Source organism: Salvelinus fontinalis, chromosome 17, assembly GCF_029448725.1.
Source record: "Salvelinus fontinalis isolate EN_2023a chromosome 17, ASM2944872v1, whole genome shotgun sequence".
NCBI lineage: Eukaryota > Metazoa > Chordata > Actinopteri > Salmoniformes > Salmonidae > Salvelinus > Salvelinus fontinalis.
In genome coordinates this window covers 15,053,378-15,304,577 of record NC_074681.1, presented here as the reverse complement: position 1 = coordinate 15,304,577, position 251,200 = coordinate 15,053,378, and the positions used below count along the sequence as shown (strand labels likewise).

At 44.7% G+C, this 251,200-nt stretch overlaps 4 protein-coding genes across 7 annotated transcripts in view; 2 read left to right on the top strand and 2 right to left on the bottom strand.

The window, feature by feature from the left end:
* Positions 1-24,277: 24,277 nt before the first annotated feature.
* On the top strand, positions 24,278-130,642 carry LOC129813767 (epidermal growth factor receptor-like). The gene is made up of 27 exons (XM_055866273.1): positions 24,278-24,533; positions 81,802-81,953; positions 83,946-84,132; positions 84,892-85,023; positions 85,297-85,365; positions 86,137-86,255; positions 89,853-89,994; positions 95,126-95,242; positions 95,569-95,695; positions 95,820-95,893; positions 95,976-96,063; positions 96,213-96,412; positions 97,184-97,316; positions 114,620-114,710; positions 116,426-116,583; positions 119,936-119,974; positions 120,130-120,274; positions 120,385-120,507; positions 120,853-120,951; positions 122,005-122,190; positions 122,676-122,831; positions 123,112-123,187; positions 124,666-124,910; positions 125,075-125,242; positions 127,353-127,406; positions 127,565-127,658; positions 127,954-130,642. The coding sequence occupies exons 1-27, from the start codon at positions 24,440-24,442 to the stop codon at positions 128,382-128,384; spliced, it is 3,699 nt and encodes a 1,232-aa protein (XP_055722248.1). The 5' UTR covers positions 24,278-24,439; the 3' UTR covers positions 128,385-130,642.
* Positions 130,643-130,780: 138 nt separating this feature from the next.
* npc1 (Niemann-Pick disease, type C1) lies at positions 130,781-161,465 on the top strand. Its single transcript, XM_055866271.1, has 25 exons — positions 130,781-130,968; positions 139,938-140,066; positions 140,228-140,334; positions 140,569-140,732; positions 142,404-142,571; positions 143,559-143,808; positions 143,917-143,999; positions 144,139-144,509; positions 144,756-144,982; positions 145,219-145,319; positions 145,754-145,856; positions 146,008-146,197; positions 146,558-146,740; positions 146,876-146,990; positions 149,512-149,639; positions 154,489-154,623; positions 154,781-154,870; positions 155,000-155,190; positions 155,494-155,609; positions 155,790-155,919; positions 156,158-156,343; positions 157,958-158,189; positions 158,376-158,489; positions 159,057-159,219; positions 159,520-161,465. The coding sequence occupies exons 1-25, from the start codon at positions 130,897-130,899 to the stop codon at positions 159,600-159,602; spliced, it is 3,831 nt and encodes a 1,276-aa protein (XP_055722246.1). The 5' UTR covers positions 130,781-130,896; the 3' UTR covers positions 159,603-161,465.
* A 3,513-nt stretch (positions 161,466-164,978) lies between these two features.
* Positions 164,979-196,853, bottom strand: LOC129813765 (CDK5 and ABL1 enzyme substrate 1-like). 2 transcript variants are annotated; one of them, XM_055866269.1, is made up of 10 exons: positions 195,787-196,853; positions 179,476-179,547; positions 179,016-179,108; positions 177,472-177,549; positions 175,874-175,979; positions 175,563-175,722; positions 175,090-175,196; positions 169,985-170,091; positions 169,559-169,766; positions 164,979-169,003 (listed from the first exon to the last, which is right to left on the bottom strand). In XM_055866269.1, exons 1-10 carry the CDS (start codon positions 196,353-196,355, stop codon positions 168,863-168,865), a joined length of 1,641 nt encoding a protein of 546 aa, XP_055722244.1. In that variant the 5' UTR covers positions 196,356-196,853; the 3' UTR covers positions 164,979-168,862. The 2 variants fall into 2 exon arrangements, with proteins under 2 accessions (XP_055722244.1, XP_055722245.1); XM_055866270.1 differs by lacking the exon at positions 177,472-177,549 and having other exon boundaries at positions 195,787-196,841.
* A 50,060-nt stretch (positions 196,854-246,913) lies between these two features.
* The window catches only part of LOC129813763 (GATA-binding factor 6-B-like), an 11,107-nt gene continuing 6,820 nt past the window's right edge, over positions 246,914-251,200 (bottom strand). For 2 of the 3 annotated variants that reach the window (XM_055866266.1, XM_055866267.1), the window contains exons 7-8: positions 250,911-250,970; positions 246,914-250,643 (exon numbers count right to left, since the gene is read on the bottom strand). In XM_055866266.1, the coding sequence (XP_055722241.1) occupies positions 250,470-250,643; positions 250,911-250,970 (234 nt within the window). In that variant the 3' untranslated portion in view covers positions 246,914-250,469. The remainder of the gene's footprint in view (positions 250,644-250,910; positions 250,971-251,200) is intronic. The other variant, XM_055866268.1, reaches the window with a different exon arrangement.

The following is a 251,200-nucleotide window of genomic DNA, read 5'->3' as shown; positions in this document are numbered from 1 at the left end:
CATCATCCTCTAGACTGCTGATTGGCCAGCTCATCCTCCTCTAGACCGCTTATTGGCCAGCTCATCCTCTAGACCGCTGATTGTCCAGCTCATCCTCCTCTAGACCATTGATTGGTAGCTCATCCTCCTCTAGACCGCTGATTGGCCAGCTTATCCTCCTCTAGACCACTGATTGGACAGCTCATCCTCCTAATTACAATATGAGTGAAATAGTTTTCCTTAAAAAAATGGTTAGCAGCTTTTATGTGTTGGAATGGTATGGGCGTAACCCAATGTACCTCTCCCCCTGTATACTGGTCATAAAACATATTCACGCAAGTAGACAGCTGATTTGCCAGCTCATCCTCCTCTAGACTGCTGATTGGCCAGCTCATCCTCCTCTAGACCGCTGATTGTCCAGCTCATCCTCTAGACCGCTGATTGGCCAGCTCATCCTCCTCTAGACTGCTGATTGGCCAGCTCATCCTCCTTTAGACCACTGATTGGCCAGCTCATCCTCCTCTAGACCACTGATTGGCCAGCTCATCTTCCTATTGTCCAGCTCATCCTCCTCTAGACCGCTGATTGGCCAGCTCATCCTCCTCTAGACCACTGATTGTCCAGCTCATCCTCCTCTAGACCGTTGATTGTCCAGCTCATCCTCCTCTAGACCGCTGATTGTCCAGCTCATCTTCCTCTAGACGGCTGATTGGCCAGCTCATCCTCCTATTGTCCAGCTCATCCTCCTCTAGACCGCTGATTGTCCAGCTCATCCTCCTCTAGACCGCTGATTGGCCAGCTCATCCTCCTCTAGACCACTGATGGGCCAGCTCATCCTCCTCTAGACCGCTGATGGGCCAGCTCATCCTCCTCTAGACCGCTGATTGGCCAGCTCATCCTCCTCTAGACCGCTGATTGTCCAGCTCATCCTCCTCTCGACCGCTGATTGGCCAGCTCATCCTCCTCTCGACCGCTGATTTGCCAGCTCATCCTCCTCTCGACCGCTGACTGTCCAGCTCATCCTCCTCTAGACCGCTGATTGTCCAGCTCATGCTCCTCTAGACCGCTGATTGGCCAGCTCATCCTCCTATTTTCCAGCTCATCCTCCTCTAGACCACTGATGGGCCAGCTCATCCTCCTCTAGACCACTGATGGGCCAGCTCATCCTCCTCTAGACCGCTGATGGGCCAGCTCATCCTCCTCTAGACCGCTGATGGGCCAGCTCATCCTCCTCTAGACCGCTGATTGGCCAGCTCATCCTCCTCTAGACCGCTGATTGGCCAGCACATCCTCCTATTGTCCAGCTCATCCTCCTCTAGACCGCTGATTGTCCAGCTCATCCTTCTCTAGACTGCATATTGGCCAGCTCATCCTCCTATTGTCAAGCTCATCCTCCTCTAGACTGATGATTGTCCAGCTCATCAATCAATTTTCAATCAATTTTATTTTATATAGCCCTTCGTACATCAGATAATATCTCGAAGTGCTGTACAGAAACCCAGCCTAAAACCCCAAACAGCTAGAATGCAGGTGTAGAAGCACGGTGGCTAGGAAAAACTCCCTAGAAAGGCCAAAACCTAGGAAGAAACCTAGAGAGGAACCAGGCTATGAGGGGTGGCCAGTCCTCTTCTGGCTGTGCCGGGTGGAGATTATAACAGAACTATGCCAAGATGTTCAAAAATGTTCATAAGTGACAAGCATGGTCAAATAATAATCATGAATAATTTTCAGTTGGCTTTTCATAGCTGATCATTAAGAGTTGAAAAACAACAGGTCTGGGACAGGTGGCGGTTCCATAACCGCAGGCAGAACAGCTGAAACTGGAATAGCAGCAAGGCCAGGCGGACTGGGGACAGCAAGGAGTCACCACGGGCGGCAGTCCCGACGCATGGTCGTAGGGCCCAGGTCCTCCGAGAGAAAGAAAGAGAGAAGGAGAAAATTAGAGAGAGCCAAGATTTTCAAAATGTTCATAAATGACAAGCATGGTCAAATAATAATCAGGAATAAATCTCAGTTGGCTTTTCATAGCCGATCATTAAGAGTTGAAAACAGCAGGTCTGGGACAGGTAGGGGTTCCATAACCGCAGGCAGAAGAGTTGAAACTGGAATAGCAGCAAGGCCAGGCGGACTGGGGGCAGCAAGGAGTCACCACGGCCGGTAGTCCCGACGTATGGTCCTAGGGCTCAGGTCCTCCGAGAGAAAGAGAGAAGGAGAAAATTAGAGAGAGCCAAGATTTTCAAAATGTTCATAAATGACAAACATGGTCAAATAATAATCAGGAATAAATCTCAGTTGGCTTTTCATAGCCGATCATTAAGAGTTGAAAACAGCAGGTCTGGGACAGGTAGGGGTTCCATAACCGCAGGCAGAAGAGTTGAAACTGGAATAGCAGCAAGGCCAGGCGGACTGGGGGCAGCAAGGAGTCACCACGGCCGGTAGTCCCGACGTATGGTCCTAGGGCTCAGGTCCTCCGAGAGAAAGAGAGAAGGAGAAAATTAGAGAGAGCCAAGATTTTCAAAATGTTCATAAATGACAAACATGGTCAAATAATAATCAGGAATAAATCTCAGTTGGCTTTTCATAGCCGATCATTAAGAGTTGAAAACAGCAGGTCTGGGACAGGTAGGGGTTTCGTAACTGCACGCAGAAACAGTTGAAACTGGAATAGCAGCAAGGCCGGGCGGACTGGGGACAGCAAAGTGTCAGCATGCCCGGTAGTCCTGACGTATGGTCCTAGGGCTCAGGTTCCTCCTCCTCTCGACCGCTGATTGGCCAGCTCATCCTCCTCTCGACCGCTGATTGGCCAGCTCATCCTCCTCTCGACCGCTGATTGTCCATCTCATCCTCCTCTAGACATCTGATTGTCCAGCTCATCCTCCTCTAGACCGCTGATTGTCCAGCTCTTCCTCCTCTAGACCGCTGATTGTCCAGCTCATGCTCCTCTAGACCGCTGATTGGCCAGCTCATCCTCCTATTGTCCAGCTCAGCCTCCTCTTGACTGTTGATTGGCCAGCTCATCCTCCTCTCGACCGCTGATTGGCCAGCTCATCCTCTAGACCGCTGATTGGCCCGCTCATCCTCCTCTAGGCCGCTGATTGTCCAGCTCATCCTCCTCTAGACCGCTGATTGGCCAGCTCATCCTCCTCTAGTCCGCTGATTGTCCAGCTCATCCTCCTCTAGACCGCTGATTGTCCAGCTCATCCTCCTCTAGACCGCTGATTGTCCAGCTCATCCTCCTCTAGACTGCTGATTGGCCAGCTCATCCTCCTATTGTCCAGCTCATCCTCCTCTAGACTGATGATTGTCTCGCTCATCCTCCTCTCGACCGCTGATTGGCCAGCTCATCCTCCTCTCGACCGCTGATTGGCCAGCTCATCCTCCTCTCGACCGCTGATTGGCCAGCTCATCCTCCTCTAGACATCTGATTGTCCAGCTCATCCTCCTCTAGACCACTGATTGTCTAGCTCTTCCTCCTCTAGACCGCTGATTGTCCAGCTCATGCTCCTCTAGACCGCTGATTGGCCAGCTCATCCTCCTATTGTCCAGCTCAGCCTCCTCTTGACTGCTGATTGGCCAGCTCATCCTCCTCTCGACCGCTGATTGGCCAGCTCATCCTCTAGACCGCTGATTGGCCCGCTCATCCTCCTCTAGGCCGCTGATTGTCCAGCTCATCCTCCTCTAGACCGCTGATTGGCCAGCTCATCCTCCTCTAGTCCGCTGATTGTCCAGCTCATCCTCCTCTAGACCGCTGATTGTCCAGCTCATCCTCCTCTAGACCGCTGATTGTCCAGCTCATCCTCCTCTAGACTGCTGATTGGCCAGCTCATCCTCCTATTGTCCAGCTCATCCTCCTCTAGACCGCTGATTGTCCAGCTCATCCTTCTCTAGACCGCTGATTGGCCAGCTCATCCTCCTCTAGACTGCTGATTGTCCAGCTCATCCTCCTCTAGACCGCTGATTGTCCAGCTCATCCTCCTCTAGACCGCTGATTGTTCAGCTCATCCTCTTCTAGACCGCTGATTGTCCAGCTCATCCTTCTCTAGACTGCTTATTGGCCAGTCCATCCTCCTCTAGACTGCTGATTGGCCAGCTCATCCTCCTCTTGACCGCTGATTGGCCAGCTCATCCTCCTCTCGACCGCTGATTGTCCAGCTCATCCTCCTCTAGACCTCTGATTGTCCAGCTCATCCTCCTCTAGACCGCTGATTGTCCAGCTCTTCCTCCTCTAGACCGCTGATTGTCCAGCTCATGCTCCTCTAGACCGCTGATTGTCCAGCTCAGCCTCCTCTTGACTGCTGATTGGCCAGCTCATCCTCCTCTCGACCGCTGATTGGCCAGCTCATCCTCTAGACCGCTGATTGGCCCGCTCATCCTCCTCTAGGCCGCTGATTGTCCAGCTCATCCTCCTCTAGACCGCTGATTGGCCAGCTCATCCTCCTCTAGTCCGCTGATTGTCCAGCTCATCCTCCTCTAGACCGCTGATTGTCCAGCTCATCCTCCTCTAGACCGCTGATTGTCCAGCTCATCCTCCTCTAGACTGCTGATTGGCCAGCTCATCCTCCTATTGTCCAGCTCATCCTCCTCTAGACCGCTGATTGTCCAGCTCATCCTCCTCTAGACCGCTGATTGTCCAGCTCATCCTCCTCTAGACCGCTGATTGTTCAGCTCATCCTCTTCTAGACCGCTGATTGTCCAGCTCATCCTTCTCTAGACTGCTTACTGGCCAGCTCATCCTCCTATTTTCTAGTTCATACTCCTCGACTGCTGATTGGCCAGCTCATCCTCCTCTCGACCGCTGATTGGCCAGCTCATCCTCCTCTCGACCGCTGATTGGCCAGCTCATCCTCCTCTCGACCGATGATTGTCCAGCTCATCCTCCTCTAGACCTCTGATTGTCCAGCTCATCCTCCTCTAGACTGCTGATTGTCCAGCTCATCCTCCTCTAGACCGCTGATTGTCCAGCTCATGCTCCTCTAGACCGCTGATTGGCCAGCTCATCCTCCTATTGTCCAGCTCATCCTCCTCTAGACTGCTGATTGGCCAGCTCATCCTCCTCTCGACAGCTGATTGGCCAGCTCATCCTCTAGACCGCTGATTGTCCCGCTCATCCTCCTCTAGGCTGCTGATTGTCCAGCTCATCCTCCTCTAGACCGCTGATTGGCCAGCTCATCCTCCTCTAGACCGCTGATTGGCCAGCTCATCCTCCTCTAGACTGCTGATTGTCCAGCTCATCCTCCTCTAGACCGCTGATTGTCCAGCTCATCCTCCTCTAGACTGCTGATTGGCCAGCTCATCCTCCTATTGTCCAGCTCATCCTCCTCTAGACCTCTGATTGTCCAGCTCATCCTCCTCTAGACCGCTGATTGGCCAGCTCATCCTCCTCTCGACCACTGATTGTCCAGCTCATCCTCCTCTAGAACGCTGATTGTCCAGCTCATCCTCCTCTAGACCGCTGATTGTCCAGCTCATCCTCTAGACTCCTGATTGGCCAGCGCATCCTCCTCTAGACTGCTGATTGGCCATCTCATCCTCAGGAGTATTTTATTTTGTATTGTTTTTGTTATGGACCCCCATCAGTTCCTGCCAAGGCAGCAGCTACTCCTCCTGGGGTCCAGCAATATTAAGACAATTTACATACAGTTAAAACCATACACTTCACAACACATCATTACACATTACAACATATCTACAATACAAAATCCTTACGTACGTGTGTGCAGAGTGCGTGTGTTAGCATATGTGTGTGTGTTTGTGCACCTCTTCACAATCCACACTGTTCCATAAGGTGTAGTTTTATAATTTTTTAAAATCTGATTTGACTGCTTGCATGAGTTACTTGATGTGGAATAAAGTTATAGTAGTCATGGCTCTATGTAGTACTGTACATTTCCCATAGTCTGTTCTGGGCTCGGAGACTGTGAAGACACCTCTGGTGGCATGTCTTGTGGGGTATGCATCGGTGTCTGAGCTGTGTGCTAGTCATTTAAACAGACAGCTCGGTGCGTTCAACAATTAAGCTTTATTTAACCAGGTAAGCCAGTTGGGAACAAGTTCTCATTTACAACAAAGTAGTGCGACAAAAACAACAACACAGAGTTGCGTAGAGGTGGATCAGAGAATCACCAGCAGCAAGAGCGACATCATTCATATATACAGAGAAAAGAGTCGGCCTGAGAATTGAACCCTGTGGCACCCCCACAGAGACTGCCAGAGGTCTGGACAACAGGCCCGCCGATTTGACACACTGAACTCTATCTGAGAAGTAGTTGGTGAACCAGGCGAGGCAGTAAGTTGCTGTGGGGGGTGCAGAGCTGTTGGCCGGGGTAGGGGTAGCCAGGTGGAAAGCATGGTCAGTTTTCAGCTCCCACTATGAGGCCAGGATCTCTTTTCTTCCTGTATGTTTAAATGTTCTCAAAAACACATGCTATTGCCTCAATAAAGTATTGACTCAGGGGTGTGAATACTTATGTAAATGAGATATTTCTATATTTCATTTTCAATAAATTTGCAAAAATTGTCATTGTGGGGTATTGTGTGTAGATAGGCAAGATTTTTATTGTATTCAATACATTTTGAATTCCAGGGTCCAGGGTTACACCAAGCAGTTTACTCTCCTCAACTTGCTCAATTTCCACATTATTCATTACAAGATTTAGTTGAGGTTTAGGGTTTAGTGAATGATTTGTCCCAAAAATGTTGGAGAGGCTTCCATTAAAGAACACCTTTTATGTTCTATTAGACAGGTAACTCTTGATCCACAATATAACAGTGGATGTAAAGCCATAACACGTACGCTTTTCCAGCAGCTGATTATGATCAACGATGTCAAAAGCTGCACTGAAGTCAAACAAAACAGCTCCCACAATCTTCTTATTATCAATTTCTCTCAGCCAATCATCAGTCATTTGTGTAAGTGCCATACACATTTAATGCCCTTCCCTATAAGCGTGCTGAAAGTCTGTTGTTCATTTGTTTACTGTGAAATAGCATTGTATCTGGTCAAACACCATTTTTCCCAAAAGTCTACTAAGGCTTGGTAACAGGATGATTGGTCGGCTGTTTGAGCCAGTAAAGGGTGCTTTGCCTTTCTTGGGTAGAGGAATGACTTTTGCTTCCCTCCAGGCCAGAGGGCACACACTTTCCTGTAGGCTGATATTGTAGAGACGGCAAGTACTGTAGGTGTGGCAATATAGTCCGCTATCATTCTCAGTAATTTTCCATCCAAGTTGTCAGACCCAGGTTGTCATTGTTGATAGACAAAACATAAATGTTCACCTCTTCCTCCTCTTCAAAATTACAATGCTTGTCTTTCCTAATTTGGTCAGTTATGCATGGATGTGTTAAGTTCAGAGTTTGTCATTGGCAGGTCATGCTAATCTTGCAAATTAAAAAAAGTATTAAAGTTGTGGCAGTATGAGTGGGTTTTGTGATGAATGAGTCATCTGATTCAATGAATGATGGAGCCGAGTTCGCCTTTTTGCCCAAAATGTAATTTAAGGTGCTCCAAAGCTTTTTTTGCTATCATCCTTTATCTTTGTTTCATAGTGCAGTTTCTTCTTCTTTTTGTTCAATAGTCACATGATTAGACACATGATTTAATTTGCCAAAAAGCTGTGCAGCCAGACTTATTTACCATTCCTTTTGTCTCATCCCTCTCAACCATACATTTTTTATATTCCTTATCAATCCACAGGAATTTATCATGCTGTTAGTGTCTTAACGACCGTTCCACAGGTGCATGTTTATTAATTGTTTTTGGTTCATTTAACACGCATTGGAAACAGTGTTTAAACCCTTCACAATGAAGATCTGTGAAGTTATTTGAAAGACAGGGTCCTGAAAAAGGGGCTTTTCTTTTTTTTTGCTGAGTTTATATTATGATCACTACATCCAATGGATGTGGATACTGTTTTATAGCAGATTTCTGGAGAATTAGTAAATACATGTGGATCATTTCATTCATGTGCTGTTTGTAAATACCCTGGTAGGTTGAGAGATAACCTGAACCAGTTTGCAGGAACTGGTTACAGTTTGAAGCTTTTTCTTGAGTGTGCAGCTTGATGAAAGCCAGTCAATATTTAGGTCACCCGGAAAATATACCTGTCACGTTCCTGACCTATTTCTGTTAGTTTGTTGAATGTGTTAGTTGGTCAGGACGTGAGTTTGGGTGGGCATTCTATGTTGTCTGTTTCTATGTTGGTTTAGGGTTGCCTGGTATGGCTCTTAATTAGAGGCAGGTGTTTGGCGTTCCTCTAATTGAGAGTCATATTTAGGTAGGTTGTTTCACAGTGTTTGTTGTGGGTGGTTGTCTCCTGTGTCAGTGTTTGTCGCACCATACGGGACTGTTCGGTTTGTTTTTGTACATCGTCATTTTGTGTAGTCTATTTTCCCTGTTCGTGCGTTCTTCGTGTTTAATGTAAGTTCGTCGTCCAGGTCTGTCTACTCCGTTTGTTGTTTTGTTAGTTATAGTGAAGTTCGTGTTTTTCGTCTTTCTGTAAATAAATTATGTGTTCACAACCCGCTGCGCCTTGGTTCCATCACTACTCCTCCTCTTCGGTTGAAGAGGAGGTGTAACGACTGACGCTCTCCTCATCCTCGGATGAGGTGAGGAGAGAAGGATCTTCAGACCAATACGCAGCATTTGGGAAATAAGCCATCTTTATTATAAATGCGACGGCAACACGAAACGAAACAAAACACTTTCCAAACTACAAAACAAGAAAACGACGTTGACGAAAACCTGAACATAAACTTACATAACTAAACATAAACTTACGTACAGGAAACAGACGACATCGAAACGAAACGAAACAAACAAACGCTACAGTCCCATGTGGTACGAACATACATACAGACACAGGAGACAATCACCCACAAACAAACAGTGAGAATGCCCTACCTAAATATGACTCTTGATTAGAGGAAAACGCAAACCACCTGCCTCTAATCAAGAGCCATACCAGGCAAACCAAAACCAACATAGAAACAAATAACATAGAATGCCCACCCAACCTCACGTCCTGACCAACTAACACACATAACAACTAACATAAATAGGTCAGGAACGTGACAGTACCCCCCCCACAAGGTGCGAACTCCGGACGCACCAGCACAAGGACTAGGGGAGGGTCTGGGTGGGCATCTAACCACGGTGGTGGCTCAGGCTCCGGGCGCGGTTCCCACCCCACCATAATCCATCCTAACTTCCTCCCTCCAAGAATGTCCACCCTCTTTTCTCTCCCACAAAATTCTCTTAATAACATACCCAATAAGGACAACACCGGGACAGAGAGATAAATCAATACAGAGGGATAGATAAGAATATAGAGGTAGATAAAGATAGAGAGGGAGATCAGGATAGAGGGGCAACTCCGGACTGAAAGGCAGCTCCGGACAGAGAGACAGCTCTGGACTGATGGGCAGTTCTGGGTATCTAGCCTTTTTAGGCTGAAGGGCAGCTCATGGCTGACTGACGAATCTCGACGCTCATGGCTGGCTGACGGCTCTCGACGCTCATGGCAGGCTGATGGCTCTCGACGCTCATGGCAGGCTGACGGCTCTCGACGCTCATGGCAGGCTGACGGCTCTCGACGCTCATGGCAGGCTGACGGCTCTCGGCGCTCTGACGGCTCTGGCTGCTCATGGCGCTCTGACGGCTCTGGCTGCTCATGGCTCTCTGACGGCTCTGGCTGCTCATGGCTCTCTGACGGCTCTGGCTGCTCATGGCTCTCTGGCGGCTCTGGCAGATCCTGTCTGGTTGGCGGCTCTGGCAGATCCTGTCTGGTTGGCGGCTCTGGCAGATCCTGTCTGGTTGGCGGCTCTGGCAGATCCTGTCTGGTTGGCGGCTCTGGCAGATCCTGTCTGGTTGGCGGCTCTGGCAGACCCTGTCTGGCTGACGGCTCTAGCGGCTCCTGTCTGGCTGACGGCTCTAGCGGCTCCTGTCTGGCTGACGGCTCTGTAGGCTCATGGCAGACGGGCGGCTTTGCAGGCTCATGGCAGACGGGCGGCTTTGCAGGCTCATGGCAGACGGATGGCTCAGACGGCGCTGGGGAGACGGATGGCTCAGATGGCGCTGGGGAGACGGATGGCTCAGATGGCGCTGGGGAGACGGATGGCTCAGATGGCGCTGGGGAGACGGATGGCTCAGATGGCGCTGGGGAGACGGATGGCTCTGGCCGGATACGGTGCACTGTAGACCTGGTGCGTGGTGCCGGAACTGGAGGCACCGTGCTAATGACAAGCACCTTCCTACTAGTGCGGGGAGCAGGGACAGGGCACACTGTACTCTCAAAGCCTACTCTATCCCTGATGCGAGGTACCGGCACTGGTGACACCGGGCTGAGGACAAGCACATCAGGATTAGTAGGGGGAGAAGATACAGTGTGTTCAGGGCTCTGGAGACGCACAGGTGGCTTAGTGCGTGGTGCCGGAACTGGAGGCACCGGGCTAGATACACGCACTACAGGGAGAGTGCGTGGAGGAGGAACAGGGCTCAGGATACGCACTGGTAGCCTAGTGCGTAGTGTAGACACTGTAGGTACTAGGCTGGGGCGGGGAGGTGGTGCCGGAAATACCGGACCGTGGAGGCGTACTGGCACTCTTGAGCATTGAGCCTGCCCAACCTTACCTGGTTGAATACTCCCGGTTGCCCGACCAGTGCGGGGAGGTGGAATAACCCGCACCGGGCTATGTAGGCGAACCGGAGAAACCATGCGTAAGGCAGGTGCCATGTATGCCGGCCCGAGGAGACGCACTGGAGACCAGACGCGTTGAGCCGGCCTCATGACACCTGGCTCAATACCCAATCTAGCCCTCCCAGTGCGGGGAGGTGGAATAACCCGCACTGGGCTATGCACTCGTACAGGAGTCACCGTGCGCTCTACTGCGTAACACGGCGCCTGCCCGTACTCCCGCTCTCCACGGTAAGCCTGGGAAGTGGGCGCAGGTCTCCTACCTGCCCTTGGCCCACTACCTCCTAGCCCCCTCCCAAGAAATTTTTGGGAATTACTTACGGGCTTTTTCGGCTTCCGTGCCAGACGCGTTCCCTCATAGCTCCGGTTCCTCTCCCCGGTAGCCTCTGCTCTCCTCAGTGCCTCCACCTGTTCCCATGGAAGGCGATCCCTCCCAGCCAGGATCTCCTCCCAAGTGTAGCAACCCTTTCCGTCCAAAACATCATCCCATGTCCATTGCTCCTTTCTCTCCTGTCCCTTACTCCGTTTAATTTTCCCTTGCCGCTTGGTCTTAGCGTGGTGGGTGATTCTGTATCGACTGACGCTCTCCTCATCCTCGGATGAGGTGAGGAGAGAAGGATCTTCAGACCAATACGCAGCATTTGGGAAATAAGCCATCTTTATTATAAATGCGACGGCAACACGAAACGAAACAAAACACTTTCCAAACTACAAAACAAGAAAACGACGTTGACGAAAACCTGAACATAAACTTACATAACTAAACATAAACTTACGTACAGGAAACAGACGACATCGAAACGAAACGAAACAAACAAACGCTACAGTCCCATGTGGTACGAACATACATACAGACACAGGAGACAATCACCCACAAACAAACAGTGAGAATGCCCTACCTAAATATGACTCTTGATTAGAGGAAAACGCAAACCACCTGCCTCTAATCAAGAGCCATACCAGGCAAACCAAAACCAACATAGAAACAAATAACATAGAATGCCCACCCAACCTCACGTCCTGACCAACTAACACACATAACAACTAACATAAATAGGTCAGGAACGTGACAGGAGGAGGACTACCGTTACAATACCTCTGTTGATATCAAATACATTATCAAGCATTTCACACATATTACAGTATCCAGATACTGACTGTTGGCCCTTGGTGGTCTATAGGAACATCCCACCAGAATGGGCTTTAGGTGAGGCAGGTGAACCTGTAGCCATATTACTTCAACAGCATTTGACATGACATCCTCTCTTCTCTCTCTGCTTCAATGAACCACTTAATTGGTTTGACTTCTTTGTCCAGTTATTGTTTAATAATTAGGTGTTACATTTTCCTTGATGGACAGGTAGCTATCATAGTTGAGTTGCTTCTCTTTTAGTTACTGTAGACGCTGCTAATACCTTCTTCAGTCGACTTTGTGTGTAGGCTATAGACCTGCTCCTTAACAACTTCTCCCTTCTTTATATGAAAACATGTTTCTCCTCCAACAGGTCTTTCCCTGAGTAACAGTTCTTAAATACCTGAGGAGTGGTTGAATTGAAAGGTGATGAATGAAAGCAAGGAAGGATAACCAGCCACTACCTTCATTCAGCCATCACACTCCCTTTCAGAGAAATCACCAGTAGACTAGCTGGTCATTATGTTGTGTTTGTTTGGACCTTTCACAGCAACATGTTTTCAATATGGCCATACATTTCTATTTGGGGCAATATCGTCATGGACCAAAATAATGTTGTTTCTTTTGCTTGTGTAAATGCAGATCTAAAATGCCATGGTGTGCATATTTTCTTGTTTTCAAAAGTGTTAAGATTTACAAGTAGTCTACATGTGTGTCAGTAACATAAACAACAACATACCTTGATATTAACGTAGACAATGTGTCCCCTCTTTTCCATGTCACCTGACATTGTTGCAAATTTGAATCATCCTCTTGGAATACAGAGCACGTCTAACCACCCCTTTCTCCTTGTACCTTGCACAATGCACACACTCGGTCTACATATTTTCCACTTATCTTGGCAAATACAGAGACCATAGACCTGATGCGTTTAATCTTCCATAGTGGTTAGTGCAAGGGTGTCAAACACGCGGTCCCACGGTATCATTTAATATGGCCCGCCATGATGTGGCGGGCCATATTAAGTACATGTATATACAGTCAGGTCCATAATTATTGTCACCTTTGATAAAGATGAGCAAAAATATTGTATAAATTACACAAATACTGAGCTATATTGTACGCTGAAAAAGAATGGGGAAAATATATTATTTTATACTAACAGAATTGTTCCGAGAAAGAGATTTTGTTTAACAAGTAATACAAAAAAATCTAAAAAGATAAGCATCAAAATTTTTGGCCCCCCAGTTTGCAATACTCTAGCACCCTCCCATTGCCAGGATAACAACAACAAACCTTTTTCTATGTTTTATGAGATTGGAAAAGACCATTCCTTCATACAGAAATTCTCCAGATCCTTAATATCTTTAGTCTGCTCTTATGGACTGCCCTCTTCAATTCAAACCACAGGTTTTCAATGGGGTTCAAGTCTGGAGACTGAGATGGCCATTGCAAAATGTTGATTTTGTACCCATTAAACAATTTCTTTGTACATTTTGATTGTTGCTTGGGGTTATTGTCTTGCTGTAAGATCCACTTGTGGCCAAGTGTCAGCCTCCTGGCAGAGGCAACCAGGTTTTTGTCAAAAATGTCCTGGTACTTGGTCAAGTTCATTATGCTGTTGACTTTAACAAGGGCCCTACGACCAGTGGAAGCAAAATATCCCCATAACATCAAAGATCCACCACCATATTTTACCGTAGTTATGAGGTACTTTTCTGCATATGCTTCTGTTTTTCAACGCCAAACCCACCACTAGCGTGCATGGCCAAAGAGCTCTATTTCCATGGCATCTGACCATGAAATGTAAAGAAATATATATACAGTATATCCAAACAGCAAGTGGTCTCAACCCCCCAGGGGGAAAAAAGTCAATGCACCTGACAGCTATCACATTGCAGCAGCATCAGTGCACCCATGCTCATGTCTTGCATCACTCTTTATCTGCTGTTTACCCTGTTGCTCTGGGTCATTTTTTATTCCCTTTTGAAAAAACAGGTACAAACTTTGCATCAGCAAGCAAGCCATAGTAAAACCAGCCCAAATAGAGCAATTCACATTTTAGTTCCGTTGCATATTTGCAAAGTTGTTTGCGATTAGAGTCCATACAATATAATGTCCTCAAAAACATGAGGATTTGTATTTCCATTTGCCTAATCAGTTTCGGAAACCACCTCTATTTGAGAGAAAATGTAATTGGTGGATCTATAATATCTGAACAGACCAAAGAAAACGACAATAAGCAAGTACAAGAGCTAGTCTGCGTGTTAAATGGCACCTTAATCCCTGTATAGAGCACTACTTTGACCAGAGCCCTATGGGCCTTGGTCAAAAGTAGTGTACTTTGTAGGGAATAGGGTTCCATTTGGGACACAACCCTTGTCTACAGTACATCACCCCCTCCCCCTAATTCAATGTGACAAACCACTTTGGGTGAGGCCACCATTTCTACACAACACTAAAACACTTTGCATGGTTTGTTACAAATGTAAATGAGCCAAATCTTAACTTCAGTCACACTTTAAACAAACTACCGCTACCTAAAGGCTTTATGGCAAAGTGCTTATAAGTACTACATAAATATTTCACAAATGATGCATAGGCTGACCAAAGTCATACTACATACATACTGTACTACTGGACCTCATTGGAGCATTCGACACGGTCAGCCACGTCATCCTGCTGGACCGCATGGAGAAGCTCCTGGGTCTGTCAGACACTGTCCAGGACTGGTTCAGGTCCTATCTCACTCATCGCTACCAGTTTATAGCTATCAGTCCTAGTACAGTAGGTCAGAAACAGCTGTGGTCCGACAGGAGGTCCTTCAAGGCTCGGTCCTGATGCCACTAATGTTTTGTATCTACATGGTGCCACTGGGAAACATCTTGAGGAAACATCGACTGGGCTTTCACTTTTATGCTGACGACACATAGCTGTGTCTCGACAAACACTGACACTGCCAATACCACTGCACTCCTGCTCAGCTGCCGGCAGGTCATCAAAGCATGGATGCAGTTGGGTTTCCTGCAGTTAAACTGCAAAAAGACAGAGGTTGCCCTGATTGGCAGTCACACTATCATAAACAACAGCAGCAGCTTACAGCCTCAATATTGATGGTGTCAAGGTCCTCCCCTCCACCGAGGTTCGCTACCTGGGTGTGATATTTGACAGTCAGCTCTCGTTTGAGGTCCATATCAAGAGTATGACCAAAGTCTCATTTTTACATCTACGGAACATTGCCAGGTCATCCACGCCTTTATTTCATCCCGTCTGGACTATTGTAACACCCTTTTTGTTGTCTGCCAAGTGTCCAAAATTGTGCTGCACGTGTCCTAACCCACACCTCCTCCGGCAAGCACATCACTCCAGTGCTGTTCAACCTACACTGGCTCCCATGCTCATTCATCGACTACAAAATCCTGGTCCACACTTACCAAGCTATCCACAACTCTGGACCCAAGTACCTGTCTGACCTTATTCTACCCTTCGATCACATACGCACCCTTCGCTCCTCCAGGTCTGTCTCCCTTCAGCAGCCCCACAGAAGACTGAAAACTATGGGTGACAGGGCTGTCAGTTGCACGGCTCTGTGCTGTGGAACACACCTCCATACACTATTAGGGATGCAGAGTCTATGTCCTCCTTTAAAAGGCACAGACAGTGCCGTTCAGAAAAGCTTTCATGGACCTCTGCTATTTCTGTTCTGGGATTGTTTTTATTATTGTAATATATATACACACTACCGGTCAGAAGTTTTAGAACACCTACTCATTCAAGGGTTTTTCTTTATTTTTTACTATTTTCTACATTGTAGAATAATAGTGATGACATCAAAACTACGATATAACACTTATGGAATCATGTAGTAAACAAAAAAGTGTTAAACAAATCAAAATATGTTTTACATTTCAGATACTTCAAAGTAGCCACCCTTACCTTGATGACAGCTTTGCACACTTTTGGCATTCTCTCAACCAGCTTCATGAGGTAGTCACCTGGAATGCATTTCAATTAACATGTGTGCCTTGTTAAAAGTTAATTTGTGGAATTTCTTTCCTTCTTACTGCGCTTGAGCCAATCAGTTGTGTTGTAACAAGGAAGGGGTGGTATACAGAAGACAGTCTTTTACCAAATAGGGATAAGTCCATTTAACGACAAGAACAGCTCAAATAAGCAAAGAGAAATGACAGTCCATCAATACTTTAAGACATGAAGATCAGTCAATCTGGAAGTTTCTTCAAGTGCTGTCGCAAAAACCCTCAAGCGCTATGATGAAACTGGCTCTCATGAGGACCGCCACAGGAAAGGAAGACCCAGAGTTACCTCTGCTGCAGAGGATAAGTTCATTAGAGTTACCAGCCTCAGAAATTGCAGTCCAAATAAGTGCTTCAAGTAACAGACACATCTCAACATCAACTCCTCAGAGGAGACTGCGTGAATCAGGCCTTATTGGTCGGATTGCTGCAACAACAAAAAACACTACTACACCAATATTAAGAGAGTTGCTTGGGGCAAGATTCATGAGTAATGGGCATTAGACCGGTGGAAATCTTTCCTTTGGTCTGATGGTACAAATTTGCGATTTGTGGTTCCAACCGCCTTGTCTTTGTGAGACGCAGAGCAGGTGAACAGTTGCTCTCCACAAGTGTGGTTCCCACCATGAAGCATAGAGGAGGAGGTGTGATGGTGCTTTGCTGGTGACAGTGTCAGTGATTTATTTTGAATTCAAGGCACACTTGACCAGCATGGCTACCACAGCATTCTGCAGTGATACGCCATCCCATCTGGTTTGCGCTTAGTGGGACTATCATTTGTTTTTCAACAGGACAATGACCCAAAACACACCTCCAGGTTGTGTAAGGGCTATTTGACCAAGAAGGAGAGTGATGGAGTGCTGCATCAGATGACCTGTTCTCCACAATCACCCGACCTCAACCCAATTGAGATGGTTTGGGATGAGTTGGACTGCAGAGTGAAGTAAAAGCAGCCAACAAGTGCTCAGCACATGCTGGAACTCCTTCAAAACTGTTGAAAAAGCATACCTCATTAAGCTGGTTGAGAGAATGTCAAGAGTGTGCAAAGCTGTCATCAAGGCAAAAGGTCGCTACTTTGAAGAATAAAAACATCTATTTTGATTTGTTAAACACTTTTTTGGCTACTACATGATGGTTTGAATTGAAGTGTGCAGAGAACAGAAAGATATCAAGGACCTGGAAAGATTCTCTATGAAGGAATGGTCTAATATCCTTCCCAATGTGTTCTCTAATCTCATAAAACATTTGAGAAAAAGGCTCAGTGTCGTTATCCTCGCATGGGCAGGGAGCTGGAGTATTGATGTCACGATCGTCAAAGGGAGAGAGAGAGGACCAAGGCGCAGCGTGTGAAAAATACATCTTCTCTTTATTTAGAAGAAGAAAAACTAAACAAAACAACAAAATAGACGAACGTGAAGCTATAAATGACTAAGTGCAAAAACATGCAACATAGACACAGACATAGACAATTACCCACAAATGCATGATGCCTATGGCTGCCTTAAATATGGCTCCCAATCAGAGACAAATGAAAGACATCTGTCTCTGATTGAGAACCACTTGGGCAACCATAGACATACCTAGAAACATACACTCAACCATAGACATACCTAGTAACATTCCCTCAACACAAACCCATACACTAAACCCAACACCCCCTTTACCATATAACCACCCAAAACACAAACAGTCTCCATGTCACACCCTGACCTAACTAAAACAATAAAGAAAACAAAGAATACTAAGGCCAGGGCGTGACAGTACCCCTCCCAAAAGGTGCGGACTCCGGCCGCAAAACCTGACACATAAAGGGAGGGTCCGGGGTGGGCCTTAATATGGCGGCGGCTCGGGTGCGGGGCGTGGCCCCCACTCCACCATTGTCAATATCCGCTTCGTTGTCTCTGGAAGATCCTGGCTGGCTGGCGGCTTCGGAAGATCCTGGCTGGCTGGCGGCTTCGGAAGATCCTGGCTGGCTGGCGGCTTCGGAAGATCCTGGCTGGCTGGCGGCTTCGGAAGATCCTGGCTGGCTGGCGACTCTGGCTGCTCATGGCTGGCTGGCGACTCTGGCTGCTCATGGCTGGCTGGCGACTCTCGCTGCTCATGGCTGGCTGGCGACTCTTGCTGCTCATGGCTGGCTGGCGACTCTCGCTGCTCATGGCTGGCTGGCGACTCTCGCTGCTCATGGCTGGCTGGCGACTCTCGCTGCTCATGGCTGGCTGGCGACTCTCGCTGCTCATGGCTGGCTGGCGACTCTCGCTGCTCATGGCTGGCTGGCGACTCTCGCTGCTCATGGCTGGCTGGCGACTCTCGCTGCTCATGGCTGGCTGGCGACTCTCGCTGCTCATGGCTGGCTGGCGACTCTCGCTGCTCATGGCTGGCTGGCGACTCTCGCTGCTCATGGCTGGCTGGCGACTCTGGCTGCTCATGGCTGGCTGGCGACTCTGGCTGCTCATGGCTGGCTGGCGACTCTGGCTGCTCATGGCTGGCTGGCGACTCTGGCTGCTCATGGCTGGCTGGCGACTCTGGCTGCTCATGGCTGGCTGGCGACTCTGGCTGCTCATGGCTGGCTGGCGACTCTGGCTGCTCATGGCTGGCTGGCGACGCTGGCTGCTCATGGCTGGCTGGCGACTCTGGCTGCTCATGGCTGGCTGGCGACTCTGGCTGCTCATGGCTGGCTGGCGACTCTGGCTGCTCATGGCTGGCTGGCGTCTCTGGCAGATCCTGGCTGGCTGGCGTCTCTGGCAGATCCTGTCTGGTTGGCGGCTCTGGCAGATCCTGTCTGGTTGGCGGCTCTGGCAGATCCTGTCTGGTTGGCGGCTCTGGCGGCTCCTGACTGACGAGCGGCTCTAGCGGCTCCTGACTGACGAACGGCTCTGACGGCTCGGGACAGACGGGCGGCTCTAATGGCTCGGGACAGACGGATGGCTCAGATGGCGCTTGGTAGACGGATGGCTCAGATGGCGCTGGGTAGACGGATGGCTCAGATGGCGCTGGGTAGACGGATGGCTCAGATGGCGCTGGGTAGACGGATGGCTCAGATGGCGCTGGGTAGACGGACGGCTCAGATGGCGCTGGGCAGACGGACGGCTCAGATGGCACTGGGTAGACGGATGGCTCAGATGGCACTGGGTAGACGGATGGCTCAGATGGTGCTTGGCAGACGGGCAGCTCTGGCCGGCTGAGGCGCACTGTAGGCCTGGTGCGTGGTGCCGGAACTGGTGGTACTGGGCTGGGGACACGCACCTGAAGGCTAGTGCGGGGAGAAGGAACAGGGCATACTGGACCCTGGATACGCACATTAGGCCTAGTGCGTGGTGCCGGAACTGGTGGTACCGGGCTGGGGACACGCATCTCAGGGCTAGTGCGGGGAGCAGCAACAGGATGCACAGGACTCTGGAAACGCACAGGAGGCTTGGTGCGTGGTGCCGGAATTGGTGGTACTGGGCTGGGGACACGCACCTGAAGGCTAGTGCGGGGAGAAGGAACAGGGCATACTGGACCCTGGATACGCACATTAGGCCTAGTGCGTGGTGCCGGAACTGGTGGTACCGGGCTGGGGACACGCATCTCAGGGCTAGTGCGGGGAGCAGCAACAGGATGCACAGGACTCTGGAAACGCACAGGAGGCTTGGTGCGTGGTGCCGGAATTGGTGGTACCGGGCTGGAGACACGCACCATAGGGCGAGTGCGTGGAGGAGGAACAGGGCTCTGGAGACACACTGGAAGCCTGGTGCGTGGTGTAGGCACTGGTGGAACTGGACTGGGGCGGGGAGGTGGCGCCGGAAATACCGGACCGTGCAGGCGTACTGGCTCCCTTGAGCACCGTGCCTGCCCAACCTTACCTGGTTGAATGCTCCCCGTCGCCCTACCAGTGCGGGGAGGTGGAATAACCCGCACCGGGCTATGTAGGCGAACCGGGGACACCATGCGTAAGGCTGGTGCCATGTATGCCCGCCCGAGAAGACGCACTGGAGACCAGACGCGTTGAGCCGGCTTCATGGCACCTGGCTCAATGCCCAATCTAGCCCTACCAGTGCGGGGAGGTGGAATAACCCGCACCGGGCTATGAACACGTACAGGAGACACCGTGCACTCTACTGCGTAACACGGTGTCTGCCCGTACTCCCGCTCTCCACGGTTAGCCTGGGAAGTGGGCACAGGTCTCCTACCTGCCCTCGGCCCACTACCTCTTAGCCCCCCCCCAAGAAATTTTTGGGTTGTACTTGCGGGCTTCCAGCCTTGCCTCCGTGTTGCCTCGTCATATCGCCTCCTCTCGGCTTTCGCTGCCTCCAGCTCTTCACGAGGGAGGCGATATTCTCCCGGTTGTGCCCAAGGTCCCTTACCATCCAATATTTCCTCCCATGTCCATGAATCCTTTATTCCTTGCTCCTGTTGCCACTTGACACACTGCTTGATCCCTTGTTAGTTGGGTAATTCTGTCACGATCGTCAAAGGGAGAGAGAGAGGACCAAGGCGCAGCGTGTGAAAAATACATCTTCTCTTTATTTAGAAGAAGAAAAACTAAACAAAACAACAAAATAGACGAACGTGAAGCTATAAATGACTAAGTGCAAAAACATGCAACATAGACACAGACATAGACAATTACCCACAAATGCATGATGCCTATGGCTGCCTTAAATATGGCTCCCAATCAGAGACAAATGAAAGACATCTGTCTCTGATTGAGAACCACTCGGGCAACCATAGACATACCTAGAAACATACACTCAACCATAGACATACCTAGAAACATTCCCTCAACACAAACCCATACACTAAACCCAACACCCCCTTTACCATATAACCACCCAAAACACAAACATTCCCCATGTCACACCCTGACCTAACTAAAATAATAAAGAAAACAAAGAATACTAAGGCCAGGGCGTGACAATTGAAAACAGGACTGCCAATCATTTGGACCCCTATCTTTCTCTGAGCAAGTGTATTAGTACAAAATTATATAATTTCCCAATTTTTTAATCATACAATATATCTCATTATTTCAATGTATTATATGCAGTCTTTTTTACTCATCTTTATCAAGGGTGCCAATAATTATGGACCTGACTGTATATACAGTCCCCTACTATAAAACAGATATGTATGAAAATGCTCTCAAAGAAAAGGTGACATTCTGTAATGTCGCCTCATTTAAAACATTCAATCTCAAATCCAAAATGCTGGAGTATAGAGCCAAATTAAACGTTTTATCTTCACTGTCCAAATGTATACTCATGTCTATATGCTCATGTGATGAGTACCCTTGCCTTAGACCTGAAGACTTGTGTTGGTTCTACTTGTGTCTTTATTCCCAGATATGGGATCCTCAAGCCAGGGGCGCAACTTTGGTTTTAGAAGTGGGGGGGGATCATAAATATATGTTATTTTTTATCCAGTCGGATAAACATTCAAAACCGTCTACCCGACCGCTCGGAGGTGTCCACACGGTCTTTTATAAAACTGGGGGGGACAAAAATGCAATTCCAGTGTCTGGATGTGTTCACTGAGCCAGTCTCCATTCCATCTGGACACAACTTCTGCAAGACCTGTATTAGTGAAAACTGGGACAGCAGTGACCATTACCAACGTCCACTCTGTCTGGAGATATTAAATCAAAATCAAATCTAGTTTTATTTCTCACATTCGCCAAATACAACAGGTGTAGTAGACCTTACCATGAAATGCTTACTTACAAGGACTTAACTCGTATTTTTATTAACTGCATTGTTGGTTAAGAAAAATATTTACTAAATAAATGAAAGTCAAAAATAAAAGAGCAACAATAAAAAAACAATAACGAGGCTATATACAGGGGGTACCGGTACCGAGTCAATGTGCGGGGGTACAGGTTAGTCGAGGTAATGTAGGTAGGTGTAAAGTAACGGGGGGGGGGGTCAATGCAAATAGTCCTGGTAGCCATTTGATTAGCTGTTCAGCAGTCTTATGGCTTGCGGGTAGAAGCTGTTAAGAAGCCTTTTGGACCTAGACTTGGAGCTCCGGTACTGCTTGCCGTGCAGTAGCAGAGAGAACAGTCTATGGCAATTTTTAGGGCCTACCCCTGACGCTGCCTGGTATAGAGGTCCTGGGAGGCAGGAAGCTTGGCCCCAGTGGTGGGCCTGCCACACTACCGTCTGTAGCGCCTTGCGGTCGGAGGACGAGTAGTTGCCATACCAGGCGGTGATGCAACCAGCCAGGATGCTCTCGATGGTGCAGCTGTATAACTTTTTGAGGATCTGTGGACCTATGCCAAATCTTTTCAGTCTCCTGAGGGGGAATAGGCGTTGCCGTGCCCTCTTCACGACTGTCTTGGTGTGTTTGAACCATGAAGACAGATTCCACAGAATACCTGAGCTATATGTCAACATAACAATCAGAGAGGCTGTTGATAACCATATAGCCCCAGGCAAAGCCCTAGTCCCAGTCAGACCTCCAGGCACTGCCCCAGCCATAGACCCAACCCCAGCCCTTGTCCCAGCCCGAGCTCCAGGCCCTGCCCCAGACATAGACCCAACCCTAGTCTCAGCCATAGCCCTAGTCCCAGCCCTAAAAGTGAGTCTTAAAGACAAAACAAACCATCTGGGAGAAAGAGGCCAGTGAGTGTTAAAGACAAACCATCTTGGAGAAAGAGGTCAGTGAGTGTTAAAGACAAACCATCTGGGAGAAAGAGGTCAGTGAGTGTTAAAGACAAACCATCTGGGAGAAAGAGGTCAGTGAGTGTTAAAGACAAACCATCTGGGAGAAAGAGGTCAGTGAGTGTTAAAGACAAACCATCTGGGAGAAAGAGGTCAGTGAGTGTTAAAGACAAACCATCTTGGAGAAAGAGGTCAGTGAGTGTTAAAGACAAACCATCTGGGAGAAAGAGGTCAGTGAGTGTTAAAGACAAACCATCTGGGAGAAAGAGGTCAGTGAGTGTTAAAGACAAACCATCTGGGAGAAAGAGGTCAGTGAGTGTTAAAGACAAACCATCTGGGTGAAAGAGGTCAGTGAGTGTTAAAGACAAACCATCTGGGAGAAAGAGGTCAGTGAGTGTTAAAGACAAACCATCTTGGAGAAAGAGGTCAAACCATCTGGGAGAAAGAGGTCAGTGAGTGTTAAAGGCAAACCATCTGGGAGACTGGATATATAAGGCACAACAATACAGTGGAGGCTGCTGAGGGGAGGACGGCTCATAATAATGGCTGGAATGGAGCATATGGAATGGCATCAAACCACGTGTTTGATGTATTTGATATCATTCCACGCCAGGCATTACCACAAGCCCCTCCTCCCAAACTAAGGTGCCACCAATCTCCTGTGCAACAATAACTACCTTCCTTCAAAACAGGCAGTTGGAGTGTAGTCCACTTGAAAGAGTATTGATGTTCCTCTCTGTCCACAGCTGAAGAATGCGAAGGCAACAGCAGATCCAGGAGAAATTTAAGGTTACAGCAAGGTGAGTCCTAACCTCTCATATCAGGTTCAATTGTGTTCAGGGTAGGCTGCCATAAACTACAAACCCCACATGCCATAGATCAGCCATACTCAACAGACAGACTGTGGTCTGGATCGGGACCCAGAACGGGGTCAATACGGACTGTGTAAAAAAAAAGAAAAATGGATTCCTTTTTCCTAAGAAACAGTTGCAACACATCCACATTCTCAAAATAGCATAAAAAATAAAACCCTACTGTACCTATTTGTCTTTAGCCAAGCACTCTGTGAGGAGAGTAGAAATGGTAATAACACTGATACACATGATATCCTCTTCCTCCTCTGTTCTGCAACCAAAGACAATTTGCAGAGCCATTAGATTCCAGCATAATGAGATAACGACCGATATGACAAATGTTTTCTATCACTCCTGTCCCCATAGAGTCTGCTCTGTGTACAGAAACACACACACACACACACAGCTCTGTGTACAGCGACACAAAACATCTCTGGCTCGGCGGCCATTTAGATCACTTTGACCAGGCTGATCTTCTGTCAACAATTGTCTGCACATGCTATTAATTGGGCCATTAACTTGTCAGCCCCTGACAGTGTTACTCTAATCACTTGTTTGTTTTAGGTCCAAAAAATAAGTGAGGAAGACTGAGGGTGATAAGATTGCAATATATTGTTGCTATGGTTTTAGTCAGAGTAACGCTTCCTATGAATACCCTCTTCATAATGCATTAGAAGAAGCACATGCATGCCTCTATTTAACTAAAGGCTTATGCATGTCAATTGTAGTTAACTATTTATATAGTCTATCAAATTAATTATGTCTTCTGTATTTTCGTTAATCATGCAAATTACATTAGAATACGTAACTTCATATAGAAAAATTGAAAAGGGACCCTTTGTAATTTCTTATCTGGTGACCTGAGAGGATGCATGAGAATGTACACCAATGGTCCTCCCTACTGATGACGTCAGATATCCCTTCGGTTTCTCTCGCTTTCCTTCGAACGTCTCGTACTGTTGAGAAATACAGGAGGAGAAGGAGCTGTCAAACTTACAAGTAAAGAAAAGTCCTTCAGTTGACGCCACCTCACAGTTTTAATGTAAAGTTAGTTGGATTTTATGCATAATTAGTATGGACTGACACGTTTTCATACATTCGGGGAGGAAGAATGAAGACGAGTTTAACAAAAACCATGGCTACACAGTTTCAAATCTGGATCATTTTCACCTCTTTGGTCTCCAATGCTTTGCCGGAAAAGAAAGGTAAGACAAAGAAATATCATGTGCTTATATTCGCCTATTTTAGTGATTTTTTTTTTTGGAATCCTGGTTATATTTCTTTAGATTATCAACGAAAGTAAAGGCATTTCACTACCGCGAGCGTAAAACACTTTCAAGATTTAGAAACTCCAGACAACCAGCATGGGAAAGAATCCAGTAACCTTAGTGAAGAAGTCTTGCTGGTTATTACTTGTCTGGGACTATGTAGCCCACTTGTAAAAAATAGTTCACTCAAAGTATATTATGATTGCCTACATTTATAGAAAGTTCGATGATAGACTTTCATAGTAGGTACTGTTTGAGGTGCCAAGGAACACAAACATGGACCAATAGACCACTACAGCGCAACTACGGTACGCATCCCATGCGAAACGAATAATTTATGCTGCGTTCATAACCAAGTGGGAAGGTGGTATTTACCACATACGAATTCGAAAAATCCACTTGAAAGCCCCTCCAACTGGTAATTACTAGGTATATCATCCCTGAGCTCCGACTTCGCCCACATGCTGAACTCTGACGTCACCTAAGGAAATGACATCAGTAACAGCATTTTCATCAGTTAAATGCAACAACATTATTTATAAAAAGCAATCTATTCATATGTTTGTTGAACACTAATATCTTTACAAGCATGTACTTTTAGTGTATGGTTGATGCAGCTTGTTGGCCAATGAGTTCAACGCATGTGAATGCATCCAACTGGCTTTACAACTTGACAACTGGTAATTACCACCTTCCCGCTTGGTTAGGAATGCAGCATTAGGCAACGCACCAGAATATTCTAGCCATTGATGATGCCCTGGAAAGGAAGGAGAGTTGTTTTTCAATGACTTCCACTGTATCACATTTTACATTGTAACATATACTACATGACCGAAAGTATGTGGACACCCGCTTGCCGAACATCTCATTACAAAATCATGGGTATTAATATGGAGTTAATCCCTCCTTTGCTGCTTATAACAGCCTCCATTCTTCTGGGAAGGCTTTCCACTAGATGTTGGAACATTGCTGTGGGGACTTGTTTACATTCAGCCACAAAAGCATTAGTGAGGTTGGGCACTGATGTTGGGCAGTTAGGCCTGGCTCACAGTTGGTGTTCCAATTCCTCCCAAAGGTGTTCAATGGGGTTGAGGTCAGGGCTCTGTGCAGGCCAGTCAAGTTCTTCCACACCGATCTCAAAAACCATATCTGTATGGACCTCGCTCTCAGCATGAGGGCATTGTCATGCTGAAACTATAAAGGGCCTTCCTCAAACTGTTGCCACAAAGTTGGAAGCACAGAATTGTCTAGAATGTCAGTGTATGCTGTATGTAGCATTAAGAATTCCCTTCACTTGAATTAAGGTGCCTAGCCCGAACCATGAAAAACATTCCCAGACCATTATTCCTCCTCCACCAAACTTTACAGTTGGCACTATGCATTGGGGCAGCTAGGGTTCTCCTGGCATCCGCCAAACGCAGATTCGTCCGTCGGACTGCCAGATGGTGAAGCGTGATTCATCACTCCAGAGAGTGCGTTTCCACTGCTCCAGAGTCCAATGGTGGCAAGCTTTACACCACTCCAGCCGACGCTTGGCATTGCGCATGGTGATCTTAGGCTTGTGTGTGGCTGCTCGGTCATGGAAACCCGTTTCATGAAGCTCTCTAAGAACAGTTATTGTGCTGCCGTTGCTTCCAGAGGCAGTTTGGAACTCGGTAGTGAGTGTTGCAACTGAGGACAGACGATTTTGACATGTTCAGCACCCGACGCCCCCGTTCTGTGAGCTTGTGTGGCCTACCACTTAGCGGCTGAGCCGTTGCAGCTCCTAGACGTTTCCACTTCACAATAACAGCACAGTTGACCGGTGCAGCTCGAGCAGGGCATACATTTGACGAACTGACTTGTTGGACGAACTGACATCCTATGACGGTGCCACGTTGAAAGTAACTGAGCTCTTCAGTAAGACCATTCTACTGCCAATGTTTGTCTATGGAGATTACATGGCTGTGTGCTCGACTTTGTACACCTGCCAGCAACAGGCGTGGCTGAAATAGCCAAATCCACTCATTTGAAGGGGTGTCCACATACTTTTGTATATATAGTGAATGCTGGAGAACAATTTTTGGTGCATATTTAATTGACCAGTGTTTTATTTTGTTTGAGTATGCCAGTATGCCACTCACTTTACCTGCTGGATGATTTGTGTATTAGCTTTGAGAAACTCCAGGTGGTGATTGTTCCGCTTTACTTGGTCAGTTGCCATTGTCCTCTCTTCTCTCCTGTTCTTTGGGACTTCACATTTTATACTTGACGTTAACATAGTTTTCTTATCTTGGGGTGTTTTTTGCTCTCCCTACTATGTACTTTTGACACCTCAAATGCATTTAAACCAGGAGCCAATAAGACTAACATCCAGTGAATTACATGTTATCCCTCAGCTGACAAGAAGGCAAATTGATTATTTTGTGGTGGCAATATCTTGGAAAAAATCTTTATTGAGATCAAAACATTTATGTTGGGTAGCTTGCGGATGTTGTTGTTTAGAGCCATTTACAATAAGTGCACTCAAACTAGGAGGCCAAAAACATGGTTCCTGACTAGCTCCAATTGCAACGGGTTTCATCAGCTGGTTCTATTAAGTTTAGGGCTGGGAATTGTCAGGAACTTCACGGTATGATATTATCACGACACTTGGGTGCCGATACAATATGCATTGAGATTCTATTTGTATTGCGATTCGATACTGTGATTTTTTTTAAATATTTTTTTTATTTAACTTGATGTTTTAAGCATATTGCTCACCATATGGCTGCCTCAGAGCGACAAGAGAACATGAGAAAAACGAGTTTTGATCAGTCAGGGAAATAAAAGTGCTAAAAACAAATTGGCTCCTTATTTAAAAAGAAGATGGAGAACAAGCTATGGAGGAAAAACGCTTTTTGTGCAGGTACCCCCCCATCACTAATGAAGAGAAGATCCTTTCCCAGTCCTAGCCGGTGTTCACACAATCATAACAAGGCAGGCATGTTTGTGAGCCAAAAGACAGATTTCCTAAATATTTCAGAGCAGCTAAACAAACCGGACAGCGCACATTGGCCCCCTGTTGTGAAAGGACCCTAAATAAGGCTTTTAGAGAGCCAATAAAAAGAGAGAGAAGCAAAGAAATAGTCACTGGACTGGAGAACTTGTCTTTTTAAGTTTCAGTACATAGAACATATGTTTAGAAAGATGGTGTTACACAGAATTTCACAGTCCTGCCGTATGGTTTAAGAGGACGAAGGCAAACATGTTTTTGTTTGGCCACGGGCTGTGACAGATGTTTCTTTTACTCGCAACTTTTTCATGACACACACTCACAGTTCGCAAAATATTCAAGCCAGAATGAACATGGTGCGAAATTACAGTATGTTATAGTCTGTTAATTTTACATAATTCTCCTCATTTTGGCTGATGGCAAAACAACAATCTGAAACGTTTCAGTATGTCTTATAAAAGTAGCTGAGAGGTTCAGATTGCTGAGTGTTTGTGGTTACACATAAAGTGATGAGTTACTCAGTAAATAGAGAAGATGTCAAGAATGTCACAATATGTTAATGAGGTTCAGGTTGTGCCTTGTCTTTCCCATTCAACTCATCTTTTGAAAAGTACTCTAAACTAGTGGATTTTTCTAGAATTCAAGAGACTATTCTTTCTCTCCTGGGGCTAAATGTCAGTGTTGAACTGGTGGGAGAAAAACACTAACAAACCTCCACAGTACTGTTCTTCCTAAATTAGTGACAACTAGAGCTGAAAGTCCTGCCTGAGTTTGCACTGGGGATCTGAAAATATTTAGTAGATGTGGTTATCCTGTATGCATGGGGATGACATCAAGGCGAGGCAGTGGGCTAATGTGCTCCCTATCCCCTCTTTGAGATGAATGGGAGATTTGACAATGCATTTAGCAACAATTACCCATCTCCCACAGGAAGGGGGCCATGTCAATAATTTTTATTTATTTATTATTTTATTGAACCTTTATTTAAACTAGGCAAGTCAGTTAAGAACAAATTCTTATTTACAATGACGGCCTACCCCGGCTTAACCCTCCCCTAACCAGGACGACGCTGTGCCAATGGTGCGCTGCCCTATGGGACTCCCGATCACGGCCGGTTGTGATACACCCCGGGATCGAACCAGGGTCTGTAGTGACACCTCTAGCATTAGAACGCTGTGCCACTCGGGAGGCCAAAGCGTTCTGCCAGTCCTACTGTGATAGCCTGGGCCCAGCACCCCATTTAGTGCTGCTGGTGGTGGGATTTAGGTAGAACTAGTGTTGAGAGATCTTCCCATGTTTATTTCTGCAAGTTGGTGCTAACCTGGTCCCAGATCTGTTTGCACTGTCTTGCCAACGCCATTGCTGTCATTGTCATGCCAAACAGACTACGTTGGCGCAGAGTTTCCCCTAGATAGTTTTTCACTGGCGGGGTCCCTAAATCAATAACTTTGGACTTTAGTCAAGGGCCTGCCTACAATATTTGGTAAAAAAAAGTTAATCTGAGAGCTCATCTGATGTTTCTTCCTGCACGCCATTGGTATCAATGATGATAAACTGTTATCTTCTGAGAGGACGCTAATATAACCCAGATAATTATCCTCATCATCCACCCAGAAGCAATCACTCCAGCAATTATACATTACTGGGCTCGAATGCATTTCAGTCAATGTGTCTTCCAGTGGATCTCTATTTGGAGAACTCGGAGATGGTTGAGATGGTTCTTGCTGCAGTCACCCCAAAATTCCTGTTTTTGAAGGTAGAGATGACACATCGAATTTGCAAATAGATGGCTGACATATTTTTTTTATTGCAGGCAGTCCTAAAAATTCCTCCCATCTTTTCGATGTGTCATCATATCACATGTCTCCCCATGCCAAGCTGTCAGAGAGAGAAGAGATATAGAGTAGGAAGAGGTCCCCTCAGGTCCTTCCTATCTGTCTCTGTGAGTCTAGAGATAATAAAAGATTACCTGTGACAGATCAGTCTAATCATAGGGACATGTTCGCAGCTAAATCCTTAATCCCCATCACAACACCAGGCTGCCTGCAAAGCAAGGGCTGGCCTGCGTGGGCACAATCTACCAAGCCCGCTTATATCAATATGCTGCAATATTCTGCTATTCCCAGTTAATAGATGACTGGAGCTCTTGTATGATGGTAGGTCTGGGTGACTGAGAGCATGTAAGATGTGTAGGTATATGTCCAGTGAAAGTGCCACAGGCAAACTGCTATCTTTTAATGAAGCTGTGTGAATAGTATCATATATTCAGACTCATATCTCGCCTATTCTTGTATAAGAGAATATTACATATTGGCACAGCAGGTGCTGGAGGTCAAAGATTATATTCAGGTCTGACCTGATGAAGAACTAAGGGATAAAATATTGTCAATAAAGCATAGATTGCATTGTGCTTACTATTCTTTTTTACCTTTGGCCTTCTTGCACACCTTAATTATCATACCTCAGTGCCACTGTACCATACCAGAAACCTTATCTTCCATAACACGTAATGTTCTCTGTCGGATTCCAACCAACAACATCTCTCTAGTCTCTCCATCCATCATCTATTGTTTTCCATAATTTCAGAAAAACATTTTATTTTCATTAAGGCCCACTGTAGGATCAGATTGATATTGCCATTGTCAGCATTAGTGAAATATAGGTTACAATACTTCAGTAACCCTAGAATCTCAGCTTGGCTGTTCAGTAGAATCTAGGGGGTGCTTGCCTGGTTATTGTAGCCTCTCTAACAGACCTGGGTTCAAACAGTATTGGTTTTCTTTCAAATACTTTTGAGTGTTTGATTGAGCCCTGCTTAGAGTGCCAGAAGTGAGGGGGTTGCACTTTTGGGACTAACCCATTGTTTCCATTGCGCCAGGGCAAGCTCAGTCAAGGGCAGGTAAAGTGTTTGAAAGAAAACAAACACTATTTGAACCCAAGCGTGTTCTCTGACCTTCCCAGATTTCTCATCTGCTCAAGCCATTGTTGTGGATATGGCTTCTGGAGCATGGCCATGAGAGCTAACTGCGGGCTGACAGCTGGGGGAAAACTCACTCTGTTTCTGCTACTCTCTTTGATAAACTAATCTACCTCAGAGTGGCAGAGAAGGATTACATTTGGAGTACAGTTTCACAGAGGGACAATGGTGTTTCTGTAGATTGCAGGTATCCAGGAAGCAACACCTATAGATCTGCTGAGCATTGTGATCTATGGCCAACACGAGCAAGGGCGCCAAGCTGTGGTTCACAATCAACAGCCTCTATGCAAAGGAGATGTGTCGTGCTGCATGAGGCAAATGGTGGTCACACCAGATACTGACTGGTTTTCTGATCCACACCCCAACCTTTTTTTAAAGTTACCTGTGACCAACCGATGCATATCTGTATTCCCAGTCGTGTGAAATCTATAGATTGTCCTAATGAATTTATTTAAATTGTCTGATTTCCTAATATGAACTGTAACTCAGTAAAATCTTTAAAATGTTTGCATGTTGCATTTATATTTTTGTTCTGTGTACAGTATGTAGAATATTGTTGGCCTGTTGGAAACTACAATTCCCTACAGTTCTGGCTTGATCTGATCTATCTCTAGAGAAACTACGCAATGTGTACATTGAGCACACCAAAAAAAGGTAAATTGGCTGTTTAAAAAAACAAAAAATAACAGGATATTCGGCTAATTGCTCAGCACTATCATAAGCTGAAGCTATAGGAGCCCATTGTTATTCTTGAGTTCCGTTATGTCATTAGGACACCATTAATACCAGCGTGTTATCATGAATCTGGCTTCTGTTCATGTTTGCTGTCATGGAAATGAATCAATGTGTCACGATAAGCAGTTCTTGTGCTGTTAGGCATACCAGATGGTCAATAGTGATGGAAAGTATTGAACAGTCCCTATCTCACACAGACAGACATACTTACAGTTGATTATCAATAAACACACTGTTTGTATCCATAGGTAGACTACTGTGTCATCACCAATGCAGAATCCTGAAGATATGCATGGGAAAAGTGACTTTGTCTGCATGTAGTTACTCATTGAGCTTATTTCTTTGTTTGTGGTAACAGAGTCATGGAGTTCTTTTTTAGCCTTTCCATGATCCAGTGGGTCACCTGTGGCTGTGTGAGAGGCTCCAGTGGAAAGAGACGCATGAATTTAGTCTGGAAAAACTAGCTAAAGGTCCTGCTGCTATCTTACCATCTCAACAGGTGCAGCCAATCTGGTGTACCAGGAAAACAGCCCACTGTTCACTTGAGTTCTTCGACCCCCCCCCCCCCCTCCTTATAATTACTGCATTCAAGCCATATTTTACCAATAACAAAGTTTATCAGATAATACAGATTGTGAATTGAATGCTTTGACTGAATATGAATGTTGTCTTCCCCATAACCAAAATCACTCCCAACATCCATTAATAGAACACACAGATAACTTACAATATTTGTATATGTTGTTGCATGATTTATAAATGTAGCATATTCGGTAACCGTAGGCCTGCATCAATATACAGCAGCAAACAGCTATTCAAATATTGAACAGCAATAATGGCACAAACATTGGCAGTTGTTCCTCTGTGTTGTAAAAGAGACAAGACCAGTGCCATAAGTGCAAAAGGGGTTGTATGTCAATAAAAGCATATTGATGACAGCTAATTGAAAAAGCCACTTCGTTCCCTTGCTTGGTTTTTGTCTGCTTGGTTGGCTGAAAGCACTGAAATGGTTTATGCAAACAGAAGTAGTATGTAAAGATGGAAAGTGGCAAATAAATGCATTTTCCATCGCGGCTTAGGCCTATCCTGTGGGTCTCTCACCCTCTCTCTCTCTCTTCTCTCTGTCCCTCTCTCGCTCTTTCTCATCTTGACTCATCTCACTACTGAACCTTGGCCTTCAACAGATAAGTGACTCATATTTCTTCTCTTTTGACCAAGAAGGAAGATCTGATCACCTAAAAACAATGCACATTTTCCTGACAGTGGCTTGCAAAGGATATGCATTTTCATACCTTTTTTGTTATTGTGCATATTAATTTGAACATGGTTATACAAATTAGAGGTCGACCGATTATGATTTTTCAACACCCATACCGATTATTGGAGGACCAAAAAAAGCCGATAGCGATTAATCTGACAATTTTTATATATATATTTGTGATGGATCCTATCATGACCTGGTCCATTAGTTCATATAGCCTACAGTGCATTTGGAAAGTATTCAGACCCCCTGACTTTTTCCACATAATGACAAAGCAAAAACATGTAAAAAAAAAATAAAATAAAATGTGCACAGCTATTTTCAGGTCTCTCCAGAGCTATTTGATCGGGTTCAAGTCCAGGCTCTGGCTGGGCCACTCAATGACATTCAGAGTCGTTGTCCTATTGGAAGGTGAACCTTCACCCCGGTCTGAGGTCCTGAGCGCTCTGGAGCAGGTTTTCATCAAGGATCTTTGTACTTTGCTCCGTTCATCTTTCCCTCGATCCTGACAAGTCTCCCAGTCCCTGCTGCTGAAAAACATCCCCACAGAATGATGCTGCCACTACCATGCTTCACCGCAGGGATCGTACCAGGTTTCCTCCAGATGTGACGCTTGGCATTCAGGCCAACGAGTTCAATCTTGGTTTCCTCAGACCAGAGAATCTCTTTTCTCATAATCTGAGAGTCCTTTAGGTTCCTTTTGGCAAACTCCAAGTGGGCTGTCATGTGCCTTTTATTGAGGAGTGGATTCCGTCTGTCCACTCTACCATAAAGGCCTGATTGGTGGAGTGCTGCAGAGATGGTTGTCCTTCTGGAAGCTTCTCCCATCACCACAGAGGAACTATGGAGCTCTGTCAGAGTGACTATTGGGTTCTTGGTCACCTCCCTGACCAAGGCCCTTCTCCCACGATTACTCAGTTTGGCCTGGCGGTCAGCTCTAGGAAGAGTCTTGGCGCTTCCAAACTTCTTCCATTTAAGAATGATGGAGGCCACTGTGTTCTTGGGGACCTTCAATGCTGCAGACATTTTTTTTGTACCCGTCCCCATATCTGTGCCTCGACACAATCGTGTCTCTGAGCTTTACGGACAATTACTTCGACCTCATGGCTTGGTGTTTGCTCTGACATACACTTTCAACTTTGGGACCTTATATAGACAGGTTTGTGCCTTTCCAAATCATGTCCATTCAATTGAATTTACCACAGGTGGACTCCAATCAAGTTGTAGAAACATCTCAAGAATGATCAATGGAAACAGGATGCCCTTGAGCTCAAATTCGATTCTTCTGTTTTTTATTTGTATAAGTTAGCAAAAATAAGTTAGCAAAAATGTTAGCAAAAAATGTTAGCAAAAATGTAAAAAAAACTGTTTTCACTTTTTCATTATGGGGGTATTGTGTGTAGATTGATGAGGAAAACAAATAATGTCATCCATTTTAGAATAAGGCTATAACATAACAAAATGTGGAAAAAGTCAAGGGGTCTAAATACTTTCCGAATGCACTGTATGTAGTTAATTTGTCCACTTTTATAAGTAAATTCATTCTCCTATCTGTTCTGAATCTAGATTTAGATGTGGAATGTTTGCCTTCTATTTTCCCTTCCAGTTGTAGATCTAGGTTGCTGCTTGTTTTATGATATCTTGATTATAAGGAATCCCTATTCACTCTGGCCCTGATTCCCTTTTTATATGTCTTGCTCCCAGACAAACTAAACAACTTCTTTGCTCGCTTTGAGGACTATACAGTGCCATCGACACGGCCCACTACCAAAACCTGTGGGCTCTCCTTCACCGGAGCCAACGTGAGTAAAACATTTAAATGTATTACCCCTCGCAAGCCGCGTCCTCAGAGCATGCACAGACCAGCTGGCTGGTGTGTTTACGGACATATTCAATCAATCCCTATCCCAGTCTGCTGTTCCCACATGCTTCAAGAGGGCCACCATTGTTCCTGTTCCCAAGAAAGCGAAGGTAACTGAGCTAAACGATTATCACCCTGTAGCACTCACTTCAGTCATCATGAAGTGCTTTGAGAGACTAGTCAAGGATCATATTACCTCCACCCTACCTGACACCCTAGACCCACTCCAATTTGCTTACCGCCCCAATAGGTCCACAGACGATGCAACGACGATACGAAAGAGTGGTTGAACAGGCTAGTAATCGCAACAAATCGCAACAGTTGAGGCAGATAATTTTAGGACGAGAGGTACCAGATTGTCTAGCCCAGCTGATTTGTAGTGGTCCAGATTTTGCAGCGCTTTCAGAACATCAGCTATCTGTATTTGGGTGATGGAGTAGTGGGGGAGGCTTAGGCAAGTTGCTGTGGGGGGTGCAGAGCTGTTGACCGGGGTAGGGGTAGCCAGGTGGAAAGCCATGGCCAGCCGTAGAAAAATGCTTATTGAAATTCTCGATTATCGTAGATTTATTGGTGGTGACAGTGTTTCCTAGCCTCAGTGCAGTAAGCAGCTTGGAGGAGGTGCTCTTATTCTCCATGGACAAACAGTGTAACAGAACCTTATCGAGTTTGTGCTGCAGGATGCAAATTTCTGTTTGAAAAAGCTAGCCTTTGCTTTCCAAACTGCTGTGTGTATTGGTTCCTAACTTCCCTGAAAAGTTGCATATCGCGGGGGCTATTCGATGCTAATGCAGTATGCCACAGGATGTTTTTGTGCTATATCTGTTCTTAGTTCTAAATCTTTTGAATGGGGCATGCTTATTTAAGATGGTGAGGAAAGCACTTTTAAAGAACAACCAGGCATCCTCCACTGACGGAATGAGGTCAATATCCTTCCAGGATACCCGGGCCAGGTCGATTAGAAAGGCCTGCTTGCTGAAGTGTTTTAGGGAGCGTTTGACAGGGATGAGGGGTGGTCGTTTGACCGGGAACCCATTACGGACGCAGGCAATGAGGCAGGGATTGCTGAGATCCTGGTTGAAGACAGCAGAGATGTATTTAGATGGCAGGTTTTTCAGGATGATATCTATGAGGGTGTCCGTGTTTATGGATTTAGGGTTGTACCTGGTAGGTCCCATGATAATTTGTGTGAGATTGAGGGCATCTAGTTTAGATTGTAGGACGGCTGGGGTGTTAAGCATATCCCAGTTTAGGTCACCTAACAGTACAAACTCTGAAGATAAATGAGGGAAATTAATTCACATATAGTGTCCAGGGCACAGCTGGGGGCTGAGGGGGGTCTATAACAAGCGACAACAGGGAGAGACTTATTTCTGGAAAGGTGGATTTTTAAAAGTAGATGCTCAAACTGTTTTGGCACAGACCTGGATAGCATGACAGAACTGTGCAGGCTATCTCTGCAGTAGATTGCAACTCCACCCCCTTTGGCAGTTCTATCTTGGCGGAAAATGTTGTAGTTGGAGATGGACATTTTTTGGTTGCCTTCCTAAGCCAGGATTCAGACACGGCTAGGACATCAGGGTTGGCGGAGTGTGCTAAAGCAGTGAATAAAACAAACTTAGGGAGGAGGCTTCTGATGTTAACATGCAAGAAACCAAGGCTTTTACGATTACAGAAGTCAACAAATTATAGCGCCTGAGGAATAGAAGTGGAACTGGGGGCTACAGGGCCTGGGTTAACCTCTGTATCACCAGAGGAACAGAGGAGGAGTAGGATAAGGGTACGGCTAAAGGCTATAAGAACTGGTCGTCTAGTTCAGGATAAAAGGAGAAGATTTCTGGGCGTGGTAGAATAGATTCAAGGCATAATGTACAGACAATGGTATGGTAGGATGTGAGTACAGTGGAGGTAAACCTAGGCGTTGAGCGACGATGAGAGAGGTTTAGTCTCTGGAGGCACCAGTTTAGCCAGGTGAGGTCTCCGCATGTGTGTGGGGTGGGACAAAAGAGCTATCTAAGGCATTTTGATTGGGACTGAGGGCTCTACAGTGAAATAAAACAATAAGAACTAGCCAAGACAGCAGTAGACAAGGCATATTGACATTAGAGAGAGGCATAAAGCAATCACAGGTGTTGATCAGGAGAGCTAAGACAACGGGTAAATGCCGATGAATGGGCAGAGTGGGTCAGTTAGGTACATACAGGACCTGGTTCGAGGCTGGGGCCGACAGGTAAATAAAATGAGGTACCGTGTTATTGAAACAGTCCAGGGGGCATCAGCTGTGTAGTCGAGTGATCATAGGCTCAAAAGAGCAGTAATAGGTGAGTCAGGGTGCCGTTCGGTAGTCACTACTACGCTAGGCGAGCAGGGGACACAGCATTCAGAAAAGCTAGCGGGCCGGGGCCAGTAGATGGTTCTTCGGCGACATCGAACAGAATAGCCTGTTGAGACCACATCAGGCAATCACGTTGGCAGTCCAGTCGAGATGGATTGGCTGGGCTCCGTGTCGACAGTAAATACAGAGGTGTTAGCTAACAGTAGCCACTCGTTTGCAGCTAGCTAGCTGCGATGATCTGGTGTAATGATGCAGAGCGGCAGGAATCCGGTGATATGGTAGAGAGAAGCAGTCCGATTATGCTCTGGGTTGATATCGCGCTGTGCAGACTGGCAGGTGTTGTCCTAGCTAAGGCTGGCTGATGACCGAGAAAAAGGTGAAGACCGCTAGCTGTGGCTAACAAAGACTAGTAGCTAGTTAGCTGGCTAGCTCCTTATGGAAGTTCCAGTTATAAAAAATAATAATAGCAGATTCCTACCACATTGGATGAGGCGGGTTGCAGGAAAGCATATTTAGTTCGTAGATAGAAAGTGACATTAAGATATATGCAAAAAAGGCCGGCTATTTACACGGGATAAGACAAAGGCAAATACACACGTCTTACTGCTACTCCATTGTCTGTCACCAGTGCAAATACCTTGTATGGGCCAAGGTTATTGATGACTGCCTTCAGCTCATCTGCAATATAGAGACCATTGTGTCTGTTGTCCCTTGTGTCTGTGCTCTTATAGAATACTGGTTGAGGGGTGCAGATGATGTAGTTAATTATTCCTTGCCCACAAACATTCGACCACCCATCAGAGATGATTGCAGTTTGCTTTCTCTATGATTTGCTTGACTTTCACTTGAACTCTGTTGAACTCTGCATCCAGCAAATTAGTAGATAAAGCATGTCTGTTTGGAGGGGTGTATGCTGGGCAAAGAACATTCAGAAATCTCTTCCAATACACATTGCCTGTGAGCATCAGAGGTGAACCAGTTGCATACACAGCTCGAGCAAGACATTCATCAGCATTTCTCTGACTATGTTACTCCATAGGGGTCAAAAAACCTTCTGATTCCAGGAGGACCCTGAGCTGTTGCTATCGATAAGGTGTCAGATTCATCATTTTCACCTCGAATAGATGTAGAGTGACTTTTGTCAGAGGTTGTGAGCGCTGAGGGAATTTTATGCACTTGGCCAGATGATTCTGCATCTTTGTTGCATTCTTCACATATAATTTAGCACTGCATTTGCAAATGTACACAGCTTTTCCTTCTACATTTGCTGCAGTGAAATGTCTCCACACATCAGATAGTGCCCGTGGCATTTTCCTGTAAAGATTAGATTATTTTTTTAAAGAATATAAATTAATACAATTCCATGTACAGATAAATAGTTAAGCAGTGAGATTAAACAACTCCTTTGTAAGATAAATGTTTTAAAATGAAACGTATGGCAACAGGTGAATTAACACTCCTCGGTTAGCAGGCTCAAGCAAGCTAAAACCCACATGGTAGCAAAAACTAACTAGCAGAAAATGTTAAGTTAGAAATGATTTCAACACACTTTGCTGTAGGCTACTATTTAGTAGTTAACAAAAAATCATGTATGTCATATAAAATATATTCACCAAACCCAGTATTGTAATCAAAACGTACCAGAAAGCATGTAGTCCTTGGCTCAGACAGTGTAGTAGTGTGGGCTCAATAGCATCTCATTAGTGTGCAAGATGTTGAGAATCAGCTGTACATGCGATGGAAGAGTGCACTGCACATGTAATGGAAGACTGCACTGTGCATGCAGAGGGTTGCAATTCCATTGAATTGGGGATAGTTTAACCAAAATATGCCACAAGACCTAGAATTGCCATATGTGTGTCCCACAAAAAAAGGTTCATTGTTATAAGCTGACTTTTTTTGGGGTGAATTTAAGCAAAAATCCCCAAATTCCTGGGCTTAAAATCCCATTTATCGGAAAGTTTCCGACCCTTGGCAGCCCTAATTTATAGGCTACCCCGAACTCTGTCTCCGTTTTCTATCGTGTTAAATATGAGTGTCGACCTTCAGTAGGCCTAATTACCGCACACATTCAACTTCCAATTTCCCTTCAGTAGGTATAGTCTACATTATTATTCCATTTAATTACATTTTTTCGTTTACCTTCATTTGTTTACCTTACGCACTCTGATTCTAAATTTCATTCAACCACTGAAAACCGTCCCACTTGCTGGCCAACAGATTTTCTTGTGGAGTTTTCATTTCATAGGGTTTTTAGTACTTTTATCTTAAGCCATCCTTTTAAATATGGTGTTCCTTTTTTAGTTCTAATTTTATCGACAGACTCACTGGAATATATCAAGAGAACGGGTTCAGAATATTAGGGATAAATGAAAGAAAGCCATCTAAATGTATGCATATTAGTCTCCGTTTCAGCACCAATTGGTAGATTTGAAAATACTCTGATCTTGTAGGTAATTTAGGTTTAGAAAAGTATTTATGAATCATAAAAAACAGGTTTGGAGAGTCTTTACACACGAAAGAAAGAAAATGGTGGTTTGATTCATTCTGAAAATGGTAATGTTGGAAGATTAGTGTACATAGAATTATAATAGGGAGAACAGTGTACAATAGTAGGCTATACCCTCGTCTATTGCCTGCACAAATCATGGAACTCTGTGATGACACGGCCAAGTATTGCGCCATGCGTCGGGTTCAAACTGTTACGGCTTCTGCCCTCGGCTCCATGACAATTGAATTAGCCTACATGTGTTTCAAAAAATATACAGTGCATTCAGAAAGTGTTCAGACCCCCTGACTTTTTCCATATTTTGTTAGGTTACAGTCTTATTCTAAAAAATGTTTTTTTTTATTCTCATCAATCTACACACAATATTCCATAACGACAAAGTGAAAACTGGTTTTTAGAAATGTTTGCAAATGTATATAAAACCCCCCAGAATTGCCTTATTTACATACAGTGGGGCAAAAAAGTATTTAGTCAGCCACCAATTGTGCAAGTTCTCCCACTTAAAAATATGAGAGAGGCCTGTAATTTTCATCATAGGTACACTTCAACTATTTTTTTATTTTTTTATTTTACCAGGTAAGTTGACTGAGAACACGTTCTCATTTGCAGCAACGACCTGGGGAATAGTTACAGGGGAGAGGAGGGGGATGAATGAGCCAATTGTAAACTGGGGATTATTAGGTGACCATGATGGTTTGAGGGCCAGATTGGGAATTTAGCCAGGACACCGGGGTTAACACCCCTACTCTTACGATAAGTGCCATGGGATCTTTAATGACCTCAGAGAGTCAGGACACCCGTTTAACGTCCCATCCGAAAGACGGCACCCTACACAGGGCAGTGTCCCCAATCACTGCCCTGGGGCGTTGGGATATTTTTTAGACCAGAGGAAAGAGTGCCTCCTAATGGCCCTCCAACACCACTTCCAGCAGCATCTGGTCTCCCATCCAGGGACTGACCAGGACCAACCCTGCTTAGCTTCAGAAGCAAGCCAGCAGTGGTATGCAGGGTGGTATGCTGCTCGCAACTATGACAGACAACTATGACAGACAAAATGAGATAAAAAATCCAGAAAATCACATTGTAGGATTTTTAATGAATTTTTTTGCAAATTATGGTGGAAAATAAGTATTTGGTCACCTACAAACAAGCAAGATTTCTGGCTCTCACAGACCTGTAACTCCTCTGTCCTCCACTCGTTACCTGTATTATTGGCACCTGTTTGAACTTGTTATCAGTATAAAAGTATAAAAAAGTATAAAAGTATAAAAGACACCTGTCCACAACCTCAAACAGTCACACTCCAAACTCCACTATGGCCAAGACCAAAGAGCTGTCAAAGGACACCAGAAACAAAATTGTAGACCTGCACCAGGCTGGGAAAACTGAATCTGCAATAGGTAAGCAGCTTGGTTTGAAGAAATCAACTGTGGGAGCAATTATTAGGAAATGGAAGACATACAAGACCACTGATAATCTCCCTTGATCTGGGGCTTCACGCAAGATTTCACCCCGTGGGGTCAAAATGATCACAAGAACGGTGAGCAAAAATCCCAGAACCACACGGGGGGACCTAGTGAATGACCTGCAGAGAGCTGTGACCTAAGTAACAAAGCCTACCATCAGTAACACACTACGCCGCCAGGGACTCAAATCCTGCAGTGCCAGACGTGTCCCCCTGCTTAAGCCAGTACATGTCCAGGCCCGTCTGAAGTTTGCTAGAGAGCATTTGGATGATCCAGAAGAAGATTGGGAGAATGTCATATGGTCAGATGAAACCAAAATAGAACTTTTTGGTAAAAACTCAACTCGTCGTGTTTGGAGGACAAAGAATGCTGAGTTGCATCCAAAGAACACCATACCTACTGTGAAGCATGGGGGTGGAAACATCACACTTTGGGGCTGTTTTTCTGCAAAGGGACCAGGACGACTGATCCGTGTAAAGGAAAGAATGAATGGGGCCATGTATAGTGAGATTTTGAGTGAAAACCTCCTTCCATCAGCAAGGGCATTGAAGATGAAACGTGGCTGGGTCTTTCAGCATGACAATGATCCCAAACACACCGCCCGGGCAACGAAGGAGTGGCTTCGTAAGAAGCATTTCAAGGTCCTGGAGTGGCCTAGCCAGTCTCCAGATCTCAACCCCATAGAAAATCTTTGGAGGGAGTTGAAAGTCCGTGTTGCCCAGCAACAGCCCCAAAACATCACTGCTCTAGAGGAGATCTGCATGGAGGAATGGGACAAAATACCAGCAACAGTGTGTGAAAACCTTTTGAAGACTTACAGAAAACATTTGACCTCTGTCATTGCCAACAAAGGGTATATAACAAAGTATTGAGATAAACTTTTGTTATTGACCAAATACTTATTTTCCACCATAATTTGCAAAGAAATAAATTAAAAATCCTACAATGTGATTTTCTGGAATTTTTTTTCTCATTTTGTCTGTCATAGTTGAAGTGTACCTATGATGAAAATTACAGGCCTCTCTCATCTTTTTAAGTGGGAGAACTTGCACAATTGGTGGCTGACTAAATACTTTTTTGCCACACTGTAAGTATTCAGATCCTTTGCTATGAGACTTGAAATTGAGCTCAGGTGAATCTTGTTTCCATTGTTCATCCCTGATGTTTCTACAACTTGATTGGAGTCCACCTGTGGTAAATTCAATTGATTGGACATGATTTTGAAAGGCACACGCCTGTCTCTATATAAGGTCCCACAGTTGACAGTGCATGTCAGAGCAAAAACCAAGCCATGAGGTTAAAGGAATTGTAATAAAGAGCTCCGAGACAGGATTGTGTTGAGGCACAGATCTGGGGTAGGGTAACAAAACATTTCTACAGCATTGAAGTTCCCCAAGAACACAGTGGCCTCCATCATTCTTAAATGGAAGAAGTTTGGAATCACCAACACTCCTAGAGTTGGCCATCCCCGGCCAAACTGAATAATCGGGTTAGGGAGGTGACCAAGAACCCGATGGTCACTCTGACAGAGCTCTAGAGTTCCTCTGTGGAGATGAGACAACCATTTATGGAGCAATCAGACGGAAGCCACTCTTCAGTAAAAGGCACATGACAGCCCACTTGGAGTTTGCCAAAAGCACCTAAAGGACTTTGACCACGAGAAACAAGATTCTCTGGTCTGATGAAACCAAGATTGAACCTCATTGGCCTGAATGCCAAGTGTCACGTCTGGAGGAAACCTGGCACCATCCCTACGGTGAAGCATGGTGGTGGCAGGATCCTGCTGTGGGGATGTTTTTCAGCGGCAGGGACTGGGAGACTAGTCAGGATCGAGTGAAAGATGAGCGGAGCAAAGTACAGAGAGATGCTTGATGAAAACATGCTCCAGAGCGCTCAGGACCTCAGGCTGGGGCGAAGGTTCACCTTCCAACAGGACAACGACCGTAAGCACACAGCCAAGACAATGCAGGAGTGTCTTCGGGACTAGTCTCTGAATGTCCTTGAGTAGCCCGGCCAGAGCCCGGATTTGAACCCGATCGAACAACTCTGGAGAGACCTGAAAATAGCTGTGCAGTGACGCTCCCCATCCAACCTGACAGAGCTTGAGAGGATCTGCAGAGAAGAATGGGAGAAACTCACCAAATAGAAGGCTGTAATCGTTGCCAAAGGTGCTTCAACAAAGTACTGAGTAAAGGGTCTGAATACTTATTTAAATGTAATATTTCAGTTTTGAATACATTTGCAAACATTTTTTTTTAAATCTGTTTTTGCTTTGTCACTATGGGGTATTGTGTGTAGATTGATGAGGGAAAAAAACATATAAAATAATTTTAGAATAAGGCTGTAACGTAACAAAATGTGGAAAAAGTCAAGGTGTCTGAATACTTTTCCAAATGCACTGTATAACTGTTACCAATGATCCTCAGCAACAACCACACGACTGTTACGGCATTTAAAGAGGAACCAAATTAAGGTAAACAAATATAATAATAATATAGGCTATACCAACTGAAGGGAACTAACAGTAAATTGGGCAGTTGAATATGTGTGGTTATTAGGCTTACTGACGGTCGATACTTAACATGATAGAAAAAGGAGACCGAGAAAATCGGGGTAGCCTATAATTTTAAGACATTTGAGAGTGCCAATCCCTGCAAGTCAAAAGTCCAAACAATTTAAGTTCTGCATAACCGCACAGCATTTACAGGGATGCAAACTAGTCATCTTTTGGCGAAATTCGCCGTTTTGAATCCAAAATAGTGATTCGTGTAGATTCGATGAAAAAAGTTCGGGGGGGGGGCTTAGATCACTACTGGCTGTAAGCGAACGAGGGATGCGCATTTGGAGCAATACTGGCTGTATCCAAGGCTCAGCCAATCGTTTACATACAACAGAATACAGCGCAGCATGCGACTGTAGAATGAAGAGACAACCAATTCACTAGGTACGGCATCAGCGCGCGCTCTGGAAAGGCAGCTTGTCAGTTACAGCAGCGCGTCCCCTGAATGATACGGAAGAGGTGACTTTAGGTGAGAAGCCTGACCACGGAGACGGGGTGAGAAGGTGATGAAGCGTACTTCACGAGCTGTAACTGAAAAACGACTGGAATTTGGAAAGTTTGAAGTGAGGGAGAAAGTGTGGTGGAACAAGTATTAGCGTTGTTAAGTATCTTGCTATCTGGATTGAATTCTCCGTTAGCTAGCCAGAGAAATGTTGAGCAACTTTAGCCAATTTATCTGATCAAATAATTAAGTTTATGGTGAGAAAATTAGCTTTCTAATAAAGTCAGACAACATCAGATGAGCTAACATTAATAACCTAACCAATTCGCTGTAGTATTAACTGTTATACGACTCCTTGCTGTTCTTCAAGTTATAACGCGTTAGTTGCTTACTGGACCCTGTCAATCTGTGTGAAATGTTAACTAGCTAACAAACTAAACACTATCTGTTAACTAATGTTTTCCCTCTACAGTAAATATGTGATTAATTTTCAGAATTAGGTGAAAATTAGGCTTAAACTGGATGCTACTATAGAGGTGAAAGGAACACGACACACTTTTCCTCATTCTCACTTTTGCTGGCACATTTTACACTTTCTGCCTGTGGACATATGTTCTACAATGTAATAATGTGCATTGTAGCCCAAATATATTGTTTTTGTTGTGTTGAACTTGACAGTAACACGTATGTGTGAGAATGAGGGGGGATTATACTTTTTTACTCGGCGAATGTTATTTTTGCACACATGTAGCCTTGTGCACTTGATCGATGTCTATAGTGGCCACTATAATAGAGCAAAATTAGAATGCCTGTTTGTCTCATTCTATTTCTACTATAAGGTGTTTTTTCCCCAAGTGCAATATTTATGTGTGTGGTCACAAGCGTTCTATTATAAAGGCTGTCATGGTCACAAGCGTTCTATTATAAAGGCTGTCATGGTCACAAGCGTTCTATTATAAAGGCTGTCATGGTCACAAGCGTTCTATTATAAAGGCTGTCATGGTCACAAGCGTTCTATTATAAAGGCTGTCATGGTCACAAGCGTTCTATTATAAAGGCTGTCATGGTCACAAGCGTTCTATTATAAAGGCTGTCATGGTCACAAGCGTTCTATTATAAAGGCTGTCATGCTCACAAGCGTTCTATTATAAAGGCTGTCATGGTCACAAGCGTTCTATTATAAAGGCTGTCATGGCTAACTGCAATATTAGTGTATTGTTTTTGTCTCAAGACTTGAGTGTCATTTGCAGTAAAGTCTAGGCAACAAATAACATTGGATTCCTTTCTTTACATTTTTTTAGCTGTGAGTTAGGTTCACATTAACCACTTATTTTATACACAGAGACTGATAATGGAGATCATATTTTTTGTTGTTTAATTAGTTAAAACCTGCATTTCTCCCTAGCAGGGATTTTTTTTGCATGTTCCAGTGCAAAAAAAAGTGTCGCCTTTTTGGGCCCTCAGCAGTTTGCATCCCTGCATTTAATAAATTGTACTGCTTCAGTTTGTTGCCATATGACAGTTTTTTCTCTCCAATAATTATAAGGTAAAAATAAATATTAAACAAGTATCATTTATAATTCCCTTTTCCAAACAGATTACTCATTTACCTAGTTCTTATCAATGTAAATGTAATAGCTCTTATCAAGTTGTTAATTAGAGTGCATAAAGAATGGTGTTATTTCTATCTGAAAAAATAAAGTACTGTAAATGCTTTTCCGACTTGGAACCGGTAGGTTCGCTAGACCTTATTCATGGTTTCCTCGCACGTAAAGGTGGTGGAATTATCAGGGAATGAAGTCCAGGTCAGAATAAGATGTATCTGTAGACACCTCCGCCACACCTTCATTTGTTCAATCTTTACCCAAACGAATAGCTGGTGAATAGCATGCTATTATCATGCTTAAGTTCAAGGTCAGAATATGCATAGAGCGAAATTACCCCCTATATAATTCCCTACTTGTGGCTAGAGCCTTATATCCTTCTGTCCTTTTTAATTTCTGCCCCCTAAAAATACCCTCCTGGAAATATTAGTCACACTTTATTTGGATAGTCTGAATAGTCCTTCTGTAGATGTTCTACAGATGGTCATACAATCAACAAGCTATCTGTTGATAAGAAACTGCAACAATTTCAAAGATTTTACTGAGTTACAGTTCATATAAGTAAATCGGTCAATTGAAATATATTTGTTAGGCCCTAATCTATGGATTTCTGTCTTACTATCCAGGTCTGTGCCCAAACAATTTGAGCTTCTACTTTTAAAAATCCACCTCTCCAGAAACAAGTTTCTTACCGTTGCCGCTTGCTATAGACCACCTTCTGCCCCCAGCTGTGCCCTGGACACCATATGCAAATTGATTGCCGAGAGCTCGTGCTGCTAGGTGACTTAAACTGGGACATGCTTAAAACCCCGGCCATCCTACAATCTAAGCTTGATGCTCTCAATCTCACACATATTATCAATGAACCCACCAGGTACAACCCCAAATCCGTAAACACGGGCACCCTCATAGATATCATCCTAACCAACCTGCCCTCCAAATACACCTCTGCTGTCTTCAACCAGGATCTCAGCGTCACTGCCTCATTGCCTGCGTCCGTAATGGGTCTGCGGGCAAGCGACCACCCCTCATCACTGTCAAACGCTCCCTAAAACACTTCAATAAGCAGGCCTTTCTAATCGACATGGCATGGTTATCCTGGAAGGATATTGACCTCATTCCATTAGTAGAGGACGCCTGGTTGTTCTTTAAAAGTGCTTTCCTCACCATCTTAAATAAGCATGTCCCATTCAAAAAATATAGAACCAGGAACAGATATAGCCCTTGGTTCACTTCAGACCTGACTGCCCTTGACCAGCACAGAAACATCCTGTGGCGTACTGCATTAGCATCGAATAGCCCCCGCGATATGCAACTTTTCAGGGAAGTTAGGAACCAATATACACAGGCAGTTAGGAAAGCAAAGGCTAGCTTTTTCAAACAGAAATGTGCATCCTGCAGCACTAACTCCAAAAAGTTCTGGGACACTGTAAAGTCCATGGAGAATAAGAGCACCTCCTCCCAGCTGCCTACTGCACTAAGGCTAGGAAACACTGTCACCACCGATAAATCCATGATAATTGAGAATTTCAATAAGCATTTTTATACGGCTGGCCCTGGCTTTCCACCTGGCTACCCTGATCCCGGTCAACAGCCCTACAAACCAGCTGGGCTAGACAATCTGGACCCTCTCTTCCTAAAATTATCCGCCGAAATTGTTGCAACCCCTATTATTAGCTTGTTCAACCTCTCTTTCGTATCGTCTGAGATCCCTAAAGATTGGAAAGCTGACGCGGTCATCCCCCTCTTCAAAGGGGGAGACACTCTAGACCCAAACTGCTACAGACCTATATCTATCCTACCCTGCCTTTCTAAGGTCTTCGAAAGCCAAGTGAACAAACAGATCACTGACCATTTCGAATCCCACCGTACCTTCTCCGCTATGCAATCTGGTTTCTGAACTGGTCCGGGTGCACCTCAGCCACGCTCAAGGTCCTAAACGATATCATAACCGCCATCGATAAGAGACAATACTGTGCAGCTGTATTCATTGACCTGGCCAAGGCTTTCAACTCTGTCAATCACCATATTCTTATCGGCAGACTCAACAGCCTTGGTTTCTCAAATGACTGCCTCGCCTGGTTCACCAACTACTTTTCTAACAGAGTTCAGTCTGTCAAATCGGAGGGACTGTTGTCCGGGACCTCTGGCAGTCTCTATGGGGGTGCCACAGGGTTCAAATCTCGGGCCGACTCTTTTCTCTGCATACATTAATGATGTCGCTCTTGCTGCTGGTGATTCTCTGATCCACCTCTACGCAGACGACACCTTTCTGTATACTTCTGACCCTTCTTTGGACACTGTGTTAACAAACCTCCAGACGAGTTTCAATGCCATACAACTCTCCTTCCGTGGCCTCCAACTGCTCTTAAATGCAAGCAAAACTAAATGCATGCTCTTCAACCGATCGCTGCCTACACCAACCACCCGTCCAGCATCACTACTCTGGACGGTTCTGACTTAGAATATGTGGACAACTACAAATACCTAGATGTCTGGTTAGACTGTAAAATCTCCTTCCAGACTCACGTTAAGCATCTCCAATCCAAAATTAAATCTAGAATCGGCTTCCTATTTCGCAACAAAGCATCCTTCACTCATGCTGCCAAACATACCCTAGTAAAACTGACTATCCTACTGATCCTTGACTTCAGCGATGTCATTTATAAAATAGCCTCCAACACTCTACTCAGCAAATTGGATGCAGTCTATCACAATGCCATCCGTTTTGTCACCAAAGCCCCATATACTACCCACCACCGCGACCTGAATGCTCTCGTTGGCTGGCCCTCGCTTCATATTCGTCGCCAAACCCACTGGCTCCAGGTCATCTATAAGTCGTTGCTAGGTAAAGCCCCGCCTTATCTCAGCTCACTGGTCACCATAGCAGCACCCACCCGCAGCACGCACTCCAGCAGGTATATTTCCTTCTTCGGCCTCCTTTCCTTCCAGTTCTCTGCTGCCAATGACTGGAACGAACTGCAAAAATCACTGAAGCTGGAGACCCATATCTCCCTCACTAGCTTTAAGCACCAGCTGTCAGAGTAGCTCATAGATCACTGTACCTGTACATAGCCAATCTGTAAATAGCCCATCCAACTACCTCATCACCATATTGTTATTATTGTTATTTTTTCTCCTTTGCACCCCAGTACTGCTACTTGCACACTAATCTTCTGCACATCTATCACACCAGTGTTTAACTTGCCATACTGTAATAATTTCACCACTATGGCCTATTTATTGCCTCACCCCCCCTTATCCTACCTCATTTGCACACACTGTATATAGACTTTCTCTATTGTATTATTGACTGTATGTTTGTTTATTCTATGTTGTTGTTTGTGTCGCACTGCTTTGCTTTATCTTGGCCAGGTCGCAGTTGTAAATGAGAACGTGTTCTCAACTAGCCTACCTGGTTAAATACTTCTTGCGACTATAGGGGGTGCTGTTTCAAATTAGCATAATTGTCTCTACAGATGAAACGGCTTCCTACTCAATTCTTGATCGTACAATATGCATATTATTGTTATTATTGGATAGAAAACACTATCTAGTTTCTATAGCCGTTTGAATTATGTCTCTGAGTGGAACAGAACTTTTTCTACAGCGAAATCCATGACAGGTTTTGCGAAGGTCTGAGAGCGAAGCTCTGATCTCAGTTCAGTTTAAAGGGGTGTGTATATCCTATGGAACGACACGAACTGCACCCGCCTTCCCCTGGATGTCAGTAAGCAATGAGAAGTGGAATGGGGTTCCTACGTAACTCTCAGAGGTTATAAAAGACCAAGGAGTGAGGTACGCCATCTTTTCGACGTTGAACTTTACGCAGAGAGAGACCTGGGCATGCCATTTTCGAGCGCTCAGTAATGAACTTTAGATATATCAGTCTGTAATTTAATTTGATATAGGTGTTAGAAACATCATAACGAAGCTATTTGAAACCGAGTTATATCAGATTATGCGAGTATATTGCTATTTTTCGGAATTTCCTCAGTATTGCGTATTGAGGATTTGGACACGTTAGCTAATGTTAGCAATTGTTAGCTATAGTTAGCTGCTATATCATAAGTTGAATGCAACGTTTTACAACCAAGCAACGATTATTTTGGACAAAGAACCACCATGGCAAGATTCTGATGGAAGCTCGTCGAAAAGTAAGAGCTATTTATGATGTTATTCCGTTTTTATGTGGAAAAATGTAAACTCAATAATGGTGATTAGTGACGCCGTTATTGCGTCACTAGTCTGGCTGTAACGCACACTGTATGTCTAGTAACGTTAATTTTAAAAGTCTAACTCTGCGGTTGCATTAATAACTAATACATCTTTCATTTCATGTCCAACCTGTATTTTTTTAGTCAAGTTTATGAATAGTTTTCGATAAAAATAGTTGTATTATCATGATGCTGCCGGGCAGATTGCTTGAGTAGTTGGACAGTATTTCCATTGTGTAAGCACGATTTGTGCCGCTAAATATGCACATTTTCGATCAAACTCTATATGGATTGTGTAATGTGATGTTACAGGAGTGTCATCGGAAGAATTCTGAGAAGGTTAGTGAAAAAATTAATATATTTTGGCGATGTTTACGTTATCGCTCTCTTTGGCTAGAATCAATGCTCTGGTAACGTTTGCATATGTGGTATGCTAATATAACGATTTATTGTGTTTTCGCTGTAAGACACTTAGAAAATCTGAAATATTGTCTGTATTCACAGGATCTGTGTCTTTCGATTAGTGTATGCTGTGTATTTTTACGAAATGTTTGATGATTAGTAAGTAGGTAAACACGTTGCTCTATGTAGTTATTCTAGTCCATTTGTGACGGTGGGTGCAATTGTAACCTATGACATCTACCTGAAATATGCACATTTTTCTAACAAAACCTATCCTATACCATAAATATGTTATCAGACTGTCATCTGAGGAGGTTTTTTCTTGGTTAGGGGCTATCAATATCTTAGTTTAGCCGAATTGGTGATAGCTACTGGTGTTGAGAGAAAATGGTGGACAAGAAAAATGGTGATTTTTGCTAACGTGTTTAGCTAATAGATTTACATATTGTGTCTTCCCTGTAAAACATTTTAAAAATCTGAAATGGTGGCTTTATTCACAGGATCTGTATCTTTCATTAGGTGTCTTGGACTTGTGATTTAATGATATTTAGATGCTACTATTTAATTGTGACGCTATGCTAGCGATGCTAATCAGTGTGGGGGGGCGGGGGGGGGTGCTCCCGGACCCGGGGTAGGTGCTCGGTAGAGGTTATAAAGGTGAAATAAAAAAAATATTCACATAACTTGGAATACAGATATGCATCTGTTGGTCACAGATACCGTAAAAAAAAAAGGTAGGAGCGTGGATCAGAAAACCAGTCAGTATCTGGTGTGACCACCATTTGCCTCGTGCAGCTCGACACAAACCTCCTTCACATAGAGCTTGATCAGGATGTTGATTGTGGCCTGTGGAATGTTGTCCAACTCTTCAATAGCTTTGCGAAGTTACTGGATATTAGCGGGAACTGGAACACACTGTCGTACACGTCGACCCAGAGCATCCCAAACTTGCTCAATGGGTGAAATGTCTGAGTATGCAGGCCATGATAGAACTCCGCTTCCAGGAATGGTGTACAGATCTTTGCGACATGATGCTGTGCATTTTCATGCTGCAACATGAGGCGATGGCGGAGGATGAATGGCATGACAAGGCCTCAGAATACGAGCCTTTGGTCATTAATATGGTAAAATCCAGAAACTATCATTTCGAAAACAAAATGTTTATTCTTTCAGTGAAATACGGAACCATTCCGTATTTTATTGAACGGGTGGCAACCGTAAGTCTAAATATTGCTGTTACATTGCACAACCTTCAATGTTATGTCATAATTACGTCAAATTCTGGCAAATTAGTTCGCAACGAGCCAAGCGGCCCAAACTGGTGCATATACCCTGACTCTGCATGTAATGAATGCAAGAGAAGTGACACAATTTCCCTAGTTAATATTGCCTGCTAACATGAATTTCTTTTAACTAAATATGCAGGTTTAAAAATATATACTTCTGTGTATTGATTTTAAGAAAGGCATTGATGTTTATGGTTAGGTACATTTGTGCAACGATTGTGCTTTTGATAAATCATTACCCGTTTGGCGAAGTACGCTGTGATTCGATGATAAATTAACAGGCACCGCATTGATTATATGCAACGCAGGACAAGCTAGTTAACCTCGTAATATCATCAACCATGTTTAGTTAACTAGTGATAATGTGAAGATTGTTTTTTATGAGATAAGTTTAATGCTAGCTAGCAACTTACCTTGGCTCCTTGCTATGCAGGCGTAAGAGATGGTCAGCGTGCCACGCAGTTTCCTCGTGGAATGCAATGTAACCGGCTTCCAAAAATGCAGATTACCTATTGTTATGAAAACTTGAAATCGGCCCTAGTTATTTGGCCATGCCGATAAATCAGTCAACCTCTAATAAATACAGGACAAACCCACATCACGACAATCTTAGACAACACTACATAAAGAGAGACCTAAGACAACAACATAGCAAGGCAGCAACACATGACAACACAGCATGGTAGCAACACAACATGGTAGCAGCACAAAACATCGTACAAATATTATTGGTCACAGACAACAGCACAAAGGGCAAGAAGGTAGAGACAACAATACATCACGCAAAGCAGCCACAACTGTCAATACGAGTGTCCATGATTGAGTCTGAATGAAGAGATTGAGAACTGTCCAGTTTGAGTGTTTGTTGCAGCTCATTCCAGTCGCTAGCTGCAGCGAAACTGAAAAGAGGAGCGACCCAGGGATGTGTGTGCTTTGGGGACCTTTAACAGAATGTGACTGGCAGAACGGGTGTTGTATGTGGAGGATGAGGGCTGCAGTAGATATCACAGATAGGGGGGGAGTGAGGCCTAAGAGGGTTTTATAAATAAGCATCAACCAGTCGGTCTTGCAACAGGTATACAGAGAAGAGGAGTATAGAGTGCAGTGATGTGTCCTATAACGACCATTGGTGGCAAATCTGATGGCAGAATGGTAAAGAACATCTAGCCGCTCAAGAGCACCCTTACCTGCCGATCTATAAATTATGTCTCCGTAATCTAGCATAGGTAGGATGGTCATCTGAATCAGGGTTAGTTTGGCAGCTGGGGTGAAAGAGGAGCGATTACGATAGAGGAAACCAAGTCTACATTTAGCTTTAGCCTGCACCTATGATATGTGCTAAGAGAAGGACAGTGTACCGTCTAGCCATACTCCCAAGTACTTGTATGAGGTGACTACCTCAAGCTCTAAACCCTCAAAGGTAGTAATCACACCTGTGGGGAGAGGGGCATTCTTCTTACCAAACCACATGACCTTTGTTTTGGAGGTGTTCAGAACAAGGTTAAGGTTAGAGAAAGATGTTGGACACTAAGAAACTTTGTTGTAGAGCATTTAACACAAAAATCGGAAAAACATTGGCCTTTGACTACATTGTGAAGTCATGCATGCTTTAGGCCTACAGACAGAGCAATGCTGATTTGTGTGTGTGTGTGTGTAGGCTATGTGTGTTATCCCCCTCGCTCCTGATCAACAGCCTCTTTTGACATGACTCGTTCTGAGGGCTGGATTCACTAAACACACACAAGGTACCAAGAGCTTTACTCAACAGGGGCTTTACTCAACGGGCCGGCTGGTCTGTCTGTAACATCTACAAGCTTTACTCAGCGGGCCGGCTGGTCAGCCTGTAACATCTACAAGCTTTACTCAACGGGCCGGCTGGTCAGCCTGTAACATCTACAAGCTTTACTCAACGGGCCGGCTGGTCAGCCTGTAACATCTACAAACTTTACTCAACGGGCCGGCTGGTCAGCCTGTAACATCTACAAACTTTACTCAGCGGGCCGGCTGGTCAGCCTGTAACATCTACAAACTTTACTCAGCGGGCCGGCTGGTCTGTCTGTAACATCTACAAGCTTTACTCAACGGGCCGGCTGGTCAGCCTGTAACATCTACAAGCTTTACTCAACAGGGGCTTTACTCAACGGGCCGGCTGGTCAGCCTGTAACATCTACAAGCTTTACTCAGCGGGCCGGCTGGTCAGCCTGTAACATCTACAAGCTTTACTCAGCGGGCCGGCTGGTCAGCCTGTAACATCTACAAACTTTACTCAGCGGGCCGGCTGGTCAGCCTGTAACATCTACAAGCTTTACTCAACGGGCCGGCTGGTCTGCCTGTAACATCTACAAGCTTTACTCAACGGGCCGGCTGGTCAGCCTGTAACATCTACAAGCTTTACTCAACGGGCCGGCTGGTCTGCCTGTAACATCTACAAGCTTTACTCAACGGGCCGGCTGGTCTGCCTGTAACATCTACAAACTTTACTCAACGGGCCGGCTGGTCAGCCTGTAACATCTACAAGCTTTACTCAACGGGCCGGCTGGTCTGCCTGTAACATCTACAAGCTTTACTCAACGGGCCGGCTGGTCTGCCTGTAACATCTACAAACTTTACTCAACGGGCCGGCTGGTCTGCCTGTAACATCTACAAACTTTACTCAACGGGCCGGCTGGTCTGCCTGTAACATCTACAAACTTTACTCAACGGGCCGGCTGGTCAGCCTGTAACATCTACAAACTTTACTCAACGGGCCGGCTGGTCAGCCTGTGACATCTACAAACTTTACTCAACGGGCCGGCTGGTCTGCCTGTAACATCTACAAACTTTACTCAACGGGCCGGCTGGTCAGCCTGTAACATCTACAAACTTTACTCAACGGGCCGGCTGGTCTGTCTGTAACATCTACAAGCTTTACTCAACGGGCCGGCTGGTCTGTCTGTAACATCTACAGGCTACAGACATCTAAAGAATGCTGTCTTGTTTGGTTGTTACAAGTTCCGATGCACTTATTATATGCTAGAGGGAGAGGGAGCAATTTAGTGAGAGTGAGTGTAGAGAGTAACACGGATACCAAACCGGCTACGCGCGTGCGCCATCGTGCACTTTCGTGCATAAATGTATTTTGCCACCCCACACCAAACGCGATCATGACACGCAGGTTAAAATATCAAAACAAACTCTGAACCAATGACATTAATTTGGGGACAGGTCGAAAAGCATTAAACATGTATGGCAATTTAGAGCATTAAACATGTATGGCAATTTAGCTTGTTGTTCCTAGCTAATTTGTCCTGGGATATAAACATTGAGTTATTTTACCTGAAATGCACAAGGGACCTCTACTCCGACAATTAATCCACACATAAAACGGCCAAACGAATCGTTTCTAGTCATCTCTCCTCCTTCCAGGCTTTTTCATCTTTGAATTTATATGGCGATCGCATCTAAACTTTCATTGTATTTCCACGACAACCGGCAACAAAGTTTGTCTTTCAATCACCCACGTGGGTATAACCAATGAGGAGATGGCACGTGGGTACCTGCTTCTATAAACCAATGAGGAGATGGGAGAGGCAGGACTTGCAGCGCGATCTGCGTCAGAAATAGGAATGAGTTCTATTTTATCCCTTGGCGTGCGTGAGCAGTGTGGGTGCAATAATTGAATAACATGGATTTCTAAATGTATTTTGCGATGCACGCGACGTGTCCGGTCTGGTCAGCATGTAAGAGACAGCGGGAGATAGAGAGAAGGGGGAGGAAAGAGAGGGAAGCTAAATGCATCTAGCCTCTGATCCATAAACATAGACAGACCTGGAATGTATAACTCCATCTCTGTGGAAAGTACAACCCCATTGGACAAAAGGTTCTTTCTCCACCACTTTGGTGTCTGCTGTGACACTGGCTTGTCTATCTTCTGGGGTGTTAATTGGCTATGTAGACATCACTTTTAGACACATTGGGATTTAGCCCTATGTCAACAGGGGGAGAAAGGCCAGTTCCTTCACTGATATTTATGGGCACCAGAGAATGCACTTAGATGGGTCAATGTTTCAGATAATAAGGCTGAAATATCCCGATTTTAACTGATGTACCTTTCTGATTAAACATTTCGGCATAAAGCAAGCAACTGGTCCAACATTACATAGTGTCACTAAAGCTTTGTATTAACAGCCTACACTATAACTCCTATATAGTGGTAAACCCTTACTTAGGTGTACTGTATGTTACAGACATTGCACCTGATGACATAGTGCCTAGCCCTGTATGAGTTACAGACATGATTGTAGGGTAGCAGGCAACACTAGGCAGGCTAACAGGACGTCATAGCCAGGCCAGACAGACGAGCATTTCAGCCCTCGCTGTCTCACCCTCCAGTCTAGCCTTAGAATCTGACAGTGAAATACTTACACTTGTCTCTAACATGTTGGCTCAGCATTCCCGAATATTCCCATTACAGAATGTTGAAAGAATTGTCATTTCAACGTACTTTCCCTGTTTTTGTCCTTATGTCGGAGGTAATCTGAGACAAAATATTCACAGGGAAGCGTTATAACCCGACCTTCAGTTTATAGTTTTTTTCGCCGCGTCAAACACTTGCACAATATGGCCAAGCCTAACTGAACCACAAACTGAACATTGTCCCAGGCAATCAGCTGGCAAATTTCACAAACACTTCCAGCTGATTGTGAGGAAACATGCTTCCGTCGACTATACGTTCAGTTACATTCGGCTATTGTTGAAATATTTTGCATCTCGTATAATGCGTCAGGACATTGAAAATACAAGTGACAGAAATTACCGACGCCGCAAAAAGTAACGGTATCCACAGGAAAGTGTTGTTTACCCATCTCCACCTCCTACCATCAAATGGACCAACAGCACAGACACCCGGTAAAGTAAGTTTAAATATCATTTTATTCAACATTCTGGCTTGTAGAGGAGGGGACTCCAACAGGTCGATCGGGAGCTACCAGTAGCTCACAGATCACCTATGAATAGCTCGCCAAACAATTCTGAATGAACATGTAATTTTCAAGTGTTCCACCGCAAACTGTCATAAACAAATCTCTTAAGTACCAGACACCGCAAGTTCCCAGCTACTATTTAGCAAACGCAACATTGCCATTATCCCACCCCTGGTTAGCCAGTAGTGATAGGTCGTTTGTGAACGAACAGCTCTTTTTGAAAGGCTCATTTTGGTGACAGTCGGGAACCGAATCGCATATGTGAAAGAGCCGTTCATTTGGCTCCCTGATTTACATGCTTTTACTAGTGCTTTATGAGCTCTAGACATCCATTATCTGGAGATAAGTTATAAAAACATTGTCTGAAGATGTGCAGGAACAATATAGTGAGGGGAGAGCCTCATTCAGTCATCATCTTTTTTTGCAGGCCATCTAATAATTTGGTCAGGTAAAAATGTATTTCAACTCACATTTCACGATCTGACATAGGCAACATTTTAGGCTTTATATTTTTTCATGCTTTTAGGTCAATTTCGAAGCATTACTAAGCAAAGAGCCGTTTGGGGGCCAAATGGACGGCTTTTTTAGGTGAATGGAGCAAAAGGATCCGGCTCACAAAAAATACTCGGAATGCCCATCACTAGTAGCCAGTTGATGTGATAACCGTCTTGTGGGTTGACAGAAATGCTTTCCCCAAAACCTTCACAATTAAATGTTACTGCAAAGTAGGCTTACCTGGCAGAAGTATATCATAAGTAAGTATATTATTTGTTCTTTGCAAACTTTGCCATGAAATGAGCAGCAGCAATGCAGAACCATCACTAGACTGGCACATTAGACGGCACACTACAAGCACAATTAATAGGCCAGATGCGCAATTAAAGGGGAATTACACAAAAAAATCTTAAACCAGGAAAAATAAAACTGAGAAAGCATAATTTTGGGAAAATATAAACCAACACTTCCATGGTAACAGTTTGATGTTTAGGCAACCTCCAGTTCAGCTTTTACAAGCTCACATCAATGTTGTTTCCACATCATTTCAATGAACCAACAGGGAATAGGCGTTGAATTGACGTCTGTGCCCAGTGGGGAGGCATCTCGGCCATGGAACAATGTTTTATCATCCACAGTTCTTTAGTACAGGGAGGATCTGCTTGTTGATATTTAGTGGTTATCATCGTTCACTATCAGTAGCATAGAGATTATCTGTTATTTGTTTGTTTAACTTGAGATACTGGTATTGCATTAACTATCAATAGCATGGTGAAGTTTATCTCTTGATGTCTCTAACTTGATGTTAGCGAATAGATACCGGTCAGTGTCATTACGATTGCCCGTCTCCTACCTTTTTAGCTGTCTTGTCTTGTTGATTCAACCAACTGAGGCCTCATTGCACTTCAAATTAATTTCCTGGTGGGAGACCAAGAAGGGGGGGGTCTTTTTAAAAAGCGGAACGACTTAATAACCACGTGTTGTCATAATAAGACCCAGAAGGCTGTAAAAATAACAATTTCTCCATCTGTAGAGTAGGGCATGATTAATTTTCTTATTACTTGACTGTACAATGCTAGGCTACTTCCAATTAAACCTTTATTTATCCAGGTTAGTTTTGTTGAGATGATAAAATCTATTTGAGAGAGACCTGGTTTACATCAGCATATTAGGCCATGTGTATTTCATCCCATACATTGCATGACGTTATAGCATAATGAGTCATCTAGAGCAGAGGTATTGTTGAAATATATTATTGAAAAATCTGCTCTAGGTCTAGTAGAAATGATTCGTTCTAGGTTTATGGTGGTTTCAATGATAGATAGAAATACCCTGGAGTGCAAGGTGGAGTGATTCCAATAGGATGAGCCCAGTAGACTTCTGTTCACTGTACCAACCGTCTCACTCTGAACTGATTATGCTAGAGAGTCTCTGAATTTTTAATATGGATGCACTTGTCACGCTGGGTATTATTAAGGTATTATCCACCGTGGGCATACACAGTAATAATCACCCACGCAGAATATTGCCCCAAAGATTAGAATAAGCTTAAATTGGTTTAGGGGGTCAAAGAGCAACACAACAAGTTAGATTGCTTTCAAATAGTCAAGCATGAGGCATGTGAAGAAAGCCAAGCAGCATTCTCAGTTGGCAGCGAAGGGAGAACACTCTGTTGGGTCATCAGGTAGTATGTGAGTCATTTTCCCCTGTTTCAACTCTGTATGAGGCAAACACTAACGTTTGTTGTTTTGCAAGCAATGGATAGTTTTTAGATCGCAGGCATTTAGGGAAAGGATGTGATGTTCTCCCAGGTCAAATTACCCCTAGTTCTGTGTTGTGAAGTTTTGGCACCAACAATACCTAGAACTGGAAAAGATATGGAAAGTTAGACATCCAACATTTTTAACAAGAAACATCATTGCATCTGCTGAGAGGAGTTAGATCCAATACTCCCATCTTTCAATAAGAATGCTGTGATTTTATTGGTTGGATGCGTGTTAGCCATTGTAGCCAAACAATTGTGACATAGGACCAAGTTCTTCATATCTTCTCCCTAGCTACTCACTCTTATAATTGGTGTGTGTGTATGTCTGTAGTATAGAGCATGTCTCACCATTCTGACTGAGGGCCAGGGCCCTAGTGCTCAGAAGTGAGTGCAGTGCACCCTGATAGGAGATAGATTCCCTGGCCGCCAAGCCCCAGACCCTTTGACTGACGCAAGGCAGCCAGCGCTCAGCACTGAGGTACTGAGGTGCCTGCCAATAGCACTGCTTTGTATCCAGTGAGATGAGGGGTCGGCTTTGAAACAACTGTCCCCCGCTCCGCAGCCATGATCGCTTCAAACAGCCAATGGCATTGTTTTGGCTTCCGTTACCATCCATGTGTGATATGTCTTTTTGTCACACAGATGATCATCACACGCCACCGGATCTAACATTAGAAGACATACGAGCTGCCGTTTCTGTAGAGAGCGGCTTTTCACATTAAGGACGTGTTATGGCGTTTAATGTCAGTCAGGTTTCATGTTATATTGTTCACCCCATTTCCAGAGAGGGGATTGTTTTCTAAATACTCTAAGGATTATTAACAAGCAGAATACTCTTTGTTATTATACCCCAAGCTCCAGCTCTTGGAGTGTCTCTCTCACTCACACACACACACACACACACACACACACACACACACACACACACACACACACACACACACACACACACACACACACACACACACACACACACACACACACACACACACACACACACAGACACACACCAGTAGGAGGTTATAGGAGAAGCCCTCAGTCCGTCTAATGCCTTAACCAGGGGGGAAACTGACAGTGAGTAAGAGCTGAGCAACACAATGCTACTTAAGAACTACAACCTCAGTCTCTTTTAGAAAAGGCCTATGTCTTTTTATGGGAACTCTTGTAGGGCAACTGACTGATGAGTGAGTCCAGATTGACATAGGGTGAGTTAATAGGGAAATTACTAAGGCAGTAGCTGGGAAGTGGTTGGAATCACACAGGAACAGTACTGGGAGAAATGCAGTGGGATCCCTGATATCGCCTCCCTCCAAGCATCCCTAGTATAGACTGTTTTCATACTACTCTGTCCCATTTAAAAGTTGAGAAAGTTTAGGTTCTACTCACTACAGATGATGTAGGATCTTAATTTGATCATCCTGTTGCAGGAGACCTTTCATGTTAATACCTGTTAAAACCTCTAGTGTATTTGAGGTTTAAAAAGGCTTCTAAAGTTTGTAATTTCCACTTTGAAATTTCAGACTTGATCTTCCCTTTCGCAAAACGTATCAACCCCTACAAAACTAAATTATTAACTATAATCCACATAATAATTAACATTTCCTGTTGCTGCAAGATTATTTTCCTGCTGTAGCAAACTGTCTCAAATTAAGATCCTACACCTGTAGCACTGACTGACTACTTGATTTAACTGTAGCTTTCAGTGTAGGTTTGATAAGTGGAGACCAATGTCTTTATCTCCTGTATCCTCAGATTATGTTAAGGAGGAAGAGCTCCGCCTCTTATCTGTGCTGTGTGCTGCTCCACTCTGAGCCGGGATGGCTTTGGGAATGCTGCTCACACCAACCTATAGGGGATTCCTGAATTACTGCGCCTTTTTCCTGCTGGAATGATGTGTGAAATGTGTAGTTTTTACTGCCTGTGGTTGTCGTTTTCCCCCCTCCCGTTAACAGGCATGGTTCTCTAAGAGCGTTGGTAAATAAAAGGTGACCTACCTCGTGTGTGTGTGTGTGTGTGTGTGTGTGTGTGTGTGTGTGTGTGTGTGTGTGTGTGTGTGTGTGTGTGTGTGTGTGTGTACAAGCCATTGTAAACATTGCACTGTATTTAATTTAAATCATCAGTTTTATGGCAGTCAGACCCAGGGCTCAGTGGTGCTTTAAAAGGCCAGTGTCAGTGAGTTAGCAGGCAGCAGTGTGTTTGTCTTGCCGGCCTCTCTGCCAGCCGACCCGCCCACTCTCTCTCCAGTCTTCCTCTAACTGACTTCCTGTGGGATTGCTGAAGAGGAGGATAGTGTTAGCAGTGGATGGGGGAGAGTAGGGGGAGACGGGGTAAAATGTCTTGAGTTTAAAGTGGGACAATGGGGAGAATGTCTGGAGTGAAAGAAGTAAAGGAGGAAGTGGGCAGACTGTTGAATGTTTAAGGAGGCTGGTGGGTAGATTATTGGACGTTAAAGGGGACAGAGGATAGGAGGTTGGGGAATAGGAGTTTTGAGTGTTGGGTGACTGGTGGGATGCAGTGAGATTTAAAAACGGTCAACAGATAAATTGATAGCACAGAGATAGTGCCAAGTATGGTTTTGTTTATGACGGGTGTGTTTAATGATTATAAGGTTTCTTTAGTGCTGTTCTACTGTATATGGGACAGCTGTGTGGAGTGACACTGGTGCAGATATGTATGGAAGCAAGCCAAAAGACATTGTTTCGGTGTTAAATTGACACTTTTACTTGATTATTTTTAGATCTATACCTCTTTCTGTGACCACAAAAGGGCATCATTAGGAGCAGTGAATGCACCATTGATAGTTCAAATAAATGAATAACAAGTGTCTGTTGTGTGACCAGGGATCACTGTGGCAATTCAAGGGATAACCGACTTGACTGCCATGAAAATAGTTTATTGTATGTTCAGTCGTTACGTGATTGATACATGCTTATTCAATATCAACCTGCAGCTCTGTATAAGCCAAACCTACATGTCTATTGGCAAGCTCCCCCAGTTAAGTCATAGCCAAGAGAGGAACTGTCACGTTCTGACCATAGTTCTTGTGTGTTTTGCTTGTTTTAGTGTTGGTCAGGACGTGAGCTGGGTGGGCATTCTATGTTGTGTGTCTAGTTTGTCTGTTTCTATGTTTGGCCTAATATGGTTCTCAATCAGAGGCAGGTGTTTTGTGTTGTCTCTGATTGGGAATCATACACTGCTCAAAAAAATTAAAGGGAACACTTAAACAACACAATGTAACTCCAAGTCAATCACACTTCTGTGAAATCAAACTGTCCACTTAGGAAGCAACACTGATTGACAATAGATTTCACATGCTGTTGTGCAAATGGAATAGACAAAAGGTGGAAATTATAGGTAATTAGCAAGACACCCCCAAAAAAGGAATGATTCTGCAGGTGGTGACCACAGACCACTTCTCAGTTCCTATGCTTCCTGGCTGATGTTTTTGTCACTTTTGAATGCTGGCGGTGCTCTCACTCTAGTGGTAGCATTAGACGGAGTCTACAACCCACACAAGTGGCTCAGGTAGTGCAGTTCATCCAGGATGGCACATTAATGCGAGCTGTGGCAAAAAGGTTTGCTGTGTCTGTCAGCGTAGTGTCCAGAGCATGGAGGCGCTACCAGGAGACAGGCCAGTACATCAGGAGACGTGGAGGAGGCCGTAGGAGGGCAACAACCCAGCAGCAGGACCGCTACCTCCGCCTTTGTGCAAGGAGTAGCACTGCCAGAGCCCTGCAAAATGACCTCCAGCAGGCCACAAATGTGCATGTGTCAGCATATGGTCTCACAAGGGGTCTGAGGATCTCATCTCGGTACCTATTGGCAGTCAGGCTACCTCTGGCGAGCACATGGAGGGCTGTGCGGCCCCAAAAAGAAATGCCACCCCACACCATGACTGACCCATCGCCAAACCGGTCATGCTGGAGGATGTTGCAGGCAGCAGAACGTTCTCCACGGCGTCTCCAGACTCTGTCACGTCTGTCACATGTGCTCATGTGCTCAGTGTGAACCTGCTTTCATCTGTGAAGAGCACAGGGCGCCAGTGGCGAATTTGCCAATCTTGGTGTTCTCTGGCAAATGCCAAACGTCCTGCACGGTGTTGGGCTGTAAGCACAACCCCCACCTGTGGACGTCGGGCCCTCATACCACCCTCATGGAGTCTGTTTCTGACCGTTTGAGCAGACACATGCACATTTGTGGCCTGCTGGAGGTCATTTTGCAGGGCGCTGGGAGTGCACCTCCTTGCACAAAGGCGGAGGTAGCGTTCCTGCTGCTGGGTTGTTGCCCTCCTACGGCCTCCTCCACGTCTCCTGATGTACTGGCCTGTCTCCTGGTAGCGCCTCCATGCTCTGGACACTACGCTGACAGACACAGCAAACCTTTTTGCCACAGCTCGCATTAATGTGCCATCCTGGATGAACTGCACTACCTGAGCCACTTGTGTGGGTTGTAGACTCCGTCTAATGCTAATGTCTAATGTCATTTAAAGTGAACACAGTTTGGAAGGATTATCGGTCATTCACAGCAATCACTGGTGTTTGCTTGTCTTGTGCTCCACAGCTGGGCTGGTGTTTTGTCCTCTATGCAACCCTGAGGGATACAGGCAGATATCCCGCTCTCTCATTACAGTATGCAGCACAGCTTCAGGCTCAGTGGCTCTTCAACATCTGGCTGGGTTGGTTAAATCACCTTCCTTTCTCTAAAGCTCAGATCTAGAACATTCTCCTGGCCCCCTTGAGATAACAACCCAGGCAGCATCTGGGTTAGCATAGTATTGTAGCTCATGTCTCAGCATAGCTCTCTCTGACGGGACTGACCCCATGCAAAGAAGACATTTCCTGAGACAATTCAGAGGGTCCTGCTGTGTAGTTGCAGCCATCCATTGTGTGTGTGTGTGTGTGTGTGTGTGTGTGTGTGTGTGTGTGTGTGTGTGTGTGTGTGTGTGTGTGTGTGTGTGTGTGTGGGGGGGGGATATCCGCCCCCCTCCACTCCCCTTGTGGGCCCTTTTCTTCTGAGAGAAGTTGTTTTCTCAAAGGAATTGATGCTGCATGCATTTCTCACGTAGAGGAAAATGGAGTGTACCTCTGGCCTCACAGTAAAAAGAACAGGAGGTTAGGAGGAGGGTTTCTCCAGCTGTCTTTACTCATGCACAGTAGGCCTGCGTAGGCTACTTCTCAGAATTAAGGTTTTAAATGATGATCCCACAACTGCATTGGTAACTGGTAAACCAAAGTATTATCTTTTAGAATCATATCGCGAAAACGGGACTTATCTCTCACCCCCCTCGTCAACATCAGCCAATCAGAAAGGAGGAGAGGAGGAAGTGTGTGCTCAATGCACAGGAAGTATGGAGGAAGTGCTTTATTTTTTTCCTCCCTCTCTGATAGGGGGCATTTGAGATTATGCTTCCATTGAATCTGGGGATCTGGATGGAAACCTGAGGCGGTGCACTGCACCCGCAAGGAGCTGATACTGCACCCGCAAGGAGCTGATACTGCACCCGCAAGGAGCTGATACTGCACCCGCAAGGAGCTGATACTGCACCCGCAAGGAGCTGATACTGCACCCGCAAGGAGCTGATACTGCACCCGCAAGGAGCTGATACTGCACCCGCAAGGAGCTGATACTGCACCCGCAAGGAGCTGATACTGCACCCGCAAGGAGCTGATACTGCACCCGCAAGGAGCTGATACTGCACCCGCAAGGAGCTGATACTGCACCCGCAAGGAGCTGATACTGCACCCGCAAGGAGCTGATACTAAGGACATTGGTTTGGCAGTGATTTGTAATAAGACAATGGTGGTTGGGTTATACAAAATGCTTTGCTGGGATTCTTTCTTCATGGAAGAATATAAACAAGAGTATCAATTAACATTGCCACTTCCCTTTAATGATGAGTAAAACTGAACTAATATAATTACCAGACTCTGGCTGCAGTGTAATTTAATTGCAGGTAGTAAATGAGGGGAAGGGAACAAGGTTGTTGGTTCATTTCTATTGTCCCCAGTAGAATGGGCTTTCAATCATCATGACCTTTAATGAAGATAGGTTATAGATACATTAGTACAAACCAGTTGGCATAATATGAATATTCTTTACAGTTTGCTTTGGTAAAATGAGAGCAATTATTGATACAAAATTAAACGTGGACAAATCCCTCACCCTGACAGGCATACAGAGGTTCCCTGCAAACACACTAGTAACGGCTTTTAATGACAATGTAATATATATGCTAACTTTTGGAGATGAAGTAGGGACCTCATTCAATTTCCTGCAGCTTAAAGATCTGATGCCTCCAGGAACATCAACATGTTCTCACACCCTTGAGTTCTAACACTAGTCCAGTCAGCAAACATCAAAAGCCAGATTTCTGACTGCACATTGCAAGAAGAGTTCAGATGACTAATGATCAGGTTAGTGTGTGTGTGTGTGTGTGTGTGTGTGTGTGTGTGTGTGTGTGTGTGTGTGTGTGTGTGTGTGTGTGTGTGTGTACGTGTGTACGTGTGTGTGTACGTGTGTGTGTACGTGTGTACGCAATACAGGGCGCTCCAGGGGAATGTTCTGTACACCTGGGTCTATGAAACAGGGTGTTACCTACCTCATTGCATCTCTCTCTCTCTCTCACACACACACACACACACACACACACACACACACACACACACAAACAAAGAGGTTGTGGAGACTTGCCAGAGCCGCCACACCCTGCATGCTTCTCCTTGGCTCCTGTATATACTTAGTGACACCACCACAGCTGGGAGAGAGGAAGTGAAGCTTTTTAACAATCTCACAAACTCTCCTCACTCGTCCCATTGACTTACTCATCAACCACTCCCTGTGTACCTTATGTAGAGTGACAGTACTGTCTTTCTTGATGAGTCAAAAGTGCATCAGGTGTGACTGAAGACATGGACTATCAGGTTTGAGTTGTAGTTTCTGTTGACATTTCCCTTCAGGTTTGTTTTTAAGGGGAACCTCATTGCTACTTGTAGATTCTTGATAAGCTATTTCATCAATCAGTTCTCATGAAGGATTGTAATGGAATAATATCTAACTAGGGCTGTGTCCAAGGGATTCTAATGGTTCTCAGATGCGTGTACAAAAAGCACTTGCACAAAACCAATTTTTCAATGAAGGATCTGTTATTCATTATAAATGGTTGGATCGCTGTTAAATATGAGTTTGTGCGTGCCGGTTCTGTCTTGCTGTTATTCTAACCTCAGCAGCCAGGCCACTAAAAGGACTAAGGCTACGTCTGAAAGGGCATTATATTTCCGATAAAGTACACTACTTTTAACCAGGGCTACTCCCTATAGTGCACTACTTTTGACCAGAACCCTGTAGACCCTGGTCAAAGGAAGCGCTCTATATAGTGGATAGGGTGCCATTTCAGACAAACCTTCGTTTTTGTTTCTCCTTGTCGTGGCACAGTGTAATATCAGGCCTTTTAAAGCACCACTGAGCCCTGGGTCTGACTGCCATAAAACTGATGATTTAAATTAAATACAGTGCAATGTTTACAATGGCTTGTACACAAACACACACACACACACACACACACACACACACACACACACACACACACACACACACACACACACACACACGCATACATATATATATATATAGATTACAGCCTTATTCTACAATTGTTTCAATAGCTTTTTTCCCTCAATCTAAACACAATACCCCATCATGACTAAGCAAAACATTTACATAAGTATTCAGACCCTTTACTCAGTACTTTGTTGAAGCACCTTTGACAGTGATTACAGCCTCGAGTCTTCTTGGGTATGACGCTACAAGCTTGGCACACCTGTATTTGGGGAGTTTCTCCCATTCTTCTCTGCAGATCCTCTCAAGCTCTGTCAGGTTGGATGGGGAGTGTCGCTGCACAGCTATTTTCAGGTCTATCCAGAGATGTTTGATCGGGTTCAAGTCCGGGCTCTGGCTGGGCCACTCAAGTACATTGAGACTAGTCCCGAAGCCACTCCTGCGTTGTCTTGGCTGTGTGCTTATTAGGGTTGTTGTCCTGTTGGAATGTGAGCATTCGCCCCAGTCTGAGGTCCTGAGCGCTCTGGAGCAGGTTTTCATCAAGGATCTCTCTGTACATTGCTCCGCTAATCTTTTCCTCGATCCTGACTAGTCTCCCTGTCCTTGCCACTGAATAACATCCCCACAGCATGATGCTGCCACCACCATGCTTCACCGTGGGAATGGTGCCAGGTTTCTTCCAGACGTGACGCTTGGCATTCAGGCCAAAGAGTTCTATCTTAGTTTCATCAGACCAGAGAATCTTGTTTCTTTGCCTTTTGGCAAACTCCAAGCTGGCTGTCATGTGCCTTTTAATGAGGAGTGGTTTCCGTCTGGACTATTCAGCATAAAGGCCTGATTGGTGGAGTACTACCGAGATGGTTGTCCTACTGGAAGGTTCTCCCATCTCCACAGAGGAACTCTGTAGCTCTGTCAGAGTGACCATTGGGTTCATGGTCACCTCCCTGACCAAGGCCCTTCTCCCCCGATTGCTCAGTTTGGCTGAGCAGCCAGCTCTAGGAAGAGTCTTGGTAGTTCCAAAATTCTGCAATTTAAGAATGATTGAGGCCACTGTGTTCTTGGGGACCTTCAATGGTGCATAAATGTTGTGTTACCCTTCCCCATATCTGTGCCTTGACACCATCCTGTCTCGGAGCTCTACGGACAATTCCTTCAACCTCATGGCTTGGTTTTTGCTCTGACATGCACTGTCAACTGTGGGACCTTTTTATATATAGACATGTGTGTGCCTTTCCAAATCATGTCCAATCAATTGAATTTACCACAGGTGGACTCCATTCAAGTTGTAGAAACATCTCAAGGAAGATCAATGGAAACAGGATGCACCTGAGCTCAATTTCAAGTCTCATAGCAAAAGGGTCTGAATACTTATGTAAATAAGGTATCTGTTATTTATTTTTAATACGTTTGCTGAGGATTTTTATTTTTTAATCAATTTTAGAATAAGGCTGTAACGTAACAAAATGTGGAAAAAGTCAAGGGGTCTGAATACTTTTCCGAAGGCACTGTGTAATATTATACACACACACCACACAAAACCAGATACAGTACAATGTTTAACATGGCTTATTGTGCAACTGCCTTGTGTAGTGTTTTCTTCAGACTGAATGTGCCACTTTACAGCCAACCAGGCCTCAGGTGTTTTATTGTCAACAATAACTTTTGACCTTTGCTCATATTTCATTTTAATTCTTCAATAGATAATCTCTAACTGAAAGAAAGGTTACATTGATAAGACACAGGGTCATGTTTTAGGCCTGATTGTAGCTGAATGCTTAGTTTGATATTGTAAATAATGCTAATGCCACGTGACTGGGATCAATATGTTATCTCTCCTTATGACGTTATATGATGTCAAGATAATATGTTTATACAATTTCCTCTTACTGTGTATAGACAGGTTGTGATGATATCGTTTGTTTATTCCTTTTCGGCCTTTACGTCAGTCTTAATTGAGTTAATTAAATTAATTAAATCTCACATCATGCCTCTCCTAATTATAAAAGAAGAGGCAGCTTGCTGCAGTAGCATTGTAAGTCTGCCTCTTGGTAGGCGTTAGGGTGTTTAGGTTCTGCCTCTGTTGCCACGGTGTCAGGGCGTTAATTAGTGTGCGTACCAAATTACAACCTATTACCTATATTTAGTGCACTACTTTTGACCAGATTAGTGCAATATAAAGGTAATAGGGTGCATTTTGGGTGGCATCCTTAACCAGGCCAGTGGCGTGGATGGTAAGGGTACATGTCAGGGAGTCCCTTCAGGGACATGTTAACGAGGACTAGAACTTAACATCCTCACAGAAGAACACAGCTGTTCATGTCCTATACACTTTCTCTGATTGGGCCCATCTCTAGCCCAGATCTGTTTGTGCTGTCTTGCCAGCGCTTATGTTTTTGGTGAGACAATGACCAGATGAATTGGCAGGACAGCATAAACAGATCTGGGACCAGGCTAGCCCATCTCAACTGATCACGACAGGGAGCAATAACAAACAAGTGAGGTGTACCATAAATAAGCAGACTTCGATTGTACTTTGACATTTGTGTTGCCAGTTTCATTATCAAGTTCAATGGCATCATACCCAGAATATTGTCAGTCTTTACAGCTACAGTATAGAATCTACTTTCACTTATTCGTTTCATTTATTTAATCACTTATTTTGTTTTATTGTTCAATAAAAAAAACAAAGACCACCAAAAAAATGACATAAAAAAAGATATATATTGGAAAGAGGACAGGCGTTGATAAGAAAAGAATCCTGATGATATGTTTATTTCCTCCATTCTTGGAGATGAAAAGGTCAGTGTACGACAGCAAAGTGTTGTGCTAGTAAGATGTGTTTTATGCTGAGGCTACTGCTTGAGTTGTGGAGCTGTTCTGGCTTTGCTGTCTAGACCAGGCATGTTTAGGAATGCACTGTATTCCTAGGAACATTACAACAACAAGACTGACTCAAATAGGAGGAAATAAATCCCCTCTTTGTCTCAAAGCTCATATTCTGACACCAGGGACAAAATCCCCAGAATTTAAAGTGAGTCAGTGTCACTGTTGCTCAATCAAGACTATATGTTTTGGCAGAGCGATTTGTTAGGTATTTTATTAGGATCCCCATTAGCTGTTGCAAAAGCAGCAGCCACTCTTCCTGGGGTCCACACAAAACATGAAACATAATACAGAATGACATAATACAGAACATCATTAGACAAGAACAGCTCAAAGACAGAACTACATAATTTTTTTTTAAAGGCACACGTAGCCTACATATCAATGAATACATACAAACTATCTAGGTCAAATAGGGGAGAGGCATTGTGCCGTGAGGTGTTGCTTTATCTGTTTTTTTAAACCAGGTTTGCTGTTTATTTGAGCAATATGAGATGGAAGGAAGTTCCATGCAATAAGGGCTCAATATAATATTATACGATTTCTTGAATTTGTTCTGAATTTGGGGACTATGAAAAGACCCCTGGTGGCATGTCTGGTGGGAAAGGGGGTGTGTCAGAGCTGTGTGTTGACTATGCAAACAATTTGGGATTTTCAACACATTAATGTTTCTTATAAAATGAAGAAGTGATGCAGTCAGTCTCTCCTCAACTGTTAGCCAAGAGAGACTGGCATGCATAGTATTTATATCAGCCCTCTGATTACAATTAAGAGCAAAACGTGCCGCTCCGTTCTGGGCCAGCTGCAGCTTAACTATGTCTTTCCTTGCAGCACACAACTGGACAATAATCAAGATTAGACAAAACTAGAGCCTGCAGAACTTGCTTTTTGGAGTGTGGTGTCAAAAAAGCAGAGCATCTCTTTATTACGGCTGGACCCTTTGTAACGGTCCTGACCTGTTTTATGTTGTTTTTGTATGTGTTTATGGTCAGGGCGTGTGTTTTGGGTGGGCAGTCTATGTTTTCTGTTTCTATGTTGGTTTTGGGTTGCCTGGTATGGCTCTTAATTAGAGGCAGGTGGTTTGCGTTTTCCTCTAATTAAGAGTCATATTTAGGTAGGGTGTTCTCACTGTTTGTTGGTGGGTGATTGTCTTCCGTGTTCGTATATGTATGTACCATACGGGACTGTTCGGTTGTTCGTTTCGTTTTGATGTAGTCTGTTCCTGTCCGTGAGTTTTACGTTAGTTATGTAAGTTCATGTTCAGGTTTTTTCGTCTACGTCGTTTTTTTGTTTTGTAAATTTGTAAGTGTTTGTTTTCGTGTTGCCATCGTTGCAAATAAAGAGATGGCTTATTTCCCGAATGCTGCGTATTGGTCCACTGATCCTTCTCTCCTCTCCTCATCCGAGGAAGAGGAGAACGACAGCCCTTACAGAATCACCCACCAAACTAGGACCAAGCGGCAAGGGAGTGCTCAACAGAGCAATAAGGACTCCTGGACTTGGGAGGAGATCCTGGACGGTAGAGGACCTTGGGCTCAGCCAGGGGAATATCGCCGTCCCAAGGAGGAGTTGGAAGCAGCGAAGGCTGAGAGGCGCTGGTATGAGGAGGCAGCGCGGCGACGCGGTTGGGAGCCCGTGAGTCAGACCCAAAAATTTCTTGGGGGGGGGGGGGCACACGAGGAGTGTGGCAAAGCCGGGTAGGATACCTGAGCCAACTCCCCGTGCTTACCGTGGAGGTAGAAGGCGTCGTACTGGTAAGACACCGTGTTATGCGGTAAAGCGCACGGTGTCCCCAGTACGCGTGCTTAGCCCAGTGCGGGCTATTCCACCTTGCCGCACTGGGAGGGCTAAGTTGGGCATCGAGCTGGATGTCATGAAGCCGGCCCAACGCATCTGGCCACCAGTGCGTCTCCTCGGGCCGGCATACATGGCACCAGCCTTACGAGTGGTGTCCCCGGTTTGCCAGTATAGCCCAGTGCGGGCTATTCCACCTCGCCGCACTGGCAGGGCTACGGGCACCATTCAACCTGGTAAGGTTGGGCAGGCTCGGTGCTCAAGAGCACGTGTCCTCCTTCACGGTCCGGTAGACCCGGTGCCACCTCCATGTACCAGTCCTCCGGTGGCAGCCCCCCGTACCAGGCTGTCTCTCCGGGTTCTCTCTCCAGCTGTTTCCTCCTCTCCAGCGCAGCCAGTGCCTAGACCACGCACCAGGCTGTCTCTCCTTCTCCTCCCTACAGAGCCGTCCTGCCATGACCAGCCAGAGCCGTCCTGCCATGACCAGCCAGAGCCGTCCTGCCATGACCAGCCAGAGCCGTCCTGCTATGACCTGCCAGAGCCGTCCTGCTATGACCTGCCAGAGCCGTCCTGCTATGACCTGCCAGAGCCGTCCTGCTATGACCTGCCAGAGCCGTCCTGCTATGACCTGCCAGAGCCGTCCTGCTATGACCTGCCAGAGCCGTCCTGCTATGACCTGCCAGAGCCGTCCAGCCAGGACCTGCCAGAGCCGTCCAGCCAGGACCTGCCAGAGCCGTCCAGCCAGGACCTGCCAGAGCCGTCCAGCCAGGACCTGCCAGAGCCGTCCAGCCAGGACCTGCCAGAGCCGTCCAGCCAGAGCCGTCCAGCCGGGACCTGCCAGAGCCGTCCAGCCGGGACCTGCCAGAGCCGTCCAGCCGGGACCTGCCAGAGCCCCTCAGCCGGGACCTGCCAGAGCCCCTCAGCCGGGACCTGCCAGAGCCCCTCAGCCGGGACCTGCCAGAGCCCCTCAGCCGGGACCTGCCAGAGCCCCTCAGCCGGGACCTGCCAGAGTCCCTCAGCCGGGACCTGCCAGAGTCCCTCAGCCGGGTGCTGCCCCTTGTCCCGGTGCTGCCCCTTGTCCCGGTGCTGCCCCTTGTCCCGGTGCTGCCCCTTGTCCCGGTGCTGCCCCTTGTCCCGGTGCTGCCCCTTGTCCCGGTGCTGCCCCTTATCCCGGTGCTGCCCCTTGTCCCGGTGCTGCCCCTTGTCCCGGTGCTACCCCATGTCCCGGTGCTACCCCTTGTCCCGGTGCTGCCCCTTGTCCCGGTGCTGCCCCTTGTCCCGGTGCTGCCCCTTCTCCCGGTGCTGGCCGTTCATTTAGGGGATGTTAGTTTTAGGGTGGTCATTGGGAGGGGAAGACAGAAGCGGGGAGTGACTATGGTGGTGTGGGGACAGCGTCCAGAGCCGGAGCCACCACCGTGGTCAACTGCCCACCCAGACCCTCCCCTGGACTTTGTGCTGGTGCGCCCGGCGTTCGCACCTTGAGGGGGGGGGGTTCTGTAACGGTCCTGACCTGTTTTATGTTGTTTTTGTATGTGTTTATGGTCAGGGCGTGTGTTTTGGGTGGGCAGTCTATGTTTTCTGTTTCTATGTTGGTTTTGGGTTGCCTGGTATGGCTCTTAATTAGAGGCAGGTGGTTTGCGTTTTCCTCTAATTAAGAGTCATATTTAGGTAGGGTGTTCTCACTGTTTGTTGGTGGGTGATTGTCTTCCGTGTTCGTATATGTATGTACCATACGGGACTGTTCGGTTGTTCGTTTCGTTTTGATGTAGTCTGTTCCTGTCCGTGAGTTTTACGTTAGTTATGTAAGTTCATGTTCAGGTTTTTTCGTCTACGTCGTTTTTTTGTTTTGTAAATTTGTAAGTGTTTGTTTTCGTGTTGCCATCGTTGCAAATAAAGAGATGGCTTATTTCCCGAATGCTGCGTATTGGTCCACTGATCCTTCTCTCCTCTCCTCATCCGAGGAAGAGGAGAACGACAGCCCTTACACCCTTTCCCATCTTTGCAACCATTAAATCTACAGTTCAAGTCAGATGTTTACATACACTTAGCTGGAGTCATTAAAACTCGTTTTTCAACCACTCCACACATTTCTTGTTAACAAACTATAGTTTTGGCAAGTCGGTTAGGGAAAGTTGGTTAGGACAAGTCGACTACTTTGTGCATGACACAAGTAATTTTTCCAACAATTGTTTACAAACAGATTATTTCACTTATAATTCACTATCACAATTCCAGTGGGTCAGAAGTTTACATACACTAAGTTGACTGTGCCTTTAAACAGCTTTGAAAATTCCAGAAAATGATGTCATGGCTTTAGAAGCTTCTGATAAGCTAATTTACATTATTTGAGTCAATTGGAGGTGTACCTGTGGATGTATTTCAAGGCCTACCTTCAAACTCAGTGCCTCTTTGCTTGACATAATGGGAAAATCAACAAAAATCAGTCAAGACCTCAGAAAATGAACTGTAGACCTCCACAAGTCTGATTCATCCTTGGGAGCAATTTCCAAATGCCTGAAGGTACCACATTCATCTGTACAAACAATAGTACACAAGTATAAACACCATGGGACCATGCAGCCATCATACCGCTCAGGAAGGAGACGTGTTCTGTCTCCTAGAGATGAACGTACTTTGGTGCGAAAAGTGCAAATCAATCCCAGAACAACAGCAAATGACCTTGTGAAGATGCTGGAGGAAACTGGTACAAAAGTATCTATATCCACAGTAAAACAAGTCCTAAATCGACATAACCTGAAAGGCCACTCAGCAAAGAAGAAGCCACTGCTGCAAAACCGCCATAAAATAGCCAGACTACGGTTTGCAACTGCACATGGGGACAAATATCGTACTTTTTTGAGAAATATCCTCTTGTCTGATGAAACAAAAATAGAACTGTTTGGCCATAATGACTATTATTATGTTTGGAGGAAAAAGAGGGAGGCTTGCAAGCCAAAGAACACCATCCCAACCGTGAAGCACGGGGGTGGCAGCATCATGCTGCCGGGGTGCTTTGCTGCAGGAGGGACTGGTGCACTTCACAAAATAGATGGCTTCATGAGGCAGGAAAATTATGTGGATATATTGAAGCAACGTCTCAAGACATTAGTTAGGAAGTTAAAGCTTGGTCGCAAATGGGTGTTCCAAATGGACAATAACCCCAAGCATACTTCCAAAGTTGTGGCAAAATGGCTTAAGGACAACAAAGTCAAGGTATTGGAGTGGCCATCACAAAGCCCTGACCTCAATCCTATAGAAAATATGTGGGCAGAACTGAAAAACTGTGTGCGAGCAAGGAGGCCTACAAATCTGACTCAGTTACACCAGCTCTGTCAGGAGGAATGGGCCAAAATTCACCCAACATTGTGGGAAGCTTGTGGAAGCCTACCTGAAATGTTTGACCCAAGTTAAACAATTTAAAGGCAATGCTACCAAACACTAATTGAGTGTATGTAAACTTCTGACCCCCTGGGAATGTGATGAAAGAAATAAAAGCTGAAATAAATCATTCTCTCTACTATTATTCTGACATTTCACATTCTTCAAAAAAAGTGGTGATCCTAACTGACCTAAGACAGGACATTTTTACTAGGATTAAATGTCAGGAATTGTGAAGAGTTTAAATGTATTTGGCGAAGGTGTTTGTAAACTTCCGACTTCAACTGTATATGTTTTGACCATAATAGTTTACTATCTAAGGTAACGGCAAGTAATTTAGTCTTGAGGTCGACCGATTATGATTTTTCAACGGCGATACCGGTTATTGGAGGACCAAAAAAGCCGATGCCGATTAATCGGCCGATTAAAAAAAAAAATATATATATATATTTATTTGTAATAATGACAATTACAACAATACTGAATGAACACTTATTTTAACTTAATATAATACATCAATAAAATCAATTTAGCCTCAAATAAATAATGAAACATGTTCAATTTGGTTTAAATAATGCAAAAACAAAGTGTTGGAGAAGAAAGTAAAAGTGCAATATGTACCATATAAGAAAGCTAACGTTTAAGTTCCTTGCTCAGAACATGAGAACATATTAAAGCTGGTGGTTCCTTTTAACATGAGTCTTCAATATTCCCAGGTAAGAAGTTTTAGGTTGTAGTTATTATAGGATTTATAGGATTATTTCTCTCTATACGATTTGTATTTCATATACCTTTGACTATTGAATGTTCTTATAGGCACTTTAGTATTGCCAGTGTAACAGTATAGCTTCCGTCCCTCTCCTCGCTCCTACCTGGGCTCGAACCAGGAACAAACCAGGAAAACATCGACAACAGCCACCCTCAAAGCAGCGTTACCCAAGCAGAGCAAGGGGAACAACTACTCCAAGTCTCAGAGCGAGTGACTCTGTATTGGCAGTCCTCCTCCTCTTCATCCGAAGAGGAGGAGTAGTGATCGAACCAAGGCGCAGCGTAGTGCAATGACATAATTTATTGAACACGACGAAAAGAAAAAAAAACTAAACTTGCATAAACAAACAAAACAAATAAACGATGCAGACAGACCTGAACGACGAACTTACATATAACGTGAAGAACGCAATGAACAGGAACAGACTACATAAAACGAACAAACCGCAAACAGTCCCGTATGGTGCAAACATATACACAGACACAGGAGACAACCACCCACAACGAACACTGTGAAACCACCTACCTAAATATGACTCTTAATTAGAGGAACGCCAAACACCTGCCTCTAATTAAGAGCCATACCAGGCAACCCAATAAACCAACATAGAAATAGAAAACATAGAAATGCCCACCCAAACTCACGTCCTGACCAACTAACACATAAAACTAACAGAAAACAGGTCAGGAACGTGACAGACGTTTGAAACGCTATTAGCGCGCACCTCGCTAACTAGCTAGCCATTTCACATCGGTTACACCAGCCTAATCTTGGGAGTTGATAGGCTTGAGGCACAGCGATAAACAGCGCAATGCTTGAAGCACAGCGACGGGCTGCTGGCAAAACGCACTAAAGTGCTGTTTGAATGAATGAATGCTTACGAGCTCAGTCAGACTGCTCTATCAAATCATAGACTTAATTATAACATAATAACATACAGAAATACGAGCCTTAGGTCATTAAAATGGTCGAATCCGGAAACTATCATCTCGAAAACAAAACGTTTATTCTTTCAGTGAAATACGGAACCGTTCCGTATTTTATATAACGGGTGGCATCCATAAGTCTAAATAGTCCTGTTACATTGCACAACCTTCAATGTTATGTCATAATTACATAAAAGTCTGGCAAATTAGTTCGCAACGAGCCATGCGGACCAAACTTTTGGATATACCCTAAGTCTGCGTGCAATGAACGCAAGAGGAGTGACACAATTTCACCTGGTTAATATTGCCTGCTAACCTGGATTTCTTTTAGCTAAAAATGCAGGTTTAAAAATATATACTTCTGTGTATTGATTTTAAGAAAGGCATTGATGTTTATGGTTAGGTACAGTCGTGCAACGATTGTGCTTTTTTCGCAAATGCGCTTTTGTTAAATCATCCCCCATTTGAAGTTGGCTGTCTTTGTTAGGAAGAAATAGTCTTCACACAGTTTGCAATGAGCTAGGCGGCCCAAACTGCTGCATATACCCTGACTCTGTTGCAAGAGAAGTGACACCATTTTCCTAGTTAAAAGAAATTCATGTTAGCAGGCAATATTAACTAAATATGCAGGTTTAAAAATATATATTTGTGTATTGATTTTAAGAATGGCATTGATGTTTATGGTTAGGTACACATTGGAGCAACGACAGTCCTTTTTCACGATTGCCACCGCATCGATTATATGCAACGCAGAACACGCTAGATAAACTAGTAATATCATCAACCATGTGTAGTTAACTAGTGATTATGATTGATTGATTGTTTTTTATAAGATAAGTTTAATGCTAGCTAGCAACTTACCTTGGCTTCTTACTGCATTCGCGTAACAGGCAGGCTCCTCGTGGAGTGCAATGTAATCAGGTGGTTAGAGCGTTGGACTAGTTAACCGTAAGGTTGCAAGATTGAATCCCCGAGCTGACAAGGTCAAAATCTGTCGTTCTGCCCCTGAACAAGGCAGTTAACCCACCGTTCCTAGGCCGTCATTGAAAATAAGAATGTGTTCTTAACTGACTTGCCTAGTTAAATAAAGGTGTAAAAAAATATATATTAAAAAAAAGTGTCCAAATCGGTGTCCAAAAATATCGATTTCCGATTTGTTATGAAAACTTGAAATCGGCCCTAATGAACCGGCCATTCCGATTAATTGGTCGACCTCTAATTTAGTCTCATCAACTTGTTCAACAGCCACACCATTCATTACCATATTCAGCTGAGGTATAGCAATTAAGGAATGATTTGTACCAAATACAATACTCTTAGTTTTAGAGATGTTCAGGACCAGTTTATTACTGGTCACCCATTCCAAAACAGACTGCAACTCTTTGTTAAGGGTTTTAGTGACTTCATTAGAGGTGGTTGCTGTTGCGTATATGGTTGAATCATCAGCATACATGGACACACATGCTTTGTTTAATGCCAGTGGCAGGTCATTGGTAAAAATAGAAAAGAGGAGAGGGCCTAGAGCTGCCCTGCGGTACACCACACTCTACATGTTTGACATTAGAGACGCTTCCCATTAAAGAAAACCCTTTGAGTTCTATTAGACAGATTGCCATATTGTGGATTCAGAGCTGAGGTTGAAAACCCATAGCATCTAAGTTTTTTCAACAACAGGTTATGGTCAATAATATCAAAGGCTGCACTGAAATCTAACAGTACAGCTCCCACAATCTTATTATCAGTTTCTTTCAACCAATCATCAGTCATCTGTGTCAGTGCAGTACATGTTGAGTGCCCTTCTCTATAAGCATGCTGAAAGTATGTTGTTAATTTGTTTACAGAGAAATAGCAGTGTATTTGGTCAAACACAATTTTTTCCAACAGTTTGCTAAGAGCTGGCAGCAAGCTTATAGGTCTGCTGTTAGAAAGAGTGAAGGCCGCTTTACAACTCTTGGGTAGTGGAATTACTTTGGCTTCCCTCCAGGCCTGAGGACAAATACTTTCCTCTAGGCTCAGACTAAAAATATGACAGATAGGAGTGGCTATAGAGTCAGCTATCATCCTCAGTAGCTTTCCATTTAAGTTTCAATGCCAGGAGGTTTGTCATTATTGATCGTTAACAATAATTTTCCACCTCTCCCACACTAACTTAACAAAATTCAAACTTGCATTGCTTTTCTTTCATTTTTTATGCATGAATATAATTGCTCACTGTTTTTCGTGGGCGTTTCCTGCCTAAGTTTGCCCACTTTGCCAATGAAATAATAATTAAAATAATTGCCAACATCAAATGGTTCATCTGTGTCACGTTCCTGACCTTATTTCCTTTATTTTGTCTTTGTTTAGTATGGTCAGGGCGTGAGTTGGGGTGGGCATTCTATGTTATGTGTTTCTATGTTGGGTTCAATGTATTAGCCTGATATGGTTCTCAATTAGGGGCAGGTGTTTTACGTTTCCTCTGATTGAGAACCATATTAAGGTAGGCTGTTCTCACTGTTTGTTTGTGGGTGATTGTTCCTGTGTCAGTGTTTGTACCACACGGGACTGTTTCGTTTCGTTCGTTTGTGTGTTACGTCCTGTTCGTGCGTTCATGTGTTTTGTTCTCAAGTTCAGGTCTGTTCACATCGTTTGTTATTTTGTAGTTTGTTCAAGTGTTTTTCGTCTTTGTTTAAATAAACGTGATTATGTCTTTAAACTACGCTGCATATTGGTCCGATCCTTGCTCCTTTTCAGATGAGGAGAAAGACGAGCGTTACAATCTGATTCGATGAAAGAAGGAGATGAATATCTTTCTACCCACATTTTCATTTAAATTACTAAAGTTTTTTTCCCATCATTCTTTATATCATTGATCTTGGCTTCATAATAAAGTTTCTTCTTCTTTTGGTTGAGGTTAGTCACATAATTTCTCAATTTGCAGTAAGTAAGCCAGTCAGATGTACAGCCAGACTTATTAGCCACTCTTTTTGCCCCATCTCTTTCAACCATAGTTTTTCAATTCCTCATCAATCCATGGAGCCTTAACAGTTCTAACAGTCAGTTTCTTAACAGGTGCATGTTTATCAGTAATTGGAAGAAGCAATTTCATAAATTCATCAAGTGCAGCGTCTGGATGCTTCTCATTAATCACATCAGACCAACAAATATTTTTAACATCATCGACATAAGAGTCACAGCAAATCTTTTGTATGATCTCTTATATACTATTTTAGGCCCAGATGTTGGAACTTTGACTTTCCTGAATATAGCCACTATATTGTGATCACTGCATCCAATGGGTATGGATACAGCTTTAGAACAAAGTTCTACAGTATTAGTAAAAATGTGATCGATACATGTGCATGATCTTGTTCCTGTAGTGTTTGTAAACACCCTGGTAGGTTGATTAATAACCTGAACCAGATTACAGGCACTGGTTACAGTAAGAAGCGGACAGCTTGATGAAAACCAGTCAATATTCAGGTCCCCAAGAAAGTAGACCACTTTACATGTTTGTTTACATCACATACACTATCAATCATTTCACACATATTATTTAGATACTGACTGGTGGCCTAACACCCCAAAAGAAAAGGCTTTAGATGTGCCAAGTGAACCTGCAACCACAACACTTCAATAACACTTGACATGAGATCTTCTCTAAACAATACAGGGACATGGCTCTGAATATATACATTCTCTTCTATAAATGTGATATCCTTGTATTGCTAATGATCTATCATCAAATGAATTATCTAAGTGAGTCTCAGACATGGCTAATGTATCTTCAATAGTGTCTCACTGCATTGGCTTATTCAAACCCGTTTTTGTAATCGTAGATTAGAGCAGGGGTTTTCAAAATTTTCTTGCCCAGGGACCCCTGCTCAGGAAAACCAGGGACTCCCATCATATGTTAGCAAAAAATAATATTTATCACATCTCGTCTTATTAGGTGAATGATAATAGCAAGTAGAAGTAGTCAACATTTTAAATTATTTGGATTTTGTAGATATTTTGAACTGCCAACAGTTCATTGGAAGAGGAAGTGTAAACTCTAACATACCTTTTAGCTTATAGGCTATCTTGGCAGTGTAGAGAAAATGTTGCTGTTGTAAAGCATATTAAAAAATATACATTGTTCAATATCCTTTCTGCATGCTCTCTATCTGGTTTTGGTCGTTTAAGTTGACACTGAAACTGTTTTTCCATCCCGCCTATACAGAAAAAAAACTGTAATTAGCTTCAATGACTGTAATTTCTTCCATTTTAAAGGGATAGTTCGAGATTTTGGCCATGAAGCCATTTATCTACTTCCCCGGAGTCGGATGAACCGGAACAGCTAGCATGCTAACTGTTCCTGTAAACGTCCAGTCATTGCACTGACGCTAGTTAGTATTGGCTTTTGAAACTACCTCTAACTTCCTTCATACTGGATGCAGAGACATAAAAATGGTATCCACGATGCTATTCTGTTGCAGCTAGTGATATTCCCAAAATAATTATTGTTCACATAAAAAGTTAAAAAAATATATTAAAATAAATAATAATAATTTGCGGACCAACTGCAGTACCCCAGTTTGAAAACCCCTGGATTAGAGCATTATAATCCTTTTATCGTAGGCTTTTGTTGTAGTAGCTCGCTTAAAGGCTTTATAGTTGTTGCATACACACATGCATCAACAACACTTGGAAGATCCTGAGAAGTTTGTTGATTCGTGCCAAGAATGGGAGTTATCAAGCAAAATGTCTCCGGCTTTGATTTCCAGGAATTCCTTAAATAATCTTTGTTGTCTAACTGGAAAACCTGTCTAAACATCAGAAGATGCAGTATTCATGGACCGATTAACGTTAATGCTGCCATTATTCTTCCTAGTGACAGGGAGGTGAGTGGAATAGATAATAAACCCCATGAATAACGTGTGTGTGTGTATGTGTGTGTGTGTGTGTGTGAATATTAGCTCCAACATTTCTGCAGAGATGACATGGCGCAGAGTTGTTAGGCGTTTGTTTTAACTAGCCTGAATAGCAGTGGAAAGAGTCTGAGCCAAGATAAATACAGCCAGCCAGCTCAGAGCTCACTGCGACTCATGAGTAAGCACTAGCATTGTAGGGATCGAGTTCCCATTGTAGATTGAATCCAGATCAGCTATTTAATGCATCTGAATGAGCCAAATGATGACTGTGCACACTTACAAACAAATATAATAAACATCTGTGATACCTAAGAGAAGCCAAAGAGAAACAGAGTGGGTGTCCTTTGTTGTGTTGGGTATGCCAATATGAATTTGAGCAGAGACTGCATGAGGATTAGCACTATCCATGTATGTGGGCTTGGTAGCTTAGATATTTACTGTCTACACTGAGTGTACAAAACATTAGGAACACCTTCCTAATATTGGGTTGCACCCCTTTTGCCCTCAGAACAGACTCAATTCATCAGGGCATGGACTCTACAAGGTGTCAAACGTTCCACAGGGATGCTGGCCCATGTTGACTCTAATGCTTCCCACAGTTGTCAAGTTGGCTAGATGTCCTTTGGGTGATGTCCTTTGGGGACCATTCTTGAAACACACGGAAAACTGTTGAGCGTGAAGAACCCAGCAGCTTTTCAGTTCTTGACACACTCAAACCGGTACACCTGGCACCTACTACCATACCCCGGTCAAAGGCACTTCAATATTTTGTCTTTCCTATTTAGCCCCTGAATGGCACACATACACAATCCATGTCTCAATTGTCTCAAGGCTCAAAAATCCTTCTTTAACCTGTCTTCTTCCCTTCACTGATTTGAAGTGGATTTAACAAGTGACATCAATAAGGGATCATAGCTTTCACCTGGATTCACCTGGTCGGTCTGTCATGGAATGAGCAGGTGTTACTAATGTTTTGTACACTCAGTGTAGATCAAGGCAGCAATATTTTGACAACGGGCATATTTGTTCTGGCCACCTCACCAACTTCTTTTTTATATCAGTGGGCCTACTAACTCTAAATGTTCCTTGTGAAATTCAAGTTTACGCTCTGATGTTCTCATCTACTTTCCTGGATCATCATCTCCTCACTCTTCATCCACAGTGTGCCAGGGCGTCACTAACCGGTTCAGCCTGCTTGGGTCAAAAGAGGACCACTACCTGAACATGGTCAAGACCTACAGCAACTGCACTGTGGTCCTGGAGAACCTGGAGGTCACATACATGGAGGACTACCATGATCTGTCTTTCCTCAGGGTAAGATAAAGGAATGCTAGCCTGGTACCAGATCTGTTTGTGCTGTCTTGCCAAGTCCTATGGACAATGACCATAAGAGATAGCAGGCTACAGGTCAGGAACACATTTGTCTGGAGAAAGCAATACTGGATAAAAACATGTACATAACAGCTGCTTAAAACACCTTACAAGCTTGCTTTAACCTACAGACATTAGTGATGCATCGATATTTATTTATTTATTTTTTTCATCGATATTTCATTTTTTCAAAAAATAAATAAAGCGAAACCGATAACCGATATTACATTTTTTTGTGGTCTTTTAAGCATTCTAGTACAGTTAAATAATTAACACACACATGGACACAGCGGTCGAAGGCACTGCATCTCAGTGCAAGAGGCGTCACTACAGTCCCTGGTTCGAATCCAGGCTGTATCACATTGGCTGTGATTGGGAGTCCCATAGGGCGGTGCACAATTTGCCCAGCGTTGGCCGGGGTAGGCCGTCATTATAAATAAGAATTTATTCTCAACTGACTTGCCTAGTTAAAGGTTACACACACACACACACACACACACACACACACACACACACACACACACACACACACACACACACACACACACTGACCAAAAAGTTATTTTGTTGGCATTTACTTATGTCCCCATTACCAGTAAAACATAATCAAACCTATTTCTTTCACTTACTTGCTGTGCTGTTTCGTTGTTCAGCCGTTCATTCTCAACCAGGATTTCATCATGCATGTGCAGTTTCAGCTCTGTCTGTCCGTGGCCTCTATTCCTCGGTGCGCACTGTCACTGTGTCTGTTTCCATCTTGTCCAGCTGTGTATGTAACATTTCACGTAAACCCTGTTTCTTGTCTGCATCGAAGTAGCGGTCCTTGTACATAGCATCGAGCATGGTGGCGACATAGTAGAGAGAATGCCACCGAGTCGCTTGTTCACAGCCTGTGTCGGCAGTTTTGTTGAGAAGGCGTTTCAATGCCATGACAGAGGGTATCACGTCTGCTGCAGGTGCAGTTGATGAGCTTATTTCTCGAGTCAGTTGATTGAATGGAGCTAGCTAGTGTGTTCATGTTTCAAACATATTGTCAAATGCCATTGAAATGGCAGCAGCGGTATGAGAACCAGCACATTCTTGAGCATGCAATACGGCTTTCCTCAGTAGGAGATCCTCGTCAACCCACTGTGCTGTCAGACTCGGCATGCTCATGGGGCTGACATTGGTGGTCCAAATGTTAGTCATGAAGCTAATAGCAGTGGCACTATTACTGTGTAACTCCGGTATGGCAACATCTGAAAAATAGCGCACTTGGTAGTGTGTACCGGTGCTTGACCAGTCGGTGAAAGCCAACATCACCGATGACAGAGAACGGTTGATTGTCAATGGTAATGAATTCCATTATCTTGGCATTAATGGACTTCGCCTTTAAGTTGTCTTGCTGAAATGTTGTTACTCTTTCAAATGACTGCTCGATCCACACAGCAGACATTGTGGGCTAGTTTAGGAATGCTGTGTTGCACGTGTAGCGCAAAATTTTACGTGGCGTCTTACGTCAGGTACCTACGTTAAATAGGTATGCACGTCAGCATTGACATCGGTTTTGCACATCGGTGTTAAACTAGACATCGGGCCGATACTGATGTTGGCCTTTTTAGCTAATATCGTCCAATTCCGATATGGTCACCGATATATCATGCCTCCCTAACGGACATGGTCCAATGTCATTGAAAACGAGCAAGCTGTCAAACACTTGAAGCCTTATTAGAGCCTTGTTGCTTCAGTTGAAATTGTCTTAGGTTGAGTTTATAACGCTGAATAGCATCAGTGCGTTACTGGAAGTACCCTTGTGGGAACCTTGTCTAGCTATGAGGATATAGACAGGCTGATGCGAAAACCAGCAGGACTGGAGCTGGACCCTGTAGGTGTGGAGTTGTTCACCCCTGGCATAGCATGTGAATTCCAGTTAAACCTTTCCTTGTTTGCCTCCAGTCCATCCAGGAGGTGGGTGGCTACGTTCTGATTGCCCTCAACACAGCCAACAGGATTCCCCTGGACAACCTGCGCATCATCCGAGGCCACACTCTCTATGACAATGGCTTTGCCCTGGCTGTGGTGCTGAACTATAACAAGTCCATGCGAGCAGGCACCACTGAGCTGCCTCTGACCAGCCTCACAGGTCAGTCTATAGGCCTGTCCCTGCTCTGTCCAGGCAGGTCTATACCCAGCCTCGTAATGACTAGTCACTGTGGGACTTCTCAGATACTAGAGCCAAACCAGGGAAACTCTAAGCCCTAGTTATAAGCTATAAAATAGGGTTAGGGTTGAAGATTAGGGTTAACCCGGGATGTGGACACAAAGCTAAGGTTACGGTTAAAGCTAAGGTTAGGGTTGAACCAGGATGTGGACACGAAGCTAGGGTTATGGTTAAGGCTACTGTTGGGGTTGAACCAGGATGTGGACACAAAGCTAGGTTTAGGGTTGAACCAGGATATGGACATGAAGCTAGGGTTATGGTTGAGGGTTAGGGTTGAACCAAGATGTGGACATGAAGCTAGGGTTGAGGTTTAGGGTTGAACCAGGATATGGACATGAAGCTAGGGTTAGGGTTGAGGCTACAGTTAGGCTTGAACCAGGATGTGGACATGAAGCTAGGGTTAGGGTTGAACCAGGATATGGACATGAAGCTAGGGTTAGGGTTGAGGCTACAGTTAGGCTTGAACCAGGATGTGGACATGAAGCTAGGTTTAGGGTTGAACCAGGATATGGACATGAAGCTGAGGTTAGGCTTGAGGTTAGGGTTGAAGTTAGGCTTGCATCTGGATCTGAAGATTCAGTAGTTTGTTGTATTTCATCTACACAGCTTTATTACATTGATTAATTCACACCAATATTTAGCTTCCACCTGAAAATAAACAAGTCTCTCTCCAATTTCCAGAGATCCTGAAAGGAGGAGTGAAGTTCTCAGACAACCAGCTGTGTAACGTGGAGACCATCCAGTGGTTGGACATTGTAAACAGTAACAGCAAACCCAACATGCAGTTACCTGAACCCAGCAACTATCGGCTGTGTAAGGAGTTCCTGTTACAACACAAACATTGCATCACATAAATGTACCTACCATAATCCCATTCAAGGTTTTGTGTTTTTATACACCCTTGAGGCTAGACTGGTTCATGTTGTAAGATATTAACAGGAAGCTGCTTCAACAAGTTTGGCCAACAGTTTCGTAATGTTTCACTTTCAATTGTCAAATATTCCAACTTTATTTGATTAAACATTAAAGTAATGGTTTGGAAGTTAAGATTTTGCTAAACTTTTATTTGTATCTATGTTTTTGTAGGTAAAAGATGTGATCCTGGATGCTTCAATGGTTCCTGTTGGGCGCCCGGCCCAGAACACTGCCAGACGTGTAAGTCTTTCAAGTTTAAACCATACACAACTGCAAGGCGCTACAGAGGGTAATGCATACGGTCCATTACATCACTGGGACTGAGCTCCCTGCCATCCAGGACCTCTATACCAGGCAGTGTCAGAGGAAGGCCAGAAAAATGTTCAAAGACTCCAGCCACTCAATTCATAGACTGTTTTCTCTGCTATCGCACGGCAAGCAGTACCAATGCACCAACTAAGGAACCAACAGCTTCTAACCCCAAAATAGTTTAGTTAAATAATTAACTAAATACCTACCCAGACCATGTTACATTTGAGTTGTTTAGCAGGCGCTCTTATCCAGCGTGACTTACAGGAGCAATTAGGGTTAAATGCCTTGCTCAAGGGCACATTGACAGACTTTTCACCTAGTTGGCTCGGGGATTCAAACCAGAAACCTTTTGGGTACTGCCCTAACGCTATTAACCGCTAGGCTACCCTGCCAACTATCTGCATTGACCCTTTTTGCACAATTTTTTTTGACCAATCACAAATGCTTCTGCTACTGTTTATTATCTATCCTGTTGCCTAGTTACTTAATTCCTAGTTACAGTATATGTACATATTTATCTCAATTACCTCTTACTCCGGCACATCGACTACGTGTTTTACTTTTCTATTATTTTTCTATTTTATTTCTCTGCATTGTTGGGAAGGGCCGTAACTCAGCATTTCACTGTTAGTCTACACTTGTTGTTTTTGAAGCATGTGACAAATAAAATTTGACTTGGCATTTCTAATCCTTTTATAGTGACGAAACTGAACTGTGCCCAGCAGTGCTCTAAGAGATGTAAGGGTCCGTCCCCCATCGACTGCTGCAACGAACACTGTGCTGCAGGCTGCACTGGACCCAGACCTACAGACTGTCTGGTGAGAGACCTTAACCATAACCCACCTTCACACTGTACTGGACCCAGACTGTCTGGTGAGAGACCTTAACCATAACCCACCTTCACACTGTACTGGACTCAGACTGTCTGGTGAGAGACCTTAACCATAACACACCTTCACACTGTACTGGACCCAGACTGTCTGGTGAGAGACCTTAACCATAACACACCTTCACACTGTACTGGACCCAGACTGTCTGGTGAGAGACCTTAACCATAACACACCTTCACACTGTACTGGACTCAGACTGTCTGGTGAGAGACCTTAACCATAACACACCTTCACACTGTACTGGACCCAGACTGTCTGGTGAGAGACCTTAACCATAACACACCTTCACACTGTACTGGACCCAGACTGTCTGGTGAGAGACCTTAACCATAACCCACCTTCACACTGTACTGGACTCAGACTGTCTGGTGAGAGACCTTAACCATAACCCACCTTCACACTGTACTGGACCCAGACTGTCTGGTGAGAGACCTTAACCATAACCCACCTTCACACTGTACTGGACCCAGACTGTCTGGTGAGAGACCTTAACCATAACCCACCTTCACACTGTACTGGACCCAGACTGTCTGGTGAGAGACCTTAACCATAACACACCTTCACACTGTACTGGACTCAGACTGTCTGGTGAGAGACCTTAACCATAACACACCTTCACACTGTACTGGACCCAGACTGTCTGGTGAGAGACCTTAACCATAACACACCTTCACACTGTACTGGACCCAGACTGTCTGGTGAGAGACCTTAACCATAACCCACCTTCACACTGTACTGGACTCAGACTGTCTGGTGAGAGACCTTAACCATAACCCACCTTCACACTGTACTGGACCCAGACTGTCTGGTGAGAGACCTTAACCATAACCCACCTTCACACTGTACTGGACCCAGACTGTCTGGTGAGAGACCTTAACCATAACACACCTTCACACTGTACTGGACCCAGACTGTCTGGTGAGAGACCTTAACCATAACCCACCTTCACACTGTACTGGACCCAGACTGTCTGGTGAGAGACTGACAGACACACCAACTTCACACACTGTACTGGGGTCAGGATTATTACCTCACCATGTCATGTGATTTTACCAGGAAGAGAGAGACTGAAGCCACCTTCACATTGTACTGGGGTCAGAGGTTATAGGGAGAGAGGCCATGAGTGACTCCATAAGGGAGGACACTTGCATCTCTCACAAGCTATTATGCATTATTTCAAGTTATTTCTTAACCCAATAACAGTGTCGTCACTCAAGAGTCAGGGGTTTAAGGAAACAGACCCACATTGCATTTCACACATTATTATTTCTCTCTTATGAGGCTCCCTTGTGACTTACTGGCTCACGACCAACCATACACCCACCCGTAACAGTGTTTTCTATCCACTTTATGATTGAAACCAAATTGTGTTGCTCTTGCATCCAGTGACCCATTATATCACTGGTTAAACCCTGCTTTTTGACAGTGCCTTGAGAATCAGGCTGGGTCCCCAGCTGGGAGCTAAGCCAGCGTCACCTATTCCTCTCTGGCTAAGCTAAGGCATGAAATAGAAATGCAGTGTTATCATGAGTATATATGGCTCTGTTATATGGTCCTAGTGCTCTCTGTCAGTGAAGGCTGGGTTGAATTGATGATTAGGCCGTACTTTACTTGAGTAGGAGCTGAGTACCGGCACCACAAATGTTCTACTGTTTGAGCTCCTGTTCCTCTTTGTAGAATATTAGCTCAAAAGTATTGCGTAGCTCCTGCACCTAAATATAACCGGTACCGTCAACCAAAATGAGTACCCAAACCTACAGTGGGGAGAACAAGTATTTGATACACTGCCGATTTTGCAGGTTTTCCTACTTACAAAGCATGTAGAGGTCTGTAATTTTTTATCAGAGGTACACTTCAACTGTGAGAGTCAGAATCTGAAAAAAAATCCAGAAAATCACATTGTATGATTTTTAAGTAATTAATTTACATTTTATTGCATGACATAAGTATTTGATACATCAGAAAAGCAGAACTTAATATTTGGTACAGAAACCTTTGTTTGCAATTACAGAGATCATAGGTTTCCTGTAGTTCTTGACCAGGTTTGCACACACTGCAGCAGGGATTTTGGCCCACTCCTCCATACAGACTTTCTCCAGATCCTTCAGGTTTCGGGGCTGTCGCTGGGCAATACAGACTTTCAGCTCCCTCCAAAGATTTACTATTGGGTTCAGGTCTGGAGACTGGCCACTCCAGGACCTTGAGATGCTTCTTACGGAGCCACTCCTTAGTTGCCCTGGCTGTGTGTTTCGGGTCGTTGTCATGCTGGAAGACCCAGCTACGACCCATCTTCAATGCTCTTACTGAGGGAAGGAGGTTGTTGGCCAAGATCTCGCGATACATGGCCCCATCCATCCTCCCCTCAATACGGTGCAGTCGTCCTGTCCCCTTTGCAGAAAAGCATCCCCAAAGAATGATGTTTCCACCTCCATGCTTCACAGTTGGGATGGTGTTCTTGGGTTTGTACTCTTCCTTCTTCTTCCTCCAAACACGGCGAGTGGAGTTTAGACCAAAAAGCTCTATTTTTGTCTCATCAGACCACATGACCTTCTCCCATTCCTCCTCTGGATCATCCAGATGGCCATTGGCAAACTTCAGATGGGCCTGGACATGCGCTGGCTTGAGCAGGGGGACCTTGCGTGCGCTGCAGGATTTTAATCCATGACGGCGTAGTGTGTTACTAATGGTTTTCTTTGTGACTGTGGTCCCAGCTCTCTTCAGGTCATTGACCAGGTCCTGCCGTGTAGTTCTGGGCTGATCCCTCACCGTCCTCATGATCATTGATGCCCCACGAGGTGAGATCTTGCATGGAGCCCCAGACCGAGGGTGATTGACCGTCATCTTGAACTTCTTCCATTTTCTAATAATTGCGCCAACAGTTGTTGCCTTCTCACCATGCTGCTTGCCTATTGTCCTGTAGCCCATCCCAGCCTTGTGCAGGTCTACAATTTTATCCCTGATGTCCTTACACAGCTCTCTGGTCTTGGCCATTGTGGAGAGGTTGGAGTCTGTTTGATTGAGTGTGTGGACAGGTGTCTTTTATACAGGTAACGAGTTCAAACAGGTGCAGTTAATACAGGTAATGAGTGGAGAACAGGAGGGCTTCTTAAAGAAAAACTAACAGGTCTGTGAGAGACGGAATTCTTACTGGTTGGTAGGTGATCAAATACTTATGTCATGCAATAAAATGCAAATGAATTACTTAAAAATCATACAATGTGATTTTCTGGATTTTTGTTTTAGATTCCGTCTCTCACAGTTGAAGTGTACCTATGATAAAAATGACAGACCTCTACATGCTTTGCAAGTAGGAAAACCTGCAAAATCGGCAGTGTATCAAATACTTGTTCCCCCCACTGTATTTGTCCAAGTCAAGCACTGTGATTAGGACATTTAAAAAAAAAAAATGCAATGGAAAGTGAAAACAAGCATTTCATAATGGACAAGTTCAGGTTGTCCCTCCCGGTGTCAGTCTGTTTTCTTCCGTTTGGTGCCTAATAAACACAACCTTCTTTGATGTCGTAGGCTTGCCGTGACTTTCAGGATGATGGGATGTGTAAAGACTCGTGTCCCCGCCTCCTGCTCTATGACCGCAACCTTCACCAATTGGTCAACAACCCAGACGGGAAGTACAACTTCGGGGCCACCTGCGTCAAGACTTGTCCTCGTAAGAAAACCCCCATGGCCCTCGTGTCCCCTCCATGTCCCCCAATTACCTCCTCTATGAGGCTGCAGTATAGGATACATGATATAAGGATTGTTTAGAACATGGCTGCCCCATCCTGGTGCTGGAGGGCCGAAACACTTCTGGTTTTCATCCTCTCCTAATCATGGAGTAATTCAGACCTGGGACCAGGGGAGAACGACTCCCCTGTCTCATTGAAGCCACAGAAGTTCAAAGCTGACTGTGGTACAGCAGGCATTGTTAGCAGAAAACAGGAACCCCATTATAGTGAACGGAAAATTGGCAATCTTCGTGGTCAATCTTCGTGTAAATAAATAAAATATTAGAAGACAATCATGGTACCAATAATTGCTTCCAATACACCAGATGTGTCTCCTTGAGCTTTACAATTACACACAAAATAAGTTATATGGATCATCATTTAGTTACTAATGGCAGCCTGCAGTACCCTGGTATGTCTTCAACTTGAGTTACTCAATGAGTGCAATTAACTACCAGGTAGAAACAAAAACATGTGTTGGCCCTCCAGGACCAGGACTGGGAAGCCCTGGTTTATAAAATTTGTACACAGAGGGGGCTTCAACCGAGTCTACAGACAACACATACAGTACCAGTCAAAAGTTTGGACAAGGGTTTTTCTTTATTTTTACTATTTTCTACATTGTAGAATAATAGTGATGACATCAAAACTATGAAATAACACATTTGGAATCATGTAGTAACCAAAAAAGTGTTAAACAAATCAAAATATATTTTATATTTGTGATTCTTCAAAGTATCTACCCTTTGCCTTTGACAGCTTTGCACACTCTTGGCATTCTCTCAAACAGCTTCATGAATGCATTTCAATTAACAGGTGTGCCTTATTTAAACGTTAATTTGTGGAATTTCTGTCCTTCTTAATGCATTTGAGCCAATCAGTTGTGTTGTGACAAGGTAGGGGTGGTATACAGAAGATAGCCCTATTTGGTAAAAGTCCATATTATGGCAAGAACAGCTCAAATAAGCAAAGAAAAATGACAGTCCATCATTACTTTAAGAAATGAAGGTCAGTCAATCTGGAACATTTCTAGAACTCTGAACGTTTCTTCAAGTGCAGTTGCAAAAAAACAGTGGTGGAAAAAGTACTCAATTGTCATACTTGAGTAAAAGTTAAGATACCTTAATAGAAAATGACTCACGTAAAAGTGAAAGTCGCCCAGTAAAATACTACTTGAGTAAAAGTCTAAAAGTATTTGGTTTTAAATATACTTAAGTATCAAAAGTAAATGTAGTTGCTAAAATATACTTACAGTTGAAGTCGGTAGTTTACATATACACTGCTCAAAAAAATAAAGGGAACACTTAAACAACACAATGTAACTCCAAGTCAATCACACTTCTGTGAAATCAAACTGTCCACTTAGGAAGCAACACTGATTGACAATAAATTTCACATGCTGTTGTGCAAATGGAATAGACAAAAGGTGGAAATTATAGGCAATTAGCAAGACACCCCCAAAAAAGGAGTGATTCTGCAGGTGGTGACCACAGACCACTTCTCAGTTCCTATGCTTCCTGGCTGATGTTTTGGTCACTTTTGAACGCTGGCGGTGCTCTCACTCTAGTGGTAGCATGAGACGGAGTCTACAACCCGCACAAGTGGCTCAGGTAGTGCAGTTCATCCAGGATGGCACATCAATGCGAGCTGTGGCAAAAAGGTTTGCTGTGTCTGTCAGCGTAGTGTCCAGAGCATGGAGGCGCTACCAGGAGACAGGCCAGTACATCAGGAGACGTGGAGGAGGCCGTAGGAGGGCAACAACCCAGCAGCAGGACCGCTACCTCCGCCTTTGTGCAAGCAGGTGCACTGCCAGCGCCCTGCAAAATGACCTCCAGCAGGCCACTGTAACCTACTGTCTATTCCATTTGCACAACAGCATGTGAAATTTATTGTCAATCAGTGTTGCTTCCTAAGTGGACAGTTTGATTTCACAGAAGTGTGATTGACTTGGAGTTACATTGTGTTGTTTAAGTGTTCCCTTTATTTTTTTGAGCAGTGTACTTAGGTTGGAGTCATTAAAACTCGTTTTTCAACCACTCCATACATTTCTTGTTAACAAACTATGGTTTTGGCAAGTCGGTTAGGACATCTACTTTGTGCATGACACAAGTAATTTTCCCAACAAGTGTTTACAGACAGATTATTTCACTTATAATTCACTGTATCACAATTCCAGTGGGTCAGAAGTTTATATACACTAAGTTGACTGTGCCTTTAAACAGCTTGGAAAAGTCCAGAAAATGGCATGGCTTTAGAAGCTTCTGATAGGCTAATTGACATAATTTGAGTCAATTGGAGGTGTACCTGTGGATGTATTTCAAGGCCTACCTTCAAACTCAGTGCCTCTTTGCTTGACATCATGGGAAAATCAAAAGAAATCAGCCAAGACCTCAGCGGAAAAAAATGGTAGACCTCCACAAGTCTGGTTCATCCTTGGGAGCATTTTCCAAATGCCTGAAGGTACCACGTTCATCTGCACAAACAATAGTACGCAAGTATAAACACCATGGCACCACGCAGCCGTCATACCGCTCAGGAAGGAGACGTGTTCTGTCTCCTAAAGAATAAAGTGTAAATCAATCCCAGAACAACAGCAAAGGACTTTGTGAAGATGCTGGAGGAAACAGGTACAAAAATATCTATATCCACAGTAAAACGAGTACTATATCGACATAACCTTAAAGGCTGCTCAGCAAGGAAGAAGCCACTGACTACGGTTTGCACATGGGGACAAAGATCGTACTTTTTGGAGAAATGTCCTCTGGTCTGATGAAACAAAAATAGAACTGTTTGGCATCATAAGGAAGGAAAATTATGTGGATATATTGAAGCAACATCTCAAGACATCAGTCAGGAAGTTAAAGCTTGGTCGCAAATGGGTCTTCCAAATGGACAATGACCCGAAGCATACTTCCATAGTTGTAGAAAAATGGCTTCTGAAAAAGCTTGTGTGAGCAAGGAGGCCTACAAACCTGACAGCTCTGTCAGGAGGAATGGGCCAAAATTCACCCAACATTGTGGGAAGCTTGTGGAAGGCAACGTTTGACCCAAGTTAAACAATTTTAAAGGCAATGCTACCAAATGCTAATTGAGTGTATGGTAAACTTCTGACCCACTGGGAATGTGATAAAATACATAAAATCCGAAACAAATCACTCTCTACTGACATTTCACATTCTTAAAATAAAGTGGTGATCCTAACTTACCTAAGACAGGTAATTTTTTACTAGGATTAAATGTCAGGAATAGTGAAAAATGTAGGACTTCAACTGTAAGTATAAAAAGTAAAAGTACAAATAATTTTAAAAAAAATCCCTTATTAAGGAATAGCCAGGATCACACTCCAACACTCAGACATAATTTAAAAACAAAGCATTTGTGTTTAGTGAGTCCGCCAGATCAGAGGCAGTAGGGATGACCAGGGATGTTCTCTTGATAAGTGTGGCAATTGGACCATTTTCTGTCCTGCTAAGAATTCAAAATGTAACAAGTACTTTGTGTCAAGGGGAGAAAAAAAAAATATATAATTACTATGGAGTAAAAAGTACATCATTTTCTTTAGGAATGTAGTGAAGTAAAAGTAGTCAAAATATAAATAGGTCAGATACCCCCCAAAAAAAATACAAATACTTTAAAGTACTACTTTAGTAAGTACTTTACACCACTGGCAAAAACCATCAAGCGCTATGATGAAACTGGCTCATGAGAACCCCACAGGAAAGGAAGACCCAGAATTCATTAGAGTTACCCGCCTCAGAAATTGCAGGCCAAATAAATGCTTCAGAGTTCAAGTAACAGACACATCTCAACATCAACTGTTCAGAGGAGACTGCGTGAATCAGGCCTTCATGGTCGAATTGCTGCAACAAAACCACTACTAAAGGACAGCAATAAGAAAAAGAGACTTGGTGGACATTAGACTGGTGGAAATCTGTCCTTTGGTCTGATGAGTCCAAATTTGAGATTTTTGCTTCCAACCGCAGTGTTTTTGTGAGACGCAGAGTAGGAGAACGGATGATCTCTGCATGTGTGGTTCCCACCGTGAAGCATGGAGGGGGATGTGTGATGGTGTGGGGGTGCTTTGCTGGTGACACTGTCAATTATTTATTTAGAATTCAAGGCACACTTGACCAGCATGGCTACCACAGCATTCTGCAGCGATACGCCATCCCATCTGGTTTGCGCTTAGTGGGACTATCAATTGTTTTTCAACAGGACAATGACCCAACACACCTCCAGGCTGTGTAAGGGCTATGTTACCAAGAAGGAGAGTGATGGAGTGCTGCATCAGATGACCTGGCCTCCACAATCACCTGACCTCAACCCAATTGAGATGGTTTGGGATGAGTTGGACTGCAGAGTGAAGGAAAAGCAGTCAACAAGTGCTCAGCATGTGGGAACTCCTTCAAGAATGTTGGAAAAGCATTCCAGGTGAAGCTGGTTGAAAGAATGCCAAGAGTGTGCAAAGCTATCATCAAGGCAATGGTTGGCTACTTTTAAGAATCTAAAAACTAAAATATATTTAAATTTATTTAACACTTTAACACTGTTATTTCATAGTTTTGATGTCTTCACTATTATTCTACAATGTAGAAAATAATAAAAATAAAGAAAAACCCTTGAATGAGTAGGTGTGTCCAAACTTTTGACTGGTACTGTATGAGTCTCAGTGATGTGAAACGTTCAGATGTGGTATTTTGAACAAGGGGCCACATGGTCCCTCTAGCCTGGTGTTAGTGTCAGTCAGTCTGTGTCAGACTGAGTTTAATCATAAACTGCATAAGCGAGGAAAGAAAATGATGTAGTTTTAGGGTGTGCTAATGCAGCAGCCTCCATTTTCTGTTAGAATCAGCACTCAAACTCTGGCATGCATAAAATACTGTCCTGAATTGCATTATATAGGTTTATTATATATTCTCTTAGTTTTATTCCTTTGAAGGAATCAACCTCTTGGTAGATTTTTTAAATATTGTTTTTAATTTGACTTGATTTTAGAACCATATGTATATGATTAATGATTGCTGATTGTGTACTCTTAGAATATAATCATATTTGATGTTTTTCTCCCCTCAGATAACTATGTGGTGACGGACCATGGAGCGTGCGTTCGGACGTGCAGTGGTGACACATACGAGGTGGACGAGGGAGGGGTCAGGAAGTGCAAGAAGTGTGATGGACTGTGCCCCAAAGGTAGTTGATACTGCTACAGCTCCTACTATACATTCTGATGGCAGGGATTATAGCGTTCACGATGATACTGCATGAATGTGCCTCTCTGTAACATGTAAAGTTCACCCCAGTGTTATTCCCCAAAGATGCACTGCAGGGTTGTGTTCAATACCATTTTATTTTCCAATAGAGGATTTTCCGATTTTGAATAAAAATGTATTTTAATCTGATATACTGCACTAATCTTCTGTTTTTTTTGGGCTTGTGATTTCTCAAACTAACTTTTCTGTGTGGCAAGAAATTAGTAGCCACGTTTGTTTTTATTAATATGTTACTAATTTTCACAGTTTGCAATGGACTTGGAATGGGAAAACTTGCCAATATTCTGTCAATTAATGCCACCAACATTGACACATTTAAAAACTGTACCAAAATCAATGGGAACATTGCTATTATCTACACATCTATCCATGGGTAAGTAGTGAGCGAATTAAGTTTTTTTGAAATTGTAGAAACATCATAGATCATTTCTAACCTTTGTATTGTGCAATTCACGAATATGACAGATACATGGCACAGTTGTTATTCCTATTCACAGGGACACGTTCACCAAAGCACCTAAGATGGATCCGGCCAAGCTAGAAGTTTTCAAGACTGTCAGAGAAATTACCGGTAAGAATAGAGCCATGGCAGTTTAAATCAGACAAAAGTGCACTTTTCATGATTATTATAAAAATATCTATTCATCTTCCAGGGTACTTGCTGATTCAGAACTGGCCTGAGAACATGACGTCTCTCAGTCCATTTGAGAACCTGGAGATCATCCGTGGTCGGACCAAGCGGTAAGATTACTGTCCCTGGCCTCTCTCTAAACCTCAGCCTCTACTACAGGGTGCCACTGACAGTGAATGAGAGGATGTGACTCATTCAATATCCCTTTAACTCCTCTCTCTCCCTCTCCCCATTTCTCCTCCCCTCTCTCTGTTCTCAGTGTTCTGTTGAGCTTGGCCATAACCCAGTTAACTATCACCCACCTGGGGCTGCGTAACCTGAAGGAGATTAGTGACGGAGACGTGGTCATTGCAAAAAACCCCAACCTCTGCTACACCAAGAATCACCACTGGAAGCAGTTGTTCAAGTCCAACTCTCAGACCGCCAGGCTGGAGAACAATGCCGACGCCGCCGACTGCGGTAAATCATTCAGTCATTTTTTTATGATTAACATTTTTATAGATTTTTGTGGTCACATAACAGAAAAAAAGGGAACACTAACAAACAGGAGATACACAACAAACACCAGGAGTCAACACCATAATATCAGCTCAAGCCCATGACGTTAGCGATAACATGTTCGGTGCTTACTAAACGAAAGGTTACACTGGGATATGAGTGGCTTCGAGATAATATTTACCCTCTATTGTTGTGGTCATAAAACTGTGATAGATACAGAATGCAATGATGATGGAGTGTTATTGTGGGAGAAAGGAAATTAACGCTAGCCTGTTGCTTGTGCAGGGTTGTGTGAAAAGAGAAAAGGGTTAAAACTATTATTTTGTATTGATATCAAATTTTATTTGTCAAATACTCCGAATACAACAGGTGAAATGCTTACTTACAAGCCCTTCACCAACAATGCAGTTCAAGAAATAGAGTTAAGAAAATATTAACAAATTTTTTTTTTTTTTTTTTTAAATAAATAAAAGTAGCACAATAAAATAACAATACCAAGGCTATATACAGGGGGCACTGTCAATGTAAATAGTCCAGGTGGCCATTTAATTAATTGTTCAGCAGTTTTATGGCTTGCGGGTAGAAGCTGTTAAGGAGCCTTTTGGACCTAGACTTGGCACTCCGGTACCACTTGACGTGCGGTAGAAGAGAACAGTCTATGACTTGGGTGACTGGAGTCTTTGACAATTTTTTGGGCCTATCTATAGTATGTGTCTGTATGTGTGTTTGCAGGGATGCAGAACAACACTTGTGACAGGATGTGTACCAGAGATGGCTGCTGGGGCCCTGGACCCACCATGTGTTTCGCCTGTCAGGACTACAGCCGAGCAGGAAGCTGTGTCGACTCCTGCAACCTACTGGAGGGGTGAGAGGAGCCCCTTTTTGTTCCCCATTGTAACCTCCTGGAGGGGTGAGATAAGGAGCCATTGTAACCTACTGGAGGGGTGAGAGGGGAAGCATTGTAACCTACTGGAGGGGTGAGATAAGGAGCCACTGTAACCTACTGGAGGGGTGAGAGGAGCCATTGTAACCTACTGGAGGGGTGATAGAGGAGCCATTGTAACCTACTGGAGGGGTGAGATAGGGGCCACTGTAACCTACTGGAGGGGTGAGAGAGGAGCCATTGTAACCTACTGGAGGGGTGAGATAAGGAGCCACTGTAACCTACTGGAGGGGTGAGAGAGGAGCCACTGTAACCTAATGGAGGGGTGAGAGAGGAGCCATAGTAACCTACTGGAGGGGTGAGAGAGGAGCCACTGTAACCTACTGGAGGGGTGAGATAGGGGCCACTGTAACCTATTGGAGGGGTGAGAGAGGAGCCACTGTAACCTACTGGAGGGGTGAGAGAGGAGCCATTGTAACCTACTGGAGGGGTGAGAGAGGAGCCATTGTAACCTACTGGAAGGGTGAGATAAGGAGCCACTGTAACCTACTGGAGGGGTGAGGGAGGAGCCACTGTAACCTACTGGAGGGGTGAGGGAGGAGCCACTGTAACCTACTGGAGGGGTGAGGGAGGAGCCACTGTAACCAACTGGAGGGGTGAGAGAGGAGCCATTGTAACCTACTGGAGGGGTGAGAGAGGAGCCACTGTAACCTACTGGGGGGGTGAGAGAGGAGCCATTGTAACCTACTGGAGGGGTGAGATAAGGAGCCACTGTAACCTACTGGATGGGTGAGGGAGGAGCCATTGTAACCTACTGGAGGGGTGAGAGAGGAGCCATTGTAACCTACTGGAGGGGTGAGAGAGGAGCCACTGCAACCTACTGGAGGGGTGAGAGAGGAGCCACTGCAACCTACTGGAGGGGTGAGAGAGGAGCCACTGTAACCTACTGGAGGGGTGAGAAAGGAGCCATTGTAAGCTACTGGAGGGGTGAGAGAGGATCCATTGTAACCTACTGGAGGGGTGAGAGAGGAGCCACTGCAACCTACTGGAGGGGTGAGGTAAGGAGCCATTGTAACCTACTGGAGGGGTGAGAGAGGAGCCATTGTAAGCTACTGGAGGGGTGAGAGAGGAGCCATTGTAAGCAACTGGATGGGTGAGGGAGGAGCCATTGTAACCTCCTGGAGGGGTGAGAGAGGAGCCATTGTAAGCAACTGGATGGGTGAGGAAGGAGCCATTATAACCTACTGGAGGGGTGAGAGAGGAGCCATTGTAAGCTACTGGAGGGGTGAGAGAGGAGCAATTGTAAGCTACTGGAGGGGTGAGAGAGGAGCCACTGTAACCTACTGGAGGGGTGAGATAAGAGCCATTGTAACCTACTGGGGGGGTGAGAGGAGCCATTATAGCCTACTGGAGGGGTGAGAGAGGAGCCACTGTAACCTACTGGAGGGGTGAGAGAGGAGCCACTGTAACCTACTGGAGGGGTGAGAGAGGAGCCACTGTAACCTACTGGAAGGGTGAGATAAGAGCCACTGTAACATACTGGAGGGGTGAGAGAGGAGCCACTGCAACCTACTGGAGGGGTGAGATAGGAGCCATTGTAACCTCCTTGGGGGGTGAGAGAGGAGCCACTGTAACCTACTGGAAGGGTGAGAGGAGCCACTGTAACCTACTGGAAGGGTGAGAGAGGAGCCATTGTAACCTACTGGAGGGGTGAGAGAGGATCCACTGTAACCTACTGGAGGGGTGAGAGAGGAGCCACTGTAACCTACTGGAAGGGTGAGAGGAGCCACTGTAACCTACTGGAAGGGTGAGAGAGGAGCCACTGTAACCTACTGGAAGGGTGAGAGGAGCCACTGTAACCTACTGGAAGGGTGAGAGAGGAGCCATTGTAACCTACTGGAGGGGTGAGAGAGGAGCCACTGTAACCTACTGGAGGGGTGAGAGAGGAGCCATTGTAACCTACTGGAGCGGTGAGAGAGGAGCCATTGTAACCTACTGGAGGGGTGAGAGGAGCCCCTTTTTGTTCCCCATTGTAACCTCCTGGAGGGGTGAGATAAGGAGCCATTGTAACCTACTGGAGGGGTGAGAGGGGAGCCACTGTAACCTCCTGGAGGGGTGAGAGGAGCCATTGTAACCTACTGGAGGGGTGATAGAGGAGCCATTGTAACCTACTGGAGGGGTGAGAGAGGAGCCATTGTAACCTACTGGAGGGGTGAGATAAGGAGCCACTGTAACCTACTGGAGGGGTGAGAGGAGCCATTGTAACCTACTGGAGGGGTGATAGAGGATCCATTGTAACCTACTGGAGGGGTGAGATATGGGCCACTGTAACCTACTGGAGGGGTGAGAGAGGAGCCATTGTAACCTACTGGAGGGGTGAGATAAGGAGCCACTGTAACCTACCGGAGGGGTGAGAGAGGAGCCATTGTAACCTACTGGAGGGGTGAGAGAGGAGCCATTGTAACCTACTGGAGGGGTGAGAGAGGAGCCACTGTAACCTACTGGAGGGGTGAGAGAGGAGCCATTGTAACCTACTGGAGGGGTGAGAGAGGAGCCCCTGTAACCTACTGGAGGGGTGAGATAGGGGCCACTGTAACCTATTGGAGGGGTGAGAGAGGAGCCACTGTAACCTACTGGAGGGGTGAGGGAGGAGCCATTGTAACCTACTGGAGGGGTGAGGGAGGAGCCATTGTAACCTACTGGAGGGGTGAGAGAGGAGCCACTGCAACCTACTGGAGGGGTGAGAGAGGAGCCACTGCAACCTACTGGAGGGGTGAGAGAGGAGCCACTGTAACCTACTGGAGGGGTGAGATAAGAGCCATTGTAACCTACTTGAGGGGTGAGAGAGGAGCCATTGTAAGCTACTGGAGGGGTGAGAGAGGATCCATTGTAACCTACTGGAGGGGTGAGAGAGGAGCCATTGTAAGCTACTGGAGGGGTGAGAGAGGAGCAATTGTAAGCTACTGGAGGGGTGAGAGAGGAGCCATTGTAAGCAACTGGATGGGTGAGGGAGGAGCCACTGTAACCTACTGGAAGGGTGAGATAAGAGCCACTGTAACCTACTGGAAGGGTGAGATAGGAGCCACTGTAACCTACTGGAAGGGTGAGATAAGAGCCACTGTAACCTACTGGAAGGGTGAGAGAGGAGCCACTGTAACCTACTGGAAGGGTGAGATAGGAGCCACTGTAACCTACTGGAAGGGTGAGAGGGGAGCCACTGTAACCTACTGGAAGGGTGAGATAGGAGCCACTGTAACCTACTGGAGGGGTGAGAGGAGCCACTGTAACCTACTGGAAGGGTGAGAGAGGAGCCACTGTAACCTACTGGAAGGGTGAGATAGGAGCCACTGTAACCTACTGGAGGGGTGAGAGGAGCCACTGTAACCTACTGGAAGGGTGAGATAAGAGCCACTGTAACCTACTGGAAGGGTGAGAGAGGAGCCACTGTAACCTACTGGAAGGGTGAGATAGGAGCCACTGTAACCTACTGGAGGGGTGAGAGAGGAGCCACTGTAACCTACTGGAGGGGTGAGAGAGGAGCCACTGTGACCTACTGGAGGGGTGAGATAGGGGCCACTGTAACCTACTGGAGGGGTGATAGAGGAGCAATTGTAACCTACTGGAGGGGTGAGAGAGGAGCCATTGTAACCTACTGGAGGGGTGATAGAGGAGCCATTGTAACCTACTGGAGGGGTGAGAGAGTAGCCATTGTAACCTACTGGAGGGGTGAGAGAGGAGCCACTGTAACCTACTGGAGGGGTGAGATAAGGAGCCACTGTAACCAACTGGAGGGGTGAGAGAGGAGCCATTGTAAGCTACTGGAGGGGTGAGAGAGGAGTCATTGTAAGCTACTGGAGGGGTGAGAGAGGAGCCATTGTAACCTACTGGAGCGGTGAGAGAGGAGCCATTTTAACCTACTGGAGGGGTGAGAGAGGAGCCATTGTAAGCTACTGGAGGGGTGAGAGAGGAGCCATTGTAAGCTACTGGAGGGGTGAGAGAGGAGCCATTGTAAGGTACTGGAGCGGTGAGAGAGGAGCCATTGTAACCTACTGGAGCGGTGAGAGATGAGCCATTGTAACCTACTGGAGCGGTGAGAGAAGCCACTGTAACCTACTGGAGGGGTGAGATAAGGAGCCATTGTAACCTACTGGAGGGGTGAGAGAGGAGCCATTGTAAGCTACTGGAGGGGTGAGAGAGGAGCCATTGTAACCTACTGGAGCGGTGAGAGAAGCCACTGTAACCTACTGGAGGGGTGAGGTAAGGAGCCATTGTAACCTACTGGAGGGGTGAGAGAGAAGCCATTGTAAGCTACTGGAGGGGTGAGAGAGGAGCCATTGTAAGCTACTGGAGCGGTGAGAGAGGAGCCATTGTAACCTACTGGAGCGGTGAGAGAGGAGCCATTGTAACCTACTGGAGCGGTGAGAGAAGCCACTGTAACCTACTGGAGGGGTGAGAGAGGAGCCATTGTAACCTACTGGAGGGGTGAGAGAGGAGCCATTGTAAGCTACTGGAGGGGTGAGAGAAGCCATTATAGCCTACTGGAGGGGTGAGATAGGGGCCACTGTAACCTACTGGAGGGGTGATAGAGGAGCCATTGTAACCTACTGGAGGGGTGAGAGAGGAGCCATTGTAACCTACTGGAGGGGTGATAGAGGAGCCATTGTAACCTACTGGAGGGGTGAGAGAGGAGCCATTGTAACCTACTGGAGCGGTGAGATAAGAGCCATTGTAACCTACTGGAGGGGTGAGAGAGGAGCCATTGTAACCTACTGGAAGGGTGAGATAAGGAGCCACTGTAACCTACTGGAGGGGTGAGGGAGGAGCCACTGTAACCTACTGGAGGGGTGAGGGAGGAGCCACTGTAACCTACTGGAGGGGTGAGGGAGGAGCCACTGTAACCAACTGGAGGGGTGAGAGAGGAGCCATTGTAACCTACTGGAGGGGTGAGAGAGGAGCCACTGTAACCTACTGGGGGGGTGAGAGAGGAGCCATTGTAACCTACTGGAGGGGTGAGATAAGGAGCCACTGTAACCTACTGGATGGGTGAGGGAGGAGCCATTGTAACCTACTGGAGGGGTGAGAGAGGAGCCATTGTAACCTACTGGAGGGGTGAGAGAGGAGCCACTGCAACCTACTGGAGGGGTGAGAGAGGAGCCACTGCAACCTACTGGAGGGGTGAGAGAGGAGCCACTGTAACCTACTGGAGGGGTGAGAAAGGAGCCATTGTAAGCTACTGGAGGGGTGAGAGAGGATCCATTGTAACCTACTGGAGGGGTGAGAGAGGAGCCACTGCAACCTACTGGAGGGGTGAGGTAAGGAGCCATTGTAACCTACTGGAGGGGTGAGAGAGGAGCCATTGTAAGCTACTGGAGGGGTGAGAGAGGAGCCATTGTAAGCAACTGGATGGGTGAGGGAGGAGCCATTGTAACCTCCTGGAGGGGTGAGAGAGGAGCCATTGTAAGCAACTGGATGGGTGAGGAAGGAGCCATTATAACCTACTGGAGGGGTGAGAGAGGAGCCATTGTAAGCTACTGGAGGGGTGAGAGAGGAGCAATTGTAAGCTACTGGAGGGGTGAGAGAGGAGCCACTGTAACCTACTGGAGGGGTGAGATAAGAGCCATTGTAACCTACTGGGGGGGTGAGAGGAGCCATTATAGCCTACTGGAGGGGTGAGAGAGGAGCCACTGTAACCTACTGGAGGGGTGAGAGAGGAGCCACTGTAACCTACTGGAGGGGTGAGAGAGGAGCCACTGTAACCTACTGGAAGGGTGAGATAAGAGCCACTGTAACCTACTGGAGGGGTGAGAGAGGAGCCACTGCAACCTACTGGAGGGGTGAGATAGGAGCCATTGTAACCTCCTTGGGGGGTGAGAGAGGAGCCACTGTAACCTACTGGAAGGGTGAGAGGAGCCACTGTAACCTACTGGAAGGGTGAGAGAGGAGCCATTGTAACCTACTGGAGGGGTGAGAGAGGATCCACTGTAACCTACTGGAGGGGTGAGAGAGGAGCCACTGTAACCTACTGGAAGGGTGAGAGGAGCCACTGTAACCTACTGGAAGGGTGAGAGAGGAGCCACTGTAACCTACTGGAAGGGTGAGAGGAGCCACTGTAAGCTACTGGAGGGGTGAGAGAGGAGCCATTGTAACCTACTGGAGGGGTGAGAGAGGAGCCACTGTAACCTACTGGAGGGGTGAGAGAGGAGCCATTGTAACCTACTGGAGCGGTGAGAGAGGAGCCATTGTAACCTACTGGAGGGGTGAGAGGAGCCCCTTTTTGTTCCCCATTGTAACCTCCTGGAGGGGTGAGATAAGGAGCCATTGTAACCTACTGGAGGGGTGAGAGGGGAGCCACTGTAACCTCCTGGAGGGGTGAGAGGAGCCATTGTAACCTACTGGAGGGGTGATAGAGGAGCCATTGTAACCTACTGGAGGGGTGAGAGAGGAGCCATTGTAACCTACTGGAGGGGTGAGATAAGGAGCCACTGTAACCTACTGGAGGGGTGAGAGGAGCCATTGTAACCTACTGGAGGGGTGATAGAGGATCCATTGTAACCTACTGGAGGGGTGAGATATGGGCCACTGTAACCTACTGGAGGGGTGAGAGAGGAGCCATTGTAACCTACTGGAGGGGTGAGATAAGGAGCCACTGTAACCTACCGGAGGGGTGAGAGAGGAGCCATTGTAACCTACTGGAGGGGTGAGAGAGGAGCCATTGTAACCTACTGGAGGGGTGAGAGAGGAGCCACTGTAACCTACTGGAGGGGTGAGAGAGGAGCCATTGTAACCTACTGGAGGGGTGAGAGAGGAGCCCCTGTAACCTACTGGAGGGGTGAGATAGGGGCCACTGTAACCTATTGGAGGGGTGAGAGAGGAGCCACTGTAACCTACTGGAGGGGTGAGGGAGGAGCCATTGTAACCTACTGGAGGGGTGAGGGAGGAGCCATTGTAACCTACTGGAGGGGTGAGAGAGGAGCCACTGCAACCTACTGGAGGGGTGAGAGAGGAGCCACTGCAACCTACTGGAGGGGTGAGAGAGGAGCCACTGTAACCTACTGGAGGGGTGAGATAAGAGCCATTGTAACCTACTTGAGGGGTGAGAGAGGAGCCATTGTAAGCTACTGGAGGGGTGAGAGAGGATCCATTGTAACCTACTGGAGGGGTGAGAGAGGAGCCATTGTAAGCTACTGGAGGGGTGAGAGAGGAGCAATTGTAAGCTACTGGAGGGGTGAGAGGAGCCATTGTAAGCAACTGGATGGGTGAGGGAGGAGCCACTGTAACCTACTGGAAGGGTGAGATAAGAGCCACTGTAACCTACTGGAAGGGTGAGATAGGAGCCACTGTAACCTACTGGAAGGGTGAGATAAGAGCCACTGTAACCTACTGGAAGGGTGAGAGAGGAGCCACTGTAACCTACTGGAAGGGTGAGATAGGAGCCACTGTAACCTACTGGAAGGGTGAGAGGGGAGCCACTGTAACCTACTGGAAGGGTGAGATAGGAGCCACTGTAACCTACTGGAGGGGTGAGAGGAGCCACTGTAACCTACTGGAAGGGTGAGAGAGGAGCCACTGTAACCTACTGGAAGGGTGAGATAGGAGCCACTGTAACCTACTGGAGGGGTGAGAGGAGCCACTGTAACCTACTGGAAGGGTGAGATAAGAGCCACTGTAACCTACTGGAAGGGTGAGAGAGGAGCCACTGTAACCTACTGGAAGGGTGAGATAGGAGCCACTGTAACCTACTGGAAGGGTGAGAGGGGAGCCACTGTAACCTACTGGAGGGGTGAGAGAGGAGCCATTGTAAGCAACTGGATGGGTGAGGGAGGAGCCACTGTAACCTACTGGAAGGGTGAGATAAGAGCCACTGTAACCTACTGGAAGGGTGAGATAGGAGCCACTGTAACCTACTGGAAGGGTGAGATAAGAGCCACTGTAACCTACTGGAAGGGTGAGAGAGGAGCCACTGTAACCTACTGGAAGGGTGAGATAGGAGCCACTGTAACCTACTGGAAGGGTGAGAGGGGAGCCACTGTAACCTACTGGAAGGGTGAGATAGGAGCCACTGTAACCTACTGGAGGGGTGAGAGGAGCCACTGTAACCTACTGGAAGGGTGAGAGAGGAGCCACTGTAACCTACTGGAAGGGTGAGATAGGAGCCACTGTAACCTACTGGAGGGGTGAGAGGAGCCACTGTAACCTACTGGAAGGGTGAGATAAGAGCCACTGTAACCTACTGGAAGGGTGAGAGAGGAGCCACTGTAACCTACTGGAAGGGTGAGATAGGAGCCACTGTAACCTACTGGAGGGGTGAGAGAGGAGCCACTGTAACCTACTGGAGGGGTGAGAGAGGAGCCACTGTGACCTACTGGAGGGGTGAGATAGGGGCCACTGTAACCTACTGGAGGGGTGATAGAGGAGCAATTGTAACCTACTGGAGGGGTGAGAGAGGAGCCATTGTAACCTACTGGAGGGGTGATAGAGGAGCCATTGTAACCTACTGGAGGGGTGAGAGAGGAGCCATTGTAACCTACTGGAGGGGTGAGAGAGGAGCCACTGTAACCTACTGGAGGGGTGAGATAAGGAGCCACTGTAACCAACTGGAGGGGTGAGAGAGGAGCCATTGTAAGCTACTGGAGGGGTGAGAGAGGAGTCATTGTAAGCTACTGGAGGGGTGAGAGAGGAGCCATTGTAACCTACTGGAGCGGTGAGAGAGGAGCCATTTTAACCTACTGGAGGGGTGAGAGAGGAGCCATTGTAAGCTACTGGAGGGGTGAGAGAGGAGCCATTGTAAGCTACTGGAGGGGTGAGAGAGGAGCCATTGTAAGGTACTGGAGCGGTGAGAGAGGAGCCATTGTAACCTACTGGAGCGGTGAGAGATGAGCCATTGTAACCTACTGGAGCGGTGAGAGAAGCCACTGTAACCTACTGGAGGGGTGAGATAAGGAGCCATTGTAACCTACTGGAGGGGTGAGAGAGGAGCCATTGTAAGCTACTGGAGGGGTGAGAGAGGAGCCATTGTAACCTACTGGAGCGGTGAGAGAAGCCACTGTAACCTACTGGAGGGGTGAGGTAAGGAGCCATTGTAACCTACTGGAGGGGTGAGAGAGAAGCCATTGTAAGCTACTGGAGGGGTGAGAGAGGAGCCATTGTAAGCTACTGGAGCGGTGAGAGAGGAGCCATTGTAACCTACTGGAGCGGTGAGAGAGGAGCCATTGTAACCTACTGGAGCGGTGAGAGAAGCCACTGTAACCTACTGGAGGGGTGAGAGAGGAGCCATTGTAACCTACTGGAGGGGTGAGAGAGGAGCCATTGTAAGCTACTGGAGGGGTGAGAGAAGCCATTATAGCCTACTGGAGGGGTGAGATAGGGGCCACTGTAACCTACTGGAGGGGTGATAGAGGAGCCATTGTAACCTACTGGAGGGGTGAGAGAGGAGCCATTGTAACCTACTGGAGGGGTGATAGAGGAGCCATTGTAACCTACTGGAGGGGTGAGAGAGGAGCCATTGTAACCTACTGGAGCGGTGAGATAAGAGCCATTGTAACCTACTGGAGGGGTGAGAGAGGAGCCATTGTAACCTACTGGAAGGGTGAGATAAGGAGCCACTGTAACCTACTGGAGGGGTGAGGGAGGAGCCACTGTAACCTACTGGAGGGGTGAGGGAGGAGCCACTGTAACCTACTGGAGGGGTGAGGGAGGAGCCACTGTAACCAACTGGAGGGGTGAGAGAGGAGCCATTGTAACCTACTGGAGGGGTGAGAGAGGAGCCACTGTAACCTACTGGGGGGGTGAGAGAGGAGCCATTGTAACCTACTGGAGGGGTGAGATAAGGAGCCACTGTAACCTACTGGATGGGTGAGGGAGGAGCCATTGTAACCTACTGGAGGGGTGAGAGAGGAGCCATTGTAACCTACTGGAGGGGTGAGAGAGGAGCCACTGCAACCTACTGGAGGGGTGAGAGAGGAGCCACTGCAACCTACTGGAGGGGTGAGAGAGGAGCCACTGTAACCTACTGGAGGGGTGAGAAAGGAGCCATTGTAAGCTACTGGAGGGGTGAGAGAGGATCCATTGTAACCTACTGGAGGGGTGAGAGAGGAGCCACTGCAACCTACTGGAGGGGTGAGGTAAGGAGCCATTGTAACCTACTGGAGGGGTGAGAGAGGAGCCATTGTAAGCTACTGGAGGGGTGAGAGAGGAGCCATTGTAAGCAACTGGATGGGTGAGGGAGGAGCCATTGTAACCTCCTGGAGGGGTGAGAGAGGAGCCATTGTAAGCAACTGGATGGGTGAGGAAGGAGCCATTATAACCTACTGGAGGGGTGAGAGAGGAGCCATTGTAAGCTACTGGAGGGGTGAGAGAGGAGCAATTGTAAGCTACTGGAGGGGTGAGAGAGGAGCCACTGTAACCTACTGGAGGGGTGAGATAAGAGCCATTGTAACCTACTGGGGGGGTGAGAGGAGCCATTATAGCCTACTGGAGGGGTGAGAGAGGAGCCACTGTAACCTACTGGAGGGGTGAGAGAGGAGCCACTGTAACCTACTGGAGGGGTGAGAGAGGAGCCACTGTAACCTACTGGAAGGGTGAGATAAGAGCCACTGTAACCTACTGGAGGGGTGAGAGAGGAGCCACTGCAACCTACTGGAGGGGTGAGATAGGAGCCATTGTAACCTCCTTGGGGGGTGAGAGAGGAGCCACTGTAACCTACTGGAAGGGTGAGAGGAGCCACTGTAACCTACTGGAAGGGTGAGAGAGGAGCCATTGTAACCTACTGGAGGGGTGAGAGAGGATCCACTGTAACCTACTGGAGGGGTGAGAGAGGAGCCACTGTAACCTACTGGAAGGGTGAGAGGAGCCACTGTAACCTACTGGAAGGGTGAGAGAGGAGCCACTGTAACCTACTGGAAGGGTGAGAGGAGCCACTGTAAGCTACTGGAGGGGTGAGAGAGGAGCCATTGTAACCTACTGGAGGGGTGAGAGAGGAGCCACTGTAACCTACTGGAGGGGTGAGAGAGGAGCCATTGTAACCTACTGGAGCGGTGAGAGAGGAGCCATTGTAACCTACTGGAGGGGTGAGAGGAGCCCCTTTTTGTTCCCCATTGTAACCTCCTGGAGGGGTGAGATAAGGAGCCATTGTAACCTACTGGAGGGGTGAGAGGGGAGCCACTGTAACCTCCTGGAGGGGTGAGAGGAGCCATTGTAACCTACTGGAGGGGTGATAGAGGAGCCATTGTAACCTACTGGAGGGGTGAGAGAGGAGCCATTGTAACCTACTGGAGGGGTGAGATAAGGAGCCACTGTAACCTACTGGAGGGGTGAGAGGAGCCATTGTAACCTACTGGAGGGGTGATAGAGGATCCATTGTAACCTACTGGAGGGGTGAGATATGGGCCACTGTAACCTACTGGAGGGGTGAGAGAGGAGCCATTGTAACCTACTGGAGGGGTGAGATAAGGAGCCACTGTAACCTACCGGAGGGGTGAGAGAGGAGCCATTGTAACCTACTGGAGGGGTGAGAGAGGAGCCATTGTAACCTACTGGAGGGGTGAGAGAGGAGCCACTGTAACCTACTGGAGGGGTGAGAGAGGAGCCATTGTAACCTACTGGAGGGGTGAGAGAGGAGCCCCTGTAACCTACTGGAGGGGTGAGATAGGGGCCACTGTAACCTATTGGAGGGGTGAGAGAGGAGCCACTGTAACCTACTGGAGGGGTGAGGGAGGAGCCATTGTAACCTACTGGAGGGGTGAGGGAGGAGCCATTGTAACCTACTGGAGGGGTGAGAGAGGAGCCACTGCAACCTACTGGAGGGGTGAGAGAGGAGCCACTGCAACCTACTGGAGGGGTGAGAGAGGAGCCACTGTAACCTACTGGAGGGGTGAGATAAGAGCCATTGTAACCTACTTGAGGGGTGAGAGAGGAGCCATTGTAAGCTACTGGAGGGGTGAGAGAGGATCCATTGTAACCTACTGGAGGGGTGAGAGAGGAGCCATTGTAAGCTACTGGAGGGGTGAGAGAGGAGCAATTGTAAGCTACTGGAGGGGTGAGAGGAGCCATTGTAAGCAACTGGATGGGTGAGGGAGGAGCCACTGTAACCTACTGGAAGGGTGAGATAAGAGCCACTGTAACCTACTGGAAGGGTGAGATAGGAGCCACTGTAACCTACTGGAAGGGTGAGATAAGAGCCACTGTAACCTACTGGAAGGGTGAGAGAGGAGCCACTGTAACCTACTGGAAGGGTGAGATAGGAGCCACTGTAACCTACTGGAAGGGTGAGAGGGGAGCCACTGTAACCTACTGGAAGGGTGAGATAGGAGCCACTGTAACCTACTGGAGGGGTGAGAGGAGCCACTGTAACCTACTGGAAGGGTGAGAGAGGAGCCACTGTAACCTACTGGAAGGGTGAGATAGGAGCCACTGTAACCTACTGGAGGGGTGAGAGGAGCCACTGTAACCTACTGGAAGGGTGAGATAAGAGCCACTGTAACCTACTGGAAGGGTGAGAGAGGAGCCACTGTAACCTACTGGAAGGGTGAGATAGGAGCCACTGTAACCTACTGGAGGGGTGAGAGAGGAGCCACTGTAACCTACTGGAGGGGTGAGAGAGGAGCCACTGTGACCTACTGGAGGGGTGAGATAGGGGCCACTGTAACCTACTGGAGGGGTGATAGAGGAGCAATTGTAACCTACTGGAGGGGTGAGAGAGGAGCCATTGTAACCTACTGGAGGGGTGATAGAGGAGCCATTGTAACCTACTGGAGGGGTGAGAGAGGAGCCATTGTAACCTACTGGAGGGGTGAGAGAGGAGCCACTGTAACCTACTGGAGGGGTGAGATAAGGAGCCACTGTAACCAACTGGAGGGGTGAGAGAGGAGCCATTGTAAGCTACTGGAGGGGTGAGAGAGGAGCCATTGTAAGCTACTGGAGGGGTGAGAGAGGAGCCATTGTAACCTACTGGAGCGGTGAGAGAGGAGCCATTTTAACCTACTGGAGGGGTGAGAGAGTAGCCATTGTAAGCTACTGGAGGGGTGAGAGAGGAGCCATTGTAAGCTACTGGAGGGGTGAGAGAGGAGCCATTGTAAGGTACTGGAGCGGTGAGAGAGGAGCCATTGTAACCTACTGGAGCGGTGAGAGATGAGCCATTGTAACCTACTGGAGCGGTGAGAGAAGCCACTGTAACCTACTGGAGGGGTGAGATAAGGAGCCATTGTAACCTACTGGAGGGGTGAGAGAGGAGCCATTGTAAGCTACTGGAGGGGTGAGAGAGGAGCCATTGTAACCTACTGGAGCGGTGAGAGAAGCCACTGTAACCTACTGGAGGGGTGAGGTAAGGAGCCATTGTAACCTACTGGAGGGGTGAGAGAGAAGCCATTGTAAGCTACTGGAGGGGTGAGAGAGGAGCCATTGTAAGCTACTGGAGCGGTGAGAGAGGAGCCATTGTAACCTACTGGAGCGGTGAGAGAGGAGCCATTGTAACCTACTGGAGCGGTGAGAGAAGCCACTGTAACCTACTGGAGGGGTGAGAGAGGAGCCATTGTAACCTACTGGAGGGGTGAGAGAGGAGCCATTGTAAGCTACTGGAGGGGTGAGAGAAGCCATTATAGCCTACTGGAGGGGTGAGATAGGGGCCACTGTAACCTACTGGAGGGGTGATAGAGGAGCCATTGTAACCTACTGGAGGGGTGAGAGAGGAGCCATTGTAACCTACTGGAGGGGTGATAGAGGAGCCATTGTAACCTACTGGAGGGGTGAGAGAGGAGCCATTGTAACCTACTGGAGCGGTGAGATAAGAGCCACTGTAACCTACTGGAGGGGTGAGATAAGGAGCCACTGTAACCAACTGGAGGGGTGAGAGAGGAGCCATTGTAAGCTACTGGAGGGGTGAGAGAGGAGCCATTGTAATCTACTGGAGGGGTGAGAGAGGAGCCATTGTAACCTACTGGAGCGGTGAGAGAGGAGCCATTTTAACCTACTGGAGGGGTGAGAGAGGAGCCATTGTAAGCTACTGGAGGGGTGAGAGAGGAGCCATTGTAAGCTACTGGAGGGGTGAGAGAGGAGCCATTGTAAGCTACTGGAGCGGTGAGAGAGGAGCCATTGTAACCTACTGGAGCGGTGAGAGAGGAGCCATTGTAACCTACTGGAGCGGTGAGAGAAGCCATTATAACCTACTGGAGGGGTGAGAGAGGAGCCATTGTAAGCTACTGGAGGGGTGAGAGAGGAGCCATTGTAAGCTACTGGAGGGGTGAGAGAGGAGCCATTGTAACCTACTGGAGGGGTGAGAGAGGAGCCATTGTAAGCTACTGGAGGGGTGAGAGAAGCCATTATAGCCTACTGGAGGGGTGAGAGAGGAGCCATTGTAAGCTACTGGAGGGGTGAGAGAGGAGCCATTGTAAGCTACTGGAGGGGTGAGAGAGGAGCCATTGTAAGCTACGGAAGGGGTGAGAGAAGCCATTATAACCTACTGGAGGGGTGAGAGAGGAGCCATTGTAAGCTACTGGAGGGGTGAGAGAAGCCATTATAACCTACTGGAGGGGTGAGAGAGGAGCCATTGTAAGCTACTGGAGGGGTGAGAGAGGAGCCATTGTAAGCTACTGGAGGGGTGAGAGAGGAGCCATTGTAACCTACTGGGGGGGTGAGATAAGAGCCACTGTAACCTACTGGAAGGGTGAGAGAGGAGCCACTGTAACCTACTGGAAGGGTGAGATAGGAGCCACTGTAACCTACTGGAGGGGTGAGAGAGGAGCCACTGTAACCTACTGGAGGGGTGAGAGAGGAGCCACTGTGACCTACTGGAGGGGTGAGATAGGGGCCACTGTAACCTACTGGAGGGGTGATAGAGGAGCAATTGTAACCTACTGGAGGGGTGAGAGAGGAGCCATTGTAACCTACTGGAGGGGTGATAGAGGAGCCATTGTAACCTACTGGAGGGGTGAGAGAGGAGCCATTGTAACCTACTGGAGGGGTGAGAGAGGAGCCACTGTAACCTACTGGAGGGGTGAGATAAGGAGCCACTGTAACCAACTGGAGGGGTGAGAGAGGAGCCATTGTAAGCTACTGGAGGGGTGAGAGAGGAGCCATTGTAAGCTACTGGAGGGGTGAGAGAGGAGCCATTGTAACCTACTGGAGCGGTGAGAGAGGAGCCATTTTAACCTACTGGAGGGGTGAGAGAGGAGCCATTGTAAGCTACTGGAGGGGTGAGAGAGGAGCCATTGTAAGCTACTGGAGGGGTGAGAGAGGAGCCATTGTAAGGTACTGGAGCGGTGAGAGAGGAGCCATTGTAACCTACTGGAGCGGTGAGAGATGAGCCATTGTAACCTACTGGAGCGGTGAGAGAAGCCACTGTAACCTACTGGAGGGGTGAGATAAGGAGCCATTGTAACCTACTGGAGGGGTGAGAGAGGAGCCATTGTAAGCTACTGGAGGGGTGAGAGAGGAGCCATTGTAACCTACTGGAGCGGTGAAAGAAGCCACTGTAACCTACTGGAGGGGTGAGGTAAGGAGCCATTGTAACCTACTGGAGGGGTGAGAGGAGCCATTGTAAGCTACTGGAGCGGTGAGAGAGGAGCCATTGTAACCTACTGGAGCGGTGAGAGAGGAGCCATTGTAACCTACTGGAGCGGTGAGAGAAGCCACTGTAACCTACTGGAGGGGTGAGAGAGGAGCCATTGTAACCTACTGGAGGGGTGAGAGAGGAGCCATTGTAAGCTACTGGAGGGGTGAGAGAAGCCATTATAGCCTACTGGAGGGGTGAGATAGGGGCCACTGTAACCTACTGGAGGGGTGATAGAGGAGCCATTGTAACCTACTGGAGGGGTGAGAGAGGAGCCATTGTAACCTACTGGAGGGGTGATAGAGGAGCCATTGTAACCTACTGGAGGGGTGAGAGAGGAGCCATTGTAACCTACTGGAGCGGTGAGATAAGAGCCACTGTAACCTACTGGAGGGGTGAGATAAGGAGCCACTGTAACCAACTGGAGGGGTGAGAGAGGAGCCATTGTAAGCTACTGGAGGGGTGAGAGAGGAGCCATTGTAAGCTACTGGAGGGGTGAGAGAGGAGCCATTGTAACCTACTGGAGCGGTGAGAGAGGAGCCATTTTAACCTACTGGAGGGGTGAGAGAGGAGCCATTGTAAGCTACTGGAGGGGTGAGAGAGGAGCCATTGTAAGCTACTGGAGGGGTGAGAGAGGAGCCATTGTAAGCTACTGGAGCGGTGAGAGAGGAGCCATTGTAACCTACTGGAGCGGTGAGAGAGGAGCCATTGTAACCTACTGGAGCGGTGAGAGAAGCCATTATAACCTACTGGAGGGGTGAGAGAGGAGCCATTGTAAGCTACTGGAGGGGTGAGAGAGGAGCCATTGTAAGCTACTGGAGGGGTGAGAGAGGAGCCATTGTAACCTACTGGAGGGGTGAGAGAGGAGCCATTGTAAGCTACTGGAGGGGTGAGAGAAGCCATTATAGCCTACTGGAGGGGTGAGAGAGGAGCCATTGTAAGCTACTGGAGGGGTGAGAGAGGAGCCATTGTAAGCTACTGGAGGGGTGAGAGAGGAGCCATTGTAAGCTACGGAAGGGGTGAGAGAAGCCATTATAACCTACTGGAGGGGTGAGAGAGGAGCCATTGTAAGCTACTGGAGGGGTGAGAGAAGCCATTATAACCTACTGGAGGGGTGAGAGAGGAGCCATTGTAAGCTACTGGAGGGGTGAGAGAGGAGCCATTGTAAGCTACTGGAGGGGTGAGAGAGGAGCCATTGTAACCTACTGGGGGGGTGAGAGAGGAGCCATTGTAACCTGATTCTGTAGCTGAAGCAGGGAAGAAGAGTGAAAGTAACTTGTACACTTGGCAAAAAAACGTATATTTTGCAAGAAACGATGTTGCATGGAATTGAACAGTAAAAACAGATGGAGTATATCTAAGGAAGGTAGTAAGACAGTACTATACAGTACAATAGAATTGTTCACTTTTGGTAATGAACTCAATTCATGAGAAGAAATTTCTCTCAGCTGGAATGGAATCACTTAACTCATAGCTGTTTAACTGTGGGAGTACTCCTCTGTCAAACATTGAGCATCAACCTTGATTACAATATAACTACTGCTATGAGGAACGGGATCAAGTATTTCACTGCAAATGCAACCATCTGAAATGAAATGTTCAAGCAATAGAAATTTAGCCTGGTCCCTATCTTACCAACTCCTATGGGACAATGACTAGAGGAGTTGGCAAGATGACACAAACAGATATGGGACCAGACTAGTGGAAATAAGCTTCATGCTAACATGTGTCCTAATTGTTGCAGGGAGCCACGTGAGACTGAAGTAAATAAGACGTGTGTGGAGTGTCACCTTGAGTGTCAGCTCCTCAACGGGACCCAGACCTGCTCTGGACCAGTATGTGTGTCTCTTATATATGCTATGTCCTAAGTACAGTATGTGTCTCTATAATATACACTACCGTTCAAAAGTTTGGGGTCACAAAGAAATGTCCTTGTTTTTGAAAGAAAATCACATTTTTTCCCTCCATTAAAATAACATCGAATTGATCAGAAATACAGTGTAGACATTGTTAATATTGTAAATGACTATTGTAGCTGGAAACAGCAGATTTTTTATGGAATATCTACATAGGCGTACAGAGGCCCATTATCAGCAACCATCACTCCTGTGTTCCAAAGGCACGTTGTGATAGCTAATCCAAGTTTATCATTTTAAAAGGCTAATTGATCATTCGAAAACCCTTTTGCAATTGTTAGCACAGCTGAAAACGGTTGCGCTGATTTAAAGAAGCAATAAAACTGGCCTTCTTTAGACTAGTTGAATATCTGGAGCATCAGTATTTGTAGGTTCGATTACAGGCTCAAAATGGCCAGAAACAAAGTACTTTCGTCTGAAACTCATCAGTCTATTCTCGTTCTGAGAAATGAAGGCTATTCCATGCGAGAAATAGCCAAGAAACTAAAGATCTCGTACAACGCTGTGTACTACTCCCTTCGCAGAACAACGCAAACTGGCTCTAACCAGAATAGAAAGAGGAGTGGGAGGCCCCGGTGCACAACTGAGCAAGAGGACAAGTACATTAGTGTCTAGTTTGAGAAACAGATGCCTCACAAGTCCTTAACTGGCAGCTTCATTAAATAGTACCCGCAAAACACCAGTCTCAACGTCAACTGGGAAGAGGCGACTCCGGGAGACTTCTAGGCGACTTCTAGGCAGAGTTGCAAAGAAAAAGCCATATCTCAGACTGGCCAATACAAATAAAATATTAAGATGGGCAAAAGAACACACACTGGACAGAGGAACTCTGCCTAGAAGGCCAGCATCCTGGAGTCACCTCTTCACTGATGACGTTGAGACGGGTGTTTTGTGTGTACTATTTAATGAAGCTGCCAGTTGAGGACTTGAGGCCATTTCTAAGTGAGCCCAAACTTCTGAACTGTAGTGTACTATGTAGTAGTATGTGTCACTATAATATACTATGTAGCAGTATGTGTCACTATAATATACTATGTAGTAGTATGTGTCACTATAATATACTATGAAGTAGTGTCCCACTGGGCACAGATGTCTTTTCAACGTCTAGTTTTGATTTACATTTGGTTGAGTTGTTAACAGGAAATCAACATGAACAAAAAATGTCAACATGTCATTGGACTTAGTTTTTTTTTATTCCCTTACGTTGATGACTTTTCGTCAACATCATCACACAGAATTATGTTGTTGAAATGAGGTGGAAACAATGTTGATTCAACCAGTTTCTGCCCAGTGGGAGGTCTCTCGCCCTATAAAATAATATGTATCAGTATGTGTCTCTCTCCATGCTATGTCCCAGAACAATAGGCACAATGTATTTCTCTGGCATTCTATTGGAGAGTCATTTGCTTACCCTTTAGATTGACAGCCTTTCAGACCAGGATCAGTACATCTGTAAACATATTAGCTTGTGAGCACACCGGGACACCGTTGTCGCCATCTTTGAAGTTGGCACACTGGGTACACTGCTTGTGTCTGTTAATTATTCTACGTCTCAGCACAGTAGGGCTGTTTCCTTAGAATGTTTCTTTAGATGTGTATGTAATACATTGTCTTGCTATCCTCCTCTCTTTTAGGGTCATGAGCAGTGTACCCGGTGTGCCAACTTCAAAGATGGAGACAACTGTGTCCCGTGGTGCCCTAGAGGGGTGGCTGGGGGCAAGAACACCTTCATCTGGAAATACGCAGATAAGATGAAGGTGTGCCAGCTGTGCCACCAGAACTGTACCGAGGGGTAAGTAGGGGCATCTGTCACAACCACATAAATACATGAATAATTCACAAATACACAAATGGCGCCGGAGAAGAAGGCAGACGTTTTACGTGACCCCAGCCGATTGTTTTTTTTGTTTGTTTATTTGCGTTGTTTGTAACTTATTTTTTAACTTATTTTGTACAAAATGTTGCCGCTACCGTCTCTTATGACCAAAAATAACTTCTAGATATCAGGACTGCGAATACTCACCACGAACTAGCAGAATCCTTTTTGTCCTTTCAATACTCTGACGAGCCCGACACGAAGGATATACGGCTTCCTCGGGAAAGGCCCCGATCGCCTTGATCTGCGTGAGGAGGAGGCAGAGAAAGAGGGGCCGGGCCGAAGGGCGGGCTGCCTTGAGAATTCGTAAGCGGTCGAATAAACCCCCACTTCCCTCCATTCTGCTAGCAAACGTGCAATCCTTGGAGAATAAAATCGACGAGATACGCGGAAGATTAAACTACTGTAACATCAAGCTACTGTAACATCTAATGCTTCACGGAGTCGTGGCTGAACGGCGACAATATCAACATTCAGCTGGCTGGTTATACGCTGTACCGGCAGGATAAAACAGCAGCGTCTGGTAAGACAAGGGGTGGCGGACTATGTATTTTTGTAAATAACAGCTGATGCACGATATCTAAGGAAGTCTCGAGCTATTGCTCGCCTTAGGTAGAGTATCTCATGACAAGCTGTAGACCACACTACCTACTGAGAGAGTTTATCTGTATTCTTCGTAGCTGTTTACATACCACCACAGACTGAGGCTGGCACTAAGACAGAATTGAATGAGCTGTATTCCGCCATAAGCAAATATGAAAACTCTCACCCAGAGGCGGCACTCCTAGTAGCAGGGGACTTTAATGCAGGGAAACAATTACTTTTCACCAAATTTCTATCAGCATGTTAAATGTGCAACCAGAGGGGGAAAAAACCCTGGACCACCTTTACTCCACACACAGAGACGCATAAAAAGCCCCCCCTTGCCCTCCATTTGGCAAATCTGACCATAATACTATCCTCCTGATTCCTGCTTAAAAGCTCAAATTAAAGCAGGAAGCACCAATGACTAGATCAATAAAAAAAGTGGTCAGATGAAGCAGATGCTAAGCTACAGGACTGTTTTACTAGCGCAGACTAGAATATGTTCCGGGATTCCTCCGATGGCATTGAGGAGTACACCACATCAGTCGTTGGCTTTATCAATAAGTGCATCGATAACGTCGTCCCCACAGTGACCGTACGTACATACCCCAACCAGAAGTCATGGATTACAGGCAGCATCCGCACTGAGCTAAAGGATAGAGCTGCCGCTTTCAACGAGCGGGACTCTAACCCGGAAGCTTATAAGAAAACCCGCTATGCCCTCCGACGAACCATCAAACAGGCAAAGTGTCAATACAGGACCAAGATTCAAATCATACTACACCGGCTCTGACGCTCGTCAGATGTGGCAGGGCTGGTAAACCATTACAGACTACAAAGGGAAGCACAGCCGAGAGCTGCCCAGTGACACGAACCTACCAGATGAGCTAAACTACTTCTATGCTCGCTTCGAGGCAAGTAACACTGAAACATGCATAAGAGCACCAGCTGTTCCGGAAGACTGTGTGATCACGCTCTCAGCAAGCCGATGTGAGCAAGACCTTTAAACAGGTCAACATTCACAAGGCTGCAGGGCCAGACGGATTACCAGGACGTGTACTGCGAGTATGCGCAGACCAACTGGAATGTGTCTTCACTGACATTTTCAACCTCTCCCTGTTCGAGTCTGTAATACCAACAGGTTTTAAGCAGACCACCATAGTGCCTGTTCCCAAGATCACTATGGTAACCTGCCTAAATGACAACCGACCCGTAGCACTCACGTCTGTAGCCATGAAGTGCTTTGAAACGCTGGTCATGGCTCACATCAACACCATCATCCCAGAAACCCTAGACCCACTCCAATTTGCATACCGCCCCAATGATGCAATCTCTATTGCACTCCACACTGCCCTTTCCCACCTGGACAAAAATAACACCTATGTGAGAATGCCTACAGCTTCAACACCAAGGTGCCCTCTAAGCTCATCACTAAGCTAAGGACCCTGGCACTAAACACCTCCCTCTGCAACTGGATCCTGACGGGCCACCCCCAGGTGGTAAGGGTAGGTAACAACACATCCGTCACGCTGATCCTCAACACAGGGGCCCCTCAGGGGTGCGTGCTAAGTCCCCTCCTGTACTCTCTGTTCACTCATGACTGCACGGCCAGGCATGACTCCAACACCATCATTAAGTTTGCAGATGACAGCAGTGGGTGGCCTGATCACCGACAACGACGAGACAGCCTATAGGGAGGAGGTCAGAGACCTGGCCGTGTGGTGCCAGGACAACAATCTCTCCGTCAACGTGATCAAGACAAAGGAGATGATTGTGGACCACAGGAAAAAGAGGACCGAGCACGCCGCCATTCTCATCGACGGGGCTGTAGTGGAGCAGGTTGAGAGCTTCACATCACCAACAAACTAACATGGTCCAAGCACACCAAGACAGTCATGAAGAGGGCACAACAAAACCTATTCCCCCTCAGGAGACTGAAAAGATTTAGCATAGGTCCTCAGATCCTCAAAAGGTTCTACAGCTCCACCACCGAGAGCGTCCTGACTGGTTGCATCACCGCCTGGTATGGCAACTGTTCGGCCTCCGACCGCAAGGCACTACAGAGGGTAGTGCGAATGGCCCAGTACATCACTGGAGCCAAGCTTCCTGCCCTCTAGGACCTCTATACCAGGCGATGTCAGAGGAAGGCCCTAAAAATGTTCAAAGACTCCAGTCACCCTCGTCATAGACTGTTCTCTCGGTTACTGCATGGCAAGCGGTACCGGCGCCAAGTCTAGGTCCAAGAGGCTTCTAAACAGCTTCTACCCCCAAGTCATAAGACTCCTGAACATCTAGTCAAATGGCTACCCAGACTATGTGCATTGCTCCCTCTCTCACCACTGCTACTCTGTAGTCATCTATGCATAGTCACTTTAATAACTCTACCTATATGTACATACTACCTCAACTAACTGGTGCCCCCGCACATTGACTCTGTATCGGTCCCCCCCTGTATATAGTCTCGCTATTGTTATTTTACTGCTTCTCTTTAATTACTTGTTACTTTTATCTCTTATTCTTATCTTTATTTTTTTGAAACTGCATTGTTGGTTAGGGGTTCGTAAGTAAGCATTTCACTATGGTCTACACCTGTTGTATTCGGCGCATGTGACTAATAAAATTTGATTTGATTTGAATAAAAAACAATAAAAGTTCAAATATATATGTGCTAATATGTTTACAGATGTACTGGTCCTGGTCTGAAAGGCTGTCAGTCTAAAGGGTAAGCAAGTGACTCATAGTCATGAATAGTAACTTACAAACATACTGTTCAAATTCAACAAACTTAAACACTAAGCTCACTAAGCTAATGAACATTTGATTATTTGTGTAAGTATTTTCTCTGCATTGATTGGTTACCATCTGTTCCCCTTTCAGTAACTCTGGCCTGTCAGTGATTGCAGCTGGTGTGGTGGGCGGGATGCTGGCCTTTCTCATCATGGGCCTGTCCGTCTTCGTGTTGCTACGACGACGCCACATCAAGAAGAAGAGGACCCTGCGAAGACTCCTCCAGGAGAGAGAGGTGAGAGGCAGAAACTGAACTGCTGAGCCTCAAGGGCTTTCTAGGGCTGGAATTCAATCACCTTAGTGCATCAATGTGAACAAAGTAAACCATCTTATCTGCATCTACAGTTAGTTGAACCGCTGACCCCCAGTGGTGAGGCGCCCAACCAGGCTCTGCTCCGTATCCTGAAGGAGACAGAGTTTAAGAAGATCAAAGTTTTAGGATCAGGGGCCTTCGGCACTGTCTACAAGGTAAATACAAACGCTCACAATATCTAGATTTAATTCTGGAAACTCCAGTTTCATGGATTGTGCTGTGGTACTGTACTTAAGGAGCTTATGGGAATGTGTGTTCAGACTGAATATAAACCAACACTTTTAGACACATCTACATCTGTTTTTCAATGAACAGCCAGATATTTAATGCACCACATCATGCATCCATCCACTCTCACCCTCCTGTCTCCTTATTAGTTATTTTTACCATTCCCACATTCTACTAACGACAAAAGATTGAAAGAAATTATCAAAGTACACACACTGACACAGATTTCTCCTGTTATCATGTTAAATAAACTTACTGTCTGTCCTATCCAGGGTCTGTGGGTCCCTGAAGGAGAGGATGTGAAGATCTCTGTGGCCATCAAGGTTTTAAGAGAGGCCACATCACCTAAAGCCAACAAGGAGATCTTGGACGTGAGTTATATCACTCTATATCACTTTACTCTAACATGTTTGTTCATGGGAGTTAGAAACTGTTATCCTCCAAATATAAAGAGTCTATATCTAATTTACAGTAGAATCTGTATGGTATTATACAGTCTAAGTTAGTGCTGTTAGGCACACTCTGGTCATCCATACTATGCACTTAAAAAAAATATATGTTTTGACATGAGTATTTTGACCTAATTTAGCGGCATAATACACTCAGTATTATTGCATGTTACTGGCCAATTCAGGTGTCACGTTTCCTCTAATAGTCTAATTCCAAGCACATGCTCTTCCATTTAGGTAGAAGCTGAAATAATGACAACATTTAGCTTGAAAATGGAGTCAGGTTTCTAGTCAGGGACCTCGATGGGAAATGGGATTAACTCATTGAGAAGCGTTGGTTCAGGGTTGGGCGTGGGAGGAGGATACTAATTCAAGGTTAAGGTGTTCTGGAAATGAATTTAGAATCTCTTCCAGTAACCGCAGTTAAAAAACACAGTCCAGACCTGGGTTCAAATAGTATTGGAAATCTTTCTAATACTTTAGCTGGGCTTGATTTAGCTTTCCTGGCATTGTTGAACCAATAGAATAGCCCCAAAAGCACAAACTCCAACCACCTGGCACTCCAGGCAGGCTCAAGTATTTGAAAGATTTAAAATGCTATTTGAACCCCGGTCTGACACAGTCGTGAAAATTCAGTGTCAGACTTCATGGACAGCTGAGGTTTTGCAGTGATGTTGCTCTTGACCTCTTGTAATGAGGTCAAGAGCTCTCTTAAAAGTATTCACTAAGTTGACGTATTTTTCTGACCAGTATCGTTGTCTTCAAGCTGTCAGTTGTTATGAAATGTTCATGTTGTGTGGGTTTTATGAACTCACAGTAGAATGATGCCACCATCCCTAGCCCTAAATGCTGTATACTGTACTGTTTGTGTGTTTTGTAGAACGCCTACAATGTGATAACTAGTGTGGAGCAGAGTAGTGATGTCCTCCTTCTTGGCCTGTAGTAAATGTTGGTACTGTATCTATCTGACTGTAGGAGGCCTATGTGATGGCCAGTGTGGACCACCCCCATGTTTGTCGTCTACTGGGCATCTGCCTGACCTCCACAGTCCAGCTGGTCACCCAGCTCATGCCCTATGGCTGTCTGCTGGACTATGTCAAGGAGAACAAGGACAACATCGGATCCCAGTACCTTCTCAACTGGTGTGTACAGATAGCCAAGGTAAGACTAAGCTGCATTTAAACAGTCATCGACCGGAAAGTGTTTTTTTAAATTGCAGTGATTTTCCAATACTTCATCATCCTCCTTTTCAAACTGCTCCAACACTAATGGAACTTGACAGCTCCCACTACTAAGGACACATCCAACTTACTGATGAATGGCACCCAGACTATTATGAGGCCCTGAGTTTTCCTGAACCTAATTTCTGACTACCCATGAGTCAGTGTATGGTATTTAATCAAACAGGAGTCAGTGGAACGTCTGGTATAACCATGTATGGCAATGTATAGACTCCTAATAGACCCCTACAGTTCAACCCTTATTTGACGTCTTGTTGACCTCTTTAAAACCTAATCAAACAATGAGTCATGAAAAATGTGAATACTGTTAGAATGCTTCCTTAATTTTCAGTAGTAATCGTCAGGACCCATGTATGGCCGTAGACGTACCAGATCATTTGACCTTTCACCTGTGGTTGATCCCAGGGGATGAGCTACCTGGAGGAGCATCGCCTGGTGCATCGTGACCTGGCAGCGAGGAACGTCCTGGTGAAGACCCCTCAGCATGTCAAGATCACTGACTTCGGTCTGGCCAAACTCCTCAACTCTGACGAGAAGGAGTACCATGCAGACGGAGGAAAGGTCTGCTCAATCTCCTCATGTCATTTGATTTTAATTGAAATACTGTGTAGTAATGTAACAGAACACATTTTTTGGAGTGTAAATATAATATTATAATCCCCTTTTACTTTGATTGTATGATAGTGATAATGTATGTTGTTGTTACTATTTCCATCCCTTACCCAACCTATTATAGTCTATCGATAACACAATACTTTACCTACATACTTAATGTTGTATTAGCTACCTTAGGTTGGTCTTGCACAGTGAGCCCTATGTCATGAGAACCCTTTCTCTGCAGGTACCAATCAAATGGATGGCACTGGAGTCCATCCTCTACCGGACATATACACATCAAAGTGACGTGTGGAGCTATGGTAAGTCAGGAGAACATGCATCCTGTGGAGCTATGGTAAGTCAGGAGAACATACATCCTGTGGATCTATGGTAAGTCAGGAGAACATGCATCCTGTGGAGCTATGGTAAGTCAGGAGAACATGCATCCTGTGGAGCTATGGTAAGTCAGGAGAACATACATCCTGTGGAGCTATGGTAAGTCAGGAGAACATACATCCTGTGGATCTATGGTAAGTCAGGAGAACATGCATCCTGTGGAGCTATGGTAAGTCAGGAGAACATGCATCCTGTGGAGCTATGGTAAGTCAGGAGAACATACATCCTGTGGATCTATGGTAAGTCAGGAGAACATGCATCCTGTGGAGCTATGGTAAGTCAGGAGAACATACATCCTGTGGAGCTATGGTAAGTCAGGAGAACATGCATCCTGTGGAGCTATGGTAAGTCAGGAGAACATGCATCCTGTGGATCTATGGTAAGTCAGGAGAACATACATCCTGTGGATCTATGGTAAGTCAGGAGAACATGCATCCTGTGGAGCTATGGTAAGTCAGGAGAACATACATCCTGTGGATCTATGGTAAGTCAGGAGAACATGCATCCTGTGGAGCTATGGTAAGTCAGGAGAACATGCATCCTGTGGAGCTATGGTAAGTCAGGAGAACATACATCCTGTGGAGCTATGGTAAGTCAGGAGAACATGCATATACACTATTTAATAGGATTAATGCACTGATACCTTTACATTCTGCCAAAACACATGCCAATGCTGCATCGTGTCAGAATTAACTACATTGCTTGTGTAACTCCAGATACATAAATATTGATTCTGGATAATGTACTTACGCAAATCTGTTAGAGTCAGGTCCAAATAGGGATGTTGGTTTGCTAGAGTCTGGGAGATGAGAGAAACGGGTAACTGGTATCGGTGATATGGACCGCAGGTCCCAGAGGCCCAAGGGCTTGTCAAAAAAACTTTGAAACCTCAACTTTCTCAAGTCAATAACACACACACCACCCCCGGTTTGGACACACGCAAGCATGCACACACACACACACACACACGCACACAGACACACATGCTCAGCGAGCCAGTCTCCAGATCATGTCCTCTGAGGTTGGATTGTGTCTTCCGCTCTACAAGGCAAAGACATCAGTGGCAGCAGCCAGCCCTCCTCCTCCCTTCTTTCCATCCTCTTCTCCTTTTCCTCATCCTCCTTTTCCCTTTCAAACTGCTCCAACACCAACGGAACATGACAACTCCCACTCCTAAGGACACATCCAACTTACTGATGTTGACTGTGGAATGTTTTGAAAACTAACTTAGGCAGATATCAACACAATGCTATCTGCTTTTCTGGAATGAAAACAGTCATCTTCCCTAGTGATTGAACTTTATCTGAGATTGTGCCACTATCATTAAGTGTGACAGTAATGAAAGTTTTTAACTGAGATTATGTCATTGATTGTGACTCTGTTTCACTGTACCTCTGTTTAGGTGTGACCGCGTGGGAGCTGATGACGTTTGGGACCAAGCCCTATGACGGCATCCCAGCCAGTGAGGTAGCAGGGGTGCTGGAGAAAGGCGAGCGGCTGCCCCAGCCTCCCATCTGTACCATAGACGTCTACATGATCATGGTCAAATGTTGGATGATCGACGCAGACAGCAGGCCTCGTTTCCGGGAGCTGATAGCTGAGTTTTCCAAGATGGCGCGGGATCCCCCACGTTACCTTGTCATCCAGGTAAGCATTTTAACTCCTTGTCAGGAATAACTGTAGAGTCACACAACACAAATCTATTAGACTCCCCAGCCACTGTAAAGCTAGTGAACAACTACCTAGCTACTCTATTATTCTTTCTGCCTGTTTTTTTGGTACTGATGGTGAGTTGTGTGTGTCTCTTCCAGGGTGACGACCGGATGCACCTCCCCAGCCCCACCGACACCAAGTTCTACCGCAGTCTGATCAGTGGAGAGGACATGGAAGATGCTGTGGATGCAGAAGAGTACCTAGTGCCTCAGCACGGCTTCTTCAGTAGCTCCAGTACCTCCCGCACCCAGCTCCTACACTCTACGGTACAATACTAGTAATATATACCTCAGCACCTTCAGCACCCAGCTCCTACACTCTACGGTACAATACTAGTAATATATACCTCAGCACCTTCAGCACCCAGCTCCTACACTCTACGGTACAATACTAGTAATATATACCTCAGCACCTTCAGCATCCAGCTCCTACATTATACGGTACAATAATAGTAATATATGCCTCAGCACCCAGCTCCTACATTATACGGTACAATAATAGTAATATATGCCTCAGCACCCAGCTCCTACATTATATGGTACAATAACATATCAACTTGGCTAGCCATCATCTACTGTTATGTGGCAGTCACTTATAACCTAGAGAGGCGATTTCCCGGACTCTAAAATGCATGTTCAATGGGGATGTCCAGGAGTTCATCTAAATCTGGTAAACCTGTCAAAAGAAAAGGTTTCCACCAGCCCCTGGCTCTGTCTCTGCTCTAATTTCTAACACAGAGAATAGTTTTTTTAGTGTCTTACAGGAACTGGATAATATGACATCCTTGCACTGACTCAAAGAAAAGTGATTCCATTATGTCTCACTTCATGCTCACAGCTCTTCTCTGTTGTTTTATAAAGAAGGGTCTGCAGAATGTTGTTATCCACCACCAAAATGGACGTAATTTGGAAATTTAGACTACTGGAGGCAATTTAGGTTTCCCTACTACACCCAGGATTAGAACCAACAACCTTGTGGTGAATTGTTTCTGCAAAGGCTAGAACATTCTCTTTATTTATGTATTTATCCTGTATTTAACAAGATTTATTTATTTTATTTTTTTATTTTACCAGGTAAGTTGACTGAGAACACGTTCTCATTTGCAGCAACAACCTGGGGAATAGTTACAGGGGAGAGGAGGGGGATGAATGAGCCAATTGTAAACTGGGGATTATTAGGTGACCATGATGGTTTGAGGGCCAGATTGGGAATTTAGCCAGGACACCGGGGTTAACACCCCTACTCTTACGATAAGTGCCATGGGATCTTTAATGACCTCAGAGAGTCAGGACACCCGTTTAACGTCCCATCCGAAAGACGGCACCCTACACAGGGCAGTGTCCCCAATCACTGCCCTGGGGCATTGGGATATTTTTTTTAGACCAGAGGAAAGAGTGCCTCCTACTGGCCCTCCAACACCACTTCCAGCAGCATCTGGTCTCCCATCCAGGGCCTGACCAGGACCAACCCTGCTTAGCTTCAGAAGCAAGCCAGTAGGGGTATGCAGGGTGGTATGCTGCTGGTTGATGAAACCAGGTCAGGTCATTTTGATACTGATAGTGAGTCTCCCAGTTCAAGTTCATAGTTAGCCCCTTTTGACATTGTGGTGAAATTGAATCATGGTGTATCATAGGCTGGGGATGAAACGGAGTAAATTACATTTACATGGGCATTCATACCGGGTCATACCTGGCTTGAACCAGACTGCCCTCAATCACCCAATCGTTCCTGTTAAATTGTCATCAGGTGTAGTCTTCTTCTTCCCCCATACTATTTCTGTTCTCACCCCTACTCCCCCCTGCTTCCTCCCAGGTGCACCTTGATTAATGGTATTTAAGATGAGAAGTCATCTCTCTCTCTCTCCTTCTCTGTCTGTCTTACGACTCATCTCCAAGTGCAGTGTTGGCCGTATATCTAAGCTGTATGCCTGCTACTGAAAGCCGTCTGGTTACTCCATAAGCTTTCAACTTTGATTACCTTTGCAGGCAGCACTACTTGTTAAATATTTTTCTGGCAGAATACAAGGGCAGGAACCTGATTATATAAATACAGCGTTTGCTTCACTATACAGCAATTTTGACAGATGTCGCCTGTAACTTATTCCTATTTCCTTTTATTCAGTCTGTCGAAAATATTCACATTTGTCTGAGCTGTTTTGTCACTCTTTTATTTATTCCTTGTTTTCTTTTATTTGAACATCTTCTTCATACACATTAATGAAATGAAAAGGTTTGACCTTTCGAAACATTACTGTGAAGAACTACCAAGCGCTTATAAGAAGTAAGCCTACAGTAATGAATGTGTTTTTGTGGTATTTTACCATGTGTGTTGAGATGTAAAAGGAAGTGTTAACCTGAGTGTGAATCTGTGTTTCAGAGCCAGAACAGCACGTTGAACAGCAGCATTGGAATGTGCCACAGCAGAAATGGGGTCAGTAACCATCACAAATGCACATTTAGGTGTATTGAAAAGGAAACTTTGCAGTATTGACTTGAGTCTTTCACCATACAAAACAACTGATCTCTAATTCATCGGATACTTGCAGTTAAGGTGTAGGTTTGGGCCAACAACATTTGTATTTTAACTAGAACGAGTTCCCAGTCAGAGAAGGAAGCATGGTTCTCCGGTACATTGCTGACCCCACAGACAGGTTCTTGGACCACGCCTTCCAGCCATCTCCAGGCAAGTATCCTCATTGACCTCCCAAAGGGTCTTAACCCCAGAACATAACTAATTCATTAGATATAGTGATACATGACTGTTTTATTTTGAAAGGAAGGTGTATCATTTTGAAAGGAAGAGTGACCTCTGCTGGGCAATAGCTGTATTTCATATGCCAAGTAGAGCACCTCTGTCAAATCACCTGTCATTGCTTACAAAACTACAATTGAACGTTTCATTCACTGTATGTCCACTTAGTACACAGAGGGCTTGTTTTCCTGCTGTAGTAAGTAACTCCTGTAATTTTGCCCCACAGACTACATTAACCAGAACGGAGTTTCGGACACGATGAACCCTGTATACCAGCACCCTGGTCCCCCTCGCACCCTCCTACCCACCATATCCTCAGACGACACAGAGGCAGAGTACCTAAACTGCTATAAGAACGGGGCAGTGGGGCCTGAGTACCTCAACACACTCCAGCCCTCCCTCCTCTCCCCCACCACCTCCAATGGCATCTCCAATGGCCTCAACCCCACTGCTAATGGCCATTCCCCCATATCCAATGGTCTCCTCTCCCCCACCTCCAATGGCCTCTCCCCCATTTCCAATGGTGTTCTCCACCGCGTCCAGAAAAACCAGCCCCAAAACAGTATAGATAACCCAGACTACCAGCAGGACTTCACCCCCTCCATCAAGACCCACATCCCAGCCGCAGAGAACGCACAGTACGTGGGCCCAAACTGAGTCCTGTTACCCCTCTACTCCCACTGTGGAGGGAACAAGACACCAGGGAATAAGGCTCTCTATCCTACTTTTATTTATTTATTTTTTATTTTACCAGGTAAGTTGACTGAGAACAGGTTCTCATTTGCAGCAACGACCTGGGGAATAGTTACAGGGGAGAGGAGGGGGATGAATGAGCCAATTGTAAACTGGGGATTATTAGGTGACCATGATGGTTTGAGGGCCAGATTGGGAATTTAGCCAGGACACCGGGGTTAACACCCCTACTCTTACGATAAGTGCCATGGGATCTTTAATGACCTCAGAGAGTCAGGACACCCGTTTAACGTCCCATCCGAAAGACGGCACCCTACACAGGGCAGTGTCCCCAATCACTGCCCTGGGGCATTGGGATATTTCTTAAACCAGAGGAAAGAGTGCCTCCTACTGGCCCTCCAACACCACTTCCAGCAGCATCTGGTCTCCCATCCAGGGACTGACCAGGACCAACCCTGCTTAGCTTCAGAAGCAAGCCAGCAGTGGTATGCAGGGTGGTATGCTGCTGGCTAAGAGAATGAGAGAAGACATGAGGTCTTTGTTTAGGAGGGGTAGCGGTACCATGGATTGTATTGTACTTTGCATTATATTTATCCCTGCCTAAAGAAGCCAGAAGTCAGATAAGTGCAGCTTTCCATTTTGTTTCACCAGTTGTAGTATTGTATAGTACTATGAAATTCCGCATTCCAAAACCTCTTCCATTTCAAACTGTGTCTGAACAGATAGAGATGTGAATCATGTGATAGGAATTAGGCTCTGGGTCTGGGTGTATTCCACTCCATTGTGTTCAAAAGACCAAGAGAACCTTAGGGGCTACAGTATCTTATAGGCCTATCAGAAACCCATAAGAGTTGTCATGTTGCACAATGAAAAGTTGTGATCAGAATGTATAAGTGGAGAAACACTATTACTAGACAATAGTGTATCCTTCAATCCTTGATGTCAGATGCTCCAGAAATACTATTATGTGTGACAGCTCACCCTTTTCTTGCCAACACAAACAGTACTTAAAGATGTCACTCATACTGGATTGGTGTATTGAGTATATAGTATTATTGGGTATTTACCTTCCACGGCTTAAGGGCTTGAAACTGTTAGAATAACAGTTAGATGTCTCGGCTCTTCTGTGTGTGGAACCTGCAGTTTGAGACCCACTGGAGTCAAATGTTGCTGAACGTTGGTGTCAGAAGTGGGAAGGAGGAGGCTCTCATCACTGATGGTGGCTGGTCCATGGAGTTCATTGATGGAGAAACTTCTGAATCATGACGGGACTCTTTCTGAAGGAGGGTTTCATGAGGACACAACAATGTCAAATGTTGCTATTGATGACTCTGCTGAAGGCTCTATAGCAGGGGTATTCAAATCGTACACTATGAGGTCAGGAACCTGCTGGTTTTCTGTTCTACCTGATAATTCATTGCATCCACCTGGTGTCCCTGGTCTAAATCGGTCTCTGATTAGAGGAAAATTGCAGTGAAACTGGCTTGGAGGTCCAGATTTTAATCTGAGGGCTCTATAGCCTTTATTATATGGCCAGATGGGTTACACACTGGACCCCTGTTGGTGCTCCGGTGTAAAATAATCAATATTAGTATATCTCTGTGTTGTTGCTTATTGTCTTGAACAGTTAGGTCTTTAGTTCTGACACTACATCTGTAAATCTTCTAACCGTTTTGAAGGAATATATGAAATAGTTACTTGACATTTGAGAGCCTGCTGTTTGACAGAGGTACATATACAGATCATTTGTATTTTACTAGGACAAATCCTTATTTACAATGACAGCCTACCCCTGCCAAACCCTAACAGTACTGGGCCAATTGTGCTCCACCCTATTGGACTCCCGATCACAGCCGGTTGTGATACAGCCTGGAATTGAATCAGGTCTGTAGTGACGCCTCTAACATTGAGATGCAGTGCCTTAGACCGCTGCGCCACTCCGGAGCCCCAAGATAAGTGTGAGATTATACTGTGTACAATATACTCAATATGGTCACCTATAAATTATCCTATCAACATTCCTCATCTAAATGGTCTTGTCCCTTTATATATAAATATACACCTATTCATGAACAAATTATTTCATTTCAAAGTGAAAATGAATAAAACATTGTTTTCTTTAAAGACATTTACACTGTTCAACAGCAAATCTGAGTGTTTTTCAACTTGTTTTATTAAACTGAACATACAAGATTATTAAAGGATCTTTTGTTAAAATACAATGTTTTCTGTGTCAAAAGTTTTTTTTTTTTTTTTTTTTTTTACATTTCACAATATTGCTAGTGCTCGTACTTTCCAATCCGGTAGGTTGCAGCAGTGTGCCAAATGGTTGTTCTTCAGTCACCAATGTCGTAATGAAGAAGACTTGAGCATAACAGGAAACGCCGAAGTTTTTTGGGGGGTTCATATAGCTAGTTATAACGTCAGTTGTTACTGTAGTTGGAATGCCAGTGGAGTATTTTTGACAGTAAGAGGAATGGGGCTCTTATCAGAAATAAACTATTTATTTTTCCTCGTCATAATTTTGACAGAGGGACACTATAAATGGGTAAGTCCACCTACCTATTAAATAGCTTTCTATAGATTTATTTTGCTAACTAGCTAATCTCTTGTTGCGTGTAGTTAGCAAGCTGCCGGTTGCTTGCAGTAATGTTAACCGTTCGCTAACTTGTTTTGTTGATTCAATCATCAGAAACGCTAACGCTATTACGGCATACCCCTACTAACTTGCTAAAGTGTGTCAAACGAGCTAAATCCGTGTCAAAAAGCTAGCAAGTTTGCTTACCCAAATCAAGTCCTGTTCATGCTTACAAGGTGGTGTGTTCGTTTAACGTAAAGTATCTTGCTAAAGTAACTAGATAGCGTTAGTTGGCATCAATAAACTAGAATCAGCTGCCAGCTACAAATTGTACTAGTACCTAGTTTTGACCATCATCAACTAGATTCAACCGCTGGACGATTTCTTATTGAGCGGATGGTCAGGGGACCGTAACATGACTACAAATAATTTGTAGACTGCAAGACCAAACAGATTTGACAAAAACATAATTTCAAACCGTGCTTATATTTGTATACGATCACACATCTATTTGGCAATACTTTGGAACTGATTTCCAAAATGAAAGTCACTTGGAGCTGATTTGCTGGTGTTTTTACAGTCTAATGTCCAACAATAAAAAATAACAAAACCAAATTCGTCAGGTTTCGGGTCGCCAGTTGGGGAAGCCTGGTTTAGGAGATTGAAAGCTAAAATAAATATGGCTCTACGAGCTAGCTAGTAAGCAAACGGCCCAGACATGACGAAATAGTTTGCGTCACTGTCACGCGAGTGTCATGTAGCTCGAAAGTCATTCATCAAATGCAGCTAACGTTAGCTATTCAGCAAGGTAAAGTAAATAACCACATTTGTTTATCTCAAATCAAATATTTGCGTGACATGGGCTTACATGCAAATTACTGTACTCTGATTCAAGTGAGAGCGAGACCTCTTCAAAGCCACTGATGTGCGTCCTCCGGCTCCAATATAATACACATTTAGCTAAAAATACATGAATCCAACAAACGACCCAAAGCAACTCATGTTTTGATCAGATTTTCTCTCGTGGAATGGAATTCAATAGCCCATTGTTAAAGTTGACAAGTGCTATCTTTGTACTCGCGCAGTCATTTGCATTCCTAAAATAAGTTGATCAGTCCTCCTCATTAATACAGTCAAATCATTTCCAATACACTTCACGACAACACGCAGCAAAAGGGCAATGATCTTTAAGATACAGTATGTATGGCTATATGGAGTAACAATACACAAATGTTGGATACTGAAAACGACTGTAATGGGAGACCTGTATCATCAAGGAAGTAACTGGAGTTGCTCTTCGGGATTCCCCTGCTTGAACCAGACATGTATTTATATTTTTGGGATTTGTGTATTGTTTTGTATGGCTAGGTATTACTGCACTGTTGGAGCTAGAGACACAAGTACTTCGCTGCACCTGCGATAACATCTGCAACTGTGTACACTACCAATAAAATACATTTGACATTACTTAGCCTGTTAGGTGTGCCGCCATCCTCCTAGGCAGCTGATTCAATGGTTTGGTGGTGCATGGCGAGTGCCTTTTGAACTTGCCCCACAAACACAATATCTCTGTCAGACTCCGAACAGACAGAGGCTTAAGCCTTGTTCACATTGGCAGTTTGAAGTGACTCAAATAAAAATCTAAATCCTATCCGATTAGAATCTGTTATTTTTCCTGCAGTCTGGACAGCCAGCCAAAAAGCACAATGGAATCAGATATTTCAAGCCACATTTCAAATCACTTTCATAGGGGGTTTGAAATCAGATATAATTCTGGTTCTTGGCCATGTGACTTGTCTCATGTTATTGGTCACATACACATGGTTAGCAGATGTTAATGCGAGTGTAGCGAAATTATTGTGCTTCTAGTTCTAACAGTCCAGTAATATCTAACAATTTCCCAACAACTACCTGATACACACAAATCTAAAGGGGTGAATGAGAATATGTACATATAAATATATGGATGAGCGATGGCGGAGCGGCATAGACAAGGTGCAATAGATGGCATAAAATACAGTTGAAGTCGGAAGTTTACATACACTTTAGCCAAATACATTTAAACTCAGTTTTTCACAATTCCTAACATTTAATCCTAGTAAAAATTCCCTGTCTTAGGTCAGGTAGGATCACCACTTTATTTTAAGAATGTGAAATGTCAGAATAATAGTAGAGGGATATATTTCAACTTTTATTTCTTTCATCACATTCCCAGTGGGTCAGAAGTTTACATACACTCAATTAGTATTTGGTAGCATTGCCTTTAAATTGTTTAACTTGGGTCAAACGTTTCGGGTAGCCTTCCACAAGCTTCCACAATAAGTTGGGTGAATTTTGGCCCATTCCTCCTGACAGAGCTGGTGTAACTGAGCCAGGTTTGTAGGCCTCCTTGCTTGCACATGCTTTTTCAGTTCTGCCCACAAATGTTCTATAGGATTGAGGTCAGGGCTTTGTGATGACCACTCCAATACCTTGACTTTGTTGTTCTAAAATAATTTTGCCACAACTTTGGAAGTATGCTTGGGGTCATTGTCCATTTGGAACACCGATTTGCGACCAAGCTTTAACTTCCTGACTGATGTCTTGAGACGTTGCTTCAATATATCCACATAATTTTCCTGCCTCATGATGCCATCTATTTTGTGAAGTGCACCAGTCCCTCCTGCAGCAAGGCACCCCCACAACATGATGCTGCCACCCCTGTGCTTCACGGATGGGATGGTGTTCTTCGGCTTGCAAGCCTCCCCCTTTTTCCTCCAAACATAACGATGGTCATGATGGCCAAACAGTTCTATTTTTGTTTCATCAGACCAGAGGTAATTTCTCCAAAAAGTACAATATTTGTCCCCATCTGCTGTTGCCAACCGAAGTCTGGCTTTTCTATGGCAGTTTTGGGGCGGTGGCTTCAGCCTTTCAGGTTATGTCGATATAAGACTTGTTTTACTGTGGATATAGATATTTTTGTACCGGTTTCCTCCAGCATCATCACAAGGTCCTTTGCTGTTGTTCTGGGATTGATTTGCACTTTTCACACAAGTACTTTCATCTCTAGGAGACAGAACGCATCTCCGTCCTGAGCGGAAGGTTGGCTGCGTGGTCCCATGGTGTTTATACTTGCATACTATTGTTTGTACAGATGAATTTTGTACCTTCAGGCGTTTGGAAATTGCTCCCAAGGATGAACAAGACCTGTGGAGGTCTACAATTTTTTTTCTGAGGTCTTGGCTGATTTCTTTTGATTTTCCCCATGATGTCAAGTAAAGAGGCACTGAGTTTGAAGGTAGGCCTTGAAATACATCCACAGGTACACTTCCAATTGACTCAAATGATGTCAATTAGCCTGTCAGAAGCTTCTAAAGCCATGACATTTCCTGGAATTTTCCAAGCTGTTTAAAGGCACAGTCAACTTAGTCTACGTAAACTTCTGACCCACTGGAGATGTGATACAGTGAAATAATCTGTCTGTAAGCAATTGTTGGAAAAATTACTTGTGTAATGCACAAAGTAGATGTCCTAACCGACTTGCCAAAACTATAGTTTGTTAACAAGAAATTTGTGGAGTGGTTGAAAAACGAGTTTTAATGACTCCAACCTAAGTGTACTTCCAAATTAGATCGAAATTAACATTTCACGCTGGCCAGCCAGCTAACTGGCTAAAAAGCTAATCTCAATCTAATTTGGAGGTCTTAGATATGTCGTTACTGCTTCCAGTCTTTGCCTGCCCTTGAACGGTCTAGGTATTTAGAAAAGTTGGTTGTTGTTGGCTTGCCTAAATGTCCTTTCAACTTGCCGGAGACCTGCTGGGGAGACAACCCTGCCCAATGGCCCAAAGTACCCTATGGTGACATATACACCTACTTGGTGGAATCTCCAGGTTTGCATAAATATCCACATAAAGAAGAATACTATAGCTGTTATTTGGATAGATACAGCTCACTAGTCCATCTTTACTACACGGTAAGCATTATGCAATACACATAGCTCGTTAGATACAAATAAGTGTTGGCGACTTACTAGTGATACAGTGCTTTGAACACAAATACAGTGCATTTGGAAAATATCCAGACCCCTTGACTTTTTCCACATTTTGTTACGTTACAGCCTTATTCTAAAATTGATTAAATTAATGTTTATCTATAAACACACCCTATAATGACAATGCGAAAACAGATACCTTATTTACATAAGTATTCAGACCCTTCGTTATGAGACTCGAAATTGAGCTCAGGCGCATCCCGTTTCCATTGATCATCCTTGAGATGTTTCTACAACTTGATTGGAGACCACCTGTGGTAAATTCAAATGATTGGACATTATTTGGAAAGGCACACACCTGTCTATATAAGGTCCCACCGTTGACAGTGCATGTCAGAGCAAAAACCAAGCCATGAGGTTGAAGGGATTGTCCGTAGAGCTCCGAGACAGGATTTTGTCGAGGCACAGATCTGGGGAAGGGTACCAAAGCATTTATGCAGCATTGAAGGTCCCCAAGAACACCGTGGCCTTCATCATTCTTAAATGGAAAATGTTTGGAACCATCAACACTCTTCATAGAACTGGCCGCCCGGCCAAACTGAGCAATCAGGGAGGTGACCAAGAACCCGATGGTTACTCTGACAGAGCTCCGGAGTTCCTCTGTGAAGATGTTTGTTTCCTGGAAGATTCTCCCATCTCTGCAGCACTCCACCAATCAGGCCTTTATGGTAGCGTGGCCAGATAGAAGCCACTCCTCAGTAAAAAGGTGCATGACAGCCCGCTTGGAGTTTGCAAAAGGCATCCAAAGACTCTCAGACCATGACAAACAAGATTCTCTGGTCTGATGAAACCAAGATTGAACTCTTTGGCCTGAATGCCAAGCGTCACATCTGGAGGAAACATGGCACCATCCCTGCGGTGTAGCATGGTAGTGGCAGCATCATGCTGTGGGGAGGTTTTTCAGTGGCAAGGACTGGGAGACTAGTCAGGATCTAGGGAAAGATGAACAGAACAAAGTACAGAGATCCTTGATGAAAAACTTGCTCCAGAGCGCTCAGCTCAGACTGGGGCAACGGTTTACCTTCCAGCAGGACAACGACCCTAAGCACACAGCCAAGACAACGCAGGAGTGGCTTTGGGACAAGTCTCTGAATGTCCTTGAGTGGCCCGGACTTGAACCCGATCGAACATCTCTGGAGAGACCTGAATATAGCTGTGCAACCTGACAGAGCTTGAGATGATCTGCAGAGTAGAATGGGAGAAACTCCCCAAATACAGGTCTCCCAAGCTTGTAGCGTCATAGCCAAGAAGACTTGAGGCTGTAAATGCTACCAAAAGTGCGTCAACAAAGTACTGAGTACAGGGTCTGAATACTTTATGTAAATTGTCTTTTTTAATTATAAAATTGCTAAAAAATACATTTAATACATGTTATAATAAAGCTGTAATGTAACAAAGTGGAAAAAGTCAAGGGTCTGAATACTTTCCGAATGCACAGTAGCTAAATGTATCGCGTAACTGGAGGCCACAGCTTTCCATCACTGCGGCGTAACAGCCTGAACCCATGAGGTTCGTCTAACCTGGTCCTTGGGCAGTTGATGAAACTATTGTTCAAACAAAAATGGTACGCAACAGTATTTGTATACTGTATTATTACACCGATTCTGTTGCAAAGCGTTTCTTAAGCTGAAGCAAATGGAACGAAACGGGGAAGGACCTACCTGATTTTGCAATAGCAACTTTCGTTTTGCTGTGTTTGCTTCTGTTTTGTTCTGCAATGGTAAGCGGTTTCCGTAATGAATACACCCCGGCTTTTCGGCTCTGGCTGATAACTGTTATGTACTTTCCATGCGACACTGATCATCCTGTTTGGGATTAAGACGACATGGAAGAATGTTAAAAATGACCAATATGTACATTTTGTGATAATAATAACAATAGTAATAATAATAATTTAACCTGCTGTTCTCTTTTTTTATTTTTATGAGTAAAGTAGGCAATTTAACATGGTTGTAATGGGAGTACCGTACGGCTGTACCCTACTCGGAGGCGTGTTCACGTTAAGACACGCCTCGCTGTATCTATCTATGGCTACATTAGTTGTCATATTAACAACGGGTGTATGCAGTGGCGTAGGCTCAGCAGTGTGAACAAGGCTTTAGACTAGGTGGAGCACAGCCAAGGTCTGGTCACAGAAAAGGCACAAAATAAGTGGATAAAAGTCTTCAAACACACCCCTCCTTTAAATGCCAGTGTAATAACTCATAAGAGACATGTTGGAAGTAATTTAACAGTAGTAACACATAATTAGTGAGTTCAGTCTAGTCGTCGAGTGCATCTTACTGTGATTTACTTGAAACCCCTGACCATGACAATAAGGGAAACAACCAAGTCTGTCGAGTGACCTATGCAAAAAAAAAACAGGGCACAGTGTGTACTGTACATTATCAGTCAGTACAACCGAGAGAAACTTGTTAGGAAGTCAACCATGGAAAGAGTAGATTAAAAGTGGAACGCTGAAGACCACAGCACATGTGATTTGCGGAAGTGAAGGTTTTATTTTAGAATCTGAAACACAGGGCTAATATTACACTCAGACGTGGAATAGAGAAAATAGTGAAAATAACCCCAAGGTGCACAAGATGTCAGCTCACTTCTGCTTTAATTTAGCAAGAATATACACTGCTCAAAAAAATAAAGGGAACACTTAAACAACACAATGTAACTCCAAGTCAATCACACTTCTGTGAAATCAAACTGTCCACTTAGGAAGCAACACTGATTGACAATAAATTTCACATGCTGTTGTGCAAATGGAATAGACAAAAGGTGGAAATTATAGGCAATTAGCAAGACACCCCCAATAAAGGAATGGTTCTGCAGGTGGTGACCACAGACCACTTCTCAGTTCCTATGCTTCCTGGCTGATGTTTTGGTCACTTTTGAATGCTGGCGGTGCTTTCACTCTAGTGGTAGCATGAGACGGAGTCTACAACCCACACAAGTGGCTCAGGTAGTGCAGTTCATCCAGGATGGCACATCAATGCGAGCTGTGGCAAAAAGGTTTGCTGTGTCTGTCAGCGTAGTGTCCAGAGCATGGAGGCGCTACCAGGAGACAGGCCAGTACATCAGGAGACGTGGAGGAGGCCGTAGGAGGGCAACAACCCAGCAGCAGGACCGCTACCTCCGCCTTTGTGCAAGGAGTAGCAATGCCAGAGCCCTGCAAAATGACCTCCAGCAGGCCACAAATGTGCATGTGTCAGCATATGGTCTCACAAGGGGTCTGAGGATCTCATCTCGGTACCTAATGGCAGTCAGGCTACCTCTGGCGAGCACATGGAGGGCTGTGCGGCCCCACAAAGAAATGCCACCCCACACCATGACTGACCCACCGCCAAACTGGTCATGCTGGAGGATATTGCAGGCACCAGAACGTTCTCCACGGCGTCTCCAGACTCTGTCACATGTGCTCATGTGCTCACAAGGCGCCAGTGGCGAATTTGCCAATCTTGGTGTTCTCTGGCAAATGCCAAACGTCCTGCACGGTGTTGGGCTGTAAGCACAACCCCCACCTGTGGACGTCGGGCCCTCATACCACCCTCATGGAGTCTGTTTCTGACCGTTTGAGCAGACACATGCACATTTGTGGCCTGCTGGAGGTCATTTTGCAGGGCTCTGGCAGTGCACCTCCTTGCACAAAGGCGGAGGTAGCGGTCCTGCTGCTGGGTTGTTGCCCTCCTACGGCCTCCTCCACGTCTCCTGATGTACTGGCCTGTCTCCTGGTAGCGCCTCCATGCTCTGGACACTACGCTGACAGACACAGCAAACCTTTTTGCCACAGCTCGCATTGATGTGCCATCCTGGGTGAGCTGCACTACCTGAGCCACTTGTGTGGGTTGTAGACTCCGTCTCATGCTACCACTAGAGTAAGAGCACCGGCAGCATTCAAAAGTGACCAAAACATCAGCCAGGAAGCATAGGAACTGAGAAGTGGTCTGTGGTCACCACCTGCAGAATCACTCCTTTTTTGGGGGTGTCTTGCTAATTGCCAATAATTTCCACCTTTTGTCTATTCCATTTGCACAACAGCATGTGAAATGTATTGTCAATCAGTGTTGCTTCCTAAGTGGACAGTTTGATATAACAGAAGTGTGATTGACTTGGAGTTACATTGTGTTGTTTAAGTGTTCTCTTTATTTTTTTGAGCAGTGTAATTTGGGTAAATCATTTGAATTCTATCACTTTTTCTATCACTTTTCAACCCTTTATCTTTTCCAGTGGTGAAGACATGGATGTCTCATGGTATGGTGGGGTATGCAAAAGGAGTCACCTTTGAGCACCTTTATCTCTTGAATGTTTTGGCATTCAGGTCCAAAAAGTCACATTCTGAGCACTTCTACTATGGACAAATATGTATGGAAGGTTTCGTTCGAATCAAAAACGTTGCTGTCAAAAAGTGATAGAATTCAAATGATTTACCCAAATTATATTCTTGCTAAATTAAAGCAGAAGTGAGCTGACATCTTGTGCACCTTGGGGTTATTTTTACTATTTTCTCTATACCACGTCTGAGTGTAATATTAGCCTACTATGCGCCTCGAAAGGACCCGTCTTTTGGAATTCAGGTCCAGAAAGTCACTTTCTGACTTCTTCCATTGACCAACATGAATGGTAAGTTTTGTTTAAATGAAATCCTATCAAAAAGTGATTGAATTCAAATGGATTTACCCATTTGTTGTCTTTAGCATTCAAACACAGTGCCTATGTGCCTTTTTGACTTTTACACAGTAGCAACTAATCTCACCAATTCAAATGAACAGAAGGAAACTCGACTAACACTTTCTTGAGGGCCTTCAATGACCGCAACAAAAGCATTGTAAAATGTGCATCCATGGTGCAGCATATGTAGCCTACAGAACAGCAAATTTTAAGTTCTGATAAGTAGCCTACCTATCTTCTCTCAGGTTCAAGCCCAGCACTGTGTGTGGTACGGTGAGTGTGGGTTGTCCGACAAGGTCCCGGGGAAGAAGTACAACTGCAACTATACAGGACCTCCCATCCCACTTCCAGTAGAGGGCCATGAGCTGCTCACGGTAAGGTTGACCATGGACGCTTTCTTTGAACTGGTTTTCAAGATGCCTTCTGAAATGACAGTTGACTTACATTGAAATGTGTTCTGTCTCACATGTTTTACTTTCGCAAAACCAAGTTGGGTCATGGAAATTATACCGTGTGTGTATCTGTTTGTGTGTAGGAGCTGTGTCCAGGTTATGACTATGGGAACCAGAGTCTGTGCTGTGATGTCCAGCAGCTCCAGACTCTGAAAGGGAGCCTTCAGTTGCCCCTACAGTTCCTCTCTCGGTACGTATCATGGTGGCTTTGCAAAAGGGACTTTGACGTTACGTGTGCCATACTTGGACAGACCCCCGTTATATATAGCTATAGTTTAGCAAGATGCCTTGGCAGTAAGTTAGCTTTGTTTGCATCTTATCATTGTCAGCTGTTTCCTTCTAAAGGTCTCTTTATATGATGATGATGATGATGATAATAATAATACGCTTCTTTATCCTGACTCTCTGTGTTCTCCATCTCCAGATGCCCAGCCTGCTTCTTCAACCTGATGAACCTGTTCTGTGAGCTAACCTGCAGCCCCCTCCAGAGTCTCTTTATGAATGGAACCCAGTTCACTAATGACACAGCTGCCAACAAGACCAATGTGGTGGAAGTCCAGTACTACATTGGACAGACATTTGCAAATGGTGAGGGGGCACATTTCCTGGTCCCAACTCTGTTTGTGCTGTCAGAGCCAACTCCTATGGTCATTATCCAACTAGTGTGCACAGTCTTTATATCACAGTTTGAGACACACTATATATACAAAAGTATATATGGACACCCCTTCAAATTAGTGGATTTGGCTTTTTCAGCCAGTCCCGTTGCTTACAGGTGTATAAAGTCGAGCACACAGCCATGTAATCTCCATAGAGAAACATTGGCAGTAGAATGGCCTTACTGAAGAGCTCAGTGACTTTCAACATGGCACCGTCATAGGATGCCACCTTTCCAACAAGTCAGTTCGTCAAATGTATGCCCTGCTCAAGCTGCGCCGGTCAACTGTGCTGTTATTGTGAAGTGGAAACGTCTAGGAGCTGCAACGGCTCAGCCGCTAAGTGGTAGGCCACACAAGCTCACAGAACGGGGGCGTCGGGTGCTGAACATGTCAAAATCGTCTGTCCTCAGTTGCAACACTCACCACCGAGTTCCAAACTGCCTCTGGTAGCAACTTCCGCACAATAACTTTGTCGGGAGATTCATGAAATGGGTTTCAATGGCAGAGCAGCCGCACACAAGCCTAAGATCAAGAATTTTGCTATACCTTCAATAACATATGCTAAATATGTGTATTTGACCAATAACATTTTATTTAAGATCACCATGCGCAATGCCAAGCGTCAGCTTGAGTGGTGTAAAGCTCGCCTCCATTGGACTCTGGAGCAGTGGAAACGCAATCTCTGGAGTGATGAATCACGCTTCACCATCTAGCAGTCTGACGGTTGAATCTGGGTTTGGTGAATGCCAGGAGAACGCTACCTGCCCCAATGCATAGTGCCAACTGTAAAGTTTGGTGGAGGAGGAATAATGGTCTGGGGCTGTTTTTCATGGTTCGGGCTAGGCCCCTTAGTTTCAGTGACGGGAAATCTTAATCCTACAGCATACAATTACATTCTAGACGATTCTGTGCTTCCAACTTTGTGGCAACAGATTGGGGAAGGCCCTTTCCTGTTTCAGCATGACAATGCCCCACTGCACAAATCAAGGTCCACACAGAAATGGTTTATTGAGATCGTTGTGGAAGAACTTGACTGGCTTGCACAGAGCCCTGCCCTCAACCCCATTGAACACCTTTTGGATGAATTGGAAGGCCGACTGCGAGCCAGGCCTAATCGGCCAACATCAGTGCCCGACCTCACTAATGCGCTTGTAGCTGAATGAAAGTAAGTTCCCTCAGCAATATTCCAACATCTAGTGGAAAGCCAGAAGAGTGGAGGCTATTATAGAAGCAAATGGGGAACCAACTCCATATTTTAATGCGCATTATTTTAGAATGAGATGCTCGACGAGCAGGTGTCTACATACTTTTGGGCTTGTAGTATATGCTGACCGAGTAGCAGTGCCAGTGAACATCTTGATAAGTAGATTTCTACAAACTAATTAATTTCCTTGTATTATGCAATTAGTTGGGTAACTAAGGGTCAGATTAACACCCCTGTGTTGTGCTGCATTTGTCAAAATGCAGTTGAAGGTCACAGCTTGAAGAATCGAAAAACGCAATCACTTCCCTTGGCTAGCATAACTATTGTTGACCTAATGCTACAGATGTTGGTCTGTGCCAAGGTGTTTAATATAATTCTGGTCCTCTTTCTTGGCAGCCATGTACAATGCTTGTCAGGATGTCCAGGCTCCCTCCAGTAATGTGAAGGCCTTGTCACTGCTCTGTGGGAAAGATGCCAGTGACTGCAACGCCACCAACTGGATTGAGTACATGTTCGACATCAACAACGGACAGAGTCCCTTCACCATCATCCCTATTTTCTCAGGTGAAATTATGTTAAATGGACAAACGCAGAATATTTGCACTTTGTACATGCAAGGTTTGGATGTCCCAACAAGGGTAATCAGATATGTCATTTCACTGTTTGAAAATGTCACTGGTCTCTGTGAAATTACACTTAACAAAAATATAAACGCAACATGCAACAATTTCATTGGTTTTACTGAGTTACAGTTCATATGAGGAAATCAGTCAATTGAAATAAATGAATTAGGCGCTAATCTATGGATTTCACATGACTGGGAATACAGGTACATTAAAAAAAAAAATGGGCCTCAGGATCTCGTTAGGGTATTTTTGTGCATTCAAAATGCTATTGGGTTTGTTGTCCGTAACTTATGCCTGCCCATACCATAACCGCATGGACTCATCAGCAAACTGCTCGCCCCATACACATGGTCTGCGGTTGTGAGGCCGGTTAGACATACTGCCAAACTTTCTTAAACGACATTGGAGGCGACTTATGGTAGAGAAATGAACATCAAATTATCTGGCAACAGCTCTGGTGGACATTCCTGCAGTCAGCATGCCAGTTGCACGCTCCCTCAACTTGAGATATCTGTGGCTTTGTTGTGTGACACAACTGCACAATTTTGTGGCCATTTATTGCCCCCAGCACAAGGTGCACCTGTGTAATGATCATACTGTTTAATTAGCTTCTTGATATGCCACACCTGTCAGGTGGAGGGATTGTCTTGGCAAAGAGAAATATTCACTAACAGGGATGTAAACAAATGTGTTCACATTTGAGAGAAATAAGCTTTTTGTGCATAAGGACTATTTCAAGGATCTTTTATTTCAGCTCATGAAACATGGGACCAACACTTTACATGTTGCGTTTTATATTTTTGTTCAGTGTTTGTAATATGTACAATAACACAATATTGAGTACTTATGCCTAATGCTTTCTTCTTTCATTTGTAATGATCACAACAAATAACTCAACATCCTCGTACCACCCTCACCTCTCCAGACGTGTCAGTATCCGGTATGACCCCCATGAACAACAAGACATACAACTGTACGGAGGGTCTGGAGGATGGCTCTGGTCCCTGCTCCTGCCAGGACTGTAGCCCGGCCTGTGGTCCCCAGCCTGTCCCCCCTTCCCTGCCCCCACCATGGACCATCCTGGGCATCAGCGCTATGGTCATCATCATGTGGATCTCCTACATGGCCTTCCTCCTTGTCTTCATGGGAACCGTGATCGGCACCTGGTGCTACAGGTGATAACTGAGGGGCACTGGTTTTGGAGCAGTATGTAATGCTTGTCTATTCAGTGCCATTTTGGAGCAGTATGTAATGCTTGTCTCTTTCTCTTATTTCTTATTCAGAAAAAGGAGAATTGAGTCTGAGTATGGCCCAATATTGGACAGCAATAACCCTCATTCTCTGAACAATGACAGCATTGATCAAGGTACTCTTTTATTTGGCATGAGATCTGACTCTGTCTCATTTTGGAAAATAACCAGGCACAATATTCAGTAAGATACACCTACAAACCTGTTCTTGCTACGATGTGACCTGTAACCTCCTTTCTTCCCTCTCTCTCTCAGTGGATGCGTCGTGTGGCGAGACGTTGGGCGAGCACTTTGAGAACGCCCTGCGTTACCTCTTTACCCGCTGGGGCTCGTTTTGCGTACGGCAGCCCCTCATGGTCATCCTGGGCAGCCTGATCATAGTGGCTGCCTGCTCAGGGGGCCTGGTCTACATGAAGATCACCACGGACCCTGTGGAGCTGTGGTCCTCGCCCAGCAGCCAGGCTAGGCAGGAGAAGGACTACTTTGACAGCCACTTTGGACCCTTCTTCAGGGCAGAGCAGCTCATCATCACCACCACATTGCAGTCAGAATCCACCTACTCCCCGTACCCCGCGGGGGCTGCCATGCCCTTCGGAGCCCCCCTGGACAAGGACGTCCTCCACCAGGTGGGTTAGGTAGAGGAACTTGGCTGGGTGGTGATTGATTCTTTCAGATGGAATTGTTGTAGCATTTTCAATGGGATTATTAGTTGGGGACATTTGGTTCAAGCTATCTGCGAGCCAATAATATATTCGCTCTCTTGTAGACCAATTCAGGAAGACATCTTTGGTCCTTGCCTTAGTTCTGATGTGACATTTTATAGCTTTAGTTTGTTTTTCTCTCTCAATTTTCCACAATCGCTCATCTCTCAGGTGTTGGATCTCCAGACGGACATAGAGAACATAGTGGCCTCATACGGGGACCAGAATGTGACCCTAAAGGATATCTGCTTGGCCCCACTGGCCCCATACAACGACAACTGTACCATCCTCAGTGTTCTCAACTACTTCCAGAACAGCCACAAACAGCTGGACCATAGCATAGGAGATGAGTTCTATGTCTACGCAGACTACCACACACACTTCCTCTACTGTGTCAGGTGAGTGGCCCTCGGAACACATTCTCTAGTGACATCTGCATCTGGGGAATGCTGCTGAATTCATGAGGTTATACTAGTTGGAGTTCCTCTCCTACTCTCAACTCAACTCCTTTCTTGCTCCTCATTTCCCTTCAGCAAGTATATACTCATAGCTGTAAATGGTGAATAGTAGTCATAGATTTGTGTATATTACCTCAGAGTTCTTAAAGCATTTGCTCTGTCTCTCCTGTGTGTAGTGCCCCAGCGTCCCTCAACGACACCAGTCTGCTCCACGATCCCTGCCTGGGCACCTACGGAGGCCCCATCTTCCCCTGGCTGGTCCTGGGAGGCTATGATGGTGAGTGGGGATACATGTACATCATCACACAAGTAAATAGAATGTACTAGTCAGTGGGCAATATACCTTTCTATTTTGTGCTGCTTTTTCTGTAGGTATGCTTAATTGTATTATTTGTTTGTTTGAATTGGGAAAACTTGTCAGTGCTAAAAATGCTTAACTTTATTACATAACTCCTTTTTATATAGTCAGTTTAACCACAAATGTTTTGTAGTTTGATTTTATAGTTTTTATTATGCAGAGAGACCACATTCTTTTGTGGTAATTGGCCTGTGTAAAATTGGGTGTAATTAGCTGTCTCGGACTGTTTGCAGCTTTGAATCTCTTGGATATGCTACCCTTCAGTATCTTCTGTATTGATTTACTATAGTTTGTCTACTTTCAACACAAATTCCCTGACCATGACATATTTGCATCTTTCTTCCCCACTGTAGCAACCAACTACAACAACGCCACAGCTCTAGTGATCACGTTTCCTGTCAACAACTACCATAACGACACTGTCAAGCTGGGGAAAGCTCTGGCCTGGGAGAAAGAGTGAGAAATAAGCTCATACTTTTTAGCTATCAACCTTCAGATGCTAGTGTATAGACTAAATTAATTTCATATTTCACAAGTCAAAAATGGTTTGGTTTTGTGCCATGAGTTGCCATTGCACTAACACAACCCTCCATGTCTCTGTTTCCAGATTCATCATCTTCCTGAAGAACTATACAAACCCCAACCTGACCATCTCCTTCAACTCTGAGAGGAGCATTGAGGATGAGATCAACCGTGAGAGCGAAAGTGACCTCAGCACTGTCGTGGTCAGCTATGCTATAATGTTTGTCTACATCTCCCTGGCGTTAGGACATATCCACAGCTTCAGGAGAGTATTGGTTAGTAGTAACTAACTTCAGACATTCTAATAGTTTATTTAATTTAGTAAGATGATGTTCGTTTACATCTCCCTAGCTCTGGGGCATATCCACAGCTTCAGATGTATACAGAGACAACTAACACTTTACAATAGTGTATTGTGCAGCTGTTCACCTTGTCACCATTTCATTTAGTAACACGATATCTGTTTCATTTGCAAAGATCATATCGTTTGCGGTGTGAGTTTGTAAAACTAATTTCGAAAGCATTGAGAAGGAATGAACAATGCATCCAGTAACTCAAACGTCAGAAAAATGATAAGTGTCTGCTAAATGACACATTTTAAATGTGAGCAACTCATTGTCTTTGTAACTTCCCAGGTGGACTCTAAGATCTCCCTGGGCATAGCGGGCATTGTGATCGTGCTGAGCTCAGTGGCCTGTTCTCTGGGCATCTTCAGCTACGCTGGCATCCCTCTCACACTTATCGTCATCGAGGTCATCCCCTTCCTGGTGTTGGCCGTGGGCGTCGACAACATCTTCATCATTGTACAGACATACCAGGTAGGCATTATGCTCGCCTGATGCTTGTCTGACTACACTAACCATGATTTATTGGACATAGTTTTGAATACCAGTTTTGACTCTGTTTTTACACACACACACTCTATTTACCTCCTTGTGTGTTGTGTTGTACAGAGGGATGAGCGGATGCCTCATGAAGAGCTGCACCAGCAGATAGGCCGTATCCTAGGAGACGTGGCTCCAAGCATGTTCCTCTCTTCCTTCTCTGAGACCGTGGCTTTTTTCCTGGGTATGAGAATAACCTGTAACTAGGGCTGTTACGGTGACCATATTACCGCCACACCAGTGATCATGAAGGCAGTCAAATTCCACTTGACTGTTTAGTTTCGATATTTTAGGCTTCTTCAAGTTCTGCTGCTGATGGTCATTAGTAGCCTACCAAATTTGCTAACTGCCTGGTACTCAGCACTCTATTGACCCTCTAATCACTCTGACATCAATGCAAATGTAAACAAAAATCGAATCAAACACTTCATAAAAGCCCATGAGCTCATGTTGCGCAAAATGTTCATTGCTATGCAAGCTGATAGGTGGATCCCATCAGCTTTCTATAGGCTAGGCCTTGCTGGCATGACAATTAACCATGGGAGAGCGTCCTCCATTTGCTATTTAAGTGCAGAGATTGTTCATAATAGCCACCTTGATGACAGCTTTGCACACTCTTTGCATTCTCTCAACCAGCTTCACCTGGAATGCTTTTCCAACAGTCTTGAAGGAGTTCCCGCATATGCTGTGCACTTGTTGGCTGCTTTTCCTTCACTCTGTGATCCAACTCGTCCCAAACCATCTCAATTGGTTTGAAGTCGTGTCTTTGTTGAGACCAGGTCATAATTAATCACTCTCCTTCTTGGTCAAATAACACTTACACAGCCTGGAGGTGGCTCATTGTCCTGTTGAAAAACAAATGATAGTCCCACTAAGCGCAAACCAGATGGGGTGGCGTATTGCTGCAGAATGCTGTGGTACCCATGCTGGTTTAGTGTGCCCTGAATTCTAAATAAATCAGACAGTGCTTTAATGGTGACACGGTCACACCACCTCCATGCTTCACGGTGGGAACCACACATGCAGAGATCATCTGTTCACCTACTCAGCGTCTCACAAAGACACGGCGGTTGGAAGCAAAAATCTCAAATTTGGTCAACTTTTGTGCTATGGGGGATGGTAGATTGGCATAGGCTAGTACTTTTGCTGTTCGTTAGGCATACTCATCTTGTTGGCTGACGAAAAGTAAATGTGACAGTTCTTCCAATGTCTTCAATATGCGCCTCAGAATTGGATAAGGACGTAAGTGTCTGAATGTGTCTGTCTTCACTTGGTAGCCTGTGAGAAAGACCCGATCACGTGACGGAACGCCATGTGAGTGAGAGGTGCTTCGGCGCACGCAGGGAGAAGGGAGTTATAATTATTACGTTCAGCCCAGGGACACAACGGCCACTGGCCGCAAAAGGTCTAGACTTTTTTTCAGGGGGCATTATGGCCACACAAAGGGGATTCCGCTGAGAAATTTGAGGCATTTATCAAGTGCGTGTCAAATTGTGAATGAGAGACTGATGAAGTGTGTACAGCCTGCACTTAAAACGAAGCAGAGTTCATGCAACTTTTTTCAAATCATCATCTGAAATCATCTGAAATCATCTGTATTAAAAATCAAAACATGTAACCCAACGTTTGTGTCACAACTAAAGTTACATAAATAACTCTAAATTAAGCATATATGAGTACCTGTTTCTTTGTTAATCGCTTAACACAGAATACCTGCATGTCGTTTGGAGAAAATGTCCTTTCTATTTTATTTGTCTTTGTTCAATTGTATTCTTATTATAAAATAATGCCACGGTATTCTATGCAAATCTTGTCTGCTAAATGACCCAGTGTAGCCTACAGTAATATGGTATAGCCAGATCAAGACCTAACATAAGGACAACTCAGAGTATTCTGTTCTTCTGAAGTAGACTACATTTTCTTCATATCATGTTTCTTTAGACCGGTCTAAAATAAATAATGGGTTTATTGTGAAGGTGTAGGCTATATTCCATAGATTTATTAGTATTTTTTTTAAATATAGATGTTCCAAAAATCTGCATGTAGCCTACAAGTGGCTTGTAGGCTATGTGTGGAAGCTAGGAGGTGCTAAATGTGTTTATGTTCATCAACAGTCAATTACCGTGAGACCGTCAGTTATTTGCTTGACAATCACGGCTGACAAAATGTTGTGACCGCTACAGCCCTACCTGTAACCTTCAATCACTTAACGCCTCTAGTGTTGACACACACTACTTGGCATACTAAGGACGGCAGGTAGCCTAGCGTTAGTGTGTTGGGCCAGTAACCAAAAGGTTACTAGTTCGAATCCCTGAGCCGACAAGGTGCAAAATCTGTTGATGTGCCATTGAGCAAGGCACTTAACCCTAATTGCTCCATGGTCTCTGAGGGTTTCTCAGGGAGAGTTGGGATATAAAAAAAATTAACAAACATTTCCAATTCACACGTGTATTAATACACATGTGTACATGTCTAAAATAGGACAAATATAAGCAACCATCAAATTACAATTATCATACATTATACAATAATCAAACATACTACTGGGCTACATTATACAATATGTCTCAACACACTAGATGTAGATAATTGAAGATGTCAGCTAGGTCCTTTCTATGGATTTCAGTATTGACTGCAAATGTTTTGTAACCACAATCTTTAGTCTGGAGCTCTGTCAATGAGTTAACTACTATTTTCTTCTCCAGGGGCCCTGTCCACTATGCCAGCGGTGCGGACCTTCTCCCTGTTTGCTGGGTTAGCTGTATTCATTGACTTTCTGCTACAGATCAGCTGCTTCGTCAGCCTGCTGGGCCTGGACGCCAAGAGGCAGGAGGTGAGGCGCATGGACATTACAACCAGTAAATAGTGATAGTACTGACGTGACTATGGGGAAAACTCCCAATGGCGCATGAAGCCGGAGGTATTTGAATTTGATGCGTGCCATGTTGCTGAATAGGTCTAAATGGCACAAAAAAATCACTAAGGGGCATGGTGAAAGTGGCCGTAACGAGCAAAGGATCATGGTCGACGTAGTCATTTTCATCCTGCCAGAGAGAGTCAACCTAGTTTTAATGTATATGAACCTGATGCTAGCCTACTGTTAAACCTTTGCATCCGAAGATTAATTTGAAAGTTCACTGTTACCTAGAACTTAGCCAGGTTAACATTGGAATACAAAACGGACAGCAAATACTATGATAATCAGAATTCCGGTTGATTTATTGGAAGAATTAAGATTAGACTCTTTCGAGTGACGATTAGTACAGTTAAATACAGAACATGCCGGCATGTTGACTCGCATTGTAAAATCAAACTCAAATTTGCGCAAAGTTAATAAGTACCCTATCTAGTCTAGGTATCATGTGGCCATGGGCCTTCCACCGGAAAATGAAGTGAATGGGCTACCATCACAACAACCCAACTCGGTTAGGCTAGATTGGATTACCCCATGAGAAAAGAGTGGACTACACAAACATTATTTTGATTCTGTATTTTTATATGTTTGTAGACTTCTTTATCATTTGTGCAACTGTCATCATAAAGAATGACCTCAGACAGACATATGATGTACACTGAGTGGACAAAACATTAAGGACACCTTCCTACTATTGAGTTGCTCTTAGAACAGCCCAAAATTTATGGGCAAGAACTCTCCAAGGTGTCGAAAGCGTTCAACGGGGATGCTGGCCCATGTTGACTCCAATACTTCCCATAGTTGTCAAGTTGGCTGGATGTCCTTTGGGTGGTGGACCATTCTTGATACACACAGGAAACTGTTGAGCTTGAAAAAGCCAACAGTGTTGCAGTTCTTGACACACTCAAACCGGTGCGCCTGGCACCTACTACCATACCCCGTTCAAAGGCACTTAAACCCTGTCATACTGTCATCCTCTGTTCTCCACACTCATCCTCTGTCAGCCCCATAGACGTTGGTCAGCACCTCCATCTCCACTTGACAGGCTTGTTGACTCTGCTCTCATCTGAATAATAATACATTTGATTTTAAGAGCTTTTCACCACATCCAAATTCACAAGAAAATCAGCAGGATAAAATGCAATATAATCACACATTTATAATAGGTATATACAACTACACTAACCATGGTGGACAGACTTAACCATGGTGGACAGACTTAACCATGGTGGACAGACTTAACCATGGTGGACAGACTTAACCATGGTGGACAGACTTAACCATGGTGGACAGACTTAACCATGGTGGACAGACTTAACCATGGAGAACACTAAACGTGATAACGTTTGAACTAGACAGAGGATAAAAGCGCAGCACAAAACACACCCTTAGGTGCACATGCATGAGGGCGGGAGCCTCCTCGTAGCCTGCCGGCCCGTGATTGGTCTGTGTCAGCATGTGATCCTTTGAACTTTAAAATAATTCACTATGGGGATCAAACATGATTGTAAGAAATACCTTTTAGAGCCCAAAATGTCCGTCTACAAGTTTTGTTTAGTCGTTCTGGCGATCGTAATGTACTTAGGCTTTCTAGGGCAGACCAGGGCTTTTAGCACCGCTAAGTTGCTATGCTGTAGCCGACCAGTAGAGCTCGTGACTTCACGCTCCAGACCGGTCACAGAGGGCCTGGTGAGGAGGGTTGTGGGGTGACTCAGAAGCAGAAGGTGTGCTAAGAGGTGAGTTTGGTTGGGGATTAAAAAACAGAAATGCTTACACACTATTTGCTGCTCCTCTGAGAGGACTGGTGAGGACGGTGGTAAGGACAGGTGATGACTCACAGGACTAGGGTAGGGTTGGCTTGCTGGAGTATCTGTCAGCTTTCTCTGTCACTATTAACTCCCAGGTTCATTATTACCATGTCATGCCCAGCTAAGCATGAACATCACAGCCTACTTCAAATGAGCAGTGCACTGATGTCACTTTTTAATTTGTTATTTTATTTCAACTTTATTTAACCAGGTAGGCCAGTTGAGAACAAGTTTTCATTTACAACTGCGACCTGGTCAAGATAAAGCAAAACAGTGCTACAAAAGCAACAACACAGAGTTACACATGGTATAAACAAACGTACAGTCAATAACACAATAGAAAAATCTTTATACAGTGTGTGCAAATGAAGTAAGGCAATAAATAGGCCAATAGTTGCGAAGTAATTACAATTTTGCAATTTACACGAGTGATATATGTGCAGATGAGGATGTGCAAGTAGATATACTGGTGTGCAAAAGAGAAGAATAACAAATATGGGGATGAGGTAGGTGGTTGGATGGGCTATTTACAGATGCGCTGTGTACAGCTGCAGCGATTGGTAAGCTGCTCTGACAGGTGGCGCTTAAAGTTAGTGAGGGGGAGATAAGTCTCCAACTTCAGTCATTTTTGCAATTCGTTCCAGTCATTGGCAGCAGAGAACATGGTGACCAGTGAGCTGAGATACGGCGGAGCTATACCTAGCAAAGACTTATAGATGACCTGGAGCCAGTGGGTTTGGCGACGAATATGTAGTGAGGACCAGCCAACGAGAGCATACAGGTTGCAGTGATGGGTAGTATATGGGCCTTTAGTGACAAAACCGATGGCACTGGGATAGACTACATCCAGTTTGCTGAGTAGAGTGTTGGAGGCTAATTTGTAAATGATATTGCCGAAGTCAAGGATCGGTAGGATAGTCAGTTTTACGAGGGTAAGTTTGGCAGCATGAGTGAAGGATGCTTTGTTGCGAAATAGGAAGCTGATTCGAGATTTAATTTTGGATTGGAGATGCTTAATGTGAGTCTGGAAGTAGAGTTTACAGTCTAACCAGACACCTAGGTATTTATTGTTGTCCACATATTCTAAGTCCGAACCGTCCACAGTAGTGATACTAGTCGGGCGGGTGGGTGCGGGCAGCGATCAGTTGAAGAGCATGCATTTTAGTTTTACTAGCATTTAAGAGCAGTTGGAGGCCATGGAAGGAGTGTTGTATGGCATTGAAGCTCGTTTGGCGGTTTGTTAACAGTGTCCAAAGAAGGGCCAGATGTATACAGAATGGTGTCGTCTGTGTAGAGGTGGATCAAAGTCACCCGCAGCAAGAGCGGCATCGTTGATATATACAGAGAAAAGAGTCGGCCTGAGAATTGAACCCTGTGGCACCCCCATAGACTGCCAGAGGTCCGGACAACAGGCCTTCCAATTTGACACACTGAACTCTATCTGAGAAGTAGTTAGTGAACCAGGCGAGGCAGTCATTTGAGAAACCAAGGCTGTTGAGTCTGCCGATAAGAATACGGTGATTTGACAGAGTTGAAAGCCTTGGCTAGGTCAATGAAGACGACTGCACAGTACTGTCTTTTATTGATGGCGGTTATGATATCGTTTAGGACTTTGAGCGGGGCTAAGGTGCACCCATGACCAGTTCGGAAACCAGATTGCATAGTGGAGAAGGTACGGTGGGATTTGAAATGGTCGGTGATCTGTTTGTTCACTTGGCTTTAGAAAGGCAGGATGGATATACACTGCTCAAAAAAATAAAGGGAACACTTAAACAACACAATGTAACTCTAAGTCAATCACACTTCTGTGAAATCAAACTGTCCACTTAGGAAGCAACACTGATTGACAATAAATGCACATTTGTGGCCTGCTGGAGGTCATTTTGCAGGGCTCTGGCAGTGCTACTCCTTGCACAAAGGCGGAGGTAGCGTCCTGCTGCTGGGTTGTTGCCCTCCTATGGCCTCCTCCACGTCTCCTGATGTACTGGCCTGTCTCCTGGTAGCGCCTCCATGCTCTGGACACTACGCTGACAGACACAGCAAACCTTCTTTCCACAGCTCGCATTGATGTGCCATCCTGGATGAGCTGCACTACCTGAGCCACTTGTGTGGGTTGTAGACTCCGTCTCATGCTACCACTAGAGTGAGAGCACCGCCAGCATTCAAAAGTGACCAAAACATCAGCCAGGAAGCATAGGAACTGAGAAGTGGTCTGTGGTCACCACCTGCAGAATCACTCCTTTATTGGAGGTGTCTTGCTAATTGTTTTAATTTCCACCTTTTTGTCTATTCCATTTGCGCAACAGCATGTGAAATGTATTGTCAGTCAGTGTTGCTTCCTAAGTGGACAGTTTGATTTCACAGAAGTGTGATTGACTTGGAGTTACATTGTGTTGTTTAAGTGTTCCCTTTTATTTTTTTGAGCAGTGTAGTTCTGTAACAGTTTAGGTCTAGAGTGTCTCCCCTTTTGAAGAGGGGGATGACTGCAGCCGCTTTCCAATCTTTAGGAATCTGAGACGAAACGAAAGAGGTTGAACAGACTAGTAATAGTGGTTGCGACAATGGCGGCGGATCATTTTAGGAAGAGAGGGTCGAGATTCCCTAGCCCAGCTGATTTGTAGGGATCCAGATTTTTCAGCTCTTTCAGATAGAGACACTGGAGTTGTCTAATATGGAAGTAAATTCTCAATACCTGTTTTACTAATTGGGTCCTTGGGGCCTTCTCCTGCATTCGTAACCACGTGGGAGGTTGGAATTTACCAGTTGTGAAGTTATAAATACCAGTTGGATGCATTCACATGCTTTCAACTGGTTGAGAAACTCATGGATACAATTTGTATGTCTCTGTGTGCAGTTTGAAGGAAGTTGAAGGTAATTTTTGGAGCCATTGTTGACTAGCGTTAGCGCAATAACTTGTATCATTCTCTTGTGCTTCAAGAATGAACGTGTTGTGTTGCCAGGAGAATCGTCTGGACATTATGTGCTGTGTGAAGCTGCCAGAGGGCAAGGACGAGAAGACTGATGGCTTCCTCTTCCGCTTCTTCAAGAATATCTACGCCCCCTTTATCCTCAAGGAGTGGGTCAGACCCATAGTGGTGAGTACATCTACACCCTCTTCATCCTCAAGGAGTGCTGGTACTCAGATTTGAATGTAAATGTACAATAGAGCCAGCATTTAAGCCAACAATTGATGTAAACATTTAGCTACTAAACGTCCATAGTGTGTCTTTAATGTCTCCTCTTCTTGGACAGGTGGCTGTGTTTGTGGGGCTGCTGTCCTTCAGTATTGCTGTCACCAATAAGGTAGAGATTGGACTGGACCAGAAGCTCTCCATGCCTGATGTAAGTATGTCTAGTACGGCTAACCCCACCAGCCCCACTCAGTGGGCTAATGACGTTTGGTGTTGTGCTCTTAGTTTTGATACATTGGCTCATGCTGGACATCTCTCTATTGAATCTCTCATCCTATAGGACTCGTACGTGCTGGACTACTTTAAGAACCTGAGTACGTACCTCCACACAGGTCCTCCGGTCTACTTCGTGGTGGAGGACGGCCATGACTACCTGAGTCTGGAGGGCCAGAACTCTGTGTGTGGAGGGGTGGGCTGCAACAATAACTCTCTGATCCAACAGGTCTACACAGCATCTCTCATTAGCAACTAGTGAGTGACACACACACTCACACACCACCTCCCTTACAGCAACTAGTGAGTGAAGCAACAGCAACCCCCCCCCCCCCCCCCCTCCCCTCCACTCTTTTTACCTTTGGACTGCATGTTGACATCAGTATTATGCTGTGGAGTCAGTCTAGCTCAAACAGGGTGACTAGAACTCTGGGTTTAGCTGCTGTTGTTATAGCAGTGAACTCATTGACAAATACCTTCTTGTTTGAAGGAATTATGAGACTTTCTTGAATATCTTCCAATAGAAAAGGATCAAATACTGTCCGTGTTATTGTCCCCCAGCACCACTATAGGATTCAACCCGTCGTCGTGGCTGGATGATTACTTTGACTGGGTCAAGCCTCAGTCCACCTGTTGTAGATATTACAACTCTTCTGGGGCCTTCTGCAATGCCTCAGGTAACACACACACACACACACACTGAAGATATTACAACTCTTCTGGGGCCTTCTGCAATGCCTCAGGTAACACACACACACTGAAGATATTACAACTATTCTGGGGCATTCTGCAATTTTCTTTGTAATTTGATGTTATAAAATATTGTATTGAAGTACCTATTTGTCTACTCTCATCAGTGGTGAACACGTCGTGTGTGCATTGCCGCCCCTTGACCCCCATTGGGAAGCTGAGGCCTACGGAACAGGACTTCATGAAGTTCCTACCCATGTTCCTGTCAGACAACCCCAATGTCAAGTGTGGGAAAGGGTAATTATTGTGCCTGGCAATCCAGGTATAGCTCATAATGGATTGTGTATTGAGAAATATTGGATGTGGGGTTTGAGTTGACGGTAAACCACTCGTCTGAATCTTTGCTTTTCACCACAGCTCTGATAGAATTGTCTATGAACGCTTACATTTGCAAATGAATCATTCAGTTTAAGGGAATTGAAATTCCTTTTAACTGAATGACTCTGTCTCTAACTTGGTCTTTGTGGTCCTGTAGTGGTCACGCGGCCTACAGTTCAGCGGTGGTTCTAAAGGGGAACGACACGTCTGTGGGGGCCACCTACTTCATGACCTACCACACCATCCTCAAGGACTCACCTGACTTTATAGACGCCATGAAGATGGCCCGCGTGCTGGCTGACAACATCACAACCGCCATGGGACACAAAGTCTTCCCCTACAGGTAAACTAGGCTAACTCCTATGTTAGTTAAGGATTCCAGATTTTTCACTCAAATAGGAGTTATCTGCTCCAGTGTTGTTTCAATATCACCCTCACTTAAAAGGGTGAGGCTTTTCCTGCAAAGGGTCAGTGTCACTGGCTTACCTGCTGCTATAAAAGTCACTGGTAAAATCTTGCAGGTTGACAATAATTGTCGTTTATTGTCATGAGTCTTGTCCTGGAGGCAGAACTGGTTTTGTGGCACATCTGCCACGCTGATCCTCAACACAGGGCCCCTCAGGGGTGCGTGCTCAGTCCCCTCCTGTACTCCCTGTTCACTCATGACTGCACGGCCAGGCATGACTCTAACGCCATCATTAAGTTTGCCGATGACGCAATAGTGGTAGGCCTGATCACAGACAAAGATGAGACAGCCTATAGGGAGGAGGTCAGAGACCTGACTGTGTGGTGCCAGGACAACAACCTCTCGCTCAATGTGATCAAGACAAAGGAGGTGATTGTGGACTACAGGAAAAGGAGGACCGAGCACGCCCCCATTATCATCGACGGGGCTGTAGTGGAGCAGGTTGAGAGCTTCAAGTTCCTTGGTGTCCACATCACCAACAAACTAACATGGTTCAAGCACACTAAGACAGTCGTGAAGAGGGCACGACAAAACCTATTTCCCCTCAGGAGACTGAAAAGATTTGGCATGGGTCCTCCGATTCGCAAAAGGTTCTACAGCTTCAACATCGAGAGCATCCTGACTGATTGCATCACTGCCTGGTATGGCAACTGTTCGGCCTCCAACCGCAAGGCACTACAGAGGGTAGTGCGAACGGCCCAGTACATCACTGGGGCCAAGCTTCCTGCCATCCAGGACCTCTATACCAGGTGGTGTCAGAGGAAGGCCCTAAAAATTGTCAGACTCCATCCACCCTAGGTCATAGACTGTTCTCTCTGCTACCGCATGGCAAGCGGTACCGAAGCGCCAAGAGGCTTCTAAACAGCTTCTACCCCCAAGCCATAAGACTCCAGAACAGCTAATAAAGTGGCTACCCAAACTATTTGCATTGCCCCCTCCCCCTCTTACACCGCTGCTACTGTCTGTTGTTATCATCTATGCATAGTCATTTTAACTCTACCTACATGTACATATTACGTCAATTAAACAGTGCCCCTGCACATTGACTCTGTACCGGTTCCCCCCTGTATATAGTCTCGCTGTTGTTATTTTACTGCTGCTCTTTAATTACTTGTTACTTTTATCTCTTATTCTTATCTGTATTTTTTTTTAACTGCATTGTTGGTTAGGGGCTCGTAAGTAAGCATTCACTGTAAAGTCTACACCTGTTGTATTCGGCACATGTGACTAATACAATTTGATTTGATTTGAAAGGCCAGTCTGAAAGATGAAATCTGTATGTATTCTGGCCAGTCAAAGTGTTGCCCTGTTTTGTTTTTTGATTTGCTTCTTGGTCCAAAAACAATGTTGTGTCTTGAGTGGCCACAACTAGGGCAATGAATGTTGTTCCTTTTTAAATACACACTTCACAACATGTAGCTTTCTACATCCTGTAATACAGTCATGTTGAATTAGATTAGTCTTCAATTGTACCCGTTGTTTTCCCTCCAGTGTGTTCTACGTGTTCTATGAGCAGTACCTGACCATAGCCTACGACACGGTCTTCCAGCTGGGCGTGTCGCTGGCGGCCATCTTTGTGGTTACCACGGTGCTGCTGGGCTTTGAGCTGTGGTCAGGAGTGCTGGTCAGCATCACCATCGCCATGATCCTGGTCAACATGTTCGGGGTCATGTGGCTCTGGGACATCAGCCTCAACGCTGTGTCCCTCGTCAACCTTGTCATGGTGAGTGAAGAAACGGGCTGATAGCAGCTGATTTTAAAATCATGTCATCCTATAACTTGGCATATCTGGGTTGTTTTGGTAGTCATTTTTTATTGCCACATTTTGCCACCAAGAGGATGCAGAAAACTCTTTGTTGTGGACACAGCCCAGTATTCCCAGTTTATTAATTGTTTGTGTGTGTTGCAGAGCTGTGGTATCTCTGTGGAGTTCTGCAGTCACATAGTGAGGGCCTTCTCCATCAGTGTGAAGAGTACCAGGGTGGAGAGGGCTGAGGAGGCTCTGGCCCACATGGGCAGCTCAGTAAGTACAGGGGTGTATTCATTAGTTCGATTCCATTGCAAAATGTTTAGTCTGTAAAACGGTTTAGAACTAAAACGATTGTTTCGATAGGACAAATTCCGGTAGGTCCCTCCATGTTGTGTTCTGTTTGCTTCCTTGTAGTATCTGGAGTAAACGGTAAACTGTTTAGGTTGCGAAACAATTTGCACCAGACAAAATGTTTTGCAACGGAATATGAATAATGAATACACCCCAGCTCTACTCTTGTAGTTCACCACAGACTGGCACGCTGTATTCTGTCCATAGAAATGGCTCAATGTCTGAATATTCTTTTTAAGAAAAAGCATTTAGTTCATCCTTTGCCCAATAATTCTGAAATAGCAGTATATCTGACATGTAAAAATATTATTGCAAAATGAACTGTGGAATTGTAAAATTGAATTCTTGGCTTGAATGGAATATCTAGAAAAGTAGAAATGACTTCCTTGTTTTACTCAGGTTTTTAGAAACTGGTTATTTTACTCATTATTGACTGGAGGGAATGCTGCCCAGCAGAATATAACTAAACCATGGCTCCTCTTCTCCCAGGTGTTCAGTGGGATCACTCTGACTAAGTTTGGAGGCATCCTGATCCTGGCTCTGTCCAAGTCCCAGATCTTCCAGATCTTCTACTTCCGCATGTACCTGGCTATGGTGCTGCTGGGGGCCACGCACGGACTCATCTTCCTCCCTGTGCTGCTCAGCTACGCAGGTACGCATGGTGTGGTTTGTGTGTAAATGTGTGGCCTTTCACCTCACATATAATTCCCCTTCTGAACAGCACACTATAGCACTTCTCTGTAAGCTCACTAGCACCCTCTATCAACAAAAGGAAGTGTGCCCTGAAATTCATATTTGCTTAACACCGGAGTATGTTGTGCCTCAACACCGTAAGTACCAGTTTGTCTGTATGTCTATGTTTACACTGCATGGAATAGGAAGGAGGTTGCCTCCCAAGAGTCCTTAACGATTATGCCTTTGAAAAAATGACACCATCTGTCTCTCGCCTCAGGTCCTTCGGTGAACAAGGCCAAGGTGTTTGCAGCCAACAAACGCTACGCCGGCACAGAAAGGGAACGCCTCCTCAACTTCTAGAGACAGGACAATGGTATGAACCAACTAACCAGTCTGTCTGGTCTGGGAGAGACTGTGGGGTGACTCAGTGCGACAGGAGCAGCTGTTTCTATGATTATTGACACACTCATCAACCATTCACTACGCAGCGTATTGCAGGGATGCAACTCAGGAATAACAGTGTGGGGTGTCTGTCAGAGGCCTTCTCAAGTTCTTCTTTTCGCCAATTTAATTCTCAAGGACAATTCTGGGTAGTATGCAATAGTGTACACAGGGGCAAATGTTTTGCAACTGAAGTCCAGGGCCTATATTCACAAAGCATCTCAGAGTAGCAGTACTGATTTAGGATCAGTTTTGCCTTTTAGATCACAATGAATAGGATTACGTTGACAGGTGGGAGCTGGTCCTAAATCAAAATCATCAAATGTTATTAGTCACATGCTCCGAATACAACCTTACCGTGAAACGCTTACTTACAAGCCCTTCACCAACAATACAGTGTAGAGAAAATATTTACTAAATAAACTAAAGTAAAAACACACTAAAATAACAATACTGAGGGGGTACCGCTACCGAGTCAATGTACAGGTTAGTCGAGGTTATTTGTACATGTAGGTAGGGGTAAAGTGACTATGCATAGATAATAAACAGCGAGTAGCAGCTGTGTCAAAACAAAATAATCACTATTCCTACTCTGAAGACGCTTTGTCAATATGGGCCCAGGTAGTCCCTCCCTGTTTTTGTCCCTTTTTTTCCCGTTTGGTGCCAAATGAACACAACTCATTTCAGTAACCTAGAATATCCCCCTAAATCAACATAAACAGCAATACGATGAAACGATGCAATACGATGACGTTTTCTCTCTCAACACAGGAAGTCAGCAGTGTGACATTAGGAGAAACTTCAACTCCCACAACCTTCTAGTTTAGATCATAAAACCGATGCTACCCTTTAGTTTATTTTGGGGATCAATAGTTGTGAAACCAGACAGTGTTTTAAAAAATTGGGATTAGCTAAATACTATGTGTAAAGAGTGATAATATATGCAAAGGTTGACTTCTCTGAGAATAGCTATTTGATATGACGAATCATTGATGTATACTGTACCGATTTACACTGTAATGTAACTAATAATGAAAAAATATTTAAAGAAAAAATGTACCTTGGATGTGTTGGTAATCCACACATAAACACAATAACTATAATTCTGTAATTTATATTTCTATGGTTGTACAGTTACTGAACACTTTACCAGTTGGATTGAGGTAATTTTATTAATGTTATAATAACAATATTGTGTGACGCTATGTATTCCCTATAGCCAGGGGTCCGTATTCACAAAGCAACTCAGAGTAAGAGTGCTGATCTCGGATCAGGGTCCCCTTGTCTATTTAATTATGATCGATAAAGCAGAACTAAGTACAGAGGTTTTCTAGGCCAAGGAGTATAGTAGTTATTCTTTCTTTTTTTTGACATTGTAGTGAGCTTGGGCTGACTCCCTGTTTTGAAGTGATGTTTTTGCTTACAGTTAAGGGTAGTGTCCAGTTGTCTGTAGTAATTCAGAATGTAAGGATTGAGCCTAGATATTAACGTAATGGTTATTATGGGGCAACTAGTGGCTCGAAATGTTTGTAACAGACAGACATGCTTTTTGACAATGCTGCGCATTGGTGCTGGAAAGGAGATGCACAATGTTGTAATATTGTAACCAGTCTTGAATGAAAATCTTAATTTTTAACTATTTTAATTTGTGGGCTGCATTGCAACCCGGTCTTGACAGATGAAATGTAATGTGCAGTAGAACCTCCTAGTGGTGTTGCGGAAAAGATGCACCACTATAGATTTCTCTGATTTTGGGGGGGGGAAATAAATCACTTACTAATATCTTATGTGTGTCTTATTTGAGTAACCTCACACAATAGAATAGATGTTCTATTATGGTTGATGGTTGTTATGTACAAAGTGACCACATTGTGGAGCCAGATATCATAGTAGCTGTCTGCTGTGTCGAATACCTCTCCCGACTAATGGTGTTGACCTATTTTTCAATAGTCTGTAAGGCTACAGTGGTTGTTATGCAATATTTCCTCACTTCAGGTGGATGTGGTCTAACATGGTAGATTCAATGCTTTACATTTACTGCCAATTTGAGGGCTCACGTTTATTTTTTCTGTCTTGTGGTTGTGAGACATGAGTATTTTAAAGATTTTATTCCTATTTTTCCTGTATTTTAAAACCCAACAACCAGTTCTAACAATATGAACTTTGAACTTCGAACTTCACCCACAGTGTGTCTGCTTCCATGTCCCACATTGAACATAATATCCTAACTGGAATCGACTGCCAAACCGAGGACTGATGGTTTGCAACAGTGTCAACTCCCTTTCTGTCCTGACTTGGCAAGTGCTTTAACAGCCTTGTCATACAAACTGCCACTTCATCATTTATTCATCCATTTTCTCTCTCATCGTTTGGGCTGTTCATTGAATCTGGCGGAGATTAAAATATAAATTTCCCCCTGGCTGGGGCAGGAGAGTGTCGAAGGAGAACATAGACTAATATATACATGTAGGAGAGTGGAACAGAGGGAGGGGAGAATTGGGGGGGTTTATGTAAGCCCTGTGTGGCTCACCTCTCCCTGGACCCCTCACCTGACCCACACTGCTGTTCTATGAATAAGAATATGGCTGTCATGTACAGATGATTTGACATTGCTGGTTTTCTCCAGGTTGCAAATCACATGCCAGAGATTAGGTTTTGCATTATTTTATGTCAACTGTTTATTTGAATAGAGACAGCTACACTGAATTATTGAATGTCAGATACTGTACATTACACCATCATGCTTTTGCTTATTTTTAGCATCTGTCCCTCAATCAGCTTAATAAATGAGAATATGAATATAGCCGTGAAACATCAAGGTAATGTTTATGAACGGCAACCATACTATACTGTAGTTTACTATCTATCAGGTGCAAGGTTGCTGTATCTTGCAGATATTCAAGTACAGCATTTTTCATCCATTCAGTTTGCACTGGGGAGCCAGGCAGACTGAGTTCTGGCTGTGGCCTCTCTGTCTGTCTGGTCTGGATGACTGTGACCTTGGATTATCAATCCCTGGGAAAAACTACATTCCCCGTGGGGCCTCATATCGTCATTGAATGAACCATAAAATAATCAATATGGTTTTATGAGTGAATGAGCTCATTAATTGGTCACCAGCGCTAGATGATAAAATATGATTTGCTGACCTCAATGTACATTATGTACTTTGAGATTCATTATTCTAAGGAAAGAGAGTCAACCCATATTACACTACTTTGTTTATAACAGCAGAAAATGGTTAATAAAAGTAGAAATGTGGGCCAAAATGGCAGCAGCAGCCCACTAAACTAAAGCATGTGATGTAAACGTTCTACTGGCACAAAGAGTAAGAAGGCTAACTGTGCAGTACCAGTTACCATACTGGCATGGTACATTATTACATTCCTCAAGTTGAATGGGTTTTTCTTTTTTTTAAACGAGTCATTTTGCGTTTCTTGCCGCAGCGGAAATATTTAATGTGAAATAATGTAGAGATTGCAGTGGCGACTTTAAGAGAAGGCATACAGTAAATTGACACATTATCAGGCAGCTCCTGTCGCCATGTGAGGGTCCCTTTGCCTTACATGCGTTGCCATGACGCCTTACTGTCACAACGACATATGCTTTCTAAAATACTTAGTCAAGCACCACATGATTATAAGGGCATACAGAGGACGATGTCCTGCTCTCTTGCTAGTCGCCTACCAGGAATCCAAAGCAAATTCTGCAACACCTCTCAAAGCTGGTTCATGAAAATACACATACTTCTTGTCGACACCTTGGCTTTCTCCAAAGTACCCCTAATAAGTCATTGAGTGCCCTTAATTGCTGCCAACACTTTCCTTGGGGTTCAATTTCCGGCCAGGTTTTCCACTTGACTGAATCACTTGGGCTGAATCACTTTAAAGGGTACATTAATAAGTAAGGTGAGAGAGACATTTAATACCCTGTTTTGCGTCACTGGTTTTCTGTTACAGCCGGGCTCAGTTGACGCCAAACTAGACTGAGTGGAACAGTGGGACTAGAGAGTCATCTCAAATCAAATGTTATTGGTCACATACGTGTTTAGCAGATGTTATTGCGGGTATAGTGAAATGCCTGTGGAGAGGATCAGATTCACACACAGGTCCACCTGCAGTGCTGTCTGGGGTCTGTAACGTTACACAACGTTCACATTGATATGATTCCCTATATCTATTTCTATCTGCAACATTTCACATCGCTGAATACACCCCCCCCCCCCCCTGCTGACCAGACAAACAGCCAACTAGGGAGTCCCTCTCCCACTGACGGCCACAAACAACACTCACCATTCAGTTCCCAACATTCACTTCCTTGTTTTCAAACGTTCAGGCCATAATGGTGGTGGGCCCAGCAGCGGCCCGGGGTCTGACCTGGGGTGAAAAGCCCTGAGTCACTGCATCACTCACAGCATCAGGAGAGGGAGGAAAGGCCTAGGGGGCAAACTGCCGTTTCAGCCAAGTGTTATTTTAACAGCGGGAAGGGCAATAGACAAGGCCAGGGGGCTTGCCCCCCAAACGATGGAACACATATTTGGTACAATGGCGGTGGCTGATGTGTGAGCCAACCCTAGGAAGAGCAGTCAATTGTCCTTTTATGAGGCTCTGAGAGGGGTATTAGGGGTATCAATGAAGAGGGCTAAGCCATATAGGCCATGTGGCCGTGGCCAGGCCTGGAACTGTTTGTTTTGATGGTAGCACAAGACTGGGACTGGCGTGACTGCCCGCCCGCCCCCCTTGTTTACCTTGGATGTGTGTCAGACGGTACTGGGAGAGCCCATTTGTTCCCTCCTTTTCTCTATCTTTCCCTTACATTCGCTATATTTTCCTTCCTCCCTCTCCCTGAGAAACTGTCCTCTCAGATTGCAGCAGAGCCATAGCCGGGCACAACATGTTCCCTGAGCTCCATATGGGAGAGCCACAACTCATTAGCACTGGCTGGCCTTCTCAACTCACACTGACTTGGAGTTGTTTCTGATGCTCTTATGCAAAGGGATATGTGAGACATACTTTAATATTCAGGCTAAATTACACCCGGTTGGGTGACAGACTCAACATCACAGTGCTGATGTGTAACAGGCTTTTTAACATTTGGGCTAAACCTCACGTTCAAGGGTTTATGATTTGTATAATGAGAAACATGCACTGCTTCATGCATGGTTGAATTGTAATAAATGCTATTGGTTTTCTGCAACTAATTTTAAGAGTGAAACCAGATATCTCATGTTATGGCAGTAAATCAATTCAGAAACATCAGGAGAGAGTAACACAAAATTAAGCGAAGCCACTCACATTTCAGGAATCTTGTTTTTATTGAATAAGCAAAGCAGTATATTTACAAACATACGCATGTGTATTTGGATGTTGTTGACCATCAGCTTTCTGGCAAAGCCTAAACGTGGGTATCCTATGACAAAACCTTTTGGGCTTACAAATAGAATCAGAACTTCTCCCAAAAGTATTTCACCCCAATTTCAGCACTATCCATCTTTTCTGATTACTCAATCACAGCAATCAGATTAAAGTCAAATAAAACTTGTTTTATCCAACCCTTCTGTGTTGTATACAAAAGGCCTGATTCAAGCGCATGGCAATTCACACATTGTCTATTTTTACTTGAACAATGTATCCATGTTTCTCAGTGACATAGTTCAGTATCAACCTACGTTGTTGTATCAAAGAGTCTATAGTCAATTTCAGATTGAGAGAATACATACCCAACATTACAGGTCAATATTACAGCGACACACATTTGAAAAGGGTAATTTAATAAGCATTGCACTTAGGGTGTGGCTGAGGTGCATGACAAAAGGATTTTCACCATCCTAAACTTTCTGATCAGACATGGATATGTCCATGTAGCATAAAGCTCGTTTCTGTAAGGCCTGTTTGATTTGTCCATTCAAACCAAAGAAAAAGATAAGTGTTCAAAAGACTAAAGTTGGATCTAATAAAATAAGAGAAACTCTTGGTAACACTGCTATGATGTCACAACAATCCCATTAGCATACCATTCCAAAGGTGACTTTCGAGCTTGAACTACTCGTCATAAAAGATTGGTGGCACAACAATATTGGTGATCATGACAGATACCATGCCATTTAAACACTTGCTGTGGTCATGACAGATACCATGCCATTTAAACACTTGCTGTGGTCATGACAGATACCATGCCATTTAAACACTTGGGCCGGTCATGACAGATACCATGCCATTTAAACACTTGCTGTGGTCATGACAGATACCATGCCATTTAAACACTTGCTGTGGTCATGACAGATACCATGCCATTTAAACACTTGCTGTGGTCATGACAGATATTGTGATTAAGAGGTTCAGCTTCAATACCAGACCTGTATCATTGGTATCATCATGACTTGCTTCCAATACCTTTCCACCCACTCCAGTATAGCACGAGAAACGCACTGATAACACACTCTAACATAGAGCACAGGAGACTACACACTGATAAGAGTAGGCCCAGTCACCGAATATCCAAAGCAAGCACTCCACAGGTAGAAAAAAAGAGTACTTAAATGTACTGAATACTATACAGTATAAAATCCCATTAAATCTGTGTATTTTACACATTTTTTTATAAATTGTCATGCTGATAGTGGGATTGGTGGCTAGAAAATAGAAAAGGGAAAATGGATGAGAAAATAAATGGAGAACCATTTACATCAACTTGCCCTTTTGTGGTTTGAGTCAACTGAACTTGATCAGAATCAGTTTGTTTCATCACAAGTAATTCTCAAATTACATTTACATTTAAGTCATTTAGCAGACGCTCTTATCCAGAGCGACTTACAAATTGGTGCATTCACCTTATGACATCCAAATCACATCCATCCATATCTGCACTATTCAAAAGTATACTTATAATGAGGAGAGACTGGAAAATGTCTTTCAAAACGCACATTCACGTTGATAACAGTCCTGTCATTCTGCAGCGCAATTCATTCGTATGATGATCATAAGGCAACCAGAACAAGCCAAGGAAGGATTAGGAAATAGTTCTGAACAACTTTAGCTAACTTTGGGCTACCAAGTTCAACATAGGAATGAGGGACCAAGGAAATCAATCATCTCTCTCTCAAAAAAATAAAGATGGGATCTAAAAATAAAAATGTGATTAGTGAAACCAACAATCACAAGGCAATAATTTGCTTTGAAAAAGATAATCTTGCAATGCTCTTTAACTAGAAAGATGACATGAAACCTCAGAAAAAAGCAGAGGATGTAAAAAGTGTTGATATTTTTTAGTTTGTTTTTCAAAGTGGAGGAAGATCGGATTCTCCCTTTCATACGCTACCGTTAAAGTTTGGGGTCGCTTAGAAATGTCCTTGTTTTCCATGAAAACATACATGAAATTAGTTGCAAAATGAATAGAAAATGTTGACAAGTTTAGAAATAATAATTGTGTCCTTCAAACTTTGCTTTTGTCAAAGAATCCTCCATTTGCAGCAATTACAGCCTTGCAAACCTTTGGCATTCTAATTGTCAATTTGTTGAGGTAATCTGAAGAGATTTCACCCCATGCTTCCTGAAGCACCTCCCACAAGTTGGATTGGCTTGATGGGCACATCTTACGTACCATACGGTCAAGCTGCTCCCACAACTGCTCAATAGGGTTGAGATCCGGTGACTGTGCTGGCCACTCCATTATAGACAGAATACCAGCTGACTGCTTCTTCCCTAAATAGTTCTTGCATAGTTTGGAGCTGTGCTTTGGGTCATTGTCCTGTTGTAGGAGGAAATTGGCTCCAATTAAGCACCGTCCACAGGGTATGGCATGGCGTATCAAAATGGAGTGATAGCCTTCCTTCTTCAAGATCCCTTTTACCCTGTACAAATCTCCCATTTTACCACCACCAAAGCCCTCCCAGACCATCACATTGCCTACCCCATGCTTGACAGATGGCGTCACGCACTCCTCCAGTATCTTTTCATTTTTTCTGCGTCTCACGAATGTTCTTCTTTGTGATCCGAACACCTCAAACTTAGATTTGTCTGTCCATAACACTTTTTTCCAATCTTCCTCTGTCCAGTATGTGTGTTCTTTTGCCTATCTTAATCTTTTATTTTTATTGGCCAGTCTGAGATAACGCTTTTTCTTTGCAACTCTGCCTAGAAGGCCAGTATCCCAGAGTCGCCTCTTCACTGTAGACGTTGAGACTGGTGTTTTGCGGGTACTATTTAATGAAGCTGCCAGTTGAGGACTTGTGAGGCGTCTATTTATCAAACTAGACACTCTAATGTACTTGTCCTCTTGCTCAGTTGTGCACCGGGGCCTCCCATTCCTCTTTCTATTCTGGTTAGACAGTTTACGCTGTTCTGTGAAGGGAGTAGTACACAGCGTTGTACGAGATCTTCAGTTTCTTGGCAATTTCTCACATGGAATAGCCTTCATTTCTCAGAACAAGAATATACTGATGAGTTTCAGAAGAAAGTTATTTGTTTGTGGCCATTTTGAGCCTGTAATCAAACCCACAAATGCTGATGCTCCAGATACTCAACTAGTCTAAAGAAGGCCAGTGTTATTGCTTCTTTAATCAGCACAACAGTTTTCAGCTGTGCTAACATAATTTCAAAAGGGTTTTCTAATGATCAATTAGCCTTTTAACACAATGTGCCATTGGAACACAGGAGTGATGGTTGCTGATAATGGGCCTCTGTACACCTATGTAGATATTCCATTTTAAAAACATTTTTTATTTCCAGCTACAATAGTAATTTACAACATTAACAATGTCTACACTGTATTTCTGATCAGTTTGATGTTATTTTAATGGACCAAAAAATTTGCTTTTCTTTCAAAAACAAGGACATTTCTAAGTGACCCCAAACTTTGAATCATAGTGTAAGTCTTTTGAAGATGTAGCTAGTGTCGAATGTAGGAGTAAAAGTCTGAGAAAAATGTTGAAGAATACGTGTAAGGAAATACGTGTCACTTTGGCTGCTTTCCAGTCTCGATCTGAAAATGAACATATGAATGTGGCCTGCAGTAGAGTGTAGTGGAGCTCCAACATCATGGTCCATAATGGATCCCCAGGCTGCAGAGAGGAGACATGGTCGTGGCACCCAGTGGTGGGGTGGGGAGGAGGGTGTGGTGTAGATTCTGGTCCTGGATCAGAAGGGCATGGTCTACGTGCTCCTCCTGACGGGTCACTAATGCTAGGAAGTCTGGACGAGGCGTCTGTAGTGGGGCATGACCTCGTGCTCAGGCAGGTACAGGTTGAACTCCAGGGCTACAAGCACAGGGAACTCAAAGGCTATCAGCTCTCTCCTGTTCACACGAAACCTCTCCTCCAGTTTCTACAAATTAGGAAAAAAGGGAGAGGAGAGGTGATGTAGTAACTAAACCACTGTACTACTTAATATATTAATATGTAGTGACTGAAAATACTTTTGTCTACGATCCGTGAGCTAGCCACTTTGCTATCTGTCATGTGGTGCTTTCCTGTCACGCAGATATTTATAATGTTTGAAAAATAACCATATCAATATTATATAACCATCCTATTTTTATTACATGTTTATAAAAGTTTAACATTAAAGCTGGGATCTGCAAAAGGTGAAACAGCCGCCACTGGTTGCCCCAGACGCATTTGTCATTGTTTTTGTGGATGGGGGGGGGGAAAGTGTTGGTTGTTTGAAGTAACATCTTTGTTGTTGTAATATCCCAAACGGACATGGCAGTTTCACCACTAAGGATCCCAGCTTTACAGGAAACACTTCTAACACTTCTATAACAATCCTATAATCCGTGCAGGATCGCTGTTTGTCTGCGTGACAGGAAAGCACTCATGGTTTCCACCAGTGTGCTCAGAGCCGAAGCCCAGTGCACGATGAGAAAAGTACGACACTTACGTCTATGAGCTGCTTGACCTCGTGCTTCTTGAGGTCTCCGCCAATCTTGGCAGCGAGCAGGACGCAGGCGCCGGCGCAGAGTTTGCGGTTCTGCTTGTTGAGTTTCCCCTGGAGGACCAGCTTCTCGAAGTAGACGAAGGCCATGGCTACGGTGGGTTCCTCATAGCCACACTCTTCCTGGGCCAATTTACGGATCTCTCTCTTCAGACTGGGGTTGGAGGGGGGGGTTGAAGGTGGTGAATGCAGGGAGATAAGACAAACGCTAAAAGGTCAAAGCTAAAAAGAAGAACCCAGTAGGTATCATAGTGTGGCCAATGTCAGTAAACCAATTTTGATACGATTAACCACAAGGGATTAAATACTGCTGCACCAAACTGATCATTTCAACATCATAGTCCAATATATGTTTGGACTAGACATCCCCACCTCCTGATTTTGCTGAGGGTCAGCCGTATGTGGGGGAACTTCTCCTTGAACGTCTCATTCATGTCCTTCTTGAGGTCAGAAGGCTTGACGTACTCTATGACTGTAGTCTGAAAGGAAGATGAAAGAATTGTTGTCAGACAGACAGCACTGGTGGTAGGCTCTGTTATTGAATTTGTTCAAGTGTTATAGGTTATTGTATACATATGTGGAAGAGGAAACAGCGGCATCAGTCTCACTATGGAAGTTGACGGGATCTTTATATTCAGTGTTGGGTTCCATTTAGAGCTGGGCAGTATACAGTTTTTATGATATTGGTATTGATGCACAGATCGGTTTGGATTTTTACTTTACCTTTTATAACAGTATTTTGGTTTGTTAAATGTGATACGCCGTGTGTAACGTCCATTTTTATAGTTTACTTCGAACTTGAGTCATTTCTCTCCGCTCTCAATTTCTATTTAAGGGGCTTTATTGGCATGGGAAACATGTCGACATTGCCAAAGTGCAATAACAAAAACAATTAACAGTAAACATTACACTTACAAATGTTCCAAAAGAATAAAGACACTTCAAATGTCATATGTCTATATACAGTGTTGAAATGGGATGCAAATAGTTAAAGTACAAAAGGGAAAATAAATAAACATATGGGTTGTATTTACAAATGGTGGTTCTTCAAAGGTTGCCCTTTTCTTGTGGCAACAGGTCACAAATCTTGCTGCTGTGATTGCACAGTGGTATTTCACCCAATAGATATGGAAGTTTATCAAAATTAGATTTGTTTTTTAATTCTTTGTGGGTTTGTGTAATCTGAGGGAAATATGTGTCTCTAATAGGGTCATGGCAGGAGGTCGGGAAGTGCAGCTCAGTTTCCACCTCATTTTGTGGGCAGTGTGCACATAGCCTGTCTTCTCTTGAGAGCCAGGTCTGCCTACGGTTTCCTTTCTCAATACCAAGGCTATGCTCACAGAGTCTGTACATAGTCAAAGATTTTCTTAATTTTTGGTCAGTCACACTGGTCAGGTATTCTGCCACTGTGTACTCTCTGTTTAGGGCCAAATAGCATTCTAGTTTGCTCTGTTTATTTTGTCAATTCTTTCCAATGTGTCAAGTAATTATCCTCGACCACGATACACTTGTATGTGCTGCCTTGACAATGCGGTCTGAATGCAACCATGTTGATGACAACGATGCTGTTTTCACTTAGCTTCTTAATAGAAATCCACTAGCGTTCTATAATTACATGATTCGTTTGTTTCTTACATCTGCAAACAGCTAGTTTGTCTTTTCTTAGCAAGTTAGGACTAAATCGTGTTAGCCGCTAATGCTAATTACTAGTTAGTACATGTATTAGCTAGCTAGCTAATAATCAGCTGAGTCAGAGCAAACGTAATTAGCTATACAGCCTGATAATACCAGTGATGGTGTAGACCTAACATCAGCATGTTGTTTGTGCAACAGTATCTTCTCAAACAAAGAGGAATACGCAAAGCATGAATATGTTAGCTACATGAAGTAGCTAAGAAGAAAAAACATGTATCTAAAGATTGTAGGGTCCCCTAGGAAACACAACACTTGTCCTACCCTGTCACAATAACTCCCCCTTGGCATTTTAATTTGTTGTCATGTCAAACAAGACTGTATTTAAAGTGAACGCTATTATATTCTAACTATATAATTAGAATACTCACTATATTTCCATGATTCCAATAGTTCACCCAAGTGTTTTGCTAAAAAATCACAACATTTACAAAAAATACCTAGATTATTTCCCCATATTGTGCTGCCCTAAGTGGCAGTGTGGAAATGATCTCAAGTTAGCGATGAAAATGCAGAAAATTATTTCTGGTTGAAGTTGAATTGAACAGTATAAAACAAAGCAGAATGGAGAAAGACCCATTGAAGTCGCATATAATGTATGTGTTGCAACCCTAGGGTCACACACTACTCAAAGAAAATGTGGAACTTTTATTATTCCAAAAATAATAATAGCGCCATATCGCTCAGCGCAAGTTCCATTGGGTGGTTGAGTGTCGGGGCACGAGGCATTGGAGTTGGGTGGCACACCATACACGGGCCACGGAAAGACAGAATAATATATTATAGAATGTTTGATGCTTTACCATTTTCAAGCTCAGTATATTCTGTTGATATAGGGGAGAGTGGGGTAAATTGAACTGCCCTTGTTTCTAGGAAACTATACACAAAATTAATAATTTCACCAAACATTTAGGAAGAGGTCATTTCATGGAGTCTAATGGAAGAAACCACATGGAAAAAGTGGTAAGCAAGTTAAGTCCAAACAGATATTTACCAGTCAAATTAATTTATTGTGTAAAAGGTTTCATGATGCTTGTGTCTAAATCAATGTATATTTTAAAATGTGTTCTATACATCAGTTGGGCTCTCTATAAGCTTCAATATGAGATCCTAAACCTAGTATTAAAGTGCCTCCTTGAAGCTGTGTGGGCTAATAGTCAAAATCTTTGCCTTGTGGTAAGTTGAGCCAATGGAAAGTTTAAGTGTTTTCTTCCCAGGTGTTTTGCAAGGCATTAATTCTGGGACATGAGGTAACAACAGGACCTGGCCTATGTTAAAAAAAAGAAAAGAAATTAAAGTACAAAGTGCTTGTTAGGTGTTAAACTTGTTAAAATATGCTTAAAATAATTAAGAGACAAGTGACAAGCTGTACTGTTTACATGAATACTAGTTATTTTCAGGGATACACAACATCCTGAAATATATGTAGATATCTTTGTTAGAAAGAATACCATTTCCCTTGACGGAATGAAAAACAAAATAGCTCAACTTACCCGACGCTCCCCTACTGTAATTTAGCCATTGAACTTTATTTCAGGTCAGAGGCTCAACTGTTATCTAGGAAGATAGATGGAGCACTGCAGTTGACCCACACTCAATCTGGGTATGTGATAAGAGAGATAACAATTATGAAATTACAGCATATTGCCCAAGTTAGCTCATGCCAAGTAATTTGCTTTGCTCAAGCTTGCAGTAATACAACTTATCAAACTAGTATTTTTAACTTGATATTTTTGGTCATGGATAGTATTCCTCCATGCAGCTCCCCATCAGAGTTCAAAATATACCATCAGCTATTTGTAACTATACTTAGACTACTGCAGCAAACGTGTGGCTACTATGGGAAACCTCGCATTTCTAACTAAAAGGAATGTCATTTATAGATATTTACCTGATCACAAAGGAAACTAAACATACTAAAATGATTTGTATATCATGACACAGTTAGTAGTAGAACCTGAAAAATCAGTTAAAGAAAAAAGTAGGGCTGTCAAAGTTAACATGTTTCTCGGCAAACAAAAAATTATAACGTTAATCGAGTCTATTTCTTCACCGCACGGAACTCTTTAAGCGCACATGTTTCCACACGAACCTTTTTATGAGCAGAACACAACACGGAACACAGCTATAATCAATGCTTGCGCTTTTACAGCGCTGAAGACCGTGTGGCTAGCTAGCAGATTACTTGACCACTGACTAGCCTATGCACAAATATGGATGGCACAGGTTAGAACTGAAAAGGAATAGGCTACTCAAATACATTTTTCAAAAGGTAGGCTACATATGCAAGATTAGGGTGTGAAGCGGATGTGTGAGAGCGGGAGTAAGTGCATAAGAAACTCCCTGTGAGAGCGAGAGGATGTGGGAGGGTGGGAAAGTGTGAAGGCCTATGTGTGTAATGTTATCTGAACAGTACAGATGGTTCCAGTGTTTTCATAACATTGTTGGACAAGTTCTTTGTATCCAGAGCCGGTTCTATTTTTCTTTTGGCACACTCATTTAGAATGCCTGAAGCTTTAACATAACTTAAAGCTGTGTGTGTGTGTGTGTGTTGTGCTTAAGTGTTACATTTCAAGAACATTGATAAGAGGGAGTAGGCCTACCTAAACATTGGGAGCATTAATAGCTGTAGTGAATTTGGTGTTTATGGTGAAAATTATATTATAAACTGGGTGGTTTGAGCCCTGAATGCTGATTGGCTGACATCCGTGGTATATCAAGGATATGACAAAACATGTATTTTTACTGCTATAATTGGTAACCAGTTTATAATAGCAATAAGACACATCGGTGGTTTGTGGTATATGGCCACTATACCACAGCTAAGGGCTGTATCCAGGCACTCCGCGTTGTTTCGCGCAAAGAACAGCCCTTAGCCGTGGTATATTGGTTATATACCACACCCCCTCGTGCCTTACTGCTTAATTAAAACATTCTGATGTAGATAATTTGAGTTTCAAAGCAGCGCAACTCAATGCACTGCTTTTTAAAATGGAAAAAGCTTTAAGGCCCAATTTGAGCAAATAAAGAAATTGTGATTAACTCATTTAAATATTTGGGCCCTGTGGTCCCTGGTCAAAAGTTTTGCACTATACAGGGAATAGGGTGCCATTTTGGAAGCAACCTAGCTGTTATGATGGTGGCTGTTCAAAGAGCTACAGGGTAGAGAGACGGGAGTGTATTCACACACCACAGACTCTAGGAGTGGGAGCTGAGCCAGGAATTGGCCTTGCTGATTAGAATAGTCAGTCAAATAGACTCTTGTGGCTTACAGTGAGTTGAGTTGATACAGTATATGATTATATATAGGAGTTGGTTGTGTTTCATAGTTATTTTTCTGACAAAATATTTTTGGGGGAATACTCTTTTCTTCAGGAAAAACAAGGAAGATATCTCATGACTTGATACAAATGAACAGGAGAAATACCACTGATAGTGGATCCATTCAGCAATACAATGTCCTTGATCACAAATAGCCTAATTCCCATTGCTCTTACTTACATAAGGTGGACTCTTGACAGGCCGGAATAAATAAAAACATCCCTGGGTTGTGAAGAGAGCAACATGCAGGGCCATAGTAAACAGCAGACCTGTGTTCAAAAAGTATTTGAAATCATTCAAATACTTTAGCTGTGCTAGATTGAGTTGTCTGGTGCAATGGAACCAATGTAATTGTCTCAAGAACAAACCCTGTGGCATAAAGGCAGGCTCAATAAAGAACGAAGTACTTGAAAGGAAACAAATACTGTTTGAAACCATTTCTGGTAAGCAGAGTAGTCTCTTACCATGTAGGAGGGGAAGATGAGGACTCTCTTGTGCTTCCCACACGGCCACTGGGGATCGTCCAACAGATTGGGGTCATACTCCCGGATCAAGTCCCCCAGATCATTCCCTGCAGAGGACAAAAGGACAGTCCCGGGACCACCTGTACGTAAAATCTATACACAAATTACTAAAAGCGTCTGCTAAATGGTATATTACTATGTATTAGTCACACAATGAGCCAGGGATAAACAAACACTGGGGCCGAGAAATACAAATTGTTTTTCAATTTCTTCTAATACAAAATCAAGCCCTCAATGTTGAACAAGTAATTGATCAACTAAAACTTCACACTGTGGATGGGAGAGGGTGATATGTATCATCCTCTCTCTGACATACACCTATTCAGGGGCTCTCTCCAGGACGGAGAATCCACACACTGGCCTGTATGAATGCCACAACTACTCCGGAGAATCCACATACTCATATGACTGACCTGTGTCGATGCTGCTCTGATTGCTGTTGGCCCGGCCCAAGCTGAGGCTGCGGTGGCTGGCGTTACGAGACTGAGAGATGGATGAAGTGGAGTCGATGGTGTTCCTGCGTCCGCTGCCCAGGGCGTTGGTGGGGTACAGGAACTGGGTGTATGATACAGTCTGTGGCGAGAGATACTCACATTTTAACAGCATGTTATTGGACCACTGTCTGTTACATACTCCAAAAATCCTTCCCTATTCTCTTCCTCGAGTTGATAAATGATCTGTAACAAAGTAGGGAGGAAAGGATATGTCTCCCATTCTCTCTCACCTTTCCATAGGCCCCCAGCTCCACTCCCTCCAGCCCGATCACCATCTCCTTGGCACTGACCCCGCCCGAGGGGTGACGCTGCCGCCCGCTTTCCAGTTTCACATCCCTGCCGGGGCACAAAACCTTTAGACACCCCTAAACCCACACCCCCTGCCAAACAGTCTTCTGTCTAGGGTCTAGACTCCACCTCGGCATCTCTCTCACCATCTATCACACAGAAAATAAATGGGAGCTCTAAAAAAGGAATGTGGAATTAGACCAGGTAGAAAACCTAAGAGAAGCTATAATTCCATGTTCCCAGAATTCCACAGTGCCATAATGCCCCAGAGAGGACTGAGCTAATTAACAAGGCAATTGAATCACCCAGTTACTATAAACACTGGGGTAAATCAACAAAAACACTAATTGAGTCAAGAAAGGAAAACAATGCAGGAAAAAGTCCTAAAAGACAGAAGATTGGGCTTGTGGACATCATTTAGATAATTATTATTTTAGGCCTATATGGTACTGAGTATAAGACAGGGCATGGGTTTTTACCCTGGTCAGTTCTCTACATAGTCAAAAGTGCATTTTGCTGCAATGACACTCAGCCACGCAATCCCAACTGCCAATTAGCAGCATTGGGCAGTCAGGAATGAGGCTATTGAATTCATTAGAGGCTTCATTAGCTCTTTAACCCTTCGTTGTATGGCTAGGCTTGGGAAGATTAGGCTGCATAAATTACCCTGTTATGCTCCACACTAAGCCCCCTAAATGGTGCTTTCTTCCTCTCTGTCCATTGTATTCTCTGTGTTAATCTTTTTCTTTTTTTTCACTTCCTCCAAAACAAGCTATTTCATTGGGGGGCACCAGGACCCAGGTCAAACCAACACTGCCTCTTTCCCCAGGCAGGCCAGGTGGGAAGCTATATACCAGGCCGGAGAGAGTTCAAGACTACCATGGGTCCCCATAACACAAAGGAGTCTGAACCTCGTGTTGCAATAAGAAAAAACAAGTCTGACTACTGGTAAGCCAGGCTTTCTCTTCCAAGGGCCAAGAAATATAATCTCTAACTGCACAGGGAGAACAATATGATCAACAACAAACTGAGATGTCATGTGTAAACTCCAAACAGAAACTACATAATGCTCTGTTATGGTTATGGATGGATCATTTGGAACCACTCCGAAATGTAAATGTGTGTTATGCAATCGCAGCAAAGCGCATGCAAAGTTAAGAGTTAAAGTGCTGAGATAAAAACATGCTACGGAATCTTTGAGGGCAGCAACGAATTGAGGAAAAGTGCAGCCTAAATGATAACAGCAAAGCCAGAGACGGTTGCAATGGGCAAAACGAAGTCGTATTAGAATGAACCTAAACAACTTCATGATGTCTTCCAAAGACAAATAGTCTCGATACAGCAAACTACAGGCCTACATGGAAACATAGTGACATGGATACAATCCTTAAATGGGTGTGATTCATTACTTTAAATTAAACTGTCCCAATGTAATAAAGTACCAGTTATATATCGGCAGAAACAAAAGGGATGTGAGTACGGGGGAAAGCAGGGAACGAAGGATGGAAAAATGGAGGTTGGCATGCTGTAGGATACATACCCTGGTTGGCTACAATCTCGATAGGGCAGGACAGAAAATACACTATACAAGGATCTTCTGCCACTGATTAGGACTATCCTATAAAAAACAAAATGAATGAACTATGTGAAAAAGACACTCAGATTTACAGGTTAAGATGGAGGAAAAAGTGAGCAGTAAAACAATCAAGATTTAGAAAACTAAATGAAATACTGTTTTTTTATGTGTTCTTTGAGTGTATTGTGGAGTATGTCATATATAGTCAGAGATTTGGGAACAAAATTATGCAGATCTTTTCAAATGATGCTACTAGCCATGTCTTGCTTTGGAGACTAAACAAGACCAAACTTGTTTATCGTACAATATCAGAATAGCAGCTGCACGCGAGGTAAAAAACCCTATAGTACAGTAAAATTGAACCACTCCTGAAAGTGGTTTGCATAACTGCTGCTAGAATTCATTGAGAAATTGCTTCATAAAACTTTGTCACTGATTTATACTTTTTGAGTTATGACATACAATAACTGGCCTACTCATTGATAAATATCAACGTCACAGGCAGAATGGGACGTATGGCAATTCATTACTGCTGTATATGGCACACTGATTAGCTAAATTAGAGTAAATAAAAACAACAGCAACTGCATAGAGATGGAATGTAAAGCACAACAGTTGCTGTCCCAATTCAACCACCTAAAATCCAGAAATAAGCTTTATTAAAAGCTACTATGAAGACAGAATGTATCAGCACACTCCTTGTTCTTCCTGGGCCAAAAGAAAGGCTTTGCACCCATTCAAATACCTGTCAAGACAGATATATAACCATTCATCAAAATAAATAGGTCCGGTACACACCCAAGTGTAAAAGAAGCTTGAGGCTTGTAGTTCAAAACACCCAGAATAAAAAAAAAGATAGTTGAATAATCTGTGTAATACAAAATGAAGTGCTGTGGAAATAGTTTAACTGTCCAATTTCTTTTAGATTCCAGGAAATATCTATAGAAGGCTATAGTATTTATTACTGAGAGAAGCTGCTGTACACTAGCTACATACAGTATCACTATATATATATATATATATATATATATATATATATATATATATATATATATATATATATATCAAATAAGTCATTGTAACATCTGTGTGACCAAATTTCTTCAGTGCTCTGGAATGTGAAAGTGCATGTATCATTGTTTATAAAAGTGAGATAGTGTGATGCGTTTCATGATTCAAGGGTGTGGTCCTCAATGTATAGCTTTGACAATGTATACAATATGAAATATGAACTCAATTTGAGAGAATCTCTGTGAAAATTAACCTTTCAATTAACTGCTGATCAGTCTGATTAATTTATAATTCAATAGGATAATTTATCAATCAATAGTAAATTGATTGATACTACTAAGCAATAAGGAATAGCTTAGAATAAGTGACCTACATCTCTAGTAGATTTCATTAACCTGAGGGGTATTCAAACTGCTGTGTGTTCATTGGGGGGCATTCTGCCATTTTCTATTGAAGGTTTTGTATTGAATTAGGGATGGGGTTGTTTTCATTCATACCTTCCATTGCGCATATCATGTTGCCTCATGTTCTTGATGAAGTGGACCTTTTTGAAGCTCTTTGGTCGGGGTGAACCTGAGAGGGTTCTGCATCTAAAAACACAATTTATTCAAGACAGATCAAAACAAACGTGATTCATTGAGATCCATTTGGAGCAGTAAAAGACCACAACATATCTTTAACAACCATCAACAGAGAGACTGAGCCAGACCAAGACATTACAGTGTTGCCTGATGTTCCCACCACCCCAAAGGACATAAAATGGCTCCATATAGCAAACTGAAGTAAAACTACAGCTCCCCCAATGTCATCATCTATCAAAATACTTCCCAGGCCAAAGCTGTTATTGACTTCTCGAGTACCGCTCTAAACTGAGAGGAAAATATGAGCAAACCAAATGTGTGTTTCTGGGTGGTGTGCCGAGTTGTGCGATCTGGGAGAGTTGTTGCTATACAGTACCTGCGTAGAGGAGCGTTCTCCTCAATGTCTTCCAGTGTCTCCAAGGAGGATCGCTGAGAGATGAGCCGTCGTCTGTGGAGAAAAGGGAAATAAGGAGCTGGTATTGAGTTTACAAGCAACTTGTGTTGCTGCTAAACAGCTCTACCTGGCCCTGAAAGAGGAAAGACTGGACACTATGTATTAGGCCCATTTAGAATCATTCATTCTGCATTGCAAGATATTTGCTAAATGATGGTCATTTATTTGGTAATGATTATGCAGGTTAAAACGCTTGGCTTACCATAACAGAGAAAGAAATGTGTTGATGTAATAAAATGGTCAAAGCACTCTTAATCATGGGCTTTCGCAAAGAGGCCTAAATGTCAATAGAGTGAGGCTCCTTGTTCATGATAAACCCTGAACACATTTCTTCATAATTAATGGTATTAACCACATCATTCCTTATCTAACAGCAAGCAAGGTAGTTCTACCCAAACCCACTGGTTAACCTTCATTTTATCAATATTGGGAAACCTTAGAAAAATCTTCAACATTGTACTGTTTTGAACCCAAATCTTAAATCATTGACAATCTAAATCAACAATGATCATCCATAACAATCATTTTCCTTTAACGGTCTGGAGAATGAATGAGTAGCCTAAACTAACTGGACCTCTTAGTCTGGCCCATGTACATTACCTTCACGTTTGATGTGAAGCATAGCTAAAGTTTCTATGGCTTTGTACTGTGCCGTCTTGTCAGGCACAGTGGCTTATTTACAAAGCAAAGCTGTAATCATTGACACCAGCACTGTGTGACTGGCTGGCTGCTGTGGTCAATGATCACTGTTGTGTTCTACATTCTGACCAGTAGCCTCTGTGAGATCATGTAGAATGGTTAGAACATTCTAATCTAGAGTAAGGAACTGGTTTAGTTTGTAATTAATGCTGCTTTTCTACTAACATCAGTGTATACATACATGTTATACTAAGGAAATTGTTTCCATAGCTAGCAGAATCAACAACCTCTGCATAATCAAAACAGTTGCTTTGAGAGGTGTTAAAGTTCACATTTAGCCATTGTTATGTAAATGCTGGCTGAAAAGTACCAGTGGCCCATTGAGACACGGGTGCCGGCCCGCGTAGATGGAAACAGAAAAGTCTGAGCCTTTTGGGTAAAAGACTGAGGTAAATCCTGTATGGAAATATGCCATAAGAGGATAAAGACATTGGCTGGTTCATTTTGTTGTAACACTGTTTCCTCAAAGACAGGCCTTTCTTTCACACTTGGGTTGCATGACTTAGCCAGCGCAAAATCTATTAGCCCATTACTATAAAAATAAAAAACATATTGCACAACTCCTGCCAGCCTGCTTGTCAGTTGTCACCAAGCTTTCAGGCTCCACTAAACGTGTGGTACTCATTTAAATATACTCAATGACACCCAACTTGACTTGTCACCTCTTCAATGACCAATTCAGCGGGAGAGAAAGAATGAGCTGATGATAAGAGTATACCCTCCGGCTGGTTAATCAACTACAGAACAGCAGAACAAATTAACAAAAAATGACTGTCCTTGACAAACTCCCAGCAGTAAGCAAGCCTAAACCAACAGAGGATGATTAAACAGTCGTTATACCACATAGGTGAGACTACATAATGTTTACAGGAGAATGTGGTTAGAAACAGCAATTGGAAAGGAAACCAGTTCTAAAATGTCTAGCACTGAGATGTGCCAGAAATTGTAAACATGGTCAACTACATGGCATACATCCACTCTGCACTGAGATGGAGGAATTTATTTATTTACATCTTCATATTTAACAAAGATAATCTCTTGAAGTTGAGAACCTCTCTTTTGAGAGAAACCTGGCAAGAAAGTAATGAAGGAAAGCATGTACACTACATGTTATGAATTCTCATCACGTGTTGCTGTGCTGTGCGTTTTGTTGCCAACCTTATTTTGCTAGATTACAACTTTACGGTTTTTACTTTTTACTTACCGTTTATATTTTTAGTTTTTCCCTCACAACTTTTTTCCCTCATTCAACTTTTTCACTTCGGACGCTTTATCTGGACATGGTTCGTCAGCACCTTCAACAGCCGAAGCTAAGTAGTAACATTAACATGATGCCTTCTAATTGCAGTCGCTGTACTCATCCTCGCCTTATGGCGAGGATAGCTGTGCTGCAAGCCCAGCTTCAGACGCAATCGTTAGGCAAGGGTAATTTCAGTGTAGGAAAGGATGAAACAGCGTCTGTGCCACCAGTAAGTACAGATAGTAGTATAAATCCCCCCCGCACGGTTCCCGCAGCCGGACAACTTTCTCATGGCTTCTGGATGGAAATGCTGTAGGAATGCTCAACCGGTGTCGCTCGTTCACCCGACAGAAACTTTCAACCGGTTTTCCCCATTAAGTAGCGAGTCGGAGTCTGAGGCCGAGTCTTCTCTTGTCTCTACTCCTCCCGTTACCGGGTCAGAGACTCCGAAGCTTCCCACCATTAGCTCTGACAAATTGAAAACCCTAGTCATTGGCGACTCCATTACCCGCAGTATTAGACTTAAATCGAATCACCCAGCGATCATACACTGTTTACCAGGGGGCAGGGCTACCGACGTTAAGGCTAATCTGAAGATGGTGCTGGCTAAAGCTAAAACTGGCGAGTGTAGAGAGTATAGAGATATTGTTATCCACGTCGGCACCAACGATGTTAGGATGAAACAGTCAGAGGTCACCAAGCGCAACATAGCTTCAGCGTGTAAATCAGCTAGAAAGATGTGTCGGCATCGAGTAATTGTCTCTGGCCCCCTCCCAATTAGAGGGAGTGATGAGCTCTACAGCAGAGTCTCACAACTCAATCGCTGGTTGAAAACTGTTTTCTGCCCCTCCCAAAAGATATAATTTGTAGATAATTGGCCCTCTTTCTGGGACTCACCCACAAACAGGACCAAGCCTAACCTGCTGAGGAGTGACGGACTCCATCCTAGCTGGAGGGGTGCTCTCATCTTATCTACCAACATAGACAGGGCTCTAACTCCTCTAGCTCCACAATGAAATAGGGTGCAGGCCAGGCAGCATTCTGCTAGCCCACCTGCCAGCTTAGTGGAGTCTGCCACTAGCATAGTCAGTGTAGTCAGCTCAGCTATCCCCATTGAGACCTCGTCCTAGGTTGGGCAAAACTAAACATGGTGGTGTTTGCCTTAGCAATCTCACTAGGATAAAGACCTCCTCCATTCCTGCCATTATTGAAAGAGATTGTGATACCTCACATCTCAAAATAGGGCTACTTAATGTTAGATCCCTCACTTCAAAGGCAGTTATAGTCAATGAACTAATCACTGATCATAATCTTGATGTGATTGGCCTGACTGAAACATGGCTTAAGCCTGATGAATTTACTGTGTTAAATGAGGCCTCACCTCTTGGTTACACTAGTGACCATATCCCCCATGCATCCCGCAAAGTCGGAGGTGTTGCTAACATTTACGATAGCAAATTTCAATTTACAAAAGAAATATGTTTTCGTCTTTTGAGCTTCTAGTCATGAAATCTATGCAGCCTACTCAATCACTTTTTATAGCTACTGTTTACAGGCCTCCTGGGCCATATACAGCGTTCCTCACTGAGTTCCTATCGGACCTTGTAGTCATAGCAGATAATATTCAAATTTTTGGTGATTTTAATATTCATATGGAAAAGTCCACAGACCCACTCCAAAAGGCTTTTGGAGCCATCATCGACTCAGTGGGTTTTGTCCAACATGTCTCTGGACCTACTCACTGCCACAGTCATACTCTGTACCTAGTTTTGTCCCATGGAATAAATGTTGTAGATCTAAATGTTTTTCCTCATAATCCTGGACTATCGGACCACCATTTTATTACGTTTGCAATCGCAACAAATAATCTCCTCAGACCCCAACCAAGGAGCATCAAAAGTCGTGCTATAAATTCTCAGACAACACAAAGATTCCTTGATGCCCTTCCAGACTCCTCCTGCCTACCCAAGGACGTCAGAGGACAAAAATCAGTTAACCACCTAACTGAGGAACTCAATTTAATCTTGCGCAATACCCTAGATGCAGTTGCACCCCTAAAAACTAAAAACATTTGTCATAAGAAACTAGCTACCTGGTATACAGAAAATACCCGAGCTCTGAAGCAAGCTTCCAGAAAATTGGAACGGAAATGGCGCCACCCCATACTGGAAGTCTTCCGACTAGCTTGGAAAGACAGTACCGTGCAGTATCGAAGAGCCCCCACTGCTGCTCGATCATCCTTCTTTTCCAACTTAATTGAGGAAAATAAGAACAATCCAAAATGTATTTTTGATACTGTTGCAAAGCTAACTAAAAAGCAGCATTCCCCAAGTGAGGATGGCTTTCACTTCAGCAGTAATAAATTCATGAACTTCTTTGAGGAAAAGATCATGATCATTAGAAAGCAAATTACGGACTCCTCTTTAAATCTGCGTATTCCTCCAAAGCTTAGCTGCCCTGAGTCTGCACAACTCTGCCAGGACCTAGGATCAAGAGAGACACTTAAGTGTTTTAGTACTATATCTCTTGACACAATGATAAAAATAATCATGGCCTCTAAACCTTCAAGCTGCATACTGGATCCTATTCCAACTAAACTACTGAAAGAGCTGCTTCATGTGCTTGGCCCTCCTATGTTGAACATAATAAAACGTCTCTCTATCCACCGGATGTGTACCAAACTCAATAAAAGTGGCAGTAATAAAGCCTCTCTTAAAAAAGCCAAACCTTGACCCAGAAAATATAAAAAACTATCGGTCTATATCGAATCTTCCATTCCTCTCCAAAAAAAATGAAAAGGCTGTTGCGCAGCAACTCACTGCCTTCCTGAAGACAAACAATGTATACGAAATGCTTCAGTCTGGTTTTAGACCCCATCATAGCACTGAGACTGCACTTGTGAAGGTGGTAAATGACCTTTTAATGGCGTCAGACCGAGGCTCTGCATCTGTCCTCGTGCTACTATACCTTAGTGCTGCCTTTGATACCATCAATCACCACATTCTTTTGGAGAGACTGGAAACCCAAATTGGTCTACACAGACAAGTTCTGGCCTGGTTGAGATCTTATCTGTCGGAAAGATATCAGTTTGTCTCTGTGAATGGTTTGTCCTCTGACAAATCAACTGTACATTTCGGTGTTCCTCAAGGTTCCGTTTTAGGACCACTATTGTTTTCACTATATATTTTACCTCTTGGGGTTGTCATTCGAAAACATAATGTTAACTTTCACTGCTATGCGGATGACACACAGCTGTACATTTCAATGAAACATGGTGAAGCCCCAAAATTGCCCTCGCTAGAAGCTTGTGTTTCAGACATAAGGAAGTGGATGGCTGAAAACGTTCTACTTTTAAACTCGGACAAAACAGAGATGCTTGTTCTAGGTCCCAAAAAACAAAGAGATCTTCTGTTAAATCTGACAATTAATCTTGATGGTTGTAAAGTCGTCTCAAATAAAACTGTGAAGGACCTCGGCATTACTCTGGACCCTGATCTCTCTTTTGACAAACATATCAAGACTTGTTTCAAGGACAGCTTTTTTCCATCTACGTAACATTGCAAAAATCTGAAATTTTCTGTCCAAAAAAATGTATCCATGCTTTTGTTACTTCTAGGTTAGACTACTGCAATGCTCTACTTTCTGGCTACCCGGATAAAGCACTAAATAAACTTCAGTTAGTGCTAAATACGGCTGCTAGAATCCTGACTAGAACCAAGAAATTTGATCATATTACTCCAGTGCTAGCTTCCCTACACTGGCTTCCTGTTAAGGCAAGGGCTGATTTCAAGGTTTTACTGTTAACCTATAAAGCGTTACATGGGCTTGCTCCTACCTATCTTTCCGAGTTGGTCCTGCCGTACATACCTACACGTACACTACGTTCATAAGACGCAGGCCTCCTAATTGTACCTAGAATTTCTAAGCAAACAGCTGGAGGCAGGGCTTTCTCCTATAGATCTCCATTTTTATGGAATGGTCTGCCTACCCATGTAAGAGACGCAGACTCGGTCTCAACCTTTAAGTCTTTACTGAAGACTTATCTCTTCAGTAGGTCATATGATTGAGTGTAGTCTGGCCCAGGAGTGTGAAGGTAAACGGAAAGGCTCTGAAGCAACGAACCGCCCTTGTTGTCGCTGCCTGGCCGGTTCCCCTCTCTCCACTGGGATTCTCTGCCTCTAACCCTATTACAGGGGCTGAGTCACTGGCTTACTGGTGCTCTTTCATGCCGTCCCTAGGAGGGGTGCGTCACTTGAGTGGGTTGAGTTACTGACGCGATCTTCCTGTCTGGGTTGGCACCCCCCCTTGGTTTGTGCTGTGGTGGAGATCTTTGTGGGCTATACTCGGCCTTGTTTTAGGATTGTAAGTTGGTGAGTGAAGGTATCCCTCTAGTGGTGCGGGGGCTGTGCTTTGGCAAAGTGGGTGGGGTTATATCCTTCCTGTTTGGCCCTGTCCGGGGGTATCATCGGATGGGGCCACAGTGTCTCCTGACCCCTCCTGTCTCAGCCTCCAGTATTTATGCTGCAGTAGTTTGTGTCGGGGGGCTAGGGTCAGTTGGTTATATCTGGAGTACTTCTCCTGTCTTATCCGATGTCCAGTGTGAATTTAAGTATGCTCTCACTAATTCTCTCCTTCTCTCTTTCTCTCTCTTAATGGCCATGTACTCTTATCTCCACCCGGCACAGCAAGAAGAGTATCTGTATAGCACAATAGACAACTGCTGTCTATTGCCATCAGACCCGGCGACATCCTCCAGTGAGAATGCTGAGTGATGGATAGGATGGCTACCATCATGCTAGCCTAAAGGCTTACATTCCTAGCCTGCTAGCTGCGCTAACATGCTAAGTTTAACATTCCTGATGAGGTGACACATTCATCGGTTGCACAGAACAGAGCATGTCTTAGCTACAGTGCATTCAGAAAGTATTCAGACCCCTTCCTTTTTTCCCACATTTTGTTACGTTACAGCCTTATTCTAAAATTGATTAAATCATTTCCCCCCCTCAATCTACACACAATACCCCATAATGACAAAGCAAAAACAGGTTTTGAGAAATTGAGCTCAGGTTCATCCTGTTTCTATTGACCATCCTTGAGATGTTTCTACAATTTGATTGGAGTCGACCTGTGTTAAATTCAATTGGACATGATTTGGAAAGGCACACACCAGTCTATATAAGGTCCCACAGTGGACAGTGCATGTCAGAGCAAAAACCAAGCCATGAGGTCGAAGTAATTGTCCGTAGAGCTCAAAGACAGGATTGAGTTGAGGCACAGATCTAGGGAAGGGTACCAAAAAACTTCTGCACCATTAAATGTCCCCAAGAACACAGTGGCTTCCATCATTCTTAAATGGAAGAAGTTTGGAACCACCAAGACTCTTCCCAGAGCTGGCCGCCCAGACAAACTGAGCAATCGGGGCGGTCTAAAAATGATTGACACCCTTAATAAAGATAATTAAAATACCCAGCTATATTGTAAGTGAGGGAGGTGACCAAGAACCCGATGGTCACTCTAACAGAGCTCCAGATTTCCTCTGTGGAGGTGAGAGAACCTTCCAGAAGGACAACCATCTCTGCAGCACTCCACCAATCAGGCCTTTATGGTAGAGTGGCCAGACGGAAGCCACTCCTGAGTAAAAGACACATGACAGCTGGCTTGGAGTTTGCCAAAAGGCCCCTAAAGACTCTCAGACCATGAGAAACAAGATTCTCATTCTCAAAGTACAGAGATCATTGATGAAAACCTGCTCCAGAGCGCTCAGGACCTCCAACTAGGATGGTTCACCTTCCAACAGGACAACGACCCTAAGCACACAGCCAATACAACACAGGAGTGTTTTCGTGACAAGTCTCTGAATGTCTTTGAGTGGCTCAACCAGACCCGGGACTTGAACCTGATCTAACCTCAGGAGAGACCTGAAAATATCTGTGCAGCGATGCTCCCCATCCAACTTGACAGAGTTTGAGAGGATCTGTAGAGAAGAATTGAAGAAACTCCCCAAACACAGGTGTGCCAGGCTTGTAGTGTCATACCCAAGAAGACATGAGGCTGTAATCTCTGCCAAAGGTGCTTTAACAAACTACTGAGAGAAGGATCTGAATACTTATGTAAATGTTCGTTTTTTTAAAACAATTTTATATAAATTAGCAAAAAATTCTAAACCTGTTTTTGCTTTGTCATTATGGGCTATTGTGTGTAGATTGAGGGGGGGAAACAATTTAATCCATTTTAGAATAAGGCTGTAACGTAACAAAATGTGAGGAAAAAGAAGGGCTCTGAATGTCTCTCCACCTTCACCCTGGAGAACATGTTAACCAGAATAGCTAGGCTGTAGTAGTCAGCAGAGCAAATAACGCCCTCACTATCTGTTAGAAACATAAGTGACCATGACCTCATCCCAGGTACTCTAATCTATCTATTGCCATGACAAATTATTAGGTTCACTCGATTACAGATGGTTTACTGTGCCAGATGTCATTGGGTCAAAATCTTATCACTGCTGCAAATGTCATTTTTGGACAGAATATTTTATTTTTATTTTGACTACTAGGTTTTTCTTTCACAGTTTGTACAGTACACATCTGATGAACTGAACCCATGAAAAGTAGTTTCCACTGTTCAGTGGGACGCTCAGACTGATCCAGCTACTGTAGATGAACAACAGCAGGCTAGCCAGGAGGTGGACGTGCGAAGGATGTTTTCCACACCCGTGCAAACAATAACACACGGACCAGACTACTCATTCACTTCAAACAAGACTGATACAACCAGCTATTGATGTTTAACTGCAGGTCAAATCAAATGTTATTGTAGGTGCAGCGAAATGCTTCTGTTTCTAGCTTCCACAGTGCAGTAATAATACCTAGAAATAAACGCATAATCCAACAAGAATGAAAGACATTTTAAAAATATCAGAATGAGCAATGTAAGAGTGCGGAATATACATGACCAAGAGTATGCTCTTCAACAAACATCTATTTCCAAAATCATGGGCATTTAATATGGAGTTGGTCCCCCCTTTGCTGCTATAAAAGCCTCTACTCTTCTGGGAAGGCTTTCCACTAGAAGTTGGAAAATTTCTGCGGGAACCTGCTTCCATTCAGCCACAAGCGCATTAGTGAGGTCGGGAATGGATGTTGGGCGATTAGGCCTGGCTCACAGTCTGAGTTCCAATTCATCCCAAAGGTGGTCGATGGGGTTGAGGTCAGGGCTCTGTGCAGGACAGTCAAGTTCTTCCACACCGATCTTGACAAGCCATTTCTGTGTGGACCTTGCTTTGTGTAGTTGGGCATTGTCATGCTGAAACAGGAAAGGGCCTTCCCCAAACTGTTGCCACAATGTTGGAAGCACAGAATCGTCTAGAATGTCATTTTATGCTGTATGTAGCGTTAAGAATTTCCTTCACCGGAATTAAGGGGACTAGCCTGAACCATGAAAAACAGCCCCAGACGATTATTCCTCCACCACCAAACTTTACAGTTGGCACTATGCATTGGGGCAGCTATGGTTCTCCTGGCATCCGTCAAACCCAGATTCGTCCGTCGGACTGCCAGATGGTAAAGCGTGATTCATCACTCCAGAGAACGCGTTTCCACTGCTCCAGAGTCCAATGGCAGTGACATTTACACCACTCCAGCCGACGCTTGGCATTGCGCATGGTGATCTTAGGCTTGTGTGTGGCTGCTCGGTCATGGAAACCCATTTCATGAGGCTCCCGACGAACAGTTATTGTGCCGACGTTGCTTCCAGAGGCAGTTTGGAACTCGGTGGTGAGTGTTGCAACCAAGGACAAACGATTTTAACGTGCTTCAGCACTCCCGGTCCCATTCTGTGAGCTTGTGTGGCCTACCACTTTGTGGCTTAGCCATTGTTGCTCCTAGATGTTTCCACTTCAAAATAACAACACTTAACAGTTGCCCTGGGCAGCTGTAACAGGGCAGACATTTGACAAACTGACTGGTTGGAAAGGTGGCATCCTATGACGGTGCCACGTTGACAGTCACTGAGCTCTTCAGTAAGGCCATTCTACTGCCAATGGATGTGCATGGCTGTGTGCTCGATGTTATACACCTGTCAGTAACGAGCAATAGCCGAATCAACAAATTTGAAGGGGTGTCCACATACTTTTGTGTGTGTGATGTAAAAAAGAATATATATATATATTTATTTATATATATACACATAGTGGGGCAAAAAAGTATTTAGTCAGCCACCAATTGTGCAAGTACTCCCACTTAAAAAGATGAGAGAGGCCTGTATTTCATCATAGGTACACTTCAACTATGACAGACAAGATGAGGAAAAAAAATCCAGAAAATCACATTGTAGGATTTTTAATGAATTTATTTGCAAATTATAGTGGAAAATAAGTATTTGGTCACCTACAAACAAGCAAGATTTCTGGCTCTCACAGACCTGTAACTTCTTCTTTAAGAGGCTCCTCTGTCCTCCACTCGTTACCTGTATTAATGGCACCTGTTTGAACTTGTTATCAGAATAAAAGACTCCTGTCCACAACCTCAAACAGTCACACTCCAAACTCCACTATGGCCAAGACCAAAGAGCTGTCAAAGGACACCAGAAACAAAATTGTAGACCTGCACCAGGCTGGGAAGACTGAATCTGCAATGGTTAAGCAGCTTGGTTTGAAGAAATCAACTGTGGGAGCAATTATTAGGAAATGGAAGACATACAAGACCACTGATAATCTCCCTCGATCTGGGGCTCCACGCAAGATCTCACCCCGTGGGGTCAAAATGATCACAAGAACGGTGAGCAAAAATCCCAGAACCACACGGGGGAACCTAGTGAATGACCTGCAGAGAGCTGGGACCAAAGTAACAAAGCCTACCATCAGCAAGGGCATTGAAGATGAAACGTGCAAGGAGGAGCACTGCCAGAGCCCTGCAAAATGACCTCCAGCAGGCCACAAATGTGCATGTGTCTGCTCAAACGGTCAGAAACAGACTCCATGAGGGTGGTATGAGGGCCTGACGTCCACAGGTGGGGGTTGTGCTTACAGCCCAACACCGTGCAGGACGTTTGGTATTTGCCAGAGAACACCAAGATTGGCAAATTCGCCACTGGCGCCCTGTGCTCTTCACAGATGAAAGCAGGTTCACACTGAGCACATGTGACAGACGTGACAGAGTCTGGAGACGCCGTGGAGAACGTTCTGCTGCCTGCAACATCCTCCAGCATGACTGGTTTGGTGGTGGGTCAGTCATGGTGTGGGGTGGCATTTCTTTGTGGGGCCGCACAGCCCTCCATGTGCTCGCCAGAGGTAGCCTGACTGCCATTAGGTACCGAGATGAGATCCTCAGACCCCTTGTGAGACCATATGCTGATGCGGTTGGCCCTGGGTTCCTCCTAATGCAAGACAATGCTAGACCTCATGTGGCTGGAGTGTGTCAGCAGTTCCTGCAAGAGGAAGGCATTGATGCTATGGACTGGCCCGCCCGTTCCCTAGACCTAAATCAAATTATGCACATCTGGGACATCATGTCTCGCTCCATCCACCAACGCCACGTTGCACCACAGACTGTCCAGGAGTTGGCGGATGCTTTTTTCCAGGTCTGGGAGGAGATCCCTCAGGAGACCATCCGGCACCTCATCAGGAGCATGCCCAGGCGTTGTAGGGAGGTCATACAGGCACGTGGAGGCCACACACACTACTGAGCCTCATTTTGACTTGTTTTAAGGACATTACATCAAAGTTGGATCAGCCTGTAGTGTGGTTTTCCACTTTAATTTTGAGTGTGACTCCAAATCCAGACCTCCATGGGTTGATAAATTTGATTTCCATTGATAATTTGTGTCATTTTGTTGTCAGCACATTCAACTATGTAAAGAAAAAAGTATTTAATAAGAATATTTCATTCATTCAGATCTAGGATGTGTTATCTTAGTGTTCCCTTTATTTTTTTGAGCAGTGTATATATATATATATATATATATATATATATATGTGTGTGTATAGACATTATATTAATAGAAAAGGTGTGTACAGCAATGACCAGCTTTCAATGACTCTGTACATAGGGCAAAGCAGTCTCTAAGCTGCAGGGTAGAGTACCGGGTGGTAGCTATTAACAGTGACTAAGGTTCAGGGCAGGGTACTGGGCGGAGGCCGGCTAATGGTGACTGTTTAACAGTCTGATGGCCTGGAGATAAAAGCTGTTCATCAGTCTCTCGCTCGTGTGGCTGAGGTCCTTGATAAATCAACTCCAATCCAAGAGTAGCATTTCGACGTTAACAAGGACTGGTGAAACTCAGAAGCTTTAAGGCAGAGCCCAGGCTACTTCCAATTATCGCCTCCTTCAATATTGACAGAACAACAATGAGCATCTGTAAGTGGAGCTGCCCATGAAAGACACCATCTGTCTGTGTTTTTGTTTACTCAAATGGTTGTTTAATTTATGGAGTTATTTTTTTTCTTCTTAAAACTACATTGTTGTTTAAGAACTTTAAGTAAGCATGTCACTAAGGTCTACAGCTGTTGTATTCGGCGCATGTGACAAACACTTGAATTGATTTGATTTTCAAGCACTGTTCACATTCAATGAATTTCAAGCATGGTCTATTTAAATCAATCTTAACAACATTCCTATACACATCCTATGAGGACATTCAAAAACAATTGGTATGTAACCTGACAGCTATGCTTGTCGCTTTTTAGGATAAGGAGCTGTAGTGCTCAACATGAAAGATTCAATTGTTTCACACGCACGCCCAGTGGCAGCCTGCCATGGACATTGTCTTCCCGTTCCACTGTCGGGTGACAGAGTGGAAGTCAATCTAATGTTCTAGCCTTCTTACAATTACAGGCCAAAGAAAATGTAATCATTTGGGGAAAACCCCAATCAACAAAGGCTATTCTCAGCCCCTTCGGTCTTTCTTCTCCAACACATTTACAACAATGCTGCAACAACAGTGAATTTCTTCCTGCTACTGTAGCAGTGTTTGGCAAGGGGGGGGGGGGCTCTAAAAGCACGTCTCGGCAGAAATATGTCCCAACGCTGCTAAATTCTTGCCACTGCTGTAAAAAAAACTATATATGAATATAGGGGAAACACTGCTGCAGACATGGATAAAGGACAAGAACACATACCTATATTGTTCAAGACACAGAACCTTGTGGTTAGTTGCTCTGGTTGCTTGACATACAGTAAAACCACTCTGAATCCATCCTTCCCCCTTCCCTTTAAATAGCATGTTGTTTAGGGTCAACAACAGTGCTACTAGCATTGTGGAACTTGAACTAGTGAACTTGTACTCCAAGTTCCATTTTGGAACTAGAGTAGCCCATCATGTCTATCTTTCTTATGTCAAGACTCATTACCAGTAATGGTTTAATTATGGTGGCCGTTTTAACCATAAAGGCCTATCCTGCAGCTGCTTTGGAGATTTCGCTTACAGTTCAAGCCACAAGGGTTTCAGAGGCAAACTAGCCTAAGATTGCTGCTTACATAATCATGTAATTATGCCAACCATTACTTCACCAAACAACAATCAACCTCCAAAAGGATATGACTCAATTGCACAAAACTGCAAAGGACCATTGTAATGGTTTATACTGCATGTGGTTTCTCTGCTATGGCTTCCCTTGGCTTCATAGTCTCCCTGTAGTAAGCTTGTGAAAAATGGTTTAAAACATGGGGAGACGGAGTGCAGAATATCATTTACTGCATTAACTGTCAATCCATACAATTTTATGGGAATTTGATTTTGTGGCAACAACATTCACTAAGCTAAATGTGGTTTTTCATTTTAAAGCGGTTTAAACAGATCCACACCTCGGGCTGACACCTTTACAGTAGCAGCAAGACAGAGTGGGCGCCGTAAATTATGCTAGAATGTAAAAGGCCGTTGTCTATGAGTCTAGCTTGAGCAGTAGAATACTGCAGCCTATGTAAACCCAACCATCATTTGTATGCATTAGAATCAATGCACACCGAATAAGATGGTTTTAAGCAGCTCTGAGCGCTGATCTCAGAGTATCTTTTGGCAGCTGATCTGAGGGTTGGGGATTCCTGGCTGGGAGCAGGACTGGAGGCCATGAGAGAGGGAAGGGAGGAAGATGGAGAGCGAGGAAAGAGAGAGAGAGAAATAAAGAGTATCTGGTATGGTGCCCTTGGGAGAGGAAGTGGAGTGAAGAACAGAAGATGGTGATAAACAGATAAAGGAGAGTCTGGCCGGGCAGCGTCTCTGAAAGCCTGGGCGTCCTGCCTTTCCCTTCCCAGCCAAGGTTCTCTCTCTGGATCTGGCCACTTTTCCACCAAGCTGCTGCCCTGGGAAAACAGACCAGGCACTGTGTGAGAGATGCCCATCTATGATGTGTCTGTGGAATATGGCCGGGGTCCCTCAACAGGTCGCCTTAGTTATTACTCAACAGCTTATAATTCAGTTTACATGGGCAGCCTCCTTTGACCAACCGCATTCCATAACCTGCGGGGGTTTAACTACTGAATCATTGTAATGTACAGTGCCTTCAGACAGTATTCAAATCAAAGTTTATTTGTCACGTGTGCTGAATACAGTGAAATGCTTACTTACAGGCTCTAACCAATAGTGCAAAAAAGGTATTAGGTGAACAATATGTAAGTAAAGAAATAAAAACAACAGTAAAAGACAGTGGAAAACAGTAGCAAGGCTATAAAAGTAGCGAGGCTATATACAGACACTGGTTAGTCAGGCTGATCGAGGTAGTATGTACATGTAAATGTGGTTAAAGTGACTATGCATATATGTTGAACAGAGAGTAGCAGTAGCGTAAAGAGGGGTTGGCGGGTGGCGGGACACAATGCAGATAGCTCGGTTAGCCAATGTGCGGGAGCACAGGTTGGTCGGGCCAATTGAGGTAGTATGTACATGAATGTATAGTTAATGTATAGTTCACACCCCTTCACTTTTGTTACAATGTGGGATTAAAATGGATTTAATTGTAATTTTTTGTCAATCTACACAAAATACTATGTTAAAAATACTGTAATGTTAGTGGATAAAAAAAAGAATATTAAAAAATATATATATATTGATTAGATAAGTATTCAACCCCTTGAGTCAATGCATGTTTCGCAGCAATTACAGCTGTGAGGCTTTCTGGCTAAGTCTCTAGGAGCTTTCCACACCTGGATTGTGCAACATTTGCCTATTATTATTTTTAAAATGCTTCAAGCTCTGTCAAATTGGTTGTTGATCATTGCTAGGTCTTGCCATAGATTTAGATGCCCTTCTTTGCAAGGCATTGGAAAACCTCCCTGGTCTTTGTGGTTGAATCTGTGTTTGAAATTCACTGCTCGACTGAGGGACCTTACAGATAATTGTGTGTGTTTGTGGGTATAGGCAGGGACAGAGTGTCAGGCAGCCTCAGATTTTCCCTGTGCTCTGGTCCACTCTACAGAGTAAACAAAGGTATAAAAGGTGTCCATGTTCCGATATGTTGAGGAGTATTGGGTTACAGGTTGTTTATATTGCATAGGAGAGGGCAAGGCAGCAGGTGCAGGGCAGCTTTGTAAAGTCCTCCCAACAGGTTATGGGAAAACATCTGCACAGGGGACCGTATCTGCACGGGGGAAAACAAGTCCACCTTCCTGCTGGACATGCCTTTCAATGCTACCATGAATATAACATGTTTTACACATTCTGTTATTTGAGGGCACATACATCATACTGGTTAATAGGCAGGCTAATCAAAATGATTCCACAATGGTTGACCTTTTCAATCTAATCCTGCTGATTCCACCTAAATCAATGGGCCACTGCACGTGCACAGTTGTAAGCAGCATATTAAGTTTCACATATCTGAGAGAAAGCCAGGGCTCTTGCTCTTTGCTGTAATCTGTCTCTTTGTATAAACTTGTCTTTAGCAGTACACTGACTGACTAAGACTGATGATGCCCTTTGAGCAGCACTAGTACAAAATGTGACCGGAGAAACCTGTGCTATTGTTGAGATGATAACTGATGATACACATTAGTCTAGCCCAGGTCTGTGTGGATCCTGTTTGGTGGCTTCACTCAACAAAGACCTTCCTGAAGATAACTCGTACCTTACTTTCAGTGACTATTGCAATATAAGTGTTGCAATACTGTAACCAGCCTGTATTGTTGACACTATTGGGTTGCAATACTGTAGCCTATGACATGCATAATTTGTGAGAGTGCAGTGTAAACATTGACTGTGGGTTTCTGTGTCACTATTCCCATTCCCAATATGGGCAACCAGTAATCTTCTTCACACATGTCATGAATGTAAACACTACATGATGGAGATATCTACAATTGCCCTACCTTGATCTCTGCAGCTCCAGGACAGAGCTGGCTATCTGTCCTCCCTCCAAACAGAAGCCTTGGGAAGCCTGCCTGGAGTAGGCAGCAGGCACAACTCCCTGAGTGTAGGTCTGAAGCCTGCCTCTAATCGCGGCTGGTACTGCAGAGAAAGGCGAACTGAAAATCGAAGGGCCGAAAGCATCCCCTTCCGGATCTGTACACGCTTGAGCTGCAGCGGCGGGACCAATCCCAAAACTATCTCGTGCGTTAGCAATCAGAGCCTGGTTTGCAATAGCGAGCGCCTGGGTAGCGGTGGGGTTCGCTACCCCTGTGCCATTGCCAGCCGCGAACAGAGGACGCTCTGCTGCAGAAACCAGGCTCTGTCTAGTCCTCGACTCAATTGGATTATCCTCTTCGATCTGATTGTCGGCATCATCTTGCACCGGTCGACCATCCAAAGAAATGTTACTGAGAAAAGAGAGTGCGGCTTGTCTCCTTCGAGGGTCTATGCGTTTCCACGTATGCTCGATACTGGAATGCTTTATCTGAAGCGTGGTTGTGGATGAATTGCTGCTCGTGGCAGCCGCCATGGTCCACTTCCAGCGATTCGAATCGGCGAGCAGAGGTTTTGTCAAGATGACATTAAAGTGTGCTTATGTAGATAGCAAATGTAAAAGCCTTGTATTTTAAGTGCAAGCTTAAACTGACTAAAAACAGGATGGTTACGTGTCTGCAGTATTGTGGCAGCAGGGAAAAAAAGTGGACCAATAGGCTTTCAGGGACACACGAAAGGGTTATTTTTTTCATTTTCCTCCGGTGCCCTCCCTCTTCAGACTTCTGGACTGGTTATCCAAAATGACATAAAAATGTCATCAGGTATAGCAGATTTTGGCCACATTCAGAAATAACTAATGGATAACCACGTGTTATATTTGCATGTCAAAGCAGTTAAATTGATTGGAAATATGCATTTTTGGAAATTGTGCTTTGGGGTTCATATCACGGAAGTAATGGGTAACCCTAATAGCCCTAGGCTATTTACCAAGGGATCAAAGCATAAACTATTTCATCTTCACTGTACGTTCTCTAAAGTAACTAGGGAATCTTTAGAAGAACATCCCATGATATTGAAAACAAAAGTGGGCTGTGTAGCTTTTGAGGAATGGAACATGCTGTATTTCCAAAAGTGGGCTGTGTACCTTTTGAGGAATGGAACATGCTGTATTTCCAAAATATGCAATTCTGCATTTCTGCAACATTTGCACCATCTGTCTGTTTTACATGGTTTAGTCTGGTTTAGTAGTCAGGTTTGGACATGTTTTGACTAAATATGCCATCTAGTGGTGTTAGATAAATATCACAACACTGCAGATATACACCAATGCAAAATAGTACTATTTGGTGGTGAGTCTACGCTCACCACCAATGTGTAGTAATCCACCTGGGTGGCATTAGCTGTTTATGTGAATACTTTTTCACTAGTTTTCCCTTTCATTTATATAGTCCGCTTATAAGAAAAAAGAGGACATCTAGGAAGCTATGTTAATCAGACCGTTTAGGACGGCTACAAAACATCTGCTCACCACTGGATGTCCCTGTGGTTCTCTCCTTGTGTTTCTTCAAAATCCTTCCAGGCTTCCATGGTGGATTCTATCAGAAAGTATCCTAAAACTCCTGCAGTTTAGGAGTAAGTGAGGAGGGTTGTTCTTTAGGTCAAGTTGAATATTCTTTAGAGAAGACAAGCTGCAAAAAGCCTTGGGGTGAATGACTACTCAGATCTCTGGCGAGTCAACCACACTGTCCTACAAATACATATTCCAATGGAGTTTTAGACAGACTATTGAATAACAGAATCAGAGGGAAATTATGGTATGCTTTAGATCCCTCCAACTCAACTCTGGACCTCGAAGCCAGTTCCACCTCTTTTTTTCATTGTTCCCCTCTATTCAGGGACTAATTTAGACCTGGGACATCAGGTGGGTGAAATGTATTATCAGGTAGAACAGAAAACCAGCAGGCTCCGGACCTCGTAGGGTAAGAGTTGAATACCACTGCTTTCGATTAATCCCTATAATTGGAGCCAGGAGTTTTTCCAATCCTGGTCAGGTCATATGCTAATGTATAACTCTGGCCTTAGCTATAGTAACTTCTCAGTTGTGTTGGTGTTGAGTAACTCTTGACACAGATCCAGCGCCATGCCCATTTGTTTTTATTACTTCCTATTAAAAAAAGTTTACCTTAATTTCACCCCAGTAGCAGAACACTACTGTGCAGTGCCATACATTACAATGATGTAAAATGAAACCAGTGTGCACTGCAGACCTTGGGCTCAGGTTAGGTTGTTTCTGGACAGCAACAATGAGGTGTATGAGTTGCAGGTTTACCACCCACCGTTAATCTGAGCTGCCCATCAGAGGAGAAAGAGAGAGACGCAGGCCATGGCTCCGACTCCTACTCCCCTCGCCGTTGCCTTGAAACACTGGACTTCCTGTGTTTGTGTAAAGCTTCCCAGACATAAAGGGATTTGGCACCTCATTGTGAGCCACAATGCACATCACTCTGCTATTACTTTAGAGTTGATTAAGGAAATACATGCCAAGTGTTAGAGCACCATAAAGGATTACCAGCAGGATAATGATGTGTAGACAATGGTTTCCAGCAACAAGATGTAGTGGAGGTAGTGTATATTGTTGTATGATGGTAATAATAAGGGTAATTAAAAAGAGGAGGCTGGGAAGAAGGAAAGAGGAGACGAAAAGGGTGAGATAGTCTTGCTATCTTCAGTGGCAAGTATCTTTTATTCTTTGTTGTGACTTGTGATCTTTTTTATCCATTACCTTAACTTGGCATGAATAAATGTCACGCACTTTCCCCAGTACTGAGTCAGGACTGTTGAAGTTTCTGTTAATACTTGTGCTGGTGAAGTTTGCATCTATTGTTTATGAACCAGTTACATTTTGAGTTACTGCAGGGAATGGCAATCAACATGCCTGTCAAGCTATTTTCAGGGGGGGGGGGGTATTTTAGCTTGCCTTATTGGGCTTTCTGGGAGAGGGACACACTTTGCATGCCTAGAACACACACACCTCCAGACCACTGCTCCTAGGTCAGCAGGCACAGGGAAACGCCCCTCCAAGACCTTCGTCTTTAAGTCTTCCCCATGAGCATTGGAAAACACAACCTATCGAGACCTCAGAAAACAGAGTAAACCCCTAACAGCCATAGCAATTATTCCATTATGCTTATATTTACTATTCCTTTTATTATTCTTATTATGTCACATTGTCGAAAGTGAACCTGCACGTAAGCATTTCATTGTACTATGCATATGACAAATAAACTTGACTGGACTAAACACATTTGTAACATGAGAAATATGATAAGTCATTTTTGTCTTTGATGTGTTATTCCTTATTATGCCCTGAGGAGACTAAAACAATCTATCAAAATTAGCCTCTATGTTCAGATTAGCGTCTGTGTTGATGAAGGATAAGCGTGTGAGGAGGGAGAGCAGCACTTCCACTGTGTGAGCGCCTGCAGTAATGTAATGGGGTGAAGAAGGTCTCTTATCAGCAGCTAACATCTAAAGAGCTCCCAGTGGTTTACCTCAGTTCATATACACTTCTGGATGACACATATATACACATAGACTCTTGTGATGTACTCATTAGAATGGAAAGCTCTCTCATGGTAATCTCAGGAAAATCCATTTGAACTGCATTGGATGGCACTTCTAGGTTGCCTTTTACCCCTGTAGAAGCTCTGTGAAAAATACAACTTAATGTAAAATCTTACCCACTTTTAGTAAAGATGATAAAATAGAAAGAGAGAAACACAGAGAGAGAGAGAGAAGTAGAGAGAGATTACCATCCTGGTCCTGTATGCTGTTTGTGCTCTGTGGTCAAGAAGACAGTAGGAATGGTTTTGTTGTGTGTGTGTGTGTGTGTGTGTGTGTGTGTGTGTGTGTGTGTGTGTGTGTGAGTGTGTGTGTTTGAGGGGGAGGTGGGGTCTGTGGTCATGGCCCAGGATTGATTACTCTGTTCTGGGTCGTGAGGAAGCCCCCCAGCCCCTCCTGTCTCCCCTCTCCAGGCTCACACGCGCCATGCACCACAGCCCACCAGCCCAACTTCAAACATGCTGTGTTATGGAGATCTATGGAGATGGTCAGACAGCACTTTCAACTGAATCAGGCTAGGTCCATCAATGGATTTATCTCCTCACAAGATTAAAGGGGGCCAAGGTGTCTGCCAAACAAAGGCTAAGGCTGAGGGTCAACCCAGGCCTCTGAGTGAGAGATTTATACAAAGACAGCTTTCACATAGTAGACATTGGAGCCTACTCATCCCCTTGTGACGTCCCCTCACCTAAACCTGTATACTAACCAGACCGGCTCCAATATGTTGAGAATTCACATCGGTATGTCTGCAAATTGTTACCCAAATAGGATCATTGTCTGAAAATATTTTTTTAATTATGGGGGAAACATGAAGTTGGAGCCGATCAGCTGTACTTGTTTAATTGAGAGACTTGAGGAGGATTTGGCAAAATGTAGGTGTAGTATACACTACCGTTAAAAAGTTTGGGGTCACTTATAAACGTCCTTGTTTTTGAAAGAAAAGCATATTTTTTTTGTCCATTAAAATTACATCAAATTGATCAGAAATACAGTGTAGACATTGTTAATGTTGTAAATGACCATTGTAGCTGGACACGGATTATTTTTTTATGGAATATCTACATAGGTGTACAGAGGCCCATTATCAGCAACCATCACTCCTGTGTTCCAATGGCCCATTGTGTTAGCTAATCCAAGTTGATCATTTTAAAAGGCTAATTGTTCATTAGAAAACCCTTTTGCAATTATGTTAGCACAGCTGAAAACTGTCCTTCTTTAGAATAGTTGAGTATCTGGAGCATCAGCATTTGTGTGTTTGATTACAGGCTCAAAATGTCCAGAAACAAATAATTTTCTTCTGAAACTCATCAGTCTATTCTTGTTCTGAGAAATGAAGGCTATTCCATGCGAGAAATTTCCAAGAAACTGAAGATCTCATACAACGCTGTGCACTACTCCCTTCACAGAACAGCGCAACTGGCTCTAACCAGAATAGAAAGAGGAGTGGGAGGCCCCGGTGCACAACTAAGCAAGAGAACAAGTACATTAGAGTGTCTAGTTTGAGAAACAGACGCCTCAAAGTCCTCAAGTCCTCAAGTCTTCAAATGGCAGCTTCATTAAATATTACCCGCAAAACACCAGTCTCAACGTCAACAGTGAAGAGGCGATTACAGGATGCTGGCCTTCTAGGCAGAGTTCCTCTGTCCAGTGTCTGTGTTCTTTTGCCCATCTTAATATTTTATTTTTATTGGCCATTCTGAGATATGGCTTTTTCTTTGCAACTCTGCCTAGAAGGCCAGCATCCCGGAGTCGCCTCTTCACTGTTGACGTTGAGACTGGTGTTTTGAAATGTGATTTTCTTTAAAAAACAAGGACATTTCTAAGTGACCCCAAACTTTTGAACGGTAGTGTATATTGTTCTTTGCGTACATAGATACATATACTAAGTTGTGAGGTTAAAGCACATTTTCAGCAACGTCGACTATAAACACATTAGCAAATACTTGGAGTCAGACTCGGAGGCATGGTGTAAGTTATTCAACCTCCTCTATATTTCTGACATGTTCCTGGCATCTCTCAGAATTCCACAGTCATGAGGAAATCGCTTTTTAGGAGTATTAATACTGGTTTGGGGGGGGGACAAATTCACCCCTTAAACAGTATATTAATAGCTATGCTGTCTATCTATAGTCCTTTTGGCTGACGGAGTAGTTCACCTGATCCAATCTTAAATATGTAGCACTCCCCTATAACCTACTAGTTTATCAAAATACAATGCATTTTCTGTTCTTCAGTTTTGTTGTAGACCATGCCCTCTCAATGACTCCTGACTGAAACACTTCACAAATCTATCAAATCTACTGGCTCACTGAATCAATCAAGCTCTCCCTGTCAGTCCTCAGCTCCAGTCATTAAGGGACATTAGAAGCAATTTGATCACAATACGATTGCATCTTCAAGAGTTCCACCATATCATGTTTATTTTTCTTGGGGATGAGATTGGTTAATTTTAAGAGTAGGAGCTCAGGCTTATGATAACATACTTTGCGGTCTAGCTCAGAATGAAAACAGTCATTTGTATTAATTTGCAGGCGGCTGGGTGTGAGTAAGACAGGGAGGGAGTTGAGGCTGGTGGCTAGATAGGACCAGGCACCACTTTGACTGGGACAATATGGGTTCACTCAGACCATCTGCAACACCAGTGGACTTCTCATTAAGAGGGAGCAGAGACTGTTTAACCAGAATACATTTTCCATAATGAATTGTTATCTTTCAGAGCCGGCCTTATTGATGAAACATACCAGTGAATTCCGTAGTAAAGAACATTGGAACATGTAGAGGAAGGAAGTGAGGGAGGGAAGTAGCGCATTTCCCCCAGAATTACAATAATATGGTTAGTGAATGGACAATCTTCAACTGTCTCAAAGTCAGAGGTTTGACCTGAGATGACCTTGACCACCTCCTCCTTTACCTCATGTGGATCATGGAACTCTAGTCTAGTTCTGCTGTGATGAGGAACTACGAGGCAATACGTTTGTCTTCCTTCTACTCCACCTTCTCCATAACCTTGTTGTGTGTGAGTATCAGTGTGACTGTGCATTCATTTGTGTGCTTTTTAGAGTGCTTGCCTTTGTATGTCTGTGTGTGTACGCCTGTGTGTGTGTGTGTGTGTGTGTGTGTGTGTGTGTGTGTGTGTGTGTGTGTGTGTGTGTGTGTGTGTGTGTGTGTGTGTGTGTGTGTGTGTGTGTCTACTGTACGTGCAGCCTCGCCCAGAGTAGTAGGAGGAGTATTCATCACCAGGCACTCAGACTGTACAGGGTCAACACTGGGCTGGAGGAGACGCTCACTGTGCCTGGCACCAGCAGGCACCACACACACACACACACACACACACACACACACACACACACACACACACACACACACACACACTCACACACACACACACACACACACACACCCCCCCCCCCCCTAGTCAAGCAGCCTTGAGAAATGCAGCCAAGACAGAATGTACATTACATAAAACAGGAGGGAGGCCCTTCTGTCTCTCCTCCCCTCTCGTTCTCACTTTCTCTCTCTACGTCTCCTCTCTTTCTTCTCACAGTTTAATTGCAATCGTAGTGTGAAGTAGAGTTCTTCAGTCCCTCACTCCCCTCCTCCACACACACAACGCCATAGCCTTTGTGCTGAGTTGGAGACAAATCACGATCTCCCTCATAATCCTCTCTCCTCTTGTTATGTTTACAGTGGTGACAATGGGAGCAGAGTGGATAATGTGACCCTTGGAAATGGGATAATGTAGCACACCACTCGGCTCAGAGCATGACAAAACCTCTCTACTCTAGCCCTGCCAGTGGACCTGCTATAGTCCCATTAATGTTTCTTACTGAGTAGAGAGAGCATGTCCATCTTTTTCAGTGTCTTGCTTAAATGAAACCATACTTCATGACTATAACATTGCTGTCTTTTCTCTCCAGGAGAGCCATATCACACAACAGAGTGCTTTAACGCTCTCGCTCTCTCTCTCTTTTATTATTTTATTTTAGTGTTAGAGGTCATGAGATGTAAACACTCAGAGCTAGGGTTTACCTCCGTAGCTGCATTGCTGACGGTCTGACTGGAACAGGGCTCCCAACAAGGAGCAGATGAGGAAATCTGTGCTCTAGAGGTTTATGGCTGTGCCTGTGTCAGTGTCAGCTAGACTGTCAGAGAGGGTTTAGGAGAATCTACAGCAGGTTCTAAAGACTGCTGGATTACTATAGGATATACCAGTATCGTCAACCCACTGTTTTTCAGCCCCCAAAATGTGAAACTGAGACATACCTTTGCCTTACAGACTAAAATACAGTCTAAATAACCTCTACTGAAGGAGAAATAAAATAATTTTAGGAATCATATTTACTGCAGAGGTAATGGACTGTTGAACAAGTCAGTTGTATAGTACCAGTCAAAAGTTTAGACACACCTACTCATTCAAGGGTTTTTCTTTATTTTGACTATTTCTATATTGTAGAATAATAGTGAAGACATCAACACTATGAAATAACACATATGGAATCATGTAGTAACCAAAAAAGTGTTAATTAAACAAATCAAACTATATTTTATATTTGAGATTCTTCAAAGTAGCCACCCTTTGCCTTGATAACAGCTTTACACACTCTTGACAGCTTTTCCAACAGTCTTGAAGGAGTTCCCACATATGCTGAGCACTTGTTGGCTGCTTTTCCTTCACTCTGCGGTCCAACTCATCCCAAACCATCTCAATTGGGTTGAGGTCGGGTGATTGTGGATGCAGGTCATCTGATGCAGCACTTCATTACTCTCCTTCTTGGTCAAATAACCATTACCCAGCCTGGAGGTGTGTTGGGTCATTGTCCTGTTGAAAAACAAATGATAGTCCCACTAAGTGCAAACCAGATGGGATGACGTATCGCTGCAGAATGCTGTTGTAGAAAGGCTGGTTAAGTATGCCTTGAATTCTAAGTAAATCACTGACAGTGTCACCAGCAAAGCACCCCCACACCATCACACATCCCCCTCCATGCTTCACATTGGGAACCATGTTGCGTCTCACAAAGACACGGCGGTTGGAACCAAAAATCTCAAATTTGGACACATCAGACCAAAGGACAGATTTCCAACTGTCTAATTTCCATTGCTTGTGTTTCTTGGCCCAAGCAAGTCCCTTCTTCTTATTGGTGTCCTTTAGTATTGGTTTCTCTGCAGCAATTGGAACGTGAAGGCCTGATTCATGCAGTCTCCTCTGAACAGTTGACATTGAGATGTGTCTGTTACTTAAACTCTGTAAAGCATTTATTTGAGCTGCAATCTGAGGTGCAGTTAACTCTAATGAACTTATCCTCTGCAGCAGAGGTAACTCTGGCGGTCCTCATGAAAGCCAGTTTCTTCATAACGCTTGATGGTTTTTGCGACTGCACTTGAAGAAACTTTCAAAGTTCTTGAAATTTTCCGGATTGACTGACCTTCATGTCTTAAAGTAATGACGGGCTGTCGTTTCTCTTTGCTTATTTGAGCCAAATAGGCTAACCAAATAGGGCTATCTTCTGTATACCACCCCTACCTTGTCACAACACAAATGATTGGCTCAAATGCATTAAGAAGGAAAGAAATTCCACAAATTAACTTTTAACAAGGAACACCTGTTAATTGAAATGCATTTCAGGTGACTACCTCATGAAGCTGGTTGAGAGAATGCCAAGAGTGTGCAACGCTGTCATCAAAGCAAAGGGTGGCTACTTTGAAGAATCTCAAATATAAAATATATTTATATTTGTTTAACACTTTTTTGGTTAAAACATTATTCGATATGTGTTATTTCATAGTTTTGATGTCTTCACTATTGTTATTCAATGTGGAAAATAGTAAAAATAAAGAAAAACCCTAGAGTGAGTAGGTGTGTCCAAACTTTTGACTAGTACTGTAAGTATATGATGTCCTTGGGACATACAGTATAACAGTATAAGTCATTTTCATGATGATGCTCCTATTTCTAATTAATCACTTCTCAATGATCTGAGGTACTTGACCTTGGCAGTTCTTACCAGCAGACAGACAAACACTGCTCTCCATCATAATATTCCCCTTTATTTATCTCCATTTCATCACTCTGTCAGAACCATTCAAGTATAACTGCCATTTTTCAGTCAGAAGAACGATTCAAATGTAACTGCCCTTTTTCCCCATGCAGTAGAATCTGTCATGGCTCTCTAGTTCTGTTTACGGTGTAGTGGAGGGGAGAACAGAGAAAGCATAAGGAGCAGCTTTCAGGCATTCTGCAATGCATTAGGTCATGAGAATTGGAGCGCATGCTGTTTGAATGATGAAATGACTGGCCAATGGGACCTGAATCGAGCGCCACAGATTGGTCACTGCAAGGTCATCTCAATCCACAGAGAGAAGGAATGATAAATACACGGGGCTCCGCTATAATTATTACATTTGGTCCTCTTTTTTTCCTCTCCCTCCTTTTCTTAACTAGAGCAAATGAGCTGTTCTCGCAGTAGGCTCGGGTCTGAACATGAGCTTGTTACACGTGTGGGAATTTCAAGTGAGAGACAGAAAGACTGAGGAGGGCTAGGGGGGCAGAGAGGGTCCGTAGCCAGCCAGTCATCAGAGCTATTTTTGTTTGTCTGAAATTCAGAAGTGCATACGCCTGTTAACCGGGAGGGGGCTAGTGTTTTCCATGAAGCTCAGCTCAGTGACTTGGCAGGGCCCTGCAAACTCAGTTTCCCATTGAGCCCCCTCCCCTCCTTCCCACTCTCTCTCTTTCCTCCCCTCTCCCTCCTCTCCCCTCCCCAGAGCAGGAAAAGGCTCACAGGCCGCTATGGAGACAGGCTGACTGCACAGGCGGCCCGGCAGATGCACTGCAGATAAGTTTGTGTGTGTGTGTGTCTGTGTGTAGGCTTTGGCCCGCGACCCTCGGCGGCAGGACATTGACCAGATCCTGTCAGAGAGAGGGCAAGAGTCGGCCCAGCCCCTCCTCTCTTTCCCTCCTTCTCTCTCTTTCTGTCCCTCGCACCCTCCATTTATCTCCAGCCTCATCCTCGTCCTGCCTGCCTGTCTCACCACCAGCCCAGAGGGGAGCCATGGGGTTGGACAGGACAGGTCCCCTGGAGCCAGGGCTTTCCTCTGGTGTCTCTCTCACACACACACACACACACACACACACACACACACACACACACACACACACACACACACACACACACACACACACACACACACACACACACACACACACACACACAAATATGGTCCCTGGATCGCTTCCTCTCCCCAACAGAAGCTAATGTATAGCTAAGGCAGGGTGACAGGACAGCCTTTGTGACAAAAGCGACGCCGAACCACTTATGAAAACAGCCTCCATCAAGCATAATCAGCACTTCTTCCCTTTCTTTTGTCTGTAGTTGCGGAGTGAAGGAAATGCATGGGGTGGAAATATGCAGAGTTTGTCATGTGAAAGGATGGCAGATGGCACTAGCAGTTTCAGTTTGTGTTGTGGTGAGAATACTACACAGCTGGCTTCATGCACTCCTTTATGAATCAACTCAAGGCCTCATTTAACCTGTGAGGTAACCTTGCTCACAGAGGTTTAATGACCTCTTCAGCATTCTCTTTCAAAGGATGAAGCACTGGAAAAACGTTTCTATGTGTAGAAGACTATTCCAAGCCAAAAAAGATATGGTGTTGTGATTACCTTCTAGACTAGCCAATAGGACCGTCTCTCTCCTTGTTCTCCAGTATCCCAGCATGCCAAGCGATACCACCCACTGGGCAAAAAATGGTTGAATCAATGTTGTTTTCCTGTCATTTCAACCAAATAATTTAATGTTGAATCAATGTGGAAAACGTTTAACCTAAATCCAATGTCATGGTCAGTTCTGGAGGGATTTTCAAGTTGAATTCACGTTAGTTGACAACTGAATCAAATGTAAATCAAAACAAGACATTTAAATTACGTCTCTGCCCAGTGGGCAATGTGGCAGACCCTGGAGGGCAGCGATGAATGAACAAGTTGAAATGAATAAGTTGAAATGAACAAGTTGAAATGCCAGCAGGGAAGTATTGAAAACGCTGCTGCAGCTTTGAAGTCCAGCTAAATGAGCTTTCAGCTTTCACTGGTTTTATCTCTTCTAGAGAGAGGAGAGTATATGTAGAGCATAATCTATAGAAGACTGAATGGCTATGGAGAGATATTGAACTGGTGTGACTGACTGGGTTCGAACTCGGGTCTCCTTCACAACACAAAACTGTGTTGACCTGCTGAGCTAAAGCCTAGAGGCATTAGTTCGGGGAGCCGATGAAAGTCTTCAGGTTTCAAGTAAGATTAGTCATCTTGTGAGCAGGGTTCCTTACAATAGGCATATTTTGTTAAGACTTCTTTTGCATTATAATTGAATTCCCGCCTCACTGTTTCTGAACCCTTTGTCATCCAAGTAAGTAGTGAGAGGCGTTATACACTGCACCTCTCCTCACATGATGTAAGGTGTTCACATGAGTCATCATCTCACACTCCTGGACTTTCATACGTCCTTTTCCCCCTTTGCCCTGCTATGTGGTGGAGCAACACATCCAGCTCCTCACTGCTGGGAGGTTAAACCTACAGGTTACTTCCAAAATAAGGGAAGCACCAAAGTGTCTTAATAGGGCATTGAATAGGGCATTTGATCACCGTGAGCCAGAACAGTTTGGCATAGATTCTACAAGTGTCTGGAACTCTATTGGAGGGACACCATAGAGTACCACCGTATGAGTCATAATACCCATAAAACTTAGCGTTTTTTTCCACCATTAATTTTTCCAGTGGGGGATTTTAGAAACATTTAAAATAAGGGCTGTGTTTCGCCGTACTACTATGGCTGACCCTGTAAAACAATACATTTCACTGCACCTATCTGGTGTACATGACCATAAAACCTATTTCATCTTGTGAGCAGGTTTCCTTACAATAGGCATATTTTGTTAAGAAGTTTTTTGCATTATAATTGAATTCCCGCCTCACTGTTTCTGAACTTTTTGTCTTCAAAGTAAGTAGCGAGAGGCTTTATACACTGCACCTCTCCTCACATGATGTAAGGTGTTCACATGAGTCATCATCTCACAGTCCTGGACTTTTATAACTCCTTTTCCCCCTTTGGCCTGAATCATAACCTAGAGTCTACTACAGAACAGTACAGTACCAATCATTCTCTCAGTGGAGAATACAACTCCCACACCCTGGAGTGTTATGAAGTGGTGGAGCAGCACACCTCCAAACTGTTGTGAGGTTAAACCTAGTTTGTCATCATATTCCAGTGGGAGTGAGGAGGTTGTGCAAAGAGAAACCAGTCTTGATCATAAGCAGGGGATGACTCCTCACTCCTCCACGTCTACTATTTCCACAGTTTCTCAGGGCTCCTTTTTGAAGCTGGAATCTTGTCTTTCAGGGTTTTTGGAGATGTTGGGATTCTGTTATTGTAGCCACCGATGCAAAACCATATTTCTTCACCTTTCATTTGGCCCAATTCCTCAGTGTCCTTGTAGTATTATGTCTTCAGTTAAGGTACAGTACTTATCAGTCGAGGTCAGTGCCGTTCAAGATGAGGGAGGGCGATTTGAATTCTTTCATGAGCAATGCCATATTTCTATTACAGCATATTGGTTGACTGTCAATGTAACATCGATAAGTTTAGGCTAATATATGATACTAGAATTTTCCCTATACCCATCATGAGGTTGCTACAACCTAGCCTATAAATGAAAGTTCACAACATAGGTGCACAGGCCAAGAGAAATTAGAGTAATCAAGGTGACTGACAGTGACACATTCAATACACAATCTTGCCTGCATCTAGCTGATCTAGGTTGTAATCATTAGTCCAACAGTTGCAAATGAGAGTTTCTATTGGACAAATTTAGGTATGTTTTTTATTTTTGTATAGATTTTTTTTTCTCCCCGTTTTCTCCCCAATTTTGTGGTATCCGATTGGTAGTGTCTTGTCTCATCGCTGCAACTCCCCTACGGATTCGGAAGAGGTGAAGGTCGAGAGCCGTGCGTCCTCCGAAACACAACCCAACCAAGCCGCACTGCTTCTTGACACAATGCCCACTTAACCCAGAAGCCAACCGCACCAATATGTCAGAGGAAACACTGTGCACCTGGCGACCGTGTCAATGTGCACTGCGCCCGGCCAGCCACAGTCGCTAGCGCACGATGGGACAAGGACATCCCTGCCGGCCAAACCCTCCCAAACCCGGACGACGCTGGGCCAATTGTGCGCCGCCCCATGGGTCTTCCGGTCCCAGGCGGCTGCAACAGAGCCTGGACTCGAACCCAGAATCTCTAGTGACACAGCCAACACTGTGATGCAGTGCCTTAGACACTACGCCACTCGGGAGGCCCTAAATTCAGGTATGTTTATCCCCCTTTTGTTATGTTTGCTTCTGTTTAAGAATTAATACACCCCTGATCACAAGCCAACTGAGCTGCACATAAACCGCATGATTACTTTGCTCGTTGTATATATAATTCCTTCTCGCATCTTTTCTCTCCTCCTCTCACCTTTCCCCTTCGATTGTGGACTTCAGTGCACAATACAACATCGTTGTCACAATACTAAGTCATAGTCAACATAGCTACTAGAACTAACTCATTAGTTAACCCGCTACAATCATGCAGTACAGTGTACAGTTAGCAAGCAGTTTAGCAGTTACACTGGCGGGCACCGGTGTCTATGAATTAATATACCCAAAAGCTTACCTTAACTTGGAAGAGTTCCAGTGTTGGATAGCCAAAGCCAGCTAGATAACATAGCATCCCTCTCTGTTTGAACCGGTTGTTTGAGTAAGCTAAACTAACTAGCTGCATTTTCTAGCTAAGTAAGTGAAAGTGAAAAAAATATATATATATTATAAAATATAGCTAGCTCTTTCTCTCTCTTGCTTTTCCGTAACTTTGAAATAAAGTAATTCATTTATTTTCTCTCTCTTTGTGTCAACTACTCACCACATTTTATGCACATCAGCGCTAGCTAGCTGTAGCTTATGCTTTCAGTACTAGATTAATTATCTGATCCTTTGATTGGGTGGACAACATGTCCGTTCATGCTGCAAAAGGTCTGATAGGTTGGAAGATGTCCTCCGGAAGTTGACATAATTACTGTGTAAGTCTATGGGGGGTGAGAACCATGAGTCTCCAAGGTTTTGTATTGAAGTAAGTGTACCCAGAAGAGGACAGAAGCTAGCTGTCCTTCGGCTACACCATGGTGTTACCCTACAGAGTAGTGTTGAAGCTACTGTAGACCTTCATTACAAAACAGTGTGTTTTAGAAAATTATTTGGTGACATTTGAATATATTTAACATAGTTTTATCTAGAAAGGATAACTTTTTTAATGTTTCACAATTATTTTTTTAATGACATTCACTGAGGAGGATGGTTCTTCCCTTCCTCTTGTGAGTTACTGGAACTTTACAACCCTAGCCACTATCCAGTGCTGCATCCAGTATGTCTGACCTAACATGACCCAACATGGGTGTCTGGACGGGAGTAATCCTAAACATCCCCACCTAATGTCTCTGTGAACCAGAGATGCCTTGGCAACTTTCCACCAACCTCTGATAAATGAGATACAGTGGAGAAGTGTTTAACAAGTCATAAACTACCCTTGTTGAACATAATAAACACATCCATTTATCCTTTGTTACCATATGAAAATAAAGGGTGTAAATGTAGCCACCATTTCAGGCCAGTGATATATTGGTCTTGTATTTTGTAGACTGTGAAGAGACTTAGTAGAGACGGTAATGTAAAGTAAAACAGCCCTCTTAGGATCTTTCGCAACTCTGTCCTACAAATTATGTTATACACCAATAGCTCATGTTGCATATTCCCTTATGTGATGTTAAAGCTGTGTCATTTTGCTTTGCCACACTTTATAGGCTATAGCATTACACCTTGCTTATAAATGGTTTATGTAGGCATCATACAGGGTTTATGATGGCTTTATAATGCCTTCATAAACCCTCATTAACCCAAGGCTTAATCCTTTAAAACACATGTGTCAAACTCATTCCACGGGGGGCTGAGTGTCTGCATGTTTTTGCTCCTCCCTTGTACTTGATTGATGAATTAAGGTCACTAATTTGTAAAAAACTCCCCTCATCTGGTTGCCTATGTTTTAATTGAAAGGAAAAAACAAAAAGCCGCAGACACCAGGCCCTCCATGGAATGAGTTTGACACCTCTGCTTTAAAGTTATATTTTGTTTTAAGTTGTGTTCCGTTTAAAGTTAGTTCAGAAGTCTGGAGGCCCGTGATACGTGATACGACTGAGACTGTGATACGGAGACACAGAGAGTTCAAAGTTCACAGGTCAGACTCCTAGTAGTCCTAAATGGTCTGGATGAAAGATGAAGTGAAGCCTCTGGAATCATGTTCTTGAGGGAGTGTCTTGTTTCAATTTAGACTCAAACAATAGCATGCCCTGAACTTGAAAGTTCCCGCTCAAGCCGGGAGGTATCAAAGAGCCAATGCAGTTCATTCACAACACATTTCTGTGACTGATTTAAAGCAGCCAGACACCAACCTGTGTTCTGGACTGTTCTGTCTAGCCACCAACCTGTGTTCTGGACTGTTCTGTCTAGCCACCAACCTGTGTTCTGGACTGTTCTGTCTAGCCACCAACCTGTGTTCTGGACTCTTCTGTCTAGCCACCAACCTGTGTTCTGGACTGTTCTGTCTAGCCACCAACCTGTGTTCTGGACTGTTCTGTCTAGCCACCAACCTGTGTTCTGGACTGTTCTGTCTAGCCACCAACCTGTGTTCTGGACTGTTCTGTCTAGCTACCAACCTGTGTTCTGGACTGTTCTGTCTAGCCACCAACCTGTGTTCTGGACTGTTCTGTCTAGCCACCAACCAGTGTTCTGGACTCTTCTGTCTAGCCACCAACCTGTGTTCTGGACTGTTCTGTCTAGCCACCAACCTGTGTTCTGGACTGTTCTGTCTAGCCACCAACCTGTGTTCTGGACTCTTCTGTCTAGCCACCAACCTGTGTTCTGGACTGTTCTGTCTAGCCACCAACCTGTGTTCTGGACTGTTCTGTCTAGCCACCAACCTGTGTTCTGGACTGTTCTGTCTAGCCACCAACCTGTGTTCTGGACTCTTCTGTCTAGCCACCAACCTGTGTTCTGGACATTTCTGTCTAGCCACCAACCTGTGTTCTGGACTCTTCTGTCTAGCCACCAACTTGTGTTCTGGACTGTTCTGTCTGTCCACCAACCTGTGTTCTTTACTGTTCTATCTAGCCACCAACCTGTGTTCTGGACTGTTCTGTCTAGCCACCAACCTGTGTTCTGGACTGTTCTAGACTAGCTGTTCTTTAATCTCTAATCCAAGGTTCAGGCTTCAGACAACACAAGGCTAACGGACCCATTGTATGGATCTCCACGTCACATGGCGAGGCCTGCAGCAAAGGTGTGTGTGTGAGTGAGTAAGTCTACATGTAAACGCCTGCAGGTGAGAGGTGAAAGGGAGGTGAAAGGTCAGATACAGGCTGGCTAAAGAAAGGAGGGAAAGTAGAGAGGGATGGAGGGATGGAGGGAAGGAGGCAGGGAGGGAGAGAACAGGGGATGAAGGTGTAGGGAGGGAGAGAGAAGGAGCAGGGAGCGGTAGGCGAATGGTGTGGGTGGATGGGAGGAGGGCCTCAGACTGGTCCAGGTTTTAGTGCCCTACCTCCACATAGGTTCAACTGGTGTCATGAAACTGCATGGAGGCACTGTTTCTGAAGCATGGCAGATGCTTAGAAATGGTATTTAGAAGCGTTTATGGCCACTTAACACATGGATAATTTCCCTAAAATGGCTGTGGATGGAGGAATCCACTGGGCTTTAGACCACTAGGTGTTCCCATGGATGATGGCACACTTTATAAACAGTAATGAGAACAGGGTGCGCTAAAATACAAGCACCCACACACACACACACTCACGCACACACACCCTGTCCCACCAAAGGAGTCGTCCCACCAACAGAGTCAACTAGAGGACCACACAGTGTGTATTTACCTAACACTTCTCTGCATAAACACCTCTGTTTATGAATCCCGAAAATGGCGCCGGAGGGGATGGCTGCCGTTTTACAAGCTCCTAACCAACTGTGCTATTTTGTTTGTTTTTTTCTCATTGTTTGTAACTCATTTTGTACATCATGTTGCTGCTATCATCTCTTAAGACCGAAAAGAGCTTCTGGACATCAGAACAGTTATACTCAACTCAAACTGGACGAAGATGTTTTCTTTAATGAGTCCGACGCGGAGGATATACTGCTTCCCGGAGACCAGGCCCAAATCCCTGTCATTCGCGTGAAGAAAAGACGGAAATACAGTGGGCGGAGGTCTGGGTGTCTTGTGAGAATTCGGCAAGTGAGTAAACCACCAGTACCCTCTATTATTGGCCAACATGCAATCATTGGAAAACAAACTGGACAATCTACAATTAAGACTATCCTACCAACGAGACATTAAAAACTGTAGTATCTTATGTTTCACAGAGACTTGGCTGAACGAATACACGGATAATATAGCTGGCTTGCTTCTCCGTGTTTCAGCAGGACAGAGCAGCTACTTCTGGTAAGACGAGAGGCGGGGGTGAATGTGTGTATTTGTCAATAACTGCTGGTGCGCAATGTCTAATATTAAAGAAGTCTCAAGGTATTGTAATGACCCGGCCGGGTCATTAAAGAGAAAAGAGACGGACTCCAGGTGTACAGGTCAGAACACAGGTTTATTCCTAAACTGGGCTATTGTTCAGGCCACAGCCCACGCCGCTAATGCCGAACGTACACAATTATACATGTCGAGTTAAGGTCACTCTCATAGGAACAGATCAAGGCCCGAACAGAAGAGAGAGATATGAGACACTCATCCCTCTTTATGCATTTCCAAATCCCGCGGGATTACCCATCATACCCCCCCAACCTTTCCATCTGTCCTGACATATTTAACCCCTGCTAGTAGCCATGAGAACCATAACACACCCACAAACACAGAACACAATACCGGGTCGTTACATAGCCCCCCCCTTTCTAAACCCTAGCCCCTAGGGTTACACAACAAAATCCTTAAAACGACCCGGAGGTCGCATCAGTCTCTTGGGCCTCCCCGTGACTCTCCCCGGTGAACCCCCAGAACACTCCTCTGCCCCAATGTCATTTCCAGCGCCCTCCGAAGAAGCAGCCCCCTCCCCAGGCTCAGGTTGCGCTAGAGTCCCCTCGTTAGACTGTTCCCGTGGGCTCACATCAGAGACCTCACTCCCATTCCCTACCGTTTTCCTCCCTCTGTAGGGTGCCAATCGATCCCGGTGGACCACCACCTTCCTGCTCCGTGGAGGGACCTCCACCCGGTACGTCACCTCCCCCACTCTCTCTATCACCAGACACGGCCCCACCCATGCACTGTCCAGCTTTGGGCACCGCCCCTTCTTGCGCGTGGGGTTGTGAAGCCACACACATTCTCCCGCTCCAAAGTGCCTCCCCCTAGCGCGCGAGTCGTAGTGGCGCTTTTGGCGCACCCCTGCGTTCTCGAGTTGCTCTCTTGCGAAGGTGTGAGCCGCTTCTAACCGGTTCTGCAGACGACACACATAGTCCGGTCCAGGCAAAACCCGGTCGCCACTATCAGGAGGGTGGCCAAACGTCAGTTCGGCTGGGGTGCGCAACTCACGACCTAACATTAGTAGTGCTGGGGAGCACGCAGTCGATTCTTGAACAGCCGACCTACACGCCATAAGAATAAACGGTAAGTGGGTGTCCCAATCTCTCTGGTGTTTTGAGGTAACGATGGCCAGCTGCTGTGCTAATGTTCTGTTGAATCTTTCCACCAACCCATCACTCTGGGGGTGAAGCGGAGTAGTGCGCGTCTTCTCCGCGCCTAACCGTCTACACAACTCTGTGAACACCCGTGACTCGAAGTTTCTCCCCTGGTCGCTGTGAATAGACTGTGGCACCCCGAACCGACTGATTATTCCCCCCACCAACGCATCAGCTACTGTCCCCGCCTCCTGGTCTGGGAGAGCGTAAGCCTCCGGCCACTTGGTGAAGTAGTCCATAGCGGTTAGAATCCACCTGTTACCGCTGTCTGTGGTTGGAAACGGCCCTACTATGTCTACCCCCAGTCTCTCCATGGGCTCCCCTACTGGGAATTGTTGTAGGAGGGCGTGTGACTGACCTGGAGGTCCTTTTTTAGCAGCACACTCATCGCACTGCCTACAAAAGTCCTCAACATCCCTCCTGTGCCTGGCCCAATAGAAGCCTTTACGCATGCGCTTTAACGTTTTGGAGACCCCAAAATGCCCTGCGCCTACTCCCCCATGAAGCTGCTGTAACACGCTCCCCTGCAGCCTTTTGGGCACCACTACCTGCCACGTAATTTCTCCAGTCGCTGGCTTTTTCCACCCCCTCTGGAGCACTCCCTCAGCCACTCTAAGGACTGTGAATTTAGCCCACAGTCCTTTGGTGACTGGTGATAGAGGGGCTACGTCCCCCCACGGCGGTCGTCTTCTCTCTTCCACCCACCGCAGCACAGGACGCAGCTCTGCGTCCTCCTCCTGGCGACGCCTCCACTCCCCAACATCCACAGCCTCAAGCTCCCGGCACTCTGTCACACTCAGCTGACTCACCGTGGCGGTGACTCCCTCCTCCCTGCACAGTTCTCTCTCTCGCTCCACCCGTTTGGCGCAGTACCCACAGCCATCCTCAGCACACGGGTGGCGGGACAAGGCGTCTGCATTGCTGTGGCGAAGGCCGGCTCTGTGCTCCACCTGGAAGTCGTAGGGTTGTAGCTCCTCCAGCCAGCGGGCAATCTGACCCTCTGGCTCCTTGAAGGAGAGAAGCCACTGCAGGGCGGAGTGATCCGTCCGGACCACAAACGGCAGGCCCCCCAGGTAGTACTTGAAATGGCGTACTGCTGCCACGACAGCCAAAAGCTCTCTCCTTGTCACGCAGTAGCGTTTTTCAGCCTTATCAAAAGTCCTGCTGTAATAAGCTACTACGTGTTCCCCATCAGGACCCCGCTGAGCCAGCACAGCCCCCAACCCCTCATTGCTTGCGTCGGTGTCCAGGATGAACGGACGGTTCGGGTCTGGTGAGGCCAGGACAGGGGCCTCCATCAGGGCCCGTTTGAGGGCCTCAAACGCCCGCTGGTGCTCTTCGGTCCACTGAAAAACAGTGTCCTCCTTGAGTAGCTGGTTCAAAGGAGCCGCTACCCCCGCAAACCCCTTCACAAACCTACGATAGTAGGATGCCAGCCCCAGGAAGCTCTTAACCTCTTTTTTTCCCCCTGGAACTGGCCACCCCCTCACAGCCTCTACTTTGTCTGGCATTGTGCTGATGCCCTCACCACCCAGCTGATGCCCCAGGAACGCCTTCTCCCTTTGCATGAAATGGCACTTTCCCGGATGTAATTTTAGCCCCGCCCCCGAGATTCTCTCCAACACTCGCCTAATTGCCCCCAGTGCCCCCTCAAACGATGTGCCGTGCACCAATATGTCGTCTAGGTACACAACACACTCGTCTCTCGGAACCCCCGCCAGCACTCTGTCCATGAGCCTCTCAAAGGTGGCAGGAGCATTACAGAGCCCGAAGCACAGCACCTTGAACTGCCAATGGCCCCTATCTGTGGAGAAGGACGTTTTTTCACGTGCCCCTGGCGAGAGGGGCACCTGCCAGTAGCCACTGCGCAGATCAAGGGAGGAGAACCACGAGCACCCTCTCACGTGGTCTAGCGACTCATCAATCCTCGGTAGGGGATAAGAGTCTTTAGTGGTGACAGAATTTAGGCCCCTGTAGTCAACACAAAACCTAAGTTTACCCCCTTTCTTAGGCACCATGACGACCGGCGCGGACCATGGGCTATCTGATGGCTCAATGAAATCAGCCCGCAACATGTCAACAATAGCTGTGTCTGCTGCTTCCCTCCTGGCAAGGGGAATACGACGGGGCCGAATTTTAATGGGTCGGGCGTCCCCAGTGTCTATTTCGTGCTGAACTAGGTGCGTTTGTCCTACCTCATCTTCCCCCCAAGCGAAGCTATCTTTAAAGTCCAACAGCAGCTGCTTTAACTGTCTCTGTTGTCCCTCATCCAGACCCTGACAGTTCATCAGCCACACAGCCTCGACGGCGTCGATAGCTTCCTCCTTCCCCCCGTCGGGCTGATGGGTTGAAGGGGCCAGTGTGTTTTGGGCTACTGGGCTGCCTGTGCTTGCACCATGATGGGGAGTGAAGGCCGTCGCCGCCGGAGACAGCTGCTGGGATGGCACAACGACCAAGGGAGCAGCCGGGATGACCGGTGGAGTTTCTGCAAGCTTGGAGGAAGACGAAGGAACAGCCCTGCCCCCTGCTGGCCCTCCCGAAGGCGACATTCCCACTGTGGGCCCCCCCGACAGCCTCAAAGTACCTGACGCTAAGTCCAACCGAGCCCCACAGTTTTTCAAAAAGTCCATTCCCAGTATACAGGGGTCCTGCACCGCTGCTACCCACACAGGACACCCCACAGTTCTCCCCCCCACAGTCACAGATAGCTGACACTTCCCTAACATGGGGGCTAGCTCCCCCGTGACAGTCCGTAGCTGGACATGGGTCGGCTCCACCCGCACCCCAACAGGTAGTATGTCTGGTCTCACCAGGGTTACTGTAGAGCCCGTGTCGACCAGGGCCAAACATTCCACCCCCTCTACCTTGACGACGACATTGCAGAAGTCCCCAACGGTGGTACGTCCCACCACAACTACCGGACTAGGAAACACGGCGGCAGCTACACCCTGGGGGAGCAGGTCCCCACCCTCTTGTCTGCGCTGCTGGGTACCTCCTTTGCTTACAGTGGGTTCGGGGGCAGGGGGGTGGGCCCGCGCTGCCCCCTGCGCGAGAACCCGTTGTCGTTTCCCTGGTGACGGGGGAATCTGCCACACTCCCGCTGAATGTGGCCAGTTTGGCCACAACCCCAGCAGACAATAGGAGTTGAGCTGACACTGCGACGTTGCCTGGAGCCCCTCTCCATGACAAGCGAAGCAGTCTTGACTAGCCCGCCCAACTCGTCAACCCACTCTGGCTTTGTGACCCCTGGCACCCCAGCCACCGCTGCTCTCACCTCTGGTTGACTGGTGACTTCCACTCTCACTCCCTCACCCCAGATCAGCTCCCTCTTCCTGGCTATCTCCACTGCAGCCTGCAGAGATGGTGGGTCCGCCATCTGAACATGCTTACCCAGTTCGGTGGAAGAGAGCGCTCTAATAAAACTGTCCCGTGCCAGCTCGTCTTGCACCCCAATCGGCATAGTTGCATAAGCCCGCCTGGTCAGGCTCAGAATACCACTTGCCAACGCCTTTAATGATTCCCCCTGAAGTCTCTTTTTGTTACACAGTTCAATACGCAGCATGTTGGGCTGCGCGTCGCTGCCGAAACGGCCCCCCAATGCCTCCACTAGCGCACCGTAGTCGCCCCTATCGCCCGGGGCTAGCGTTAGCAGGCATTCCGACGCCTCCTCCGCCAGGCTCAGGGCAAGCTGTAACGCTTTCGTCTCGTCAGACCACCTCCCGGCTCTAGCCAACAACTCGAATTGAGTGAAAAAAACTTCCCATTTACCTTGTCCATTGAACTTTGGTAGTTTAGCCGCTACCGTGGCTAATGGCAATAGGTCGCCGCCATCTCTGTTTACATAAGCAGGCCCAGCCATTTCCGCACCCGGTGACGTCGATATCCCCGTCGCCGTGACGTCTGCTCTCGAGCGATGTGAAGGAAAACCCGCCAGTTCTGCCATCTTGCTGACTGACAATTTAACTCCCGCCAAGTGGCTCTCAAGCCCCTCCACGGCAGTCGCCGCCTGACCCTCCCGACCGGGTACCCCCGAGCTCACAACGGACACTTTGTCCGACTCTTCCTTAATTTTCCGCCTCGCCCCAGGCATCATGACCGTAGATGCGAGTCACGCTAAAGCCAACCCGGCCTATACTGAACAGCTAACTCGCCTAGTCTCGATCCCTTAGTTCGAAAGCACTTCTGACACCAATGTAATGACCCGGCTGGGTCATTAAAGAGAAAAGAGACGGACTCCAGGTGTACAGGTCAGAACACAGGTTTATTCCTAAACTGGGCTATTGTTCAGGCCACAGCCCACGCCGCTAATGCCGAACGTACACAATTATACATGTCGAGTTAAGGTCACTCTCATAGGAACAGATCAAGGCCCGAACAGAAGAGAGAGATATGAGACACTCATCCCTCTTTATGCATTTCCAAATCCCGCGGGATTACCCATCATACCCCCCCAACCTTTCCATCTGTCCTGACATATTTAACCCCTGCTAGTAGCCATGAGAACCATAACACACCCACAAACACAGAACACAATACCGGGTCGTTACAGTATTGTTCGCCTGAGGTAGAATACCTCATGGTAAACTGTAGATCACACTATCTACCAAGAGAGTTCACATCTATATAACTCATAGCCATCTATATACCACCTCAAACCGATGCTGGCACTAAGACCGCACTCAACGAGCTGTATAAGGCCACAAGAAAATGCTCATCCAGAAGCGGCGCTCCTAGTGGCCGGGGACTTTTTACTCCACACACAGAGACGCATACAAAGCTCTCCCTCGCCCTCCATTTGGCAAATCTGACCATAATTCTATCCTCCTGGTTCCAGTTTACAAGAAATAACTAATGAAGGTAGCCTGCCTAAATGATTACCGCCCCGTAGCACTCACGTCGGTAGCCATGTGCTTTGAAAGGCTGGTCATGGCTCACATCAACACCATCATGCTAGAAAATCTAGACCCACTCCAGTTCGCATACCGCCCTAACAGGTCCACAGATGACACAATCTCAATCGCACTCCATAATGCCCTTTCCCACCTGGGCAAAAGGAACACCTATGTGAGAATGTTGTTCATTGACTACAGCTCAGCGTTCAACACCATAGTGCCAAAGCTCATCAGTAAGCTAAGGACCCTGGGACTAAACACCTTCCTCTGCAACTGGATACTGGACTTCCTGACAGACGCCCCCAGGTGGTAAGGGTAGGCAACAACACATCTGGGGCCCCTCAGGGGTGCGTGCTTAGTCCCCTCCGGTACTCCCTGTTCACCCATGACTGCATGGCCAAGCACGACTCCAACATCATCATTAAGTTTGCTGACGAAACAACTGTGGTAGGCCTGATCACCGACAATGATGAGACAGCCTATAGGAGGAGGTCAGAGACCTGGTAGTGTGGTGCCAGGACAACACCCCCTTGTTTTTACACTGCTGCACTCGCTGTTTATTATCTATGCATAGTCACTTCACAATTTCTTTTGACTAACCTGTACCCCTGCACATTGGCTCGGTAACAGTACCCTGTACATAGCCTCGCTATTGTTATGTAAATGTATTGTGTTCCTTTTTGATTAATTCGATTTTTTACATTTTTTACATTTTTTAATTTTACTTTAGTTTATTTAGTAAATATTTTATTAACTCTATTTCTTGAACTGCATTGTTGGTTAAGGGCTTATGAGTAAGCATGTGACTTTTTTTGATTGGTCCTGGGCAGGTTACCAACTCTCCTCTGGCATCAGGGCATTAAGTTAAGTGAACAGAAGGGATTACTTAAAGAGTAAGGCTTCTCTCCCCCTTTTCCCCCTTCTCATCTCTCCTCCTCTCTTTCCTCCTTCTCATCTCTCCTCCCCTCTTTATCCCTTCTCTTCTCTCCTCCCCTCTTTATCCCTTCACACCTCTCCTCCCCTCTCCTTCCCTCTTTCCCCTTTCTCCCCTGGTTCACTATTTGAGTGGTTCCATACAGGGTTTAGGCACACTGCCCTCTGAGTCAGTCTCTGCTAGACTATTATCTGACTGGGCTGTCAGATACCAAGAGCAGCTTGTATGGAATGCGACCCGCCACCATAGGCCAGTAACAGGCCCCATGCTCTGCTGTGTGTTTGTGCGCGTGTGTGTTCGTGCATACGAGTGTGTGTGTGTGTCTGTTTATGTGTGTATGCGCATGTGTGTCTGCGCATGTGTGTCTACGATGTTCTCCCAGCCAGCCAGCCACGTAGGGCCAATTAGTCAACAGTTCCCCTGGGGCCATTTTGAAAAACAATCACTCTCTAAGTCGTCAAGAGATGCCACGGCTAATTATAAACAAACTATTGATGTTCCAGAGGCCCAGTAAATGTTTGGGAGTGTGTGTGTATGTGTGTGTGTGCATGCGTGTGTATGTGTGTTAGGGTCACAGGAGGGTTCTGCTTGACAGAAAGTTCAATTGGCCATTTAGAAGACCTCACCCGAAGTGGAGCGGCATCAAGATAGCGTCAGACTAAGTAATTAGTACCTAAAGCAGGGGTAGGCGACTACAGTTGAAGTCGGAGGTTTACATACACCTTAGCCAAATACATTTAAACTCCGTTTTTCACAATTCCTGACATTTAAGTAAAGTAAAAATTCCCTGTCTTAGGTCAGTTAGAATCACCACTTTATTTTAAGAATATGAAATGTAAGAATTATAGTAGAGATAATGATTTATTTCAGCTTTAATTTCTTTCATCACATTCCCAGTGGGTCAGAAGTTTACATACACTCAATTAGTATTTGGTAGCATTGCCTTTAAATTGTTTAACTTGGGTCAAATGTTTCGGTTAGCCTTCCACAAGCTTCCCACAATACGTTGGGTGCATTTTGGCCCATTCCTCCTGACAGAGCTGGTGTAACTGAGTCAGGTTTGTAGGCCTCCTTGCACGCACACGCTTTTTCAGTTCTGGCCACAAATATTCTATGGGATTGAGGTCAGGGCTTTGTGATGGCCACTCCAATACCTTGACTTTGTTGTCCTCAAGCCATTTTGCCACAACTTTGGAAGTATGCTTGGGGTCATTGTCCATTTGGAAGATCCATTTGGAACCAAGCTTTAAGTTCCTGACTGATGTCTTGAGATGTTGCTACAATATATCCACATAATTTTCCTGCCATGATGCCATCTATTTTGTGAAGTGCACCAGTCCCTCCTGCAGCAAACTACCCCCACAACATGATGCTGTCACCCCCGTGCTTCACGGTTGGGATGGTGTTCTGTGGCTTGCAAGCGTCTCCCTTTTCCCTCCAAACATAACGATGGTCATTATGGCCAAACAGTTTTATTTTTGTTTCATCAGACCAGAGGTAATTTCTCCAAAAAAGTATGATCTTTGTCCCCATGTGCAGTTGCAAACCGAAGTCTGTTTTTTTATGGCAGTTTTGGAGCAGTGGCTTCTTCCTTGCTTAGCGACCTTTCAGGTTATGTCGATATAGGACTTGTTTTACTGTGGATATAGATACGTTTGTACCTGTTTTCTCCAGCATCTTCACAAGGTTATTTTCTGTTGTTCTGGGATTGATTTGCAATTTTCGCACCAAAGTACGTTCATCTCTAGGAGACAGAACGCGTCTCCTTCCTGAGCGGAATGATGGCTGCGTGGTCCCATGGTGTTTATGTGCGACGTCATTCTTTTTTAGCTCCAACGCGTGCCAACGGGTTTAAGCCAGCTTGCCAGTCATTTGGACATGGGTTGTGAAAAATCATTGGGGTTCATTATTTTTATTTATTTTGATGGGGTACATTGAAAATGTGATAGTATACATCTTAAAGCTTATGTCTGTTGCATTGGTGGAGTCATTTACTGTTTCAGTTTCATTTAAATACATGGGAAAGCATGTACTTATACACTGCTCAAAAAAATAAAAGGGAACACTTAAACAACACAATGTAACTCCAAGTCAATCACACTTCTGTGAAATCAAACTGTCCACTTAGGAAGCAACACTGATTGACAATACATTTCACATGCTGTTGTGCAAATGGAATAGACAAAAGGTGGAAATTATAGGCAATTAGCAAGACACCCCCAAAAAAGGAATGGTTCTGCAGGTGGTGACCACAGACCACTTCTCAGTTCCTATGCTTCCTGGCTGATGTTTTGGTCACCTTTGAATGCTGGCGGTGCTTTCACTCTAGTGGTAGCATGAGACGGAGTCTACAACCCACACAAGTGGCTCAGGTAGTGCAGTTCATCCAGGATGGCACATCAATGCGAGCTGTGGCAAAAAGGTTTGCTGTGTCTGTCAGCGTAGTGTCCAGAGCATGGAGGCGCTACCAGGAGGCAGGCCAGTACATCAGGAGACGTGGAGGAGGCCGTAGGAGGGCAACAACCCAGCAGCAGGACCGCTACCTCCGCCTTTGTGCAAGGAGGTGCACTGCCAGAGCCCTGCAAAATGACCACTGCTTCTTTAGGGACAGTGTTATACATCTCTCTGACAGCTTTTGTGGCCAAAGAACAGCGATTTCATATGTTGGCTGCAGCCACTACTGTTCTCTCTCAGTGGAATCCCTAGGATAAGCTACTGACACAATTCTCGCATTTGTGTCATCCTCTGAATTTCAATAGAACATTTTCAGCATTATGACATCCAAATACTATAATGTACTGTAATGTCAACAACAGTTGCTACTTGGGTAAGGTCCCATTTGTACGTGGTGTATTGGAGGGTAAATCCACAGATGGGCTGAGTGACAAAGTGACAGACACACTCCAGAGACAGATAGAGTTCCATCCTCTTCCGGTTAAAACAACAACATTGCATTCTAGCGATTCTAGCTATCGCACTAACTCTAAAACACAGCTTCATCCACCAAGCCTCAAGTATTTATTTTGGAATGCGCTGCACTGCCTTTCTTTCATCTGAATAATGAATTTGAAAAACATGAGGCCTGGCCGCCTGAATGCCTGGCATGGGATGTGTGGGAGAGAGATGTGTGTTCAGTCCCAAAGCTGAAGGGGTGAATGGATGGAGGAGAGGAGAAGGAAAACGCAGATGGCGTGGATGGATGGAGGAAGAGAAGAGAGGAGAAAGGATGGAAGGAAGGGAAGGGTGGAGGGATAGACAAGTGCCTCTAAGGATCCCCCCACTCTCCTACAGTAGTAAAGTAATGTCCTCAGTACACAGCCAAACAGAGGAGGATAGCGAGAGGAGGAGACAGAAATGGACAGGGGGAGTTCTGTGGATGACAGTGATGTTGTTACAGGAGTTGATTGGGTGTTTGTGGGTGTGTAGATATGTGTAGGGAGTGTCCCTTGAGAAAGTTAGCTTTGTTAATGTACTCATCCTTATGTGTGTGCATGTGTGTGTTTTTAAGTTGTAGTAGCCTCAGAAAATGTTATGGTTGGGGCAGAGAGATTGAGGAACCAACCTCCCGCTTTCTCTGTGATCTCTCTCTCTGTGCTGGAGAGAAGGGTTAAATAAATGTTAGTGATGTGATAACCGGCTAGTTTATCGAGGGGCCCCCGGCCATCGTGCCACTGATACGAGGGCTGCCGGGGTTTCCTCCCTCTTCACCCCCACTAAACCCCCTTTCTCCTCATAATCACTCCAATACCATCAGTCTCTATGAAATATCTAGTCATATGACCTCATCTCACCATTTGTCGACACTCTCATTTCTATCTGTTATGACCTGTTATTTATCCCCATTCGGCTTTCAAAGAGAAAATGAAAACCACTGAAAATGTAAAGTTATGCGGAAAGAAATTGCCATTCAAGTAGGTCTATTTTCCAATGATTATTTAATTTGTTGTGCTACACAATGAGTGTGAGCAAGGGAAGCTGTTTTAAATCTGTACATGTCTTATCTGTCTATCTCTACCATGACTTGTAAAGGGGCTGGACACATCATACTATTTACTTCTCACTTTCATTTACTTTTACCACACAATCTGTCAGATCTGCAGCATAGATATCATTAGGGCAAAACAATAGACATAATTTATCTGATACAGAGCCTGAAAGATTGTGTTAGCCCCTACTGCAGAACTAACATGTGAATTAGGTCAAAATACAGACTTTCAAAATACAGCTTAAATCCTCCATTAAAGTCCATTTTAACTGGCCCTGCCCTGGTTGGCGCACTTTAAGTCTTCACTTTCTCCTCCTTTCCGGTTTCCCTGTGAAAAACAGAGGGTGAGGCAGCCGGGAGGTGAGTTTCAGTTCAGAGTTGAAAAGGGTCATGTTGGAAAACACTGGCAGGTATTCAGCAGAAAAGTAGGCTACAGAGCATTTACGATAACATTGGAGTTGACTTGTTGCTCTTGAACGCTACGCTATAGATTTACTGTAATTAGAACTGTTGCAGCAGAAAGGGGAGAGGAAGACAAAGTGTGTGTCTGCTGTCAAGGTCGATTTGTCAGGTGCTGGCTGCATGGGGGAGAGAGTCAATGCTTTGTGCAGCAACTCAGTTGGCAACAAAGCTACAGTATAGCAGAATGTGTTGTGAATACCAGACAGCATATCCGTGAGCATTAGCTGAAGTCATGTTGTGGCGCTGCACTGTGTTTGCAGTGAGTGAGAGGGAGCCAGCCATCATGGGTGCCTAATGGTAATAATGGAAGAATTCACTGGAATTTTGTTTTCATAAAAGAAGACAGGAAAAGCGTAATAGAGGAGGGAATAAATCAAGAGCTTTTTTTGCTAAACATGTAATAATAAACAGTCAGAGATTGATGGTGGATGATGGGCCTGACTAAGGCATGTACCAGCTAACCCTGGCATAGGGCAGTGGGCAGTGGCCATCACAGACGAGCTGCACCAGACTTCTCACAAATTCCCACACTACGCAGGCTAGAAACAGGAAGAAATGGCAGAAATATTTTCACTGTGATCAAACATTGTTGATCTTTACATTAACACAACCTGATGCTATCTGATTCGGACCGGGTGGTACAAAATAATTGAACGTGCTGAAATTAGAGACTATTTTAAGGGTATTTCCTCTGTTTCCAGCATTGTGGCAGATTGGCTTAATTGAAGAGAGAAAAACAGGAAGCTTTAAAGTCACTATATAATTAATTGGCAGGTTCAGTCAAAGGGTCTGCGCTGGTCAGTCTTTCCAGGGTTCAAGGGAAGGATTGAGTTGTGTTCTCTACTGCCAGAGTAGGCACTGTTTTTGACATCATTGAAATATAATTAAAAGAGTGTTCATTTGAATGTCAGTTTAGTCATTATATTTCTCTGGTTCATCTCTCAGGTCCTGGGCAGCTGGGTTCTTCTCTGGTTCATCTCTCAGGTCCTGGGCAGCTGGGTTCTTCTCTGGTTCACCTCTCAGGCCCTGGGCAGCAGGGTTCTTCTCTTGTTCATCTCTCAGGCCCTGGGCAGCGGGGTTCTTCTCTTGTTCATCTCTCAGGCCCTGGGCAGCAGGGTTCTTCTCTTGTTCATCTCTCAGGTCCTGGGCAGCTGGGTTCTTCTCTGGTTCATCTCTCAGGCCCTGGGCAGCGGGGTTCTTCTCTTGTTCATCTCTCAGGCCCTGGGCAGCGGGGTTCTTCTCTTGTTCATCTCTCAGGCCCTGGGCAGCGGGGTTCTTCTCTTGTTCATCTCTCAGGCCCTGGGCAGCAGGGTTCTTCTCTGGTTCATCTCTCAGGTCCTGGGCAGCTGGGTTCTTCTCTGGTTCATCTCTCAGGTCCTGGGCAGCAGGGTTCTTCTCTGGTTCACCTCTCAGGCCCTGGGCAGCCCAGAGATTCCTGTCTCTTCTCAGAGCCCCAACAACATCCTACAGCTATCTGGAACTTCAAATGAAAATTTATAGCGTTTCAAGCCTTCAGTGAGCCAAATGATGTTTAGAGCGAGAGAGAGAGCCTGGCCCTGTATTGGCTTAATAGCAGGAAGGAGGGTCTGGTATCCCACTAGACTATGTAGCCTGTACTTGACCTGAGTGACTAGGGCTGTGACTCCATACAGAATATCTACAGGCTGAGACATGGAGCCAGAGGACTGATACCAGCCAGGAAGAGGGACGTGTTTTCCACCCACTTCATATGAGGTTAAACACACACACATGCACATTATGTACACATACACACGTGAATACAGGCACACATGCGCACGTACGTACACACACTGTGAAGACGTGGGAATGGGTTGACCATCCTTACTTATCCTCCTCACATTGTTCTCTATCTGTCTCTCACCGGATGGTGTGTTTGCACTGCTGCTGGTAGGACCTTGTTCAGATAAGATGCCTATATTTACATATCAGAAGTGAAAGCACGGGAAAGCCATGATGCTGGCATGTAATTAAGGAAAATAAGTGTGGAACAGTGGGCAGGTTGAAAGAGATGAACATTTTATAGTAATATCTTAGATAACTTAACGGTTATAACGGTCTAAGAATACATGTCAACATAATATTGTTTATGTAAAGAGTTATACATTCTTGTAGGCCTATATACGGTGAGCTCCAAAATATTGGGACAGTAACCATTTTGTTGTTGTTTTGGCTCTGTTCTCCAACACTTTGGATTTGAAATGATACAGTGACTATGAGGTTAAATTGCAGACTGTCGTCTTTAATTTGAGGGTATTTTCATCCATATCGGGTGAAGCGTTTAGAAATTACAACACTTTTTTGTACATAGTCCCCCATTTTAGGGGACCAAATGTATTGGGACAAATTAATTTATGTGTATTAAAGTAGTACAACGTTTAGTATTTGTACCCATATTCCTAGCACACAATGATTACATCAAGCTTCTGCCTCTACAAACTTGTTGGATGCATTTGCTGTTTGTTTTGGTTGTGTTTCAGATTATTTTGTGCCCAGTAGAAATGACTGGTAAGTCATGTATTGTGTCATTTTGGAGTCACTTTCACTGTAAATAAGAATAGAATATGTTTCTTAACACTTTTACATTTATGTGGATGCTGAATGAATCATGAATAATGATGAGTGAGAAATTTACTGAGGCAAACAATTTGTCACTGTCCCAATACTTTTGGAGCTCACCATAAATTACCTCAAGAGTATGATTGCCACCTGCTCACTCGTCACCACACTAGAATTAGTCTCCCCCATTAAAAGAATGACAGGCATGTTGTTGACACGTAGCTAATTGATTAAAATGTCTCCGCTACGATTTCATATTGTTTTTAAAAGGCCTGGGCTTTGACAGAAATACTTGGGGAAGTATTGCATTTGGCTGCGAGCTGGGTTTCCCATACACACAAGTGCTGTACTTAATTCTAAACCCCTTTGGACGCCAGGCTGACTGTTGAGCTAGTGAGAGAGGAGAGATAGCTATGACCCGACTCTGAACTCAGAAGAATCTTGTATTATGCCTTCCTCTTGGATAGCCCGGGACAAAAAATACTTAAATGAGTTACATGATTTAAGGGATAGGTTTCAAAGTACTAGCTAGGTTGTTTATTGAGACAGGGAAGAGAACACTCTCAGTCAGAGAGCTTGAGCCATTAGTAGTGAGTTTTCCATTAGGAACGATAGACTAAACTTTCTTTGTTGTGGGTGAATAAATGATCATTTGACAGTCACATTTTGTCAGGCATTTGTCAATTTTGAGGTCAGAGAACCCTCCCATTCCTTTTGTAAACCACATAATATTTACTGTTAAGCTCAATAATTGATCTGGTTTGGAAGCAGCATCAGTGGACAGAAAGATATGTATTCCTCTGTGCTTCTGGGTCAAATGCCAGGATAGAAGGACAACCCTTTACATGCAAATGTAATAACGGTAGGTTCCTATTCTGCCCATGCTGAATATTTATTTTTTAACGTAATGTTTATTAGAAGAGTTGGGAAAGCTGAATTACATATTCATTACATTTAAAAACATGTGTTGTGTCCAGAAAGTAAAGTCCCCTTCACAATGACCTGATGTGGTTAACTGTGCAATGCCAGATCAGTATTAACACGTTTCTTTGGGTACCTGGTGAGAGAACAAAAGGGTTGGAGTTGGACAAACACTTGGTAAGCATGACCAATCTCTTCTCTGCTAGAAGTAGGAGTTAATCTTTAGTTCTATTGTTGTGATCAGAGTTCTCAAACAGAACAGGCCTTTTTAATGCAGCAAGGGATAGTCAAAATGAATACCTTCTAATCTACTGTGCTGCACCTAGTACACAATAATAAAGCATGTTATATTTAGGTGCTATAACCTTCAGTGTTATATCAGCACAAAAGCTGTTATTTATGATAAAATAATCAGGTACAGTTGGAATAACTGAAAGAAGAGATTACTAATTGACTAATACTTCAGGGTTAGGGTTGAGATTAGGGTTCATTTTGAGCCAGGACTGCAACATGGGTCTACGGTTAGGGTAAGGATAGGGGTTAGTGTTGAGCCAGCACTGCGACATGAGTCTAGGGTTAGAGTTGAGCTAGCACTGCGACATGAGTCTACGGTTAGTGTTGAGCTAGCACTGCAACATGAGTCTAGGGTTAGTGTTGGGCTAGCACTGCGACATGAGTCTAGGGTTAGTGTTGAGCCAGCACTGCGACATGAGTCTAGGGTTAGTGTTGAGCCAGCACTGCGACATGAGTCTAGGGTTAGTGTTGAGCCAGCACTGCGACATGAGTCTAGGGTTATTGTTGAGCCAGCACTGCGACATGAGTCTAGGGTTATTGTTGAGCCAGCACTGCGACATGAGTCTAGGGTTAGTGTTGAGCTAGCACTGCGACATGAGTCTAGGGTTAGTGTTGAACTAGCACTGCGACATGAGTCTACGGTTAGTGTTGAGCCAGCACTGAAACATGAGTCTAGGGTTAGTGTTGAGATAGCACTGTGACATGAGTCTAGGGTTAGTGTTGAGCCAGCACTGCGACATGAGTCTAGGGTTAGTGTTGAGCTAGCACTGCGACATGAGTCTACGGTTAGTGTTGAGCTAGCACTGCGACATGAGTCTAGGGTTAGTGTTGAGCCAGCACTGCGACATGAGTCTAGGGTTAGTGTTGAGCTAGCACTGCGACATGAGTCTAGGGTTAGTGTTAAGCTAGCACTGCGACATGAGTCTAGGGTTAGTGTTGAGCCAGCACTGCGACATGAGTCTACGGTTAGTGTTGAGCTATCACTGCGACATGAGTCTACGGTTAGTGTTGAGCCAGCACTGCGACATGAGTCTAGGGTTAGTGTTGAGCTAGCACTGCGACATGAGTCTAGGGTTAGTGTTGAGCCAGCACTGCGACATGAGTCTAGGGTTAGTGTTGAGCTAGCACTGCGACATGAGTCTAGGGTTAGTGTTGAGCTAGCACTGCGACATGAGTCTACGGTTAGTGTTGAGCTAGCACTGCGACATGAGTCTAGGGTTAGTGTTGAGCCAGCACTGCGACATGAGTCTAGGGTTAGTGTTGAGCCAGCACTGCGACATGAGTCTAGGGTTAGTGTTGAGCCAGCACTGCAACATGAGTCTAGGGTTAGTGTTGAGCCAGCACTGCGACATGAGTCTAGGGTTAGTGTTGAGCCAGCACTGCGACATGAGTCTAGGGTTAGTGTTGAGCCAGCACTGCGACATGAGTCTAGGGTTAGTGTTGAGCCAGCACTGCGACATGAGTCTAGGGTTAGTGTTGAGCCAGCACTGCGACATGAGTCTAGGGTTAATGTTGAGCCAGCAATGCAACATGAGTCTAGGGTTAGTGTTGAGCCAGCACTGCGACATGAGTCTAGGGTTAGTGTTGAGCCAGCACTGCGACATGAGTCTAGGGTTAGTGTTGAAGCCAGCACTGCGACATGAGTCTAGGGTTAGTGTTGAGCTAGCACTGCGACATGAGTCTACGGTTAGTGTTGAGCCAGCACTGCGACATGAGTCTAGGGTTAATGTTGAGCCAGCACTGCGACATGAGTCTAGGGTTAATGTTGAGCCAGCAATGCAACATGAGTCTACGGTTAGTGTTGAGCCAGCACTGCGACATGAGTCAACGGTTAGTGTTGAGCCAGCACTGCGACATGAGTCTAGGGTTAGTGTTGAGCTAGCACTGCGACATGAGTCTAGGGTTAGTGTTGAGCTAGCACTGCGACATGAGTCTACAGTTAGTGTTGAGCCAGCACTGCGACATGAGTCTAGGGTTAGTGTTGAGCCAGCACTGCGACATGAGTCTACGGTTAGTGTTGAGCCAGCACTGCGACATGAGTCTACGGTTAGTATTGAGCCAGCACTGCGACATGAGTCTAGGGTTAGTGTTGAGCCAGCACTGCGACATGAGTCTAGGGTTAGTGTTGAGCTAGCACTGTGACATGAGTCTACCGTTAGTGTTGAGCCAGCACTGCGACATGAGTCTAGGGTTAGTGTTGAGCTAGCACTGCGACATGAGTCTAGGGTTAGTGTTGAGCTAGCACTGCAACATGAGTCTAGGGTTAGTGTTGAGCTAGCACTGCAACATGAGTCTAGGGTTAGTGTTGAGCCAGCACTGCGACATGAGTCTAGGGTTAGTGTTGAGCTAGCACTGCGACATGAGTCTACGGTTAGTGTTGAGCCAGCACTGCGACATGAGTCTAGGGTTAGTGTTGAGCTAGCACTGCGACATGAGTCTAGGGTTAGTGTTGAACTAGCACTGCGACATGAGTCTAGGGTTAGTGTTGAGCCAGCACTGCGACATGAGTATAGGGTTATTGTTGAGCCAGCACTGCGACATGAGTCTAGGGTTATTGTTGAGCCAGCACTGCGACATGAGTCTAGGGTTAGTGTTGAGCTAGCACTGCGACATGAGTCTAGGGTTAGTGTTGAACTAGCACTGCGACATGAGTCTACGGTTAGTGTTGAGCCAGCACTGAAACATGAGTCTAGGGTTAGTGTTGAGATAGCACTGCGACATGAGTCTAGGGTTAGTGTTGAGCCAGCACTGCGACATGAGTCTAGGGTTAGTGTTGAGCTAGCACTGCGACATGAGTCTACGGTTAGTGTTGAGCTAGCACTGCGACATGAGTCTAGGGTTAGTGTTGAGCCAGCACTGCGACATGAGTCTAGGGTTAGTTTTGAGCTAGCACTGCGACATGAGTCTACGGTTAGTGTTAAGCTAGCACTGCGACATGAGTCTAGGGTTAGTGTTGAGCCAGCACTGCGACATGAGTCTACGGTTAGTGTTGAGCTAGCACTGCGACATGAGTCTACGGTTAGTGTTGAGCCAGCACTGCGACATGAGTCTAAGTTTAGTGTTGAGCTAGCACTGCGACATGAGTCTAGGGTTAGTGTTGAGCTAGCACTGCGACATGAGTCTAGGGTTAGTGTTGAGCCAGCACTGCAACATGAGTCTAGGGTTAGTGTTGAGCTAGCACTGCAACATGAGTCTACGGTTAGTGTTGAGCCAGCACTGCGACATGAGTCTAGGGTTAATGTTGAGCCAGCACTGCAACATGAGTCTACGGTTAGTGTTGAGCCAGCACTGCGACATGAGTCAAGGGTTAGTGTTGAGCCAGCACTGCGACATGAGTCTAGGGTTAGTGTTGAGCTAGCACTGCGACATGAGTCTAGGGTTAGTGTTGAGCTAGCACTGCGACATGAGTCTACAGTTAGTGTTGAGCCAGCACTGCGACATGAGTCTAGGGTTAGTGTTGAGCTAGCACTGCGACATGAGTCTACGGTTAGTGTTGAGCCAGCACTGCGACATGAGTCTACGGTTAGTGTTGAGCCAGCACTGCGACATGAGTCTAGGGTTAGTGTTGAGTTAGCACTGCGACATGAGTCTAGGGTTAGTGTTGAGCCAGCACTGCGACATGAGTCTAGGGTTAGTGTTGAGCTAGCACTGCGACATGAGTCTACGGTTAGTGTTAAGCTAGCACTGCGACATGAGTCTAGGGTTAGTGTTGAGCCAGCACTGCGACATGAGTGTAGGGTTAGTGTTGAGCTAGCACTGCGACATGAGTCTAGGGTTAGTGTTGAGCTAGCACTGCGACATGAGTCCAGGGTTAGTGTTGAGCCAGCACTGCGACATGAGTCTAGGGTTAGTGTTGAGCTAGCACTGCGGCATGAGTCTACGGTTAGTGTTGAGCTAGCACTGCGACATGAGTCTACGGTTAGTGTTGAGCCAGCACTGCAACATGATTCTAGGGTTAGTGTTGAGCTAGCACTGCGACATGAGTCTACGGTTAGTGTTGAGCTAGCACTGCGACATGAGTCTACGGTTAGTGTTGAGCCAGCACTGCAACATGAGTCTAGGGTTAGTGTTGAGCCAGCACTGCGACATGAGTCTACGGTTAGTGTTGAGCCAGCACTGCAACATGAGTCTAGGGTTAGTGTTGAGCTAGCACTGCGACATGAGTCTACGGTTAGGGTAAGGATTAGGGCTGAGGTTATTATTATTTTTTATTTAACCTTTATTTAACTTGGGAAGTCAATTAAGAACAAATTCTTATTTACAATGACCACCTATCCCGGCCAAACCCGGAAGACGCTGGGCCAATTGTGCACCGCCCTACGGGACTCCCAATCATGGCCGGATGTGATGCAGCCTGCATTCGAACGAGGTACTGCAGTGATGACTCTTAGACTGAGATGCAGTGTCTTAGACCACTGCGCCACTCAGGAGCAGGTTAGGGTTAGGCTTGAGCCAGCACTGCGGCACGAGTCTAGGGTTAGGGTAAGGGTTAGGGTTGAGGTTAGGGTTAGGTTTGAGCCAGCACTGTAACATGAGTCTAGGGTAAGGGTTAGGGTTGCAGTTAGCGTTGCAGCTGTAGGGAAATTTAAATACCATTCTAGCATAAGGGTTAGGGTTAAGAATAGGATTAGGGTTGAGCCAGTATGTGGAGCCAACCGTAACCCCAAGCCTAACCCTCAATGACAGTATATAGTGGTCATATTGGCTCATACAGTGCATTTGTAAAGTATTCAGACCCCTTCCCTTTTTGCATATTTTGCTACATTACAGCCTTACTCTAAAATAGATTTCATCATGTTTTCCCTCATCAATCTACACACAATACCCCATAACGACAAAGGGAAAACAGGTTTATTGTAACGGCTTTCTTCCTGGGATGAATGAGAGGACCAAAATGCAGGGCAGTTAGTGTTCAACATGTTTAATCAGCAGAATAAACGGTGAACATTAACCAATAGCAAAATAACAAAACGTAAAAGCCGAAACAGTCCTATCTGGTGCAGAACACAAACACAGAGACAGGAAACAACCACCCACAATCCCCAACACAAAACAAGCCACCTTTATATGATTCTCAATCAGGGACAACGATCGACAGCTGTCTCTGATTGAGAACCATATTAGGCTGAACACAGAAACAGACGAACTAGACACACAACATAGAATACCCACCCCAACTCACGCCCTGACCAACTAAACACATACAAAACAACAGAAAACAGGTCAGGAACGTGACAGAACCCCCCCCTCAAGGTGCGAACTCCGGGCGCACCACTAAAACTCAAGGGGAAGGTCTGGGTGGGCATCTGTCCGCGGTGGCGGCTCCGGCGGTGGACGAGGACACCACTCCACCACTGTCTTTGTCCCCCTCCTTAGCGTCCTTTGAGTGGCGACCCTCGCCCCCGACCATGGTCCAGGAACCTTCACCAAGGCCCCTCCTAAATAGAGGAGACAACTCAGGACAGAGAGGTAGCTCAGGACAGAGAGGTAGCTCAGGACAGAGAGGTAGCTCAGGACAGAGAGGTAGCTCAGGACAGAGAGGTAGCTCAGGACACAGAAATCGCACCGGACGAAAGGCAGCTCCGGACTGAATGGCAGCTCCGGACTGAGTGGCAGCTCCGGACTGAGTGGCAGCTCCGGACTGAGTGGCAGCTCCGGACTGAGTGGCAGCTCCGGACTGGAGGGCAGCTCCGGACTGGAGGGCAGCTCCGGACTGGAGGGCAGCTCATGACTGGAGGGCAGCTCATGACTGTAGGGCAGCTCCTGACTGTAGGGCAGCTCCTGACTGGCTGGCGTCTCTGGCAGCTCCTGACTGGCTGGCGTCTCGGGCAGCTCCTGACTGGCTGGCGTCTCGGGCAGCTCCTGACTGGCTGGCGGCTCTGGCAGCTCCTGACTGGCTGGCGGCTCTGGCAGCTCCTGACTGGCTGGCGGCTCTGGCAGCTCCTGACTGGCTGGCGGCTCTGGCAGCTCCTGACTGGCTGGCGGCTCTGGCAGCTCCTGACTGGCTGGCGGCTCTGGCAGCTCCTGACTGGCTGGCGGCTCTGGCAGCTCCTGACTGGCTGGCGGCTCTGGCAGCTCCTGACTGGCTGGCGGCTCTGGCAGCTCCTGACTGGCTGGCGGCTCTGGCAGCTCCTGACTGGCTGGCGGCTCTGGCAGCTCCTGACTGGCTGGCGGCTCTAGCGGCTCCTGACTGGCGGACGGCTCTAATGGCTCGGGACAGACGGGCGGCTCTAATGGCTCGTGGCAGACGGATGGCTCAGAAGGCGCTGGGCAGACGGATGGCTCAGAAGGCGCTGGGCAGACGGATGGCTCAGACGGCGCTGGGCAGACAGATGGCTCAGACGGCGCTGGGCAGACAGATGGCTCAGACGGCGCTGGTCAGACAGATGGCTCAGACGGCGCTGGGCAGACAGATGGCTCAGACGGTGCTGGGCAGACGAGCAGTGCAGGCGGCGTTGGGCAGACAGCCGACTCTGACCTGCTGAGGCGCACAGTAGGCCTGGTGCGTGGTGCCGGAACTGGTGGTACCGGACTGGAGACACGCACCTCAAGGCTAGTGCGGGGAGCAGGAACAGGGCACACTGGACTCTCGATGCGCACTATAGGCCTGGTGCGTGGTACCGGAACTGGAGGTACCGGGCTGAGGGCACGCACCTCAGGGCGAGTGCGGGGAGAAGGAACAGTGCATACAGGGCTCTGGAGACGCACAGGAGGCTTGATGCGTGGTGCCGAAACTGGAGGCACTGAGCTTGAGACACGCACCACAGGGAGAGTGCGTGGAGGAGGAACAGGGCTCTGGAGACGCACTGGAAGCCTGGTGCGTGGTGTAGGCACTGGTGGTACTGAGCTGGGGCGGGAAGGTGGCGCCGGATATACCAGACCGTGCAGGCGTACTGGCTCCTTTGAGCACTGAGCCTGCCCAACCTTACCTGGTTGCATGCTCCCCGTAGCCCGTCCAGTGCGGGGAGGTGGAATAACCCGCACTGGGCTGTGTTGGCGAACCGGGGACACCATGCGTAAGGCTGGTGCCATGTACACCGGCCCGAGGAGACGTACTGGAGGCCAGATATGTTGAGCCGGCTTCATGGCACTTGGCTCAATGCTCACTCTAGCCCGGCTAGTGCGGGGAGATGGAATAACCCGCACCGGGCTATGAACACGTACAGGAGACACCATGCGCTCTACTGCGTAACACGGTGTCTGCCCGTACTCTCGCTCTCCACGGTAAGCCCGGGAAGTTGGCGCAGGTCTCCTACCTGACTTCGCCACACTACCCTTTAGCCCCCCCCCCCCAAGAAATTTTTGGGTTGTACTTGCGGGCTTCCGGCCTTGCTTCCGTGCTGCCTCCTCATATCGTCGCCTCTCCGCTTTAGATGCCTCCAGCTCCGCCTTGGGGCGGCGACACTCCTCTGGCTCTGCCCAGGGTCCTTCTCCGTCCAGAATCTCTTCCCATGTCCATTCCTCCTTGACCCACTGCTGCTGTCGCTGCTGTCCGTTAACCCGCTGCTTGATCCGGGTTTGGTGGGTGGTTCTGTAACGGCTTTCTTCCTGGGATGAATGAGAGGACCAAAATGCAGGGCAGTTAGTGTTCAACATGTTTAATCAGCAGAATAAACGGTGAACATTAACCAATAGCAAAATAACAAAACGTGAAAGCCGAAACAGTCCTATCTGGTGCAGAACACAAACACGGAGACAGGAAACAACCACCCACAATCCCCAACACAAAACAAGCCACCTTTATATGATTCTCAATCAGGGACAACGATCGACAGCTGTCTCTGATTGAGAACCATATTAGGCTGAACACAGAAACAGACGAACTAGACACACAACATAGAATACCCACCCCAACTCACGCCCTGACCAACTAAACACATACAAAACAACAGAAAACAGGTCAGGAACGTGACATTTATAGACATTTTATCAAATGTATTAGAAATAAAAAACAGAAATAACTTATTTACATAGGTATTCAGACCCTTTGCTATGAGACTCGAAACTGAGCTCAAGTGCATCCTGTTTCTATTGATCATCCTTGAGATTCTACAACTAGATTGGAGTCCACCTGTGGTAAATTCAATTTACCACAGGTAAAAAAACATCTTGCTCCCGGACATGCTAAGCACCTTCTTCGTCCGCTTTGAGGACAACACAGTGCCACCGACACGGTCCGCTCCCAAGGACTGTGGGCTCTCGTTCTCTGTGGTCGACGTGAGTAAGACATTTAGCGTGTTAACCCTCATAGGGCTGTCTGTCCAAACGATATCACTAGCCACGTCCTCAGAGCATGCGCAGACCAGCTGTCTGGAGTGTTTACAGACATATTCAATCTCTCCCTATCCCAGTCTGCTGTCCCACTTGCTTCGAAATGTCCACCATTTTGCCTGTACCCAAGAAAGCAAAGGTAACTGAACTAAATGACTGTCGCCTCATAGCACTCACTTCTGTCATCATGAAGTGCTTTGAGCGGCTAGTTAAGGATCATATCACCTCCACCTTACCTGACACCCTGGACCCACTTCAGTTTGCATACCGCCCCAATAGATCCACAGATGACGCAATCGCCATTGCACTGCACACTGCCCTATCCCATCTGGACAAGAGGAATACCTATGCAACAATGCTGTTCATTGACTATAGATTAGCCTTCAACACCATAGTATCCTCCAAGCTCATCATTACGTCATGAATGTCCTGTGAGGATCCGAATGGGTCAGATCAGCTTGGCAATGGATTTCAGTAACCAGATCCCCTTTCACCCACAGAGAGGGGGAGGAGGGAACTAGGCCGGGTTGACAGTTCACGCCCTGTTGTAAATTAAAGGAGAAGACTCTCTCTCCCTCTCCAGTTTAACCAAAGGAATGTTCTTTGTTAACGTCTCTAGGGTAGGGGGCAGCATTCGGAATTTTGGATGAAAAGCACGCCCGAATTAAAATGCCTGCTTCTCGGGCCCAGAAGATATGATATGCATATAACTGGTAGTTTTTTGGTTTTGTAGTTTTCTATTCAATGCCATTACAGTATCCATTGACTTAGGACTCAAGTTGCAGTTCCTATGCCTTCCACTAGATGTAAACAGTCTTTAGAAATTGTTTCAGGCTTGTATTCTGAAAAATTAAGAAATAAGAGCAGTCTGAATGAGTGGACCCTAAAGTGTCACAGAGCTTTTTCATGCGCGAGACCGAGAGAGTGCCTTTCTTGTTTACCTTTCATATTGACGACGTTATTGTCCGGTTGAAATATTATCGATTATTTAGGCTAAAAACAACCTGAGGATTGCATATAAACATCTTTTGACATGTTTCTATGAACTTTACGGATACAATTAGGATTTTTTTGTCTGCCTGTTTTGACTGCGTTTGAGCTTGTGGATTACTGAAGAAAACGTACAATCAAAACAGAGGTTTTTGGATATAAAGAGACTTTATCGAACAAAAGGAAAATGTATTGAGTAAATGAATGTCTGCTGAATGCAACCATTCAGAGATCATCAAAGGTAAGGGATTAATTTTATCTCTATTTCTGACTCTTCTACTTGGCTGGTTACAGTTTGTAATGATTTGTCTGCTGGGCTATGTTCTCAAATAATTGTAAGGTATGCTTTCGCCGTAAAGCATCTTTTAAATCTGACACCGTGGTTTGGATTCACAAGAAGTTAATCTTTAAACCTATGTAAAATATGTTTTGTTTTCAGAATTTTTATAATGAGTATTTCTGTATTTGAATTTGGCGCCCAGCAGTTTCACTGGCTGTTGAAGAGGTGGGACGCTAACGTCTCACGTACCCAAGAGAGGTTAACAGACTTTTACGCCGAAACACGTTCAAAAAGTAAATACTGGAACAATATTTATAACCTAAAAATGTGGGGAATGGTCAGAGGGGATCTAAAGAATAATCGTGTCATATGGTCGTTATTTTGTGATGTCATTAAAAAGGTTATAAAGGAAAAACTGTAACTTGAAAAATATACACTACATGTACGAAGTCTCCGTTGTATATGAAATATGAAAAATGATTAAAGTATTTTTGTTAACTTCTTGAGGGCAGGAGGCAGCATTTTCACTTTCGGATAAATAGCATGCCAAAATTCAACTGCCTGCTACTCATCCCCAGAATATAATATATGCATATCATTAGTAGATTTGGATAGAAAACACTCTGAAGTTTTTAATACTGTTTGAATCATGTCTGTGAGAATAACAGAACTTATGTAGCAGGCAAAACCCTGAGGACAAACCATTCAGAATTGTTATTTGTTTGATGTCACTGTCTTTTCAATGAGTTTTCTTAGAGACACCAGATTTCTAATGGACTTGCTTGCAGTTCCTACCGCTTCCACTGGATGTCACCAGTCCTTGGAAATCGGTTGAGGCTATTCCTTTGTGTAATGAAGAAGTAGGGCTATCGTAAGTGAGGGTCACATGAAGTCAATTTTTTGAGAGAGGCACGTTACGAAAAAAGTTGCGTAGGTTTGTTTTCTTTTTGTATTGAACACAGATCATCCCGTCTTCAAATTGATCGATTATTAACGTTTAAAAATACCTAACGTTGTATTACAAAAGTAGTTTGAAATATTTTGGTAAAGTTTACATGTAACTTTTGATATATTTTGTAGTGAAGTGGCGAAATTTGGAAGTTGTGTTTTTCTGGATGAAACGGTCCAAAGAAATTGACATTTTGGATATATATTGACGGAATTAATCGAACAAAAGGACCATTTGTGATGTTTATGGGACATATTGGAGTGCCAACAAAAGAATTTCGTCAAAGGTAAGGCATGATTTATATTTTATTTCTGCGTTTTGTGTCGTGCTTGCAGTGTTGAAATATAGTACTTGCTTTGTTTACTGTTGTGCTATCATCAGATAATAGCATCTTATGCTTTCGCCAAAAAGCCTTTTTGAAATCGGACATGTTGGCTGGATTCACAACGAGTGTAGCTTTAATTTGGTATCTTACATGTGTGATTTAATGAAAGTTTGATTTTTATATCATTTTATTTGAAAATGGCGCGCTGTATTTTCCCTGGCTATTGGCCGGTGGGACGATTGCACATGACAGCCCGCTTGGAGTTTGCCAAAAGGCACCTAAAAGACTCTCAGAACATGAGAAACAAGATTCTCCGGTCTGATGAAACCAAGATTGAACTCTTTGGCCTGAATGCCAAGTGTCACGTCTGGGGGAACCCTGGCATCATCCCTACAGTGAAGCATGGTGGTGTCAGCATCATGCTGTGGGGATGTTTTTCAGCGGCAGGGACAGGGAGACTTGTCAGGATCAAGGGAAAGATGAACGTAGCAAAGTAAAGAGAGATCCTTGATGAAAACCTGCTCCAGAACGCTCAGGACCTTTGGCGAAAGTTCACCTTCCAACAGGACAATGACCCTAAGCACACAGCCAAGACAAAACATGAGTGTTTTTGGCAAGTCTCTGAATGTCATTGAGTGGCCCAGCCAGAGCCTGGACTTGAACCCAATCGAACATCTCTAGAGAGACCTGAAAATAGCTCTGCAGCGATGTTCCCCATTGAACCTGACAGAGCTCAAGAGGATCTGCAGAGAAGAATGGGCGAAACTCCCCAAATACAGGTGTGCCAAGCTTGTATTATCATACCCAAGAAGGCTCAAGGCTTTAATCACAGCCAAAGGTGCTTCAACAAAGTACTGAGTATTTATGCAATGTGATATTTCCGTTTTCCTTTTTTCTACATTTGCAAAAATTAAAAAAATACTATTTTTGCTCTGTCATTATGATTGATGACGGGAAAAAACAATTTAATCTATTGTAGAATAAGGCTGTAACGTAACAAAATGTGCAAAATGTCAATGGGTCTGAATACTTTCTGAATGCACTGTATTTGTAATTAGTGCATGAATTTGAGCATGTTATATGTAAGCAACTGTTTTAGAACTACAGCGTTGTTAGACTCATGGAAGTCTCAGAGTCACTTCCACCTATCCTTCCATGCAGGGTCAGGGGGGTCCCGGTTGTCAGTTATGACTGATTCTCACTCTTCCTCTCTCCTGGCAGAAAGGGCTTGTTCTCTTGCCCTTCCTCCATTCTCAGTCTCCGAGTACATCTCCTCCCATAAAGACTGGTTCCTACTACTTCCTCGCATTCCTCACAGTAAAAGAATGAACAAACAAAAAACAGAAAGACAGAAAAGAGAAAACACTATCAGGTGGGCTAGGGTCGCTGGCGAGGAAGGCGGGCTAGGGTTGCTGGCGTCTTTCCTCGCTCTGTTATTCATGCTTCTCCTGTCATTTTCAACAAACTGTTATAGTCAAGTAAAAAGCTTCACTCAACTCACACTCTGTAATAGTGTATAGCTATCACGCTCTGTAATAGTGTATAGCTATCACGCTCAAAGAATTATATGATAAAGAATCCCTATGGTAAGAGAATTTGAATTAGAGTGAATCTCGTGGCTTATCATCATCCAACTGAAATGGGAGCATTTCTCCAATATCAAGTGAAATTATTTGATGATGAATAATCATTGTTTATGAAGAACTTTATACTAAGGACTTCAGACCATCTTGTAGGCTTTGATGTGTAGTCCCAGCTTCCTGTGAGTAAGTCAGTAAGGGTGTATGACTGGTGACTGCTGATGGATTGTATTATGTGTTTTGTTTGTATTATTACTGTTATTCCCACCACTGAAACAGCTGTGAAAAGATCCAAATACCTTGAGAGAATGAAGAAGGCTGTGACATTGAGTATGATAAGTATCAAATACTCAGCAAAACACCACTAGGCAGAATATGTTTTTAATCTTTTCAAACTATGCCCCTCGCTTGCTCTCTCTCTCTCGCTCTCTTTCTTTATCTCTCTCTCTCTCTCTCTGTCTCTCTCCATTTAATTAAATGATCTCTCTCTCTGTGTCACTCTTTCTCTCATCTCTCTCTCTCCCTGTCTTTATTTCTCTCTCAATTCAATTATCTCTCTTTGTCTCTTTTCTCTCTCTCTCTGTCTTTCTCTTTCTCAATTCAATTCTCTCTCTCTCTCTCTCTCTCTCTCTCTCTCTCTCTCTCTCTCTCTCCCTCTCTCTCTCTCTCTCTCTCTCTCGCTCTCTTTCTTTATCTCTCTCTCTCTCTCTGTCTCTCTCCATTTAATTAAATGATCTCTCTCTCTGTGTCACTCTTTCTCTCATCTCTCTCTCTCCCTGTCTTTATTTCTCTCTCAATTCAATTATCTCTCTTTGTCTCTTTTCTCTCTCAAATTCAAATTCAAATTCAAGCTGCTTTATTGGCATGAAAAACATTGTGTCAATATTGCCAAAGCAACAATGTATACAATATACATTGTAATACAATTAAAACAATGACAAATAATAATAATATAGAATTTCAGTAAATAATAATACAAAATTAAATATAAAAATAGTAACAATAAAATGGTAACAGTCAATAGTCGAATGTAATGTATGGTGTAATGCACCACTACCACCACCACCATCATTAAACTGCTATTATTACCAATACCACCCATACCATTACTATTTGGAATGATAAACAATAATAATAATACTAATAACAATAACAGTAATAACAATAACATTCCTAATAAGTAAGTTACTGCTTACTATGCAGATGTTATTATTCAGTGTCCCTCAGGCTATGGCAGGCAAATACATATTTGGCTGCAAGAGAAGCCATTGCTCCTTCGCCCATGAGTATTTTTAGTTTTTCCTCTGGGTTTAATAAGTAAAAATTTGGAATAAATGTAGTCATTTCTGTGAATAATGAATCTCTTGGTGAGGAATATTTATCACAGTAAAGGAGAAAGTGCATCTCTGTTTCAACCTCCCCTGTCGTGCAGTGACCACATACACGCTCCTCTTTGGGTAGCCATGTCTTTTTATGTCTGCCGGTTTCTATTGCCAATCGGTGGTCACTCAGCCTGTACTTGGTAAGGATCTGTCTCTGCTTCGAATCTCTGACAGAGTAGAGATATTCAGCCAATTCATATTCTCTGTTTAGGGTCAGATAGCAATTTAGTCGGCTTTGGGATTTTGTTTCGTTTTTCCAATGTTGTAAATATGAGTCCTTTGATTGGTTCATGATTTTGTTTATTGGAATTCTTTCTTTTGAAGCAGTGCTGGTGTCAGCTTGGTTGGTTAGGTCCAACACCAGCTGACTGAGAGGGCTCGTTTCTGGGCTCAGCTCTTGGGTTTGAAGTGCTTTAAATTGCAGACTCGAATTTGGACTTGAATTTAGATGTAGCCAAAATTTTAATGATCTTTTCTGTATTTTCATTATTACTGGAAAGCGGCCCAATTCTGCCCTACATGCATTAGTTGGTGTATTTCTCTGGACTTGTAGGATTTTCCGACAGAATTCTGCATGTAAGGTTTCAATTGGATGTTTGTCCCACATTTTAAAGTCCAGTTTATTGAGTGGCCCCCAAACCTCACTTCCGTAAAGAGCTATTGGTAGGATTACACTGTCAAATATTTTGGTCCAAATTCTAATTGGGATGTTGATTTTGAATAATTTCATTTTTATTGCATACAATGCTCTGCGGGCTTTTTCTTTGAGTGCATTCACTGCCCTATTAAAGTTTCCCGATGCAGATATGGTCAGACCAAGGTAGGTGTAATTTTTTGTGTGTTCAATGATGGTGTTGTTCAGGGTGAATTTATATTTGTGTTTCTGACATCTGTTTTGTTTTTGGAAAATCATGATTTTAGTTTTTGGGAAATTTACTGCCAGGGCCCAATTATGGCAATATTGCTCTAGAATATTAATGTTCTGTTGAAGACCTTCTTTGGTTGGTGATAGAAGTATCAAGTCATCAGCATATAGCAGGTATTTCACCTCTGTGTCAAATAGTGTGAGTCCTGGGGCTGGAGAATTGTCCAACATCTCTGCTAATTCATTGATATAAATGTTGAAAAGATTTGGACTCAAACTACAGCCTTGTCTCACACCTCGACATTGTGAAAAGAATTCTGTTCTTTGGTTTTTGATTTTTATTGCACACTTGTTTTCTGTGTACATACATTTTATTAAGTCATACACCTTACCACCAAGCCCACTTTGGAGAATTTTGTAGAATAGCCCTTCGTGCCAAATAGAATCAAATGCTTTTTTAAAGTCAATAAAGCAAGCAAAGATTTTGCCCTCTTTTTTTTGGTGGACGTGTTTATTAATTAGTGTGTGTAAGGTGTATATATGGTCAGTAGTGCGATGGTTAGGGAGAAAGCCAATTTGACATTTAGTTATTAAATTTTTTTCTTGAAGAAAGGTTTGGATTCTTGAATTCAAAATGCTACAGAAAACCTTTCCCAAGTTACTGTTTACACAAATTCCCCTGTAATTATTGGGGTCTGATTTGTCTCCACTTTTGTGGATAGGGGAGATGAGCCCCTGGTTCCAGACATCAGGGAAGCAGCCAGAAGTTAAAACCATGTTGAACAATTTAAGCACAGCATTTTGCAGCTCAGGTGTGCTGTTTTTCAGCATTTCATTTCTGATGTTGTCTAGACCACAAGCCTTCTTTGATTTAATAGATTTGAGCTTTTCAGTTAGTTCTTGTTGGGTTATTGGGTAATCTAATGGATTTTGGTTATTTTTAATGACTGATTCAAGGATGTTCAATTTTTCTTTAATTTCTAATTGGTTCTGTTTTAAGTCTTTTTCTGGGATGTTTTTGTATAGATTATCAAAATAAGTTTTCCAAATTCCTACATCTTGTATGGCTAATTCTTGTGGCTTTGTTGTGCTTAAATTGTTCCACATGTCCCAGAACTGATTTTGGTCAATTGCGTTTTCAATTTCATCAAGTGTCTTGTTGGTATAATTCAGTTTCTTGCGTTTCAGTGTATGTTTATACTGTTTCAGAGTTTCAAAGTATTCATATCGTAGCTCTGGGTTGTTTTGCTGCTTATGTTTTTTGTTTGACATTTGTCTTAGGTGTTTTCTAATTGTTTTACATTCATTATCAAACCATTTGTCAGAAACATTTTGTTTTTTGTTTCTGATGTTGCATTTCTTTGGTTTGCTCTCTCTCTCTCTTTCTCAATTCAATTCTCTCTCTCTCTCTCTCTCTCTCTCTCTCTCTCTCTCTCTCTCTCTCTCTCTCTCTCTCTCTCGCTCTCTTTCTTTATCTCTCTCTCTCTCTCTGTCTCTCTCCATTTAATTAAATGATCTCTCTCTCTGTGTCACTCTTTCTCTCATCTCTCTCTCTCCCTGTCTTTATTTCTCTCTCAATTCAATTATCTCTCTTTGTCTCTTTTCTCTCTCTCTCTCTCTTTCTCAATTCAATTCTCTCTCTCTCTCTCTCTCTCTCTCTCTCTCTCTCTCTCTCTCTCTCTCTCTCTCTCTCTCTCTCTCCTCTCTCTCTCTCTCTCTCTCTCTCTCTCTCTCTCCTCTCTCTTCTCTCTCTTCTCTCTTCCTCTCTCTCTCTCTCTCTCTCTCTCTCTCTCTCCTCTCTCTCTCTCTCTCCTCTCTCTCTCTCTCTCTCTCTCTCTCTCTCCTCTCTCTCTCTCTCTCTCTCTCTCTCTCTCTCTCTCTCTCTCTCTCTCTCTCTCTCTCTCTCTCTCTCTGTGGGTCTGTTGAGGAAACCCAAAAGGGCTGAGTCAGAGATCCCATCTCTTCCGGAGTCAGACAGGGCCATGCAGGCCAAGCTAGGGCAGGGCAGAGCCAAGCGGAGGGAGCTCCCCTTTGAAAACCCTGTCTGTGGAAAGATCAACGAGCAACTCCTGGGGGAGTCACTGTGCTGTCCTGGTCCTACCCGGTCCTACCCAAACAGCCCCATGGCCTGGGGCCTGGCTGGGGTCATATTCATTAGGCACCAAATGGAAGAAAACAGACTAAGACAGCAACGAATTGCCTGAATTTACTGCTTGTTTTAGTGTTCCATTGAAAACAGTTTGCTACGGTGTGGCTTAATGACAATTACCCAGGCATGCAGCCTCTATGTCCCAATGTAGCTCTACTCTGCTGTGCTGCTGACTGTTTACCTTGGCCCCAGCCCTCCCGCCAAAGGACTTTCAACTCAGCAGCGGTGCCCTCGAGAGTGACACTGTCTCTCTTACTCACTGTCTAAATAAAGCAGTTTTAGGCGTCAGTCGCAGTTTGTCTGTGTCGCTCTCTTGCTATCTCTGCCTCTCTCTCCCTTTATGTATCTCTCTCTCTTTCTGTCTCTGCCCATTTAGAATAGCACATTCAACATAACCTTATCTATGTTACTCCATAGTATCTGCTAAGTGACAAATACATCAGCCTATTGCACCATTCACCAAACTCCTAAAATAAGTTTGAGGCTTTGCTTTGTATCACTTGTCAGTTTTTACTACTGATCTTCTCAGCTACAGATCATTTATGGTGTAATAACGTAGAGTGAATGTTGTCATGCATATGACACCCACCCAACCTTAGCTGAAGCGTAAGAGTGGTGGGCCAGTAACCGAAAGGTCGCTAGTTTGAATCTCAGAGCCAGACGATGTGAAAAATCTGTTATGTCCTTTAGCAAAGCACTTAACCATAATTGCTCTATGGTTGCTGCTGATAATGGGTGACCCTGGCAGTTACCCCACTCTCTGAGGGTGTCTCAAGGAGAGTTGTGATATGCAAAAAAAACACATTTCCAATTCACACGTGTATAATGCTTGTACATGTGTGAAACACGACAAATATAAGCCCCCTTTATTTATTATTATTTTGCACATGAATTCAGGCAAGAGTAACAAATGGGAGAAGGACCTCAGTGATGTAATGTGTTGTGAATTCTCCCTTAAAGTATCATGGATACCTTGAAGACATTACCAGCCTGGGACCACTTCATAAATGTATAGACCTATACATATTTTGGTTCTTATTTTAGGTTTCACTCTAGGTTTGATTTTCATATCTGAAGGAAGGTTTGTAATTCGTCTCGGTTGCAGCAGAGCCTACCTTAATGTTAATGTGAGGTCGTCTCTGTTAACATGAATGATGCTTAACAACAACACTTTAAACAAAGACTGGGGGCAAATGAAGCCTGCAGACACGCCAACTCCTTGGGCATAAAATACAAGCGGTGTAAAGTTGGTGACATAATCAAAATAATGGATTAGAATTTTTTTCAATCTACACTGGTCTGATCAAACGAGTATCATGCAAGGGGACACATAGGTCAAACCAATTGATATGTTCTTGTAATAAAATTGAAATGACAATGTTGATAATCAACAACATTCATCCCCAAACGGTGTACCTGGTTGATGTGCAGTACAGCGCAGTATGAACATAGCTACACTGACACTCATAAACTCTCCAACATCAATATGTCAAAGTGCAGCCAGATAACCTAAAGCTCAGGGATAAATCTAGCCATCTCTAAAATTTGTTGTCTACCAACGGTATCTTTTCCAAGCTATATTCACTTACATATCCTTCACAGGGTGACAGGTACTCTGTGCAGGTGGAAAGGATACGCTTGGTTTAAACACACATTGAAGACACTGGTGAAACCTTTGTAGTGAGTGCATATAAAGGAAAATGTTGTTGTGTGTAAGAGGAATGGCTAACTTTAATAAGGAATGAGAAAACAACTAGAAAAACTGTCTGGAGATACAAATCCCTCAGGGATCCATTACTACTGTCTTTCCAACAGCTTCTCATGACATATTTCTCTTTAAAACTTCAAAATGATTATATGTACCTTTACAGCACATAAAGATGGCACTCAAACCCTTCAATTTCAATTTGCTGCAAACCTTGGCACAGTATACACTACCAACAATGACAACCACAGTGTGTTGATTTTCTTCAAATATTCTAAGACAGGAGCAATTATTCCAAATCCACATTGATATCGTCAGAACAAATTGTTTCAGAGATTTAAATAAGATCATTAAAAACTATATCAGGAATAAAACAACCAACCAAAGAAATACAAATATCCAAACAAAAAAATTTGGGAAAACAATTCTATTAATAAACTTGATATTTCAAAAAATAAATAAGTTCAGAAAAGAAAACAATTACCAGGCCCTGATTCAGATGAAGAACCCTGATGGTGAAACTGAAATGCAGTTTAAACGGCAGTTTCACAATAACCTACTAACTCATCAGATTCATTCCATTGAAAGGGACATTTCCCAGGGAGCTAGAGGAATTTGTTTGGCCTCAAAATGGATCTACTTAGAGTTCTGGCGAACGAGACGCCGTTCACACCCCTACTGGAGGAGAGGGACACGTACAGTTAGATCTGTGTAATGAATGGGAAAGTCATCATTCTACTTAGAACGTTGAAAGTCAGGAAAATGTACTGTAGACCTTTTGAGTAAAAGTACAAGGGCAAATTGTATCAGACCAAAATCAACAGTGATTTGTCATATAAGGTCATTATGTCTTGAAAGCTGTGAAAGGTTGTTTTCAAGCTACATATATAACATCGTCTTTTCACATTACTGAATCATAAATGGCATACTTCACTCTTTTCAGATTATTCTCCATACATCTCCAATACATCTCAAACTACAGTTTCATCACCATGGAGTCAACGTGTGACATTCCTCTCATTGACAAATGTTGTTTTATGACATAGTCCACAACAGGTTGTACAGATGTAGGATCTTAATTTGATCACTCTTTTGTTGCTGAGAATGTTCTGCAAAGCAGGAAATGCAAACTTGTCGTGTATTTGAGTTTTAAAAAGTCTTCTAAAGTTTGTAATTTCCCCTTTAACATTTCAGAAATGATTTTCCCTAACGAAAAATGTATCAACCCCTACAAAAATGTCCATTCATTATAATCCACATAATAATTCACATTTCCAGTTGCTGCAAGATTACTTCCCTGCTGTAACAAACTGGCTCAAATTAAGATCCTACATCTGTAAGAACAGCCATTCCTCTTTTATCAACTGAAAACTTATCAGGGGCAATTTATTAATTACACCTCTATTTCTCCATGTATTGACATTAAATTCATATATGTTGACCTCAATACCATTTAGCCTTTTCATTTTATTTCTGTCAAATTGTATCATGAAAATCCCATGCATGTATGCAACAGTAAATGTATACAGTTTATATCAGTTAGGTAGTCTTTGTTGCAGACAGAAAATATTGCAGCAGTCCTCTTTTACAGTTTAGTATTGTAACAAAAAGATGCATCTATAAAATGATTATGGGTGCCATTTGTTCAAACAGTACTTAGCTAGCTGTTGTACATGTGTCAAAAAGTTTGCGAAAATGTCCTAAACATTTTTTATCCTCACCTTAGAAAAAACAGCTTCTACCAATTTCTTCCAAAAATAGTACCATAAATTAACAGTATTTTAATTTCATCTGTAGGATTTGATTATTTAAGAATTTAGTAAATAATTAAAAACAAAAATTGACTGACATAGGATGTCACAGTCTTTGATACCCTGTTTAAAACCATAAGAGTTTCAGTCAGATAGGCCTACAGTAAGAGCTATCAGTGGAAAAACATATTTGCAATGACTGACAACTACTAACTCAACAAGAGAGAAAGAAATGAACAATCATATTTAAAATGAAGACATAAGAAATGTTTTTCTTTCAGTTCTACTCTATGTCCATATCTTTATTTAACAATCATACTCATGTTTTAAACAATGGAAGATTAATAAATACTTTCTCTTGATTCAGGAAGGTTGTCTTGGTAACTTGATAGCTTGATTCCAGTTTCAAAAAAAAATATTATAAAAATGTCCTTCGTAGGGATATTGCTTTTATCAAGCACTAATATCCAATTAACCGCTTTTGTCTTGAGTGGGGGAATCCATAGCATTATGTACAGGTTTCTTCATTTCAAACAACAAAGAACATTTGATCCACCTCCATGTCTGAGAGAGAGAGAGATATATTGAGTACACACACAGCAGGTCGGTCCAGAAAGCATTTCAACTGCAGACTAACAAGAAGGCATCCCCTCTCACATATTTCCCTTTGTGTTAAGGCACTAAGGTTTTCCCATATCATTCTGGAAATCAATCCCAAATATTCCACAGACATTTCAAACTTGCAGGGGTGTGAAGGGGCAAAAAGGCTGTCTCTGTCCAACAGTTGTTAGCTGGGAAGTAGGAAACAGGCCCAGAGCCATCGAAGGCACTGAATACTTCCACCACTCAGCAGCAGGACATCCAGAGAGAGAGAGAGAGGCTAGTGCGGTGGGTTCCGTCCCCCAGCTCGGTGACTCAGGCCAGGGCCATAGGGCACCAGGGCTCCCCTCTGACAGAGCCGGCTATGTCTGCAGACTGGGTGAGGCCCCCACGGGTGTAGAGGCCGTCCTGGCCTGGGTACTTGACCACGGCAGAGCCACCAGAGCCAGCTGAGCCCTCCACTGGGCCACTCAGTACAGAGGACTGAACCTGGAATAGAACAGAGAGATGTTAGTCCCAGATTCAGGAGAAATTACTATTAACCAAAGGTTTTCTATAGTCACAGCCTGGGCTTATCAATGATAAAGCTTAATCTGTAACTGCTAAGATGGATATACAGTGGGGCAAAAAAGTATTTAGTCAGCCACCAATTGTGCAAGTACATTGGAGGTTTTTTAATGAATTTATTTGCAAATTATGGTGGAAAATAAGTATTTGGTCACCTACAAACAAGCAAGATTTCTGGCTCGCACAGACCTGTAACTTCTTCTTTAAGAGGCTCCTCTGTCCTCCACTCGTTACCTGTATTAATGGCACCTGTTTGAAATTGTTATCAGTATAAAAGTCACCTGTCCACAACCTCAAACAGTCACACTCCAAACTCCACTATGGCCAAGACCAAAGAGTTGTCAAAGGACACCAGAAACAAAATTGTAGACCTGCACCAGGCTAGGAAGACTGAAACTGCAATAGGTAAGCAGCTTGGTTTGAAGAAATCAACTGTGGGAGCAATTATTAGGAAATGGAAGACATACAAGACCACTGAT

Bases quoted from the DNA above. Each gene is read 5' to 3' on its own strand.
- LOC129813767 (XM_055866273.1), top strand. From the start codon at position 24,440: ATGAAGACGAGTTTAACAAAAACCATGGCTACACAGTTTCAAATCTGG. The intron at 84,133-84,891 runs GTCAGTCTATAG...TCCAATTTCCAG, and splicing joins GCCTCTGACCAGCCTCACAG to AGATCCTGAAAGGAGGAGTG. The intron at 85,024-85,296 runs GTAAGGAGTTCC...ATGTTTTTGTAG, and splicing joins ACCCAGCAACTATCGGCTGT to GTAAAAGATGTGATCCTGGA.
- npc1 (XM_055866271.1), top strand. From the start codon at position 130,897: ATGGGGCTCTTATCAGAAATAAACTATTTATTTTTCCTCGTCATAATT. The intron at 140,067-140,227 runs GTAAGGTTGACC...GTTTGTGTGTAG, and splicing joins AGGGCCATGAGCTGCTCACG to GAGCTGTGTCCAGGTTATGA. The intron at 149,640-154,488 runs GTGAGGCGCATG...TTGTGTTGCCAG, and splicing joins TGGACGCCAAGAGGCAGGAG to GAGAATCGTCTGGACATTAT.
- LOC129813765 (XM_055866269.1), bottom strand. From the start codon at position 196,355: ATGGCGGCTGCCACGAGCAGCAATTCATCCACAACCACGCTTCAGATA. The intron at 177,550-179,015 runs GTATGAATGAAA...TGTTTTTTATAG, and splicing joins CATGATATGCGCAATGGAAG to GATAGTCCTAATCAGTGGCA. The intron at 169,004-169,558 runs GTAAGTGTCGTA...CCTAATTTGTAG, and splicing joins AGGTCAAGCAGCTCATAGAC to AAACTGGAGGAGAGGTTTCG.